At 40.3% G+C, this 288,358-nt stretch overlaps 1 protein-coding gene across 3 annotated transcripts; it reads right to left on the reverse strand.

Moving 5' to 3' along the window:
• Window positions 1-98,837: 98,837 nt before the first annotated feature.
• On the reverse strand, window positions 98,838-239,588 carry Meis1 (Meis homeobox 1). 3 transcript variants are annotated; one of them, XM_060365708.1, is made up of 13 exons: window positions 237,844-239,588; window positions 235,749-235,975; window positions 233,818-233,959; window positions 233,184-233,234; window positions 232,353-232,403; window positions 230,860-231,006; window positions 207,624-207,735; window positions 160,086-160,231; window positions 123,740-123,816; window positions 103,708-103,766; window positions 102,552-102,641; window positions 102,153-102,247; window positions 99,865-100,052 (listed from the first exon to the last, which is right to left on the reverse strand). In XM_060365708.1, exons 1-12 carry the CDS (start codon window positions 237,853-237,855, stop codon window positions 102,189-102,191), a joined length of 1,173 nt encoding a protein of 390 aa, XP_060221691.1. In that variant the 5' UTR covers window positions 237,856-239,588; the 3' UTR covers window positions 99,865-100,052; window positions 102,153-102,188. The 3 variants fall into 3 exon arrangements, with proteins under 3 accessions (XP_060221690.1, XP_060221692.1, XP_060221691.1); XM_060365707.1 differs by lacking the exon at window positions 102,153-102,247 and having other exon boundaries at window positions 98,838-100,052; XM_060365709.1 differs by lacking the exons at window positions 102,153-102,247; window positions 235,749-235,975; window positions 237,844-239,588 and adding an exon at window positions 234,139-234,484 and having other exon boundaries at window positions 98,838-100,052.
• Between the last annotated feature and the right edge of the window lie 48,770 nt (window positions 239,589-288,358).

Below are 288,358 nucleotides of genomic sequence, written 5' to 3' on the forward strand. Positions count from 1 at the left end.
CAGCAGCATAAATTTTCTTCCTATTTTTAACCTAGCTTTTAATTTAATAAGTTTTATGACCCTTATATTAAGTACATATGTTTTACAAGACATTGTGTCCCTTGAGTCACCCTGAGTTTTCTCTACTGGACCAGAGTTAAGTGAATGAGTACTAGGCTTCTGGTTTCATGTCACCCTGTGCTTGATCCTTATGATATGCCTGGTAACCCTTCACCAAAGTAGAGCATGCCACTCGAAAGTCACGTAGAGGTCAACACAGGCTGTCATAAATGACATTATCTCATTACAGTATTTTACATTTCATTTCTCTCTCACACACACAGGTTTCACAACAAATAATCAAGGGCAGGCAAAATATTAGAAATGGCCTCTGATCTTGACAATTGTCAGTGAAGCAGAAACAAAACTTTTATACATTGGATCTATTAGTCAATACAAAGAATCGCTCGCCGGGGGGAAAATCCTAAAGATTCAAAAAGACAACCATGTCTCTTTGAAAATGTAAAATGTCATCAATTTTCTTATATGAGACATCTATTCTCATCTGTCTACAGTCACTTGAAATTAGCATAGTATTATTTGAATATTATTTGGATGTAATAAAGCTTTGCAATCTCAACAAAAAGATGTTTTAAATAACTTATCAATAGTGATTCAAGAAGAACATGTTCAGCTGTTGGAGAATGGAGAAAACCACCCACAATGTTTGTGTAGAGGAGGTTTTCCTGGGTTGTGTATGGTAAGGGCTGGGATCAGGACTGACAGAACAGAGGTATGACTTGGCCTACAGTTGTGTTGTAACAACCTAAGGCTGGTGATTGAAGTTGGTTGGTTTCTTAAGTTATGAAAGTGCAGCATAGTTTTACAAAATATAGGTGTAATGGGCCAAGCTAATATTCAACTAGAAAAGATAATAAAAGTTTTTAAGTATTCTTCATAAATCAGCTAATTCAATTCTGATTTTTTTTAAAATGGCTTTTTCTACACATCTCACCATTTACTAAATCAATAAGCTACTGAAAAAGCCTTTTAAGTCAGTGGATTAAGGCTCTGTCATACTGAAGATTGGAAAGATTCATATTGTCCCAGATTCTGTGCCAGACCATAGATCTCTGTACACCTATGTTTACTGACCTATGAAATCTAACTCAAGAAGCTAGCGATTTCTTTTCTATTCACTTTGTTTACTTTTGCGCCACTCCAATGACTTTGAACAGCATGGTCTCAAAGTATGACTAGTTACTTGTAGGACCTTTCTCAAAACTCCACAAAGCAATTGATTTTCATTTCACAGCCGTGTGTGGCTCTAACATTGATCTTTTGTCTGTAGTTTTATTGCTAGGGGAAACCATCCATTATTTTCAAAAGAAGAAAAAAAAAGATCTCAGCCTTTCTACATTTCATTTCAAGATGGAATGACCTAAATATTAGACCTGCTTAAAACCCATTTAAATATTTGACACCTTGTACACTATTTGCATTTAAGAGGCTTTTTGATTTTGGTTTTTGGAAAGAATGCAAGAATCTTCAATACCTATAAACTCTTGGTTCATTCAACTAAGTTGGGGCCACACTAAGAAATATAGGATGGGATAAAATGTTGGCATCAGGCTCAACAAAAACAAGGGCTGGCCATTCTAACCATTGCAGAGAACTCCTGGTCACCTCCCAAGGGGCAAATTGATGTCAAGTTCTGCTGTCTGTCAGGATTAAGTGCCTGTTTGCTTTTTCACTAACATGTGGTTTGAGAACAAAGCAGCTCAAATCTCCTCAGTCCTAACAAAGCATCTCAAATTGCTGAGTAAAATTCCTTAATCCCCCATCTTAATCTGAAAACACCAGAAGCATGGTGGAACACCCTGCTCTCTTTCTGTGCCACTCTCCTCTCCACCCACCCACCTTCCCCATCCCTGACCACGCACTCCTCCTCAACCTGACACTTCTACTATATGATTCACAGCAGAGTGTTTTCAAGTTGGAAATTCAGATAAGGTAGTCCAAGATCTGCCTGGCTGGCTCTAGACATGTTTATGCTATAGCTACTTCATTTAATGATCAATAGGAAAATAAAAAGACCAAACAGGGGATTCACTAACCATGTTCATATGTCCTTCAGGTCATATACATACAAACACTATACATAATAAGGGTTTTTTGTTGGTTGGTTGGTTGGTTGGTTGGGTTTTCAAGAGAGGGGCTCTCTGTGTAGTCCAGGATGTCCTGGAACTAATTCTGTAGACCATGCTGGCCTAGAACTAACAAAGATCTGCTTGTCTCTGCCTCCCAAGCGCTGGGACTAAAGGCATGCGCCACTTTGCCCCTCTCATGTCATAAGTTTTTAGGAATATGTTTAAATTGCCATTAGGGGAGATTTGTAATCTCCAAAGTGACAACCAAAAAAAATGACATTTTAGCTAAAAAATATTTAGAATAATTCTACGAAGAAAGAGAAGGAAGCCAACTATCTCGGTGTGCTAAAACAGTGAGAACAATTGTTGCTACTGTGCAGTGAAAGAATATGCAATTGGAAAACATCTCCCAGTGTTTCTGTGTTTTTTACATATTAAAGATCAAAACTTCATGGCTTTCTATTTGTGTTCTTTCCACTGAATACAGTTTTTAAAACCCCAACATTTTGCTGTTTCTATTTGCAAAATACTGACTATGCAAAAACAATGACATAAAACTTTACTCTTTGCCCACTGAAAGTATCCTTATGATGCCAGTACTTAATTTGTATGAGCTTTCCTGGCCAATCTAAGTTTAAAAAAAATCATGAAGAAGAAGAAGAAGAAGAAGAAGAAGAAGAAGAAGAAGAAGAAGAAGAAGAAGAAGAAGAAGAAGAAGAAGGAAGAAGGTGAAGGAGGAGAAGGAGAAGAAGAAGGGAAGGGAAGAAAGGAGGGAGGGAGGGAGGGAGGGAGGGAGGGAGGGAGGGAGGGAGGGAGGGAGGGAGGGAGGGAGGGAGGGAGGGAGGAAGGAAGGAGGAGGAGGAGAAGAAGAAGAAGAAGAAAGAAAGAAAGAAAGAAAGAAAGAAAGAAAGAAAGAAAGAAAGAAAGAAAGAAAGAAAGATTGGAAATAATCCACAGGCTTGATCAGTAAGCTATTGGTGATTCATCTATGAAAACTTATTCTCTGTGTGTGTGTGTGTTTTTTTTTTTTTTTAATGTGTTGGTTGGTGGCATTCACGGGCTATTCTTCTATACAAAGTATAAATTACAGGATCAAACATATAACATGTTTTCATCTGAGAGATGAAAGAGAAGATACCTATTTGTTTCACAAAGAAATAGAATTCCAAGAGATCGCAAACAAAAAAGTAAATAGTGTCATCAGATTAGATATTTTTTCTTTCTCATTATTTTTGTTCTTCCACCTATGTTTTATTTATATTACTTAAATATAAGCATACTGCTAGTTCTAAACTCTTTGTCTGGATAGAAGATATCTTTGTTAATGCCAATTAGATTTTATTACACAAAATCTGAATGCAATAGCCAATGCTAACCCCCAGGAAAAAACCCACATGAATCAATACATAAATATATCCAATCCATAAATACAGAAATAGAGTTATTGATAATAGTCTCCCATTACTATTGATGAGATCTAGCATACGATAGTTCTGAAACCTCATGGAACATGAAAATCTTCTGGAACATTTGATAAAGCACCAACTGCCAGACTTACTTACAAAATCTCTGATGCGATAGGTCTGTTCTGGGACAGAAGAAGCTGCATTTCTTGCAGTTTCCCTGAAGCTGTAGCTGCTAGTGTCCAGATGCCACTTCAGCAATGCTAACACTAACACATATGTGCTGTCTTGCCAGGACAGTGAGAGTCTGAGGGTGGCTGGCTGCAGGCCTATATCTCACTCAGGTGTGTTCTTTTCTACTCTGGGAAGAAAACAGCTGTTCTTTCTCTTCATGAGAGAAAAGAGAAGAAATGGAAATCACCTGAAGACAAATGATTTAAGTTTTCTCTGTAAGGAAGCATGCTTATATAAGGGCTATTAAGCACTGAGATGCCCTAAACAGGTTAGCTACCAAGAGGACATTTTAGTGATCTGTGTCCAAGGAGGTTTGCGAAATTGTCCAGGTCTTGAGTTGAGGGGAAAAAAAAAAAAGATTGTGTATGATATCCCACTCAGTTTTCAGGTGGGTCCAACTCTATTCTACCACCTTTGGGGAAGTGGGGGAGTTTGTACCAATCCCCACCCTGAGTTATAAGGAAATGTTTCCTTTTTCCTCCCACTTGAGTGCCTGAAAGTGCACTTACACCTTCTCCCCAAAGCAGAACAAACTGTCCTTCTGATATTTTCCTGTCTGTGCCAAAAGACACCAAGCCAAGAGTTGACAGCCACATCATCAGACAGAAAAACCTAGACATCAACTGAGTAACACACCCAACAGTTACTTTCATATGGGTAGAGATATACGGAGAAATCTATTAGAAAATGAAAATGGTCTTAGTTAGGTAGCCAACAAAAGAATTCTTCTTTAGTTAAAGTTTACTTCCAGCTCTTTCAAAGTCTGAATATAAAACATAACTCAATCTACCACTGATTTTAGCTGTCCTCCCTAGACACCTACTTTCTCCATGCTTCCCTCCAGGGTCCCTGGAACACCGACCCACCACTGAATCCACCATTTTAATAGTTCCCTTCCTTTGTCAACTCTTCAATGTGATTTGCTGTAGTGTGTGTGTGTGTGTGTGTGTGTGTGTGTGTGTGTGTGTGTTTATATAACATCCAGTATCTATAAATGAGTGTGATGTCTATCTTTCCAAATCTGCCTGAGTTGCCCAATATGATGATTTTCAGTTATATTCATTTCCCAGAAAGCAACATAATTTCATTCTTATTTAATAAGAATACAACTCTATTGCATAAGTAGATAACTAATTTTCTTTGTTCATCTATTGACAGATACGTAGCTAATTCTCTAACTTGACTATTGTGACTAATGCTGCAGAAAACATGAGGGTGCAGGAATCTCCCTGATGTGTTGACTTCAAGAGTCTTTTAGGTAAATATGCAGGTAAATATGTTCATATGGTAGTTGTATTTTTAGTTGTTTGAGGACCCTTCATATTGATTTCCATAGTAGCTGTACCAACTACATTCCCACCAGCAGTGTGTAAGTGTTCCGTTTAGCCAGCATCCTCATCAGTTCATTGGCCTTTTGTACTTCATCTTTTGAGAGCTGTCTGTTCATTTCATTAGCCCATTTATTTGATTTGGGGGAGCAGAGGTTGGAGTATTTAGTTTCAAGGTACATTATATAGTCTAAATAATTCTAGATATTAATCTCCAGTCAAATATATATGCAGCAAAGATATTCCACAATTCTTCAGGCCACCTTTTCACTTGGATGGTTATTACCTTTGCTAAGCAGAAGCTTTTCAATGTCATGGTCGTTGGTTTTCTCTCTTCGAAAGGGAAGTCTTATTCATAAAGTCCTTACTTCTGCCTGTATCTTGAAGTTTCTCTGACTTTTTCACCATAACAGTTTCTGACCTTATATTGTCTTTGCTCTTTTTTAAGTTGTTTTATGGACCTATTTTTATTTTTCTTGATGTGGATACTCAGTCTTCCTAGCACCATTTATTAAAGAGGCTGTTTTCCTCCCACCCCCATCCATGAATATTTTTAGCAACTTTGTTAAAATTCAGATGATTGCAGTAGTGTGGATTTAATTGGGGTCCTCCATGTTAGTCCATTAAGCTGTGTGTCTGTTTTGGTTGAGGTATCAACCACACAGTTACTATAGTTGTGGGGTATAACTTGAAGCTGGATATTATAATACCTCCATTATTGTCCTTTCTGTTTAGGAAATATCTGACTACCTAGCAAGTTTTGTGTTTCTGTATGAACTATAGGACTGACTTTTTTTCTAGTTATGTGAAGAATGTCATTGGAATTGAATCCAGGGGTCATTTTCAGTAACAGCCGTTTTGTTTATATTAGTTCCACTGATCCATGAACATGGGTGGTTTTTCCATAGTTCAGTGTCTTCTTCAGTTATATTCCTCAGTATCTAAAACTTTTCATTGTAGAGATCATCTTCATTTTGTGGGTTTGCTCATAGACATTATTTTGAAGCTGTTGTAAGTGGGATTGTTTTCATGATTTCTTTTTCTTTTACTTTCTTTCTTTCTTTTTTTTTAACTGTCTTCGTTGTTAAAATGTTGGGATGCTGGTGGTTTTTATATGTTGATTCTGCATCTTTTTACCTTCCTGAAAGTATTTATTAGCTTCTATAGTCACATGGCAAAGTATTTAGAGTTTCTTATTTACAAGATTATAACATTAAAATTAGGAAAAAATTCATTTCTTTCTTTATTACATGTATCCAGTTTACATGTTTTTTCTTGTCTTATTTCTCTAGGCAAGGTTCCAAGCACTCTGTTAAATCAGAGCAGAGAAAGAGTGCATCTCTGTCTCATTACAGATTTTAGAGGAAATGCTCTCCACTTTCCCATTTAGAATAATGTCAGTTATAGGTATATCAAATATAGCCTTTATTATTTTGAGGTGTATTCATTCTGCTTCTTACTTATTTGGAGTTTCTGTCACAAAAAGATATTGGAATTTATCAAATGTTTTTTTTCCTGGATCTATTGAAATAATAATGTGATTTCCATCCTTGAATCTATTAATGTAATGCCGTGCATTTATTGATTTGCATATATTGAACCATCACTGCATATCTGAAATGAAGCCCACTGACAATGTTTTGAGTGACTTTTTTCTGGGGAGTTTAATTTAGTCTGTAGATATTTTGTTAAAAATTTCTGCATTTGTGTAGGGGGAAAAGGAAGTAACTTATGATTTTTTTGTTTTGTTTTTGTGTCATTATCTGGTATTAGCTTCAAGATAGTATTGGCTTTATAAAAATAGTTTGGGAGCATTATTTCCCTTTATATATTTCGTTTGGAGAAACATTAGCTCTTCTTTGATGGTCTGCTAGATTTCAGCAAAATCAGTCTGGACCTGGGCCTTGAGAGACTTTTTATAATTGCTTTAATTTCATTATTCATAGTAGATCTGTTTAAGTTTTTTTTTAACATCTTGAATTAATTTTGGTACGTCGTATACGTCTATAAATTGATCCATTTCTTTTAGATTTTCTAATTTATTAGAGCATAGGCTTCCAAAGTATGTTCTAATATTCCTCTATATTAAATTGGTATCTGTTGTAATGACTCCCTTTTCATCTCTAGTTTTATGAATGTGGATCGTATCGCTCCTTTACTGGGGAGTTTGATGAAGAGGCTTGTTAATCTTATTTATCTTTACAAAGAGCCAACTCAAGTGAATGTATAAAATTATTTAAAAATAAAAAATATTAATATAAAAAAGAGCCAACTCTTTGTTTTATTGATTATTTACATTGCTCTTTTTGTTTTTATTATGCTATTTTCTACCTTGAATTTCATTATTTCTTTCTGTACACATACTTGGGATTGGATTTGTTCTCATTTTTCTAAAACCTGGGGTACATCATTAAGTTATTTATTTAAGATTTCTATGGGTTTTGGTTTTTTGTTTGTTTGTTTGTTTTTGTTTGTTTGTTTTCAAAAAAGAATCTCACAATGTAGCTTTGGCTGTCCTGAAATTCACTGTGCAGACCAAGCTGGCCTTGAACTCACTGAGATCTGCCTGCCTCTAGCTCCCAAGTGCTGAAATTAAAGGGATGCACCATTATAACCAGCTTCTTTAGTTTTTAAATATAGATGTTTGCCACTATAAATTCCTTTTAGAAACTCTTTTATTATATCCTATAAGTTCCAATGGTTTATATTTTCTTATATAATTATATTATATTATATTTTAGTTATAATATAATTATATTATATTATATTATATTATATAAGAATATAAAATTATATTCTTATAATTTTATTAAATTATAAGAATATTTTTTGGATTCCACCTTAGTTTCTTTAATGAAACATTTGTCATTCTGTTGTGGATTGTTCAATCTCCATGACTTTTAATTTTCTGTTGGTTTCTCTTAATGCTGATTTCTAACTTTATTCCATGTGACATACATAAAAACTTTTTCAGTTCTCTTACATTAAGACTTGATCCCTTTTTTCTGCTTTCTTTTAAAAAACAAAAGAAAAACAAAGACTTTCTGTGTGTCCTTAAATGTGTTTTATTTTACAGAAAGTTTTAAGAACAATATATATTCTGTAGTGCTTATGTGAATGTTCTATAGATATCTATTAAAATTCCATTTGATTTATAATGCCATTTAACTCTGACATTGTTGTGTTTTTGTGTGAGTGGTCTACTGGTTTGAGTGGAGCACTGAAATGAGCTACTACTGTTGTATTGAGGTCAATCTGTGTCTTTATGTACAGTAGTATTTGTTTTATGAAATTAGGTGTACCAATGATTTGGTGTATATACACCTAGAAATTTAATATGCTTTCAATAGATTATCTCTTGGTCAATATAAACTTACCTTCATCTCCTCTGATTAATTTTGACACTTGATTATTCTTTCTTATTGATTTTTAATATGGTTCATTATGGGATATTTCTTTGTACTTATCTTCCAATGTTTATTTATGTATTCTTTGCCTTTCTTTCCAACTCATTCCTGTGAAAAGAACTGGAAAGACCTTAGGGATCTTCTATTTGGCCTTTGAGTGATGGTAAAACTAAAGGTCCAACACTAGTGATTCCAAAGCCCCAAATTAGCATTTTCAAGTGTAAAACCAAAAATCTACATTTTCTCTCACTGCTACCCCAAAAGACAGAAAATAAACAAAGTTGTAATAACTTTTGGATAATTACTGCATTCAGAAAATGTTCAAATTGTGACATTTCCAGGAATTGTTTTATCTGCAAAGAAGCCAATTCTAGAAAACCTCAGCAGACCAAGGTGGCACTGGATTGTGCAATGCAACCCTCAGCGTCAGAAGTTCCGGGCATGAGACCAAAACTTGTTATTGGTTTCCTGACTCTCTCTGTGAACTGACTTTATTTATCAGTTCTCCCTTCTTTACAAAGCCAGGAAAACATTGGAGAGAGACTGTAACTATTAGAAGTGTTCCATACTGAAGATGATGACGACCTACAAAGAGGATGCTTTGTTTTTCTCACTTAGCAATAATTCTTGAAGTCATAAAACAAGATTAGCACAGTTATCTGAGCCAGCTTTAGTAATCCAAAGTCTTTCCAGTTTTTGCTCCATCATTCTTAGCTAGTTTAAGACTAGCCCTTGGCATGCAAATTTTAGGGGGAAAAAAAGAAGAAAAGAAAAAAGAAAGAAAAAAAAAGAAAGATGTGAAAAAAAGAAAAAAGAAAAATGTGAACTATGAAAGGCCAAAATCACTTATTCACAGTGTTTGATCTTTTTTTTTAGGACAACGATATTTTTCCAGAAGTATCACACCATAGACTTCCATTTGGATCTGATTGGCTGTAAATGGAGAGCTGAGTATACTTGGTGGATTCAAACTTCAAATAGATGTTTATTTCCAATGGAACAAACTTTCATTCTTCATATGTATATAGATAGATAGACAGATGGATAGATAGATGTATATGCATATATCTGTATATGTGTGTATATATATTTGTGTGTGTACATATGTATATTTTTGTATCTATGTATATATATATATGAAATATATATATTCTTCACAAAGAAAAAATTAGAGAATGGATATTAGGTAGATAATTTGTCTAATATGAGGGCATTGTTACATTTTTTTCCAATTAGATAAATTCTGGGGAAAGCCATTAGTTGGCTCATATGGACCCTAGGTCCCTATGTTCTCCTCTGTGACAAGAATGTTTGGGGTGTTATAATTCATAGCCCCAAGCAGAATCCAGTAGACAAAGATGTCTGGTGTAAGGAGGAGATCTTGTCAGAACAAGGGCTACGATGTTCAGCACACTAACTAACAGCCACGACAGTCCAAACAGCGTGAAGTATAACTATAATTCAAGAATTTGGCCAACATTTGATCAGAGCTGTGAATTTTGAAAATCATCAAGCATTTTATCTAATGCCATACACAACATTTTCTACATCCCTAGGGAACTGAAGTTAAAGGCAAATTCCAAGTATGAAAAATATAAGCTAACCACCCATTTGTCAGGCACATCATTTCATTGCCTCTGGGTGAGTAAGAGGCCAAGGCTGGGGATCCAGTGGCTCATCCAGCGATATCTTCAATCATGTTAATTAAATTAATATGACCTGTACTAATGAAAACCACAGAATCCTATTTTGGTTTCTATCAGCACATGCATTCTGATAATTTAGTCCTGTCAGACTTGTGCACGCCCCTCCCCCTCTGAAAAGATTCAGTGCTTGTGAAATCATCGTAATTTAAAGCATTTCCTACACAAACCTAACAAAGAAAATAAATTTAGTTTCAGATGAGCAGTAAGCCAGACCAAGAATCAGAGATTCGTGATGTCTTTCCCAAAGCATCCTGTTTTCTCCATCCATTTCTTAAGTTATATTCTTCTTTGACATGTTTTCCAAATGATTAGTCACATGAGAAATTATTTAAATGACCATATCATAAAGGTAAAATATTTATAGCCTAAATTACATTAAACAAATTCAGTAAGCTGTGCATATGGAAATTAGAAGACTTCAAATTATATTTGAGCCACTAAAATACGCCTTAAAGCACATAGTTTCTGTTTGCTGCAGTGTTATTTTCTTTTCCCTATGTATCTTGCAGCATATTTTTTTTTCAGAATATCCAAGGGAAAATGAATGACTTAGTCCTTCGGTCAGAGAAATAATGGGTTACCGGCATAATTAATTTTATGTTTAATTACTATAGAATGAAACAATTCAACAATATCCAATCAATCCTTAGAATGACAGACCAGAAGGTCAGCAGTTGCTAAGTCAATTGTTTTGAAAGAAAAATTTATGTCAGGTTCGCTTTTATGTTCCATGGAAAGAAATTGGATAAAAGTGGCCAAGCAAACATTAATTAATTGTATAAATGTAATCTGGTTGTCATGCTAAATCACACACGCAGGGAGACAGTTCTCAACATAGAAGACATGCATCTGCTATGAGCTTCGGTGGCAGACTTGGCCCTGCCTCCATTTCTGTGTTACACCCAGCTGAAAGCCTTGGAGTCAAATAGTCACAGCTCTCAAATTATTTTTTCGAAAGTTTGAGTTGTCAACCCTTGGAAAGGGGTCATGGTTCCAGTCTGTTTTATTCCATGGCCACCCATCAGTGAGAAGACTGGGACTTACTGGCCTCCCATCCCCCTCCACCCCACTCCTCTTTGGTTTCGCATTAATAGCAGAAAGGAAACTATTTCCTGGCATAATTCTTCTAGTCACTGCATTGATCACATGCAGCCTACATAACTCATAGCTGCAGAAAGAGACCCACGTTGCCTTTGGACGCTCAAAGAGTTATTTATTCTAGATTTTTTTTCTATGTACCAATATTCCAGGATTTAATGCATTAAATACTCACTTATTTCACTCAGAAAAATATCAACCTTACATCCTCCGAAACTGAGACACCAGCATCAACACATACCACTAGATTTGTGCCTTGGGGTAAATTATTTTGCCTCTATTAAAACCATTGTCAGAGCTGTCCCCAAAGTATCTTAACTTATTCTTCTCACTGTTTCCTTTCTGAAACCAGAACATAAAATAACAGCCAGGTGCAAAGGTCATAGTAGAAACTTGTTTTGGCACTCTGCAAGCGCTTCCCAGGGAAAGAAAGGTCTCTCCCATAGTATCTACCAGCTCCTCTTAGACATCTTTGAGAAGTGCGGAAGTGTGTCAGGTCAGGCTTCAGCATTCCAGCTACCAGAAATAGAGAGTTAATTAATAGGCTAGCACGCAATGTGGGTGAAGTTCATTCACTGAGATCAAAGTATGTGTGAGGCTGAAGTTTGTGGTGAGGTGCTTGAGTTGAGAATGTAAGGGACTTTATCAAGGAGCTAAACACATTCTGTGGTTTTTGTTTGTTTGTTTCTGTCTGTCTGTTCAGTCAGTTGGTGGCTGGTTGGTTTTTAGGGTCTTCAGAATTTTGGTCACAGAAAGAGATTCACCTAGGGAAAATTCACTAGGCTTACAATTTGTGAATTTTTCAAAAATAATGGGGTCTTGATGTGTAGTCCAAGCTGACCTTAAGTGGCAATCTTCCTGTCTTTGCCTCCTGAGTCACTTTTAGACATCTGCCATAGCAAAACTGGTTATACATTTTTCTGTGTAGAGATAGACATTAAGAAGAGATACCGAAAAATAAAAACTTTGAAATAAGGTCCTAATTTTCTAATGCAAAGGAGATTAGAGTAAGTATCTCTCTAAGAGAGAATATGCCACATAAAGATGTATAGGCAGGCTGCTTCTCCATACAATGATGAAGAATGTGTCTGTTAGAAACACTTCATGATGTACTTTTTGTTTTATAGCAAAGTGATGTTTTTAATTATCAATTACTTCCTATCAACATACTTAAAATTACATTTTCTATCAACATACTTATAATTACATTATGGTTTCATTAGCTTTTTAAATTTACTTTTATTGGTATATTTATTTATTACAATTTCTTCACTTTGTACAATTTAATTATATAAATGGCTACATAGCTTTTACATAGTCTAATAACGGTCTCTAACATGACAAACTCCTGAGAAAGAATTCAACAAGACAGTTTTCTTTGCAGCTTTATTTTTTTTTCAGTTAATATATATATATTTTAATATTAATTACAGTTTGTTAGCTTTGTATGCCTGCTGTATCCTGCTCCCTCTTTCCCTCCCAATCCCACCCTCCCTCATCTCCTCCCTGCCCCTTTCGACGTCCACTGATAGGGGAGAACCTTCTTCCCTTTCATCTGATACTGGTTTATCAGGTATCTTCAGGACCGGTTGCAAAGTCCTCCTCTGTGGCTTTTTTTTTTTTTTTTCAATGCAGTTTATTCAGGAACATTGAACAATCCTCGGACCCCGGAGAAAGCCAGCCCACAGCTTAAATAGCCTCTGGGTAGCCAACCCAGGCGTGCCACGGGGGCAATGCAGATAGGTCCACATACATGGAAGCAAGCCAGATCCTCGGCCTTAGCCAAATGTGGAGTTGTTCGTGACAGAGAGCACTCACCATCGGGAAGGTGGAAGGCGGAAACCAGCAGCTTTATTTTTAACAGTGTTTACTCATGAATAGCCAGAATAGCCCTCATCTACATGAAACCTAGGTATCTCTGCCAGAATATGTGTGTGTACATGGACGGTGCCATTAGTTGGTCCTGATAAGGCATTGTCTAGACCATCATCATGTTATCAAAGATGCCCACAACCAATAACAGTTGTGAAGAACTTGTTTTTCTTGGGCCACTATGAATTAGTTAATCACAGGGATTAAACTGTGATATCAAATGCACTATCTTCCAAATAATCCATGAATTATTTCTTTCAGTATAAAGTCTTCTCTTGGTACTAAATGATTTGTTACACTGGAGTAATGTTCTCAAAACTTCAGGCTGAAACCTGAACTTTAAAAGTAAGATTTGGGGGTGTGGGGGCCCCAGATGGCAGGTACCAGTGAGTACCATATCTAAGGGGCAGAAGATCAGAGACTGTGAAACCGATGAGTAAACAAGGGACTGGATCCAAAACACCAACTTTAGTGCTTCCTGGACTGGAGGGGACATCCCAGGAGTCAGGTTCCTGGATGATAACCTCCTCAAAAGCTGGCACCCCAACTACTTGCAAGGGTCACCGTGCCTAGAATTCCTGGGCTTCTTTTTCCAGTTGGACTTTAAGCAGCCGCATCTGGTAGTTCGGCAGGCACCTACGCGTGTGCCTTGCCATTTGAAACACCCGCCCCAGCATGGACGCATCCAAAATGCCAGCAATTATTCTTCTTCCCCTGGACATCTCTTCGCATCCTGAAAACTACTCCAGACTCCAGAGATGGGTGGATCCAGTCTCCAGTGCAAGTTCAAAGAACAAAGAGGCAACGCAATGACCAGATGTTTAAAGGCCAGTGTAAGAACACAATCAACTAAAACCAGGACAGAATGGCTCCACCAGAAAACCCCCAAAACAATGGACATCCAATGCAGCTGAAGCACAGGACTTTAAAATTATGATAATGCAGTTATTGGAGGTATATAAAGAGGAAACAACCAGATCTCTCAAAGAAATACAGGAAAATACAACCAAACAAATAGAGGCCATCAAGGGCAGACAAGAAAATATAATCAAACAGGTAAAGGAAATGCATAAAACTGTTCATGACCTGGAAACAGAATTAGGATCAATTAAACGCACACACACACACACACACACACACGCACACACACACACACCAAGAAAACTCTGGAGATGAAAAATTTATTGAAGAGATCTGGAACCACAGAGGTTCACCACCAACAACAAAAAAAAGAGATGGTGGAGAGAATCTCAGGCATTGAAGATATAATTAAGGAAATCAATACATCTCTCAAAGAAAACATTAAAACAGAAAAATTCCTGACACAAAACATCCAGAAAATCAAGGACACTGTGAAAAGATGAAACCTAAAAATAATAGGAATCAATGAAAAAGAAAATTCCAGGCTGCAAGATCCAGAAAATATTTTCAAGAAAATCATAGAAAAAAAGTTTCCCCAACCTAAAGAAAAAGATGCACTTATGCATTTAAGAGACTTACAGAACACCAAATAGACCATTCCTCCTGCCACATAGTACTCAAAACAATAAATTTACAGGACAAAGAAAAAATGTTAAAAGCAACAAGGGAAAAAAAAAGTACCATATAAAGGTAGACCTATCAGAATCCCACCTGACTTCTCAAATTGCAACAATGAAAGCCAGAATGGCCTAGACAGATGTCCTGCAGACTCTAAGATAACAGACCACAGATGCCAATCCAGACTACTATACTCAGAGAACTTTCAATTACCATAGACAGAGAAAACAATATATTCCATGACAAAACTAAATGCCTATGCTACCCAGCTCTGCAGAAGATAATAGAAGGAAAACACCAACCCAATGAGATTAACTACACTCAAGAAAAAAGATATAGATAACTGCACAACAGAAAAACAAAAGAAAACAAGCATACAAACACACTATCACCACCAACTCCACAATAAAAGGAATTCACAATCATTGGTCACTATTATCTATCAACATCAATGGACTCAACTCTCCAATAAAAAGACACAAGCTAACAGAATTCTTGTGGAAACAGGATTCAACGTTCTGCTGCATTCAAGAAACACACCTCAGCAACAAAGATAGACACTAAGATAGACCTCAGAGTAAAGGGGTAGAAAATGGTTTTCCAAGTAAACAGACCCATGAAAAAAACTGGAGTAAGCATCCTAATAACTAATAAAATGGACTTTCAACCAAGATTAATCGAAAGAGATGGGGAAGGGCACTTCATTCTCATCAAAGAAAAAAATCCACGAAGAAGACATCACAATCCTGAACATCTATACACCAAACACTAGGGCACCTGCATTCGTAAAAGAAACATTATTAAAGCACAAATCAGACATTGATACCAACACCTGAATAGTTGGATACTTCAACACCCCACTCTCACCAAGAGACAGATCATTGGGACAGAAGCTAAATAGGGAAATAATGAAGCTAACAGAGGTCATGAATCAAATGGACATAATATATGTCCACAGAACTTTTCACCCAAACACCAAAGAATATACTTTCTTCTCAGTACCACATGGAACCTTCTCCAAAACTGACAATATAGTCTATCAAAGCAATACTCAATAAATACATGAGAACTGAACCCATTGTTCTTTATCAGATCACCATGAAATAAAGATAGACCTCAAAAACAACAGGAACATCAAAAAGCCTACACACTCTTGAAAACTGAACAACTTCCTGCTCAATGATCATTGGATGAGGGAAGAAATAAAGAAACAAATTAAAGACTTCCTAGAATTTGATGACAATAAGGGCACAAAGTAACCAAACTTATGGGACACCATGAAAGCAGTGCTAAGAGGAAAGTTCATAGCACTATGTGCCTTCATAAAGAAATTGGACAGATCCAGTATCAGCAACTTAACAGATCACCTTGATGCTTAAAAAAAAAACAAAAAACAAAAAAAAAACATACCTAAGAGGAGGAGAGTGCAGGAAATAATCAAATTCTGAGATGAAATAAAAAAAAAAAAACTGGAAACAAAGAGAACAATACAAAGAATTAATGAAACCAAATGTTGGTTCTTTAAGAAAATCAACAAGATAGACAGACTCCAAGCCAAGCTAACTAAAAGACCAAAAGACCTTTCTCAAATTACAAAATCAGAAATGAAAAGAAGAACATAACAACAGACACAGAGGAAATCCAAAGAATCTTTAGATCTTACTTCAAAAGCTGTATTCCACAAAATTTGAAAATCTAAAGGAAATGGATGATTTTCTTGATATATTTCACCTACCAAAGCTAACTCAAGAGTAGCTAAACAGTTTAAACATCCCTTTAACACCTAAGGAAATTGAAGCAGTCATCAAAAGTCTCCCAACCAATGAAACCCCAGGGCCAGATGTTTTTAGCATTGAATTCTATCAGACTCTCAAAGAAGAGCTAACAGCTCTTCCTCAAAGCATTTCTCAAGTATTCCACAAAATAGGAACAGAATGAAAATTACCAAACTCATTCTATAAAGCCACAGTCACCCTGATACCCAAAACACACAAAGATTTATCTAAGAGATTTCAGACCAATCTCCCTTATGAACATTAATAAAAAATGTAATAGTTTCCACTATTATAGCATATACAATATTGATAAACCATTACTGTCCAAAATATAAAATGATAAGTTTCTCTTTTTAAATTTATTTTTATATTGATTATAGTTTACACACTTTGTATCCCAGCTGTAGCCCCTCTCTCATTCCCTCCCAATCCCACCCTCTCTCCCTCATTTCCTCCCAAGCCCCTCTCCAAGTCCACTGATAGGGGAGGTACTCCTCCCCTTCCATCCATTCCTACCTTATCAGATCTCATCAGGACTGGCTACATTGTCCTCCTCTGTGGCCTGGCAAGGCTGCTCCCCCATTAGGGGAAGGTGGTCACTGAATTCATGTGACAGACAGTCCCTGTTCCCCTTACTAGGGAACTCACTTGGATACTGAACTGCCATGGGCTACATCTGAGCAGGGGTTCTAGATAATATCCATAAATGGTCCTGAGTTGGAGTATCAGTCTCAGAAAAGCCCCCTGTGCCCAGATATTTTGGTTCTGTTGCTCCCCTTGTGGAACTCCTGTCCCCTCCAGGTCTTATTATCTCCCCCTTATTTCATAAGATTCCCTGCACTCTGCCCAAAGTTTGTTTAAGAGTCTCAGTATCTGCTTTGATACTCTGCTGGTTAGAGTCTTTCAGAGGCCCTCTGTGATAGGCTCCTGTCCTGTTTCTTGTTTTCTCCTTCTTCCAATGTCCATCCTGCTTGTATTTCAGAGTGAAGATTGATGGTCTTACCCAGGGTCCTCCTTCTTGCTTGGTTTCTTTAGGTGTACAGATTTGTGTAGGTTTATCCTATATTACATTATATGTCTAGTATTGGGTTATTCGGTTTGTTCATGCTTAATTTCTTGAGTTTGTTATATATTTTCATTATTAGACCTTTGTGGGATGTAGGATTGGTGAAGATCTCTTCCCAATCATTAGACTGCCTTCTCATACTATTGATAGTGTTCTTTGCTTTACAGAAGATTTTCAGTTTCAAAGGGTCCCATTCAATAATTGTTGATCTTAGAGCCTGAGTTGTTGGTGTTCTGTTCAGGAAGTTGTCTCCTGTACTGAGGAGCTCAATACTCTTACTTAATTTCTCCTCCAGCAGATTTAGTGTATCTGGTTTTATTTTGAGTTTTGTGCAGAGCAATAAATATGGACCTATTTGCATTTTCTACATGTAAACATATAGTTAGATTGGTACCATTGTTGAAAATGCTGTCTTTTAACCTGCCATAAAGGGCCTCTGAAAGGCTCTCCCCTGCAGACTATCAAAGCAGATGCTGAGACTTATGGCCAACTGTTCAGCGGAATGCATGGAATCTTATGAAAGAAGTAGGAAATAGTAAGATCTAGAGAGGACAAGGACTCCACAAGGAGAGCAACAGAACCATAAAATTTGAACACAGGGGTCTTCCCAGAGACTCATACTCCAACCAAGTACCAGGCATGGAGATAACCTAGAACCCCTGCACAGATGTATCCCATGGCAATTTAGTGTCCAAGTGGGTTCCATAGTAATGTGAAGAGGGACTGCCTCTGACATAATCTGATTGGCCTGCTCTTTGATCACCTCCCCCTGAGGGGGGAGCAGCCTTACCAGGCCACAGAAGATGACGATGCAGCCACTCCTGATGTGATCTGATAGACTAAGATCAGAAGGAAGGAGAGGAGGACCTCCCTTATCAGTGGACTTGGGGAGGGGCATGAGTGAAGAAGGCAGGGAGGTGAAATTAGGAGGGGAGGAGAGAGGGGCTTATGGGGGGATACAAAGTGAATAAAGTGTAACTGATAAAAGTAAAAAAAAAAAAAAAGGAAAAGAAAAATGCTGTCTTTTTTTCCAAGGTATGGTTTTGGCCCTTTTGTCAAAAAAATCAGGTGTGCACAGGTATGTGGGTTTATTTCTTGGTCTTCAATTTGATTCCATTGTTCAACCAGTCTATTTATATTTTAGTACTATGCAGTTTTTATGACTATTGCTCAGTAGTATAGCTTGAAGTCATTTATGGGGAAGTTTTATTATTGAATAAGGTTGTTTTCACTATTCTTTTCCATATGAAGTTTAGAATTGTTATTTCAAGGTCTGTGAAAATTTGTGTTGGTATTTTGATGGAGATTGCAATGAACTGCAGATTGCCTTTGGCAAGATGGCCATTTTTACTAAGTTAATACTAATGATTCATGAGCATGGGAAATCTTTCCATCTTCTGGTTCTTCTTCAGTTTCTTTCTTCAGAGACTTGCAGTTCTTGTCATACAGGTCTTTGATTTTCTTAGTTAGAGTCACCCCTAGATACTTTGTATTATTTGTGGCTATTGTGAAGGGAGTGATTTTCCTATTAGCTTTCTCAGCCAGTTTGTTATTTGTATACAGGAAGGCTACTGATTTTTTTTTAATTAATTTTGTATCCAGCCACTTTGCTGAAGGAGTTTATCAGCTGCAGGAGTTCTCTGGTAGAATTTTTGAGGTCACTCATGTACATTATCATATCATCTGTGAACAACAATGTTTTTAATTTCTTTCTTTCTGATGTGTACGCCTTTGATCTCCTTTGGTTGTCTTATTGCTCTAGCTAGAACTTCAAGGACTACGTTGAAGAGATATAAAGGGAATGCACAAGCTTGTCTTGTGTGTTGAACCATCTCTGGATCCCGGGGATGAGGCTATCTTGATGATGGTGGGTGAGGTGTTTGATGTGTTCTTCAATTCTGTTTGCAATTATCTTATTGAATATTTTTTTATCAGGGGATTTTAGTGGGATTGCTTTGAGTTTCTCTCCATTTACTTTGATGTTGGTTATTCTCTTGCTGTATATAGCCTTTACTATGTTTAAGTAAGGGCCTTGTATCCCTGATTTTTTTCAAGATTTTTATCATGAAGGGTGTTGGATTTTTAATACATGAAACCTATTTTTACTAATGAATAAAACCTTATGACTTAGATGATTTAATATAAAGCTTGATGTACAGGCAAATATTGTATGACACATTCTGAATTGTTATTCTATAAGTTAGATAAAATCATTATTTTTTTTACATTGAAAAAATACAAAAAATATTATAGAGCTAAACAGAGACTTCTCAAAAGAGGAATCTCAAATAGTGGAGAAGCACTTAAAGAAATGTTCAATGCCCTTAGTCATCAGGGAAATGCAAATCAAAATGATTCTGAGATTCCATCTTACACCTGTCAGAATGGCTAAGATCAACAACTCAAGTGACAACACATACTGGAAAGGATGCAGAGAAAGGATGCATTCCCATTGCTGGTGGGAGTGCAAACTTGAACAATCACTTTGGAAACTGGAAACAACCTAAATGTCCCTCAACCAAAGAATGGATAAAGAAATTGTGGTATATTTTTGAAATGAAATACTACTCGGCAATTAAAAAACAAGGAAATCATGAAATTTGCAGGCAGATGGATGGAACTAGAAAAGATTATCCTGAGTGAGGTAACACAGACCCAGAAAGACACATATGGTATACACTCACTCATTAGCAGATTTTAGTCATATAGCACAGGGCAGACATACTACAATGCACAGAGGATAAACCTGTTGGCCATCTTAGGCTTCATGCAGGCCCACTAGTTAGCAGAGAAGGAGATATCTCTGACATGGACTTTGTTGCCTGCTTTTTGATCCCTTTCCCCTGATGGGACTGCTCTACTAGACCACAGGGGAGAAATACAAACTCAGTCCTCCTGTGACTAAATGAGCAGGGGTATCTGGGTAGAGAGGTTTCCTTATTCTGAGAAATAGGAGAGAGGGGATATTGTAAGGGAGGGTAGGAATGGGAGAAGAGGAAGGAGGGGCCTATGACAAAGATGTAAACTGAATTAATTAAAAAACAACTGCCTACAGATTGGGAAAGAATCTTCATCAACCCTTTATCTGACAGAGGGCTAATATCCAGTATATATAAAGCACCAAAGAAGCTGAAAAGCAGCAAACCAAGTAATCCACTTAAAAAATGGGGAACAGAGCGAAAAAGGGAACTCTCTGTAGAGAAATATCGAATGACAGAGAAACACTTAGAGACATGCTTAATGTCATTACCCATTAGGGAAATGCAAATCATTTCTGAGATTTCACCTTACACCCATCAGAATGGCCAAGATGAAAAACTCAAGAGACAACACATGCTGGAGAGATTGTGGAGAAAGGGGAACCCTCCTCCACTGCTGGTGGGAATGTAAACTTGTACAACCACTCTGGAAATCAATCTGGTGCTTTCTCAGACAACTAGGAATAGCGCTTCCTCAAGATCCAGCCATACCACTCCTAGGCATATATCCAAAAGAGGCTCAAGTACACAATAAGGGCATGTGCTTAACCATGATTGTAGCAGCTTTATTTGTAATAGTCAGAAGCTGGAAACAACCCAGATGCCCCTCAACTGAAGAATGGATGCAGAAATTGTTGTACATCTACACAATGGAATATTACTCTGCAATGAAAAATAAGGAAATCATGAAATTTGCAGGTAAATCGTGGGACCTGTAAAGGATCATCCTGAGTGAGCTGTCCCAGAAGCAGAAAGACACACATGGTATATACTCACTCATATAGACATATAACATAGGATAAACCTACTAAAATCTGTACATCTAAAGAAACTAGTTAAGAGAGAAGACCCTGACTAAAATGCTCAATCCCCATCCTGAAAGGCAAAGAGGATGGACATCAGAAGAAGAAGAAAATGGGAAACAACCGAAGAACCTGCCACAGAGGGCCTTGGAAAGGCTCTCCCCTGCAAACTATCAAAGCAGATGCTGAGACTTATGGCCAACTGTTGGGCAAAATGCATGGAATCTTATGTAAGAAGTGGGAAATAGTAAGATCTGGAGAGGACAGGAACCCCACAAGGAGAGCAACAGAACCATAAAATTTGAACACAGGGGTCTTCCCAGAGACTCATACTCCAACCAAGTACCAGGCATGGAGATAACCTAGAACCCCTGCACAGATGTATCCCATGGCAATTTAGTGTCCAAGTGGGTTCCATAGTAATGTGAAGAGGGACTGCCTCTGACATAATCTGATTGGCCTGCTCTCTGATCATCTCCCCCTGAGGGTGGGGCAGCTTTACCAGGCTACAGAAGATGACGATGCAGCCACTCCTGATGTGATCTGATAGACTAAGATCAGAAGGAAGGAGAGGAGGGCCTCCCTTCTCAGTGGACTTGGGGAGGGGCATGCGTGAAGAAGGGGGAAGGAGGGTGGGACTGGGAGGGGAGGAGGGAGGGGCTTATGGGGGATAGAAAGTGAAGAAAGTGTAATTAATAAAATAAAATAAATTTTTAAAAAAAATTTAAAGAAAAAAATAAAAGAAGCAACAAGTAAGATTTCTAAACACACAGCTAGAGCTGTACTTACATGGCACTCTCTAGATAAATTGAGCCAACATCAGAAATAGCAATACAGAAGCTGACTAGATTGAAACTATGAAATTACATTCTCTTTAAAGCCACTGGAAAAATCAACCACTGGTACTTTTGAGAAACTAAAACATAGTATTTGTTGACTTAGCCTTGGATATCTTATCATTGTGCTATAACATGTTTAAAACCACATAGCTAACAAACCAACTGGGTAAACATTCAGTTCTGGAAGCCTCTTGAGAATTCACATCTGCTTATTATGGGTGACTCATAGAGGGGCATTTTCTACCATAGCATAATATCGAATATTTAACCTGTTTCCATGAAACTAAAAAGCTATCAATGATTAAGCTTTCTAATCTTCAATTCTATTTATATATTTGTTTTTGTATTGCTGGGGATTGAAGGCAGGGTCCTGTGTGCATTAGACAGGTGTTCTAACAGCAGCCTACACCTTTAACCCAAGAATCGTCATCATTTCATACACCACTGAGAAAAAGACTCTTCTTAATTTCAATTTTTTCATGACATTTCTTTTAGGATATATTCTTATTTCAGATACTTGGAGTTATCAAGACTGCATCTTACAATATATCTTTTTCTTCCATTAAAATGATTTTTGTTTTTAAATATACTATATAGATTTTAAGTGTTTTATAATTTAATATGGAAGAGGATAATATAATTTTGCTTCATCAAAAATTGTCTACTGTCTTGTGCAATGTGAACTCAAGAGGTCAAAATAACTTTTAGAATGCTAATAAAAATACCAGGATGCAGGACACATAAGTCACAAAATAGGTATAAAACTACTAGGCTTTCTGATTTAGATCTGTCTTGTTTTGTTTTTATGTTGGAAAAGTACATAAGAACGTAATTGCAGTGAAAGAATAAAATGAAAGGCCTGGCATCTTCAGAATGGCCACTGCAGCTGCATAGTTCATCGAGATGTAGAGTTTAAGACTGGAATTGCATAGGTTTTGTGAGTGGCTGCCCCAATCTAGCTGTGTCGTGTTTTCATTTCTGAGTTCACTGACATAATATGACTCTTAGATTGAAATACAATATATATTTCATACCAGGATTGGTAATATATCCCTTTAATACTACACATGAGCCAGAGGCATGTGGATCTAGAGTTTGAGCCACCCTGGTCTACATAGCAATTTCCAGCCCCATATAGTTCCAGGACTATATACTGACACCCTGTCCCCAAAAATAAAGTAGTTAATTAATGAAATGTCAGGATATGAAATCAAATATAAGATCTACATTACTGTAATTATAAAAATACAGTGTTTTTTCTTGGTGTTTCCCTTAAATGCAGCTCTACAGCAATTATCTGGTCTCTTGAAGAGAACATAGACACCTGCAGTTATAGATGAGAAATGACTCAAAGACAATAAATCCAACCGCATTCTCTTCAGCTTCATTTCCAAACATCTCTGCTAAATGGAACCCTCACACTTGCCCCAGTAAATGTTCTTTGAAGCTCATTGTTCTTCTCATTTCAGTTATACTGCATTTTGCTTTTCGGAGGGTAAGTAAAGGTCAAAATTAAAAGAAAATGCAATTATTTTGAAAGTCATTCTCAAGGATACTGCTGACAGACTTTGAGCCTTGGGCTGATTCTTTCCTCTTGCTTTTTGAGCAGAACTGCGTGAATCCTCCAGATCTAGAATTGAATCTTACAGCTGTTTTGAAATTTTTAATAAAACACACAATGAACTGATGACATTGAGGTTAGTAAGACTGTGAATAAGCCATTGTATTTTCCACTTTTCTGCCAATTTAAATAAAAGGAAACTGGGTTGGATACTTTAGAGAAACAAAAAATGACTGTAATAGTACTTTACAAATGTACTATTACCAACTGGAAATACTTTTGTGCAATAGATCACTAGAACTTTATCAGATCACGGAGTACCTGACTTCCTGCTCCTCTGTTCTTATTCTGCATAAAATTATAAATAAATTCATAAAACCGAAATTCAAGTTGCAAATGTTAAGTGCTTTCTAAATTATAATTAAATCCCTTTACAATTGTTCAGTGTGGATTTGTCAGAGAGCAGCATTCCTTGAGATTCCCAGAGATGTCACCTTCTGAGCCATCTCACCCGCCAATGTTCTGGATATTTAAAAAATAACTGTATCATACATTTTAGGGGTAATTCGGGAGATTAAAACACAAATGGTATTTTAGATTATATGGTTGAAATGTGACAATGGCACCTTAGTCCTACGATATAGGAGAATGTCCTAATTTTTAATAATGCTACTAAGGAATGTAGAATCAAAGCACCTTGATGTCTGTAACTTCTCTTAAAATTGTGTGTGTGTGTGTGTGTGTGTGTGTGTGTGTGTGTGTTAGCAGCTATGGTTACTGGCACAGGTTCTACACCAGCCTGGTCTTGCCAGTATTCAGGCACAAATGGAAGAGGGGTCCTGGGTCCCCATGCCTCAATGCTGAACTATAAACAACTGACAGGTTCTGCGAGAGAAATCACCGTCTTCAGTTGTGTATCCACTGGTGAGCCCACCAGGCTTCAGAAGAAGGTTCTAGACAGAAGGTTACACAGATGGCCCTGGATAAACATAATGGGTCACAAAAAAAAAAAAGTCACAAATGTGGGAAACAGATTAAGAGGGAAGCAGTAGGTGACAGAGGTGGAAGGAAAATGAAAAGGGGGGAGGAGAGAGTAACCATAACATATGTGCACATATGGAATGTCAAAATACAAAATAATTAATCAAAATATTGTATGTATGAATACATGGGAAGAGGGCACAAGTGTGACAGAATGTTAATTGGTGAGGCCAGTCAGAGATATGCAGGTGTTTTCACTACTCTTGTGTTTTGTTTTGTTTCGTTTTGTTGTATGTAAAGCACTTTGAAACGAAAATGTGGAGAAATGTGTATAAATGCACAGAAAAGACACTCTCCTGAACAAGGAGTTCACCCACATTTCTACCCTTCCCTACTGTACAAGGTCTCCTGTGGGTTGTTTCCCTGTGCCAGTCAAATGCCTCTAGTAGAATTGCAGGTTGGGATGCCTAGGTTAGGTGTATTAACTGATGCCCTACTTCTCATGACCAAAGAGTATGAAGGCTAGGCCTCTTTTAAATCTGCCTGCATGGTTAATGTGCCCTGTATATCGCAGCATTGCCTCTTTCTGTCTAGAAAAGACCAGCAAGTCAGGTTACATCACAGCCCACGCAGCTCCCAAATGGTTGTCCTTCCAACAACATGTAGAAAGAGAACATCGCATAAGTGACCTGGGAAATGTCAAGGTCTCAGAAAAGGAAGGGGGTATTTTAAAATATATAAAAGTAGTAAATTTCATTTTTCAAGTACCTGAATTTTTTAAAGAGGTCACCCTGGTCTCGGTGTGTTCCTAGTGGCGCTGGGTGTACAGGTGAGTTGCACAGAATATCCTGTGGAAAGCACTCAGTGGGGCATGTTGCACACTGCATCAGTGGGCTAGACATCTTACATTTTACTAACCTCATTTTCTATCACTGTGAGCAGCTTCGGTGAAGTACAGTTTCCAACCAAAGAGAACAGCAGGCATGGTGGTCATTGTGCTGACCACCTCTCTCTAAAGGAAAAGGCCTTTAACTAGGGGTGGCTACCGTGTATTTCTCGGGAGGCCAGAGTTGGGTAGAGCTCTCCAGAGGTTAGGGAATCAATCTGAGAAGGCACTACATGGCAGAGATGTCCCACAGACAGTGGCCTCCATCCAAAATAAACTTACTTCAAAATTTAACCAAGAGTTTTTGTGTCTTATAAAGAGTGGATCTACTATCTTCCTTGTAAAATACTACCCTATAGCCATAACATTTCACTAGCAAACTGTTTTCTAACAGGAAATTTTCAGTCAAAGAAGGACAAGTTGTATTTGCTAGATTAGGTCTGACGTGGTGTTCCTTTGGATTGAATTACTTCTGCTAATCTGATGTCTCCTCTGTAGAAGTGGGGGTGGTCATATTTGACATGCATCTGCTCTCTCTGCAAACCTCGGTGGGTAAAACTGGGTGGGAGGAACTCAACCCACAGATCGTAGGTAGCCCATAAGCAAAGTGGGAAGAAAAATGTGCTACATACACCACCTTTCCTTAGCTTTAAAGTCCTCATAACAACACAGCCAGAATCAGAAACTGAATTTACAATGAAGAAATATCCTTCCCCTGCATAGATGGTGTTTTAGCATGCCCTTTCCTTTGGTCGAGGCTTACATGAGAATTCCTTCAGATTTTTCAAAAGCGAAAGTTGGAGCAAATAGGATGTGATATCGGCAGCTGAGATCCTGTAGATGTATTTTTTTTTAAATAGCTCATTGGAAGACTGAACACCACAGCTTGATTAAGAGGTGCATGCCTGGATCATCTGTCTTCTGCTTGTCTTTGAGCCCTGAGGGGTCGTTTGTGCCAGATCACAGAAAAAAAGTACTCCCCAAGAGACCGAGGACTGCTCTACCTGGTAATCAAAAAAGAGAAATGAGCATGGCATTGAAGAGACTTAAAGAGGCGGGCACAGGACTTATTTGTTTATCCCCTAATACAAATTTCCTCACCAGTACCGTTAGTTTGTGCTACCCTTGTCTTTAGCCTAAGAAGAAATTGCATCATTTCTCTTCCTCTCCTTCACATCTTGACCCTCACAGCGTGCCTCTTGCATCGTCAAGCATGCTGGATGTCTGCACTGCCTGCAGCACTGAAACAAACCAACATGATCCCCAGTCCAGAGAGGCTTTTACAGATTTTCCTGAAACAAGGGCTCTTCCCACTGAAACAAACCAACATGATCCCCAGTCCAGACAGGCTTTTACAGATTTTCCTGAAACAAGGGCTCTTCCCACAAGCTCTTTGGAATCCAGGGACACAGGTGCAGAAAGACCTCTCTGATTTTGAGAGGTTTAAGCTCAGCTACAAAAGTCACCATCAAGGCCTGCAGTAGCATCTAACGTCCCTGACCAGGCTACAGTGATCTAGGGAAACCCACTGATCCACCAGGCACTGTGTCCACCATACTACTATCCCATGCAGTCAGAATTCACTGTGAGTCTCTCTCTCTCCGTCCCTCCTTCTCTTTCCTCTCTATTTCTGCCTCTTCTTTTTAACTCAAAAATTTCCCCCCTTACCTGTTCTGCAGATATACACTTCAGAGCAACAGTTGAAACAACACAATCAAAAGAAAAACACTTTACAAAGGAATGCATGGAAGATGGCAATATTGGACAAAGGGGCTGAAGTTGACCTAAATGCCATGCTTCACTTGGCTTCCCTACCTGGGTGAACCTCTTGTCACAAATCAGTTTCTGGAGCCAAATCACCTCTGAAGCTCAATCCTTGGACATTTAGAAAAATTCAAGAAATCCAAGAATGCCATCAACACTTGCCAATTTCATTTCTTTGCCGGAACCTAAAATTTGGCAACTCTCAAAAATGAACTCATCCAGAACATTTTGACATGAAATGATCTGAAGTTGAAAAGTCAATGATAGCCGTTTAAATACATTTATCACAGCACCGTTTTGAATATGCAAAAATCTTTTGGGGTCATTACTAAGTGTAAAATACTGATGTAAGGACACCTGTAGTCTTTTACACGTGTTCCAAGGCCAGAGCATTAGGTATCCTCTCCATACTTCTAAGTTTTGTATAAATTGCATCATAACATAACAACTAAGGAGGGTTTTTACTCCATACTTTTCAAAACATGTCCTCTTTGATAACAGTATTCTTGCTTATTTATTCTTTGCCGAAGCTTATTCACACATTGAAAACCTGTGCTTCCAGGGGTCTTTTCTGAGACTGATACTCTAACAAGGACCATGAATGGATATAAAATAGAACCTCTGCTCGGATGTAGCCCATGGTAGCTCAGTAACCAATTGGTTTTCCCTAGTAAGGGGAACAGGGACTATTTCTGACATGAACTCAATGGCCGACTCTTTGACCTCTCCACCCCCCAAGGGAGGAGCAGTCCTGTTAGGGCCACAGAGGAGGACTTTGCAGCCAGTCCTGAAGATACCTGATAAAACAGGGTCAGATGAAAGGGGAGGAGGTCCTCCCCTATCAGTGGACTTTGAAAGGGGCAGGGAGGAGATGAGGGAGGGCGGGTGGGATTGGGAGGGAATGAAGGAGCAGCTGGAATACAGAGTTAATAAAATGTAACTAATAATAAAAATAAAAAGAAAAGAAAACCTGTGCTTCAACAGAACACAAAAATCTCCTATATGAAAGCAAAATAAAGGGCAGTCATGTCACGGCTCCCTGTTATGGTTTGGAGCTCTCAGAACCGTGCAACAAATTAACAGCATGTAAGGCAAGTGGTGACAGCCTACTGCCACTGACTGCTAAAAGCAGTGACCACCTTCTCTGCCCAAGGATGCAAAGTAGTATCTGGAAAGAGCCATGCATCAGCTGACACAGTGGTTCCCGACCTTCCTAATGGTGCCACCCTTGTGTTGTGGTGACTCCCTCCTCATAAAAATATTTTGCTACTATGTCATAACTGTAATTTTGCTACTGTTATGAATTGTAATGTGTATATCTGTGTTTTCTGGTGGTCTTAGGTGACTCCTGTGAAAGGGTCATTTGTTTCCCCAAAAGAGTGTACAACCCACAGATTGAGAACTTCTGGGCTAGCAGGATGTTATGCCTGGTCACCCTGCAAAATACAAGTTTCCATGTCTATGAAAATTACTGAAGTCATAGATGCACCTATAGGACATGATTACTTTCCCAAAATAAGGTCATTTTCCTCTCAAGGCAGGCCTTCCAGGAAGCATTTTCCTTCCTCCTCCATAACTTGCTTAACTAACAAGGAGAACAAGGTGAGTGAAATAAGAAGAGACTGGGCCCTCGCCTGCTGTAGATCAGTTTCTTCTAGATGGTTAGGCAAAATGGTATTCCCTGCTTCCCACACACAAGGAACTAGTGGGGAGAGGCTGTGACTTCATCTTATTGCATTTAGCAGAAATAAGGGAAGGAGGATGAAAAACAGGAGAAGGAGGAGAGAGGAGAAAAAAGGAAGGAAGAAAGAAAAAGAAAGAAAGAAAGAAAGAAAGAAAGAAAGGAAGGAGGGAGAGAAGGAAAGAAGGAAGAAAGGAAGGAAGGAAAGAAGGAAGGAAGGAAGAAGGAAAGGAAGAAGGAAGAAAGGAAAAGAAAAGAAAATCTGGCTGGCTGATGAGATATCTGTGGCACTGAATTAACAGTGATAGGACCAGCTGTGAGGGTTTGGCCCCCAGGTGTGGAGGTGTAGGGACCTGCCACTGAATTGACAGCCAATGGCTGGGGGGAAGGTTGGTGGCCTATCTTCTGTCAAGTGCAGGATTTAAAGTTGATACACGGAGACAGAAAAAATACCCTGGAACTAATAACAGCCATGTCCCTAAAGCAGGAGAAACCTGGAATGTTTGTCGGAGGTGTAGTCTCAGCCCACAGCACTGCAGCCTTCAGGGCTGAGCTTCTCGCTCAGAGACAAGATTTTGACTTCCCTTCTGAAAGGAGATCTCTCATTTGTGCTTGGACCCTATCTGATGACTAAGTTTATCTATATGATCAAATGCTTCTCAGCAAAACACATCCCTGCTGAACAGATAAACTATGAAGTTATCCTGCTTCAAAAACAGGGACAATATAATGATAAGATGTATATGCACAGAGTATGTTTCTGTTTATATGTCGTATAAAGACAGACAAAACTGGTCTTTGGTTATGGTTGCCAGAAGTCAGTGTTATGTGGATGGTAAAGGTGTGACAGGAGACTAGAGGAAGGAATCATGAAACTCTGTGATACTAGACACGGTCCCTGTGCTGTGATGTGATCTCTCAGAGAGCTTGAGTGGTTATATTTAGCCAACTGACCAGTAAGACTGGCTTTACTGGAGGTAGACTCCAATAAGCTTCTTTAAAGCACACACAAAAATGAATAAGTCATATTTCTGGGTAGAAGATGCCTCTCTGGAGCTTGACTAAGGAGAATTCAGACCAGGTAGTAAGAATAGAGTCCATCCAAAGAGACAAAGAAAGAAGAGCTTTGGAAATCTGTGCAGGTGCTAATAGACAGCTTAAAAAAAAAGTCAGGGAAACAATGGGTAATGTACTGAACATCTAGACTGGCTGAACAGAGCACCAGCTGTGGAGCTCCTCAGTGGGGCAGGAAAACAGAAGCATCATCACAAAGGTATGCCAGGTGGCTCTGGTGAGAAGAGGCTGAGTCCTAGCCCGAGAACAAGCGAGCCCTCTCACAAACCCTGTTGTGGGTTTTGATGGGCACTGACTTCTCTGAAAGATAATAAGCAATAGAGAGGTGAGCCATTTTGCCACTCTGTACAACCTAGGGCAGTGAGGTGAGGGGCCAACCTTCTTGAGCAAGAATCTATGTTTTGAAACTGAGCTTTCCTTGAGTCCTTCCTATAAATGAAGAATAAATACAAAACAGAAACCAAGGAACTTGAATTTAAACTATCACAGCTCCAGGTCAACAGATGCAAGCAACATGAAGGCAGGAAGGAGGGTGGCGGGGGAGGATGCACGGTGGAAAGGGAAAACATCTAAAACATAGCATATGATACATACTACTTTGTGCAGAAGGGAAGAGATGGAGGAGGGAGGGAGGGGAAGAGACAGATTGAGAGGGAGGGGAGGGAAGGGGCATCCCTGGGAGGTAGAACTGTACAGCTGAGAATAACTATGGAGCTTGGTAGCCCTGAGCCTGAAGTCAATGAAGAGGTTCAGCCTTCAAGCCACCTGTCTGTCTTCACTGTTGTAGTGTAAAACACTGCAGCTCTTAAAACTGCTTGGCTTTTATAGTTTTATTCCTCCAAGAGGAAGAGAAATACTTGGGTTTGGACAACTTAATGGCCCAACTGAAAACCCTAGAAAAAAAAGAAGCAGATACACCCAAGAGGAGCAGACAGCTGGAAATAATCAAACTAGAAACAAATAAAACTATTCAAAGAATCAATGAAACAAAAAGCTGGTTCTTTGAGAAAATCAACAAGATAGACAAACCCTTAGCCAAACTAACTAAAAAGCAAAGTGGCAGGATACAAAATCAACTCAAAAAAAAATCAGAAGCTCCTATATACCAAAGACAAAAAGGCTGAGAAAGAAATAAGGGAAACAACACCCTTCACAATAGCCACTAATAACATAAAGTACCTTGGTGTGACTCTAACCAAGCAAGTGAAAGACCTGTTTGAGAAAAACTTCAAGTCTCTGAAGAAAGAAATCGAAGAAGGTATCAGAAGATGGAAAGATCTCCCATGCTCATGGATTGGTAGGATTAACATTGTGAAAATGGCCATACTGCCAAAAGCAATCTACAGATTCAATGCAATTCCCATCAAAATACCAACTCAATTCTTTACAGACCTTGAAAAAAAGATTCTCAGCTTCATATGGAGAAACAAAAAACCCAGAATCTCCAAAACGATCCTGTACAACAACAGATCATCTGGAGGTATCTCCATGCCTGATCTCAAGCTGTACTACAGGGCAACAGTAATAAAAACTGCATGGTATTGGCATAGAAACAGAAAGGAGGATCAATGGAACTGCGTAGAAGACCCAGAAATAAATCCACACACCTATGAATACTCGATATTTGACAAAGAAGCCAAATCCATTCAATGGAAAAAAGACAGCATCTTCAACAAATGGTGCTGGACCAACTGGATGTCTACATGCAGAAAAATGAAAATAGATCCATATTTATCATCCTGCACAAAACTAAAGTCAAAATGGATCAAAGACCTCAACTTAAAACCAGATACCCGAAATCAATTGGGGAAAAAAGTGGGGAACATAATATCAGAGATCAGACCTCTACTCTTGCCTGATGCGTCTAAAGCAAAAAGGGGGAACTGTAGAGAGCTGCTGAATGCTGTGCCTTAAAGATAGAGTTGGTTTCCGCCTTCCACCTTCCCAATGGTGAGTGCTCTCTGTCATGAACAATTCCACATTTGGCTAAGGCTGAGGATCTGGCTTGCTTCCATGTATGTGGACCTATCTGCATTGCCCACGTGGCACGCTGAGGTTGGCTACCCAGAGGCTATTTAAGCTGTTGGCTGGCTTTCCCCAGGGTCAGATGATTGTTCAAGGTTCCTGAATAAACTGCATTGAAAAAAAAAAAGTGGGGAACAGCCTAGAACTCATTGGCACAGGAGACAACTTCCTGAACATAACACCAACAGCACAGGCTCTAAGAGCAACAATCAATAAATGGGACCTCATGAAACTGAAAAGTCTCTGTAAAGCAAAGGATACCGTCATCAGAACAAAACGACTGCCTACAGATTGGGAAAGAATCTTCACTAACCCTTTATCTGACAGAGGACTAATATCCAGTATATACAAAGAACTAAAGAAGCTGAAAAGTAGCAAACCAAGTAATCCAATTAAAAAATGGGGAACAGAGCTAAACAGAGAATTCTTGACAGAGGAATATCGAATGGCAGAAAAACACTTAAAGAAATGCTCATCCTCATTAGCCATCAGGGAAATGCAAATCAAAACGACCCTGAGATATCACCTTACACCCATCAGAATGGCCAAGATGAAAAACTCAAGCGATAACACATGCTGGAGAGGTTGTGGAGAAAGGGGAACCCTCCTCCACTGCTGGTGGGAATGTAAACTGGTACAACCACTCTGGAAAGCTATCTGGCGCTTTCTAAGACAATTGGGAATAGTGCTTCCTCAAGACCCAGCTATACCACTGCTAGGTATATACCCAAAGTTTGTTCAAGTACACAAAAGGGATACTTGCTCAACCATGTTTATAGCAGCTTTATTTGTAATAGCCAGAACCTGGAAATAACCCAGATGTCCATCAGCGGAGGAATGGGTACAGAAATTGTGGTATTTTTATACAATGGAATACTACTCAGCAATCAAAAAAGAAGAAATCATGAAATTTGCAGGCAAATGGTGGGATCTAGAAAAGATCATTCTGAGTGAAATATCCCAGAAGGAGAAAGACAAAAATGGGATATACTCACTTATATAGACCTATAAGATATGATAAACATAATGAAATCTATACACCTAAAAAAGATAATCAATTGAGCGGACATGGGGTAAGATGATCAATCCTCGTTTAGAAAGACAGATGGGATGTGCATTGAACGTATGACAGGAGTCTACTGAGTGCATCTGAATGACTCTAACTAGCAGTGTTTTCAAAGCAAAGACTCATGACCAAACCTTTGGCAGAGTACAGGGAATCATAAGAAGGGGAGTTAGTCTGATGGGAAAAGGATAGGAGCTCCACAAGGACCAAATATATCTGGGCACAGGGTCTTTTCTGAGACTGACATTCAACCAAGGACCATGTATGGATATAACCTAGAACCTCCACTCAGATGTAGCCTGTGGTAGCTCAGTAACCAATTGGTTTCCCAAAGTGAGGGGAACAGAGACTATTTCTAACAGGAACTCAATGACTGGCTCTTTGGTCTCCCCACCCCTGAAGGGAGGAGCAGTCCTGTTAGGCCACAGAGGAGGGCTTTGCAGCCAGTCCTGAAGATACCTGATAAAACAGGATCAGATGAATGGGGAGGAGGTCCCCCTATCAGTGGACTTGGAAAGGGGCATGGTGGAGATGAGGGAAGGAGGGAGGGACTGGGAGGGAATGAGGGATCGGGACACGGCTGGGATAGAGTTAATAAAATGTAACTGATAAAAAAATAATAATAAAATCAAAAAGAAATAAATAAAATAAAAAAATACTTGGGTTTGGAAAGCACAAAGAGAGTTCCTCCACACTATGATCACTGAGCTGAGGTTGCTTTTCCAGCTCTCAGCACACTTGAAAGAAACCTGACAACTACAGTGTTAAGCACCCAGCTATCTTGTGAGGAGAAGGCAGCCCAAGAGTGGAAGAGCCTGCCCAGTCCACAGACTGCAAAGCTGAGTGTGGCCAGCAGAGGCCCCTGGTATGCAAAGAAAGGCAGCAACCAAAGTGAAGATAGCTCTGGAGGACATTGGACACTTTTCCAATACAGGCTCAACACCAGCAAAAACCGTAGGAAAAACAGTGCAGCTGACACCACCCACCCCTTGAGGATAACTAAGGGTCTTCAGTTCTCATGGACCCAGGAGAAACTATACCACTGCCACCCTACCTCTGTCTTCTCTCATCCCATGTGTATCTCCTGTTATTCTTTGTAGTATCTCAATGTTTTTATATTTAAAAGAAATAAGTTCTTTATCCTTTATTCCCATCCACATATTCATTTAATTTTGTTTATTCTTATTTTAGTGTGTGTCTCTGTGTGTGTGTGTGTGTGTGTGTGTGTGTGTGTGAGAGAGAGAGAGAGAGAGAGAGAGCAAGCACTATGTGTTGGAGGTCATAGTTCACCAGGTCATCAGGTTTTGACAACAGGAAACTTTAAACTCTGATCCTTTAAAATTAAATTTTACAACCTTTTGTTTTCCATTCTTTTTTTTTAACTCTGTCAGTCCCTATTTTTCTTTCTACAGTGTTCATTGGTGAACACTGCAGAGTGAAGGATATGTTTTTGTTTTAAAAAGGAAAATACTCATTTTTTTGCTTATACTTTCTGATATTTATCTAATTTTGTTTTAGAAATGCCCTATATTTAGTATCTTTATCTATTTTTTTCCACTAATTTCTTGCTTTTCTTCACTCTGCTCAACCGCATTCTCCATTCATCTTGTCATTTTTTTTCATTTCTTTAACCTAACTTCTTTTCTATTTTCCCTGTCTCCTTCAGTAAATATGCATTTACTGAATGCATATTTCCCACAAAGAATTTCTAGTATCATAGAACATTGTACATTATTTTGACCACTTTTTTTATTCTATTGCTATTGGTATTGGTGGGGTTTTTTGTTGTTGTTTTTTTGTTTTGTTTTGTTTTGTTTTGTTTTTGGTGGGAATTCATCCGTTTAAGGTATTTCTATGTTTTGTGTGTTTTGTTGAGTTCCTTCCAGCATCTTTCTGAATGGCACTAGATCATGAATCCTCTTCTTATGATCGCAAATCATAAGACAATCCCCAAATAAAACCAGAGGAAATATCCAAATCAACAGATACACAAATCACAACTCAGTAACACAAGAAGCATGACACAAAAGCTAAGGCAGTGTGGCTGCTCCAAAAAATCATAACTCCTCAACTCCTAACCAGTAGATACTGAGCTGCATAACATACCAGATTAAGATTTCACAAATTTAGAAGTAAATATCACTGACCTCAAAGAGTATGCAAAGAAAAAATGACAGATGAATATAGTCAGGGACTTGGAAAAGAAAATCAGTAGCATTCAAGAGAAAGTAAGCAAGGAAATTAACGTTTTAAAAAAAACAGAAATGAAATTGAACTCAAAGAATCATAAAAATATTTTAAAATACATAGTGGAAAGTATCACCAACTCAAGACTCAACCAAGTAGAAGAAAGAAGATAATCATTTCAATTAAATCAGAGCAAAACTTCTTCTAAATATAGAGACACAGACATATAAATAGATATGACCTAAAAGTTGTTGTTTACTTCTTTTAGTCAGATCTACAGTGACTAAGAGAGCACAAACAAACACTCATACAGTTTGGGGCATGTGAGCCTTTAAGAGCTGCAGAAAAAGCTGGTGCAAAGAATGCAGATGCAGCTGGTGAAGAGGTCAGTTCCAGGAATGAGAAACCCAATAACTGGAGGTGAAACCAGGCAAGCGAAGTTGTTGAAACAGAACACAAAGACTAGCCGAGGTCATGAAACCTCCCAGGCAATGACTTACAATTTTCATAGCCACCAGAACCATTAACACTAAGTCGGCTGCTGAGACCAAGGACTTCAGCTACAACCACAGCTTCCCCAATAGCACTGAGCTGAGCTCAAAAGAAAATGAACTACTAAATTGAGAATTTCATTGCTCAACAGAGTTGGAATAAAAAATCATTCCAAAAAGTAACTGGTCCAAATTCCACTGGGCACTACATACAGCAAATCTAGTTCCATAGGTTTGAACCTGAGCTGAAAATTTCACCTTTCTCATCGGTGTAGTCTACTACATGAAACATTGTAAACAAACAAAAAAATTGAAACCTTTCTCAACAAGGAAAAAAAACTGCCAGTTATATTTTTATTCTGTTGTACTTTTATATTTTGTATCTTTTTGTTTGTTAGTTTTTGTCATATTTTAATATTATTATTTTTAAAATCTTTACTCTAGCCTATATGCCACAGAAAAATCTTACTGTCAATTAGCAGGTTGCTCATTAAAATTTTAGGATTGTTCAAAATTCTTTACCCAATATACTAGTTAGCAGACTCCTCTATTCTTCTGATGCATGATTAATATATTCACTCATTTGTTCTTAGTTTTTTTCACTCCTCCTTATCTTCTTCTCTTTATACTTACTAAATATGACTTTCCATAGCTTTGACAATTAAAATCCATGAACCCTAACAGTATCCCAACATTCCCTTTCTAGTTACTTTTCTTATATAGGTATTTAAGGAAAGCTAATACTTTTATACATCCACAGAGAAATATTCTCACCCCACTACTTTCTTCATATTCCCAATTTCATCAACTAACATTTTATTATACATAATAGTACCTTTGTTTATCTATCCTCTAGCAGTTTTTGTTTAAGTGAAAGAATAGCTAGTGCTAGTTGGCTGGCATGACATTTACAGAGTAAGTAGCTGTGTCTGCTCCCACAGTTAATATTTTACTTTGGCAGTAATATGCAGATTGGATAAAGCAACCTGAGCTACTGGGCTAAGGATATAGCTTCATAAATATGTACCTAAACTTCATCATCTCTAGACCCAAATAAACATTGCACATACTTTAATTGAAAGAATATAACTGGTTTTGTAAAAATCCAAGTGATGAAATAATCAAGATACATGAATCCCAGTGTAGTTATATAAAAACTGTGAAACCCAATGCAGCATAATGCCTTCAAAAGTACTAATCCTACAATAATGGCCTCCAGTGGGATTGCATTAAATGAAATTAAAATCCCAAACATCTCAAAATAATGATTATAAGTATGTGTAAAGAAATCAAAGGAGAAAATTAATTCATTAACAAATCTCAGAAGAGCACATATAAACAGCTGGATGAAGTGCAGAAATTGATACAAGTTATGAAAAAATTTCAATAAAGAGAAATATTGATGAAAATCTCTGACACACTAGAAATGAAAAAGATAGTCAAGTCAAGTAAAGCACTCCATAAAAAGCTTCATCAACAGAATAGATCAAAGAGAAGGCAAAATGTATGAGCTTGAAGACAATAAGAACTTATAATTGATGCTTTCAAAATGCTCAAGACACTATGGAAAGACCAAACTCATCCTATGGACAAGGAGGGGGAAAAATGTCATTCCAAAGGTATAGAAGACATCTTAATTAAATTATATAGTAGGCCAAGGAACTTAACAGACATCTACAGAACATCCCATCCAAACACTGTAGAAAATAATTTTTCTTAGAAGCCCATTAAACTTTTTCATAAATGTATTATATATTAGGATACAGAGCAAGCATTAACAAATTAAATATTTCTTATATTCTATTTGATCACATTTGAATAAAACTACAAGCTAACAGCAAAAGAAACTACAATATATTCACAAGCACATGATGAATAATGGGTCCTTGAAAAATTAAGCAGGACATTAAAACAAAAAGTAGAGCTGAATGAAAATGAAAACATAATGCATCCAAACCTCTGCAACACAATAAAAGCAGTTCTGGGAGGAAAATTTATAGCTGCAAGTGCTTACATTAGGAAGTCACAAAGGTCACATATAAATAACTTAATGATGCATTTTATTGCCTTGGAAAAAATAAGAACAAAACAAAAATCAGTAGATAGAAATGATGAAGATCAGAGCAGAAATTATCAAAACAGGGATTTTAAAAAGAACAATGCATATAATAAATAAAGCAAAAAATTGGCTTTTTGAAAAAGATGAATAAAATAGATAAATTCTTAGTGAAACTAACCAAAAGAGGGGGAAACAGAGAGAATAGAAGTTAGGATGAAAATGAGTAACTATGGCATATCCCATTGAAATTCACAAGATCATTAGACCTTACCTTAAGAACATGTATTCCACTAAACTAAAATAGAGAGAGAAAAATTTCTAAATGCATATGACCTACAAATTTAAACCAAGATTACATAAATAATTTGACAGACTTATAATGAGCATTGAGATTAAAACAATAATTTTTTAAATCTCCCAGCTGCCAAAGAGACCAGGCCCAGATAGGTTCATTGATAAAATTCTACCAAACTTTCAAAACAAAACTAATACCAGTGTTTCTCAAACTATTCTATAAATCACAAAAAGAAAGAACACTAGCAGAGTGTTTTTACACTGCCAATATCACTGTGGTATTATTGTGCAGATAAAGAGTCAGGAACAAGTATTTCATAGGCCAATCTCCTTGAAGGACCTAGATGCAAAAGTTACCAATAAAATACTAGTAAACCAAATTTAAGAACACATCAAAAGGATAATTCACAGGCTGGAGAGCTGACTCAGTGACTAAGATTGCATTATTAGTCTTGTAGAGGGTGCTAGTTTGGTTCCTAAAATTTATGTCAAACCGCTTACAACTACCTGTGACTCCAGGCCCTGGGTCCACAAAACCCTCTTCTGACCTCTTTGGACTGCTGCACTCATGTGCACATAGCTACACACAGACATGGGCACATAATTAAAAACATGTCTTGAAATGTTATCCACCATGATCACAATGGTCTAAAGGTGCAGATATGATTTGGCACATGAAAAACAATAAATCCAATATGCCATATGATTGGCTGAAAGACACAAGTCACTCAGTGGTCTCAATGGTTGTATAAACAGCTTTCAATAAAGCCAACATTGCTTCATAATAAAAGTCCTTTAAAAAAACAGGAAATATAAGAAATATATATCTTCATAATAAAGGGTACATGTAACAAATTTGCAGACAAATTAGACCAAATGAGGAAATCCTCACTGAATCTGAACTATAAAATCAGGAACAAAACTGTTTATTTTACAACTTTATTTTCTAAGTTCTTATTCAATATTATGCTGGAAGTCTTAGCTAAAGAAATAAGAGAAGTAAACAAGGAGGATATCGTTCAAAAAAGGAATAAATTAAAGCACACTTACTTGCAGATGATATAAGTCTGACATAAGAGACTCTAAAGGCTCTACCAAAGCAAACGGCAGTGCACATACCTTTAATCACGGCATTCTGGAGGCATGGAAAGGCAAATCTCTGTGAGTTCAAGGCCATCTTGGTCTACAGAGTGAGTTCCAGGACAGCCAGGGCTACACAAAAACCCTGTCTCAAAACAAAGGAAAGAAGAAAAGAAGGGAGGAAGGAAGGAAGGAAGGAAGGAAGGAAGGAAGGAAGGAAGGAAGGAAGAAGGAAAGAAAGAAAGAAAAAAAGAAAGAAAGAAAGGAGAAGGGGAGGGAGAGAGGGAGGGAGGGAGAGAGGGAGGAAGGAGGGGCACCCTTGGAATGTAAAGTAAATAAATAAGATAAAATTTAACAAAAGAAAGGCCCCATCAGAAAACTCTCAGAACTGATAAACACTTTCAACAAAGTGGCAGGAAGAATTAGTATGCAAAACCTATCAGCTTTCATCTAAACCAATAGTGAACATGCTAAGGAAGAATTCAGAAAAAAAAATATTCTTATTCACAATAGTCTAAAAATATAAAATAATTTAATAAATTAAAATTTTGACTAAACCTAGTCAAGTGTAGTTGTTAGTTTTTATTTTCAGCTTGATACAACCTAGCGCGAGCCAGAAACAGGAAATCTTTATTGAGTAAACTCAAAATTAGATTTACCTGTGGAATATTTGTAAGAAGTTGCCTTTACAGATGGTTAATGTAGGTGGGCCAAGTCCAGTGTGGGTGGCACCATCCCTAGGCAGGTGACTCTAAGCTGAGTATAGAGTAGAAGACAAGTCAGTAAGCAGTATCCTTCCACGGCTTCTGCTTTAGGTTTCCTACTTGAGTTTCTGCCTTAGCTTCCCTCAGTGGTAGACTATGACCTGAAGTACAAGGTGAAAACAAACAACCCTCTAGTCTTCTAAATTCTTTTAGTTGTGGTGTTTATCGCAGCAACAAAAAAGAGACCAGAGATCCAAGATGGCAGCAACCAGCGCACACCATATCTGAAGGGCAGAGGATCTAAAACTTCGAAATTGGTGTGTGGAGGGGGAGCTGAATCCAAGACATTGACATTGAGGCTTCCAGGGAGAAAGGGGACAAACCCTGAGCTGAGACCACTGGGATTCAGGTCAACCACGGACTTCTCTGGGAACTTCACCTGGGGACCCAATTCCCAGGCACTTCCCCTTTAACGAGCTTCCCTTCTCAATGGGGAAGCAGCAGCAGAGGCAGTGGAGGCAGTGGAGGTGCTCCAAAGAGTATACATTCCTAGCACAGAGCACAGTGCTGGCTGCCCTTAGCACAGAACCCCTGCTTGAGATTAGAAACAGAGAATACTCAATCACCCAGCACTTCCCCTTACAAGCCTTCCTTCTCCCTTCTTGGAAGAGGTGGAGGCTCCAGAGGCAGCCCACAGTGCCTGCCACAGACCGCAGTGCCTGGGCTATAGTGCCCACAGCTCCTAGCACAGAGCATAGTGCCGAGGACTCCACTAGGCCAACCAAGTCCGTGGCTCCCCAGGACATTTCAAAAGGCATCTGTTCCAGCAGCTTCCTAGTTCGGCCATGGTGGCTGGACTCCCAGTGGTCCTCAACACCAGCCTCCAAGATGGGGATTCTCAGTACAGCATTTTCAACATTGAAATCCCTGATGAGCTGGTCTACCAGTGAAACCCAGGCAAACAATTCTTGAGCCCAGAAAGATCTGAATACCAGAACTACAGTATGACAGGACTGTAGACCACTGAGGTATTCAGGAAATAAGAGCAGGTACATTGCATCCACAAACAGTATCAACAAACTGCACCCCCAGACAGCCCTAGCAACTGCACCCCCTCTTGCACTACCCCCCACATTCTAAGCATCCACACTCTCTAGCACTCTGTCCTTCAAGACACACATCCACGCACATGGGCACACTTGCTCCCCCACAATTGTGATTCTGCACCAGTGGCTCTTCCTCCCCTAGGTACAGCTGTAACACCAACACACACTCTTAAACTATTGGACCTCTCTCATCTTCCTGAAGAATACTCCAGACACCAGAGAAAGATGGTACCAGTATGAAGTACAGACTCCAAGAACAAACAGTGAAGGTTATGAATAAGCAGATGGGCAGAAGAACACACCCAACAAAAATCAGAATATCATGGCTCCACCAGCAACCCCCCAAATCAATGGACACTTCAGTACATTAGAAACACAGGAAAATTACTTTAAAGCTATGCTTATCCAGTTATTAGAGGCACATAAAGAGGAAACAGACAAATCCCTCCGAGAAATAGCCACACAAGTAGAGGCAAATAAAGAGGAAATGAGCAAAGCTCTCAAAGAAATAGCCACACATATGGTGGCAAATAAAGAGGAAATGAGCAAAGATCTCAAAAAAAAACAGGCAAATATCAGTTAAACAGTAGAGGCACAAGTAGAGGCACAATTAGTGGCACGTGGAGAGGAAATGAACAACAACAACAAAAAAAGCCTTCATAGAAAGACATTCAAACAGATGAAGGAAATGGTGCATGCATGAAAACAGAATTAGAATCAATAAAGAAAACACAGAGAAAACCGTGGAGCTGGAGAACTTAGAGAAAAGATCAAGAACCACAAAGGTAAGCATCACCAATAGAATACAAGAGATGGAAGACAGAATCTCAGGTGCTGAAGATACACTTGGCGAAATTGATACTTCTCTCAAAGAAAAGGGGAAAACAGAAAAGTCCCAAATACAAAACATCCAAGAAATCAAGGATGCCATGAAAAGGTGAAATCTAAGATTAATAGGAATAGATGAAAAAGAAGATTCGAGGCTCCAAGGTCCAGAAAATATTTTTAAGAACATCATAACAGAAAATTTTCCCAACTTAAAGAGATGCCCATAAATATACAGGATGCTACAGAACACCAAATAGACTATACCAGAAAAGAAACTCTTCACATCACATCATAGTCAAAACAATAAAACTACAGAACAAAGAAAAATCTATTAAAGGCAGCAAGGGAAAAGGACCAAGTAACATATAAAGGTAAACCTATTATAATCACACCAGACTTCTCAACAGAAACTATGAAAGCTAGAAGGGCCTGGGCAGATGTCATGCAGACTTTAAGGGACCAAAGATGCCAAGCCAGACTACTTTACCCAGCAAAGCTTTCACTCAACATAGATGAAGAAAGCAAAACATTTCATGACAAAACTAAGTTTAAACAATATCTACACAGCAACCCAGCCCTACAGAAGATACTAGAAGGAAAAGTCCAATCCAATGAAAGCAACTATACCCAAGTAAACAGATGATACAGATAATAAACTTAAAAGAAAACAAGCACTTAATCACAGTAACACCATCAACTCCACAATAAAAGGAACTAACATTCATTGGTCAATCTTATCTATCAATATTAATGGACTCAACTCTCCAATAAAAAGACACAGAGTAACAGAATGGTTTCAGAAACAGGATCCAACATTACAATGCATCCATTTAATTCTTGGATTAAATGCCTTTAATCTGAGAAACATACCTCTGCAACAAAGATAAACACTACCTCAAAGTAAAGGACTGGAAAAATATTTTTAAACCAAATGGACCCAGAAAACAAGCTGAAATAGCTATCCTAATTTCTAATAAAATAGACTTTCAACTAAAATCAATCAAAAAAAAATGAGGAGGGGCAATTCATTCTCATCAAAGGAAAAATCCACCAGGAGGACATAACAAATCTGAACATCTATGCCCCAAATACAAGAGAGCCTATATTTGTAAGTGAAACATTATTAAAGCTTAAATTGAACATGAATTCCAATACCTTAATAATGGGAGACTTCAACACTCCACTCTCACCAAGGGACAGATTATCTAGAAAGAAGCTAACTAGGGAAATAAAGGCACATACAGAGGTCCTAAATCAAATGGACCTGATAGATGTCTACAGAAATTTTCACCCAAAATCAAAAGAGTGTACCTTCTTTTCAGCACTTCATGGAAACTTCTCCAAAATATGGTCACATAGACCATATAGTTGGTCAAAAAGCAATCCTCAGAAGATACAAGAAGTTTGAAATAATCCCCTGTATTCTAGCTGACCACCATGGAAGAAAGCTGGACCTCAACAACAACAGATATAGCGAAAAGCCTACACACATGGAAACTGAACAACTCCCTACTAAATGACAGCTGGGTGAGGGAAGAAATAAAGAAAGAAATTAAAGTCTTCCTAGAATTCAATGAAAATGAAGACACAACACACTCAAACTTATGGGACACAATGAAAACAGAAGTGAAGAATGCAACTAGATCTTTCTATCTTGGTTTGCATAAAAAGTAATTGCAACAATTAAAGATATAGGTAATTTAAGCTGTGGGCTGGCTTTCCCCGGGGTCCGAGGATTGTTCAATGTTCCTGAATAAACTGCATTGAAAAAAAAAAAAAAAGATATAGGTAATGACAAATAAAAAGTAATTTGAACTCTAACAAATGACCTTATGTTAATTTCTGAAACGCTGACTTCGCTACAGTAAAAGTAAGAACACTTTAAGATATAGGTATAATACTAGTCTTATAAGGTAGGACAAACATACTAAAATCTGTACACCTAAAGAAGCTAAACAAGAAGGAGGACCTGGGGTAATATGACCAATCCTCACTTAAAAAGACAAATGGGATGGACTTTGGAAGTAGGAGAAAACAAGAAACAGGACAGGAGCCTACCATAGAGGGCCTCTGAAAGACTCTACCTAGCAGTGTATCAATGCAGATACTGAGACTCATAACCAAACCTTGGGCAGAGTCTAGGGAATCATATGAAAGAAGGGGAATTAGTATGACCTGGAGAGGACAGGAGCTCCACAAGGACCAAATATATATTGGCACAGGGGTCTTTTCTGAGACTGATTCTCAATTCAATGCATGTATATAACCTAGAACCTCTGCTCAGACGTAACCCATGGCAGCTCAGTATCCAAATGGGTTTCCCTATTAAGGGGAACAGGGACTGTTTCTGACATGAGCTCAGTGGCTGGCTCTTTGACCTCCCCTTCCTACCAGGGAAGAGCAGCCTTGCTAGGCCACAAAGGAGGACATTGCAACCAGTCCTGATGAGAACTGATAAGCTAGGTCAGATGGAAGTGGTCCTCCCTTTTCAGTGGACTTAGAGAGGGGCAGGGAGGGTGGGATTGGGAGGGAATGAAGGAGTGGCTACAGCTGGGTACAAAGTAAATAAAGTGAAATTAACATAAAAATAAAAATTAAATTAAAAAAGATATAGGTGTAGGCCAAAGACAGTCTCTTCTATTTATTTTATGTACATTGATGTTGTCCCTGCATTTATGTCTGTATGAGTATGTTGGACCCCTGGCAATGCAGTTACAAACAGTTGTGAGCTACTGTGTAGGTGTAGAGAATTGAACCCAGGTCTTCCAGAAGAGCAGCCAGTGGTCTTAATTGCTGGGCCATCTCTTCATACCCCTACCAAAAAAACCTTTTTTTTCTTTTTTTAATATGTATTTTTTTAATTTTCACAATTTATTCCATTTGTATCCCAGTTGTAGCCCCCTCACTCATCCCCTCCCAATCCTGCCCACCCTCCCTCTTCTCCAATACCCCTTCCCCAGTCCACTGATAAGGAAGGTCCTCCTCCCCTTTCATCTGACCCTAGCCTATCAGATCTTATCAGGACTGGCTGCATTGTCTTACTCTGTGGACTGGTAAGGCTGCTCTCCCCTCAGGGGGAGGTGATCAAAGAACTGGATAATGAGTTCATGTCAGAGACAAATCCTGTTTCCTTTACTAGGGAACCCATTTGGAGACTGAGTTGCCATGGGCTACATCTGAGCAGGGGTTCTAAATTATCAGCATACTTGGTTGGAGTATCAGTCTCAGAAAAGACCCATTTGCCCAGACATTTTGGTTCTGTTGTTCTCCTTGTGGAGCTCCTGTCCTCTGCTGGTCTTACTATCTCCCCCTTCTTTCATAAGATTCTCTGCACTCTGCCCAAAATTTCGCTATGACTATCATCATCTGCTTTGAAACCCTGCTGGGTAGAGTCTTTCAGAGGCCCTCTGTGATAGGCTCCTGTCCTATTCCCTGTTTTCTCCTTCTTCCAATGTCTGCCCCATTTGCCTTTCTGAACGGGGATTGATCATCTTACCCAGGGTCCTCCTTCTGGCTTAGCTTCTTTAGGTGTACATATTTTTATAGGTTTATGCTATATTATATGTCTAATATCCACTTATAAGTGAGTATATACCATGTGTGTTCTTCTGCCTCTAGGATACCTCACTCAGTATGATCTTTTTTAGTTCCCACAATTTGTCTTCAAATTTCATGATTTCCTTGTTTTTAATTGTGGACTAGTACTCCATTATATAAATGTAGCACAATTTCTGTATCCATTGCTCAACTGAGGGAAATCTGGGTTGTTTCAGGTTCTGGCTATTACAAATAAAGCTGCTACGAATATGGGTGAGCAAATATCCTTGTATATTTGAAAATTTTTTGGATATATGCCTAGGAGTGGTATAGCTGGATCTTGAGGTAGATCTATTTCTAATTGTCTGAGAAAGTGCCAGATTGATTTCCAAAGTGGTTGTACAAGTATCAAAATGTGAATAGATCCATACTTATCACCCTGCACAAAAGTAAATTCCAAACAGAGCAAAGACCTCAACATAAAACCAGACACACTAAACCTGTTAGAAGAAAAAGTGGGGAAGATCCTAGAACACATTGGCACAGAAGACAACTTCCTGAACAGAACACCAAGAACACCAAGGCACTAACATCAACAATCAATAAATGGGACCTCATGAAATTGAAAAGCTTCTGTAAAGCAAAAGATATGGTCAACAGAACAAAATGATAGCCTATAGACTGGGAAAAGATCTTCACCAACCCTATATCTGACAGAGGGCTAATATTCAGTATATATAAAGAACTCAAGAAGTTAAACAGCAACAAATCAGTTAATCCAATTTAAAAATGGAGTACAGAGCCAACATTTTCAATAGAGGAATATCAAATGGCAGAGAAACACTTAAAGAAATGCTCAACATCCTTAGTCATCAGGGAAATGCAAATTAAAACAACCCTGAGTTTTCATCTTACACCCATCAGAATGGCTAAGATCAAAAATTGAAGTGACAATGAGGGAGGGGGCTATGGCTGGATACAAAGGAAATAATTGTGATTAATATAAAAAATAAAAATTAAAAATAAAGAAAATTAAAAAAAAAACTGAAGTGACAACACATGCTGGAGAGGATATGGAGAAAAGGGAACCCTCCTCCATTGCTGGTGGGAATGTGAGCCTGTCCAAAAATCTTTTTTAATAGGACACTAATTCCTCGGGAAATAAAAGCGAGAATAATGGCACTTTATTATATCAAAAACTATCTATAAAGCAAACAGTTTGAATGAAGAAATTGCCTACAGAAAGAAAAGTTTGCCAGCTATACATCTGACATGTACTAATGTGCACAAATACACAAAGAAATAGTGAAAACAAAACAGTAAGTAAACAACCTAATTAAAAATGGGTTAAGGATTTGAGTACTGAGTTCTCAAAACAAGAAATACAGATGGTCAACTGCTATGTCATTGCATAGCTATGGTTCCAGAACCTTGACCAGGGGCAATGACAAATGATACAAATACTGATACAGATACAGATACAGATACAGATACAGATACAGATACAGATACAGATACAGATACAGATACAGATACAGATACAGATACAGACACGGGGATAGAGAAGGCTGGGATTGAGTGGGCTGAGCTTTTGGATAGAGAAGCTCAGGGTGCTTACTACATACAGTTGAACAGGAAGATGGAGTTGATGCATCTCTTGATGCAGATGAACAAGGATTTTGAAACAAAAAAAAGGGAGCAAAGTTATTTCAAAAGCTAAACAATGAGGTAGGTCTCCACAGGAATCCATGGGGGGGACCCTATAGGGGACCAGTCTCAGGTTGCAGTCATCCTAGAAAAGAAAACCGTGGATGACAGTTTTTACATACATTGTCAACATTTGTCTTTGGTCCAAAGGAAGCTTCTGCCATCCCTTCTGAGGTTTACTGGGTGAAGGTTGGAGTTACTGGGTCTTTGACACAGCTGTGCCCACGTCCAAAAATACAAATTCACTTAAGATTTCACTTGTTCCATACAAATTCCCATGTCTAACACATACACATCTGTCCTTACACATTCACTGAGGGCTGCCTCCACTCCCTACAGTAGACAAATTTTTTTTAAAAAAAAAAGGCATTCAATATACTGATGCAAATGGAAACTTCTTTGAGATTCTACCTCACCCAGTAAGAACAACTATCATCCAGGAAACAAGTGACATCAAAGACTGGCAAGGACATGAGGAAAGAAGAAACCTGTTCACTCTTGGTTGGAGTGTAAACTGGTACAGCCCTGCAACAACCAATGGTGAGGTTTCGTATACCACTCCGAGGCATAGATCCAAAAGAGGCTCAAGTACACAATAAGGACATTTGCTTAACCATGTTTGTAGTAGCTTTACTTGTAATAGCCAGAAGCTGGAAACAGCCCAGATTCCCCTCAACTGAAGAATGGACGCAGAAATTGTGGTACATCTACACAATGGAGTATTACTCTGCAGTGAAAAATAAGGAAATCATGAAATTTGCAGGTAAATGGTGGGACCTGGAAAGGATTATCCTTGAGTGAGCTGTCCCAGAAGCAGAAAGACACACACAGTATATACTCACTCATATAGACATATAATAGGATAAACTTACTAAAATCTGTACATCTAAAGAAACTAATCAAGAGAGAGGACCCTGACTAAAATACTCAATCCCCATCCCAAAGGGCAAAGAGGATGGACATCAGAAGAAGAAGAAAACAGGAAACAATCTAGGAACCTGCCACAGAGGGCCTCTGAAAGGATCTGCCCTACAGACTATCAAAGCAGATGCTGAGACTTATGACCAACTGTTGGGCAAAATGCATGGAATCTTATGTAAAAAGTGGGAAATAGTAAGATCTGGAGAGGACAGGAACCCCACAAGGATAGCAACAGAATCAGAAAATTTAAACACAGGGGTTTTTCCAGAGACTCATACTCCAACCAAGTACCAGGCATAGAGATAACCTAGAACCCCTGCACAGATGTATCCCATGGCAATTTAGTGTCCAAGTGGGTTCCATAGTAATGGGATGAGGGACTGCCTCTGATATAATCTGATTGGCCTGCTCTTTGATCACCTCCCCCTGAAGGGGGAGCAGCCTTACCAGGCCACAGAAGATAACAATGCAACCACTCCTGATGTAATCTGATAGACTAAGATCAGAAGGAAAGAGAGGAAGACCTCCTTTATCAGGAGACTTGGGGAGGGGCATAGGTGAAGAAGGGAGAGGGAGGGTGGGACTGGGAGGGGAGAAGGGAGGGGCTAAAGGGGGATACAAAGAATAAAGTATAATTAATAAAATAAAATAAAATTTAACAAAAAAAGAAATGAACCACAGAGTTCAGCTATGCAATTCTGTAACATAAACAACTTTTCAACCCAAAAGACCCCTTATTCTACCACAGAGAAACATATGCATTCATCTTTATTGCCTACCCAATTGCAATATCAAGAAAATGAAATCAATCTAGATGTCTGCTGATTCATGAGTGGATAATGAAATGTTATACATATACACAACATAGCTTAATCCATAAAGAAAAAAATACTGTGACACTTACAGAAAAATTGATAGGACTGGGAATATATCTTATATGAGGTGACCCAGACTCAAACACTGCATGTTGTCTCTCATAATGCAATTCCCAGCTTCCAGCTTTATTTGTGTATAGAAATACACATGTATGTGGGTATAGACCATGAATCTAGAAAGGGAACCATTTGAGATGGAAGTCTTAACAGAAGGCTGGAGAGAAGGGAAAAAGAGGATGATAAAATATCTGTGACATGAAATCTAAAGAGCGAAAAGTGGGGAGGATGGCCAGAGAGGAGGGATAGGAAAGAAGAAAGATCAGTAGGACCAAAGCCAGTGTGGAAATGCTGAAAAAAATATTACTTCATATGCTGGTCCTCAACTTAATATTTGAAGTCATTAAGATGTCTCCCAAATATCATGAGACCTGTGTGCAGTGAGAGCCAAGGGAATGCTCAGAATGAAAGGCAAAAACAAAAGAGCAAGTTCCCATGTGAACTGCTAAATTGTGCAGCCATGGAAGTCAAGGCATGCAACTGACTGCTAGAATTAGCAGGCTGAATATTTCTGTTAGCAATGGATCTAGAACTTCCATTGCCATCTGATCACTAAGACCACCTGAGAGACAGAGTTTGCTCTTAACATCACAATCCCTAGGGGGTCCTGTACCCTGAACCTGTGACATTCTGGACTAGCTGTCATGTTTTCAGTTATAGCTGATATGTATCTGATGTTTATAATATGTGTACAATAAACCACCTCTTCTGCTGTCTGAGATGAAGGATATAAAAGAAGTCATTACGTATCAAGTAACTTAAGCTATCAACTGGTCAGAGCAAATTCCACAGCAAAATAGGCACCCCCCCTCACTGCCCCAGTATCCAGAACAGTGTTTCTTTAAAGATTAAAACAAACTGCTTACATTTGCCAACAGCTTATCATATGGCAGTTACTATTCTGCATAGTAGGCTTTAATTTTTGAAACTAACCCAATGCATAGATCCTATTAGCACCCCCATTTTAATGATGAGAAAAGTCGAGCCTGGTCATGCTCTATTACTTCCTCTTAAGTTACACAGTCCAACTAGAAAAGTCTGGACTCAATTTCTGGTGGTATGACCACAGAGCCATGGATGCAACAGCTAGGTGACACAGCACATTGAATAACATCTTTATTGGAGAGAAGGGTTGCTACCTCATCTCGTTCCTCATGAGAAAGGTATTTACTTCAATGAACTCTTAATCTGCCTTGGTTTAAGACCTATTATTCATGTCTTATAACTCATAACTGAAGTCGGTTTTGTTTGCATTCTGCATGTATGTGTTATATGTCTGAGTGGACATGTCTGTGTATGTGTATGGGTCAGTCTCTACTGTTATTTATTGGGGCAGGATCTCTCACTGAGCCTAGACCTTACTGCTTCCTCCTAGTCCTGCTGCCCAGCTTTCTCTAGTGTTCAAACCCCTAGTACTGAAATTACAGGTGGCCTCTTCTGCCTGCCTGGCTTTTATGTAGGTGCTGGGGCTCCAATCTTGGATCGTCGTGCTTGCTGGGCAGGCACCTTATCCTGCCCCAAATTATCTTTCTTTTCCTAAAGTCCATTGTCATCCTTTTTCACATGACATTTTCAGAGACTCATCTTTCCTTACTCTCTTGAGCCAAAATACACCAAAAAGAAAGTTTCCACCAAAAAAAAAGTTTCTATTTGTCCTCGGACTGCCTAGAATCCCTCTGAATATGTAAGTTTGGGCTTCCATGAACCCCTTGAGCTTGTGTCTTATTGAATCTATCTAGCTCTTTCTGTCAATGATGTCTTACCTACTTAGTCTTCTAAGAGTTCCCCTCTTCCTCTTCCTCTTCTTCTTTCTTCTTCTTGATTTTTTGAGACAGGGATTCTCTGTATAGCTCAGGCTGGCCTTGAACTCATAGAGATCCCCCTGCCCCTGCCTCATCCCATCCAAGTGCTGGGATGAAAGGTGTGCACCACTACTGCCTGGCCAGCAACATTAATCCTAAAGAAAGAAATCCAAAGTGAATTGCCCAATAAGGGGGAAGGTGTGGCCCTCTGAGTGCCTCTGAGTGTAAAATTCAGCTCCACAACCTTTCAAATAGGCAGAGCAAAAATTTTGTCCAATGCCATTCTGTTGACAGATTGGCACAGCAGGTATCTGCCACAAGCAGAATTAACACTAAGCAATTTCCCCTTTCTAGATGTAAACAACTGCCTTCCAAGGTACACCAGCACTCAAGGTGTTTGAGCTACATGCTTATTTTAAGATCCTTTGCTTACTTTTAGATCTTCATAGGTCATTGGCATCCCATTTAGCACTGGTGACCCTGTGTATACAATTTTGATAAATATTAAAAAGTATACTTGGGGATAACATTAACATCTCAGTCCACGCATCAGCAAACAAGAGTCTGCTCTATGCTATACGCAATCACTCAAAGTGATTAGTTCAATACAAACCAATACTCAGAGCAAGGAGCATGGCCTGCTTTCTCTGTGCAGATTAAGGTAGCAGCCATGCAAACCCTAGGGAAATAACTTCACCAAACAATGACTACAGTATCCCAGACTTCAGTTAGTGAGAAGCAGCAATCACTTCTAAGAACAGGAGCCTACACCTACATTTTCACTGAAAGCTCAGAAGTTAATGCTCCTCCCTAGAGTTTTTATTCACTGTAAGAGAAAGAGAAAGGATAATTACTGGTGTGTGTGTGTGTATGTGTGTGTGTGTGTGTGTGTGTATACATACATACATACACATATACATATTAGTGAAGAAATCTCCTTTAGACTCTTCACTAACAAAATACTTGAGAGAAATGGCTTCAGAGAGAAATGGCTTCGGAGAGTGATGTTTGTTTGTTCATGGATTCAAAGCTGTCTCAGTTGTTTGCTTCTAGGCGCAATAGGTAGGGCATCAGGGCCAGAAGGTGTTGTTAGGAGAGCTCTTCATTCCATGGTGGACAGTAAAGGAAGAAACACAGAGAGGAGTATGGAGCAAGACATATCACCTGAGAAACCCCAGTGGCCTACTTCCTTCAACTAGAAAATCTTCTGCAAGATTTTAACAACTCAGTCATCAACTTATGAACCCACCAATGGGGTTCTCCATGAAGAGATCAGAACTCTCATGACTCAGAGAAGCTAATGACACCACCAGTCACAGGCCAAGCCTTCTCTTCATGAGCTCACCAGGAGTGGGCTTCCAGAATGATGATACTTGAAGACCGATCCTTTCCACATACATTGTCAGTTTTTATATTTCCATGGAAAGTCACAACTCTGGTCTTTTTCATCCTGCCTCATGTATAGACTCTGGAACTAAATCCACTCCCTGACTATATTTGATGAAAAATTGTAGTCCTGGGCAAAGATTCATCTCTAGAATACTGACATAAATAAAGGCTTATCCTATCACTTGAGAGAAAAAACAAACAAACCAACAAAAAACTTTACCCAAAGGACTAAGTAGAGAGAAGCATACGAAAGTATTGATTAGGCAGAATTTAAATGCATGGAACAAGAAAAGGCAAACAAGGGCTGGAGAGATGGTTCCATGGTTCAGCTCACTTGTCATTCTTGCAGCAGACCCAAGCTCATTCCCCAGCATCCACGAGAAGCTCACAACCACACCAGCTCCAGGCTACCCAGTGCTTCTTTTGGCCTCTGTGGACACCTGCACCCACATGCATATGCCCACATACTGACAAGCACAAACTTACCTACACAAATTAAAAATAAAATAACACAGACAACCTGAGTACCCACAGCAAATGGACGATACATTTGGTGCTTCTATAAGCACTATAGGGCACATCAGCATATTACAAACCCTGTGATGACTTTTTTTTTTTAGAGAGAGAGAGGATTACATAAGTATATGTATATATGATCAAAAATAACACAAAATAAATCTCTACTTTTTAAAGGAAAAACATTAATTTATTATTATTATTATTATTATTTACAATTTATTCACTTTATATCCTGGTTGTAGCCCCCCCCCCTCATCTCTTCCTGGTTCCACCCTCCCTCCCTCTTCTATCTCTATCCTTTTTTCCTAGTCCCCTCATAGGGAAGTCCTCTTCCCCTACTGTCTGACCCTAGTCAATCAGGCACATCAGGACTGCCTGGATCCTCTCCTCTGTGGGCTAGCTAGGTCACCCACCAAGAAGAAGTTATCAAGGAGCAGGCAACTGAGTTGTGACATTTTTCAGAACTGTTTTTCAGAGACTGTTTTTTCTCCCCTTACCAGAGGAGCCAGATAGAGCCTGAGCTGTCTATGGGCTACATCTGAGTAGGGGTCTAGGTCCTCTCTATGCATGGTCTATGGTTGATGCATCAGTCTCTGCAGTATCCCCTGGGCCCAGAATTTTTGGCTTTGTTGGTCTCCTTGTGTGGCTCCTGTCCCCTCCAGGTCTTTCTATCTCCCCTTTTTTCATAAGATTCCCTGTGCTCTGTCTAAAGTGTGGCTGTGAGTGTCTGCACCTGCTTTGATTCGCTGCTGGTTGGAGTCTTTCAGAGGACATCTCTGGTAGGCTCCTTCCTGTTCCTTCTCTTCTACCACTCCTGCTGTTTACCCTGTTTTCCCTTCTGTTTGAGAATTAATCCTCTTCCCTAGGGTCCTCCTCATTGTTTAGCTTCTTTAGGCCTATAGATTTTAGTATGTGGCTAATATCCATTTATAAATGAGTATATACTATGTGTGTCTTTCTGCTTATGGATTACCTCACTCAGAATAATCTTTTCTAGTTCCATCCATTTGCCCGCAAATTTCATGATTTCCTTGTTTTTAATAGCTGAGTAATATTCCATTGTGTAAATGTACTATAATTTCTGTGTCCATTCTTCAGTTGAGGTACATCTAGTTTGTTCTCACATCCTGGCTATTATGAATAAAGCTGCTATGAACATAGTTGAGCAAATGTCCTTATGTATGGTTGAACATTTTTTGGATATATGTCCAGGAGAAGCATAGCTGTGTCTTGAGAAAGCACTATTCCCAGTTTTCTGAGAAAGTGCCAGATTGATTTCCAAAATGTTGTACAAGTTTCCATTCCCACCATCAATGGAGGAGGGTTCCTTTCACATCCTCTCCAGCATGTGCTGTCACTTAAGTTTTTGACCTTAGCCATTCTGATGGGTGTGGGATGGAATCTCAGAGTCATTTTGATTTGCATTTCTCTGATGACTAAGGATGTTGAGCATTTCTTTAAGTGCCACATTCAATATTCTTCTGTTGAGAATTCTGTTTAGCTCTGTTCCCATTTTTAATTGGATTACTTGGTTTATTGGTGTCTAATTTCTTGGGTTCATTATATATTCTGAATATTAGCCCTCTGTCAGATATAGGGTTGGTGAAGATAATCCTTTCCCAGTCTATTGGCTGTCGTTTATTCTGTTGACCTTGTCCTTTGCTTTACAGAAGATTTTCAGTTTCATGAGGTCTCATTTATTGATTGATGATCTTAGTGCCTGAGTTCTTGGTGTTCTGTTCAAGAAGTTTCCTGTGCCAATGTGTTCTAGGATCTTCCCCACTTTTTCTTCTGACAGATTTAGTATATTTTGTTTTATGTTGAGGTCCTTGATCCATTTGGACTTTACTTTTGTGTAGGGTTATAAGTATGGATCTATTTGCATTTTTCTTCATGTAGATATCCAGTTAGACGAGCTCCATTTGTTGAAGATGCATTATATGGTTTTGGCTTCTTTGTCAAAAATCAGATGCCCATAGGTGTGTGGGTTTATTTCTGAGTCTTCATTTCTATTCCATTGATCTATCAGTCTGTTTCTATGCCAGTATCATGCCTTTTTTATTACTGTTGCACTATAGTACAACTTAAGATCAGGGATGGAGATACCTCCAGATGTTCTTTTATTGTACAGGATTGTTTGGGCTAGTCTGGGTTTTTTTTTGTTTTGTTTTGTTTTGTTTTGTTTTTTTTCCATATGAAGTTGAGAATTGTTCTTTAAGGTCTCTAAAGAATTGTGTTGGTATTTTGATGGGAATTGCATTGAATCTGTAGATTGCTTTTGGTAGGATGGCCATTTTTACTACATTAATTCTACTGATCTATGAACATGGGAGATCTTTCCATCTTCTGATATCTTCTTCAGTTTCTTTCTTCAGAGACTTAAAAGAAAACATCAAACAATTTTAAGTCCACATTTTCCAATTTTATATTATCACATCTTCTTTCAGGTATTCATAGAAAAATTCAGGGACTTTTTAGAAAAGTGTGTGTGTGCATGTGTGTGTGTGTGTGTGTGTATGTGTTCTGTTGGGAGATGTACATTCTACATCACATGTGTAGAGATAAGAGAACACCTTTCTGGAATCAGTTTTCTGTGTCTACCAGCACATGAGAACTGGAGATCAAACTTGGGTCTTCAGGTTTGCATGCCCCGAACTTTACTGAGCTGCCTCCTAAGCTTTCCAGTTATTTTTTAATTATTTACACTGACAAAAAGAATAATACAAGGTTATTAGATCAATTTTAGATGAAAAGAATCTAAAAAACATCGTGTTTGATATTTCTTTTTTGGAAAAGCAAAAATAAAGTGTGAATAAATTAAGGATAAAGAGGAGAAGTGAGAAAAACACAATAAAAGGGAGAACACAGAGTTTATCCCTAGGTATTTAATGAAATAATTTTGATTATTTTATTTCCCTGCTTTTCACAATATTTTTCTTTATGTCCATATTTGTTTTGCAATCAGAAAGTTAATAATACATCTTTATATAGAAGGGTACGTGTATATTTTAAGAGGGAAGTGTGCACACACACTTTGTAGTTGCTCCTACTTCTTTGGTAATATAAGACTTTATCACTTTGACTTAAACATACTAGAGATAAAATGACTCTGTTGTTGCTTTGAATGCTGCCTTTCTCCTTCCTCGCTGTGCATCTGTAGCTACTGGAGTCTCACTTGCCCTTCCTAGCGCCTGGCTTTATTCCAAGGGGCGGGCGTAGCAAGGTTAGAATAACACAGCACAGCACCCTCAGAGCCTCAAGGAGGTTCCAGTTGCTCAGGTGGGAAGAAGCTCCTGTTAGTGGATCATATCGGTTGTCCCTGGGTAGCTAGCAGCAACAACACATCACAGAAAGACTTCTTGAAAGAGACTGGTAAGCTCTAGTGAAAGCAGTACTATTCATTTTGTTGTGTTTTCTTTCCTTTTGCTAATTTTCAGCTCCTTACTCCAATCCATGGATATTTCCATATGGAAACCTGATTAGTTGGGAATGTTCTGATATTTTTCTACACTATCTTGCTTTTAAGATTAATTTTTATTTGTAGCTATTCTTGTGTGCATGTGAGTATGTGCATATGTGTTGAGGTTCGAGCAGAGGCCAGAAGAGGTTGATCCCCTGAACTGGCTATATGGGTGGTTATTTTGGGTTTTCAGTGGCCAGGCCTGGAGGATCAAAAATGAACTTAGAGCCACTGAAAGAGCAGTTTGAATTCTTAACTGCTGAGCCAACTCTCTAGCCCCACAATTCTTTTCAAATTATCTGAGATACATTTTAATAAGGTGCAATGATATAGTAATGAGACTTAAATCATACCTTATTTTGTGTCCAAATTGACCTTATGAGCAATGCACATTTCAATGAAAACTTTGCCTATAACACTGAAAATTCTTTGCAGTATAAGAAAGCAAATAAATAAATAAATAAATAAAGAGCAAAAAAACAAAAAAACTCAGTCCATTATTTCCGTATTCCACATCAAAGACAGCATCCTAATTCATTGTATATTATCTCCAATTGTTTTGGACATGCTTTCAAAAATAAGCTTATTGGCAAAGAATAACAAAGAACCTCCCACAACTGTAAAAACAAACAAAATATCAGCGCAACAACAGCAAAGGCTGACAACAGACTGAGTACTCGCAGTGTGAGCTCCAGCCTGGTCACCTCTCTGAGACTTTGCAGGAGTGAATATGTGGAAGTTTGGTTTCCGCAAGAGGCAGGATTGGAAGCCAGCAGCAAGAGGCAGGATTGGAGGCCAGCAGCAAGAGGCAGGATTGGAGGCCAGCAGCAAGAGGCAGGATTGGAGGCCAGCAGCAAGAGGCAGGATTGGAGGCCAGCATTGCACATATAAATGCAAATTGCCTATCTATTCAAGTGCAAATACTTCAAAAGATGTTTATATAGAATGGACACTTTCTAAGATTGTGTGATTGTGGACTTTTAAATGTGATTAATGACATCTCATCGGAGATTGACACACAGCTTGATCAATATCGTGAGAGAATTCATACCCCAAAAGGGGGTCCGACATTTCCGTCACACATTCTGATTTAGTGCACTGTAAAGTAATGTGATGGAAGACAAGTCCTGTGCTTGCCCCTTCATGATGTAAACCTGCAATAAAGCAGACCGTCCACACTTCCAGTTTAGAGCTCTGAACAATATATGGTGTCCACATGCTTTCCTGCGTGTATGCCTGGCACATGCTGAAACTAAGAAATTTATGTGGCTCTCAGACAGGAAATAGAAAGACTTGCTGGGGAAGAAACTTCAGGCCATAATGCCATAGAAGCTATAGGAGACTGATTGGCACAAACTGTCCCTAATGATGTCCTTAAGATACTCACACCAAAGGCTTTGTGGACCAATGACATGGGCATTTGTTTAACATTTCCCAGGTTATGACTTACTTTCCCCTTCCAGATAAGAAATCATTGTGGAGGAAGGAATGCTTTGAGGCCAATCATATAGGCAAGCTGAATGAACTCTAAGTGAGCTCAGCCACATATGCTTACTTACTTGTTGTTTATTGCCACTACAAATGTTGGGCTGAGTGGCTGCAACGAATATCACAGAGCTAACAATCATTCACAAAAGTTTGCCGAAACCTAGACCACTGTGTTATTGTCAATGATCAATAACGTAGTTCAAAAATATTTCCCATCCTATAGACTAGAAAACTAAGGCAGACCCACTATTGCAAGCTGAATGTTCATGATGTCATGTTTCCCAACATATAGAAAGAAGTGTACAGCTGGTGGCCTATCATCTCAGTTTAGTGCCACCCATCTGTATTAAGGACATGTCATGCAATTCATATTTTCTGTCATTTTAGAAGAACAAAGCTTTAGCATAAAGACTTAGCCACATTTTGATATAATGTTCTAGCAAAATCATCTAGTGAATTACAAATAAGACATGATGAACTGATGTTTAGAATGGGAAGGACATTTCTCACCAGGTGCTAATAATTCGAAGGTAGATTTGGCTGTAGGCTTTCTTGCATTAATACAGCGCTCCCTTAATCAAAGGACAGCTTAAAAGAATACGAAATGAGCTGACACGTTTTGACATGATTGCCGACTACATGTGCACTGCACATTGAGAATGCAGTGGAAAGTTTTAATTCCCCTAACTTATGGGTTTTAAATCAGTTCCTGAGATAAACATTTCAGACATATAAGCATTCAGTTTTGAAACACTCACCCAAACCTGCGGAATGGGACATATGCACAAAAGCCTTGCCCTTTTCTGCATTTCCCCACTTTACTTTGAATTACAAAGTAAACTATAAAAGCACAAAAAGAATATACACATAACTTTTAGTCGATAGTGTGGGGGACAATTTTTAAACATAAAAGCAAAGGAAGAAGCCATAAATGAAAGCAGATCAATTTGGTATAGAAACCTTTAAAATATCAGTATATCAAAAAGGCAAAAGATTAAAAGAAAGAAAACCATGGAATATAATATAAAGAACTACGTTCCTAATGCTTCACAAGATTTTAACACTTCTGAAAGATAAGAAATTGTATTTATCAAATTAGTTATTGAAAGAGTTTTAATCAAGCTCCTTCCCTGATTCTGCCTGAGTTTCAGTAAGTAACCCCGGCTCCAGAGCTGGCCTGTGTCCTGACATGTGAGACTTAGACTTTAGACTTTCATTTTAAATTCAAACCTAGGAATCACGCGGACCCGGACTGAAGTTCTCACCTCACCTCTTAGAGACCTTGAACATGCTACTCCACCATTAAGAATTTTTAGATTGCTTCATCTTCATGACTTAATTCTTAGCATGCATTGCAGATTAAACAACCAAACCCCATAGACCTGACACTGAGCACAGAGCCCATAAATGGCTGTAAAGTGGCCATCACCTCCCAGCTCCCACGCCACTCAGTCCTCCTTAATATTGGTTCATCTCTTTCTTTCTACAGAATCCTGGTTGGCAAATAAGTTTTATTGACCACTGAGAACATAAATGGGAAAATTTTGTTTTGAAATTTTCAGACAAGCTCCTTAAAATGCAAGGCTCTCTAGGAAGAGAGAAAGAAGATAAAATCAGCAAACTTTTCTCCTTGGACCTTCTCCTCTTTTCCCCCTACATGAAGCATTGACTTCTGGAAGCAAAGAGCCATCCCTTGACCTCGTAGGTGGCAAGTCCTCACAAAAGGCTCCTGGATAGAAAAATCTGGACTGCTTTCTCCCTGTAACATGGAACACCGTGCCATCCTTATACCCCATAGACTTTTTACACTATAAAAACGATCCTCATGTATTTAAGCTGCTGTTAACAGGTTTGTGTTAATCATATCTGAGCAAAACTACCAACCCATTCACTGACACACACTAGCAAGAAATAAGGCAAAGGATTAATAGGCAACATAATAAAGGGGTGAAAATATATGTATTGGTAAGTCCAGGATAAATAATATACAAGACAGCATCCTTATTTAATGGTAGAGACTAATAGTCACAATTACCAAATGTAATAATTACTGCCATCATGCTGTATTTTCTTGCAATGCATCAATGAGTGAAGTTTCTGTGATCTTCCTAACTGTTCACTTTCCTCTCTCACAAATTTTGCCAACCTTCCAGAGACAATGTGAATCACTGTTCTACAATATACTATGTGACAAGTCACATTTAAGTGTATTTAACCTTCATGTGTGTGAGTCATGTCCTCCTACAAACTGCCATTTCAGTTCAATAGTATAATTTTGATATTGATCCACATGTATACACAGAGAGAATTAATTGATTTGTGATAATATCTAAACACTTTCCCATGATCAGACTGTCTTATCAATATTCTTCTTGTTGAAGAGATATACAAACATGTATATATATGTATATTTATATATTTATATTTATAATTTTCCTGTTATCATATCTTTAAATGATGAGGTTTCATTGTTGTTTTAACTTATGTATCACTGTTTTGTGTTTTTACACTATTACGTTTTTGCAATTTCCGGTTTCTGTCTGATGCATATTATTTAGTAGAATTGTTGCTCTTGCTTTGCTTTTAAGAGTAGCTTACATATTTTGCTGGATACATAAACCAAGGAATAAGAATACTTAGCTAGTTATATTCACATTTTTTTAAAGTTGCTTTACACTTTAATACCAAATTAATCAAACTTTCCCTTCACTGAGACCCTAACTCACATAAGACCTATCCTTGTAAGGGATGTAACTCAGTGTTTTATTAACAAATTCTGAGTTATGCAACCATCATCACTATCTAGTTTCAGAATATTTGTATTACTTCCAACCAAAGAAATCCCATTTCCATCAATAATTATTCATTTCATAGCCACCACACACCCACAAAGTGACAAACACTATTTACTTCTGTCTTTGCAAATATACACCTTGGTAATGTCTTCTACAAGTAGATTATTTGCAATATGAGCTCTTGGCACTGAGCATAATAGTTCCAAGTATTCATCCATGTTATAGCATGGAGCAGTATTGTGTTCCTCTTTATGGTGACATAGTACTTCCGCATGTGGTGTACTCTTTCTTGTTTATTCATAGAAACTGTGGCCTCTTTCCCATTTGGACTATTCTGAGCAATGCTGCTCTAGGCATGCATATACGTGTTTTGGGATGGACATGTGTTTTCAATCCTCTTGGCTCTGTGCCTAAAAGTGCAATTGCTAGGTCATATGGAAACTCTATGTTTAATGTTTTGAGGGAGTGCCAGACTATTTCCAAACAGCTGTTGCATTAACTTTTCCTGGGAAGATGGGAGCAAACGCTTACTCACCCCAGATAGGACTCCAACAATAGAGCAAAGAAATGATTCCACCCAAGTCTTGGTGAATTAATGAGTTTAATTGCGATTACTTACACAAGCATGGGTAAGCCAGTGCCTACAGAAACATAGACAAATTCAAAGCAGCTACACAACCCGAGAGGTCTCTGTCCTCCAGTGGCCACTGCGCATTACTGAGTCTTTTGAGGATCTCAAATAGGTATCCACAGCTGCTGAGTGTTCGAAAAGGCAACAGTCACGCCATGAGAGAGGGAAACACAGCAGAAGAGCAGCTGAACCATTTGGCATTCTCACCAGCCATGAATGAAGATTCTAATTCTGACATGTGCTCTTCAACATTCCAACTGCCCCTCTTTTCTAACTGAAGCCAATTGTGGTATATGTGAAATAATATGGTGTGTTTGTGATTGTCATTTCTTTAGCAGTGCTGGCAGTAGCTTCATGAGCCCCGTGGCTATTTGTATATCTTTTGTGAACAAATATCTATTTGAACCCTTTGTTTACTTTTAATTTAATGATCTTTGTTATTGTTTAAGTGTTCATTATGGATGCAAGCATGTTATTAGATATGCTTCCAAGTTGTTTTGGTCTTTTAATGCTACTGTGCTCTGATGAATCAGTTTTCATTGAGACTAATTTATCTTTGTGTTTTTCATTCATGCTTGTGTATTTGATGCTATATTTAAAGAACCATTGCTTAATTCAAGATGATCGATTTATACTTGTTTTCTTCTTCTAGAAGTCCTATAGTATGGTGTGTGGGGTAAAAGAGAACGACGTGATGAAACCTATGATTTTTGGATGCTAGTCTAAAACTTTGCTATACTTTTAGCTCATACATGAGCCTCTGTTTCACTGTTAAGTTTTTACTTGCTGTAAGATGCATGTCCAGCTCCATTATTCTGCATGAGGTGACACAGCTGTCCTTTCCCTGGTGATCCTCTATGATGCTTAGGAAGTTCCTCGGCAACCTGGCACAATATTCTCCTACCACTTCCCCTAACAGTTGAAATTCTGGTTTTCACATTTATGGCTTTGTGCTGCCTTGGATTTTGTGTTGGTGTAAAGTGGGGGTCACTTTTTCCTTCTTCCATGTGACTGCCATTTGGCACAGTGGTTGTTGCCAAACTTTCCCTCCATCCTAAGCCACAATTCCACTTCTTCAATAATAAATCTCAACGTAAGCTTGTATATGTTAATGGATCCTCTAATCCATTCTACTATTCTAACATTTAAATTACCATAGACTTACAAAACGTCACTGAATTTTCATTTATGAAACCTCCACTCTGCTCTTTTTCTTTTTTAATTAATTTATTTTTTTATAAATTACAGTTTACTCACTTTGTATCCCAGCTGTAGCCCCCTCCTCATCCCTCCCAATACCACCCTCTATCCCTCATCTCCTCCCATGCCCCTTCCCAAGTCCAATGATAGGGGAGGTCCTTCTCCCCTTCCATCTGACCCTAGCTTATCAGGTCTCATCAGGACTGGGTGTATTATTTTCCTCTGTGGCCTGGTAAGGCTGATCCCCCATTAGGGGGAGGTACTCTGCTCTTTTTCAAATATGGCTCCTTTTTCTGTGGTTTTCAGAGGTTTTGCCAGGCTAATACTCCATCTCACTTCAATTTTATATTGTGTCCATTTTGGGAGCCATTGCTCTCTTTGTTTTATCTGCTGATTCCTCCTTGTGGGGTCCTCTCTTCATATTGTGATATCATCCTCTATGGAAGTTTATTTCTGGGGAAGCCAAGGAATAGGAAAATACCATGAACAGAGCATTTTTGTTTGGTAACTTCTTTTAGGTAATCTATTTATTTGAAGTCTCTACATCATGGCAACAAACACCCCTCAGGGCCTTTTCCTGACTATGATGTTTTGAGTTCTGTTTGGCAAAGTTTTTCTACCTTCACATGTGTCCCAAGCATATGGTAACATCCTTCCCACTTCCCTGAACCAATCAATGGACCTTTTCTAATTCCATTGTGTAGACAAAACCCTTATGAGGACTTCCAATGCTAGTTATTTTTTAAGTACAAAATTAACATAGATTGTAAAGCTAATGCAGCAACACAAGCACAACACTCTTTGCACAGACTAAATGTGAAAGGGCACAACATCAGAGCATTATACTTCCTTACAATAAAGCCATAATGGCACTGTACTTTCAAATATGAAGAGAAGGAAAAAAGCCATATGGCAGATCTTCCTAAAATAATGTGATGCAGAACGATGTCATCTCCTTCTACTTAGGAAAAAAGTGTCTATCACTCTGTCTCCTGACTTGGAAAAGATTTCACCCTGCTGTTCAGGCTCTGTCCCGACTGATTACTCTTGATGAGCAGTGGCAATGTCACTAACATCACCGTATTTTAACTTAGACAGCTGATCACGGAATTGGCGAAATAGTCTTATCTTTCCTCTCAGTCTATAACATTGACATCCACATCATCCAAGGATGTTCTTAATCCATTCTTCTTGTTTCAAGAACCATACGTACACTTGGATTTTGGGGGGTAATTTTTATTAGTCAGTTTTTGTCATATACAGGGTTTTCTGTAATATTTCTAAGTTTTTAGCTCATAACATTTCTGCTTCTTTTAAGCTGAATTTAAGCCTTTTAAGAGTACTGAATAGAAGTTGTTTTGTTTTGTTTTGTTTGTTTTGTTTTCTGTAGTATTGCAGATGACAAAATGTAGCCATGGCATTTGCAATAAGCAGAGTAATCCTGAAAGAGTACATAATTTCAGAGAAATACTACTACTAAAATTATTTCTTGGAAGTTTTCAGTAAGAAAACAATAAGCCCCTGCTTTATGAGAAAGTTCTGTGTCATGCTTAGAATGTTTTTCAAAGCAAGAATGCTTACCATAAGCTTCTAGCAACAACCAACAAGTTGGCTTTTCAAATCAAGTCAAATTCCTCCTTAAAAACAATTCCCAATAAAATAACTGAAGCCTACATTATGCAGAGACATAAGATACAAAAAGCCATTCAGAGGCTCTTAACAGAGTTGACTAAATAACACTAGTTAAAAAAAAATTCTAACTTTGCTTTGTTATGATTTCCATATAGTAATCATCATTCATTAATGAAAACTAATCATTTGCCTTACTATATTTACAAAATAGTCCATTCAAATTTATGTTAAAATGTGCTTAATCAAACAAAAATCTTTATCACATTTTCATAAAAATACACAGATCAGTAGAAATCTAACAGGCAATAAGTAACATTTACTCGAGCTATTGAATGCTTGTAATGTTCTCTAGGAGAGGAAAATATGTACCTAATTTGAGGTTATACTTTTAAGAATTCTCTGTTTAGCTCTGTTCCCCATTTTTTAAGTGGATTACTTGGTTTGCTGCTTTTCAGCTTCTTTAGTTCTTCATATATACTGGATATGAGTCCTCTGTCAGATAAAGGGTTGGTGAAGATTCTTTCCCAATCTGTAGGTGGTCGCTTTGTTTTGATGACGGTGTCCTTTGCTTTACAGAAGCTTTTCAGTTTCATGAGGTCCCATTTATTGACTGTTGCTCTTAGAGCCTGTGCTGTTGGTGTTCTGTTCAGGAAGTTTTCCCCTGTACCAATGAGTTCTAGGGTATTTCCCACTTTTTTTTCTAGCCGATTTAATGTGTCTGGTTTTATGTTGAGGTCTTTGATCCACTTGGACTTCAGTTTTGTGCAGGGTGACAAGTATGGATCTATACAACAGTGTGATGCAGCCATGATCATTCAGGCCTTTACAGCCATTGAAGCAGGACATTCTCCCCAAGCATGGTTGGATACCATAGAAAGCTAAAATGTGACGCTCAAGGTTGCGAGGCTAAGCACTGCACTCAGGGTCAGCCGCTTTCGACCCAGAGAAGAGCATGTCTGGTTGCATGCGGGTTGATGCCCCAGGTCCCGCCTCTGAGAAAAAGGTATCAGACGGGTCTGATGCTCTTTGGGTGGATGACACCTAAATGAACATCGGTACAAAGTCCCAATTTATTTCTAATATCAGAGATCAGACCTCTACTCTTGCCTGATGCGTCTAAAACAAAAAGGGGGAACTGTAGAGAGCTGCGGAATGCTATGCCTTAAAGATGGAGCTGGTTTCCGCCTTCCACCTTCCTGATGGTGAGTGCTCTCTGTCACGAACAATTCCACATTTGGCTAAGGCTGAGGATCTGGCTTGCTTCCATGTATGTGGACCTATCTGCATTGCCCACGTGGCACGCCTGGGTTGGCTACCCAGAGGCTATTTAAGCTGTGGGCTGGCTTTCCCCAGGGTCTGAGGATTGTTCAAGGTTCCTGAATAAACTGCATTGAAAAAAAAAAAAAAAGAATTCTTATCTGTATCTCTCAAATGGGTTGTTATTTCCACACATCTTTGTCTATTCATAGAGAATGTTTTCGTTTTATGTTCCTGTAAGTTGGGAACAAAAAATACATTTGGAAGTGTCTGCCATTATATTTGCTTCAACACAATCAAACTATTAGAAGTTTGACAGCTATTCATTCAGTATACTCTTTCTTGTATTTAATAGTCACATGGGAAATGACGCTAAGCCACCCTGTGAGTAAGCCCTTGGGACTAGAGGATGTAGGACCAGAAATTGTGCAGATGTGAACACCTGGCCCAGGGCTAATGTTATGGCAGATAAAGAATGCCTATAACTACAATCCAAAATCTCAAGGACTAGTCCAGAGTCCAAAGCCAAATTTAGAACATGGGAGATCTGCAATAGGATAACGTTTATTAATTTAATCAATTACTAAATCTTTATATCGAATCTACAATGTGTTTTGTGTGTTTTGACTATAAAAGAGCAAATGTGGAGAGGAAGGGGGTAAAATAAATGTTTACAGAAGTACAAAATTATATATTAGATAATATGAAGATAAAATGAATCTCAAAAAGAGAAACCAATGAGCAAACACCTACAAGGATAGAAATATATATATGGATATACATACATAATTTAAAATGAGTATTATTATATGTAAAATCAGGTCAAATAGCAACAGTAATAATAATTTTCATAAAAATTCACTAGTAAATCCTATAGAGAGGGAAGAAACCAAAGCAAGAAGAACAAATTTAAGACAACATAAGCGTATAACTAAGGGAGGCCTCAAGGACTGGATCCCATATCCCTTCAGCTAGGAAGACAAGACCCAGAAGAGAGTAACAGCCAAGCGTCACACAAAAACGTATCTCCAGAGTATAGGCTTCCAAGTGGCTACTGGTTGCACACTCAGAGTCTCCCAGAAAATAATAAGGAAGCTGAAACCTTAAAAAAGACTGAGCTTGGGAGGAGACAAAGGGCTTGAGGAGTGGACATGGCTACAAACCATCACCACTGAGGTCTGGATTCCAGGGGTCCAGCCACACAGAAGAGACCATCCCTTTGATTTCCACATGCCAAGGAATGATGCTTAAAGGGGTTATTTACATTGGATGCTTACTTGACCAACACTGTATGCAAACCTTTTGCTTTTCTTTTTTCAACATGCATACTTTTTTCTCTTCAAAAGCACTAAACTATTATTTGAGACTCTCTATAGTGTATTCAACCTTTTGCAAAATCTCCCAGACAGAACTCCAAACTCCTCAGCCTTTTCCCCTTCTCCATCTCAGGAGTGTGAAATCTTATTTTCCAGTTCTCTGCTCAAATTTAACAAGCCACCTCCTGTTTAACCTTTTCCTGTGAAAGCTGAAAGCGGCAGGCTGTCCTGTGGCAGCCCTAGTTCCTCTAGCTTCTCCAGTCTCCCCATCAGGAACCCACAGGACGGACAGAAGGGTTTTGCGCCTCTGATAACAGCACTCCTCTGCCCTGTGGGTTCTGTAAAACACCACTTTACAATGCTTTACCTTAGATATCTTACAAAAGAACCTTCTACCGACATTCAAAACCTTTCTTCACCTCTGAAACTGCCCTCTCGCCCTCTGAGAGACAAGAGACATTTAGACAACATTTAATTATCTGAGAACTATCAAAGACCAATTAAATGAATCTATGTTGACGCTGGGGTTTTCTTGATGGTGTTGTTTTACTACTCTCTGTGAAGACGTGCTCAGTTAAAACACTGTGGCTCTCAATTAGGCAGCTGGGTGACTTATAAATATATATTTATGTTTGATGCCTAAGTGGCCATTGGCTTCCCTACTGTTTTACTTAGCTAACAAAACAACTCTATCAAAGTAAGTATTATTCCAAAACCCAACTTCCTGTGCAGAATGCTCCCATGTGCCCCATCAGCCTGGCTCTCTGATGAACTACATCGTTTCTTATAAACTGTCCATGGCCCATAAATTTTCAAACATAAAGGCTATTACTGTGCTCTGCAAAGCTGCTGAGAGTTTGGGCCTTTCAACTCAGTCTTACCTGGTTGAAACTGAGAGTGTGAAGAACTGTCACCTGCAGGCTCCCCCTCTGTCCTCCCTTTTTCTCTCCACTCATTGAGAATCATGTAACATGAACAAGACTGGAACAAGGGTTTGCTCTGCCAAAGCTGCTTTTGTGTCAAATCAGCATTTTTTCTTTTTTCCTTGAAAGTGCTACATGGAATAGTAGAGAATGAAGAGACTCGGGCAGTTTTATAATTAATCTAGGCAATGTAACTTAGAAAATCCAGAAGATTAAAAGAAGGAAGGAAGAAAGGAGGAATGGGAAAAAAGTCCTCTTTTCAAATTTATTTTTACTTTTTATACATGAGCATTTTGCCTGCACATATGACTACATGCCTAGTGCCTGTGAAGGCCAGATTGGTATCAAATGCCTGGGGACTGGAGTTAAAGATGGTTGTGACGTACCTACCATGTGGATGCTGGGAATGGAACCCTGGTCCTCGTGGAGAGTAACCAGTGCTCTGAATGGTAAGACATCTCTCCAGTAAAAGTCCTGTTTTTAAATACTAGCAGCTAAGTCATTTGTGACAGTGGTGGGATGCTAATCAAGAGAGCACACTGTAGCATCAGTATAAAGTCCGCCACCCAAGACTGAGTAATCTGAAAGCAAAAGATACCATCCTCTGTGCCTATATGTGCCTTGCAGCTTATCATTGTCTCCTAGACACAATTGATGTTTGAATGAGTGTACCAAAGTTTCAGAATGAAGAATGGGAAACTCATACACCTGTGTCTCTAAGATTTTGGTTAGTTTATCACTAATTTCATTGATGTAATTTAGTGATTATATCAGTAATTGGCAGACAGTATTGGTGGTTGGTTAGCTCTATCGGACAACAGTGGGATCAACAGGTATTCGGTTCAGAGAAAATAAAATATAAGTGGATGGTTTCCAACACCAAACCAGTTAAACTTATCAATATTAGACATTATGGTTTCACAAGAAAATTACTATATTTTAGGGTTTTTTTTTTCCGTAAGCAAAAGATGGGAAATGGGGAAGGCAAGAGAATTGTTGGGAGACTTCTATTTGTTTCCGGCAGCTTCAAGGACTTTGTTGTTGGGCTGAAAGCCTCTCACGTCACAAACCTCTAACCTAGAATCTGTCTTTCTACCTTCACGCTGCCATTCACATGTCATTAAGTAAACAGTGAGATGTGCTTAGCCTTGTTGACAGGGAAACACACTATTTGCTGTACTATGCACGTGGTCCACAATGAGTAGGATCAGAGACGGCGTGCTGGAATTTTCTCTGCAATTTAAACAGAAGATTTTACACCAAAAATCCTTTTCAGTGGCAATCATCAAACTTAAAATATGGTTCCTTATTTATCAGGTGCTACCGAAGCCCTTGATGAAATAATCCCAGAAGACTGGGGAAGATGTAAAATGAATATTGGAAGGTTACTGTATGCTCAGGCATTTGATTGTTAAGTCACAATGCTGAGTGTTGCATGCAATGAGGTCATTCTCTTGGGCAAGGTTTCTTTTAAGAAGACCTTAAAACCCCACTGGTTGAATGTAGCTGAGTAGTTGTAGGCAACCATGATTCAGATACTTACACAGCACAATGGTGTAACACTGCTTCCTGACAGCTGTGCAGACAGATGTTTAGAACTTAAATTCTTTTAAATTTTTCATTTTATAGAAAAAAAATATCAGAGAACCACTTATTATGTCAAGGCCACTTTTTCACAATCCCATTTTCAACAGTTAATGCAACCGATGGAAGAGCCGATGATGCAAGCAGGGCTTTTTGTGAAAATTTGAACAAACTGAAGAAAAAAATTGATTCATAGGCAGCTCCTTTTTTTGTACATTCACAGTCGTCTTTGCCATTTATGTGCCTTGTGGACAGAGAGCAACACAGTTTTCCACTTTCCTTATCATCTTGGTTTGAGTCAGAGTAGCAAGCAACTTGATCTTGAAAAGGAGTCATTAACCTTGACAGCAACAATAGCCATGTAATGTTAGGACATGTCTAAAAGTTTACCTTAACTTTATCATTTCATACACCATGGTGGAACTGCTTAGTTCCAATGTTATGATTCTTGCAGCCAGTCCTGAAGATACCTGATAAAACAGGGTCAGATGAAAGGGAGGAGGTCCTCCCCAATCAGTGGACTTGAAAAGGGGCAGGGAGGAGATGAGGAAGGGAGGGTAGGATTGGGAGGGTATGAGGGAGCAGAATACAGCTGGGATACAGAGTTAATAAAATATAACTAATAATAAAAATTAAAAATAAAATAAATAAAATTTTAAAAAGTTAAGTGAGTTGTGAAGTGATTTTTTTTATTTTATTTATTATTATTATTATTATTATTAATTACACTTTATTCATTTTGTATCCCCCCCATAAGCCCCTCCCTCCTCCCCTCCCAATCCCACCCTTCCTCCCCTTTCTGCATGCATGCCCCTCCCCAAGTCCACTGATAGGGGAGGTCTTCCTCTCCTTCTTTCTGATCTTAAACTATCAGTTCTCATCAGAAGTGGCTGCATTGTCATCTTCTGTGGCCTGGTAAGGCTGATCCCCCCTCAGGGGGAGGTGATCAAAGAGCAGGCCAATCAGATTATGTCAGAGGCAGTCCCTCTTCCCATTAGTTTTCCTACATTTCAACACTGGCTGAAACTGGCTTACCACCCTAAGCTCATTGCAGAATTATTTAGCAACCATTGTTAAACAAAGTCAGCTTGACTGGGAGCTTCACTGCTTTGTTCATTATAAAGGTCTTATCAGGTAAAGCAGTTAAGCTAATCACAACAACAACAACAACAAAAGAAAGCCTACCTTACTTAGTTTATTCTTGATAAAGGTGTGGGTCTTCTGAATAAACGCCACTGGAAGCAAGTTTCAGTGTCTTGAGCCTCCCCACACTGCATGCAAATCCTACAGAGACCTCCTGGTTCCGCGGAAAACAGCTCACATTTGGCTTAACTTCTGTTATTTATCTGTCCATGGAAGATACTTAAGGTCATTTGCTTTGGTATCACTGTGTAGTTTCTGATTTCCATTTTTACAAGGCCTACTGTGCTTTCACAAAGAATAGAAGGAGCCTTTCAGAAAGCCCATGATTTTCATAGGCACATGACATCGGTACTTTTCAACAAGGTCAGGGGGACTTGTTTGAAGATTTTGATGTTGCAATCCTGTTTAAAATGTTTTACACATATGTAGTTGTGTATGCAAGTGTATGTATGTATGTGTGTGCATCCATATGTGCTCAATGACATGTGTGCAGCAGTCACACTAGGTAGTAAGCACCTTTGTCTGCAGAGCCATCTTAAGAGCCCTGATGTTATAGTTTTACTTAGAAAGTCTTGACAGAAAAAAAAAATTCATGAAAGAAACACAATTAAAGCCAAATTCAGTGATGATACAGTTTCTTTTTCATCCATCAGAACATTTTAGTAAATTCCTGGAAAGTATAGATTGATATTTATTCAAAGGTAGAATGTGTGTACAAGGTACAAGCATTTTAGAAGTCTCTGGGTCTCAGATACCTTTAAAATGTGTACAACTGACTGAATCCATTCAGCATTGCTATATGCGCATGTCTCCTAGGCCAAACACTTGGGACTAGACATCCTATACAGGATCTAGTCCCTGGACAAAGCTATTTCTTCCTTTCCCAAAATGCATTGACCACTCTTTATCTAGGGTGGGGCCATGTGGAATTCCCCCTGCCCACACTGGCATGTCAACTGCCCATGTCATTCCCTGTTCATGCTTAGGGGACACTATCTAGCAACGGGATGTTTGGTCCTCTGACTCTTAAATTTTTCCACCTTTTTTTTTTTTCAATTTTCCATATGCCTTAGGTTTAGGGGCTGCACTGATGATTTATTGGCTGGGGCTGACCATCCCGCAGTCCCTCATTATCTGCATTTTGACCAGTTACATTGCTGTAACAGTCTCTATTTGTTGAAGAAACATTATTCTTGGATGAGAGATAAGAGCTACATATACTTGTAGTATAAACACGAATATAAGTATTTAGAGTAGAGTTAGAAATTATGTAGGTTTAGAGAGTTGTAGGTTCTCCTTTCAGGTCTCCTCTCCAGCTACGGTTAGGTTTGCAGTATCAGGCATAATTTCCTCCTATTGAGTGAGTCTTTTTTTTATTTTTATTTTTATTTTTTTTATCAGTTATATTTTATTAACTCTGTATCCCAGCCGTGTCCCGATCCCTCATTCCCTCCCAGTCCCTCCCTCCCTCCCTCATCTCCACCATGCCCCTTTCCAAGTCCACTGATAGGGGGGACCTCCTCCCCATTCATCTGATCCTGTTTTATCAGGTATCTTCAGGACTGGCTGCAAAGCCCTCCTCTGTGGCCTAACAGGACTGCTCCTCCCTTCAGGGGTGGGGAGACCAAAGAGCCAGTCATCGAGTTCCTGTTAGAAATAGTCCCTGTTCCCCTCACTTTGGGAAACCAATTGGTTACTGAGCTACCACAGGCTACATCTGAGTGGAGGTTCTAGGTTATGTCCATACATGGTCCTTAGTTGAATGTCAGTCTCAGAAAAGACCCTGTGCCCAGATATATTTGGTCCTTGTGGAGCTCCTATCCTTTCCCCATCAGACTAACTCCCCTTCTTTCTTATGATTCCCTGACCAAACCTTTGAGTGAGTCTTAAGTCCAATTAGATGTAAGTGGTTGGTTACCCCAAAACAAAACTGCCCTTAGTGCACCATCAGGATTATCTTGCCACTTTGGGATCCTAGCTAGCTATCAAGCCTACAAACCATAAAATCAAACTGGAATTTATCTAACTCTCAGATTAACTCTAAGATAATGATTGAAATGACATCATCAGGCCTAGCAGCTCAGATTTATAATCCCAGCTACTCAGGAGGTAGAGATTGAAAATAAGAAATTTAAAGTCTTCCCACCTATAGAGTGAGCCTAAGGCCAGTATGAGCAATTTGTGAGACCCGATCTCAAAAGAGAAAAATTAAAATGGAGGTAGGATAGGAATACAGGTCAGTGACAGCATGCTTGCCTGGCATGTTTGGGTTCCTATGTTCAGTACCCTGCTAGGAGAAAAGAAGATACGAAAGAATGAAAAAGCATAAACATAGGAAGCAAGCAAGAAAGGGAGGGGGAGAGAAACGGCATACATAAAATATTTTCACTTGAATATTGACTTTTACTAAAGTAAAAATAATGATAAATGCAGTAAGTAGCATACCCTATCTAGAACTTAATTTGTTGTTTTGAGACAAAGTTCTTTGCCACCTGCCCACAACCTGCATTTAAGTGCAAAAACCATACTTTACTCATGAGCATTTTGTTTGTCCTCAGAAACTCAGAACGTTCACTTTGTGCTTGATGTTAAAGTAAGAGCTGGGGGAAAAATTTCTTCTTAGAACAAATATTAAGTTTTGCTCGGTAACATTGTTTTCAGCAGAAAAACAGGGTCATGCCTGTTTTGAATAGGTTTGCAAAATGACGACAAAGTTACATCATCCCTGGCTGACCTGGTACAAATGGCTGTAAAGGCTGCTCTGGTGCGGTACCCATTTGAGGTAATAAACACTAGGAACATGCTATTTGTATGTGTTTTAGCTACTAAAAAAGCCACACCCTCCCCCAAATATACTTAAGGGCATAAAGACTGAAGAGATTCAACAGTGTATATTTCTATTCACCGGCAGTTCACCATGTTAAACTAAGTCTCCAACCAGTAGGTTCAAAACTTAGCCGGATAGCAAATACGTCAAGTAAGCGGAATTTTGGAAATATCGGTTTGAATTAGTTGTTTGCTTATAATAAGTGCAGAGCAAAAGAAAAAAGAAAGAAAGGGATGAAGGGAGGGAGGTTAAGAGGGAAGAGGGAAGAGAAGAGGGAAGGGAGGGAAGCAAAGGAAGGCTAGGAAGAGGAGAAGGAAGGGATTGAGGCTAGCATCCTCCTCCTAAAAGAATAATGTTAAACATGCCAGGATTGGTAAAAATGACTTCAAGTGATCCAGGTTTCTGGCTTTCTGCTATAACTTTGTGCCCAGGATGCAGTCATCAAAACCACAGATAGCTCTGGGCTTTTGCTTCTGCTTGGTGATGACACCCTTGCCGCTCCTTGCAGAAGTAGGAGGAACTGACTGCAGAAGGGTCTCCATCCAGCTAATCGTCCTGCCCAGGGTCTCCTGGAACACTTTGTCTGCTCCTGGAAAGAGTGCAGTCCAACAATTCTACGCAGTTACAAGACAAATGGGGAAGATAAGAGATTCTTCTATATTCAGCGTGGCAACGGCTCCCTGTCCAAGAGGAAGGAGGCATCCACCATACTGTAAGGAGCTTTGTAAATCTTAATGACTGCAAAATTATGAGAAGAAAAGGGGTGAGAAAAAGGAAACTTGCGCATGGAGAGACTCCTCTATGCTCTACTCCAGAGCTATAACTTATATAAGAGATTTATACAGCCTCTATTCCTTGCACTAATCCCACAAGCTTTTCTAAAATTCAAGCTTACACTTACATCTTAAATGCAATTTACCATGAAGTGGGGACTTTAGAAGCAGCTTAAGTTATGAGGCTAGGTCACTCATGAATGAAATTAGCTGCCTCATGAAAGGACTAGAGTAAATAGCCAGGTGCTGTTCTATCCCTCCAGTCTTCTGCCACATGAGAATGCAGCGACCCTCTTCTAAAGAGGACCAGACACTCACCTGCTATCAAATGTCTCAGCCTCCAGAGCTGTAAGAAATGAAATTCTTTTCTCAAGTGTTTTGTTACAGTAGGCACAGAACACCTAGGAAATCTCTATACAGATGAGAAAAGAGACTCTCTGAATGATGAAAGTGCTTGCCAAAAATGAAGAGCTAATTCACAGCAGTGGCTTTATTTGACACTATACTGGTGTTTCTGAAGGTCACGTTCATCCCACTCAGTCCCCAGCAAAAGCTGCCATGCCAGCCTTTCATTTGACCTTTAATACACCAAAGAGGCTAAGCAAAGTTTAGGACACAGGTTACAATGATTTTTCAGAACAACATTGACCTCAAAAGAATGTTTTCTGCCTTTGAAGTGAAGAGTAATTCTTCTGTACTAATGCATTTATAATTCAATATATTTTAATGTCAAAGTGGCTCAGTTACAATGGAATTTGAGAAAACCTACATCCAGTGTAGTTTTATTAAATCTCAATGTTTTTTATATTGTGGGCCACCAAATTAACATTTTCCTTGCACGACTGTCATTCTGATATTATACATAGTTCTGAAAGAGTTAAGTAAAGTAAGCATCATTTTTAATAATGGCTTTCATGTAAGAAACATGTGTATTTATGGATCTTCTGGTAATTCTCTGCATTAATTGCTTGACCTCAAAGTGACCGGAGAAGGTCAAAATTCCTGTAATGTCTCCAAGTGGTGCATTTTCATGTCTAACTTAGCTGAAAAGTATATAAAAGCTAAGGCAGCCTGAAAGTGCCCAAATAGCCCTGCAGTTAAAATGACCTCAAAATGCAAGTTAATCCCTCCAAGGTCAATTGTAATTTATGTTCAATTAACTGGCTCAAGAAACCTGTTTCAGACAGAAGCCAGAAATTAAGAAGTCCATTGCCTGACTTTTCGATGGGAAACTCTTTTTGTAATAGCCACCATCAGGGGACCTGAGTGAGAGGCTCTTGATGGCACCGTCCCTAACAGGGTAGTTAATTCTCCTCATGCTGCCCAACTGACCACACTGCCTTGCTCTGAGGACGGTCTAAAAGATTGAATGCTTCAGATGGAAACCCCATTATTTCTGCACTTACTTCACTGGACATGAACAGAAGAGTGAGCCTCAGTCTATTTCAGTATGAAATATGCAAAATTAAACGTCCTTTACAACACATCAAAAAACACAGAAAATGCAGTTAGTTGTGTTTCAACTAGGGAGATATAAGAAATTTGAGTACCAAAACAAATAATGGCATCATAACTCATGACCATTAAAGAAGGAAACTAATTGTTTATTCTCATAGAAATAAATAAGGAAATATGGCCAAGAAAAGGCAAAACATTTCCTTACTGTGAAATATCAAATTATAAATGATATTAGAACTACAAATTATTAGTTAAAAATACTATAGACTATTAAGTTACAGAATAATAAGTTTAAAATATTTATGCTACAAGAGCAATGTGGATATTAATACCACAGAGTAAACATTTGATGAGGAACTGAAAATTTTTATAAATACTCCCCAAATGCATTCCATTCCACCACCAACATCTTACTATCAAAATGATCTGTCAGCATCACCTATGTGAGGACACACTGATATGGTATGCCCACTGATGCACACGCCGAGGCCGCAGCATCATTTCTGGAAGCTACTGTCAACAAGACATAACCTGAGACCAACCATGAGGCAGCAGAGACCAGCTACAGCACAGTCACAAAGTGACTGGAGATCATGAAAGGGCATGAAAACTAAACACATGTCTGAGAATTGAGGCTACCAGAAAGACATGACAAGCAAGATGTAGCACAGGCCTTATAATAGAGTCTAAGTTGGAAAAGGATGACAGAAAGGACACTGTGGCAACTGATGACATCTGGATATGGGCTTAGCAATAGGTAATGGCATTATATCCATGTTAAATTTTCTAAGTTGGATTCTGTGATCATGTTTTGAAACTGTCCTTTTTTATTTCTTCTAATATACACATAAGTATTTAGTTGGAAAGGAGTATAATGTCACCAACTCATTCTCAAATGGTTGATAAAATGATGATCTGTGTTATATGAAAAAAGATTTTTTTAAAAAAGTTTATATATAGTGAATGACCTGTAGATCAAGGATAAAAGGAATGTTTTCACTATTGCTGCTACCTATGTATAATTTTAAGTTTACACCCGAACATAACATTCTTTGAATTATTGTTAAAGTTATTAAGGATTATAACAGTTTTAAAACTAGAGCAAAACAAAGTCATTACTATTATACAACTTGACATGAATAAGTTGAAGTTGTATCTCGTGCTTGACCTAAATATTCAGGAGACAGTGGGCAATGGACAGCATGCCTTTAATTCCAGCACTTGGGGAGGCAGAGGCAGGCATATCTCTCTCTGAATTCGGGGGCAGCCTGGTCTACAGAGTGAGTTTTAGGAAGGCAGGGCCCCACAGAGAAACCCTGAAGAAACTCAGAGGAAGGAAGGAAGGAAGGATGGAAGGAAGGAAGGAAGGAAGGAAGGAAGGAAGGAAGGAAAGAAGGGAGAGAGAGAAAGAAAGAAAGGGAAAGAAAAGAAAAAAGGAAAAAGAAAGGGGAGGAAGAAGAGAGAAAGAAGATGAAGAAAAGGGATGTAAGGAGGCAAACTTCCCATGGTGCTTCTCACTGTCACTCTTAAAACCTGTCACTGTTAGGCAACCTCTCAATTATTGTACATATATGAAAATCATCAGTAATAGAAAAGTTTCCAAAAGTTAAATCATGCCTAAATTGATGTCCATTCTCAACTCCTCTCTTTTGCCTTCCTCTCCACATTCCAATTTTCCCTAAGGAAATAACCACAAAAATTCATGGAGGCAAACACATTTACTGAATACCCCTCTACCTGCAGCCAATTCCATGCAGCACCTACTACTATTTCTAAAGCAGACATCAATAAACATAGGTGGTTTCTTGTTCTGTTCTGTTTTGTTCTGTTTCGTTTGTTTTACCAGACAATGTTTCTCTGTGTAGCCCTGGCTGTCCTGGACTCACTTTGTAAACCAGAATGGCCTTGAACTCAAAGAGATCCCCCTGCCTCTGCCTCCCTGAGTGCTGAGATTACAGGTGTGCACCACCACGCCCAATGAACATGTGTGATTTTAAGCTAACAGCTGCAGACAGGCTCTCAAATGTCAGCCCTGGTTCATCTTCAGCAGAATCTACCCTCAGATATGCTACTCACAGAAAAGCACAGTTGAACACCATTGGCAATCTTCTGCCAACACTATCATGCCCCTAGAATCATTTTTAATTAAAAGTACCAAATGTTAGAATTGACCTGACATTCATAAAATACTAAAGATAACTGACCAGATAGTATGGTGGACCAAACTTACAAACCTGGCGGGGTAAAGTTGTCAATATAGTTATACTTTCTACTCAATGTTTAATTTTCATTGGAAAGAAAAACATGAACACTGCACATAGACATTATAGTAAAGCTTCATACACAACACAAATTATCATTTGCAGCATAATACACAAAATGGTCTAACAGGGTTCTCACAGACGTATGATGGGGTTAAGCAGAGTCAGAAAAGCCCAGGGGCAGACAAAGAGAAGGCCACGGCGAGTAGTGCACAACTGTTTTATTAGTAGATACAAAACAGACGTAACAATTGCAAGATCTTAGCAATCTTCCCTGGGGTAATCTTTCCATGTTTCAGGAAAATGGATGCACTTACTATTTCTCAGAAAGGCAAGGAATCCAAACTCTAAACCTCCCTGTGTTCACTTATTGGGAGTGCTGTAACTGGGTCACTTAAGCAACGCTTTTCAGGGATTTGTTGTTGTTTATTGTTGTTGTAGTTTTGCTGGGCCTCTCTCTTTGGCTTGGAAATGTCTGTCTTCTCAGCATCCTTACCAAAATCTATAAAGATAATAGTCACCATAATTGTCCACCCACACCCATTTAAACTTAATTGCCTCTGAGAAGACCAGACACAGTCACAGTCTGAACTGTAAGACTTTAACAAATGAAGGGGACACAGCCCAGTCCATAACACTCTCATTGTCTGAAGCCTTGGCAAGCTCTGAGCTAAGGTGGTCAATCACGTTTGATTGTTTTTCAGTTTCAGTCTCAGAAAAGACCCCTGTTCCCAGATTTTTGGTTCTCTTGCTCTCCTTGTGGAGTTCCTGTCCCCTCCATGTCCTTCATCCCCCTCTTCTTTCATAAGATTCCCTGCACTCTGCCCAAAGTTTGGCTATGAGTCTCAGCACTTTCAGAGGGAACAGGGGCTGTCTCTGACATGAACTCAGTGGCTGGCTCTTTGATCACTTCCCCCTGAGAAGGGAGCAGACTTACCAGGCTACAGAGGAAGACAATGCAGCCAGTCCTGATGAGACCTGATAGGCTAGGGTCAGATGGAAGGGGAGGAGGACTGCCCCAATCAGTGGACTGGAGGAGGGTTAAGGGAGGAGAGGAGGGAGGGAAGATGGGATTGGGAGGGGACGAAGGAGGGGGCTACAGCTGGGATACAAAGTGAATAAATTTTAATTAATAAAAAATAAATGTGCTTTTTAGAGCTCACTGCCCATTTGCCCTTTAATTAGCTAGAGAGTCACATGTTTACCTTTTCATTTGTTTGTGCAACCAACAACAAGTGAAGTTACTACCAGACAGAACAGTGCATCATTTACTTAATGACATAAGCAAAACTTTTTTTATGAGGATGAGCCTAAGGGATGCTCAAGAGCTCCCTGCATCATCTCTGAAGACACCATGGTCCTCCCAGCTACTCTTTCAGAAAGAAGATACTATGGGTCTGTCTGAGTTTCTAGGTGCCTTAAGATAGGCACAGTGTTGTATTTCTGCCTTTTGTTCATGCTGTGCAAACACCAAGAAATAGTGTCTTTGCACCAGTGGGTGACAAGATCTTTGTCCTGCATCCTTGGTGCTGAATTTTGCCTTTGTTTTTTTGTTCCCATTACAAGAATTCTTACACTGCACACGTGGGGCTGTAAAACATATTACAAACATACATCTATATGAGTCAAAATGTGTCTTCCTGGGAGGAAAACTTCAAAATAGTTAAATGCTGTTGACCAAAGTGATACAATATGCACAAAAAGTTGTGGATTACTTTACATTTGCATTTGAGTCTTAAAGCTAAATAACAAGCTTTACATTTTGGTCACCCGCTTTCTCCCACCTTTCATAGTAATAGCTAACATTTAACTCAAGACCTTTTCCTACCTTTAGGAGGGACCAAATGATAAAATCTTCCCCCTCCCATTCTGCTCTCTCTCTAATCTTCACATGACACTCCCACCATGTACCTTAAAAGGTGACTATAGCTCTATGCCTATCTCTTTATGCTGGGATTTAATCTGGCTTAAGCTCGCATAGATCGTGGCATGTTTTCACAATAACTGTGAGTTCATATGTGTAACAGCCCTGCTGTTTCTTGACAACACTGTTTCCTTGAAGTCAACCAATTCATTTCACAAGCTTTCTTTCCCCTCTTCTGCAATGATCTCCGAGCTTTGGAGAGGTGAGATGTAATGTACCATTTAGGGACAAACACACCACAATTTCTCAGTCTCTGCACCTTGGCCAGTTGTGTCAATTACTATCGATTGCAAAATGAAGTGTTTCTTTTTTTTTTTTTTTTCTAATGAGGGTATGGAGCTGTGCTTATCTATAGGTGTAAGGACAAATCTTTAGGTTTATTAGTATAGCTATTTAGTAGAACTATTTCCTTTAGGGCCTATGACTCACCTTGCCACAGGTTCTTGGCCCCAATAACAGTACCAAGTATCAGTTTCATCTCATGGAGAGGTCCTTAAATTCAATCAGAAAGTAACTGGTTACTCTCATGGCATACACAACACAGTTTCATCAATGGGCATGTCTTGCTTGGCTAGTAGTTACTATTGATAGAAAAAAAATCACAACATGGTACTAGTTATGATTAATCTTCTCCTCTGCTAGCATGTATGGCATCTTCCAGCACTTTGAAAGCTAGCCAGTAGATATAAACCTTCCAGTTTTGTATGAGTTTGATTTTTCAGTATTCTATGACTCAAGTATGTGGTGTCTTTAGAAACAAGATCTTATTGTCTTGGAGGTAACAAAACATTATCAATAACCTAAAATGTATGGGTGGGGGTCTTTTGGACCTCCTTAACCAACCACTCCAAAAGAGGTAACCCATATGTGGTATTGGGCTTTTTCTTTATTAACCCGCAGTGTCTAGCAGAAGCAGTTCATCCCATTAGAGAATAAATCCATTTAAATTCTTCCTATGTACATGTATATATTATCCCTCCCTGTGTTCTGATTCCACTCTTACCCATTGCTAGCAATTAATATCTACTGGCAGAAGGAAAGTCAGTCTTCTTTAAGGGTATGATACAGGGTAGGTGATCATGCTCCAGTAGAAGGCAACATAAATTGAACTTTGTGGCTTTAAAAAACAAATAAACAGATGGTAAAGAGGAGGGTGGACAAGGAAGAGGTACCTGGATCTGGAGAAACTAGGGAAAGGATGAATTTGATCAAATAATGATTATATATATGATGTATGAATGTATACATGTATACATACACACATGCCTGGGTGGCCATCTTGATCTATATACTATGTAGTGGTATGTCCGTGTAGCGTTTGAAATTTGTCACGTGAGTATGGAGACATCCACATGGCTGAAGGAATACAGATTATATTGCAGTCCCTGAAAGTGGTATTATGGAATAGGCTCCCAAGCATACTGTACAGCCTTTGCTGGAGATGACAAGATACAAGCTCAGGCTCAGATGTCTACCTGAAAGAACTTGCCCTGTTACTGAAATAATTGCAATGGGGAGAAGCAAACAAAAAACATGTGGATTCTATCCTTTCTATTTAGCAGAAATGGAAAAGGAAAATGATGATGGAAATATTAGCTTTGCATTTCTTACAGATGGTAGGATATGAGGGAAAGAGAGGTCAGAATAGACCTGTGCCTAAGACCCTTACTAGAATCCAAAAATGTGGAAGCTATAAGAATTAGACAGTGATGGAGAAAAGAGCAAAGTAGAGGTGAAAAGAGACACCCATGACCCAAACAAAAGAAGGGGAAACTTTAAGAAAGTAAACATGTAGACAGAAGACTGAATAATGGCCCAATTTTTGTAAGCAGCTTTTGTAAGGGAATACTCAACATCTGAGTTCTTGAGAAAATACTCTGAATGTTCCAACAAGCGGTGAAAAGAGCCCTGACAGTCTGGCTAGTGAGGCTGTGGGATGATGCAGTAGACAGGGTCATTCTGAGTGCCATGGAAACACAGAATATGAGCAATTTGGTTTTTCATCCCCGACCCCTGACACAAAGGCTGAATGATCTAAGAAAATATGAGGGAAATCAGTACCTGCTGGACAGGCTAACGATGGCTATTAGGGACACTTCATTATCATAAGTTGAGTCCTTGTGAATATTAACGACTGGGAAATGAGAGAATCTGACATGTGTGAGATGATGCTTGCTGCTTGGTTTCCCAGGCCAGGTGAGACTGTGTTCCCAGAGGAGTCAAGAAGTTAATACAGAGGGGACTTCAGGACCACTGGGACTTCAGTGGCTTTGTAGAAGCCTACAAGGAAATGTGTTGTTTATGATGCAGAAAAGGCAGACCTGAACAACTTTGACATGTCAATCAAGCGTATAAAGTGCTTATAAAGTCAATCAAAAGGGGAGAAGAGAATAGTAAAGCAAAGGGGTCAGTTAAAAGCAAAGTCTAATAGAGCATGACAAAAATAGAACAGTAAAACAAAACAAACAGCAATTAAAGAGTTTGCATAATAGCATATTCCATGAGTAATAAAATGTACTCGGGTTATTGAGTGAGATCTTAGTACCAGTGTCTGTTACCCAGCTATGAGTTGATGGTCAAGCAGATCCTAAGGCCCCATTCACAGTACAGGCTATTGCCACTACTATCGGTTGCATGCCAGAACTACATAGCAAGACTTTATTACTGAACATGTTCGCTGCAGGACATGAAAAAAAATGACAGAAATAAATGGTTAGCCCCTTCTATGCTGCTGTCATTTTTGATGCCAGAAGGTATTATACAGGCTGCTGAGGGAGATTGTTGGGAAGATAGATAGATAGATAGATAGATAGATAGATAGATAGATAGATAGATAGATAGATAGATAGATAGATGAAAATTCCTGCATGGATATGGACCCTGCATGGTACATTACCAGCATACCAATAAGATTACATGCTAGTGCTATAGTGGCATAGCTATACTGTGCAACCAATTTCTTTCATTGTATTTAAGAGGAGAACTTACAGTTGGTACTTAAGCAAGGGAAGGACCATGGCTGGGAAGGTCACAGACCCTAGTGGCAAGGAAACTGCTTTTTGTTTGTTTGTTGTTTAGTTTTGTTTGTTTGTTTGGTCCAACTAACATGATTTCCCTGTTAAACTGCCCTCTAAACATCTAAGTATCTGTGTTTGCACATATAACATACTACTGTCATCATCAGTCATAAAGAGAAACTTTTTTCACATTGGGTGACGGTTAATGTGAGGACTCATAACTTGTCAAGCTGCTGTGAATAAGTAATTATTGCTGTGGCATAGTGTCCTAATGCCCAGGTATAATGAAATAAAATAATCAGAGATCTCTTATCACATATACATACACCCAAGGCTTAGGACACATTCCAGAAGTACAGGAGAAAAGAATGTAAGAACTGGAGGAAATGCTGGTAGTTACATATCTATTTTCTTTGAATTGAAACATTCCATCCTAAAGGAAAAGACACGCTTCACAACACTTAAAAGCTAAGAAAACTTAAAAGTCTCAGGAAAGTCATGAAACTTATAAGACACAGAAAACTCAGAAAGTTACAAGATTCATAAGGCCATGAGTCCTCTCCCCAAGTTCATATCACCAATGAACAACTTCTGAGGAAGAGGCTTTCCCAGGGAGCTGCCTGTAAGGACTGGAGAAGCTCAGTGGAGTGGCTTCCCCAAAGCATTTGCTGGGATAGGCTTTTTGGTGATGAGCTGCCTTTGACTCACCCCTGTTCTTGTAAGTAAGCCTCTATCCACTTTCCTGTAAGTGACCCCAATATACTCACTGGGACACCAAGCGAGACTTGAATAGTTTCTTTGATATTGTCATCCATTACCTAATCCTGGATGAATATTCATCTGTTCACATTTCCTAGGAAATGTTACACAACAGTATGACATATGAATACCCATATCTAGGTATCCTTGATGACTTCAAACAATCTTGAAAAAGATCACAAATGATCTTAACTATTAATATGGTTACTTCTAAATGTTTATCCCTAGCCAAAACCTTTCCATTAAAACACAGAGCCAGTTTTTCAGAACCCTAATAACAATCTCTAATTTGATAATCCAAAGTTCAGATAATAACCCAGAACTAGTTTATCCTCTTTCTGTCTGACGTGTCCCTTCTGACACGTTACTGTCTCAAAATATACAACTGCAATTTCTCCAATATTCCAAGAAATGACATCATGACTCTAATCTTTCACTTCATGTCTATATTTGTACCCATCTCTTAAATATCTTCCTATTCCTATCACCTATTCCTATATTCCTATCACCGGCCCCCACCATTATAACAGCAGCATTTTTATTTTACTGTTTTCTGATCGCTCCACTTTTATTTTCGCTTCCTTTAATATATCATTCACAAACCTGAGGCCTCTGAACTCATGGACTTACCTATCCCTATTAGGACTGAGGTACCCCTATTATATACAACTAAACAAAAAATGTTGATGTAGGCTTCTGAACACCAAACTAGCACAAAGTCTCCTTACGGCTACTGAACAATTCTAGTTTGTTCATGAAAATGCCTAGATGGAGGTCCCAACTTGTTTTGTGGCTGACTTAAATCCCAGTATATATCAACTGAGGGCAGTCCAGCATGCTGACTGAACATTTTTGTAGAAATGCCATTTGTTTGGGGCAGCATTAAATATATGTATATATATGTATGTATGTATGTATGTATGTTTGGTGCTAACCCATAAAATCTATGCTGCTATGAGAATTAATAGAGCTAACTGGTGGAGGTGTTACAGAAGTCACTAAGCTATTTTATGCCCTTAGCTCTTTCAGTGTTTAATTTAGGTCCTACCATGTCCTATATCTGCCTCTTGGCTTTGGCTCTTTTGCATACATGGATATATGCTATTTTCTCCCTCAGTTCACCGCTACTTCCTCAAATGCTCTCCCTGACACTCACACCTTCTTCAACATTCACAAATAACCACATTCAGAAATTAACAGAGAAGCTTTGGTTTTGGAAACACAGGATCAGAAGGCTTTTCGATGTCCACCAAGAAGCCGTGCTATTTCTGGAACTATTTGCCTTCTACATTCTGCCTTGCTCTTCTGCACTCTGCTCCACATTGCAGACACTCCAGAATGTGCCTCATTTCTCATTTCCCTCTTATTTCTCCACTGAATCTATCTATCCTGGGTATGCCTTCCACAGGCTGACCTTGCCTACTGGAATCTGCTACACCCGCACGCTCTGTCCAGTCTAGATTTGATCATTGTTTCCTGCTATTGTTCACCTCTGAGTTGACATACTAATATCTGGTTGGCCTTTGTGTATACAATTCCATGCATTAAATCCCTGACTTTGAATAAATGCAGAAAGGTTTCTGCTCAACAGAACTCAAATGTAAAACTATCATCTCTGCCCACCACAAAGGCATTTGTTGGCTCCCTTCCTCCTGGTTGCTGAGTTAATGCCTATGTGCCCATGGCACATTCTGCTATAGGTTGGTGGTGTGGTTTCTTATGTACTATACTTATGGGGAGGTTTCAGAATGGGAACAACAACCTGGTGATAACAGTATCTCCAGTGTTCTATTTATTGCCTAGTGTACACACATGATTCTCACAAATTTAAAATATACAATTCATTCAGTCCTTTAAAAGATTCATGAGGTATGCTAAAAATATTTAAGGACTTAGGACTAGACCCCACGTAGAATAGCTCAAAACTTAAGGGAAAAGTAAGCATTAGCATTTCCTTTCTAGTTCCAGAGGAAAAAGAAGTGATATTAAGGCAGAAGTCGGATGCTCTCTCTCTTTATGGAATGGCATGCTCTTTCTTCAGTCTCTTGGATCACCACGCAGCCATTGGTAAGGACAACTTCTACTTCACTTCAGCACACTAAGCAGTAACTGAGAAGTACTCTAACAAACGCTTTGGAACTTTAAGGCACTTTCATTTGCCTCCTGGTAACTGAACAGGTAAAAAAAAAAGAAATTAAGTGTTTTCAGATTCTTTGAGACACTTAGAATTTGATGAGCAAAATGTAGCAACCATTTGTGAGTCTAGATTTCTCCAGAAAAAAAAAAATCTAAACCTCCCTATGAACTGGAATATTGTAACTCAGTACAATTTAAAGCGATGCATCATTTCTTTGATGCAAAATAATTTTCAAAATAAAAATAGATGAATACAATTTAAAAATTGGGAAACAGACCCACTGAAAATAAGTTTCATGTATTCTATTGAGTCAGAGTTACTGAGCAGAGTGCCTGAAAGTCTGGCCACTAAGCTGGCCATCCGACAGTGGTCACTCTCTTTAGCTAATCCACAGGCACAGCACACAGAGATTTTCCTAATTGTACTGTGTTAGCGTGGACATTTCAAATTAACATGTCACAAAACTCTTACTATTAAATTACAACAACATCAAATAATCATTGCACCCTTTAATACAGCAATGTTTTGACCACAAGAAAATCAGAAAACAGACTACTAATTGTCCTCCAAAGATTCTGGCAGGATGTGCAAGAATAATTCATTTTTCTTAACATAACAGCATATTCACATTACAAATTTGCTTGGAGTTCACTTCCTGGTATGGTGTGAATCATGGTAGCTGCTGACTTGGCAAGGTATGGCTCTTGTGTCCTGGGAAATACCGCAGGTGCCAATTGTAACAAAGTCACCATTGTCTTCCTTTAATGAAGCTGGTAGAAACAGCTAAGTGTCCACAAGTGAATCCCAGGGTGCCTGGCGTCCAGAAGGTCAATTACTGCAAGGTGGTAGACAACTGGGATTGCATTACCCCTAACTGACATGCTTTTGCATTTCTTTTCAATAACGTACTGTTAGTCTATTAAAATGAGAGGAAATTATTACAGCAAGCACTGAATCAGACACTCTGACACATGAGAGATCTGAACTGTCAGGATTTATGCAAAGTCCACAAAGCAATAGAGACCCTGAGTCATGCAGAACATCTTACATATATTCTCCTCCAAATTCCAGATTTGATTTACTTGAGAGAAAATTTACCTGAAAAGCTGTGTTTTATTTTGTTTTTATTTGTTTGTTTTGCTTTTTTGTTGCTTGTTTTCTTCATTTTGTTTCTTTGTTAGTCTGCTAAGAGGAGTGGAAGTCTCTTATGTTTGTTAGAGCCCAGGCAAGATTTTTGTGGTCAGCAGTGTGGATACTGGACCAACACACACTTTAATTTTTCTAGATTTTTTTTAACTGCAAAAACGATCTTATGGGTACTCACTAGATTTTCATATTTGCATCCTGCTGTTATTCTTTGAAGTCATTTACTTCCAACATGAAAATTCTATTATTTTTGAAATTATTAATGTGGAAATGAATCTGTCATTTTCTGTGTCAAAGAGCAGAACTAGTGGAAAAATATAGAAAATACCTCAAATAATAAATAGTGCAACCCCTGCATTCAGGAGGCAGAGGCAGGAGGATTGTCATAAATTCCAAGCCAGCCTGGTCTACACAGCAGGTTCCAGGTCAACCTAATCTACACAACAAGCCAAAACCACAGAACTAATGGTAAAATAGTATGTTATTACATGTATTTCAAATGTCTGCTAAAGTGTCATTCGTTTTGCTCAACTTTACAAAATAATTTATTACTTTGTTTTAAAGTCCTAATTTTTAAGTGAGTATTGTTTTATTCCTAATTAGGGTAAATCTAATTACTTTAAAAATAATAATCCTGAGCTGATACTTTTTCAAAACTTTATAACATTCTCTTTATTTCAATCTATGATCAAATAATTCACATTATTTTACAAAACTCAAGCTCTTAGCATTTTTCAGGATTCATTTTCTTGTGACCCAGATTACAAAAGTTGGCCCAAAAGGATAAAATTTTTTAGGGTTTTAATTTTCCTTTCTAGAATTCTAAAAGTATAGCTGTATAGCTTATGTGTCAGACATTCAGATAAATTGAGGTGACTGATCCTTTAAAAACCAGCTTTTAAAAAGCTTACCTCTCTTTCTGAAGTCTTATAGAGACTATCACAACTCCATTTTCCTCTCATTTCCCCCGAAGATTTCCATGTACTACATAGAAAACCTGTATTAGCTTACCTTTTCCGATGCTTTTTAAATGAAAACAATTTTCCTTTTCTTAATTATTAAAATCTGTGTCTCTGAAGATTTTTCTCAGGCTGGCCTCGGCAGAAAGTTTTGTGAATAGAGCTGTTACATCAATTCCCTGAGGAATAGCTTAATCACTTGTAAACTCTGGAAACCATTAGTTTATCATCCTTTGAAGTCAACAGGCAACTAACTGGGAGGCTGAGAGCAAAACACTTGTTACTTTTTCGTGTAATGACCTTAATTTCTTTTTTCTCTCTCTCTTTTTTTTTCTTCTGTTATTTTTCGTTTTAGGAAACGTGGTGGGATATACTTTACCATTCAAAAGATTAAAAGTTATGTCGTGCTTCATAAACGACCTCTGCAATTCACTTTATAAAGTGCTCAAAGAAATATTGAAGGCTTCGAAGATAATGATTTATGAGCTTTTGGAAAGCATGGGAGCTCAAAGATAAAGTTGTGTGTGAGTGGCAGCACATAGTTAAAAGAGGACAGTCCTAGCTTTCTGCTTGCCTCCCTCCGGCGGGGATGCTGGTCTCAGCTTCTTTCCCCCTCCTCCAGGGATTGGCCTGGGTGCTGAGCTTGCTGCAGGCACACCTTCCTTGAGGCCTCTGGGACTCCTCCCCACCGATTTTCTCAGGGTCTTTTTTCCTCCCAGTTCATTGTCAGGTGTATTTTCTTTCTCCCGCCGAACATTGATCACAGAAAGTTCTCAATGTGGGTCGTTACTGTGAGGTTGAAACACTACATATCTGAATATTACCCCACAAAAAAATGAGAAAGGAAAAAAAGAACATGAGCAGAGGATGCTAACATCTGGGCAAGATGGTGATCTCCCTGGTTCGTGGCAGGCTCAGGTGAGAGCAAAACACATCTGGGAAGGCTCCTTGTTTAAAGCACAACAGATGAGCCTTCTGAAAGTCTCCTTAAGGCCGACCCGGTACCTGAGATCGGCGGCTACCGTCTGACCTTGGAGGTCTCCGATTCCGTAGTAGTTGCGGGAGTAGTTGACGGGTTTCAGGGAAAAGAAACCAAGAAGGACCGGGTCTCAAGGAGTCGGGAGCTTCCCTCACAGCTAGCCAACTGATGAGGGCCTACACCAGATTCGGACCGCAAACTTCCAGACCGTTTTGAATATTCCAAAGTGATATCAGCACATTCCCGGTACTGCCTCCCTCCACCGCACATCGTGACTGCGAGCCACCTTCTTTTTGTCAACCTCCAACCCTCTTAGCATCCTGCTTTGGGGACCCATTTTGCATTCGGCAATACCCGTATTCCTCCCCCGGACATATATGTCAAGAAATAAGGAGTTGAGACATGACATATTAATGTTTTTATCTGGGGACTCTCTGCTCCCACGGGAAGGGAGGGAACCCAAGAGGAGAGGGCGGCGGAAAGCAAGCGAGAAGGAATCATTCCGAAGCTCCTGCGGAAATTCATATTCCGTGCGTGTTCCTGCTTCGCCTAGAATAAATCCTGCAGGCCTCCCTACGCAAAGCCGGCGGCGTTTATTTATTTGCATGTCATGCCTATAATGCGGTAGAAAGCAAGACGGATCTTCCAGGAGGGGAGGCGACGACGCTCACCTTTCAGGCTCTCTGCCCTAAATAAAAAAGAATTGACCGGCGGGGCGCCTAAGAATTTATCTTGAGTTTGCCGTCATTACCTCTATTATATGGCCCCGGCAATAAATAAGTCGGGTAGTTACTACCCAACAATAAAACTGTAGTGTGTGGGACACCTCACTATTACTTTCTTAATAATCTACCTCTCCTTTCCCTTTAAATCTTCCGGTCTTGTCTTCTCACTCTCTTACAAGGATCTATCTTCACCCCTTGAGGTACCAGCTCTCTCGGATCATTTTTATTTTTATTTTTATTTTTTCCTGAACACAATAATTTTTCCTAGCCCTGCTGTTTTTTCCTATTCCTAGCTTGCCTAATGTGCTTCAAGACAAAGGGTTGGCCGGCCCCGGATCAAATGTCTCTTCTTTTCCCCTCTCTTCTTTTAACTGCGTTCTGCGTCCCCAGGAATGACCGGGGCGCCCCTGCCCTCCCGCCCCCGGTGGCAGCTACCCGTGGGGGCTCTCAAGGGGAGGAAGGGTGGTACTCAAGTTCGGAGCGAGGGGACGGACGAGTCACAGCTAAGAAGACCTGCGCCCCACGCTCTCTCACAGCCTCGGGAGCCAGGAGTGAATGCAGAGCCAGGGAAGGGCAAGTTTGCCCAGAGTAGTTAGTCGCGCGTGGCCTGCGTGGCCACTCTTGGGGATCCTGTCCTTCTCTCACTGCGCGGCCGGCGCTGCACGCGGGCACCGTGCGCCACGCGTGGACGCGAGCGCTGACAGCCTGGACGGTCCTGGGAAATCGGACCTCGCCACACTTCTCCCCGCGTCCGCGGCGCCCCAACTTCTGGACCCCAAAGCCGGGATGAGACGGGGGAGGGGGGGCGGAGGAGGGGCGTTCCCTGGGCGGCGGGCTGCGTTAGCACCTGAGCTCAGCCGTCGCCCCTGCGGGCTCACCCGCTCCAGCCCCAGCCGCCACCCGCTGCCCCTTGCGGGGCGCTGACCAGTCCCCGCCCGAGCCGCCCAGAACCCCAGGGGCCCTCCTCCCCGCCGCGGCCAGGGACTGCGCCTTCGACCTGCCGCGCTTTCCCGAAGCACCGCCTTACTTGTCCTGGCAGCAACAAAAGTGAACGCGCGCCCCTCCGAGAGGACTGCGAGCGCCCCTTGGAGCTGGGTGGCCTGCAAAGAGGGTGCCTGAGGTTGGAGGGGTAGGGAAAAAAGCAACGGACCTGAGCCGCCTCCCCTTTTGTCTCTACACTGTAGGTCCCTGAACAGCAGGTTCACACAGCCCCACCAAGCAGGGTTTCTGTTTTGTGACTTAGACCACAGATAAAACCCGAACCGTAAGAGTCGGAGGAGATCACTGAAAGGATGGTGAACTTCTCACCTTTCTTTGATTCAAGATGCTATCCATCCGTGTGTGTGTGTGTGTGTGTGTGTGTGTTTGTGTGTGCGCGCGAGTGTCCTTGTTAATTGAGTTTTGCTGGGGTGATTTTTTTTTTTTTTTTTAGGATTCGAAGATGGTCTGGGAAAATGTTCACGTTTGGGACAGAAAACATTTTTTATTTCTATCCCTGACATTTAAAAGAGCAGAATTAATTTGTTCTGTCTACATTAGCATTGAGAGAAAGTTTCCGAAATCCACTGGGGGAAAGGTGGGGGGTGGGGGGGGCGGGGAGGGAGGTAGAGAAAGCAAAAAAAAAAAAAAAAGAAAGAAAAGAAAGAAAGAAAGCTCAGAAAGGAAAAAAAGAAAAGCTAGGCTTGTTTTTTTGTGTCTCTCTGTCTCATATCAGATCTGTAATCAATCACTGAAATAGGAAGCAGCAAAATTGTAAAGATTCGATAGATTAAAATGCAAATGGAAGGTAGAAAAAGAAACATTAACGCGGCCACCAAAGATTTAATAACCGTAAATCAAGTTTTTTTTCCTGTTGCAGCTGCAGTTTGTGTGTTTATGTTTTAATCATGCTCACTCCATAAATAAATAATTTCTGAAACGAGACTAATTTTTCATTATTTTAACCGTGGGCTATAACACTAAATGCTAAAAATAGAAAATGTACATAATGTCAAATCCCCAACCCAGAAAAAGAAACCCTTGGAACAGTTGTTTAAAAACCTTGAGGTTTCACTTGTGTGTTTTGAAAATCGAAGTATTATGCCAAAAATTCTCTCTCCACTTACAAAGCCCAAAGTTTACTTTCCCTTTAATATTTTACGTTAACAATCTACAATTTATTCTAAAGATACGTGTAGCTCCATATCCATTTCAGCTTGAGCATTTCCAAGTGAGGAATGTGCCAGAACATTTGAATAACACAAATCCCATTTCAGAGTGCCTTGACAATTTCTGGGTAATATTTTATGAAAGATTCCACCTTCTTCTGAAAAAAAAATAACCAATGGGCAACACAATTAAAACTTTTCAGCTTTATATTTAATCCTATTTTTCCATGAAGGGATATATTATCTCTTTGTTTTATGATCATTCGATGTAAGCCTGTATGTCAAAGTTGTCAGATATTCAAGCAAACTTTAAGTATTCTTTTGGTTAAATACGCTGATAGTTTTTTATTTAGAACATTAACTTCTTAATTTAGAAATGTTTTACCACTTTAAAAAAGAAAACAATGGGGTTTATTCTTTCCGTTCTTTTCCACTTTTCCCCTTCCTTCCTTTTTTTTGTGATTTTATTAACATAATAGAGAGCACTCCTGTGCAGCATAGAAACTTTTCCTTTCGATTGTACAGCCTTGAAATGCCTAAAATAAGCTTTTCCCCTCATTCCATCCCCAGATGAACTAGAGTTGTCTCAGTCCCTCCTTTTCCCTCACATTACAGGAATAGCCAAACCCAGGACACACATTTCCTTCCCCAAACCTTTAAGTTAGATGTGAGCTGAGTTCGTGTCCACCTTCCCACTCCAGCCAAACAATTATGTTTTCACTCTGACAGCCCAATAATGCATTTAGTTTGAAATTACACTTGGACCTTTTCTCCTTTGTATTTTTTCATTTACTCCAGTGCAACGAGACGACTTGATTTTCATGGGATTACATGAACTCCATTCAGTATTGGCGGGCATTTCTACTCAACTCAATACTGCCTGAGTAGACAAATGAACTTTTTATTTGCTAAAGTTTGTAGGTGGTTTTGGAAACAGAACATGCGACTGATTTGGTTACTGTTGAGAACCGAACAGGAACACAGGTCATTTATCTAAAGAGAACATATGTGGCTTCGTAAAAGGCAGAAACAAGGGCGGAATCGTGGGGAATTATTTCAGTTTATTGCTCTTATTAATTAAACCGGATGTGGTTTTATTCTGCACTTTTAATACCTACCTTGTTAGTCGCTCCCCGGGCTGCTTTGCTTCCCTTCGCTCCCAATTCTTCTCATTCAATAGGTCCCCGTTTGATAGGGTTGCCTTTGCTGCATTACACCTCTTAGTAGTTACAGTGGAAAATCTCACGGGTCTGAATGAAGATCGCGCCCCTCCCTCCCCGGGGAAAAACAAAACAAAACAGGGATGGAAGGGGAGAAGAAAAGGAAGAGACGCTTTTCTCACTCTCTTTCAGTATTTTGTTTCGTTGAAATGCAAGACAGGTACTTGATTTAGCATTTAAGCAAAAGGTTACGCAAACCGCGTTTTAGAAAGTGTCGGGATGTCCGACAGGGTCAGCCCCAGATCAGATCATTTTTCGAATGCAGACTTAAAGATAATGAGTACTTGTTGTATTAAAGGGGACAAACAGGACTTTGGCTTCCTCTGACCCCAGAATGCACGGCTTGGTTTCATTGATCATCTTCCTTTATGAGATAATGCAATTACAAACATCAATAAGGGGGCTGCAAGGGGAATCATTATGCTGTGACAGTGATAAATGACGGTGCAGAAATAGCATGCTTCCCCCCCCCCCAACAATCCTGGAGCCCAGGGGCTCCGGGGGGCTGAACACAGTCGCCAAGGAAACAGATGACATCCCAAACGGCACCAAAGAAAAAAATAAAATGAACAGTCTTTCTTTGCCTTTCACTCTTTTCCGTCTTCCAAAGAGTTAGTTTTGGCTCAACAGCAGCTGCCGCACAGACATTTCGTTATTGCAGACGTTAAAGCCTGGAGCGTGCAGTGGGAGGCTCCGCCCCTTGCCCACCCCCACCGGACGGCACACTAAGCTGGCTGTTCACACTTTAGAACACCTGAAAATGCACGTCTCAAGAGAGGGTTTGGGTGGGCTGAGGAACCAGGGGGCCCGGATTTGCACAGCCATCGCGTTGTTTACCACTCATCCACTTACTCCCATTTTTTGTCCAGGGGGAACTAAGTCTCCAGGGCAAAGTGGGGCCTCCCGGGTCGGCCAGAAAGGGATCTTTGCTAGTGACTGGCCTCCATCTATCTCCCCGCAGCGCGAGACGCAGTTCTGTGCCAGGAGGCAGCAACAATGCAAGCAGGCGGTTGCTTTGGGGTGTTTGCTGCTGTACTTGGTTTCTTAGAAATGAAGTATCAGTGGGGTCACTCTCCCTACCTGGGGGAATTAGGCTCTTTGAAACCCTAGGATATACCCGGCAGCAGTTTCTCTGGGCAATCATCTGGACTCGAGTCCAGAAAAGTCGGTGAGGTCAACAGGCGTGAACTGAAGGAGGCTGCCACGACCGTGAGCGTGCCCCCTGCCCTCCCCCCGCCCTCGCCTGCGGGGACTGGGTGGAGTTAGAGCCTGGGTCTTCAGGTGACCTAGGAAGACCAGGGACTTTTAGAGTGGAGGAGGAGAAAAAGTGCCGAGGTGTGAGGGAGGCCTAGGCAGAAAGGCAAGAGAGGGGCAGGAGGGCGAGAGCCGGAGAACCGGCCATCTCGTCCTCTGCCAGGTCTCCAACCTCGAGAAAGCAGGCGCGGGGTCCCTGACCGCAGTCCGGCACCTTCTCCGTGAACTTAGGGACTGCCAAGGGTGCTGGCCATAAAAGGACACCCTGGAGAGGCTCTGGACCCTGCCCGCGTGGGGTATGAAGCAGGTGACCTTATTCTCTGCTTTCCTAAAGGGCGACGTCCTGAGACTAGTTTTCTGCCCGGAGATTAAATTCGTTGGTGGTAATGAACACAGTGGTTTAGGGTAGAGGTGAGCGTGGCTGCGGGTGGTCAGCGGTAGGAATTGGACATCTGGTCAAAGGAAGACTGGCTAAAAACTAAATCCAGGGCTTCGCAGTCGGATTTCCCTGAGGTGGACGGAGCGCGTAGGCAGTGCGGGAGGAACTGCACGGCCAGCTGAAACCCAAGACCTTAAAAAGTACCTCCCCTCTCCCTATGGAAACCCCCAGGGTACCGTTTTTGGGGCAAAGACGCCTCACAACGCAAACGTCTAACGGATTGCGCAATATATTGTTTGCGTTTTCCTCTCAGCTCCGCCCTGGAAGATTGTTTGAGACGTTTCTGAGGGCTTCCTTCGGTGTAAAAGAGAGCCCTTCCCTTCCCATTAGTCACTGGCCTCGGCCTGCCCCACCATCCCTCCCTCGCAGACCGGAGGACTCTTGGCCTCTGCCGAGAACTCTGTACCTAGCCCTGGTGCTACGGATCGCCAAAGGGCCAGTAGCCCAGGATTGACCAGGAAAGATGCGGAACCAGAATGGGCGCCCCACACCCAAACCCACGCCTCTCCGCTCGGTGCCCAAGCGCCCAATGGGTGCTTGAGTCATTAGTTCCTGATTTAACTGGCTTCCCAAGGACCTAGGGCCTGCGGGATCCCAAAGGCTGGGTGTGTGTGTGGGGGGGGCGTCCAGGGCCTTTAAAGTAATCCCAAGGAGTCCCGCCTAACACACTGGGGAGCCATACTGCTCTCGACAACTGGGAAATACTTCCTGAACCCCCACGCCCCTGCCCAGTCTGTGGGTCCCAGGTGTCCTCCCGTCCCCAGGCTCCGAGTGGCTAGCTCTCAGCGCCTAGCTCCCAGGAGTACAGCGGGATTCGGAAGCCTGAACTGCGCCGGGAAAAAAGTCCTAAGAAAGCATCCAGGGCAACTACAAAGCTGGAAGGGAAGGGACCCAGAGAGTCCCAGAAGGCGTCTCTGCACGCGCTTTTGTGCAGACCCTTGGACACCCAGTCTCCAAGAGACGGTTAAATAATTAACTTTGACTTTCAGGTGGATGGTGAGGAAGGTACAGGACTCTTCTGCAGACGCAGCGTGGCCCAGGGCGGTATGAGATCGCCACTGAGACCACCCGCCCACATGCCCACAGGCCGGATGTCTCGCGTGGGGAAACTCAGGGGCGGCTGAGTGGCGGCTGGCGCTGGGTGAGCCGCGGCAGAGCCCGGCTCTGCCTGGAATCTCGCAACATCCCTCGGGTCTCTCTCGTCTACGAAGGGGGAGCTGGAAGCATCCCGAAGGCTCAAAAACCCAGGGTCGGAGGTAGCTTTGTCCTTTCCCAACGTTTCCACTTTGTCCCTGGAGTTGCCCTGTCTGCGCTCACCCCCGAACCCCGGTGTCCTCCCAGCCCGCGCCGCGTGCCCTCCCTCCCCAGGGTTCCACCGACGACGACACCTCTCCCCGTGGGCAAAACTCGCAGGCCCGGCTCCCTGCGAAGAGACAGCCTCCCAAGGAACTCCTAATACCATCCATACAGCTTTAATGCGCTTATAATTCGATAAGTGATTTCAATTTGAAATTGTTAGTAACTAATTTTATGGGTAATTTTTCCACATCAAATATTTAAGCATCAGATTAAGGGCGCCAGTTCCGACGCAGGATCATAAGGGGTTTCTCTCCCCTCCCCATATCCCCCCCCCAACCCCACCCCATTTGTGCTGCGCCTCCCTCCGGTCTCCTACAGCGGCGTTTTTCCAAATCCCCAAAAGGTGGCAGTCGAAGCCGACTTTCCTCTTTTTCCTGCAGCTCTAAAGAGAAAGGACGGGGGAGGGGGGCCGGAGAGGGAGAGGGGGGCTGCGGGGGAGGGGTGGGGCGCGAGGAGAGGGCCCGGAGGGACTGGACGGTGCCCAGACTTTGCAAGCCGAGCCTCTAACACGTCTCCACCACCGCACCAGGGCGAGAGAGCGGCGGCGAATTTCCCGGATCCCGGTCCGGGCCACCGCAGCTCGCCTGGCCGCCCCGGGGTCGGGGTGCGGGCGGGCTCGGAGCAGCGGCACTCCACCCTCAGCCTCGTACAAAAGAGGGAGACGCGGAGAGGGGCTTCTCCCATCTCTTTGTGGTTTTAGTATCGTCCGTACTCTACAACCAAACTTGGCTCTCCGAGAACTGCATAATGGGGGCGGGACAGGGGGGTGCGAAAACGGGGAGAGACAGACCGGGGAGGGCGGAGGGGAAACTGGGGGGCGCAGCGGATGAATTGCAGACCAGTTGCCAAACTTTTTCCCCCTGCTGCCGAGGCTGCGGCTGCCGGAGCTGCAGCCTTTGCTTTGAATGTGTGTAACTAGGAAACAGCAAGCCGCCTGAGAAGACGGAATTTCCAACGTGTAAAATGTTCTTAACGGAACCATTGAGCGAGTGCAATAAGGCGTGAGGGGGAACTAATCTTCCCATTTAAATGTTTGTGGCAATTTTATCTAAATGAATTTTAATGCTAAACGAGGGTAATTCCCCATTTGTAGCGCGTTTGCGTCTTTCCTGCGCTTCTAAAGCAGTCGAACATCGTGCAATGAGCAATAACAATAAAATACTGCCAAAGCATATTATTCATTTTGAATGTGTTATAATTACATTTGATTAAATATGATCGGGTAACATTTTTTTTAATTTTTTTGGGAAAAAAATACTTAAATCATACTACAGTCTCATTCAGCCAACGGGCTCCCCCGCTCCCCCCCCAAAAAAAAGCCTGTACAATTGTGTGCCCTGTTTAGGGGAGGGCGTTTTGTTTTTGTCCTTTAAGAAACATCAAAAACACTCTCCACACCTCCATTATTTCCCTCCTTCCGATAAGTGTCGTCAATAACCTCAAAGCTGGCTCTGAAATTTACAAGAGGAAAAGCTAAAACAGCATTATGCGGGTGGGTGTCAGGGGCAGAAAGAGCAAGACCTGAAGAGTGAGGCTTGCACAACCCTCACACTAAGAGGGGAACCCACCACACAAAAGCTTGTTTTATTTTTTTCCTAATTCTTGGACATAAATGATCCTGATTCTTTTTTTTATCTCTGCATTCCCCAGCCCCCTTTGCTTGCACTCACTCTTCTCCCTCCCTAAAGCCCCCCCTTTCCTCTCCTCTGTCCTCTCCTTCCCCTTCTCGCCCCCCACCGCTCTCTCTCCCCACCCCCACCCCTACCTCCACCCCCCTCACCCCAACTAGGCAAGAGCCTCCTGAAGAAGAAAGGCTGACTCACCGAGCTTGTACTGTGGAGGCAGAAGTAAAAGGACTGTTAGTTTATAAAGTTTATTATTAATTTTAAAAGTAAATAAATGGTTGTTAACTGCTACTAACCACCCATCCAAGAAAACGCTTTCACTAACATGGACTACTTGTGCAGTCTTAGAACTGTCTCGGGGGCCAAAACAGAGAAGTTAAACGGTCCCACCTTTGGGGTAGGGGCGAGGTGGGTGGCAGCCTGAATCAGGCTGCACGCAGTTAGTTAGGCCTTTCTCTCCTGCGCATCCACGTGTTCAGAAGAAAGACCCTACAGACAAAAGGTGAGAGTGCAAGCCAGAGCTGTGGCGGCTCCAGCAGGTGAGGCAGTGACGCACGTGTCACCTAGCAGGGCCAACCCACAGCTGGCTTCTCTTTCCAACTAGAAAGCAGGATTGCTGTGGGCGGTTTGTAACATGACAAGGGCCTGAATGTCAAACTGGGGTTTAAGGCTTCTGACCCATCCTTTGTTCCCAAAGCAACCAAAGGCTTATTTTAAAAATAATAATAATAAATCTGCCTTAATTAAAATATTTGTGTATTTCCCTTAGCTTTGCAAAGCACTTTTTAGAGCAGAGATTTTATTTAAGTGGAATTATAAGCTATTGCAGCTTAAACATGTTATTTTGAACCATTTAGCTGGCTGCCATGCAGAAATTCTGTACAGCTGTTCTGGAAAATTGGTTAATAACCAGTTTTATCCAATGAGAACATAGAGCATATTTATAAAAATTAGATTTTGAAGTCTGGTCTCTTCAATTTTATATAGTTAATTTCTTAATAAACATGTACTGCTTGTCCTAGATAATATCCTTGGTGAAAGGCTGACTGTAATCTTTAGCTTTGCCACTGTATGCAAGCATAATTTCACTGATAGTGTACATGAATGATACTGTTGAGTGTAATCCGGGTTACAGCTAGTTTAGTGACTTTAACCCTTAATTTTGTTGGTATTACCAGTTCATTAAGTCATCTTAAACTAGTGGTTATTGTTAAATAATTTACTCCGTGGTTACAATTTTCAAACACATATGGCTCAGGGAGCTACTTATTATATTTACTATACTAGCCAGTAAAAATTGGGGGAACACATTTTTTAAGCAGTAAAGTCAGAATGACAAAAAATAATCTTATTTTTATTCAGAGTCTGATTTCATTACTGCACTCAACGACTGCAATGGACTTGGAGTTCTCATATGAATTCAAACTCCATCCAAATGCTAAGACTCAGTGTGCCATGATTGTTATTAATAATTAGCTCTTTGTTTTCTTGATAGAAAAAGGCTATTGACAAGCATTTGTTTATCCACAACAAAAAGTATAATTAGCTTATCCCACTTGGTAAACCTTGTATGCATGCCAACTCATACCAAACTGCTACTTTTACAAAAAAAAAATGCAATAATACAGTTCATTTTTCCAGTCCTTTTTGCACAAAATTTATTTACAATGTCTACATAAATGCTCCAAGGTGGGACTATGGAAAAATACACACATGACCAATGCTTTGCTGAGAAATAAAGTCAACATATTAAAAATAAATCTTCAGTCTATGTTTCTGAGCTGCATAAAACAGGAAGTGATGTATAAGGTGATGGTTGTTGTCGCATGGGGACAATGACGCTGGATGTGACAATTAGGCTTCTAAACACACGGCCTTTTGGTTTCCATGCCTCCTCCTACCAGTCTCCTGAAGACACTGCCTGCAACAGCTGATTAATCATTGTTGATGACTGCAGTTTTTCCCATCCTTCCCGATTTACATCTGTTCAGGCCAATTCAAATATGGTGAGTAAATGAATTAGACATGCAAATTCAAGCCCCAGGCTAGAGAGAGGGAGAGAGAGGAAAAGAGAGAGAAAGAGAGAGCGCACATGGCTGAAATCCTAGGCGAGAAGAAAGATTCTTCTGCCTGATAGTTATTTTAATGCTCTAAAAATCCTGCAAATCAGACCTTCCTGTCCCTTGCAGGATAACTGTAAGGCTTTTTAATGTAAGGAGGCTTCTGGAGGAAGTGAAGAGCTATGGAAACAACACACATAGTGTGGAAAAATTTCACATTTTTTTTAAAAAATCTATAAGAAACAACGTAATATGGATAACAGTATAATAGCATTTACAATATTTCACTCTTTGTTCTTTTAATGTCTTATATAGTTATTTTGCATGTCCCCCAAATTGACTTCAGTTGGTTTTCCTGCATTTTAAGAGTCCCTATGAAGAATTAGGGATGCTCCTTGGTCCAAAGTAGATGTCAAGAATGGAACTCCATAGTCATTGCAGAAAAAAAAAACATGATTTGAAATCAGTCACCATTGCAGACAATGCATATTCCCTTAAGCTACTGAGCATGAATGTCCATGACTTGTCCACTCATTGTCGGGTCTCCTGTATTAAGAACCGAGGGGCTTGATGCTGACATTGGCATTCCAGGGTGGGGCGGTCCTCCATGCATCATCACTGTTGGGTGGTGAGGGTGTCCAGGAATGTACGTATGCATGGGGGGCCCATGACGCAGCTGAGCAGGATGGGGGGGCATCTGGGGTTGGGCATAACTTGGCTGTCCCATACTCATACCCATTGGACCACCCCGGGCTACATACTCCCCTGGCATACTTTGCAGCCCTGTAGAAATTCAAAAGAAAGAAACAAAAAGAAAATATTATGGAAAAGCAACAGTGTGGTTCTAACTGTGGCAATTCTATGAAAGCCGGGGAACATTGTGACCAAGGGAACGGGGCCTTGAGAAGCATTATTTTGATTCATGTACAAGAAAATAAAATGAGATGTCAGCCAGAATATCTGAGCTTGCCACTATTCCCCTTGCATTGCCATCATTATCAGTCTTTCTACCAAGTCTAAAAAAAAAAAAAAAAAAAAAAAAAAAAAAGTGTTGTGTTCTGATCTAAAGAAGCATTTTTGCTCCCTGAAATATGCTGTATCAAGAGCATGCATGCTGCTTTGGTCACTGAACATTTCACACGAAGCAGAACTAGGCAAGCTTCCTAACTGTGATTACTTAGCAAATCCTGTACCTTTGGGGGAAAAAAAATCAAAACAGTTATCAATAAATTCCTTCCACATGGCCTCTTAGAGCTGGAGGAAAAGAAAAGCTTAACAGAACCCTGTCTACCTTACAATGATTTTGAGAACAATAAGAAAAATTGGACCTAAAACAATACCCCTCTTGCTTTGAGGGGGCCTCTTGTCTTCTGCATGGATTGCTCTAGTTGATGGAAACTGACGGCTGTATTGTTTCTGAGAGCCATAAGCTCCATCATCATCAAGGGTGAAAGGCATAACGCCACTGCTAAGTATGTTCAATTGGCTTTAGTTCTAAGTAATAGCGCACTGTGAATGCTAGGAACACCTTCGAATAAGGTCTCCAGGCTCTGGCAATGAATGGCTGCTTAATCTAGCCTAAAGGAACATTTTTGAACTAATGAAAATTGCTTATAAAATATACTGTACCCACAGCTCTTTAATCAAAAAAGATGATAATATTTTTTGTAATAACCTATTAATTTAATTGGTCACGAAGCATAAAATACATCATTTAAATTTAATTGACCCAGAAACTAAGAAACAATATTTAAATTAACTAAGCTAGAGAATTCCATGATGAGGTAATAAGACTGTTGATTTCCAAGCTCAATGGAGTGCTTTCAGAGTGAATGGTTAAACTTATACTGGACTCCCACCCAGAGAAGAAGACCAGCATGTGTTAGCCTTGGCCTCAGCAAGAATTTTAAATAGTGTGTTAATATAATCAGGGGCACATCCAAGACTCTGAGACCGTGGCTTTTAATCTCAAAAAGGAAAGCTAGAGAGATGCTCTTAGGGGTGATTTGGGGAATGAACTAGGGCTTTGGAGTTCAAAACAGTTTCACTTGTTTGAACTCAAATTTCTGGGTGTCTTTTTAGGAGAGAAAATGTCAGAGTGAGAATCTGGGACAGTTTTCCTAGGCTCACTTCACTAGGCCTGCCACTGAAGATTGCATTAATGATCTCTATTTTTGTATACTGAATAAGTCAAATCCATTTGTCACACTGAAAGTGATGGCATACTTAATTTGGATATAGTCAATTAGCCTGGGCTAAGCCCTGAAGCCTGCTGGGCACACCTCTATTTTGTATTCTCCCTTTTTCCATTGCCACACGTAATCCCATTATGATGGACAGACAAAGGAACAAACTAAGGGGAAAAAAATCAAAGTTTAGTTGACTGAAGCTCAAAATATGCCTTTACTTACCCTAAGTAAAGCTGTGTTTATTTTACCTAAAAGAAGTTCTCTGTTTGGCTTTTTGGTGTCTTGCAGGTTAGTGTAGAAATGTAACTCATGCATCAACTGCGGTTAGACAGATTTATGGCACTTTGGGGACATGCTCTTTCCTCTCCTTGCACTGCTGCAGACTGCTTACATTTTGCAAATCAGTCTGTTGCTATGACAACCCACTCCCCCACCTCCTGACTGTTTCTTGTTTTGTCATGTGGTCAGTACTGTACAATAGCAACACACAGGATAAATGTATATCATACACAGACAGCATTTATAAGCTTCAAACCTTGATCAACACCAATGAGAAAATGAAAGAAGCAAGAAATAAGAATTTAATGGAAAGGAATGAACAAGCATGAAGCTATGGGCAAGGAGAACATGAGAAAATGCAAGAGGAAAATTATTCCTAGGACAAAGTGAAAACAAAGACCCCATTTGTACTTACTTCCCCCTTGCTTTCGATTGGTTAACTAGATGAAGGTTACATGTAGTGCCACTGCCCCTCCATGCCCATATTCATGCCCATTCCACTCATAGGTCCTAGAAGGGAGATAAAAAATCCAAGAAGAGGCCAGAAAATGAGCAAAGTCAACAGATAGTGCCAAAAGACCCTTTAACAAAACAGATTCTAGATGGTGGAGCGGCAGTGAGATTTCGAGTACATGAAGGTCCTGGCTTCCCCTTTTCGGTATCTCAGATGCACAGATGGTAGGCAAGGCAAGGCAGGCAGCTTGAGAGAGCAGAGCATGGGGCCCTTCACCTGCACTGGCTGGGGCTGGGGGAGGACGACCCTTACATAGCTTATGTAAGCATAAAAAACTACCACAAAGAAAAAAAGTCTTACCTGGTGCTCTGATTCCCATATGCTGCTGACCATCCATTACAAAACCTCCCATTGGCTGTCCATCAGGGTTATAAGGTGTCCCTTGGCTGACTACAAAAGTACACAGCACAGCTTCTTAATAACAGAAGGGGGAGGGGAGGGGAAGAAGAGAGGGGAGGAGACTGGAGGAGACACAGGGAAAATACTAAGCAGATAACATTTTTAAACCAAAGTTAATTATTTCTCTCAGACCAGTCCTTTAAGTGACTTCAAGTGCTAGTTTCAAGGAACAAGCTAAGACAAAATCCATGCTAGGGGTTTTGTCTGGCACTTCCATAATGGGCATTGAAAGACAAAAAAAGTTACTGAAATATGACTGACTGGGAATTGACCCAGCGTGGTGCTAGGTTTTCAATAGAGCTGAGAGATGAGCGATTTTCCAGAGCTACAGTTCAAACCTGCATCACTCCTGGTGAATTTGTTTGCTGCCTTTGCTACCATGTTATAATACAAAACAAAACCTACGACTCATGACCAAAAAACAAAACAAAACAAAACAAAGCTGTTATTTCTTTAAAACTGTGAACACCAAAAGACAGATACTAACGAGCTAGGTCATGAGAATAAGAGCTATGTATTTATACCACTAACTGAATCCCATGTTTTAACTGTACATGAAAAGCTGTTTCAGAAGTAAGCTGCCTTGAGTTATTAAAGCACACAAAAGCTCTACCTCACTGAATGTCTTTGAACTTTACTGAGTCCCACAAGTGATCCTGACCCCTTTGCCCTTTTGACAGGTAATAAAGTTTACAGCAGTTCCACACCAAGCCATGCACCAGGGGAGTGGTCAGAGTAGCAGAAAGCTGGGTAGGCAAACTCAGGGAAAAAATAATAACATTAATATATCGAATGTTTACAAAGAAGACTGTAACTGAGCACATGATTTAGGAGTTACTTTTCTCCATTGGCTTTTTATTTCCTCCTTTATTCAAATGTTTTATAACGATGTTAAATTGATTAGTGTTGTTACAAAACCAAACTGGTTTAATTTTCACTGCCAGGCACTCCTAGTACTCACTCCCAGTTCATTTACCAGGTGGCAGCCCTCCTGGTGAATGGCTTGAGGATGGTTTTCGCTTGCCTGACTTGAATACAGTCACTAGAGGGGACTTGCCTGCTCGGTTGGACTGGTCTATCATGGGCTGCACTATTCTTCTCCGGGCATTAATAAACCTGCAACCAACAAAGCAAAGCACACCGTCATTATTGCATAAAAACATAGACAGAAGATAGAGGGAAAGGAAGAGATGAATCACAGTAAGAAGACCCAGGTCTTGGCAAGCTGCGTCTGCCTCCTTTCTCTCCCTCCCGGACAGCTTCACATGCTGCAAAACCTATAACCCCATGACCTCTGAGTACAAGGCTTGGGTTTCTGAGTTGATTTATGTTTGCCTGTTTTACCACAGTTGGACACTTCCATTTCATCTTTTCATGGGGGAATTAGCAGAGTTTTGGAGAAACAATGCTGGGCACCACTCTTTTCAATGGGCAGGGTGGGAGTTGATGGGGAGAGAGAGAGAAGCCCTGAGCACATCTGCTACTTCCCAATTACTGACATTTCAATCTGACACTCTCTGACTTCTTTTTCACAATTTGTTTTATCTAAACCTCCCCTACCTTTTGCAAACTTAGTTTCATCTTTATGTCCACCACTAAGATAACGAACAGAGCTGGCAGCGCACCATCAATTGAAAGAATGTCTGGAGTTTATCACTATTAACTCACACTTCTGGGGACTTTAAAGAAATGCATTCCTCAGAGAGATTTCTTGGAGTGACTTTTTTTTTTTTTGTCTTTTGCTGCAAAATCCGAAGTCAAGACAAGGTCACATCTACACAGCCACTGAATTTATAATTTTACTTTCTTCTGCCACTACAGGAAATTTATAAACATCTTATTAAGACATATAAGTCACTCTAAATTTATTTAAAAGATTGTTTGGTTCAAGCCTTTAAATAGCTCCTCCAAAAATGTCAAGTTATGAAACATATATATATATAGTTCTGGATTATAAGAATTGCTTGCCAAACCCAGAAAATATGGCATATGTATTGAGTTACCTTTAGTTCCCAACTCAACTCTGAGCGGGACATTAAAAATATGATAAAAAAGTTCAATGCTTCCCTACTAATAATTGAAGGGTTCCATGATCCGATATAAATTGTAGTTTGTACATCTGTTTCTTTGAGAGGAAAAAAAAAAAAACAGCTATGAAAATCCAAACCATTAATCAGGCATGTGTCTTTAAAATAAAAATATAAGTTTCATAGCATTTTAAGATTCTTAGTATCCTATAGCTGCTTGTTTTCTTCCTGAGAGGTAATTAAAGGAAGTGATGGAGCTGGACCATGGCAAAAAGGCTCATTGTTGACGCTGAATTAAAGGCTGTATATTGTATCAGTTTTTACATAGGAAGTCTTTGAACTGATAGTAAAAATACTTAAAACACAGATCTACAACAAACTGTGTTGCAAATCAGGTTATCATTATCTTATATAAGCCATGAAAATTAGAATCATGTGAGCAGAAGGTTAGATTAATTCTCCATTCTCATTATAAGCACAGGTGTAGCACAAACACCATGTGAAATAACCAATTAAAATGAAAAAAAAAAATCTGCCTTTTCATTAGCTGCCTGCACTGCATGACCAATTAGAAAATTATTTAATATTAATATTCTGCATATACAAAAAGTAATTTTCATAGTAACTAATATAGGTAAGAGGGAAAAGCATAGTTCTTTATTTATGCTACTGTTCATAATCTCCACTGACAGAGAAGAAACAGTCTCTTGACTTTCTGTTTCAAGTCTTTTTAAAGAGCAATTTTTGTTGTTGTTGTTATTGTTCTGTTTTGTTTCTCCGATACAACATTTCTCTGTGCAGCCTTGACTGAAACTCCCTCTGTGGACCAGGCAGGCTTAAAACTCATGGAGATCTGCCTGCCTCTGTATGCTGGGATGAAAGATATGCACCACCATGCATGGCTAGAAAAGCAGCTTTTAACAGGTGAGGACAATTTTTAACAAGGCTCAGAGAAACCAAGTGACTTCTTTCAGGTCATGTGTCACCAAAGAGATGTTAAGAATGTGTTGATGACACAAAATTAGGAAATGATCATGATTACCTTCCTTTCAAATGTCGAGACTCCAGCCGCTATTCATGCATTACCCTCTAGAATAGTCTATAGTAAACAGATATCTGAAAATTACCTACTTTTTAACCACTTACCACTGGCAGCAACGCTTATGTTCAGATAAGAAATGAGCATGACAGTGAACTCCTTGTAGATGGAGAAGGATGACCACCCAGCTTGTTTATGTAGAGAAAAATGAGGCTGCTCATTTTTGTAACATTCTGTAACTCCATTTTCCCACATTCCAACACTTGCCTCCTCTACACTCAAACAGGTAGACTCCCAAAACCAACACGTAATAACCAGTGCAGGTTACCCACTCATGACCATCCAGCCAATGGCACCAGAGGAAAACTCTGAATCAAGTTTAGAAACCCTTTGTCACTTAGCTGGGCCATTGATATGGATCTCCATAATATCCCACCAAATCAATGCACAGCCTCTACACAGTGCTAACCATCTTCCCCAAGAGTCTGTCATTGAACAAGGCAAGCAACTGGAGGTCCTGTCCTCCACCCGAAATCCTTGCATGGCTCAGTATTCTGGGACAATTTCAACATTTCATTCAACACTTGAACACAACCAACATGTCCTCTAGGCTTCTCTCTCTCTTCTCTCTGGGTTAAATATCCATGGTTCTTAAAAGGTCCCCTCCCCCTCATATTTTGAGCCTACTTTCACTCAGGCCACACTACTCCCTTTGCTGGGATTTTGGTATCTCTCTGGAAGTTTGCAGAGATACACTGGTTGCATTGATTTGGAACCTGTCCTGGTGCCCAGTAAGGTCAAACTCATTACCACATCCTCTTAACTCACCAGCCACAGGTACTGGTTATGATTTACTCCTTTTTCTAGTGCTGATAATTGTTTTTAATTGATACACAGATTTAACAAACTCATTTACATAGACATGGGGATGAGAATTCAGGAGTTAAAAACAATAACAGACAGAAACAATGGATATCAAAGAGAACTTAGCCACTTTGAATTGTTTAGGTATGTTACTAGGGCTACATATAACTAACTTGCCTGCTTGGCATGAGACAGGCTTGCATGGAGTTCATGCTGGCCCCACACTGGCTAGCTCAAGAAGATGGACCTGACCTTCTGAATGGTGAGCACACCAGTATTTTTAACTATGCTGGCCTTATGAGGTACTTGGGGACTGAACCCAGGGCCTGGTATATGCTGGGCAGACTACTCTACCAACCAACCTACACCTTCAACTCAACTGCCTCTTTTGGAAAGCCATCATTGAAAAGCATTTTGGTATAATATAATATTATCAATACTTTTGAGACATAGTAAGTTCTTGGAACATTACTAAATTTTAATCTACATACTATTATGAAACAACTTGTACTATGGGTTAAGGTTAAGTAGGAAAGTATTTAATTTTCTAAAATAATACTTTATTTCTACCTGCATCATTTCAACCTGATTCCCCTTGGTGACGTTTATCACTGTCACAGAGGACCTCGGGTATTTGCCACCCATCCTCTCTCTTTGGAATTAGCTTCATACAGCAGAAAGCATCAAGAAGGCTTCAGGGGTGAATTCAGATACAAAAACATTTTCCTTCTGGGCAAAGCAATAAAATGGCATTCTTGCTCCTCCCACTATAAGTCAAACTGAGGTCAGCTCCCTTGTCCCACTATCTGTTTAAATAAACTGGCCTGGCTGTTTGTTTCTCAAGTGCCCTTTGACCTGTGTCTCATCCTCCCTGCTTTGGTGGGAGAATGCTTTGCTTTTCATTGTGAATGAAGTAAAATTATTAAAAAGTTTGTAAACCTGGAAACCAACAAAATGCTTTTAGATTGGATGTGAACATGGATGGACTCATTTTCCTTCATACTATACATACTATAACATCTTTCCTAGTTATTTTCCTTCATTATACATACTATAACATATTTCCTACTTATTTAGGGGAAATCAGTAAAATGGTTATCTTAAGTACATTTACTGAAGCAAGATCAAGTTCAAAAAACAGTGGTTCTGAAAACAAGTGACAGAGAGAAGGATAAATCCCAAATTAGAAAGAATACTATAAATACATTTCTGATCACTACAGAATAGACTTTTTTTTAACTGCTCTTCAAATATATCTCAGATCTATTTGATGTCAAGAATCTGACTGTGAGCTTGGCTCACTCCCTGAGATGGGCAGTTGTACAACTTTTCTCAATAGAATACAAGCAAAATATGTTACAATTTAGGCTTTAAACAATAAACTGATGCTAAGTAAGCTTTAAAGGTTGTAATGTCTTATTTGCCTTTGTATATTACTGTACACACACACACACAGACACCTTAATTATAAAGTGCTTTTAAGAACTAGACTCCCTTTTTGTAGGTGGTAGACAAATGAAAAGGAAGGAAGCCCACATCTCCTTCTGTATGCACCTCAGAGTAGTTTCTGCTTGAGAGAGACCCTATTATCTTCTTTCCGAGGCCAAGTTTTACCAAGGAAAGGAAAATAGTGAGCTGACCTTACAGCTTTCCTCCATGTCCAAATAAACAGAAATGTATTTCTCTCTGACCTGGTTGTTTGTTTAGGACTCAGAGTCCTTGTAAGGAGGAGCAAGAGCTAAGGCAAGAAAATCTCCCATCATCCGAGATTTGAGATCAACTATAAATTGAATTTTACTTTTTACACTTTATAAGAATCATACAAGTAGATTTAAAGCTAGATCCAAATTTATCTTTAAGGAGAGAAGCTCTGATTTCATTTCTTCTCCTCACTCCACAGTTGTTACATGTTGGGTGTTTGAATATGTGAATGTGCATTTGTGTGTATTTGTGTGTGTGTGTGTGTGTGTATTTGTGAGTGTGTATATGTGTATATGTGTGCTGTTTGTGTATTTTTGTGTGTTTTTGTGCATGTGTATGTATGTATGTGTAGGTGGTAGACAAATGAAAAGGAAGGAAGCCCACATCTCCTTCTGTATGCACCTCAGAGTAGTTTCTGCTTGAGAGAGACCCTATTATCTTCTTTCCGAGGCCAAGTTTTACCAAGGAAAGGAAAATAGTGAGCTGACCTTACAGCTTTCCTCCATGTCCAAATAAACAGAAATGTATTTCTCTCTGACCTGGTTGTTTGTTTAGGACTCAGAGTCCTTGTAAGGAGGAGCAAGAGCTAAGGCAAGAAAATCTCCCATCATCCGAGATTTGAGATCAACTATAAATTGAATTTTACTTTTTACACTTTATAAGAATCATACAAGTAGATTTAAAGCTAGATCCAAATTTATCTTTAAGGAGAGAAGCTCTGATTTCATTTCTTCTCCTCACTCCACAGTTGTTACATGTTGGGTGTTTGAATATGTGAATGTGCATTTGTGTGTATTTGTGTGTGTGTGTGTGTGTGTATTTGTGAGTGTGTATATGTGTATATGTGTGCTGTTTGTGTATTTTTGTGTGTTTTTGTGCATGTGTATGTATGTATGTGTGGTGTGTGAATGTGTGTAGGTTGGGCGTATTTGTATATGTATTTGTGTGTGTGTGTGCATGTATGGTGTATATGTGTATTATGTGTGTGCTTGTGTGGGATGTATGTGTGCTTGTGTGTGCATGTGTGGTTTGTGTATGGATGTGGGCTGTGTGTTTGTGCGGTATGTGTGTGTTGTTTGTGTGGGTTTGTGGTTTTTTTTTTTTTTTCTTTTTTCCTCATGTGCTTATCTCCTTTCATTCTTAGTTTTAGAATCAGGATGGTTTTCTAAGCAAGAGCTGGTGAAACTGCTTTTTGAAATGGTCCTTTACCCTTTGTTTATTGTCTGCTTTATGCCCTAGTTCCGAACTTTGTTTCTAAACTGAATCCTCACAGATCAGGAGGGTGAGAAGAGTTTAGAGGGCATGCGTTAGGCGCCAAACTCAAGGCAGCGTTGCCCAGCTCCAAAGCCAACATTGTCCACAGTTTTTGCTCTTTTCTGTAAGTCACTGTCATAATGAGAGAAACCAAGAGGAAAACTCACTCATTCACCTTGCCATATTTTCTTTACAGTTCTATTCCTTAGTGTTTAGTGTTCAGCTTACAATTCATAATTAAAGGGAGCCCACATTTAGTTTGACATGTTACAGCCAAGCCAGTAATCCACATAAAATCAAAGTGGTTTTGTTTCCAAACAATGATCTACTTCTCGGTCTGTCCTACAGTCTTGTTTACCAACTAGGAATGAGTAAATAGAATGGGGGTTCACATGGGTTTATTTTAGCATGCACCCTTCTAAGAATGGAGAAATTTCATTTACCACACCTTCAAATGCTTGAGAAGATAAGATAATTAGGAAATTATTTCAGAAGTGGGGGTGGGGAGGTGGCTTGGCCAGTTAAGTGCTTAGGACAGCCAACCAGGCCAAATAGTTAAGCTCTGGGGAGTGGTGAGAGACTGTCTCAAAACCGAAAGGGGATGACAGTTGATGTTGACCTCTGGCATATATACACTTTTGCACACACATGCATGTGAGCCTCAGTGCATGTTCACATGCACACATACATACAAACACCCACAAAAAAAATCTAAAAATGATTACACTACCTAGAAAGGCATGTTAGTGAAAATGAATTGATTACTATTAGTTATATTTATAAATAGTTCTATACATATTTAAGTAAAAATAAATATGTATTCCTAACTATAATTTAATTACTGGCAATATTTGTATATACCGTTTTTTATTTTATTAAAAATAAACAAAGGAACATATAATATTTAATTGACATAGAATCTATTTGGAGAATTTTTTAAAGACTTTTTTTGTTTGTTTTTTTGTTGTTGTTTTAGGAGTAAGCTTGATGAAAACATCTAACATCTGTAATGGTAGAATTACAGAATTTTGTTATTTTTTTATACCATGAATTTCCTCAACATAACATTTTTTCAGACTATCAGGGTTAGTCAATTAAAATAATATACATTTTAAGAAGTCGGCATCTCCTCTAATGTTAAGGCATGATCTATAGACAAAGGCTACGGGAAATAGTAGCCATAGCCCAAGTAACCCTTTGTTCTCTTAAGCAAAAATTTTAGCTGAAAAATCTTCTACTGAAAATCATTGTAGATTTACATTTACTTATTGGACTTAATGATCCAAAATTGATAGTCTTCAGGATTCAACCTTTCTACAAATCATTTCTTTGTGAAATAAAATTTTATAAAACAAGATTTTAAAATGCTCAAGAAAGTTGACTCAATCTCAAGTCAAAACCTTATGAAATCATATTTTTGGCATCCTCTTCTGGTTTCTTAACCTCCTCCAGCAGCTCGCAGGCTGCAATACATCACTCATGTCTAGGGGTGGCTGGGGGTGGAGCGTGGCTGGGAGAAGTGTTGGGCAGACCTGGAAGGGGGAGACATGCTCTCCTCCATTCCCGCTGCAGAAACATAATGTGAGATTGCTCAAATCACAGGAATTCCATCAGTCAGAGGATGAGAAGCCAGAGGCAGGGGACACAGGATAAACTGTGCTCTAGCTTGAGCAAAGTAGTTCATTGGAGATAGGTTTTCTTCAGAACACTTAGTGGGGTTTGGGAGGGGTGGTCATCATTTAATTGACAAAGACAGTACAAAGTAATAACAAAGCCTGTGACCTGTTTTGGACTTAAAACTGAAACAATTTTAAGAATTCATCACTGGGTGGGCACACATCACAGAAAAAATTTCTTGCAAATAAATATCATATTAATATTTGGGTTATAAAGCCGTGTGCTTCCTAAGTCCTTTATTCTAACTTGAACTCTTATCCTTGGCTCCCACTGCTGCCTCCTAGACCACCGAACCCTGGGGCCTAAACTTGGTAGAATAAATGCTGAGTGTCTCTCAGTAGGCTCAGTGAAGGAAGACTCAATGGTTGGGAATAACTTACAGAGGTAGAGAAGGGATTCAGGCAACAGTCCTTGCTACACAAGCATGACTACCTGGATTTCATTCCCCAAACCCACAGTTAAACTTTATCTGCTGAGGAAAACACCTCGGAAGCTGTAAAAACACTGACAAAATGGATGCCGCTTTTTATTTTATAGCAGAACTTATTTTTTTCTATCTAAGTACACATTTTCTCATTCATAAAATGTCAGTTGCATATAACTGAAACTCTCTAACATATTGCTAAATAAATATATGCATTTGAGGCAAATCCTGTTGTTCTGCCAGTCTCCATGATAAATAGGAGCTGGCAGTGTATCACATAAAGTAGGACACTGCTAAGAGTGAATGGGCCCTGGGCAGTACCATGCAGCCACCTACACAGTTCAGACGGATGGCCAGTTTACCGGATCGCTAGACATCGTTTTTTTTTTTTTTTTCAAAGAAAAAACCACTGGTTCTCAATATGTATGTTGAGAGCCTTTGGGGATCGAATGACCCTTTCACAGGGGTTTCATATCAGATCTTTGGCATATCAGATATTTGCATTACAGTTCACAACAGTAGCAAAATTACAGTTGTGAAGCAGTAACGAAAATCATTTTGTGGTTGGGAGTGTCAGCACAACATAGGGAACCATATGAAATAGTTTCAGGGTTAGGAAGGTTTGCAACCACTGCTTTAAATAATCACATTGAAACCTGACAGTGAAAGAGTCATAACTTCATCCATTAGCATAGGATACTACTAAATTTTAGTCTCCTCTTGGAATGCTTTTGAACTCTTTGCTCTCTCTAGAACCCTCCCTTCAGTTGTCCCATGCCTTCAGTAACCATAAATTTCTGGCCTTGGAATCTTCACTCATACCAAGGGAAGACACCTCAAACTTCACCATGTCACTCAGTTTTGCCTGGTCACAAAATTTAGTTATAGAACAGCATAGACCACATGGGGGGGTTGTGTCTATCCTTCAGAGTGTCTATCCACAGAGTGGGGCCTCTGTGTCAACCAGGAATACAAGATCAAAACTCAATGCAATGCCACAGTATGTGCTCGGAAAGCCTAAGAGATGTAGATGGAGCCTTGAATAGAAAAAGGCAATCTCTCCCCTTGCCTGCCTTGATGAGATAGATGACCCAGACGAAGGAGACAAAATCATCTCCTCTTAGAATGTAATAAATGCTTGTAAAGCCCTGTCAGTAAAGCTTTGAAGAATGTGTGTTTGTTGTTGGGTTGCTGGATGCCAGTGGAACTTTATTTTTCTATTTTCTTTTGTGTTTGTTTATTCTTGAAATAGTGTCCTACTTCACTGCTCTAATTGTGCCAGATCTACATAGAGCAGCTCTGCCTGCCTCTGCCTAGTGAGTGCTGGGATTAAAGGCAGTATCACATCTTCTTTTACTCCCTCCCTCCCTTCCTTCCCCTCTTTCTGTTTTCTTCTTCTGAAAATGCACATGAATCCTATGCTGGCAGGCTTCAAACTAACTAGATGGCCAAGGTTGACCTGGTATCTATAGCTTCCATCTTCCAACTGCTTCTGGGATGGCATGAACTCCCTACCGAGCCTGGAATTATATGGTACTAACGATTGAACCCAGGACATGCTGCATGATAGGTAAACACTCTACCAACCTAGATATATCCCCAACCTCTATCTTAAAAAAAAATCCAATATATCATTCAAAACACTGAACCAACAGCAGGGAGATTCAAAATGGGTCTAGTCAGAAGAGCCTGGGAGCTGAATGGGAACATGCCATTGATGGGCTCTGAGATGAGAGCAGTGTTTAGGGGTGTAGCCAGAGCGACCTAGGGCTAATGGTGAAGAAACATGCTTCACAGGATGTAAAACTTAACTCAGGAGTTCCTTAGGTCACTGCCGTTATAAGTCTCAAAAATACAGAACAGTACAAAAACAAACAAACAAAAAAAAAAAACTGGAAGAAACCCAAAAGTTCACCAGCTGACCCAGGAACACTGAATAGGTTTCCAGTCACACAATGAATCACTGCTCAGCAAGGACAAGGAATGGAGTGCTACATGCTACAATGTAGATGAACCTTGAAAACATTAAGTAAAAGAGACCAGTCACATAAGGTCACATATTCTAAGACCACAGTTTTCATGTGCGTGTGTGTGTGTGTGAAATGCCCAGAATAGGCAAACGTAGAGAGAGAAGATAAAGTAGCAGCTGCCAGGAGCTGCTGAGCAGAGAACAGGAAATAAGAGGAGAGGTAGTAGCTAACCAGTACCCAGTTTCTTTCAAAGTGGCAAGACATATTTTGAAATTGATGGTGGGAAGGGTTGCAAAGCTCTGTGGATGCAGCGCTGAGTCGCGCAGGTTAAGTGGGCGAACACCATGACCTGTGTGCATCATACCTAATAAAGCTGCTAAGAACAAGCCCATAACGGGAGGCCTGGAGAAGCCCTGGACAAGGGCCCTTCTTGTCCCCGCCTCTTAATTGGCAGCTAGCGCACAACATCACATGCAGAGCCTCATTTGTCAAATGATGCAGAAATTCTCTCCCAGAAGCTGTACCCTGTGGCTCAGTAGTACAGGGTTTCTAAAATTCTAATCCCTCATCCCTTGTGTAGCACTTCAAAAGTCATGTTTGTAATCTCAAAAGAAATAGCATGACTGAAAACAAAATTTAATTCTCAATGTTTCTCTCTTTTTTTTTTTTACATTCATTCGGAATGATTCTCATATGCCCCCTTTGGTTTCCCAAGCCTCCAAGCCCTGAGGATGGGAATTCTAGTCACAATCAAGTCCACTTCCCTTTCCGTGAACAATTCTGTCAGGTGACCAACCAAGGTGACAGATCTCATGGTTTCTATACAATACCGTTCTTTCCATTAGCTTTTTCAACATCTCATAAGCCCAACCATTTCCAAGTATATATGAACTCTGACCCAAATGAAGGATCAAACAAAGTCAGCCACAGCAGATGTTTTTGTAATATAGACCAACAAAACTCTTCATCCAGACAGCAGCCCACAAAAATACTGCTTAAAAAAAAATTCAGTACCCTAAAGTAAAAGTACTAAAAACTTCAATATATGTTATTTAATCAGGATGCATATAACTTCCATCCATAGGCAATATAGTGTTCTTTAAATTTTTTTTTTTACTCTATCAGCATTAAGTCAGATCTCTTCAATGACAGGAAATTCTTTTTTTTTTTTTTTTTTTGAGCTAAGTTACACTTAGGACCCAAGATGGATAATCACTATGAGCCTGCAAGACTTAATGCATTTGAGGAAGGAAATGGTTTTTCCCCTCTTTGATGATAGAGTCTAATCTTGTGAGGGTTTGGTTATTTAAGAAGGTAAAGAACAAGGAGAGCCTCTAAGGATATTAAACAGATAAACTGTTTCTATTGTTTATTTGTTAGTGTTGAGGTGTTAATAGTATGAAAGAGTTAATTACTTCTCAAACCAATAGTTCAGCCTAAAAACTTTGTAAAAATACAAATAAAATCCAGCAAAGCATGTTTAATGAACGTGGTGCCATTGAATGGTGAACTCCGTATTTGTCAAAATTACAGACATTCATTCCACATGTTGTGATTTATGACTGTTGTGCTTTCCTTCAAAAATAAATTTAATGTAACTGGCATAGCCCTAAGCATCTACACAAAGAGCCACAGCATCCACACCTAGGAGCAGCCCAGACTACATCCTAGACATTTCCCCTCAAAAACACCTCTTCCTTGAGGCCCTGACTCCCCTTACACTTTTGAGAAAACTGTTTTATTCAACAAAGAGGCAACATTTGCCCACCCCACCCCCCATTTTTCAATATTTTAGGCTGAATTTTTAACCACTCAAATATGCTGTTTGTTTTCTGTAGGCACAGCCTGAAGCAAGACAATGATGTAAGTGAGGGAAAGAGGGTCTCAGCCAGCTCAGGGCTTGGTGCTTAATGCTTAATCACGGAACACCAGGCTCAGCAACTGTTGACACAAAATAGGTGGGGATCAGGTCGGTGCAGGCAGAATACCAGGAAGGCAAACTATATGTAAACACACTCAAGACAGATTTGACAAGAACAGACCTAAGCCTGACTTGCTGGGAAACCACTGACGCGCAAAGCTTCCCTTATAGCTGAGTCTGTTTCTCCTTGCAAAGTTCCTTTGAGATAATCAAGGATAACATTTAAAAACTCAAACACATTTACAGAAGACAGATGAGACATCCGTCCCCTTGATTCACACAGTGTGAGTTTCAACTCTGCTCCTACATGCAGGATTTATGTAATGTAATATGGCTCTTCCACATACACCTGGAGTGGAGCCAAATGAAAAGGGGGTGGGGGAGGAGTGTGTACACACAACCACAATTCAAAAACTTATTTCTCCTGACCTATAAAACTCATTCGAAGAAGCAAATGGGTAATGCTTAAACAATCTCTTAATCTCTAACTGACACCTGACAACCCATTACTTATAGATTATTAATGCACCCACTAAAAAGTTTGTCACGTACAAAATTGCTAGAGAAAAAGATTGAATGCCTGAGGAAAAAAACAAATTTTGTTGTACAATAACTTCAGAAATTTCAAACCTATTATCTGTCGTGCCCTTCACAGACTCATAGCACACTGCTAAAAACAACTGATTTATCTTTATTACAAATCATCAAAATGACAGCACACATGTTTTTCATGTCTTGCAATAATGTTTAATTTCATCGAGTTTTTATTTTACAGTGTGTGATTTGCTTATTTAAGATGAGAGAAAGTAGCAACTTTTTAATTAATTTTCCTGTGTGTCTCTATCACAGGGCTTTCCCTCCACTCCTGCACAAGAGCTGTGATTAGATCAGCCTCACAAAGCTCACCTTGTCTCTTTATGCGTTTTACACAACCTCGAATACAGAACTGTTACCGGCTGGAGTTCTGACTAACCAGTCCTGCCTGTCTACTTTAAAGTACAGGAAGCTGGTATCTGTGGAAATAAAGTGACCTAAATAAGGGCACACATCTCACTGGTCAGGAATGAGGAACACGATGAAATCTTTGGTTCGATTTCCTTCCTTTAATAGTTCCTCCTCTTCCTCCATGACTTTCCCTGTGTAAGCGTTATATTTTCATGTGGCTGGAGACAAGGTCTTCCACTTCAGGCCTCATGCTCCATGGAACCCTCACTTCTTGTGCGCTCCTCAAACACGCCGCGGTCCAAGTGGTGGGGACCCTCACCACCTATTCCTCTGACTGACTAGATGCTTGTCCTGACACAGAATAAAAACAGAAAGCCTGGCTCAGTGAGGTAAAAAGCCCATGCACCATGTTGAAAGTCGAACCCCAAGCTATTCCTTCCCTGCGTTATAGGAATCTGCGACATCCAGAAACATCGCGTTCACGGTGAATGGCCGCCCAACTCTGAGCCTCTTGATGACCTTCTAAGGTCTCAAAATACTTCCTCAGCTGGAAGCCTGACTACAGGTGTGGTTGTGGAGTCTTAGCCTAATATTCTAATGCTGCCTGGGAGAAGCAGCAGTTCCAAAAAGCAGTGTTGGGATTTCCATGATGGCAGGAATCCACGTTTCCATCCACCACAGTGAAGCAGCGCCTAGCCCTTTTTAAACAGTGTCCATATTCAACAGTGTTACGAATAGGGTATGATTTTATACAGCTGGGGGCTGGAGAAGCTCTGAGAAAGCTGGTGACATGAAACTTCAGCGAAGTAGGCAGAATAGCCAGAGCAGAAGTCATTTTCTAAGGGAATTGTTTGCAAGGAGTTTTTTTTTTTGTTTGTTTGTTTTTGTTTTTTATCTGGAGAAAAAAGTAGTGTCTCTGCTGAACTCTTAAAACTCTCCGACATGACAGTACCTAGAGGTTTCTAAATTCACAGCTCCTAGCCCTCAGAGCTGTTTGCTTAGCTTTCCTTCCCAATCATACCCTGACTGTCTGGCACCTCGCCAGCCCTGGCTCTGGCAATATGCAAGCTAAACATTTTTTGACTGATTTCAATATTTTCTTATGAGCAACTAGATAGTATTTTATCTAGTGAGTGTTACTGATTGCTATAACCTAAACTGAAAGTAAGTGCCTGTAAAGGTAAGGTTACTAGAATTGGCACTCCAGGTGAAAAGCATAGGAATTAACTGAGGCTTCAAGAACAACACATTCTGAAATGTTCTTGGGAGTTCGTCTGTTTCTATTTCTTCTTCTTCTTCTTCTTCTTCTTCTTCTTCTTCTTCTTCTTCTTCTTCTTCTTCTTCTTCTTCTTCTTCTTCTTCTTCTTCTTCTTCTTCTTCTTCTTCTTCTTTAAATGCTACACCTGTTACTCCATTGATCAGTTAGGAAGTCTACTTTAAATGTAGGCTACTCTACAATTCTCAGAGGGAAAAGCGGAAGCAGCTGCGTAACAAAATGACAGTGTGTGAAGCTGCTTCACCCCTAGGTGACTTCCAGCCAGGGAAGAACCACTGCGCTGTCTCACTTTCATTTTGCAATAGAGTAGCAAACAAATGACCCGGGGCTTCATGCACTGAACGCTGCTAGGGGGCCATGGGTTTTTGGTTTTGTTTTCTTTTTCTTCTTACATCTGCTTTTTTCCCCTTGTCTTTGTGTCATGCCTCTGCTTAGCTTTATTGACAAAACAATCTGTGCCTAATGTTTAAACAACATCTGTAAAATGTGTTATTAAATTACACCAGAAGAAAAGCAGAACAATTCTATGGAACCTACTGACCCTATTGATTTTTAGATCACAGAAGCTGAAAGGATAATTTGTGAATGTTTTAACATTTCCATCTAAACAGGTCCCTATATTTATAGAATCTTTGATTACTTATAAAATTATTTGCTGCATTCCTACTATAATCCAGAATTAAACTTGACCTTTAACTGTTGAATCTATTAGAGTAAAGATCAGATTTTCTAAAAATAAGCATCCATATTTACCTGCCTGTACCATAAGAATCTACCTTTTCCCTCGTGGGTAACATGTAGGAAGTGATGCCTGAATACTTAACAGTTTTAAGGGCAATAGATGAAGGATCTGGGAAGATCCTATGTGGATTCTAAATCTAAAATCTATCAAGGACACTAGTTCTGATGTCTTATCAAATATCAGGGTGCTGCATAGAATTGTATGCACCCAACTGATAGAAAAGGGTTTTCTCTGCATACACATGCTGCATTTCATATACGCTATGTGTTTTGCACCTAAAAACTGTCGACTTCTCAGAGCACAAAGGCATGATCGTTTAACATCAGGCTTTTCTAGGAAAGTGTGTGCATAAAAAGTAGGAAGATGAGAAACTGGAACTCAATGCACTGCCAAGACAGCGAGTGTCTGAGATTCCCAGCTAGGGCTGTTCATCATAGGACATCAGCTTTTGTCACAGGGAATTGCCTGGTATGTAGCACTGACCTAAATATATATATATATATACATATATATATATATATATATATATATATATATGTGTGTGTGTGTGTGTGTGTGTGTGTGTGTGTGTGAGAGAGAGAGAGAGAGAGAGAGAGAGAGAGAGAGAGAGAGAGAGAAAGAGAGAGAGAGGTTTTATTTGACCACTCTAAACTCACACTTTCTTTTTTTTTTCTCTTTTTTTTTTATTTTTTTTTATCAGTTACATTTTATTAACTCTGTATCCCAGCCGTGTCCCGATCCCTCATTCCCTCCCAGTCCCTCCCTCCCTCCCTCATCTCCACCGTGCCCCTTTCCAAGTCCACTGATAGGGGGGACCTCCTTTCCATTCATCTGATCCTGTTTTATCAGGTATCTTCAGGACTGGCTGCAAAGCCCTCCTCTGTGGCCTAACAGGACTGCTCCTCCCTTCGGGGGTGGGGAGACCAAAGAGCCAGTCATTGAGTTCCTGTTAGAAATAGTCCCTGTTCCCCTCACTTTGGGAAACCAATTGGTTACTGAGCTACCACAGGCTACATCTGAGTGGAGGTTCTAGGTTATATCCATACATGGTCCTTGGTTGAAAAGACCCTGTGCCCAGATATATTTGGTCCTTGTGGAGCTCCTATCCTTTCCCCATCAGACTAACTCCCCTTCTTTCTTATGATTCCCTGTACTCTGCCAAAGGTTTGGTCATGAGTCTTTGCTTTGAAAACACTGCTAGTTAGAGTCTTTCAGATGCGCTCAGTAGACTCCTGTCATATGTTCAATGCACATCCCATCTGTCTTTCTAAACGAAACTCACACTTTCAATGTATAAAATTTGGTCTACTAGAGAGAAAAAAAAGAACAAAATGTTGATTTTGTTTGCACATATATGTGCATTTTTATTTATGTGTTTTGTTCATGTATCTGTATGTTTTCTTTAAACATCTGCCTAGGAGGGGAAGGAGTCTGGGTATAGATAAAAACACACTGTGTACACTTACAAAATTCTGAAACAATAAATAAAAACACATCTGACAAAAGGAAGTTGAACTCTGACATAAATTTTAAAGCTGCACCTACATTTTTAAATATTTAAACACTTGAAAAGCTATCAACTGCCAAAACCTATAATATTTTTTCTTTCAAATGAGAAATTGCTCAACATGTTGGTGTTGTTCTCAGAAGTATTTGTCACCGCAATGAAAAAAAAAAAAAAGACAGAAAGTTCTGAAATGTTGGTTCTGTTGGGAAATAAATGAGCCACGAGGAAGGAGGCGAATCATATGCTATCAGGTATACCTCAGAACTGAGCACATTTTGAGTCTAACTTCTCACAACAGTGAAGGAGCTAGGTAACACCTCATGGAAGGTGACTTGTAAAAGCCAGCAACATCTTCTATGAGTCAAATAACAGATTTAAAATATTTTACATTGGCTACCAACAAACTATATTAGGATAGATCGGCTCTACAGCCTCTCATGTGATAATTATCCCACTCCATCCCAGGTTCGATGCCAGCCATTTTAAGATCCCTCCTCCCTATTTTTATTCTGACAGGAAGAATAAATGTGAGTATTTGCAATTACGTTTTTTTTTTTTTTTATCTCTGTTTTCTCTGCATCAAATCTGTCTAATTGCTTTACAATGCAGTTCTTCCCTTTCCATATTTCCCTATCTACTTTGGTCTTTATCACCTATCACCTGACATGCACAGTATAACCTTAGGTCAACAAAAGATATAAAACAGCTTTAGTGGTGGTATGAAGGAACAGTGCCCCAAATGCCTCACTAAAGCTGGAGCAGCTAAGATTCCTATGACAAGCTTGCAACTAGACATGACTTTATAGTTTTCACTTTACATAGTGTGCATTTCAATACATTATGCTGCTGCCAATAATTATGACTGATGTACACCCAACCTGCCCTTCAGCATTTTATGAAACATCTTCAACAGTGACTCATAGCATATACAAAAATTTACATGTGTGTTAACAAGTTTTAAGAAATCCGAGGACAGGATTTCTTTTCTAAGTCGTAACATAAGTGAGGTGAAGAGGAAGTCTTAGGACATTAGTGATCATTTTTAAAATCATTATTTCTAGAAGAAAATAGCCTCGTGGGGCTGCTGCTCTATGCAATAGAGTATGTATGTGTAGGCTTTCAAAAAAGCTTCATGTGTTTTTATTATATAGTAAAGCAAAATGAAAGCTCTACTTTCTCTGCCTAATGGTCTTCAAACATTGTTTAAGATTCTGTGACATCTTCAGTTTTTCAGATACTTTATTTGCATGCTACTTCCTACCTATAGAGTTAAGAAGTAGATCTCTATTCCCAGCTTATTGTTTGTTTGATGGGGTTTTTTTTGGGGGGTGCTTTTGTTTGTTTTTTTCTAGACAGGATTTCTCTGTGTAGACCAGGCTGGCTTTGAACTCAGAGATCTACCTGCCTCTGTCTTCCGAGTGCTGGCATTAAAAGCATGAGCCACCACATCTGGCTAGAAGGTTTGCAAAACATTTAAACTTGAAACTGAATCAAACACACAAATGACGTTATATGACATTCAAGGAAACAAGCCATCTCAGATATGTTAGGTTGCTTTAGAGGCATTCTCTCCAGGAAAGCTGTTAACAGGCGCCAGAGGAATTGACAAATGCAAAGCAAAGGGGTGCAGGGAAGATGTGAGTCTAACCCTAGGAGGGACAGGAAGAAAAGGAAAAGCCACATACCCCATCCTATATGAAAAAGTAAAGGCGATTTTTAAGTCAGCTATCTGTCAAATGGAGCCTCCGCCTGAAATCTGCACAAGCTTTGAAAATTATTTCAGAGCTTTCCAATTCCTAGTCTTTTTTTTTTTTTTTTTTTTTTTTTTTTTGCTCCACTCTAATAAAAAAAAGTGAAAAAGTCAAAATGTAGTCAATGACCGATGAAGATCTGTGGGCCTCTGGTAGAGCCTGGGCAGATATTCTGGAGGAATGACGGCATAAGTACATTGCCTGGCGGCACAGGAAGGCCCCTTTGCCCCTACATCCACAGGAAATGTCACATCACACTGTATGCATACTGCAGTGTGTTGGATTTATTCTGGTAACTATGTTTACGAATAGAGTTTGCTAGCAACATTGAGGAAGAAGGGAGATGGCATGTGTGATAGCCAGGCAGCTTCCTAGTGTTCCTTAATTTGAGCCAGCCTGCCACTCCTTTACCTTCACTGAAGAACATTTCCCAAGGAGATGCCACATTGCAGCACCCTCCATTGCATTCTGACTACCTCACCATCATTTTAAGCCTAAAAATGTGATTGTAGGTTCACATGTAAAGCTATGTCTTTCCTATGGAACCATTCAGAACCTCTGAAAGGCCAACTTCAAATATGCAGTATTAACTCTTGAAGATTTCAAAACAGTAGCAGAAAAAATAGGCAAACAGCAAAACCTCAGAGGCAACAGGACTCAACACATTTGGATACAGTATGACTCCAGTGGCTTCACTATCCTGGAAGGAAGCTGCAAAATTTGATCTCTGAAGGCTGTGGTAAGGTCATAGAAATTGATAACCCTTACAAGCGAAGCTCGTGTGAATCTGTCTGTGTCTTGTAGATAGAGAACTTGTAAATTAATCCTCCAAAGGCAAATATATCATAAGTAGCTTGTTATCTCTAAAATACTAAGTTGAAGAATACATGGGATTATATTGACAGAAATTACATTTTCTGTAATGGGGTTTAATATATCTGAAATATCTTCCAAAGGCTCAAGGCTCTCTAACAGTGAATGGTCTGTTAATATAAGTACAATGGACATCAAGAGCAAATTTATTCACCAAAATGGATTAGGCTACGTAATCAGAGATTCTGTAATATTAATCTTTGACACCTATTGAACAGAAAGAAATTCTTGTGTCTACAAACTGTCATCCCTAGTTTTCTCTTTTCTCCAAACAGGTTTTGAGGCTTTTCTGGATTGTACTTCAAAGAATATAAGACTTCTCCATTAGAAACACTGATCTGAAAATATTAGGACGATTAATTACATATCCTTAGTTTTAGAGGAGATTGTATTTCAATACCCTTCAAAAATGACAGTAGGCTTGGGTGATGAACATTAACATGGCTTTCACACAGTCAGAAAGGGCAATGAATCACACTTTCTCAAATCCTCAGGCCCATGTTGTTGGACAGTTAGTCAGAATATTGCTGCTTAGTACCTGGTTGATAACCTCAGCTTTACCCCAGAGCAGGAATTTACTTAAAAATAGTATTGACCAGCCTTCGGTAAAATCAGGTTTTGAAGAACTTCAGAGAAGGAAACATAAATACTTTTTTTCCTTTCAATATTTGAATAAGAGAATACTGGAAGCCATCTTTGGATGGGTAACACTAACAAAGTATAACTGAATTTGTTTTTCAGTGAATTTAAAACTCTTGGTGATAATAGTAGATTTTCTTCTTTCATAGAAAATAGTATGATACCAACTTGACCAACCATCCAGAAGAGAAAAAGCCAAAAAAAAAAAGTGAGATGATTTCAGAATGAGAGGGAGTGTTCACCACATACACACTCATCCTGTGTATAAAACCTGTCGAATCGTAAAAACGGTGGAAGGCCTTTTATTTTCCATGTTAGAAACCATTCCTCCACATCAGGCCTGTTTGTCTCCACCTTTGGATCAGCAAGCCCCTTGGGAAAGCAGCAGCAACTGGGTGTGGCTTCTTCATGTAACACATTAACTGCAGGTTGCCAGAGGGGGAAACAGATTGTGTGTAAACTCAAGCCAAATTACTCACCAATTGTTCACTTGAAGGATGGTGAGCCCCGTGTCTTGTGCCAACTGCTTTTTCTGTTCTTCAGAAGGATAAGGGTGCTGAAAGAGATCCAAAGAAAGGTAGGTGTACAGCAGGCAGTGTTTATACCACTTGGTCAATAACCTAAGTGTCTAGAGAAGTCTATAATTAAAGGTAAAAATGCTGAGGTGTGTCACTCTTATTAATGGAATACTACATCATCTAATTAATGGCAGTAAAAGACAAGCCAATTACAAAGCTTAGTGAAGTGTATATAAATGTCTATTTAGGATACTTGCAGAACCTTGATACTGAGTTTACCCTTTAACAAGTTTATTTGTTGCACACTAGAAAGTTTAGTGTGATCTTCACTGTGTTTTATCAGATTGAAGGGTGTGTGTGTGTGTGTGTGTATGTGTGTGTGTGTGTGTATCCCTCTGATTTAATATATTCTGAGCTGAGGTCACCAGTATTTAAGTGTGATACTCTCTCTCCATAACACCATAGTCCTGGTTTTAAATGTTAAAACTAAGGTATACTCTATTTATGCCACTCTTGTTTCAAGTCTTGTGCAAAGCAACAGTAACCAAACCTCAACAAAAACTGGTGTCATATTCGTTGTCAGTTAGACAAGCTTTGGGGTCCTTTATGGGACATGCCTCTGCATGGGTGTCGAGACATTTCCAGAGAAAGTTAGCTGAAGGAAAAACCCACCCTGAATGTGGGCAGCTCTGTGCTGTGGGCTAGAGTCCTACACGGAATTAAAGAGGGACGAGAGAAAATTGCTGAGTGTGAGCATTTGGACACCTCTGCTAGTTTTCCCTGGAGATATGAGAAAGTGTGACATACCAGCCCCAGGCTCCCACAGCTGTGCCTTCCCCTCCACAATGGACTGTTTCCCTTCAAAGCCTGAGCCAAAACGAATCCTTGCCCCCAAGTTGCTTTGCCATAATTTGTTGTTATTTTTCATTTCCTTTTTATTTTCTTTCTTCTTCCTTTTTTTCTAACAGTGATGAGAAAAGCAACTAATACAGTTTGTTTCCACATATAAAGGTCAATATATGCTAGGATACTGAATAAAGGCCAATACAAAGGCAAAGGTCAACATATTTCACATATTAAGAGCAAGCCCAGCACTGTCCCTCGTGAGGAAGAGAATACAAAAAGTATTGACTGCATAATTAAATAATGAAATGAATCTGGAATTCTACTGAAGTTTGTTTGTGGAAACATTTTCTTCTCAGTAATCAAGCGTATCTAAGGTGCAACACACATTTCTAAAGAAGAGCTGGGGGGGTTGCACCTATGGAGACATAGCTGCCTTAAAGGGTTGATTCCTTATAAATTCTTGCAGGATAAAGTTGTCCTGATAATCAGTCTTTTATTTTTAGTCCCACTGTGAATAAGAAAGGGCATCCTCCAGACTCAATTAAATGATGTGTGCCATGGAAACTAAATTCTGGTTTGTTGGGTGACAATTAACATAGCTTTTAATCTCATTAATAGTGTCTAGTCAGATGCTTAAAAATTGTTAAAGATCACATCAGTGCGTTTACATGTACTTTTAACTATGTCCTAGTCTATACACATTTGCTATGCTTGCAAAGAGTGGGGATACAGTAATTTTTTTCCCATAAGCACTGTCTTTGATTGCCACTTAATCAATAAATACACAATTAGAATGAGACTTTGCTTTCATGGAACATAGTGCCTTTCTCTACAGAGCTCCAGGTATATTTCAAACAGGGTGGTAACTAAAAACCATTAGATCCCTCTGAGTGACATAGCACTACCATCCCTGTTGTTTTGCAGTTGAGGAAGCCAGCCAGGGGAAGGGACAGCCCACAGTGATAATTCTCCCTTCTTTTCCAAACTCTTAAGTCTTCGCAAAGCTCCACACTAGTTCTACAACCTGCAGAGCCAGCCACCAGCCCCCCCTTTCCAGAGCTTCCCTCTCATCCAGCCACAGTGTTCTCATTTCTGCTCTTCCAGCGCAACAAGGTTCTACCTGTTACACTTCTCAGCATCACTGCCAGAGTTCAGCTCAAGGTCAAGTATACAGAGATGCGCACACACACATGTGCACACACAGAGACACACATGCACACAGAGACACACACATACATAGATAGACACACACACATACCACACCACACTGTGCACGCACATCTTATCTCTGTCAATCGTTTCTTCTTCATTTCCTGATAGCAAGTCTTTGTTTTCTTGTTGGGGTGTCTTCTTACCTAAGTATCAGTTTGAAATTCTTTGCTTCATTTCTCATCATCCTTAAAGTTCAAATGAGTATGTAATGGAAAATTAGCAACTATAGTTTGAACAAACTATAACTAATGTACTTTACACAGATACTATGTAATAAGATTCAACACCAAAATGGATATGAAAGTGTCTTCCAGAGCCTGCAGAAAGTGTAGGCATCCAAATCAGTATTTCCTGAGCTTCAATCCTGAAAGTGGTGTTGACGCATGCATTCAAGCCATAGCGAGCTAGGACCACACTCGACATAAAACCAGGCACTGGAAGAAGGGCAGAACTAAACACTCCCCAATATCCCGAGTTTAAAGCATAATTCCTATCATATACAAGCATGCCACACAATTCTCCTCACATGAATCTCTTTTCTTACAGACAGAACACTGAATTATGATTTTATATATAGTAGTTCAATGCCTATACTAGTTGAAAAATTATATAATACAAATTACTCTATTACAGTTTATAAATGATGCTGCAGTTACTAATTATAAGACTTTGAACATGAACAACTTTTATAACCTTCAATTTTGTCACTTTGAGTCCTAGGATCTGTTGAAGTTAAAGGCTTCTCAACTAGTAGCTCAAAACAGTAGTGGACAATAAGAATTACAATTTAGATTTCGAAATGTGCAATTTTCATTTAAAAAAAATTATTGGCAAGGAGAAAGATAGAAGGCTCTGTGACAACCCTTACCCTCCCCAACCCTACCCTCGAAGTAACAGACTAAAAAGGAAGCCATCAAAAAAACCTCTTAAAAGTGTGATAAGGATACTGAAGTGTGGCTCTCCACGGTTGCTGGCTTCTGGCAGGGGTGCGTGTGAGAAAGGACCCAGTTTTTTTAGGGCTGGCCACTGGGAGTTGGACCATGCTCCAGTGAGTAGATGGACAACACAAGTTGGACTTTTTCCCTCTTTTTTTTTCTTCTTTGTTTTTTTTTTGGGGGGGCACATAAGGATGGGGGCAGATATGAAAGGATTGGGAAGTGAGTGTGATCAGGGTGCCTGATGTAAAATTCCCAAATAAAAATACTATGTAGGAAAGAAAAAAACAATTCTTGGCTTTGTGTGTGTGTGTGTGTGTGTGTGTGTGTGTGTGTGTGTGTGTGTGTAGATGCATATCTCAATACACATGTAGAAGTCAGAGAACAAAGTACAGAATTAGTTTGTCTCTTCTACAAGGTGGGGCCCAGAGACTGAACTGTTAGCAGGAGTCTTTACCATCTAATTGGCCCCAAGCCCTAAATTCTCAACACCACCTAGTTGTCAATGCTACTTGAATATAAAGTTATAAACATGCACATTCTGGTTTATAACATTTTCTGCAATCCTAGTTACTTACAGTTTTTCAGGTCCTAGGAAAGTTTCTTTCAATTATTTTTTTTCAATAGAATTAATAAATGTGTCTATCTTCGCTCTTCAGTAGAACTCAGTTACAACATTTTTGCCCATGTCTTGTTGTCTATCTTAATGCTGCGACCCAAGCTGGATGGGAAAATTAGTATTTGTGCTGTTCATCTTTAGCTACTTTGAAAATTGAGAGTTGTCACAGCAATTTCCTTGTCCTGTGTTTTTTCAAGAGTACTTTTGCATGCTTGTTTGTGAGCAAGCTTTACATACATTCTCATAAGACAAATGGAATTCACATTTTACTTATGCAAATGGTGTCAGAAAAATTCTCCTTGGATCATTAAAATTACCTGAGTCATTACAGTTTCAAAGAGCTGTGGTGCAGCCCTCAGAATTCCACTGCAAATTTCAGCTGTTTCCTCACATCATGTAGTTTCTGATTTCATAATTTAAATATCACAAAATGAGAAAGGTCTAGGGTTTTTTTCTTCTCCTCTGTCACTTTTCATGTGATCTGATTTTAAGTAATTGGAACAAACTGTGTCTAATTTTATGCAGCATAATTGCTAGGCAGCCTCAAGCTATACAGACTCAGCACTCTGTCTCCATTAAGCAATTTTCAGCTCTTTGGGATATATATTTTTATGTAGATATGAATGAGGCTGGATAAAATTAAATGTCATAATAATTTGGACATTATTAATAATGGTTATGGTATGCCAAGCAATAGGATATATATGTATATATATACATATATATGTGTGTGTATGTATATGTATATGTATACACACACACACACACACACACACTAAATTGAATATTCTAAGGAATGGCACCCAGGACCTTGTACCACTAGGATATCAGCAAATTGGTAAAAGAGCCATATGTTTTTTTCTTTATTTTCATGGCCTTGCTGTCCCACAAACTCTCAATTATTTTTTTAATACTATAATTGCCAAAAAAAACCCACATAAAAACTGTGACCCCATGTAGTGAAAACCCACTCAGCCAAAAATTCACAGAAAAGTAGGCTTCTAAATATAAGTGCCAGTAGTTTTAATATCCTATGAACCTTGATTGCCTAGGCTATTTGTTGATAGTATGAGTTATGTCTTTGTAGACATGAAAAAAAAAAGGACTGTCCCCAAACCAAACCAAAATAAACAAAAACCAAAAATCCCAAATCAAAACCAAAAACCCCTCCATGTGCCACAGGCAAGGCTTCTGTAAGACCCCTCCCTGCTGAGTTGTGTTCACCCATCAGGTGAATGAGGGCACTCAGCAGACAGCAGAAGTCATTCTGCAATGCATCAACAGTGATCCCTGAAAGGTGCCACTTTAGGGGGAAAGTGGGAAATTCATTCCAAATCACTGAAACTACAGGCTTACATTTCTTTTAGACATCTCCCTGAGCACCTCTGCTTTATTGCACTTAAATGACAAGGACACTGGTTGAAGAAAGATCAGTGGGTTCTTGTGAAGCAAAGACTTATTGCACTGGCCTGATACTCCAATCAATGTAATCACTTTGGGATATCGAAGCAAACTTGATCATCACCCAACAGACAGCGAGGAGGCCTGGCTTCTGCTGTGACATTAGCCCTACGCTGTTATCTCTTAAAAGCTTAATTATTCGCAAACAATTGATCACGATGGGAATTTGAGAAAGGATGTGCAAGGGCCACTGGGAGACCTGCAAAGCATTAAGAGAGCAAACGAAATTGTCTCTATATCCTACAATAAGAATTAATGATTGCGAAGGGAGAGCTAGGCAGGGCGGTAGCTGCAAGGGTTCTGTCTGGAGTGCTTCCCATTTGATCTGCATTAACACCTCAGGAACGAGTGAAAGCCATAAAACGGTGATTATGTATGGGCTAACCTGGCCCTCCCTCCCAGCATTCAACCTGCATGCATGCATCAGTCTAGTTTCCCTGGGAAGAGATGAGGTGCTGGACTCCTAGGAAAAATTGGTAACTTGTGAAGAGTGGAACCCCAGCAATGAGGAAAAACTCACAGACTGACCATCACCACTTCCATAATCAGCAAGCTGACTTCTCTACCATTTGCCATTCTTTGTGGGTTTCTAGGTACACAGGCTTCTAATAATGACCTAGTATAGAGCAATTGTCTTACAGCTTTATCAAAGTACAAAATGATCCCTTGAGTATCAATGGATACTATCTGGAGAATATCTGACCAAAATCATTACAGCAAAAGAACCCATAAAAATAGCTCATATTAAAGTTTAGTCTGATGTGCCATTTTTACTAGCCACAAGGAATAGAAGATGACAGAAAGAAAATGGCAACTCTCTAAAGAAAATTTTTCTTAGCACAATTCTACCTTTATTTATTGAGGTTGGCATGGAAGAACCTCCCAGAGTGATGACAGATATCTGGTATTTACGAGTTTACAATACCTTGGAAGAGATTTATTTATTTAAACAATCAAGCAGCCTTTTCAGATGAGCATCAATGGGAAAGGACAGAAACTTTACAGTACTCACAGAGATGGAAGATGTCCAGCCTTATATTATAACGATATCCTGGACCAAATGGGCTTCTTTCATCAAAATGTCCAGCCCAGCCACAAATGTGGATGCCAAGACAATGATGAACTTTATCTTATCTGCCCTAGTAACCAAGTTTCAATAACATCCCCTCCCTTGCTGCCTTAGCCATTCAAACAGCACATTGTAATGGCAGCAGAAAATTTGAAAATAATCCTGTACAGAGCTCTCCAGTGAGATAATGGAAGGCCACCCTGCCCCTTCTCAAGCCTCAGATTAGTAATTTCTTGTGACACAGAAGTGCCTCTATACGGAAACTGTAAAACAACTATAACAAAGCAATAGAGGTAGAAGCAATTTTCAAGCAAGATGTTACACGCTATACTTTAAAAGGTATGGGAATGGGCACTAGAGGGGCGATCTAACAGGAGGAATTATGGCAACTGTCCAATATCAGCCTTATCAAAGCAGTGTTCTGCAGCTTGGCTGAATATGTTGGAAGAACAATTTCAGAACTTCTTTTATCCCTTTTCCTCCAGCCTTGTGCCTCCTCCACAGCTAAGTTTAATGCATTAATATAAGTTGACCTTGAGCTAAACTCTGGTATGTGATGGAGAGATACTCCCTTTAAAGAAAAGGGAGAAAACTAGCATATGGCTTTTTTAACCATTAGATCTCTGTATTCTTTTAAAACTTCAGAGTTTTCCCTTTTTTGCTGCTAAGGAACTAGGGTTCTAAATTCAAATACCCAGCTATGTGTTTGAGTTCTAAAAAAGCAAGCAGAAGTTTGGTAACCAAATAGAACTATATCTGGCTAACCTAATTTTTTGCCTATAAAAATTTCTCTCACTTTAAATAAAATTGCAGTCATTTCCCCTTTATGCATTGACTAACTATGAATAGCTTACACTGTGACAATTACATTGATCTAGGATACTTCTTTCTTTAAAAAAAATTCATAATGCTTCCCTATTGTCTTTCTGCTTTATGAATTAGTTTTACTGTTTCAGTGAATGCTTTTTTTGTCTTCTAACTGCACATTATCAAAGAGACACTTTGTGCCTGGCATTTACATTACAAAAGCAGTGCTCTGAGCAGCAGAGGAGCATAGCCTGAATGCATAGCAGTCCAGTCCTGCGTCCTCACACAGGCTGGAATCAAAAGCAAAGGAAGCAAACGGTGGCCCTGGCTAAGAAGCCAAAAAAAATATTTGGAGCATCATCAATGAAGTTGTAAATTTTGACCTGTTTTCTTAATGTTCTGTCAACATCTCGTCTGCCTGCTAGTCCATACTAAATGTATTGTTTATTGTTTGGCCCTGGCTCTTTCTGCAAGTTACTTGAGTCACCCTGTAGACAATCTCTCTTGACATCTTGTCTATTTAGTTGGGCTATAACAAGTTGCCAGTGGAGGTGTGTGGGTAGCAAAGTCAATTAAGTGAGTCCGTAATCTTGATGTTATCACTTGAGAAAGACAGAAGTGTAGAAAGAAAGGTAAAAATCTTGATTTCTTGCATTAACACAATCATATTTTTTATGACACAGCCAGAAGAACAGTTTCATTGCCAATTATGGGAACACTATTAAATGTTTTACCTGTTTTGCTTAACTGATCTTTTAATTTCTTTTAAATATAAATTAGATGTAAAATAAAATACTAAAATATAACATATTGTGGGATTGTGATAACATCAGCCTTTGCACTGTTATTTTTTGTTGATTTATTTATTTTTATTTTACATGCATTAGTGTTTTGCCTTCATGCCTGTCTGTGTGGCAGATGCCCTGGAACTGTAGTTACAGACAATTATGAGCTGCTATGTGGGTGCTGGGAATTCACCCCACGTCCTCTGGAAGAGCAGCCAATGTTCTTAACCACTGAGCCATCTCCCCAGCCCCCTGTAATTTTTTTACAGTCACTACAATTTTGTATAATGAGTTTTTCAATCCCTTCTTCAGTAGCTATGTTGCAGAAGAACTTTTGTGTGCACACAGAATAGATAAAATGTAGGACTCTAAATTAGCAATTACTTATATACCTTCCTAAAAGTCTTAACATTAATAAAAAATGCTAACATTATTTTGAATGGTTATGATTAATTATCCATCCCCTGAATGTTGATTATCTCGGTAGGCAACCATGGAAACAGAAGAAAACCAAACAGAGTTGCTAGGAGGAGTTTGGAGGTGGGTTGAATAAGAAGAGCATGCCTGTTTCACTTTCAGCTGCAAAACAGCTATAACAAAGCAATAGAGGTAGAAGCAATTTTCAAGCAAGATGTTACACGCTATACTTTAAAAGGTATGGGAATGGGCACTAGAGGGGCGATCTAGTGAAGTTTCACCTAACAATGTGCTTTCTTGTGTAGTCTCCGTGGTCCCCATGATGAGGGGCTGTGTGACTAGCTACTCTTCAGGTAGGAACGCTAGAACTTGGCTAGGGCACAGAACTCGCGTGAAGGTTCCAAGTCATTATTGTTGGTGCACAGATCTGTCCTGAATTTCTCTCACTTGCTTACATTCCCAGTGACACTTCCTTCCCATTCCCATATTCCTTTCTGTGACCAAATATATAAGTACATATACATGTATATACATATGTATCGCATATATATATCGTACGTATGTATCTACATATATATATACATATATATAACAAGAGTATGAAGAAAATTATTCATTGTGATGTACAGCGAGAAGACAGCCACTATTTCTTCCCATGCCACTCTCTCTCCAATATCCACCTCATCCTTTCCCCAACCCTCTCTGGAAGCAAGTATTTTAGGCAAGGATGAAGGGCAAAACTTACCTTACCTGGACTTTGCCCATACTCTGTCTTGAGCAACCAGCTACAGAGACCTCACTAAACTATAGCATTGCAGAATTAATATACAGTAAGTGGAATATGTATTATGAAAGGTGAAGATGTCCCAGGAATTGTTGAAAATATTTTGTATATATATTTTCACAAGGAGTTACGATGATCAAATTCATTTTATAGATAAGGAAATGAATACAGAAAGGAGAAATCATTCTCAAATAGACATAGCTGGTAAGTAATACTGCTTGAATTTGAAACTTGATGGTAACCTGAAGGATGTGGCAATCCTTCTCATTCTTGGAGAATTAATCATAGATGTATATGATGGTGGCTTCTTATATAGAGAGAAACTATTATTCTAATATGCATTTGTATTTTCTAATGCTACAACTCAGTTCTGTTAATGGAACCAAAAGTCAATCTTACTATAAAATTAAAAAAAAAGATTGAATGAAAATTACTGCATTCATCATTTTACTGGTACTTGTAGCATTGCTTACACCTCTAGGCATGATGATATGTTATATGTAAGAACATTCATAGCATCCTGGAATCAAATTCCTGCTAATCTATCTAACTACATTCCAATGTGTCTTAAATTCTCCACTTTGAAATAAATTGGTATGTGTGTGTTTCCAATTACTTTCATTTCTTCCGTGATTCTTAATCAAATGTGAGTTAAACTACATTCAAAAGCATTTCAAATGAATAAGCCACTGATAAAAACACATGAATGCTATTCCTATTCAAGATGCAATTAGCCAAGTTCTGTGACCAAAAAATGTTTGGTATATGAATGAATGAAATTTATTCAAATTAAAGACACCCAAAAGCTTTTAACTGGCTTTTTGTTGCTGTTGCTCGTATTTTCTTCCACAGGTTTCATTATGTAGCCCTGGCTGTCTTGGCACTCACAATGGAAACCAGGCTGGCCTCTAGCTCATAGAGATCCACCTGCCTTTGCCTTCTTTCTTCTGGGATTAAAGGAATGCTCCACCATGCTGGTACTTATGTGGCTTTTATTAGGAGATTCCCGCAGATAAACATCAAGAAACCCTCTTTCCCACTTCAACAAGCATTCATCTTTCTCACTCAGCTTTATCGCATCCAAAACTGTAAGTCAACTTCTGTTTCCACTGTCCTTCCTCTGTGGGCATACAGGCACAAAATGTAATTTATTTCTAAGTGAGTGGAGCTGGAATTTCACCCCAGGAGTCAGCTACACAGTTAGATCACCCCCACCACCCTTGATCTCTCAGACCATTGTAGGTTGTCAGTGGGTTTCTTTCATGGAACCTGGGACATAAATGATGAAATTTAAGTTCTCAGAATAAGCAATACCCAGAGCAGCACAGGATAGCAGAAAAGATAGAGGAAGTGCTCTTCACTAAGCCTCTTCCCACGAACTGCACTTTAACAAACTCACAAAACAACAGCATAATGCACAGAGCCATTTTTCCAAAAGAAAGTTCATGACTGATTTATACGACATACTCTAATAAACTAAGAACCTTTCCCATACTATCTTCGCTGATCTCTGCTATTTCAGAGAGCATGAACACTAAAAGGGACCCATCACCAACCTAAAGAACACTTTTCCACTTTAAAAATCAAAGAGAAGGGGTTTTGAAACTGAAAAGAGAAAAGTCAAGGAGATTGAAATACTACCAGACCATCCTGGAATGAGTCCTCATTATTGCCTGTATAGACGCTTCTATCCAACATTAATTATTCAGAAAAAAAACCCCACCTCCTTGTGTAAAGAATAAAGCAAAGGGGCAAAGCAGTACATTTGGCAAGGTGCTTTCTAGAGAAAGGCAGAGACAGGAAGAAAGCTATACAGAATCTGTGCTGTTCCCAATATGACTCAAGACCCCTGGAACTGGTGCTCATTCTCTAGTGCTAATTTTCCCACTTAAATTACAGTGATGGTGTAGCCTCATCTCATTAGAGATCATTGTCCCCAGTAGACAGTTGTGTTTATGGGGGACTCTGGCTGTTCCACACCTGCTGATCAGGTTGCTATGTGATCAAGGCTGCATACAAACAGCAGACTTGAGCTTGCTGGACTGCAACTGATGAGCCCAGGCTAATTCAGGGGTGATTATGTAGTTTACTGGACCACTAAACCTCTTTAAGCTTGTAATTACTGCCTATTTGAGTAAAGAACATTCAAAAGCAATTCACTGCATCATGCCTGCCCCAGCTGGAAGCAGGCTGCCAGCAGTCTGTGGGGACATTAAAATCTACAGGGACATGGATTGAAGCCCAGCTAGCAGACACTGCGAAGCAGGCCTCACAGCCAAGTGTACGCACATTTCCTCTCACCTCTCCTGACCAGGCTTACCATTAAAGGTGCAATGAAAATGAGAGAACATCCATAAAGATGACAGATACTGGAAGGGAATGGTGCAAACTGCATTTTAATGATCGCCCCTCTTTGTAAAGCTAAAAATTAAAAAAGAAGAAAAAACCTTTCCACAATGAAAGTCTTAGGAGAATGAGACACATAGAGAGAGACTAAATTCAGCTAGGATTTGTTGTGTGGTTACTAAAAGTTCCATCTAAAAGATACCAACTTGAAAAAGAGACACACACACCCCTTTCAATCCACTGTAGAACTGGAAGGTATGTTCAGATACTGTCCACCTACATGGCTGTGTTTACCACCTTCAGTGAGAAATTGTTAGCCAGTAGACTGACTTTCTTCAAAATCACATGTACAGAAATTTTGCAGTTAATGAATTAAAACGCTTGAATGAAAGGTACTTTCAAGAGCCAGGAAAGATTTACAGGAAAAAAAAATCTGACTATTTATCAATGTTCTCATTTTCTGTTGCTCTCCCCCTTAACAACTGCAGTTCTTTTGTGTAACAAAGTGTACAACATGCTTTCCACTGCTGTGGTATAATTATAACTTGTCTCTAAGTAACAAAAAAAGACTGGAACTTAATGAGGGGGGATTAAGTTAATTTCTTTTTTAGCTAACAGTTTCCTGTCTCTTAAAATGAAGACCTTAGTGAATAAAATGTTCAAGGGGGAAAATTAAGCTTTTTTACTTCACTAAAATATCTACTTTGGATTACTAAAATATTAAATGATGTTTATTCTTTAAAAGTCTGTAAATTTGTATTAAGCAAAGCCACAGAAATTCCTCCCTGACTGCTACATCTCAACTCTAGGGATCCAGGGCGCTTCATAGTTATCTAGACATTGCTGCCATTAATATTCATTAGATGGGTCTGCTTGCATTTTTATAAGCTGTGAGAGAGGCAGAAGAAACAATCAGAATTCTTTAACACACGGACATTATCAATTCAACATATGCCAGGCAGCACCGAATACAGATCTGAAGTTTAGATTCAAATGCAATTTACCTTTCCTAAGCCAAGTCTCACGGAAGCTCTTTCCCCCTTTACCCACTGTGGCCTGAGCTATTTAATCATCTTTATTCTCTGTAACATACATGTCAGTTTTTCATTTCAGAGAATATTTTCCACCATACTTTGTTTAACAGCAAAAGCCTCACTTTGCAATCAAACGAAAGAGAATTTTTCCTTAAGAGAAGCAAGCAAGCAAACAGCCTCCCTCTAAACTTTTAGTGCCTAAGATCACCATTGTCCTTCTGAACTGTCTTTCAAAAGCCACTACTGATGGGCATTCACGTCTGTCTCCACAGGTTAAAGAAGAGAGGATATGTTAAATTTGAGCAAATCCTTAGTATTTCTTTCTCAGATTCTGCGTTTTCAGTTACTCAGTCTAACTGGACTGGAAAATGCTAGCACGGATATGGGCATATTTCTGCAAGGTAGTCACAGATGTTTTGTGGGATGTCTTAGATGGGTAGAAGAAAGTGTTAGACTGGTCATCAGCCAGACGATCAAAGAAAGTTGGCAAAAATGATGACATTAAAGTTAATCTAAAGGCCAATTCTGGCCTCTTTTTAAAATTAAAATGCTTTGACCTTGAGTTCATTTGATTCCTGTATTTACATAATACTTTACAATTGTGGATTTTTATCATTCTGAAACTCATGATTACCTTGTGTGTACACAAAGTCATATCATATTACAGCCACCATATAAGAGTTAAAACAAGAGCTGGAGTGAGGCCAGGGTTGGCACATAGTGCCTGTTGCTGTAGCCATATCTGTCAGGGCCAATTGTGAGGCAGGAAGTCCAGCCTCTGGGCTTTGTTTGTTTGGTTGGTTGGTTTTTGGTTTTGTTTGGTTGGTTTGGTTTTTGAGACAGGGTTTCTCTGTGTAGCCCTGGGTGTCCTGAAACTTGCTATGTAGAGCAGGCTGGTTACTGACTCAGTGGTCTGCTTGCCTCTGCCTCCCGAGCACTGGTGTTAAAGGCATTTGCCACCACCATCCAGCTCCAGCCTCTGATTTAATGTGTAAACATGCCTTGCTCAATGCTTAGAATGAAGACAATTAGATCCAAAGAGAGCAGAATAACGTTTAAAGGGGCTGTCATCATTCCAAATAAACTATGTGACTCAGCTTACCGGTCATGCTGCCAAGGTGGCCAAGGCAGCATTTGCCTTGAACCAGAGAAATCAGTATCCTCACCTGATGGCTGCTTTGCGCTCCTCTTTGAAGAAACTAGACACAGCCTTGATTTGTTTAATGCATCTTTCTCTGCTATCTCAGTGGTACGAGTTGCTAATTACATATCCAGAAGGGCTAATTTCCCCTCTTCCTTAGTCACTTTTGGAGAGGGTTCAGGCCTGGGTGTAGAGGCAAGAGAGTAGTCATTATGTCCAGGAGGCTTCAGTGATGTGGTTACACACTTACTGATGGTAAATCAAAAGAACAATACTTAAGAGACTTGATTTCAAGAGCTTCAATTAGGTGTATCACATCAGACAGCTGAGGTTTCAGGACTCATGTTAGCCATACGGTCTTTTTAAAAGGCCTTTAAAACATTTGTTCATGCTTATTCTGTGTGAGAGTGGTTTTGCCCTCATGTATGTGTGTGTGCTGCATGCATGCTTGGTGCCTACAGAGGTCAGAACAGGGCATCGGATCCCCAGGAACTGAAGTTACAGATGGTTATGAACCATCATGTGAGTGCTGGGAATCAAACCCTGGTCTTTTGCAAGAGCAACAGGGGCTCTTAACTGCTGAACCATCTCTCCAGTCCCTGGTATGGAGTATATGATATCAATGAAATTATTTTAGTTCTCCAAGCCTCACTTCCTCATCTACAAGAAAAACAAACCTTATGGCAATCAATTAAGGCTAATCTACAAAAAATTCATTAAATATAGTTCCTGATTTGATAAAGGATCTGACTAGTTATTGTAAAGGCTGTTGGGTTTTAGTATTTTTAATAATTCTCTCTACCTGGACAAACTCAACTTCTAGACGCTAGCCAGGGTAGACTCTGAGGTCAGGCTGTTAGCATGCTAACACAGGCCCATAAAAAGAAAGGTCTGTCTGTCTTCAGGACTTGCCATTACCATCATGCAATGGTTTGTATAGGAATCTCATAGGGGCACATACTAGCATTTGGGAGGGAGAGGACAAGCAGATCTACATAGTGAGAGCCTGTCTCAAAACAGCCAAAAACAAAACAAAACAGAAACAGAAACCCTATGCAAAGTATTTACATTTCTACAAAGGACTGCTGATTGTGCAGGAAGGAAAACCAGTGCATTCTCTATTCAGCACTTTAGACTCACCTCAGACTCCTCTTGAATGCATTTGAGTTGCACAGGAATAATTAAATAATTAATGTATTCTTTTAAAAAAATAGTGCAAAAGAGAAAATCCTGAAAAGCCAACATTGTGTAAGAGATGAGGTAATAGATGTGGCTAGGGATCAGACAGATGAGGCAGGATGCTCCAGTGCCCTTCAGGAGTCACACATACATGCCTGTAAGTGCACCATCACCATCCGGTACCATCAGGTCTCCGGGGAAGTGCTAGTCATTACTCAGGACCATTCAACGTGGGAAGGCTGTTCTGGCTCCCTAGACTTGGAGACTGGAAGCCTTTGTCTTTTGGTGGCTAGAAGTCATAAGTGTACATTTAACTACCTCCTTCCTTGGCAAAGGATAAATGCCATATTTGACAGAAATATATACTCTGGAAAAATGGGAACAGAAAATCCTTTGGCCCAGGCTCCAATGAGAACTCATCTTTTAATGCCAAGTAACCTCCATCACAATTAAAAAACACACCTTTAGAAATGAAGGGTTTGAAATTATTTTAATCCCAGTAAATTTATAATGTGAGCTCATCAATAGTTATAACTAGCACATTTGGATGGCTAGTTGTTGAGCTGTTGTTTGTTTTCTTTTCAGTTCTTTTAAGCAAAAATTTTGGATGTTGATGATGTTGTTGTTTTAAAGCAGGTCAGATAAATATATAAAAAAAGAAAATCAAAGAGAGCCAGTGAGAGGGCTCAGAAGGTAAAGGTGCCTGCTGCCAAGCCTGGTGACGAGAATTTAATCTCCCATACACATGGTGAAAGGAGAAAACTGAATCCAAATAGTTGAACACACACACTCTCTTTCACACACACACACACACACACACACACAGAGAGAGAGAGAGAGAGAGAGAGAAGGAGAGAGAGAGAGGGAGAGGGATTTGAGAAAAATGCATATTATTATCACAAAACCTCTAGCATACTTTAATTCTGAATCTCAATCTCATATCAAAACTCCTCAAAGAGTCTTTATTCTAAAATATAGGAAATCCTATTGTTGTGATGATGCCAATGCTGAGCTAAACTACCACATGCATATATTTTGTTTAATGGTTTCATTTTTTTAATAACAAAGAGAAGTGGACTTTACAGATGAAAGCTTTTTTTTCCCACCATGGCTACAGTGCAACTGGAATTTAAAAAAATAAATAAATAAATCTGTGCTGTTAACCAGTATGTGATAATGGATGCTCCCAGGAGCCCTATTTTAGACATTTTATGCAGCCCAAGTCCACACTGAGTAACTACCACCAGCGAATTCACCCGTTTTAAGAAGACACAACTACGAGTGAATATCCAAGGGCCCCAACAATGGCTCCAGTTGTCTTTTCTCACAGTGGATTGACGGTGATGGTGATGTGTTACCTGGAAATGCTGGAGCAGCAGGCTTAGCTCACTAAAGATAAGATCTCAAGGATAAGGAAATAATTGCATAGATTTGTTTTCCCTTTGTTCAGTACTCTGCCTACAGCGTTTAATACTCTGTTGAGAATTGAAAAAGTGAATCACAGTTAGTAACTTCAGTTTAATTCCTGCTTGATTTCTTCACTATGCCACCTCTCTATGGTGAATCAGAAAATCAGAAATTCATCAAAATGAATTTCCATAGGAACAAAGGACACACCACCTCAGAACCTCTCTTTCATCCATGATGCCCCATTTACTCAGAATATAGAGTTAGAAGGAGGAGGAGGAGAAGAAAGAAAAAAAAGAAAGGAAGGAAGGAAGGAAGGAAGGAAGGAAGGAAGGAAGGAAGGAAGGAAGGAAGGAAGGAAGGAAGGAAGGGATAGAAAGAACATGTCAGCCACTGAACATTCTAGTGAAAAAATAGCAAAAGACTGAAATGCTCTTTTTTGTTTTATTTTTACCAAAAGCCAACCTGTGTGGCCATGCAGAGTGAATTTTACAGATACCATCTCTGCTGAAGATGGCTGCTCCTGATCAATGGCTGTGTCATCCTGGTCCTTCTGCAGTTGGGCCTGGGGTCTGATCCTGGCACAAGGGCCTGTGTCCTGAGCCAATCAGCAGATGTAAGCACACAGGCCCTGTCAGGTTGACATATCACTTTTTCGACAGTGTCACTGAGTATTAATGTTCAATTATGTGTCCTAGAAATGACAGTCATTTTTATGCTTTGTGTGACTCTGGGCATGGCATTGTGTTAAGCTCAAAGACAAGGGCAGAAACACCCAGTAAATGAGCTATGGACGCCTTGCTTTCCAGCACTGCCATGGCACTGCTGTGGAGAACTGTCTAGCAAACCACTGTTTAAATTCCCTTTCTGATAGATGTTTGGACAACCAGGCCATTCATTCATTCATCTTGCTTTGGTGAGCCTGTATGTCAGAGTCTTATCTATTTAGAGAGATGGCAAATGCATCATCCCATGATGCCACAATCACATGGAGCCAACTATCCTTTAGAGATGGCAATGAATGGGATCATTATATGCAAGGTGTCTTATTATTTCATGAAGCCAGGTATATGTCATGGACTATCAGGCCAAGATGACAATGGTAGACTCTTTTGGAGGAATGTCAAGACCAATTCAGTCTCACCTTGTAAATGTAAACAGGAACTGTCCAAGTCCAAAATCCTTCTTACTCAGTGCTCACACTAAGCTCCAGGCAGAGGCACGAGTTCAGAAACATACTTGGGATTATGTACATCACAGCATGTGCAGTAACTTGGATATTGTCTAACTGTTGTTTGTTCTCCTTAAAATTAAAACCCACCTCTTCTTTCAGACATTGTGGTGAGGAAAAAAAACATCTGAATGATGGGAAAAATATCTGGACAGATGGCTGCATCTGTGTGGTTTTTACTGAACCTACAAAGGTTCTCAGTAACAAGTGAACAAACTTCTTGTAGGACCAACACAAGGAGATGGTGTACAGTAATTAATAATTCCATGGTGACTTCCTACCAATGTGAGATAGAACCTCTAATGCAGTCTCAAGTTCATCAGCCTACATATAATAGTGGAAGCTCAAAACTCAGCTTAAGGGATTTTCTCCATGGTAGTAATTTTTAAGGAACACAAAAGAGCAACAAACAAACAAACAAACAAACAAAAACACCAGCAGCAAAGCAATTATTTTTCCTGTGGAAAAGTCTTCAGTAAAAATTCACTATTTCAGCATCATTTTAACCTGTGAAGAGGGTGATGATAGGTCCTGCCTGTTAGGAATCCTGTGTCGTGGGGGTAGGGGGAAAGGTAGCTCATGCTACTTCACTGTTTTCAACTGCACTGGGAAAGTACTTTTATCTTTTCCTCCATTTTCTTTTTCTTTGTTCTGCCCACAACGTTCCCAATGATGTTCTCCTGTGACTTTCTTTCTTTTTTTATTTTTTTCTGGAAAACCAAGCTTATACATATTTTATTTTGTATTCAATTTGTTTTAGTTTCTCTGAAAAATAACTATAAGATATGTTTTATTTAAAATACTGCATTGGATTCTTTCTTAATATGAGAGCATTTAAAAAATTAAAGGATAACAAAGACTGGAAATTCACAAACTACACTAATATTAAGTACAGGGCTTGCTAAGCTTTAGAAAAATACTACCGAGAACAAGATAGGGAACATTTCTCAGATTCGTGGGGCTTCTTATGCTTGAACTATCCTCTTGGGGGTAACCACAATTCTGAATTAATGACTAATTCTACAGGATTTTAAAATAATCAATTCAATCTAAAGATAAAATAGAGGCTTCCTCTTCCAGATTCTTGTAAAAATAAAGTGAAGAATAGGAATGAATAAATTGCCACCTCCTGTGTCTTTCTTTTCCTCCAGCTCCAGTCCTGTCTCCCAGACACTCACGGCTCCATTTTCCTCTGCTTTGCTAAAAGTTCCAGGAGGGGAACAGAGCCCTTCTCCATTCCTCAAAAGTCCCCCCACCCCCACCTTCTCATTTCCTACCTATTGTTAGTTTTTCCTTCTGAAATGCAATTCTATGTTTGTGTCCCTCACCCCAGCTTCCCAGTGGTCTTCACCCTATTAGCTTTTCCCTCGTTTATCATCAAAGACTCTTCTTTTTGCCAGATTAGACTATACATTGACAAACAGTCTCATGAAAACAGCAAATCTGATTCCATTCACATGCTTATAATCCCAGAGTTTAGTAGCTGAGGCAGGAAGATATGAGCTATCCTGGACAAGGCTATCAGTCTGGGCTATAAAGCTAGTCCATGTTTCAAAACAAAGGCCAAATAAATAAAACCTGGTTTGTTATCATTGCTTGGAGTTCTTGGCCAAACTGCATCCAAAATCCAGCTGCTTCTGACTGCCTCAAGGAGGTATCATCCTGAAACAGTGTGACCTCCAGACATCCAAAACAGCTCCCTCAATGGTCATTTATGGCATTTTAACCCCTATATTTGGGTGGTTTTCAATTCTTCAGCTTCCTAAAACCTTGGAGTGTGGTTGATATTGTTCTAAAATTTTATCCATTTATTTGGTGGAAAAAACAAAAACAAACAAACAAACAAAAAAAAACTAATCGCCTATGCTTTGGCTCTGAAGACACAAAGATGGAAGATTAGATCTTAACTTCTGGAGAGGGAGGCAGCTCACCAACAAAGATAAGGACCCTGTGGACAGTCACAAGGCAGGAGATTTCCTCCCTTCTGTGGAGAAGTAGGAAGGACTTCCCCAGTCAGTGACAGCTGAGATAAGATGGAAAGGATGTGGGAAAAAAAAAAGTGTCAAGTGGTGAAGGGACCTGGGAGGTGACACACAGCAGGCAAGAAAGCAGTCATGTAAGGTGTGCAGTGGACAGGACCGTGCAGCACCTGTGGGAAAGTACAAGACTCCGGCCTGGCTTCACAGGATGTGGGACCATGGATGGAAAGGGCAAGAGACGGGTGACGACTCTCAAACGGTTTGCCCAGAAAGTTCAGCTTGTATCTGAAGGGCAATAGGGAAACAGTACAAAAATTTAAGTGGAGGAAGATTTGGACAAGTTTTACTTCACAAAAATTTCTTTAAAGGTAAACGAAGGGTCAATAATTAGAAATGGGGCAGCTGAACATCGAGAGAAAGCTCAGAAGCTTGACATAGGCCTAATGCTGATGAGAGGAGGGGGGTGCTTTTAGAAGGAAAAATCAGAAATCACCTGAGGGAAGATAAATGGAAAATGCAAGGATAATTCCTGAATCCCATGATGACTCCATCAACTGAGCAGCAGTGGGGAAAGGTGGATCTAGGCTGGATCCAGAGCAGATTAATGGGAGGAACCGAAACGAGTCTTTGACTCTTGCCTTGTGTCATTCTTCTTTCCTTGGATTATTAAAGAATTGGTGCTGGAAAGGACCCCGGAAATCAGTCCAGGGGTCACTCACTTCTCCACCTTTGACAGCCACACCCCAATTACAGATTCTTTGCCTGCTTCTGCTTCTTTTTCCACTCCACAGAGCCTTTGAAAGCAGGAATCGCCCCATGATCCATTCTCTATCTTCTCTGTCAGCTTTCCCTAGTTCCATGGCGCCATACGCATCTCCACCTTCAGTGGAGATCAGAAACGAGCGCTCCCGCCAGGGCGTACCTGCTTTACTGCTAACTCATTTCCACCCACCCATTTCTCTATTTCTCTCAACTCTCAGGAGCCCACCCTTCATCCTAAATTCTCCTCACTCCTGCTCTTTCTACAAACTCCAGGATTAGATTCATTCACTTCTCAAATACCTTAGGAAGCCCCCGATGCACGGGGCTTCCCATGGGCCCTCAACAAGCATTTGAACCTACAGAGAAATTTTAATGGCTCTATTTACACTATAATTTCATGGTTAAATTTAATCACAATTTACGGTATGGTGCTTTCAAGTGTTTTAGCTGCTGGATGGTAGGATAAGGGGGGTGGGGATTCTTCTCACCAAACCAAACTAGAACATGGCATTCCTGGAGAAGGGCCCAGCCTTCATCTTACCACCAACACAAACCCATAATTTGCACACACACACACACACACACACACACACCTGAAATTCTTGCATCAAAACTAGAAGTATCTAGGGATAATGTAAGTTCTACATGGAAGGACCCCGTTCTGGTTGACCATCTAGCCATAGTGTTCATGCATGAGTGACTGTGGCAGTGCCCCAATGAGGTCATATGGATGTCTGTCTCCATTTTCATCCATCAAATGTGTATGCAAGGCAATTTCAAGAACAAAAACAGGTCATAATTTTAAATGTCAGGGCATGGAAGTAGAGAGCTCCAGGAGGTTGGAAGTTATGGCCCTTGCTTCATTGTATACAGAAATCTCTATTATATCTCTAACCTTTTCTGCCCCCTTTCATTCATCTGTAAAATGGGGATACAATTATTCATTGTAGGATCACGTGCAAATTAATGATTTCATAATAACCTTTTTTTTTTCAGATCAAATGGGATACTTGCTCATAGCCTGATTTTTAAAAATTCAAATACATGTCACTTCATGCATGAGTGCTTGACCTTTATTTTCCTTAGAAATTCAGCACAACATTTACTCAGTCTCTTTTGAACACTCAAGTGATGAATGTTGCTGAGTGCTCATAGTTCCCAGTCAAATACGAATAACTTTCAGAGAGTAAGTACCGGGTGCTTGTCATCCTGGAAATTGATGGCGTTTTCACTTCAGGGTGTGTGCCTGATCCTCACAGGGCTCAGTGGGGAAAGTACATGAATTGACTGGACAAAATCACTTGCCCAGTATTTCTGAAACTCATAACTCATTACTGCTAGTGGTCTCAGTCTTAGCAAGAGGTAATAGCTAGAAACACACACACACACACAGGTACACACACACACACACACACACACACACACACGACAGTAAAGTTGATGCCTTGATTTCTCTTTTTTATTAATAAATTAAAATGTGTGGCTAATCATTACAATTCTTTATGAAGGTCTGTTCTCCACTGAGTCCATGCTGGAGTATATAAATGCTTGCACCAAAACAAAAGATAATTTGCAGTGCTATCAAATGCATGTCTCTCTCCCTGATGTCAATGTTTACATCCCATGCTGCCCTGAGAAAAAGCTTGCAGGGGCACAGGCATACTGTATTTCAAATGGAGATTTTATGTAAGCTTATTTTTATAGTGATTCTGAGAGTAGCTGCTTGGCTTTTTACCTATGCAAACTGGAAATAAAGTAGGCACCCTGCCAGGTCCATGACAGCAGGCCAGGCCCAGGCTGCCATGGGTGACTCATACAATGACATCTAAAGGGTCCAGAAAAGAACCCTGACTAATGGCTTTTGGATTCCATGTGACCTTTGATCCTCAATGCCTTAGACCAAAATAAATGACCTAATTTCAAGAAACTACATCCAGTATGTGAAACTTAATGAGTGAAAATTTACCTGCTCCACTGTGATTAATGGGTACTTGCTACTTATCATAATTCCTTCAGTCTTAGCCAAATGAGGGTGAATTTACTTTTCAGATGTTCATTTTTTAAAACAACTCACTTTCCAGGATGGTGCAAATTTGTGAGTAACGGTGTGTAAGTCAGAAGAAGCACACCCAGGACCAAGTAAAATATAAAATATTCAATTCTCCCCCAAAACATGTTACTGTCTCAGTAGTTGCTAATGTCCTGGTCACTAACTGACAAAAGCCATTGGTCTCCAGGGCCGAAGCAGGACTTTGGGGATGTCCAGAACCTCGCACACTCTTCCCTCATTCTACACCTAACTTCCAGCTCTAGACCATCCCCAGAACACCAAGGCAGGATGGGATGACGTAGACCCTCATCTCTAACTAGGGCTTCATTACAACCTTTCCACCTGCCCAGAATGTCCAAGTACACTGTCAGCAAGCTAGAAGAGATGATTTTCATTTTTCCTGTGACCTTGGCCAGTCACATGCTTTTAATGTATTTGACACACTCAGTGAAAACTATTTGATACCCAAAAGGAAACAGTTATCCACTAAAAAAATAATTGAGGCTTGCAAAGGAGACACAAAAGACTTTGGTCTGACTGATACAATAAAAATAACTAATTGCATTTTAAAATCAGGGTTAGGGAACTATGAAAAAAAATCACCTTTCTATTTAAAATTTGTCTTTTGGCATGTGTTCCTCAGAATTTTGCTAAGTAGGGTACAATCAGTGGGCCAACAGAATCACTGGAACCTTGCTAAAAATCCCTGTCCTTGAATCAGAGTCTACATTTAAAAAAAAATCCCCAGATAATTTGAATGTCTATTAAAATTTTAAGGATCGTTTCTATAAAACTAGGCAAAGAATCTTCAAGTTAGCCATAATCTCTCTTTTCTGATGTTTTAGAAGGCAGCCTTTAATTTTTAAGCATATTCTTTGCACTTCCATGAGTTTCTGAATGTATTCAATGTAAGCCTCATGATACAAATACAAGGGGATACTGCAATCATAAATGCCATGTGTATGAATATAAAAGATCATGACAGTGTCTTCTATTAAGAATTTCAACAGTCATTCTGTTTCTGTCCATTGCATCACCTTTTTATTTAACACAGGGTCACTTTTACATATGATGGTTAATTCTGAGGGGAAGGCTGGACCATGTCTGCCTATCCTGAGTAAAGAAGAGAGGCCATCAACCACCAAAGTGCAGACAGCACAAGAAGGTAAACAGGACATGGCAAGCAACCGTAGATGATGATGTCAACACAACATCTGAGTTTGGTCCTGAAAATCAGCTTTCCTCTCTGACCATCAAGTCTATGTGAGTCTGCCTCTCGTTTTGTCTTTCTACTCCAAGGAGTCAACAAACTAATATTATGACATGATACAAATTATCCTGAAGGTGGGTAATTTTTCTTTCTTAGACAGGCTCTCACACACTGTCTTAGAACTGTCTAGGGAGACAAGGCTGGCCTTAAACTAACAGAGATCTGCCTGTCTCAGCCTCTTGAGTGCTGGGATTAAAGGTGTGTGCCACTGTACCTGGCATTATTAATTTTTCTAAACTTAAAAATGGCTAGGAAAGTGAATAGTTCCGTGTTATAGCCAATAGGCCTGTCTGTATATTTCTAGAAGCTGATTCTTATCTTCAGACTAATTTTAATATTCCACACCCTGTGACAGCCAATGTATGTAACACGTTACCTGTGTTAGTTCAAATACAAAAGATACCATTTGTAGCCCAGAAGTTAATTGAATTATGCCGTATTTGAAGGTTGTTTTTCAGTCTCTTTTTCAAAAGCTCTGAGCATGTACACCTTAATTAAGTTTAATTTTGTCTTCATGTAGAGTGTTAGTATACTCAGTTTACTGTACACTTCAGCCCAAAATACAGCATTTACACCTTTCAACTGCAGCCTGTGAAGACATTTCCATGCAGGAATATTCATGTCTGATTTATGGAGCTGCTTCAACAACTGAGCAACCAATCTTCCAGTATAACTATAACACGTAGAGTAACCTAACTGAAACATATAAATTCCACATACACTTAAAAATATTATTGTCTGTAATTTAATATAACAGAATGTTTCTAAGCTTACAGCTTTGCATGCAGAAGCAATTTTTTCAAGCATTAATACTTAAATGGGTCATAGATACCACATCTGTCATTCTGTCCTGAAGTCTATGAGGCAAAACCAAGACTATGCTGGCCTATTGATTTTTCTAGCATTTGCTTTAATTTACTTAACCATTGAGAAATCCATCAGTACATAAAGGGCAACTGTCCATTACTGCCTCATTTGCAGACATTCCTTCCCCTCATTTTTGGTAAATATTTCCCTTCAATTGCTATGTGTTTACAGTGTAAAAATGAATTAGGAAAGTGTGCACACCTGTTTCTGTTCAGTAACGGCTGCACTGAGGTATATGTAACGTGCTTAAAGATAGAATAAATATCTAGACATTATTACATCTGTGTGCAAAGGGTGGTAAATTAGATCCTAATTACATTAACAGGGATTCTGCCTCCCAGCTTAAATTTTACATGAGCACTCTGCAAAGCTGCAAGGGCTCTGCTGTGGTTTCTTTATGAGCTGGTGATTACAGCTACTTCCTATGCGGTCACTAAATATTCTGTTTACAAATAAATGAAGAAGCTTTGAGCCAACTTGCCAGGGTAATAATCTATTTTTTGCTCCCCCTCCCTCTTCTTAACAAACTCTCTCTACACACGCATGGCAACAATCAGGAGCCCTGGTTTCATCTAATTACCCCATCACATAATTTCACAAATTGCCTTGTCACTAGGGAGCCAAGTGCAAAACACGCTCACAGTGGGATCTCGGGCAGCAGCTTCCATTTACTACTCATTCCTTGTTAAATTAAACACGGAAACACCAGTTGTATGAAAGAAGGTGAAAAGAACGCTTGCAAATGAGCCAGACATGTATAGCTCCTATTTACCATTTCACCAAATATATGGCTGGCATCTCAAATGCAAGGATCCACTGGACTGGGCCAGTCTTATTTCAATGAAGCTGCTCCAATTCACCAAAAGGCCGAGAAAAAAAAATGGGCTTCTCCAGAAACTAAACTCTATCATTTATAAGCAGAAACATGGATACCTAGCAAAAACATATGATATTCTCCAGCCCCTCTATTCATTATCCTTTCTGCTATGTGAAATGCCTGCCCCTGGTTGTCACAGGAGAAAGCACATTTGTAGTAGATGAATGACTCTAAGTCTTTTGAAGGTATAAATGGCATGCCCCATTTCTATCCTGGCTAGAAAGACAATTCCAAATTCCACTAATCTTTAGAAATCCTCAAAAACAAAGTTCATCAATCAAGTTCCCCCAGTATTAGGTGTTTCTCTTTTAAGCATTAATGCTGCACATGTTTCTGAAATACATCAAGATAAATGCTTCTTCATCACAGGACAGATGTGGGTGGAAGGAGAGAGTGTACAGCCAGTGACATTACTAGAAGGAGTGAACCTGAGGTTACCCTCCTGGAAGCTGACATTTTTATATCAACAACTAAACACAGCCACTGGTAATTAAAGGTATTGCTTTGTGACTCAAGAGCCAGCGGGGTCAGGTACCATTTTCCATCACAAACCAGTCCTTTATGCATGTAGATTTGCCAGCATTATCTGCACAGGGAGAAGCAGACATTAACAGCAGCTGTCTTTCTGCTTTTACACTGAACATTCTATTCATACAGACAGGTGGAGTAATTTAAAAGCCAATGCGGTGCAATTTCAATGTGACTAATGTCACTGCTGACTAAAATGCCACCATTACCACTGTTTATGGAAACATTACTAAAATTACATTTTATTCATAAGAATTTTCGGATTCTGGTTATTACTAGCTTTAAAATGATCAGCCCTCAGTGTCATACCCCAGAGCAGCAGCTTAATTCTCTTGGGTTTAGCAGCCTTCTTTGCTGAGAAACGACAGTTGGGTTGTAGGTTCAGGTGTAATCAAGACTGGGGCTGCATGCGCAGTTCCTTCTATCTCCATAAAGCAAATTAAAGGCATAGCTCTTTGGCGTCCAGACCGTGTGTCAAGCCAAAACCAAACCAAAACAAAAGTCTTCAAGGAGCTAAATTCTGTGTTAGAGGGTTAGTAAGGATTTGCATGAGGGATAATTCTTTGCCCTAAAACCACCCTCAGACATGGATAGAAATTTACATATCTCTAAAAGGAAAGATGGGCAGCTAAACTGTGTTTAAAATCTGAAATTCTAACAGACATAAATTATGAAGATTGTCATAAACTATCAGTAGCTGTAGCCTTGTCTCTTGGTCGGGGTAAATATATGTGGGAAACAATCAAGGAAAGAAAGGACTATCCTTGACCCATTGTCATCAGAAGCCATCACACTACACTTAGGAAATCTTGTGCCAAATTCCTTGACTCACATTTTTTTTTAACATAAAAATATACTAATTAGCTAGATAAGGGATATGGGTTGTGCAACAGTGCAGTTTCATTTGGCTTGTGCTTTAGAGGCAACTTGGTGGAAATACATAGAAATTCAAGTCAGAAGACCCTGGTCCAAGCTTACTGAGTGCTCAGGCTCTGGCCTGAGAAAAATCATCCTGCCCAGCTCACAGCTCTGTCTCCATGTCCAGTGCACATGGAAGACTTTTCCATTATAAATCCCCGCAGAGACATGTATTAGCATTCATTCAAACCATTGATCAATTCTTTTTTTCAGCTGCTTAAAGGACAAAATGATCCAATGCCAAAATAATCAATAAAGCAACACCATGAAGAGAAGGGACAATTTTCTTTCTTTCTTTCTTTTTTTTTTTTAAAGAGAAGTCATTTGTGTGTAGTTCTTTCCCTGTAACATTTGGAATGTAAGAATTATTCCTAAACTTTTGTAAGCTAACCTGGAAAGGATTTTTGTGATTTTCTTAGAATGAGTTTTTATGTGAACAGATGACCTTCCTGGACTTCAGAATTCTCCTGAACTTCCTAAGACACCAAATTCTCAGGGTCATTTTTGTTCTAGGACAATGGAAACTCTTGGTTCAGGAACTCCAGCAATATTAAAATAACAGCTGAGCACTAAGATTCCAAGACCCAAACATCAGATTCCATCAAGGGTTAGGATGGGATACATTGCCTCGCTCCTTCTTTCTGAAAAGATAATGCCGAGACATCACATTGAAGTAGTTCCCCAAACTCTCTCTTTGATGATATTTCAATTTATATAAAAGCAGGCCCTTTGTATCTCATTTAACTGTCAACTAACTTAGAGTGTTAACATTTATGCATATCCACTTATTAAAGGTCTGTCTTTAGATAATACATTTTATCCTGATGCCATGGCCACTGGGCAGTAATTGCCAAGTGAAGGTGTTTAGCTGTCTATAGACAGCAAGTAATGAAGGGGCTTTGCAATGTCAGAAGGCTTCATGGCGTAACTCCTTCACCTCCCAGAGGCTCTCCTAGAGGCCTACAAGAGAGAGTCCAAACGACCCTGAGTTCTCCAGAATTCTGTCCCTGTTTTGTTGGTGTTGATTTGTGCTTTGGGGAGGAGTTAAAGAATGGGGGAGGGGTGTTGTTGTTGTTTTGACTTTTGGTTTTGTGTTTTTGGAAAGTTAAGGATTTAACCTAGGCCCTTGTCTGTGCTCAGCAAATTCTTTACACTGAGATCCTTCCCCAGCAACTTATTTTTTGAGAGCTGGTCTACTTGTTCAGTTCATTCAGGCTACTGTCAAATTATCTATCCTCCTGACCCTGACTAACCCTTCAACTATTGAGATTACAGTCATGAGTCACCATCTCTAGCTCTACAGTATCCTTAACACCCTTAGATGAGGCCAGACCTGAGCCTCTGTACTCAGAGATGCCTGTTGTCACCAGCAATCATTCTGGGGGAAAACTAAACAATAGTTATCATTACTAAATTGGAGCATCAGTAAAATAAATTTTGTAAACCTCAAGTCACTCAGTATAACTCAAGAAAGCTTGGATCATGATCAAGAGGGCTTGTGACCCAAGAAATAAGCCTTAATAACATGGTCTCCACCATTTGTTTGGCTGCCAGCATGGGCTATATGAGGCTAATATCAGATGTCAACTCCATATTCTTGGGAAGAGAGAATTTCAACTGAAGAAATTCCCATAGCATTGACCTGTGGACATGTCTGTGGATATTTTCTTCATAGCTAATTAATGTAGGAAGGCCAAGCCCCATGTGGGTGGTATCAAGATTATGCAGATAGGCCTGAGCTGTATTAGAAAGATAATTAAGCAGAAGCTTGGGAACAAGTCAGTAAGCACCACTCCTCCAAGCCCTTCTCTTTAGTTCCTGCTTCTAGCTTCCTACCCTAACTTCCCTCTGTGAAGAGCTGTTGTTAGAATAAACCTTTTCCTCTCCAATTTTCTTTTGGGTTGTGGATTCACAACAATAGATATGAACAGGCTGACATAAACAGAAATAAAAAAACAAACAAACAAAAAAAAAACCCCAAAAAAACCAAAACTGACAACATGTTAATTTTGGTCCTCTCCATGCATGTTCCTTGGTTGGGGTATTAGTCTCTGCAGGGCCCACAAGGGCCAGTTTTTTGTTTTTGTTTTTGTTTTGTTTGTTTGTTTGTTTGTCTCTGTTGGTCTCCTTTTGGAGCTCTTGTCCCTTCCATGTCTTTCTATCTCCCCCTTCTTTCATAAAATTTCATGCACTCCACCCAATGAGGCTATGAGTCTCAGCCTCTGCTTTAATACCTTGATCAGTAGAATCTTTCAGATGGCCTCTATGGTATGCTCTTGTCCTGTTCCCTGTCTTCTCCTGCTTTCGATGTCTATCACATTTGCCCTTCTAAATGAGGACTGAGCATCTTCCCTAATACCCCAACCAAGGAAAATGCATGGAGAGGACCTAAAACCCCTATTCAGATGTAGCCCATAGACTCAGTCTCCAAGTGGGTTTCCCTAGTAAGGGGAGCAGGGGCTGTCTCTGGCATGAACTCAGTGGCAGGTTCTCTGCACCTGAAGGGTGTAGCTGTGCTAGGCCACAAAGAAGGAGGATTCAGACAGTCCTGATGAGACCTGACAGGCTAGGGTCAGAGAGAGTAGGACCGCCCCTATCAGTGATCTAGGGATGCGGCATAGAGGGAGAAGAAGGAGAAGAGGGGGAAGAGGGAGGGAGGGTGGGATTTGGAGGAGAAGAGGGAAACGGGATACCAAGTAAATAATAATAATAATAATAATAATAATAATAATAATAATAATGTCTATTTTGGAGACTCAAAGAAGCAAAATGGGTCACTTTTCCTCATTCTGACTAGTAGAGATGGCAAAGGTTTCAAATTTTGTCCTGCAGAAAAATGCACATTCAACCATATTCTAAAAATAAACACGTACAGTCACAGCCACACTTTAATTACAAAGACTGAGGTACAAAGATGATGTTTCCAATTATGTCAAAAGCAACATTCTAATTCCATGACATATAGTTTTACTTCTCTCCAAAGAACCAAGCAAACCAATCTAAAGCAAAGCATAAAAAAATTTACTTTCCTAAAACAAAACCAACACATACTTCCCTTAGTTAAACCTCCATTCTTTAGGGTGCAAAATACCTTCAGGAATCCTGTATTTTCGGTTTTGTTGGTCAGATTTTTTTTTAAGACAGGGTCTCCCTATGTAGCCGAGGATGGCCCACATTCTCTGGGAAGCCAGGCTGCCCTCAAGCATTCAGTGCCTCTGCCTCTGCACCTGCTTCTGGAACACTGAAGTCCTAAGATTAAAGATAGGTTCTGCTAACATTGCTGGCTTCTAGTACTCTGAGGCCCTGAGAAAGTAGTAAGTGAGCTGTGTAGAAAACAGAATTCCTAAACACCGGGTTGAGTCAGTTTGGAGGGAATTCATACCTGGACATGTAACACCCCAATTTTAATCTAAAAGATAAAGTGAGGAGGAGTGGGTGCATGTATATACATTTAATATGTTTGATATTTTATCTTAGAAAACATATTGCCATTAATTGGACTAAAAGGCAGCCATGCTGACGTGGACTTTGAAGTCTGAATGATGGCTAGAGTTCAGTCATGTGCATAGCCACAAGCAGCCTAATAATACGAGCTCACGTGGACACTTTTGATTTAGAGTAAATCTTTATCTAATTAGCCCAATTACGAGTACATCAGAGGGGTTGGGTGTGTGGCTCAGTGGTGGAGTGCTTTTCCTGGCATATGAAGGCCCTGGGTTTGATTCCTAGAATCAGGATGAAACAGTGTCTGCCAAGAAAGCAAATTTCATGTATTTCTTTTTTTTTAGCTTTGGAAACAAAGGGAGATTTCAGAACTATTTCTAGCTAGATCCCACAAAGAAGGCATCAGCCCTCGGTGACATCAATGAACCATTTGATGACAAATATCCCACTCACAGCTGGAAATGAGTGTGGAATACCCTCCTATTTGTGAGTCCTGTGTACCTGTGTGAAGTTGGACTTTTGTTTTCACTTTTGATTGTTTCCCCTTTTCTGTCTCCTCATCAACAGACCGTAATTACCCCAGGTCAAAGGTGCATGGCTAGGAGAGGGCAAGAAAGAACAGGCAATGGGAAGAGGTGGGGAAAGCCTGGGAGAAAGCTCTGCCAGGTCACTAATGGCCTCTGGGGCAAGAACTTGAAGACGGGACTACGCTTCCCCTTTGATCTTCTAATTCACAATGATCATTAGTATTAACTCCATTTCTTCTGGGTGAAGAACTCCAGCTGTAGCCTTTTCAGTTTACCTGACCTAAGAAAATTCATCACCCATCCATTAGGATTTCAAAAAACTACCTAAGAAAAAGAAGGCAGTTGCCCCAGAATCTGTTAGCCTGCCCCTCCCCATTCCATCTTCATGACTGAACAGTGTTGCTACGATGCCTATCACAGAATAATTAGGGCCATTGCCATCCCTCCAATAATTAAATAATACATTCCATATTCCTCCTGAGACAGACGATTCCCACTTGGATGAGAAGCAGTCAGGGCTCTTATGTAATCAGAGCTGCCTTTAAAGCAGTAGCCATCTCCAAAGGTTCAGAATGAGCCTTGCTGGCTGAGTTACTGCCAGTGGAATCCAACTCTGGTCAGAGGAAGGGTAAATTCAAGGGGAAAAAGAATGACCACAAAAGTACCCTCCTCTGTAGAAAAGATTTTGTTTAAAATGTGGTCCACAGACATCTGAAAGAAAAAGCCTCTCATTCTCCCACTTGTAGTGCTTAAAGTATAAAGATTTAATATCTGCAGCAAGTACATGAGGACTCATACCTGTCATCCCAGCATTTGGGAAGCTGAGGTAGGAGGATCACTGGAAGTTATAAAAAGAAAAATCAAAATTCTGAGTTACAGGTATGGCTCAGTAGCAGAGGGGCTGACTTAGCACAAGATTTGGTTTTCAGCACCACACATATACAGATAGACAAACAGGTACACACAAACACATACACACACAGGCATGCAACTTAACTGCTATAACTATAATCTACTTCCCTTGGCCAGGTACCTGCAAATAAAAGTGGTCTGGGGTTGGTTTAGACAGATCACCGTGCTGCAGGAACTTTGTATCACCCTGATTGACATCCCAAACCAGCTTTCACAAATACAGATGACCTGCCTCTCTGCCTTCTAAAAATTGCCCTACTTCTTTCATAGTAAATCACAGTAAGTAAGGCAGGCTTAGAATATTCAGTGTTAATAACTAGAACCATGAGGAGAAAAGAAAAGTCATCGATAGCTCCCTGTGTGGATACTGACCTACCTTCTGAACCCTTTCTTACCATGGTCAACATAATAAGCCACTGGGACATCAATTAGAAATTTCAAAATGCAATAATTAATTGCAATGTTTAGAGAGTGATTCTTTCAGCAAGGCTATGACACCAAGATCCTCCAATGGATCTTGTTACCAAGATCAGAACCAACGGACAACATCTGTCTCTTCTAGAGCAATCAATTCCCAGTCCAATTCCATTTGCTCCATGCTTAGAGTGGCAGACCCGCAGGGCACTTTTCATCTAATAGTGTTTCTATGGAAACACCATTCTCAATCTGGAAGATTCTACAAGCCCTCATACTAACTGTATTCACATGAGAGGAAAGTCTTACAAATCAGATATTGCAGCATGAATTTGGCCACACACACATGAAAATATTTTCAGGCTGGACAGTCACACAAAAAAATAAAGAAATGAAGGAAACAAACACACATAGATTTGACTCAGAAACAACATTTGTAAGGCTTAAACTGAGGGGATCCTCATAGCAGTGCAGAAACTAGGAGTCAGGAAGACTAGTTGCCAGCTAAAGTCAAGTGTTGACCTTTGAATGCTTTCTTCAACTGAGTCTGTATCACAAACACCTCCACTCTTCCCAACTTTCAGGATTCCTGGAACACACAGAAGCTCCAAGCAGGAAAAGACACTCGCTGAACATTCTAAATAAAACTCTCATTAACCACTTTCCTAACTAGATTATATTTTTAAAGGCAATATGATAAGTAGGGAGGTAAAAGAGGAAGCAAAAGACCCTTGGTTTTTACCTGAAACATTGTATTTAGTACTTTTGTTCATTCCAGGGAGCCTCTGAAACATATCTTTATAACACAATAAAGTAAAGGATGTAGAATGTGAAACACATACAGCGGAAGTCCAAAGGCACAGTAGGCTGTTTACTGTGGGGGTAATTCCCCAGGAGAAGAAGAATATCTTGACCTGCCGTAAGTCCTGAACTGATTATGACTCATGAAGATATTAAGTAGTTTCCAACTGTGTGCAATGGTTTGTCTTCAGGCAAATGCGAGCATATCCATGAATAAATGTTTCTGTTTCCTTTCCGCTTCTCTCTTATTAAGTACCTAAATCATGCCAGTCATCCTTTCCTCTTGCAGGGAATCATTTCTTTTAAGAGACTTTCCCTGCTTATCAGCACTGACAAATGTTCAGAAAGTCAAAACTGGGAGGGGGGGTCGATCTGCTCCACAATCACCAGAGTTTCAGACTTGCTTCTTCTGCTCTTATTGTTTCTATTATACCTGAGTAAGCACAGGTTAGGTGGCTAGGGACCGTGATCCCAAGAACCCACCTTTAGTTCCCTGAACTATTAAAGAGGGGTGCTGACTAAATCTACCTGTGCATAACTGAATAGCAAGGCAGGTTCCTTTTCTGCAGCCACCAGCAAAGCCTTTTCTACACCTTGGACACACAAATGCTTGTCAGCCTTTTCAACTTTTCAACTGACTAAACTTAATAGAAGGATACGTCCATTTATTTTTAAAAGGAGGAAAAAACAAACAAACAAACAAACAAAAACTCTTATCAACTTACTTTCCACAAGGTGTTCCAGGTTTTAGATCATACCTTTTGGTATTTAAGAAAAACTCCTTCACAGTTTACTAATAAATGTTTATTGTTTTTGTTTTTGTTTTTTTTAAGCATCATGTAGTTTCAGGGTTTTAACTGTTCTTTTATCTGGAGCAAGATTTCAGAATGGAGTTTCCAGATAAATGACATTAATCACATAGAATTATTGCAATCATTTACAGTTTCCCTAAGGAAGACTGAGTGTCTCCAGAGAGCTACTAGGCCTGGAAGTAATGCTGGCAGAGGATCCGTATTAACAGGTAGGGCACTCAGCAATACTCTTTCAAATCTACTGGCTTTCCTCAGAATTTATTGGAACCAGCTCCTGACTGTAAGTCTGCCTAAGTGTCCCTGACCTTCCCTTTGTAAGGATAGAAAAGGGGCAGGGGTGGGGAGAGGACTGGGGATTCCTTGAAAATGGAAACCCACTTCTTTCAATTCCATGGTGGGGTGAAGAAGTTGCTCATTAGGGGAAGGAAAAGAGTGCTTTTAGCTTTACTTTCAGATAATGACATCAGAGCAATTGGATTGTTGGAAATCATTACCAATAGTTCTATATAAGCAGAAGGTACTGCGCTGGGTCAGGGTATGGAAGTCCCCAACAGAACCTGCCAGGCAGCTTCCATAGTCATTCATAGAAAGACAAAGAATCCTGGAGGGAGGACTTCCCTTCCAGGGCAGTGGCTCAGGCCAATGAAGGGGCAACCAGCCAGGCCTCCAGAAATCACACAGCTCCTGGGTAATTTCCCTTACAATTGTCTCAGTAACACAGAGTTCTCACAAGCCTTGAGGTCTAGGTAAAAATCATGCCATAAGAAAGGATTTGCTGTCTGTTTGGTTTTTATTCCTTTTAGACAGTACAACCTGGGTACAACCTGGGAAAACTGGCACATGAGTGAAAGAGATTGCTCCTATCTCTCCTGACTCTGCCTGAACCAATACCCGATTATGTTATATTCAGGGACATCTCCGTGCCGAGTCACCCCACGCTCCTTTCCAGGCTGAGAAAGGAGCTGCGGCTAGCTACTTCTTTTTTTCCGTTAAGATAGGAAATAGCAGTGGTCTGGGAGGTTCGGGGCCATGCTGATTTCACTCTTACTGCAGAACAGATAGCTGGTTGGCTCTCAGAGTGACCTCGTGGCATACTGTGTGAGCACCGTGACCGACTGTTACCCCTTCTCTAATGGATGCTCTCATCATACGCCCTGGTTGCCACACTCCTCCCTTCTCTAGTTAATAATCATCAGTTGGAAAGGTGCACAAGGCAGGCCGCAAAACATTTACCTACATACAACAAATTTCGATAAGCAATGAAGTCAGGGTCAGATTTTAAGGAAATCAAACATGTTATCAAAATCACAGTGTCTAAAACAAGTAGCTTCCAGAACCATCTCATGAGCTTTACTCAGAAATGTGCAACACTGTCTAGATGAACAGTTCTCAACCTGTGGGTCACAATGCCTTTGCGGGTCAAACAACCTTTTCACAGGGGCTGTATGTCAGATATCCTGCACATCATATACATACATTATGATTCTTAACACTAGCAAAGTCACAGTTATGAAGTAGCAACAGAAATAACTTTATGGCTTGGGGGGCAGGGGTCACCACAACATGAGAAAAGATATTAAAGGGTTGCAGCATTAGAAAGACTGTGAACCACTGGTTTTGTCTGTGCTTTGAATCACCATGGGGAAACGAAAACAACTACTCTTTGTAATTTTTGCTACTGCTCTCAGTTTTGATTCCATTCATCAGGGCTGAAGAATATGGATTAATTTACATCCTTGAGTGTTAATAGAGCAGCAGAATCAATGTTGCCTTTTTATGCCACTAATTATATCTGCCTTTAGAACATGCTCCCAGAACAACTCATAAGGAAGGTGGCTTGAAAAGTGGGCAAGGGAGTGAAAGTCACCAGGCTCTGGGATTTCGTGTTTAGGGGAAAGCCTTTAAGAAAAGCAATCTAAGTTTAAAATAGAGAGTCTATAGAAGCCAAAGTCACAAATTTGTAATCTCCATTCATCTGTGTAACTTGATTTTAACCTATATCTATAATAATGAAAATGCCCTGGTCAACAATTTTACTGATTTTTTAAAAAAAATATTATTTTATCCATGAATTTTCATTTTGGCCTCTCTTTTAAATGTCATTAAATCTACATACACTTATAAAATATCCACCAAAATATTGTGATTATAAATATTTTGAGCATGAAATTAATTCAGAACAATAACCAAACCAAACAAATCTCCTGTTGGCATAAAGCCCTGAGTCTCCAGCTTCTCACATCTCCAGATTCCTGCAGTGAAAAGAGCAGTACTCGCACAAGCAATATAAACTGCTCCTCGGCTGGAAAAGTCCCAGGGGGGTGTACAGGAAGAGCTGCCTGTATATTGCTGTTTTCCTTTACAGCTCTAAATGCAGGGACAACTTTCGCTGGGGGCTCTGACTCACTGCACTGCTGTAGCGGAAGGGTCCATTCAAACCACTGTAAAGCAAATTACGTGACCATCTTCCCATCAAAATATAGCTGACGGTTTTGGGGACCATTTACCATAAAGGTCCACTGAAGCGCCCACTCCAAGTGGGGTGGGTTTTACTTTCTTTTTAGAAAACTTAGCAACTAGTTCCAAGTACTTCAGAGTCACTTTGAGAAGCAATTTCATTAACATGCATACATAAAACCGCAAATGCACACAGATTCCCAAGCCTTATACCTTATAAAGATTAACAAAATTAAAACAGCGAGCTTCAAAGGACGCTCCCAATTTAGAATAGGAGTCCAGGTAATAAGTGCTAACCCTTTGTTAAAAACTGGCAACACAGTGATGGATGAAGTGCAGAGGGATCATTTTTTTTTCTATCAAAACTGGTTCATTGTCCATATTTAGTTTACATATGTCATTTAGAATCCACTTACTGTTAGATGCTGGAACAGCCACGCCCTCATGATATTGGTGGCTACTTTGGGAAAGATGCCCCGCTTTTTGTGACGCTTTTTGTCCTTATCAGGGTCATCATCGTCACCTGTGCTGGGGGAAGCTACACTGTTGTCCAAGCCATCACCTGCAAACATAGTGAATCAAATTTTGACTGATGCTACCTTAACATACTTTATTCAAATAGAATGCCTTTGGATACAAACAAAAACCAAAAGAGCAGTTAAACGATCAGTAGTTTCTTTGGTACTTTTATTTCATTCCAAGACAATGAGAAAGAACACAGTCTCAGCTCAAAAGTAATCAAGCCTATAAAAAAAAATATCTTCCAAAGATCAGTGCTAAAGGCAAAAGGAATAGAGGGAAATATCCATCTCTTGAGTGGCTTTGTTGCCATGGTAATTATTTCATGGAATAATATATACACATATTATTGTAATACATACATACATATATATGTATATATTGTAATACATACATATATATAATACATACATACATACATACATACATATATGTATGTATGTATGTATGTATGACCTCTACTGTGGAGTTCAGTGTGCTGGAACTGTTAGTGGGGGTCTCTGCCTGGGTGTTTGAATTCCGTATAAAGCCACTGACGTCAACTGGTAAGAAGATGTATTTAATACAGCAACTGCTGCCACAGGTGATCTATCTTCAGACTGGCTGGAGTAGGAGTAGGAGGGGGAAATGCTGGCAATCCATCACATAAGCAATTTGTCATGGAATGCTTCCAAGGAGAGATATAAATTTTCTTAGTGTAGCAAGAACATCAAATTCAGTGAGGGAAAACCCCTGACATATTTTTTTTTAATTAGAAAGTAATTACTATTGAAGGAAAACAAAGCAATGCTAGAACTGCATCGCACTAATAATCTGGGCAGTTTCTAAAACTTCTCCTTCAAGTATTGCACACTGAGATATCACCTGGTAACCTATTCTCAAATGGTCTGATTTTTCTACTGATTTTTGTTATAAACACTTGAATTGTTTATTTTATGAAATATTTCAGCTCTGTGACTCAACAAAATGACAATACAGCACTCCTTTAATGATGCTATATTTGAGGAGATGAGAAAAAAAATGTTACCCACATAATCACAGGCACTAAAATAAGTCACAAGATCTAAATTAGAAATTCGTATATTTGATCTTCATACCAAAGTCAAAGGACAAATAACAGTGGACTAAACTTGCTACACTGATAAGCAGCTGTGCTCTGACACATCTCACCAGGGAGCCACCTGAGGCCCTCTGCCCTGCTTGTATGATTTGGGGATGGACTGACTGATCTGGGCCTAGGAAGAAGAGCTACAGAGCCAGACTTAGAAATGTAGTAACAACTACACCCCAGGGCACACTCGATCCATTAAGTACATCATCTGGAACCTAGTATCCAGAGAACTTCGGTAATACAACCTGCCTCATGACTACCTATTGGAACTCACATCAGATTTTCTTACATGGCTTCACCTCCTCCATTGTTCTAGGCCTCAGTGAAACAGGAAGCTCTAGTTTGATTTCACTCATTCACTCACCTCCTTATACTTCAAACCTTTTGTTTTTCTTAACTGGTCTCTTAGGAAACCCACTCCTCACCCTTGGAACATATGAAAAGTGACCCCAGTGGTTTTCAATTGTCTTGATGTATCCTGGGATAAACTCCATCTAGTCAGGAGCAGATGGGTTCCAACATTTTGACTGTTAGTAGGGTGACAGCACACCTTGAGTGTTGGCGGAGTTTCTTGTAATATAAACTTCTATAAAACATCCATAATCTTAGTGCATTTAACATCTACGTAATTTGTGAAAGTTTTCCAGGCTCATAGACCAGGCTTGCCTTAGAAAGGATCATGAAGACCCCCAACTTCAAAGCCATCAACTAATGAAGAAAGTTCTGATCTTCAAGGTCACTTGGCTGAACACACTAATGTTGGGGTCCCTGGTGGGCCAGACACCCACACACCTAAGTCAGTGCTGCTCACTCTTTATTTGCATAACCAAGTGTTTTATGAGAAATCCCCTTGGGTTTGCCTAATAAATTCTTTGAAAGTCCACCATTTAAAGAAGCTTCCACTACAGAGAAGCAATTCACCACATAAAACAACAATTCATTAAAGAAACATGAGAAAAGAAAACAACTCCTTGGCATTTAAATTTGCAATAGCTAACCCACCTTTCGATAGGCAGAGGGTGGCCGAGGAAAAGAAACATATGACCCGATCAGTGATTAAAAATGAAAAGCTTCTAACCTAACAATACTGTTTTCCCCACCTCTCCATGATAGGTTTCCACCTTCACAAAAATAGCCTTTTTATCCATCTCAAACCCCTTCAGATTAATTTAGCAAGCAATGTCTAGTGCCTGCCTAGAAGAGAATTCATTGATAATTTATGGAAATATCTACCATAATCCAGTGGAGATGACTTTTTTCAGCTTTGTGCATTAATAGATAATCAAGGCCTTAAAGCAGCCTTAGCTTCCCATTACCTCAGGCAAAAGAATTCCTGAAAGCGCGCCTTGAGGGCACCTGAATTATATACTCCATTAGGAGAGGGAGGCTTTCTGCATTCCACGTGTAACACTCCCCAGAACCTTTCCTGTTTATTTCTGCTTTATGAAAGCAGAAGCATTAAGAACAGAATTTTTTAAGTGAAGACTTATGTAGATACAATGGAGAAGCCTTTCAGCAGGAGCCAGATCACCCCTCCAGTCCCTGGCAGTGACCTCTCTTGAATAAAAGGTTTCTGTTACATCATTAGCTCAAGCCAAAAACAGCCCTGGCTTAATGCACAGTTTGTTCTTCCTACTGTTTTTAGGCAAATACAGCTACTTTACTCCCATCTGGGAGGGAAATTACACTGCTGGGTTGTAATCTAAGACAAGATTTTCATTGGAAGCAAATGCTTTCAATCCAGTGTAAATACTGGTGCATGTTCAGAAAGCCTAAAACAATAAACCTTGCCCCTTCCCAACACGGTTAGGGAAATGGAGAAGATGGGGGCTGAGGAGAGCATAATAAAACAGAGTATTCTGAAAGCAAACACTTTCATAGATTTTAATAAATTGTTTAACCTCTTCCACTTTCTAAAATTGAAAATTGATCTCACACCGTCTCGACCTCAGAGGAGAGTCTAAATGGTCAATTGTACCTTTAGCATTTCAATTCACTCCGCAATTTGATACAGTCACCTCGATGTGGTCTCGGGAGGATTTATTTCCTTTTTTTATTTTTAAGATCACTACACAAACTTGGAGAACCATGGCCGACCACACGGCAGCAGGCAGAGGCTCTGAAGCCCATTTGTAAAATGTCAGCAGTGACTTCATTCCTGGTGCTGACTTCTCTTGCCGCCAAATGAAGGCAAACTGAAAAGGTGGAAATAATCATAAAAATGATGCTACTCCATAAACAAGCTTACAGCCTCATTAGGGTAGCAGTGGGCTCCAGTGGGTGATTTATGCTCGTTTTGCTCATGCTATGAGGAAATGCCACAGGGCGATTTTAGCCAACTGCTAATGGTTTCTGACAGCTTCTTAGCAACTAGTGCAAGCAACGTTGTGGCGTTTGCTAGTGACAGAAACCGAAAATGTCATATTATCTGCCCATGTGTCATGAAGTCCGTGTGGCAATTAACTAGTAGGCCAGTGACTGTGGGGCCAGAGGCTCCTGAAAATGGCCTTTGGCTATGCAGAGACAGCGATGGCTGCCTGCGTGAAGGTTGCTGCTCCTATGCAATATTCTAATGCAGAAATCCACTCCCTGCAACTTCCCAGGTTTTGAAGAGAACAGAGCAGGCCACTCACATTCCTTTCTCTCCCCCACCTACGTGACTTTCTAGGCACAGGCTCTGATGCTATCTAAAGACTCTGGAGGATTCTGCCTTGCAATGATTAATTGGCGATACCTGGCTCTGTGCTTTTGGATGCTGGGTTCTAAGGTGCAAGCTATTTTTTCTGCTCTCGTGCAAATTAGTCTAAAAGGATTGAAGATCACTGAAGCAGATTCATTGCCTGTCAGATTGCAAGAAGCAAAGGAACGCTGCACTGCAAAAAGACACTAGTCCACCAACACAGAGCTTCTAACAAGCAAGGGAGACTCTTGGCTACACTTTACAGTTTCCAAGCTATCAGAATCATGCACTATGTGTCAAACTGTCAAACCTTTCAGCGTGGGCCATTTGCCCTTTCAAATAATATTTAAGAATTGTTTTTACAACATTTTATAGGCCATGGTCTAGTGAAAGAGGCCAACCAGCAAAGAAAGAAATTTGTACTACAATTCCACTATGGACAATCTCTGGGGAGACCTGGGCCTGTCCCTGTGGAACCAGGCAGGTGACCTGTGGCAGCTCCCAGGCTGCCAGAGAGCTCAGATTTCAAACACACTAAAATCAAACATCCCAAGTCGACTATTTAAGCATGCCTGGGCATTTAGACTCTGCTACCTCCTGCTTTTCAAGGCAGGATAAAGCGTCACTTATTGTATTCAGACCATTCAATAGGTCAGACTGACCATGTCAGCAGGGATTCCCTATAGGCAGGTCCAAGCTTTGCTCCCTTTTTTTTTTCCTTTCTTTCTTTCTTTCTTTTTTTCTTTCTTTCTTTCTTTCTTTCTTTCTTTCTTTCTTTCTTTCTCTCACAGTCTCTTCCTTTTATTTCAGGGCTAACATTCCTCAAAATCTATTGGAAGGGAGGCAAAAACAAAACCCTAAAAAGAACCTGAGATTTACATCACAACTGATGGGAACTCAGCCTGCTCATGGGCCATCAGGTAAAAATAAAGTGGGTTGTTGTGTTGTAGGGCCTTTGTGTCATAGAGGCAAAACTCCTAATTAAGGAAGTGAACTTTCAACTGCCAGAGCAAATGAAAGCATAAGGTTGGGACCCCCTTGTTTTGTTAGAAGTTTTCAGACAATCATAGATTCAAGAACATTTTCATTTACAACTCTCTGTGGAGAATCCACACTCTGGGGTCATATCCTACTTCTGACCTTTACTTTTCTTCTCCTGCAGTGTTTAGGAATAACAGTATCTTGTCCTCAGATGTACCTAGATTCAGTAACCAATGATTTAGAAATTGTAGCTTACAACCATGGGAAAATCCTATTTTGCCCTGAAAATGGTCTAACGAATCATTTCAACTGAAGATGGATTGCTGTCATGTGTCATGACTGTGGACATTAAGGGCTTCCTGTTTTCTTTTGGGTCTTCCACAACAAATCTACAAGAGGGAATATGGCCCCTCAGCACATTGAGTCCAGCCTCCCTGGGCACTGGTGCAAGCACCCATCAATGTGGACAGCTGAGTTTCTTTGCAGTGGTTTCAGTGTGCCCAGTGCCCAGAAGTGTTAGAAAATATAAAAACTCACCCCACACGTATTCCTCTAGATCCTGGTATGCAGTTTCTCAAAATTCAAGTAGGATAATGCTTCTGTGTTATGTTAAGAGGATAAATGGCAAGGTTTACAAACACCTATCCCCAAGAATCAGCTAGAATACTTCAGAGCTAATCATTGTCTTCATTTCAACTGCAGCCAGAATCACTTTTCTGAAGGACATATCTGATCACAGCACCCTGTCACTCACAGACCTTCCAAGATGCCCCTTTGCCCTAAGGATGGAGGACATAACTTTTAGCCTGGCTTAGAGGGACTTTCACAGACTCTTTCCCAAGTCTGTTTTCAGCAAAGATTTTGCCAAAACGTGGTGTGCACCCATCACCCACCTGGTCCCAAGCCTGTCAGAAGCTCTCTGAACTCTGAAGCTAGTTCTTTCCCTGCAGTTGGCTTCTCTTCCTTTCCTCAGCAATGTGGCAAGCCTCTTGGTGACCTGTAGGGCTATGTTCAACTGCTGTCTCCTACAGGAAGCATTTCCTGAACTCTGGTTGACTCATTGACCCATTGTCACTCATATCCAACTGAGTGTTTAGAGTTTTGTTTGGTTTGTTTTTCTTTCTCATACATTCATCCTTACTCTCCAATACATCATACTATCCTATAACCATCAACTTCTAGGCATGTTCTTTTGACACCATTACAGCAGGGGCCAAGTCATACTCAAGTCTGTTTCTACCCCAGTGTCGTCACAGTGCAAAGAAAACAATGTGTTTTAGCAAATGCTGATTTTGTGTGTGTGTTTCCCACTGTGCATGACTTTGATTTTCACTTGCTACTTTTCCTTTCAAGACATATGTGAGGAAAACACTTGGAAAATCCTCACACATGAAATCTGATACTGCAGAAAACATGAAAAAATAAAGTGTTCTCTGGAATCAGAAAGTGTTCTCAGAATCAAAAGCTCATTATGGTCAAACAGCCTGATGGTCACAGTATCAGATGCTCAAGAATGCTTGCTGTGGCCCTTTAGAAGCAGGCCAGTGCTTCCTGCAATTGTCACTTAAAATGCCTGTCCTAACTAAAGAATTTTGCTGTCCTTAGTTTTCCTCAGTTCAACATTAAAAGATAAAGCAAAGGCTATTTGTTTCCTCTTGCCTTTTATTTCCTAATAAAATATGTATCGTCTCTACTTTGTTCATTTCCTAGTTTTTCTGTAGCAAAAGAAATAAATAAATAAAATTCAGTTGTCTTTAGCAGACAATTTGGTCTTGGGATTAGACTCCAGAGTCACATTTTAAACATCTGTGATAAATCAAAAATCCCTGGGATTCTGGATTTTCTTAGCTTTTCCAAGAACTTGTGCCATTGTTTCCCTGAGCATTCCATACACCTGCCTCAGCAATAGCTCAGCGATGGGTTATCTGAGGACTCAGTGCCTGGTGCTCTGGTAGATGGTGTGTAAAAGGTTCAGTCCTAGGTGACAGTGGGCAGATATAAGAAAGCATGCCCCAAGGCCTTAAGTCTTAGTGCTTTTGTTGTTGTGTTGTTATTTTTGTTTGTTTGTTTGTGGTTGTTTTGAGATGTAGTCTTGGTTTTCCTGGAACTTTCTAGTTAGACCAGGCTCGCCCCGAACTTACAGAGATCCTCCTGCCTCTGCCTTCCAAGCGCTGAAATTAAAATTCTGTGCCACCATGCCCAGCTTATGATTTAAATAAAAACAAGGTATACTTCAGGTATCTTCTAACCAGAAGCTAATATTATAAACAGAAAATGGTCAAAATCAATGACTAACCTGCGTGTTTGATTTTAATTACAATTCTGTTAAATTTTTTTGTCTTCCCTTCTATAATTCTGTTCAAACTCATGTGTTTAATGCTTCCTTCTTCTTGGTTCAGAGTTGTTCCCAGTTGGCCAAAGGGAACAATGAAACAAAGAAGGTTCTACCACCCACAGCTTTCCCGAAAGGTTTGAGATGACTCTTGTGAAAGCCAAGAAAAGGAGTTAGTGTGAACACCTGCTATCCCAGAGCCCGATTCTAGCACAGTCTTCACAATTGGTATGTGGTAGAGACACACCAAGAAGAAAGGGAGGAGCTAAGAATGAGGGTCAGCTCTACAGCCAGGCCCACTGGCACACACTGTAATTATGGCACCTGAAAACGCAAGTAGGAGGACAATGTACTCAAGACAACCTAGGGTTACATAGTGAGACCCTGTCTCAAAGCAACAGTAAACAATCTCCTCTAAACACACATATTACTGGCACTCAGAAATAGCTCTACAATGTTACCAAAGTTTGGCTATACTGAAATTGATCATGAGATTTTGCCTTTCTAGGTGAATTTAGGTTTGTTGAATGTGACAAGAATGTGTTAGTGGTTAACCATTGTGGACAGACCTCAGTTTTACTCTGCCCTTTAGCAGACTCACGACAGCACAGAAAGTTAAGAGAAGACAAATCAACTTTTGCAGAAAATACCTCCTTCTGTGATGTGCTGCCCTTATTTTCTCATTTAAAAGTGATCCCACTGTTTATTAACCCATCCATCACTATAGCTCTTGCTACTGTTACTGCATTTAACCAAAAGACACTGCACTGCCACTTTGGCTTGACTACCATGTCTGTGCAGAGCACAAATGGCAAACGATCCATCTACAGCCACGCCACTCGAGCAAGCTCATCTCATCTTATCTTGAAAGCTAAGCAATGATGGGCAAAGACTAGGATGCAAACTGTAAACAGCATCAGAAAGGGTTTTGGTTTTCCTTAAGCATTCCAATGGGAGGGTACAGAAGCCAAACAACAAAACCACAATGATAAATGTGTAGTTGCAAACTGGTGTACTTAGTCAGACAGAACTAAAGCCATAGGAGTATATAGAGTAAGATCTGACCTAGACTAGAGTGAATTTAAACAAAAGTCTGAAAGTAGATAAAAAGCAAGGGCAGAACACAGAAGAAAGCACCCTAGCCTATAGGATAAGAAGAGCCAGGGTATGGCTGTGGAGTTGTCAGGGCCTTGTCAAGGCCTCTCCACTGTGTGCTAGAATATTACACTAATTTCACCAATAAGGCTTCATGCTATTATGTCTCTTCTTAGTTAGTGTCACACATACCTTCCTTTTCTCCCCTCATCCCCACCTTCCCCATCACATATACAGGTACCTGTGAAGCCAACCCAGATTGTCAGTAGAAAGCATGAAGTACAATTCACATGTGAAAGGAATAACAAATGCATTCTCAAATTGCTGTTAAGTATTGTGGACTTTAAAATTATATTTGTTGCTGTGGTGGTGGGACAGGTCAGTGATCCCAGCATTTGAAAAGTGGGAGGCAAAGAGCAAGGTCATCCTCAACCATATAGAAGGGCCTAGAGCAGCCTGGGTTACATAAGATCTCATTTCAAAAGCCAAAAACAAAATAAGATGTGTCAGTGCAAGTCAGTGTGACTCCTTACATGATAGAATTTGAGTTAAAGTATTTAAGGGTTTTAAAAACCTATAGCTTTTGTTGGAAAAGATGGTGTTTTAGAGTCACTTTATCCTATTTCACAAAAGAGCTCAGCGAAGTTCAGAACTCGTTATCAACTCTCACCACCCATAGACATACTCATAATCATTACCCTTTCTTTTTCATCCCTTACCCTATTTAGGGAGTTGTATTTCTGAACATGCCAAGTTTATGTATACATATATATGTGTGTATATTGTATATATATTATCACTGTGAGTGATCCTATAGATATAATATAGTGAAAATATGAGTCAGAGAACACCCATCTGTATATGCAGGTCAGTCATGATTTGAGTGTTTGTATGTTGGGGATTGCCAGCATGTTGAATTTGGAATTCCTTCTTTGGCATAAATAACACATTCAGTTACACATCTATCACTTCATGGTTCTTCAGTGTCAACACAAATAATGTATAAAATGTAATGGGGTAATAAAAGTGGAAGGAAACCAACCAAATAGCTAAGATCCAGAATGAAAATGTTTATGAAGTTTTGTGAAACATGTAGACACAAAAACATTCCAAAAATCATTCCAAAAGGCGGCTGGCAGGATTAAATGAAGATGGTATAGTCCCTGTAGTCATAGAATGCAAGAACCATCAGATGAAGCTGCCCACATTTGTACTTATCATTCACTCAAGACTAAGTCACAATATAACATTTATATAGGACAGTGTTCATTGGAATAAGGTACTATAGACAGATGCAACATAAAATAAGAAATCAAGTACATTTTCAGTGCTTCTTCCCACCCCCTTGAATACTGCAATTGGTTCTTTTGAAATTTTAATTTAAATCAAATGTGGCTTTTTTACTTTTTTCTTCCTTAGGGTAACAGCAGCAAATTAGTTGTCTACACACAGCACAAATAACAATAATGAATATTTAAAAATAGATTTTACTTATATTTTATCTGTTCAGCTGTTTTTTTGTTTTGTTTTGTTTTGTTTTTTACAACTAACTACCATGGAAAATCCTTGCAAAAACTCTAGAACTTCTGAATGGAATTTTAGATAGTTGCAGACGTGAGCCCACTATAAGCTATCACTGAAATTTATATATTGACTCTAACAGCAGAACAAAACGGAAAGACCTCCAATCAAACACACTTGCATATGTGAAGGAAAAGCCACGAAAATGCATAAGGAATCAGCAACTCAGGGAGTGTACCAAGGACTAAGGCCTTGGCAGTTGTGTAAATGTACGTTAGTAATGCACACCATTTCTTGAAATGTTTCCCCAAGAAGTGAGGAAATCATGTGTTAATGAATGTCTAGAAGGCACTATTCAACCACACAACCATGACAATATATATACTATATAAATATTTTTTTTCTTTTCTCTTTTTCTTTTATGGTTTTTGAGACAGGGTTTCTCTGTGTAGCCCTGGCTGTCCTGGACTTGCTCTGTAGACCAGACTGGAGTTGAACTCAGAGATCCACCTGTTTCTGCCTCCCGAGTGCTGGGATTAAAGGTATGTGCCACCATGCTCAGCCTGACAGTATATTTTAAAAGGGAAAAATATTATCATACATGGAATCTTATAGACAGGCAAGCAATGAGCACATGTGAGCATATACACACATATTTAGTGCTTATCAGAAATGTGTTTTTTTGTGGTGTGTGTGTGTGTTTGTATGTGTGTACATGCCTTTCATAGATCGGATATAACTTCTTCATCTAAGGCACATAGAATACCTTTGGAATGTAAAATAAATGCCAGTTTCCAAAATCTAGATTGGAAGCAAAGGTTTTCCACCTTGGCTGCCTATAGAATGACAAGATGGTGGTTTTGTTGTTGTTGTTGTTTTATTTTATAAGGCTCTTTTTATGGCACTGAGGCTCAACTGTATGGAGTGAGCCAGCAGTGTCGATTTTTATGCAAAATTGAGTCTGAGAATCACTTCGTTAGAATGAGGCCAGAGGAGCTAGGCTCATTGAGCCCTGGGTTTGTAAAAGCTTGTCTGCTTTCCTGCCTCACAGTCTGCAGGGCAAAAGCTTTGTAAAAGTGTGACTTGATGAAGAGATGAAAGAATAAGAACTCAAGAAGAGCTTACACTAGGAATTGTCAGCAGACATGTTTCAGGGCCTGCCTCCATAAAGAGAAGCACACACCACAGAACAACAACTCATGTGTCTATTGACTTCAAATCACATTAAAATACTTGTTATACTCATATATGATAGAATGGATTACTGTCCTAAAATACTTCCACAAAAAAAAAAATCTCTAGAAGTTATAATATTTTAAAACGTAGGTCTCTAGGCATGCGGACCACATCTTTCTTGCATCACACAGAGAAGCCAGGAGGGCATGTCAGTACTTTGTAGAAGCTTTTCATTGTGTGCCCTCTCTTCTCTACATAGGACATTGGCTAATGAGCTGGAGCTCCACCCTCTGACTCTGCAGCTTTCTGGACATCCGCTCTTAAGGCAGTCCTGGGAGCTCTCCTCTTCATCCCTCCCTGATGCTCTTCCTTCTGTTCTCAGTGGTCAGGAGGTATGAGGGAAGATGTCAGCCAGGAGTGAGCAAATAGGGCCACAGCCATCTGAAGGTGGAACCCAGGGAAGAAGAGCACATGGCTCCACAAGACAAAGGATATAGGGTGAGAAGCTGGGGAAGAGGAAATGCCCAGGGTGGAGAGGGAGAGAAGAGAGGCCACAGCTAGATGAGATTAGATCAATCTGTCCATTTAGATTGTTTTAGAGAGGAAACTGAGGCAAAGTTCCGAAAGTCGGAGCAGCAGGTACTGAAAGGAGAATTAGGAGGTACTAAGTGTTGTAGGTATCACCGAGGAAGAAGAAATGGAGAAGGTTAAATGAAAAGATAATAAAATCTCATGGCCCTCCTATTGTGAAACCACCCAAAAGATATAACTCTTTTTGAAGGCCGAGACTTCTCAGTGTGCATCCATTATTGTACCTAAACTTGTTTCCCTTTGACTAAGGAGGCTCTAGTCCTTTTGTGGACTTGTAGAGCCACTTATACCAGTGACTCAGTTAATTGGGGACAAATGCTTGCCTCTCAAAACAAGCACACTGTTGCACACTAGCAACTTTACTGTGGTGGACACAGAAAAAATAAAATAAAATGAGCTTTCCAGACAAAACAAGCCACTCCAGCTTTCTTGAATGTAGGTACACAGGATCTTGTTAGCTGTAGACTTGGACTCAGTGCCTTCCTTATCTTACCCCAGGGCCCAGAGCTGCTGCACTGCCTGTCCATGGGTGTGAGACTCTCAACAAGATTAGGGAGGATCTTTCCGCCTGGCCTGGACTGACACAGCCAGAAATGTGTCCGGTGCCTGTGCATACCTCCCTCAAGGGAAACTTGGGAACTGGTCTGACCACTTCATGTGAGGAGGGGCATTCCTGTACCTGATGGTCCTCAGTCTGAGTCCGTGCTTCACTATGGTTGACTAACTGGCTTGAGAAAGAAGGCAGAACCAATCTCGCCTCTGTTCGGGCCCTCATGCCTCCTCACTTTGTACCTTATCTCACTCCTACATTGCAGGTATCATAGGAGAGTAATTTAGAGCTTTTCAAATCAGATTGTGAGTGTTTAGGCAGACCCTATCTTCCATACTTAGCGCCTGGGGTGGGTTACTTGACCTCTCCAAGCCTCAGGCCTCTCTTCTCTGAAAGCAGTGACTTGTAGTTCTATTCACACATGGGAGGGACGCTGAAAAATAGTCACCACTTCACCTGGTAGGCTCATTGAGTGAGTACTTCTGTATTTTTCTATTAGGGACTTTCTTTGAGTAGGAGACACAAACCTAAATCCTTCTTCTAAAACTTTTTGCTGCCTTGGTCATCTCTGTCCATGCATTATAGGTTACTAGAAGCCAAATCTCTCCAAAATATCTATATCACTCTTATCATTGCATGCTTTCTTCTCTTTTTTTTCTGTCATTTCCTGGCCCCTCTCCTGCCCCTTTTCTTAAGGAACCCTGAAGTGAGCTTTGTAGTTGAGTGTGCCTCAGAGAAAATTAAGTAGCCATGCTGCCTAACAGCCCATCACTAAACCAGGCAGCTGCTGGGCACAATGATAATGGGAAGTTTTTACTAGCTCAATAGTCCCTAACTCTCATTGGCCCCTTTAAGAAGCCAGCAGCTGCCAGAGCCAAGGAACTGCTGAACCTCCGTGTGCCTTGTCTTCTCCTAAGCAGACATCCTTAGAATAAAGCTCAACTTGTAAAGTAGACACCAGAAGAGATTACCAATGACTAATCATGAAGTCAAACAACTAAAAACAACAGATTGCAATAAAAGAAAATTAAGAACTATGAACTGTTTATTTCTGGAACTTTCCACTTAATGTTTTTTGGGAGTCTGGGTAATGGAAACTGCAGAAGTGAAACCACATATGAACACAACCACAGCACAGGGTTTTAAGCCCCTCCCAAAGCAGGCTGATCTGTAATTTTGTTGTTGTTGTTAAAGAGGGGGCTTTGTCTTACTAACATGGAGAAAGTTTCATCCTAAAGATTGATAAATGAAATACACTCTAGGAAAAATGGCTTTCTATCCTCATCTGGATCATAGCTTTCTTCAATTGTAGGTCATGACTCTACAAGACCATGTGACTGAATGCAGGGATTGTAAAAAGAAAAAAAAATATATTGGAAACAGTGAAAAATTTCAGAACACAAACTACATCAGAAATTTAGTCAAACTCAAGGGGAAATGAGTCTTGGGCTTCTGGGAACGCTTGGTCGTGATGCATCATGCGACCTCAATGCAGCCTTGGTTTGAACACCCAGAAAGCACATTTCATAAAAGAAAACCCACAAAGAATGAGGCTTAAAATACTCCAGCTCAGACTCAGATGCTGCTAAAAATTGCAGCGTTTTAACACACACACATTCTGCTCTTTTAGAAACATAATGGTTTAATTCCGGAAAACAAAATGCAATGTTTCACCTCTCATCACTCCCCAGCATGCATCAGGTTAGTTATCTCTGTGCCTCAATTTTAAAACTGCTGTTTAAGTTGCTAATCTGATTTTCATTAAAAAAAAAAATCATTAAGTGAGGACCTGCCAGATGGCTCAGTGGTAAGTGCACTTGATGTCAAGCCTGACAGAAGTTCCATCTTAGAATCCATGTGCTGGAAGGAGAGAACCAGCTCCAGAAAGATGTCTTTCCACCTTCACATGCTTGCATACACACACACACACACACACACACACACACACACCAAACACACATGCACACTAAACACACACGCACACGCACATACACATATACACACTAAAATATAAAATTAAAGAGTTCTAAAACAAAACATCATTTGGGGTTAGGGCAAAATTTCCAACAACCAGGGGCATTTTTCGAAGTGGCCCTAAACAAACTTTGCCATTTATACTATTTATTTATGTGAAACAGTATTCTCAGCATCAGTGATTAGAAAGTAAAAAATATCAATAAGCCCTGAAAATTGTTGAAGGCTGCTCCCCACAATATCAATACTCAGCTACCACTTAATTCTTTATGCAAAAGTAACCAAGTGCATCTGCTTGGTATTGAACCTAGGGCCAAAACACTCTGGGCAACCCCCTTCCACTGAGCCACACCCCAGTCTCAGGCATTTTATGACTATGCAAATTTGCTTTTATCTTTAACATGTTAAAATTATATGTGTACCAAGGAATTGCCTTAGAATAAATTTCTTGTGATTATTACCAGTAAATATCTGATCACTGTATCTAGTTTATATACCTAGCGTCATATACAGAGTTCTTCAATAGGAAAGCGTGTTCTGTGGAGAAAGCGTAAAAAGATTTGATCTAGGTAGTCAGAGGGACAGACAATGGTCCCAGAGCACTGACTACATATGTGATACTGGGCATGTCACTGATATTAAAGAACCTGTGAAAACGTTAGAGGTTATTTATTTGTTCATAATAGGAAACAAAGAAAACATTCATTTTTTTCTACATTTAAAAAGAAATAAAAAAATTTTGAGGCTTGACATGTGGCGTATAGCTACAGTCCCTGTACTGGGCTGAGGCAAGAAAACTGTTGAGTTTGAAGCCAGCCTGAGCTCCACAGGAAAACCCTGTCTCCTAAAACCAACACCAAAAGTTAAAAACAAAATCAATATTGAATTATTACAGCTTTGTCGGTATGTGTCTCAGTAGTTGGCAGAAGTATCCCATTTACTGCAGACTCTGGCTATTCGGAGACCAGATACCTTCTGGGCACTTTTCTGAACAATCTCATCTACTTCTGGGAGAGCCAGGGCTGGGAACAGGCTACAGATAAGGGAACACAGGCCCTTGGAGATCTGAACTCAAGTCTGACACCAGGCTAACCTCCTAATCACTCCAGCACCACCCTTCCCTTTTAACCTCCTTAGATTAGATAACGTCAAGCCTGGCCTTTCCCTGACCCCTAGAGACTCCTTTCCCATTCATTGCTACAAGCCATCCAAGCTCACAGACTTCCCCTAGTCTTATCTGATTCTCCAGGCAGAGAGGGAAGATATACACTTAGTGGCCTGTATGTATACCCAAGTACTGAGTCTCAGGAGTGAAGACAGCTCAGTGTGAAAACCCTAAAATTTACAAAGACAAATGCTAACTGTTCATGGATCCAGGAAGTCCGCAAGAATCGGAGGCTACCAGCTTCAGTTCTTCATAAAGCTGCATTGCAAAACCTTGCAAGAATTTACCTGAACTTATCTCCAAGCAGCAAGGAGAAAAATCCTATTTCAAAAGCCAAACAAAAACTTCCCGTATGTGAGGTGGAAGCAGAGAGGGGAACCTACCCAGCTAGAGCACCCACACACCCTTCCAACTGGAGGGGCCTGTGAGAAGCCACTAGTGAAATAAAGCCTGTCTGTGCCCTGAACTTTCCAGCCTCACTCTAGCATCTTCAAGTATTTCTCTGCACCAGATATCTGAGCACCTGCTAGTCAGAAAGTCAGCACTCATCATCCCTCATCTGAGACTCCTTGACTCTGGCATTGGAAGTGCCCACTGGGCAGACATGGCAGGTTGCTAAGCTTAAGCAGAGGGAAAACAGGGCAGAACAGAATGCCAAAGGGATTTAGAGTGGGTGTTGTTTTGTTTTAGCTTCTCTGTGTATTTTTGTATCATGAGAAGAAATGTCTTCCCTCTCCCAGACTGAGAGATACAGACACACAAATGAGGTAGAAACCTGTTAAAACACCAGCCTAGAGCAGAAATGTATGGGTGCCCCACACCAAGGGGCAATGATGGCCCCCATGAAAACTATGTTCAACACAGGCTACAACACGTGAAGGGAACAGAGGGTTTTAAGCAGTAGTGTCAAAGGACACCAACCTGAAATCAACCTGGAGCAAGGTACAGAAATACCAGTTTTTCTTGGGGCCTGTGACCCTCACACTGTCTTAACTAGGGAAAAAAAAATCTGTTCCATTTCCCTCCTCCAACCCGCTTTCACCAGGATTGAGTGAGCAATGGCCATGTCCTCACAAACAGACCTCATAATGCCAACCCCAGGCCTGTCTGACTTCTGAGTTGGCCTGTGGCCTAGAATTCCTTGCTTCTGGCCCCACCTAACAGATGGGGTATGCCAAAATGCCAGGCCCGAGCTTGCTAAACCCTTTGGACACTCAGTCTTGGACCACCCAGCTGTCTGTACAGAGGCCAACTTCTATATCCAGGTTAAGCACTCCAGGGCTGCATTCCTCTGAATATGGGGGTATTTCAGCTCTGAGCCCAGTAGCTCTGTGGTGCTGGGGTTCTAATAAGTCCCTACAAATCCTCGCCATCTCCTACCTTCTTCTCACCTGGATTCTAAAATTTGTAAGTTGTTCCAAATCTGTCTAAATCCAGATAGTCTGTGAGAGAATTACTTCCATATTGGATACCAACAGTAAGTGTGAAAAACACAACCATCCTCCTTGCCTCTCACTCTTATCCAAAGAATTCCTTCTCTCAGAAGCACCGGAGATCAAATGCTCTTTTAGTCCAGCATCTCTGTAACTGGACTTGAAGCCTCCTTCTGTGTAATCCAGGTAATGCAGGAAGAGATGCCTGATCCCAGCAAGTTGCAGGAAGGTTGGATAGTGGGTCTCTGGTGGCTCAGAGCTGGGCTACAGCTCTTTAAAAGACAAAAGGCCCAAGTATGATGCACTTAATAAATATCTAATTTTTTTAAAAAAAAATTGTATTGTAGGAAGATTAAAAAAAAAGCCAGAGAGGCTTAAATACTTTCAAACTATAAAATGAGATTGTTCTCACTTTAAAATGTAAATTATTGTGGTTGTACATGATGTCAGATGTGGGCAGTTATGCATGCCACAGCTTGCATATGACGGTCAGAGGACAGTTTTGTGAAGTAGGTTCTTTCTGGCCACCTTCATGTGAGTTCCGGGGATCCTACTCAGGTCACCACTTTATCCCCTGATCCCTCTTGCCAGCCCAAATGAGATTGCTTTAAATGAAATTATAGAGCTGTCCCAAGAGGTCCTGCTCATAGCCTCTCTTTTATACTTGCCTGTTATTCTCATTAAAAATAATAATATATAATTTTTTAGAAAAGGGTGTGGGTGTTCTTTAGTAGTAGGTTGTTGGGATGTGGGATGGTGGTTCCAGGCCAGGCTTTCTAGAAGTTGGCAGTGAATCAAGGGCAAATTCCCAAATGGTCAAGCAGTGATTTCACAACATTGGGCCTCTGTTGCTCCTCTTTACAATACCCCTACTTTCCCAAATACATGAATTCTTGTCTAGACTCCAGGTCACAGCTGGGACTGAAGTCACGTGCCTGTTGCTAGTTTCTGTAGCATCCTTATGAAGTGACCCGATTCTGCTGAGACTCTATTCCTTGGTCCATAAAACATTGCTGGTGAGAAGTGACTAGCTAATTCAGAATACTGGTGTGAGAACCAGTGACAGTAAAGATGTGAAAACTCAAGAATGAGTGACATGCTCTAGAGATGGCCCTTCCTTTGTGCACACTTCTAGAATTCTCTAACACACGGAGAGGTTTATTTCCCATGAGCAGGCATTGTACTTCACACATGGTCTCTTTATATGCAACTGTGCCCACTGTATTCTTCAAGGCCTGACACTGGTAAGCAGTTAGTGTTTGTTGAAAGAATGGCAAATGGAAATAAAATCTATTTAGAGCATTCTAAGATTATTTAAAGTAGTTTGCAGAGTATGGGGGCCACAGGAAAGTTTTATTGCCCTTTAAAAACCTTTTTCTCTACAGAGACCCCAAATTTGTTCCATTTGTCACTAAATGTACATACACATATCACATACATACACACATATGAATAGACAGGAGTCATTATAGAAAAAATTAACAAGAATTTGGGTCATATATTCTAGAAGTTTGCTAAATAGTCATTTTCACACAGGGAACAATGAATTGCTTGGTTGACTCAACTAACTGAGAGCAGAAGAAATGTTGAGAGCATCTCTTCCAATCTGCCATCTTTTTTCACTACAAATGAACGTAACACCTGGTCAAACCTGTATTTCCATGCAGCCCTATCACATCTCCACCTACATGTGTTGAGGACATATATGCTTTCCAGGAACTTTAAGGGCTGGAGAGATGGCTCAGAGGTTAAGAGCACTGGCTGCTCTTCTAAAGGTCCTGAGTTCAATTCCCAGCATCCACCTGGTGCCTCAAAACCATCCAGGAACTTCAACACTTCTCTTGAGGTTGCCTCCAAATATCTCTCTCTCTCTCCTCTCTCTCTCTCTCTCTCTCTCTCTCTCTCTCTCTCTCTCTCTCTGTGTGTGTGTGTGTGTGTGTGTGTTCTTAATACTGTATGGACCACTCAAAGTTAAAATGATCATTTTACACTTAGTGAAGAACATTGGAAATCTGAGCTGATCTGTATATTATAAACTATATTAGAGAGAATGATGATAACAGAGTGTATGGCTTATGGTAAGGAGGGTTAAAGTATGCAACAAAGGTAGATGCAGTCAGAAATATTTTGTTCCTATTTATCTGCAGTGGCAGAAATAACATGACCAGAGGGTATTTGTTTAAACGACATAAAAAGTAATTCCAACCTCTTGCTTTACGTTGTTATTGATATTGAGATGATGGTGAGAGAAAATCAACATCATTTTTTGAAGATGGAGCTCAAAGAGGAATTGTGTCTAAGGAAACCACGACAAGAAGAGTAACGAGATGAAAACGCCCAGTCTTTAACCTGTAACTGGAAAACAAGATGCAAACCTCACAGCTTGGAAGGTAGCAAGACCCATGATAAGGTAGAAGGGGACAAGCTGGGACAAAACTGCACTACATATTCCCATCCAAATGTTAATTACATCACTGGAAAACTTCTACAGTAGAAGAGCAGGGGCTCGAGTCCCAGACTCTGCCATAATTTATGCCTTTATGTTTAGATGATGGAAAAGTAAATACCAGTGTTTCCACCAATCATGGCCACACTGGAGTGTTAAAATGATAGCAGGAGCTCCCTCAGGAAGACTGGGGTAAAAGAACTTAGAGTCTGGATGCCAGGAGTCATACACTGAGGTGTGCGTTTGCTGCAGAAGCCTTTGCCAGCATGGTCCTCAATGTACCCCGAAGTTTAAAGACCACCTGGTGCCGTATTGGCTTCCTCTGACTCTTCTTTATGAAGAGGAGGTGGGGTCTATGGGTGTGGGCATGGGTAAAGTTGAGGCAAGAGACTCCCAATGTATTCAGCAGTACAACTAAATTGCAATTTTAATTCAGGCAGCGAGGCTAACTGCAAGTCACACTTCAGTGGCACCTACATGCACCAGCACCACGACATCAGAACACAATCCGCACAGACTCTCAAGAAGCTCTCGCTGACCTAGTTCCACGAGTCTCCAGGAACAAGCAGAGAGGAGTTCGGGATGCTTGGATGGAAGCAGTTGGGAACTCGCACGCAGGAGTGAGGACAGCCTTCTTAGCTCGGTTGTCCAGGAGACAGCTTTTCAGGGCAGGATAAAGAAATGCGGCCAGGTGAAAGTTATATTGACTGCATGTGTGCTGTGTCGAACTCGGGAAAACAGGCTGAACTGGGGATTGAGATCACAGCAGCCAGACACCGTCCCACTTTAGAACCCTACTGAAGAAGACTGCTTCCTGCTCCTGGGCCCAACCAACCTGTAGGCACTTGCCGTCTTCTGATGCCCACATGAGGGTGTGTCCTCATGGGCAGAGCCAGTTAGACAGACTGAAAGCTTTAGGGGTTCATGACAAGCAGGCTGTCTCCTCTGCTTTTGTAAAACTAAGGCTCTTCAAAGACTTCCTCAAACGTGCACACTGGAATGTCCTTAAAGCCACCATCCTCTTGACTGTCCTCCCTCACACTCACACACACACACACACACACACACACACACACACACACACTCATGCATGTGTGCGTTCATTCTTGCATTTTTTGTGTTTTAATGACTTTTTTTCCTTTCAGATTTAATTCACTGTGCAACTAGCAATTTATGACAGATTTGTAATCAAATACCTACAATAAGCTCTACTTTTACAATGCTATCCACATCTTAGCAGTAAGGAAATTCCTTTGAAAAGTGTGACTCAGGGTGGTGTGGCTTTTTGCATATCTGGCAATGTACAGGAGAAGGGGACCCAAATGAATTGCTTCCATCATGAGATCACAGTGGATATACTAAGCCCCAAACAACCCAGGACTATTGAGCCAGCAGTTTAAATGGCTGTCAAGTAGGTTTTGAAAGCCAGAATTTGGTAACTCCTGACCATGCATTCTGATGGCATTTCTTGGCTTCACTTGATAGATTGGTTCTGAAAACATACACTAATTTTGAAAATTCAAAACAGACTAGCTTGTTTTAGGGCCTGCCCAAACAAAGGGCTAGGAAAGCGGAAACAGCATCAACAGTGTTGTTTATATCCAAGACTGAGAAAACCATCCCACTTTCCTCCCAAGCTGCAGGGAGCCTCAGAGCAAGCCCCACAGCTGAGGTGGATGAAGACGTATCTTCCACAGCATGCACACTATCATTTTCAGACACGGGGACATGAAAGGATCTCACAATGAGCAAAAGTAATGAAAGATGGGCTCTTTTCTGAATTTCAGTTGAAACGGGCAGAAGAGTCCAGCCACAAACAAGGTGGAAAACCAAGTGAAATGGACAGAGCACCAGGAAGACATGAGGAGCACTAGCATGTCATTGTCCTGCTTCACCTCTGACCTCAAGAGAAGTCATGAAATGGTTCTGACAGCTGTGTGCCCACAGAAGGCTGGTAGTGAGTTGCCAGCCCCGTGTTTCTGAGGAATGCTTCATAGCCATATTGGATGGACGGACTAGACCTGTTTCTTCTTCTTCTTCTTCTTCTTCTTCTTCTTCTTCTTCTTCTTCTTCTTCTTCTTCTTCGTCTCTCTTTCTCACCCCCCCTCAACACACACAGTCAGGTTGGCTTCCTTAATGCATTTTTTCTTGTTGTTGTAACAAAACTATATTTAAAAGCAACAGGAAGCTTTTACTTGGGAAGTTGAGGTTTAAGCACTCTGCCGCAAACAATGACCTGAGAGATAAAGATGCAACGTAAATGGTAGGGTGCAGACCTCTCCTAGTTTCCTGCCGAAGTTGACTTGGGAGCATGTGTGAGGCCACGATATGACTAACAGTGCTATTTTGCTTTTATTTACTCCAATTTATTTGTTCCTGTGAGAACCTCTATAAAAACAAAGTGTGGGGACAAACAATGGGAGCTTTTGCAGCTCCTCCTTGCCAGGGCTTTTATTTTACACACTATCAAATGTTTCCATCAGTGGCGCTCAGCCCATTTATTCAACTCTGAATCATACCCCAGATCATATTGCTGGGGGCTGAAGGGTTGGCACCTGTGCATAGCCACTTTCATTGAAAGAGACAGAGACAGACAGAGACAGAGAAAGGGTCAGGGGAAGACTCCTTGGCCACTAAAACTTTAAGTCAGCTTGCATGTCCATAACATCATTTTCTCACCAAGCCCTCTTTTGGTTCACTTGCACGTTAAAGGAGAACGTTGGGGGTTTGTGTGACCCGGGTCACTTGGAGGTCAAGCTTTTCACTGGTTGTTAACACAAAGCTGGCAGCCAACCCACCCTCAAAATTCATCATCTGCTCTCATCTGCAAATGTGCTGTGCACACTGGATTTTTCTCAGCTTTTAGGGATCTCACAATTCCTTTACTGTGAAGAGGTCTCAGTGACAAATAAATAGGTCAAACACTCTTCAGTGATACTGTAGACCTGGAATCTATCAAATATGGAAAGGTAATAGATTTTGACTTTTTCATTTTTAAAGGGGCTTTTTACAGTGTTATTTTAAACCAGTTGAACAGATCCCTCTAGTCCTGTATAGGACTTCCAGGAATGCTGTCTTTTGAGCCATTTTGTGCTGCCCAAACTATATTTGTGCCTCTCTGAAAGAGATCAATATTTATTCAGATTGATCTGTATGATTTACATGTGAAAAATAGATAAAATTGGATCAAATATAAACCAAAACTAATTCTGTCAACTCCCATGAAAGTCAATAAAGCCAAAATAAATTTAGCAGATTTCATCTACCTGCATTCAAGAATTGTTTTACTTCATTGTTTCTTATAAACCTACTGAGCAGAAATTTGCTTAACTCTTACCCAAGCTTCCCTAAGTGAGACAATAAGACTCTCAATGGAATATTTTGCACTTGAATATTATCACCAGGACAGCATATGGCAGTTTATCTTCATCCTCTTTGTAGGCTAAAATTAGCACAATGCTTTAGCAGCACTCTACACTTGACTGGGACCACAGTGAAATTCTCCACAATGCCATTGCGTGTTCCACATCCTGCCAGCTTCCAATATTTAAGCAAATTGGCTGAGAGTTTAGATTAACACTTGCAGATATATCTTAGTGCAATATGACGCCTAAGAAACGCCAACACGAGGAATCAGTATGAAAATCCTTCTTTCATGTGCCTACTAAACTACCTAGTGTTTCAGCTACAAAGCAGTACAAATCTTTACACAGATTACTGAACCAAGTGGGATACTCGTAAGCTTCACAAAGCAAGACACTGTTGCTTTTAGGACCAAGTGTGCCCCAGAGCCATTTGCTAAAACCCCTCTGCTCTAAGAATTAAGTATGCGTTCTCTGAGAATTAAGTGAGAGGGACCTGCCCATGGTACAATGTGCTCCCCACATAGAAAAGGGGGTACTGACTAGCTCTTTGAAAGAATTACACCACAAACAACAATTTTAAAAAAATAACCGAAGGGGCTCAAATAATACATGCCTTGTAGTGGGTCTGTAACATCGTAATCTTCCCATTAAATAGTAAAAAAAAAATGTTTTTCAGTAAGAATTAACTTGGGAAACTCTTGGCAGGTAAGCCGAGGGTGTATTTACATTAGGAGAAAAACAAAACCTCAGTGTGTGCTTTATCTTTTCTCCCACTCTTTTATTTATTAAGGCAGATGTTATACTAACAAGGTTCTGTAGCAGTATTTACTAACCAAAACCAGACTGAACTTTCTCTCACTGCTGTGTGCTGAGGTTGATTGAGTGGCTACCAGTACATTAAATCCAAAACTACCAACCATTCTGACATTGCCAACTGATTTTTATCAATAGATAAATTATTTATCAATTAGATTTAAAACTTTGTCTTTTTTTTTTTCCAGTGCTAGGGACTGAACTCAGAGCCTTAGTGTACGCTATGCTAGGCAAATATTGTCCTGAGTGTGGCCCCAGCCAATTTTTATTTTATTATTCTTATTTTAAGACAGGGTCTCAACATGTAGCCCTGGCTGGCCAGGAATGCACTTCATAGACCAGGGTGAACCTGAACTCTCCCTCCTGCCTCTCTCTCCCTAATGCTAAGATTAAATCATGCACAACCACGCCTGGCCATTGTCAATTCTTGAAATAAAAGTTCAACAGGATAAGCCAATTTCTCAAAAAGCTCATCTCACACTGATTGCCCTTATGGCTCTCAGACTGTGCATTTTGTGAAAGGAGAAAAATATGTAGGCTTCACGGACGGCAAAGCAACTTGATATACGATCTAACTAAGGTCATCATGCATATGGTACAATGTATTCATCTATCCTGTATTCATCTTTCTCGATCCACATCCCCTACTATTGCATGGGTGGACACAAAATACAAAAACTTTGATGGTGAAATTATGCAGAATGCTCTGGCCCTCTTGCCAGTTCCAGTGTCTATGTAAAACATGTATTCAATTGTCTTCACTTTTACTGAGGCTGTAAGTTCCAACTTGCTTCTTGGCGTTTCAGTATTTTAGAACTGAAGTACCTGCCCAACACTTTTTATTTTCAGAGAAAATAATACATTACATAATTTATAAACATTATAATTTTTTATAAAAAGTAAAAATAGGAAAAATCCATGAGTAAATTACAAATAAAAAATAAATTATATTCCAGTAAACTTACATAATTTGTCTGACCTACAGCAAATGGAACATGAAGTCCAAGGACACTAAACTTCATAGTCTACCATGCAAATTCCAGAAACACACTCAAAAGTTCCCAACATGAAAGATGAATATTTAAAATAGAAATTGAAGAGGCGGGCATGGTATATGGTACATGCCTATGAAAATATCCGCACACTGAAGGATGAGAAAGAAGTTTGAGGCAAGTCTAGGCCATTTAAGAAAAATAATATTTTATGTAAATAACCCAGGTACAAAACCTTTGATCTACAATGTTGTCCTGCCTGCAAGATATGCTACTGCAATAGTGGTTGGTACAAAGCTTGTTAGAGTAACCAACCAATATCTGATTTGACTTAAGGCCCACTCTATGAGATGTAACATGTTCACAGTGCTGCTTGGGGCTTGGGTGACCAAGAGCTTGAGACCAGATATCCCATAGACCTAAAGAATAACCAAATGTTACTGTTCTGTTCAAAGAAGAGAGCAATAAAATGACTCCCAACATCATGCTGGTATATTCATAGTTCGGTGGCTTGCTCAACCATCATCAGAGAAGCTTTCTCCTGCAGCAGATGTCAACAGACAGAGAGCCACAGTCAGACAAAAGGCAGAGAGTGAGAGACCTTAGAACATTTATCCCTAAACAGGATGTCTCCATCAAATTTCTCCCCTCAGGGCTCAGCAAACCCTGCTGAAGAGGAGGAAGAAGGAGTGTAAGAGCCAGACAGGATGGAGGACACCAAGTGCCTTCTAATCACAAGACAAACTCACAGAAACTGAGGCAGCAACACACAGGTCTGTACCGATTGAAACCTAGGGATGAAGGGAGAAGTGGACACAGGTCCCCATCTTTAACCCAGAAGCAACCTCCAATCCAGAACCACTTGAAAATGAAGATTTCGTTTTCTCCAAGGGGGTCTCTCTGGGGAAAGAGTCTACTCTTAAGGGTAGGCTGCATGTCTGACAGTAGATGGCCGATGGAAAATGAACTCATTGGCATCTTTGAAGGTTCCTTATCTCATAATGTCATATCAGGACTTTTTAATTTTATCTTCATTTTATTTTTCTTCTAAAGTTCCTTTGTGTATATATGATCACTTTCAGTTTTGTGTTTTGATGTGATTCCTGAGTGTACCTCTGTCACTGAGTGGATCTCTGTGTCTAGATCTGTTTCTCCTACCTTTCTTGGGCTCTTTCTTTTTGTTTGTTTTGTCCTATCCTAATATGTTTGTTTTTGCTTTATCTTATCTTATTTTATTTTATTGTTATCCTTTAGAAGCCTGTCTATTTTCTAATAAGAGACAGAAAGGGGGTGGATCCAGATGGGAGGATTTGTAGGGAGGAGTCATGAGAAGAAGAAGAAGATGAAAAAGAAATCAAGGAATATGCTATAAAAAAAATCTATTTTCAATAAAAGAAAACATTAAAAGAAAGAAGGATATTTCCAAAAACATAATCAATTTGTTAATAATGTAGAGATAAATAAACACCTATTGATCATAAAGGTCTGATCTAATGGCAAGTCAAGAACAACTATATATTTCTTTTTAAATTTTAATTAATTAATTAATTAATTCATTAATTCATTCATTCATTAGTATTGTCTTGAAGATTAACATTAAAAATAGTGGATTACTGGCATAGTACAGATAGGACTAACCAAGCTATCTTTCTTCTCAGAAATACACTGATTCTTTTTCAATTTCTTATTTAATAATACATACAGATATGTATACATTTGTATATACAGAAAAGCAAACAACAAAGTAACAAATTTGCGGTAGGCTACTGGTGTTTCATTGTACTATTCATCCTATTTTTGCATGCCTAAAAATATTTATACTGAGAAATCAGAAAAAAATATGCTTACAAATAGCACCTGTGAAAATCTCTACACCTTTGTCTTTGAATTTCATCCTATCCTTCTCCTTTTTTTTGTCTAATAGCCTCAGCTTTTCTGTAAGGACCCCTGGACACTCTTACTACATGGTACCTACCTAGACTAGAGGTGACACATCAACATAAATTCTCTTAAAAATGGGGAGAATTGTTAAGAAACATCTATACTCCTTTGAAATGGGGTGGTGTCAGCTAGTACTAAAAATCCAAGCACAACTGTATTGTTATAAAATGGTTAGGAAAGGAAATTTAAATCATCAGAACAAGAAATGAGTTATGCCTTCATCATAACTAGGCTATATATGTACATATATAGAAGGGCAAGAGAAGACAGAAATGATGAGTTGGGGAGAACAAGAGTAGACACTAGCCCTTCCAATAATCTTGTCCTGGGAAGAAGTGCTAACGTTGAATGCTTATAAACAAATAAAAACCTCCCTGTAAATCTAGTTTTGTCTCCCCGGAAATAAGCTATTTTACTCTCAATAGAGTAGAGGTATTTTGGACTTTGCTCATTAACTATAATTGCTATAAAACTATTCTTCAAGATATGTACATGTATAAATAGCATTTGCTAAACTCATCAGCTGTTGGCTGTATCCTAAAGGTTTTCCAAGTAGCCATTGGTAATCTGAAATTCAAAGTCCTGATACTTCCAAATTGCCTCTTCAAGAACAAAAGATTTCTGTGACAAGCTGAGGTCAGACTGTAGAAAGAACTTTACTGTTGAGCAAATTCATTTCCCAACTTAACTTGGCTCCTCTGAAGAAACTGTCTTCCCCAACGCCATAGGACCGTGGAGGTCACTCAGTCCTAACCACACTGACAATCAAAAGGGGGCACACCACTGGATATATTATCCTGTCTGATACCATGAAATTCATTTTCTGACAGATCCTCCTATATATAGTGTAGAAAAAATGAGCAGTTTATTTTTTTAATTGATTCATCTAGATCTCTTCCGTATTAGTCACATTCTCATGGCCTCCACAGGCCAAAGCAATGGGCTAGAATGTCACTGAATCGCAAATGGAGCTCTGTGTGAGAGGAAAGCTCAGCAGTCTGAGGCTAGAGTGACCTCCATCATGACACAATAGATGTTCAAGCCAACCTTCATAAAATGAAGACACATTAGAAATGCACCAGATTCTCACTTTCTTCCTACACCTTTACTCATGCTCAGATGAGCATGGATGCTAATGAGAGCCTCTCACTCCACAGAGGAAAATAAACCAGAGACTGCTGGTGATCACGCATATGGTGCTCACTTCATGCCAGATATGGCACTGCCCTCTAGATTTTAATCTTGGCACTCTTGCAAGTAGGCACAAAGAGTACCTCCATTTTATGGGTGAGTTTAGGCTGTCCTCTAGCCAAATAAGTTAAACTACATTGTATTAGGGCTTTGTTACAAGCCTGTTTGGTGAGGAGAGGTCAACGGAATATTGTTTCAGCTATGACTAGATGCTAAAAATCCCACGTGCTTCACTGTTCTTGGAGAGAACACACTGGTGAAAGAAGTAGGAGGTGATGGAAAAGAACAGCATCAGAAAATAGATTTGCTCCAGATATTTTATAATTCAGGAAACACTGCATTATAAATCCCTGAGGATACGGACTGGTCTTATTCACCGTTACTATCCCAGGATTAGCACATAGTTGTTTCATAGGAAATACTCTGTGATTGAGTAAGTGAATGAGCAGATGAAAGAATAATGCACAGCATACCAGTGGGGTGTGGTGGTGCAAGCCTTTAGTCCTAGCTCTCAGGAGGCAGATGCAAGCTGATCTTTGTGAGTTCAATGCCAACCTGGTCTACAAAGTGAGCCCAAGGCTTTGCTCCACAGAGAAACCCTATCTCAAAAAGCAAACCAAAACCACACAACACACTAAGCAGTACCTGCCCCCTTCACTCTACAGAGCTTCTCGTGTTCCGCCTCCTCTTTCTTTTCAACGAAAGGAACAACCGGAATGCTAGTAGACATATTTCAGAGATAAATGGGTGTTAGTTGGCACTATTTCTTAACCCAGTACCAGAATGAGGAGCGGACCTGACAAGCCTGAGCAGGTCCTCTACAGCTGTTCTCTCACGTACACTTAAACAGTTCTTTCTCACCCACAGAATAGACATGGATGTCTGTCCTTTTGGAGCATGGTGGTGTAGGGCTCACAAGCTGAAAAGCAGATTTTCTTTTTTAATCTAGCACATAGTAGGTGGTGTATAAAAAAAAAAACACATTAAGCAATGAGATCAGAACAAAGGTGTTGTATCTCTGAGCCTCTAAATCCCAGTTCCTAACATGTTTTCTAAAAGACTCAAAATTATTACAGCTGAACTCAAGTGGAGGGAAGGAAGCCAATCTCCAGTAAATGTCATTTACTCTTCAGGTTAACACTGTGATTGTCATATTTGATTCATAGCAAAATAAATAGGATTGCCAATCAATGAAGAAACAGAACTGAAAGAAATGTGGAGGAGCTGACAGTACCAGGCTTAGACACCAAGCCAATGGCCCTAATGTTTTCTTCCCCTTCTCTCTCTACTCTTTCCCCCAGGATCCCAGAATACAAGCTGAGAAATGGCAGTGTCACTGCTGTCATTTTGTTCCTCTGAAATAGGAACCTGGATTAGTTCTAGCTGGCTACAGCTCAACCCAGATAAGTCCAGGGCAGTGGTGATAGGCAGCAGGAAGGAATTTGAGGAAGTGACAAGAAATGCTAGTCATTCACCATAAAGAAAGCTTCCCACAAAGTGGTCTGGGAGGTAACTACATAGTGACGGGTGTTGAGAAAAATGCAGATAAATGCAGAAGTCTTTCCTAGAGTGAGGACAGTGAGACAGCCACAAACAATCCACATCTTTGCCACATCCTTCAGCAGCTAATGGCAAGAAGGAGGGCAACCTCTCCCCAGCACATCTCTCCCTCACCCAGCTGAGAGGCCCTTCTGCAGCAACACCAGCATGCCTGAAGCAGCTGGCTCACTCTGCTATTTTCTAAAGTGTCAACAAGGAATCACCAGCGATCCCTCGGATGTCATTCCTGCGGTGTTCCAGGTTGCAGTCTTCCTGTGGCTAGGCAGGGTATCTATCTATCCTAGTCACACATCAACTTGCGGGACTGTCATCTGCTGGGCAACGGACATCACAATAACCCACAATGGCATGTGCCATTGCAAATATCTCCATTGCTCTTCATGAACATTCTAGAGAATAGTGGAAATCAGGAAGCAGTCATTTTCCTAAGAGGTTTATAAATAAAGAAACCGGACAAAAGAGAACAGGACTCTTCCGATGTGTATTTTTTTTTAAGGCAGGAAGAAGGCAAGAAAGACCCTTTGATTACACATGATGTAACTTTCTTTCTTGATATTTTTAATTTTTGCTCAAATCATCTGTTCTTACTAAAATCTACCCAGTATATCTTGAAGACAACCATAAAAACTGTATTTTGTGATAGACTACACGGTCAATACTTTTATATTCTGGATTCTTAAATAATACCAAGTTAGTATACTAGTCTACATCTCAGCTCAATGACAACATCCCATAATGCTTCAGGCTCTATTTTAAACTGCCCTAACCTTGTATGTAAAGAGAAATTCAAGTCACTAGTATCCCACAGACTTCCTGGGGTCATAGTAGTTAGCAAACCATATTTCCAAAGGAAATATTTCAACCCAGTACATCTTTGTTCAGAACTATTTGAAAACACACCAAATAGAAAGTGATTAGAATTATATTTACTTACTCACAAATATTAGCATTATATTATTAGTTGTATTAGTGGTTTCCATTTACATTAAACTTTCAAATTATACATACCTTTATTTTCATTCTATGAACATCTTAATTTTTCTCTCCATGCGTATCTATTCATTTGCTTACTTCTTATCACTCCAGGAACCAAGAGTTCTTAATTCCATGGATTTCCACAGGGCAAAAATCTAGGCCACTGTTTATGCCCAGAAATCAATTCCACCATCACTACACTCTGCATCAAACAACATTTTAAGAGCAAAAGTTGAAGCTGCTGGCACTGAGCCAAAACACTCCTCGACTAAATGAAAGTGCAGTGGGGGTTTAAAGAGCAAATAGGGCAGGTCATTGTGGCTTGCTGTCCCACCAGTTGGGACGCCCAAGTTTCTGGATTTAAACCTGGAACTAGATACTCTGCCCAGAGAAAAGTACTAACACACACACACACACACACACACACGTGTGTGTGTGTGGAGTGCTGATGGAATGCCTTCTGTAAATGCTCTCTGAATCAGTTTTATCTCTTTGCTCCTAGTGAGACCACACTAAGCAATCACACTTTAATGTTTTAATTAGAACCAGAAAGAACACTGTAATTCTGTTGCATGTTTCTTTTTACAAGATCTTCATCTGTGAAACACAATCTTATAATAACATGATACTTTCAAAAAAACTCATATTACTGAGGATCATAAATCATAAGAACAGCACTGGCTTCCACTAAACCTATGTTCATTCTACTAGCTACATCATCCGTAGATTATAACGATTGGTGCAAACATACATTAAAAAGCTATAAATAGCTTTTACCCAGATCCTTTCCTCACATCCCAAATAAAGGCAAATAAAGAAAAACTATCAAAAGGTATATATTTTTAGGCTCGCTTATCATAGCAAATAAAGTATTTATATCATGTAAAAAAGCATTTCCTTAAACTACTACTTTTAATCCTTATCAGCCCAACAGCAAGAGGGCCATCAAGTCAGATCCCTTCTGGAAAAGAGTCAAGGTCAACAATTTTGTTTATCTTTAGTTGTAATTGCTACTGACATTCAAATTGGACAATAAACTTGAAGTCTGTCAAATGTTCCCAAGGATCAGGTGATCTAAAAGCTGTAATAGCACAAGGCCATTGCCAGGTAATCAAACAATCCTTTTATAACAATTATGATTTGACTGCATTTTTTTATAGATGCAAACACCAGTGAATTCTGAATGACTATGGCCGTGCCACTCCAACCATGAGGGCAATAAGAATAGGGAAGTGTGAGAGGGCACTTGCTAGAATTTCTCACCAAAAATGACATATGGCTTGAAGAGAACAGTACCATAGAATGAAAAGACTCTGTCTGTCTGTCTGTCTCTGTCTCATTCTCTCTCTTCTGCTTAAGGGCAAAGTCAGCACAGCATGGCTTTTATTGTATTATCATTCCTGAGCCTAGATCACTGTCTTGGCTGAAAAAGCAATTCTATAGTTCTGTGCATGTCTACCTAGAACTGTGTAGCATTACTCCTTTAAACCACATTTTTAAAAATGATTCATTTTAACTTGGGAGGTGCTAGAATTTACTCAGTATGTTCAATTTTAGAACATCTGATATTTACACCAAACGCCATCAGTTCTTTCATATCTGTCACAAAGCTCATTGATATTAACAGGAGTCATTGAGATCAAGATAGCACATGGCTCCATGCCATATTTGACTTAAAGATCAAAAATGGAGTCTGTTCTAGCTGCAAAGTAAGATACCTTAAACCTGCTGCTTCCATTTAAGAATAAAAATTGAACCTACGGGCTGTGATTGGCATCTAAGACAGTGGCCCTGATCCACAGAATGCAAACTATTACCTGCACTTTGACTGTGAAAAAGCAAACTGAAAAAAAAATGTAGGAAATATTCTTGATGTATAAAAGCATTGCATCCCTCTCTTCATGAATAACTTTTAACATTTCATCATTTAGCCAGGCCATTCATACTTTCCCAAGCTCACCTACTCCTTCTAACAGCATGGAGATATCTAGGAACAAAGAAAAGGGTAATTCTTCCAAGAGCATGCAAATCTTTTACCTGGGAATACAATGAAACTTAAAAGTGAAACAAAGATAAGCATACAAAATACATTATGTTTAAACAGAATTTTCCATAGAGACATACTACATCCCAGGGGATAAACTTTTGAGTCAAATACTGTTTCAATATTTTTAAAGTATGATTTTATTTTATTTTTTTAACATTCTGGCACAGAAATGTAATCAGTTTCATCAGCAAGCAAAAACCTATATCATCTCTATTGTGGAGTCTATTAGTCTCTGGTAGGTAATTTGGAGAGTCTGCATAAAAGCCAACATTGCAGGCAGGAAGTGGATGAGACTATCAGCATGAGGAGAGGTATCTGCTGGGAGTCCATGAGGCAGAGCACTGACCCCAGGATACTCGGGAAACACTCATCAGCCAGTTGTCAAGCAGGGGGAAGTCACCTAATTTCCAGAGCAGTAAATTGATGAAATGAGTCACTGAGTTCCCATGATAACTTGGCTAGCCTCTGTCTTTCTGCCCAGGCCCTGGACCTACAACAAAGCCAGAGACTTCTCGATGAGACTGCAGTACAGAGACAGAGTACAGAGAAGCAAGATGCTGGAGAGCCACCCCAGGAAGAGATGAAAAGTGTCGGTTCTGCCCATTAGGGCATGGAGAAAAGGTAGCTGGTTCTCTGGATGGTCCTTTCCTGGAAACATGAGGCTGCACTTAAGACAGTGGGGCTGGGAGTGGGGGTGCACATAGGATGCAGAAGCCAGCCTGGACTACATAGTGAGTTCCACGATAGCCAAGGCTGTGTAGAGAGACACTGTCTCAAAAATAATAAATAAATAATAGAAGAAGAAAAATTGGAGGAGGGAGATGATGACGACAGCGGGACTCAGCAGGTAAAGGTACTTGCCACCAAGCCCGACAGCCTGAGTTCCCAAGTGGTAGAAGGAGAGAACTGACTCATACAAGTTCTTCTCTGACCTCTACACACTCACCATAGTGAGCACATCACCACCATAGCCACCCTGACAAAACAAGTAAAAGCAAAAACATGAAGGAGGGGGAGGAAAAGGAGAAGAAGGAGAAGGGCTAGAGGAAGCAGAGAAGGAAGGGGAGGGGGAGGAAAGACTCAATGAAACAAGTGCTAGCTGGCACTTGACATCCACACATTCCACATTCGAGATCTTGATGTCACTCCAGACCTTTCTGTAACAAGTCTGCATGGTCGCTCAGTCTGGTCCAGTCCCGTCCCACTCCCAGACTCTTCCTCTGCTTTAGTTCATACTTGGTACGTTTGAACTGGCAGGCTACTGCCAGCCTTCCTCTGTCTTGATCCCTCTTTTACTCAGTCCTGAACCATGCCTGTATTCAGGGATGCCTTATTGCTTCTTAAACAAGTCCTAGATGTGTTAGGAGCCCACGTGGGAGCTTTTGTCTGGGCTTGTACCACCTCTCAGGACAAATGCATTCTTCCTTCTCTCCTGACGGGGGCTCGGACTGACTGTTCCAGTGTTATGCTATGCAGCTTCTTTCTTTGTGTAAAGGTGTTTTTGCCTACCATACTCTTCTTCCCCATCTTCCCAGTCTTTATATCAGAGACCCACTACTTTAGAGGAGCTAGATGGGCAATGAGTAATTTAAAACACATTTCCCTCGCTAGGGCCAATTCTGGGGAATGAAGTAGTTGCCAAAAATGATGACAGCAGTGAAGGACCAATGTGTGAGTTCCACTCAGGCTTGACAAGATTGCCTGCCCCAGAGAGCCAGGATCCAGGCTGTACCCATGCCAATTGGACTGCATTTTGTTAATTCCCTGTATCACACTGGGCTATTCATTCTTACACCTTCCCTGGCTCTCGGTGAACTCTTGATTCTTCCACTGAACCTTCAGTATGCTCACATCTTACCCCATGGTTGGCATGTACAATCCATGTTCACATCATGCCCATTAAATACTTGAACAAGCCAGATGTGGTTGTGCACACCTTCAATACCAGCACTTAGAAGGCAGAGGCAGGCAGACCTGAGTCCTAGGCTAGCCTGGATATCTACAGAGAGACTTCCAGGATAGCCAGAGATACACAAAGAAACATTATCCTGAAAAACAAAACAAAACAAAACAAAAAAACAGAAAGAAAGAAAGAAACAAACAAACAAAAAAGAAAAAAGAAAAGAAATAGAGAAAGAATGAAATGAAATGAAAGAAAAATTTAGTAAACAAGACAGTTTTTACCTCTCCTACATTTGGGAATATGCCACTCATGAGCCTGGGGTTCACAATACCAAATAATTCAATCTATTTGTGCTAAAATTATTCTTTTTATGAAAGGGATGTTCTCAATGGTAAAATGTTGTAATGCAAATACCCATAATTGTAATTGTATTGGGTGAACTATTCACTGAGAGTTTTTCCCTCTTGGAACTGAGACAACCCTTAGCATCTCAATCTCTCTGGCTCCTTAAGCCTGAGAACAGAGTGACAAGAATGTTCTTATCACCTTGCCTAGACCCAGGTAGAAGGAGAAAAATCTGGCGTGTGAAGCTGACACTCCATGAAACGGTCAGAGGAGATAGACAGGTAAGGAAAAGTGCTCCTGGTATCACAAGTCAGTGAACAGCTTAGTCATATTAAGACACAGTGACAATTGAGACAATTGCATATTGGAACACAACAGTGAACACAAAGGTGTGGAGTCAGAACTGAGTGTGTGCGAGCTGCACACCTTGTCAGAGAAACTAATCAAATGTCTGTGGGATGTTTTTACATTCTTAGCACTGAGCTAGGAGCTGAGAGGATGAGGAGGGGCCATGCAGATGTGGAGGGTGTCAGTGGCCATCATACGGGCTCCCTGTGTGAGACATGAGAAGATTTTCTTTTTGATCGCGTTTCCTGTCACTCTAAGTAACTTCCACAATACTATAAATCTCTTAGCCTGTTATATTTCATACAAGTTCCAGGGTGTTGTAGCAAAGACAAATTAACTGTCCACTTTTAGCTATTACACACACTTGTATATTACATATTCTGTCCTACTTCAGGATGAACAACTACTCCTCTGTCCCTTTCTTTCAAAAATGGTACCCACCTCAGGCTACCTCAGCCTCACTGTGTAACTAAAGATGACGTGTATTTTCTTTTTTTTTCCACCTTCACCACCCCAGTGCTGCTGGAGATGGAGCCAAAGACTTCACAAATCCTAGGCAAGTGCTCTGCCCACTGAGCTACATTCCCAGCACCAAGGCTTCTTGATTTCCCTTCCCTTCTTTCTTTCCTTAATCCACTAACTTGTATTCTACTTTATACTTACATATATTTGTTAATCCATAGAATAAAATGGGGACTAGATGGACATCTTAAAGTGCAATACAGGTGATGCTAACTTATGGTTCAATGAATGATTTATCATCTTTTCAGTTGTGGGAAAGTGATATATGCTCAGTAGATACTGCATTTCATATATGGATTATATGGATCTTTTCCTAGGCTAGTGGTATGCAGTGGTATACTATCCCACAATGCTAGTTGGAAGTAGTGAGTTACACTTCCCAGTTGGCCACAATAGTATAAGGGTGTGTCACTGATAGGCTAGAATGCGTTCTAAGGTGAAGCTATGGTGTGTAGAAGAGTAGGTGTGCTAACACATTGTCTACTTTTGATCTTTTCCATTTGAAGTGAGTTAATCAGGTCATATCCCATTGCGCATCAAGAAACATCTGTGTATGCTTTTATCCCAAGGTCTCAAAGTATATTTTAAAAAAGTCAAAGGCTCAAAAGCACATTTGAATAGGTGTACTCAAGGAAAAAGTCAGTGAAACAAAGTTCTTTAGAGAGTGCATTGATCAAAAACTGACTGTTCAGTAACAAATCTAGAAAAATAAGATTTTATCTGCATTTACTTTTCAATTCCCTTTCCTTTTTCTTAATTCTTTATTAATTACACTTCATTCACTTTGTATCCCCCCTGTAGTTCCCTCCCTCCTCCCATCCCAATCCCTCCCTTCCTCCACCCTCTGCATTCATGCTCCTCCCCAAGTCCACTGATAGGGGAGGTCTTCTTTTCCTTCCTTCTGATCCTAGTCAATTAGGTCTCATCAGGAGTGGCTGCATTGTCTTCTTCTGTGGCCTGGTAATGCTGCTTCCCCCTCAGGGGGGAGGTAATTAAAGAGCAGGCCAATCAGTTCATGTCAGAGACAGTCCCTGCTCCTATTACAATGGAACCCACTTGGACACTGAACTGCCATGGGCTACATCTGTGCAGGGGTCTTAGGTTATCTCCATGCATAGTCCTTGGTTGGAGTATCAGTCTCAGGAAAGACTCAATTCTCCTTCCTTAAACATATATTATGCTGGCTGAGTTATTTTTATGTCAGTTTGACACAAGCTAGAATAATTGGAGAAGAGGGACTCTCAGTTGAGCAAATGCCTCCTTAAGATTAGAGTCTCACAACAGTGTGATGCAGCCTTGATCATTCAGGCCTTTACAGCCATTGAAGCAGGACATTCTCCCCAAGCATGGTTGGATACCATAAAAAGCTAAAATGTGACGCTCAGGATGCGAGGCTAAGCACTGCACTCAGGGTCAGCTGCTTTGGACCCAGAGAAGAGCATGTCTGGTTGCATGCGGGTTGATGCCCCTGGTCCCGCCTCTGAGAAAAAGGTATCAGACGGGTCTGATGCTCTTTGGGTGGATGACACCTAAACGAACATTGGTACAAAGTCCCAATTTATTTCTAATATCAGAGATCAGACCTCTACTCTTGCCTGATGCATCTAAAACAAAAAGGGGGAACTGTAGAGAGCTGCGGAATGCTATGCCTTAAAGATGGAGCTGGTTTCCGCCTTCCACCTTCCCGATGGTGAGTGCTCTCTGTCACGAACAATTCCACATTTGGCTAAGGTTGAGGATCTGGCTTGCTTCCATGTATGTGGACCTATCTGCATTGCCCACATGGCACGCCTGGGTTGGCTACGCAGAGGCTATTTAAGCTGTGGGCTGGCTTTCCCCAGGATCCGAGGATTGTTCAAGGTTTCTGAATAAACTGCATTGAAAAAAAAAAAATTCACCTGTAGATGTAGAGAAGTCAGTAGAGTATTTCCTTAAATAATGACTGATGTGGAAGGGCCCAGCTCACTGGGGGCAGTACAACCCCTGGGCTGGTGGTCCTGGGTGCTATAAGAAAGCAGTCTGAGCAAGCCATGGGGAGAAAGCTAGTGAGCAACATCCCTCCATGGCTTCTGCTTCAGTTCCTGCCTCCAGGTTCCTGCTCTGACATCTGTCAGTGATGGAGCGTGACTCAAGAATTATAAACTGAAAATGACCCTTTCTTCCCCAAGTTGCTTTTGGTCATATCATGGTCGTAGTAATAGAAACCCCAGACAGAGACTAAACTTAAAGACTTGCTATGTAGCATCTTGTTGTCTTCTTTTTCTGACACAGAAATAAGTAAAAAGGAGTTTTTATGTCAGTTTGACACAAGCTAGAATAGTTGGAGACCACTGTAGCGAACGGTGTCTAGAGGGAATGCGCATGGGTTAGTGCCGGTAAATGGGAGAAAGCCAGAGCTAATTGTGCTAACCAGATAGGATGCTTTCAGGTTAAGTAGTTATGGAAAATTATCTGCAAGACCGAACTAATCCACAAAGCCAGACACTTGAGCAAAACCCAACTTCACCAACTACACTTCAGGGACCAATCAATACAAGAGGCAGACAACGCCTACATCTTTTTAAAGAAATTACTTGGCATAAATTTATATTTGGGTTTTTTTTTTTCCCCTAGGCCAACATCCAAAATTTCTTCTACCATCCTTAATTAATGCTAATATTCATGGGGGAAAGAGATAAATTGGGGGGCAGAGTTAAATATTACATCCCAGGGGAAGAAACCATATCTTCCATGGGGAAGAGCAGAATTCATCCTGCAATGCTGTAGCTGTCCCCACTAATCTTTCTGTTAGATGCCTCAAGTGTCACACAACAGTGTCCAGGGGCGGAGGTAGGCAGAATGAAGACTTTATACAGGTAAGAGTTGTTTAGAGCACACCTCACCTACCAAAAAATTCTGAAATAGCTTCCCATTAATTCCTTCCCCTATTGGATCCCCAAACTGCATCTTTGAGACAAGTGGCTCTTTGGTACCTATTATACTTTGACAGATTTCTGCGTAAAATTAGCTCTCAGGTACCCAGAAGCAATCAGTCTAGAACGTGAATACTGTGCATTTGAGGTCTGAAAGCAGCCCTCTTTAATAGATAAGTATCCACTCATAGTTATACCACTCCACCTTAAAGATGAAGAATACACAGTTGCTTCCAAGGGAGCCTGGGAAGGATGACACATAAACTGCTCACCTCAACATATGGTAAAGAATAAGTTTTCGAGATCCTGAGGCAGAGCAGAATAGGGTCAGATGTTCCACCCTAGGGGCTGGTGGGATGCTTCCTCAAGATAATGCTTTAGTTAAACACAGGCATCCTCACCATAGCTGAGTGTCCCTCTCTCTGACTAGGAATGTCTACAGTTAGAACTAAAGGGACACAACTAACTAGAACTAGAAAGTTCATCATCTTAACTCTTATTCTCACTAATCTCTAATTAGATTTTTTTTACATCCTTCAGGGGTGTGTGCAGGCAAGTAACACACCCCATAACTTTTAGCACTACTTATGACTTGTTCCCAGGAAAAACTATACTTACATATATGCCTAGTAACACATATTTAACATTCATCACTACTTCAAAGATGATTTAGAAAAAGGACTTACTGGTAGACCTTATTACCGAGTGGATATTAAAGAAAGCACTTACATGGCTATATTAGAAAATTTTAAATAATGGGATTTCAATACAAGTAGTGCCCCCATATAATCCTGCATATTTTAATATATTAGTTTAAAATATTTTAAAATATATTACTTTGGCAAAGTATCTACTGGCTTCATCAGACTGCCAAAGAGACTAAACCAAGATGTCAAAATCCCCTGGAAAATTGTCAGTCTGAACTGACAGCCAAGTAGCTAAAGGTAACAAAGCAATGATGAGCTCTGGTTTCAGACTGCTTCACCAGGCCTGGGCCATTGCATACTGAGGTCTAAGTACAGTTATAGTTCCCAAGAATGCCCAGTACTTAGTATCCATTTTCACTTCCACATGCTTGATTTTCTTGGTAGCACACACAAACTTCCTAAAGACAAATATGGTGACCTACTCATCCCTGCAGCTCATACCTGACTCTCAGTAACCACTTGATCTTCTTTGATGACCTCACTAGAATACAGAAATTTACACCCTCACCCCTAAATACAGTTTCAGTGACTTTGCAGGACAGACTATAATTCTAAGTTCTCTTTTTTCTTTAGGCGATGTTAAATAGATGCTTCTCTAACATTAACTTCCTCACTCTTGTCTTGCCAAGTATATAAGACACAGTGTGAAGACTCTACACCTGGGACAATAGATTCTCTCCTCATTTATTTTTCTGAGTGTGAACTAAACCATGGATTTAAACTGTACCAGGTTGTGTGGTGGCCTTGGACCATCTAGGAGAGTTAATCTGAATAACAAGTTGTTTGTTTGTTTTTTGTTTTATTGCCAGTTTAAGATGCAGAGCAGAAGTAATGGGGGAAAGAAAAAAAAATAGCTGTACCTAGGGACTGAATAAATAAATACAACTTTGGACCTGGGATTTTAAAGCTAAGAAGATGCATTTTCATTGTCTGCAAAAACAATAAAGTTCATTTCATTAACATGAGTGCCAAAATATTGTCTCTATGCAAAGTACTTTTTGAAACTGCCTTAAAGTTTGAGAAAGACCAGAATATTATAAATGTAAATAATAGATCCACCACAGCGGAAAATATATTCTACCCAGGTTGAACACCAGTGTTGTTCTAAGCAAGAATCATCGTCTAATTTATAGAACAGCAAAATAAAGATATCTTCTTTTAAAAGGCTTTGGGGTCTCACTGCAAAGCTAGAGGACACATTGTTATAACAGCACATGAGTGATTCTTTACCAGTCCATGATTCTTGGAAGACAAAGACAAAGAGCTCACGGAGTTTGTAAGTCAGGCTATAAGCCATGCCTCTTAAAAGTACCAGCACCAGCAACACAATGCCAGTGCACGACTCGCAGCAGACTGTCTATGACACAGGCCAGTACCAGCAGCAAATTCTGTGACATCACAGACCAAGCACTTTATTCAGCCCAAACCAGAAGGAAAACAGAACTGCAGATTTAAAGCCACACTTAATAAATAGTATCTCTTTTAAATTGCAAATATTAAGACATGAAAACCTGGTAATGAATACAGACTAAGTTCACACATAAATAAAAATGAACAATCAACAAGAAGTTAAGAAATGACCCTGTTGACTAATGTCCTGTCTTTGCAAATCGAGGATCAGACCTATTCAAGCCCAATCACACGAGAATGGAACCAGCAGAGGTCAATCAAAGGCAAGCTGAAACTTCAGCTATCTAACTGACCTTCAGAGCTTGGGACAAATTGCTATCAGTCAATGTCAACTAATGACAGAAGCTCTTTGGCTAATCAATTGTTCTAAAAATGATCAAGAAAACTACTCACAGGACAGCTCATTTTCACATCAATGCCTGTGAAGTATGAAAAGCTCATTTTTTTTGAGTTTTTAATAAGCTCATAAGTAAAGCAGTTACTTGGTAACAGAGGTCACCTTACAGAGAAAGACAGAACCTTTGTCTGTCTTTTACATATTCTTTTATTACCATATTATAGTAAAAATATGCCATGGATATGCCAGAGGGCTACATAATAAAGTAGGTAACATTCCATTCACTTTTGAGACAGAGTTCTGTTAAAGGGAACTCTGTTTGGCTGTCCATAATTTCAAATGCATTATTTGGTTGTTTGAGATGAAGAGCAATGACCTCCTGTTTACCAGTGGTATTTTCAAATAGGCAGGAGATGCTCTTTCAGTGAAAATGCATAGAGCCAAGTTCATGCCCTAAAATATACAGTTCCTACTTGAGATGGTGAAGCAACGTTTAAGATTCCCTGCTTGTGTTGCTAGAAATCAGGCCAACAGAGAAAAGAGAAGGACAGCTCGCATAGAAGCCTCAGCAAGAGGAAAGATAAGTTCACCACAAGGGGTTCTTGGAAAAACAACTCTCTACATATCTAATCTAGCGTGTCTGATAAGTTAATAACATGGATTCCCTGATAACGGGTATTTGTGGAGAATAATAACTTCCTCTTTCCATTTTATACCTGACTTTTTCCCACCAGGAAACTGTTTTTCTGTTCTATCACTACATGTAAAGACTCCCCTTCTTCTGCACTGCAGTAGCAAGCATAGCCAAAGTAACAGAGTCATTACAAGCTGAGGGTCAGGGTCTGTGGTTTTCTTTGCCCTCTTCTCAAAGTGTTTTAATCAAACTACATCAGAGAGCCATTGAAATACAAGCAGTCCCAGGGAAGAAGCAATGCTTAAAGAGCAAGTATGAACAAATATAATCAGTCATTCATTCCTCTAACAGACTAATGAAGTGAAGGAAGGAAGGAAGGAAGGAAGGAAGGAAAGAAGGAAGGAAGGAAAAAGGAATGATAGAAGGAAGGAAGAATACAAAGCTAGGAAGGGAGGCAGCATTTTAAAGACCTTTCTTCATTTTCAAAGTTATGAATATTTTGATTTTAAAACCAGTTGGATTTTTTTTTGGTTAAGATAACTGTTTCTAAACAAGTAGTATTAACTTGGTGATTTCATCTGAAAAATTGCAAATAGAGAACAGTTTCAGATTACAACCTAAACCTGAGTTGCTATGGTACTTTTTCAAATTAAAATATCTTCTGTGGTCTCAACCACTCTCAAGTTATCCATAGGAAAGAAATAAAGGAGAGAGGGTAACACTTAAGCCGAGCCATAATTGGAAGTATGTGAAAAATGAAGTGTCAGTTTGGTCAATAAAGGGCAAAGGTCAAGGGGAACAAGCCCCAACTCTGTGCGAAATGTGCTCATTAAGACATCCAATCAGAGAGCTCCTTCTCACCTATCCCATTATTCACTGGACAGCTGACTGTTTCAAATGCTTGGGTTCGGGCTGTTATTACTTTTCTTCTTCATGTAAAAAGGCGAGCTGGTATATAAATCCTTGCTCAGTCATCTGGAACACAATGTGGCCCTTCCCCACCTCCCTCCCTGTCTCCTGCCCCCTCTCCTGCAGCTCTGCCTGCTGGCCTCACAGGTTTGAACAACTGCCTTGAAATTCCCTTCAATAATACAGGGAACTGCCTTCTGCCTCGCTGTTGCCTGAACTCATACAAAAGCTAGTATGGAGGGGGTGAGGCCAATGGGAGGCATTGCAACTATTGCTACTGTATGATAGCAGTGCTTTTCAATTATATCCTCTTCAAAGAAACATACTGCTCTCGATTTTTTGTTTTCCATAGGTCCTGTTGTGGGCTGGAGTCCTGCCCCCAAAAGAAGTTCACAAGTGGGTTTTAGAGCTCCCAGGAATCATAAAAGTCCTTTCAGGTTCAAATATTTCTCATCAAATTCCAGTGTCAAAATAATACTTTATCTTTAGCCTCACAAAAGGGGAAAATCAGATGAGCTTTAAGTGAGAAATGTTCTGCAAGAGGAATATTCTGCCTTGTTTTCTGTGCTTTTATTCTCAATTCAATAAATCTTTGAAGGTGGGAAGTAGTATAGGCTCTTAATACAGAATACAAATTAATCATATCAATCATTGTGTTCTCTTTGTATCTGGCACAGTTATCATTCCTTATAGAATGTAAAGCTAGGTCCCCACTCTTCAGCAAAGCATCATCCCTGCCTATCACTGAGGCCACCACAACCGAGCCCAGCGCTGGACCAGTGTACACATAAGAGAAGAATAACGTTATTTGTAACAGAAAGAAATCTGACAAGTAGCCTGTTTTCCTACTCCTAAGGCAAATGCAGATACCAAACCACATGGCAGTCAGGACCTTGGGTTCCGAGGTCAGACCAACAGCATCACAACCAACATGTGGCCTTTAGCTTCTCTTTGGCAACCTCTTAGCTTCTCTGTTCCTCCATGGCCTGGTCCACATGATGGGAGATTGGGAATTCCTACCCAAGCAACAACCCCTGCGTTCTGTGCTATTAGTATATCAGCTACTCAGCCCTCTTGACTTCAGACCAGAAGAAAGGAGACATATCCAAACTCATAATTCTGCCAGTCATTGCTAAAGCTGCTTGTGAGGCAGAAAGGCTGCAGCATCCCTGAGCAAAGAGTTTAGATCTTGTGCAAAGAGGCATTAGGTTGGCTAGCCATTCTACTCCAAACTGCTTTCTACAATAGGGATTCACACATGCCAATGGGCACTGCCTACAGCCATATCACACAGGACTGCTGGTAACACCCTGTTCTAATGCCCTTACAAAGCCCAGAGTCTAAAAATCTCACAGTTGAATTGACAGCAACCTTGTAGTACTTCTCCTCTACTTCCCTTTTCTCCTGCAAAATGGGAAGCTAGCAAAGAGCCAAGAGGGATAAAACAAAATTTACTGCAATGTCTTTGGAAATTCTTTGAAGGGAGTTACAGAAGAGACGAAATCAGTGTCACAGCCACAGCAGCACAATCCCCAGAGAAACCACAGGCGTAAAGTCCTGCTTTCTAAATGCCAGTTTTAAGGGGCTTCTCTGTAAAATAATTAATTTCCGGAAAGGGGTCACAAGTGTTAATGTGAAATGAAAGCAATGGACATAGGAAGAGTTGTTGTGATAAGTAATTTCAGTTGAGGAAAAGAAATTGTTATGGTTTAAATATGCAGTGCCCCCTAAAACGGTTCATGGGTTAAAGGTTTGACTGTCAGCTGATGGGCGTTTGAAAAGTGAATAGACATGAGGGCTTTAAACTCATCAATGGATTAATCCATTGACAAATCCATAGTTGGATGGATGGTTTGGAGGTGGTGCTTGGTTGGAGGAAGTAGGTCACATGGCCATGTCCCTGAAAGTGTATCTTCTCCTGCTTCTCATTGTCTTTCTGCCCCGTGTCTACCAGAAGTGACACACTGCTTTCCCACAGGCCACACCACTCGGCCTCATCAAGCACGTGCTCGGAGGCAATGGAGGTGCACAGGAGCATGACTTTTTCACAGTTTCAACCCTTGTAGAAGTGACTCAAAACAGAAATAAATTCTTAAAGTTGTTGTTTCAAGATGTTTTGCCACAGCAACAAAAAAACAACATACACATATCATGGAAATCATGAATTAATGTTAAGTCCCTGAATCATAAGATATATACCTTATCTATGTTCTCTCTTGGATGCCTACTCTTAGATTTATTTGTTCTTATGCAAAATTTGTCTTAAAATTATTTCATTGATTATAACAGTTATTAACATGAAAAGGATAATGTATTTGAGAATTGCCAAATTGCTGGAGCTCTAAGGAAGAGCTATTGTCAGGAAGCTAAAATTTTCCTGGATGACTTACTTTCTTTGAAGGTTCAAAATCAAGGGATTCATTTGAAATGTACATAGCTCCTTAGTACCTATACCATGCAGAAGACAGACTATTTAACAGAGGGCCAAAGCCGAAGGGATATTTTTTAATATCTGTCTGTCTATCTATCCATCCATCTACCCATTTATTTATTTTGCTCCACAGGTACCCTAATGAAGTGATGAAAAACTAAAAATAAATTCAATTCAAATAATGCAGTGGAGAAAGTTTTGAAATGGGTGCTGCCCTTGTCTGTGGGGAAAACACCTCTTTGGGTATGTTCTTGACAGATTGAGTTATTTCTGTCTATTGGATATGTATGAAGACATATTTATGGATTTATAAATCTTTTTAAGGGGGCTGTTATTTATCCAGTTGACTAAAATTGACTCAAACTGTGTAAATAACTATTTAGGATATGTACTGTGAGCCAAATGCTGGCAGTTTCCACTTCCAGACCTGCCAGAAGGACAGACAGGGAAAGCATGCAAACGCCACTGTGCGCAGATAATCCGGGGGCTGCACAAAAGCTCAGCTCCACAGGCCTCAGGGATCAAGAAATAGGTTTAGAAAGGTCCTGGTTAGCATGGAAATGCCCACAAGTTGTTTTAGCAACACTTTGAGGCATCACTCTGCATTCAACAGGAATAACCTTCTGTGCCAAATAAAATCCACTAGGAAAGCAAGGAAGACTAAAGTTATGCCTCCTCTTCCTGCTATTACAAGTTAGTGGGGGAGGGGAGCTTCACTATAGAGAGTTCCTGTCTGCTCAGAGTAGGAGCAATTGGCTTTGGTTCTTTGGTGCATGGGTGAGGATGAAGGTGGGATGAGGAGAATCTCACACACAGGACATTTGTGGCAGGTGCGTCTGCACTACAAAGGGACCTCTGCACGTCATAAACCTATCTACCCAGTGTTGATATCCTGAGCTTTGCCTGACACTAGGCTTGTTTTGATTCATTTTCGAACTTTTTAAATTTATTTTTATTTATACATTTCTGTATGTGCCAGCTCATCTGTATGTGCACCACATATGTACGGTACTCAAGGAGGCCAGAAGAGGGTGTTGGGTTCCCTGGAACCAGAGCCAGGGGAGGTTAGGAGCTGTTTTATGTGGGTGCTGAGAATGGGACCCAGGCCCTCTGCAAGAGTGGCAATGTTCTTAACCACTTGAGCCATTTCTCCAAACCCAGATTGTTTTCAATTAAGATCACACAAATGAGATCACTTCGATGAAACAGCAGGAGTGGAAAGCTAGTCACATGTGGGGTATGCGGCCCCTGGAGACACATGGTCACCAGCATCTGGGCTTCCAGAGATCACTGGTCCAATAAAAGAAACACGCAAACTCCCATTTTCTTATCACAGCTATGGGGAGGAAGGAGGGCATAGCACTGAATTTTTGTCTTCCAAAAATCCTCCCATCGTGTTGGAGAAAGCTTATGCATTCCAGTCCTAAGCTCCAGTACATTTCCTCAGTCTGCAAGCCTTTATGCCTTGGCTAAACGACCCGCTGATCCTCGGATGATATATATTCTTTAAAGCAAGAAACAAAAAGCAAAAATGGAACAAACAAAGCACAAGGCTGTGACCCCATGTAGCAGTTCTGGGCTATAGAAGAAAGAAATTAGATTGCATTTACACCTCTCTGAAAACTCACAGTGTAAGTGTAATTCTTCAAGCCAGGCCTCAGATGGAAAATGCTGACACTACCCGCACACTCTGAACAGTGATGCTGTAGCACACACATACACACACACACACACACACACACACACACACACACATGCTTGGAAGAAAAAAAAGCCTCTTGGATTTATGCTGCATGCTGCATATCATTTTTCAGTAAAAGTCAGAAGTCAGAGGTTACCTTGCTTCTACCTCAGCTCTCAGCTGGCTTACTATTCCAGGCTCCATTTTTACTAGGCTTCTACTTCTGATGAAGTCAGCATTTTTTTTTTTTTTTGAACAATAAAATGTCTCCAGTGCTTAAAATTATGTTTGCAGAAGTTATTTCTGGGGAAAATACCACACATATGCCTAAATTAAAAACAAACAAACAAACAAACAAACAAAACCACTTCCTTGCTCCTGTTTTCCAGTCAGTCATGCTAAATCCATCGTAGAGTGTGCGGCTCTAATCACTGTGTCCCAGTTAGGTCAGGTGGCCAAATTCCTTTCTTTCTGAATAATACTCCAGTAAAAAAAAAAAAAAATGATCACAAAATCAAATTTTAAGGTTCTACCTACTGTGGACTCAGAGGCAACTTTAGCAAAGCAGTCTTTCATAGGCAGATGCAAACTTTAACTTTATTACACACAAAACCGCAGAAGTAAGGCCCTCCTCCTAAACACTCAGAGCTTGAGTCTCCTTGTTGCTGAAGGCCACTATGATGTTTAAGCTTAATTTAGCATAAATTAAGCATAAGCTTAAGTTAGCATAAAACATGTATGTCTATGAGCATCTCTGTGTAGACACAAGTGTATCTCCAAAGTACAACACACAGTAAGTATAGTCCCTCCTGTGTCTAATTTGGCTTAGCAATGAAGCCAGACCTCAAAGAGAGTCAAATAAATAGAACCAGAAGAAATAGCCTCAGACCCAGTGCAGAGGGAAACGAGAGGCTGCCAGATCACCTTCTAAGAATCACCCCCAACACACAAACTCTATTTTTGGCAGTGCTGGGATCAAACTGTCAGCCGAGTGCATGCAAGGCAAGCCCTCTACCACTGAGCTAGGTCTCCAGATCTTTTATTTGGACTCTTAGTGGAGGCTTCTTCATGCTCCTTTGAAAAGCCCCAGGGAAGTCACAGCATGGCATTAGTGCCATGCTGCTTGTGCGCAGTTCTCTAACCTTGCCTCAGTTGGTTCATGAAGGTGACCAGGTGACAGGCAACTGGAATGGCACTGAAGAATTGGGCCCAGAGACTGAAGGAGATGGACAGATTCTCACATTATATGGGATTTATGTTCTGAGAGAAGCTCTACAGTTAATAACTGACTTCCTGACATTGTTCAACCCTTGAACATGAAGCAAGAGGCAAGGGAGAATGAGAACACCTCTCCTACCTTGCTCACTGCTGTTATCCCCACTGTGTGAAGTGTGGCCACCGCTGGAAGGGCCCGGGGTTCCTCCTGAACGAGTGGAAGCCGTGTCATCATGATCTCTATTCCAAGAGGGCTGTGGGGCACAAATCAGAAATCTGAGTGAAAGCCATCTGTTAACAGGGTGTGATCCCATCAGACAATGACAATTCGGGGAAGGCTACAGGGGACAACAAGCCATTATTCCCAGTCTTCTTCAAAACTGGTCCTAGAGGCTCAGGGATGCATAGGTATATTCAAATTCTGCCAATTTCAGCTTCCAGGTTATAATATTTAGCCTGTAAGTCATCATATGCCTTATTCACAAGGAAATAAAACCATTTTAGACAAAGGGGCATTGCTAACACTTGAGTCTGACTGTCCTTTGAACCCTCTGGTGGAGCACGCTTCTACCCCAGAAATGCAAAATGGAGGGAGTGGTCTGTGCCACTGTGTTCCCAGAGGCTTCTGCTTCATTGCAGGAGACAAACCTGGTGGGCCTTTCAAGAGCTCACAATCTGACCTGGGTCCATAATAGCTAGTGTGTGTCAGCTGTTTGCCTGATGGTACACCACAAATGGGCCGGGCTCGGAGCCACAAAAGAAATGCTAACAATAGGCTGGCACCAACTGTGTACACTCGGCCCCATGCCGAGCTTTCTTGTACTATTGAACAGAAAACAGATGCTGCTTCTTATCACTGGGTGCATTTGAAAGTAACATTCAGATTGGCTGTAAATTCAATTCTTAGGGAAAACAATCATGGCGGAACTTATTCCAAATCTCCCTTTATCACCAGAAAAGACTTGAATGAGCTTTTAGTGCTTGCTTTCAAACCCAGCCTCATGAGTCACTGGTCATCCCCTGAAGTAGGAGTGATGCAGACTACAAAGCTGGCTCTCGGCTGGGAAGTGATGTTGTCCTCAAGATTATTAGTGGAAAAGTAAGATGATCTTATGTGTAAAATATGTCTACATCATTTCAGGCCTAGACGGTCATGGTTGGTGATGCTGGTATAGTGAAGTTGATTGACCCTTTCACAAGTGGAATATGCCCAGCAGAATCCCTGTTCTTCCTTTATACCTTGAAAAGCTATACCTATCCCGGAGACAATAAGAAGGGCCAAGAAGATCAAACAATTCACACATCCAGGGCCAAGAAAATGAAGATCCTGTCCACAAGGCCTGCTTGCCCTGGAACCTCAAGGGAGACCCAATGCTCCTCCAATGGACACCTCACTCCACTCTTGGCATGGAGACTGGTGCTACCCCCAAAATGGACTCAAGCCACAGAACACATCACTTGCATGTTTAAAGTCAACCCTTATGCATATTTTCAAAAACAGTGCTAATTGATCTGAGGATCCTGTGATTGAGAGATATGCGAACTGTGAAAGAAGCGTTTTGTGCAGACACACATTTTGAAGCATACCAGAAGAATGCTGTAAGATGTAATCTGGGACACATGCTCAGAATGCAAACAGTTAATGCATAAATTTTCAGTTTGTACAACTGCAGCTCTAAAAGGGGGACTTGTTTATTCAGAGCTCTGCAGAGAGAATGGTACAGCACCCAGGGGACAGACAATGCCAGGCACAAAACCCTGGTGCCTCGACATGTAAAAGGATGTTTTTCTGTGTGCTACAAATCCCACTTGAAAATATAATTAGAAGGAGAAAATGGCAAACTATTGCATTAACTGTAATTGAACAAAAGACCAGCAAGGCATGTGGGAGGCTGCAAGAGCCCGTGGGAGTTTCAGGATGCATGAGATCCTGCGAGAGGCGTCTCCTGGGCACTCTCATTTTCTTTATGTTGTCCCTCACTACTATTGTTGACTGGTGATCTGACTTGTAATTAATAGAAAGGCTAGCAATAACAAGCGAAACTACAGAGCAGCAGCCTAACCTCATCAGAAACACGTCTGTTAATCTGATTAAGAGCAGGACTCCAAAAAGGTGACTTAGAACCAGAGACGCATTCCATGTCAGACAGGAAACTGCCCTCCTTTCTGCCACAACAGAACTGATATACTCACTATCTTTTAATGAGCTCCACTGATTTATTCAGTTCTGCTCTGCTCCCTCCCCCACTTTTCTACTGTGCAGGATGTAGATTAATTCAATGCTTAATTGTTTAGTAAATTCAATTTTCCACATTCTATTCTGCATTGCTTTAGCTAAGGTTCTTAAATCTTCAGCGGTGAGCCCTGAGCTCAGTGTTTGTGATCTGTGCCTACCTTTTTCATCACCATTTTTCTTCATCCACCACTTAATTCACCATGAAAAGATTTTCCTTGCTGGAAATTCTGATTCCGCTATGATCTGTGAGGCATTCCGATTCATTGCATTTTCATTGTGTTGGGTCTTAGATGCGGGGCTCCTCTTTTCTCACAGCTATGGCCACATTATACAGGCATTCATGCAAGAAGTGTTGGATTCCACCTCACTTTATCCAAATTTTGTGCAACCTATATGTTTAAATGTGTGTGTTCACCAAAAGTTGGCACCCATATTTTCCACCTAATATCATTCTTCTCAGAGCCTTCCTCTTCCAGAAGGCCTGTGAATACTGAATAAGTCTCCCTGAAATGAAATCTAACTTTTGTGGTTCTTTCTTGAATTAGCATTGTGTATTAGCATTTCAAGAATGGTGTAGTCACATAAAACTGAGCATCAGAAGAAATCCACAGGGTTACCAAAACAGAACAAGAATTGTGCTTACTTCAGTTCGTTAAACAAGATTAAAGTCCAAGTATCAGAAACAGCTCATGAACTTCTCCAGTATAAATATGTAAGAGACACCTAATCAGAAAGAACTCCCCCAAAAGCCATCTACCCAGGAGTTTCAGTTATAATAACACATGTCTCTGACTATATGCGGTCTTGCCAAACAGCATCATTATTTTAAAATTAAAATATGTGCATGTGATTAAGTACATAAATCTGTGAAGTTGTGAGTTGCTCGGGGCCACTTGAAAAGTAAGGCTGACAGAATAAAATCAACAGTGCATTGAGTACAGAAAATCTTAGTCATGGCTCTAAATTAAGTCTCAATGAAGCTTCTTGTCTTCAGTGGATATAATTTCAGAATGAGTGATAGCTATGTTCTCATCTGGGAGAAAACCATTAAGACAAAGGCCCTAACCCGAAGTCCGATTCCATCTATGGACTATTTGGGCGGGGGAGGGGGGATGTGTCTGTTTTACTAATTCTTGTGTTTATGTGCATACTTCCTAGCCTAATTCTTATGTTTACCTACATATTTTTACTTGCGTATGTTTTTCTTGGGTGGGGGGAGGGTAATGTCTGTAACTGTCCATCAAATTCTCAGGGGAGTTCGTGACTGTGAAAGTATAAGAATCACTAATCTAGGAGATAATTACAGGCCTAGACACAAAGCCAGAGAGATGTCTGAGCTCACTGAGTCTGCACTTGCTGGATGGTGCGGTGATACCCTACAAATAGGACTGTGCTAAGTGGAATGAGGCAGCTGAAGGCAGCACTTCGTCACAAAGCTCCTCTACGATGATGTGTAAATGTTTTATCTAGACATAAAGTGACTTAACTCCACTCATGTTTTCTTTCCAATTCTAGGGACTCAAAAAGCAGCAATTTAAAATCCTTGAAGCAACAATAATTTTCATCATTATTTCTTGCTTTTGAAGCTTCAACACTTCCAATATTTGTGGGGGGTTTTGTTGTTCTTGTTTTTGTTTTTCTTTCACTTCTTAAGAATGAAGGAGAAAGCCACATTTGGTTTGTTCTTTCTTCAGAGTTTTAGTTATAGTACTTTTTATTGGAAGAATTTTGCTGGCGTCTGGTAGTGGACAGCCGTGGCCTCTACCGACTGTAGGCCGTCTCGGGACAAGGACAGTAGCTCACTCTGCTTACACTTCTTTCTTAAGAACTTGGGACAACCCATGGCTACAGTTTGGCTGGAACAAATGCTGAGAGAACTAGCCGGTATTATTGTGCCTACTTTTCCAGCCCTATCTCTGCAAACCGCTCTTTGGAAATATCTAATTCTTTCCATCTACAACTTAAGAGTTTGAGATATTTTGAAGCCTCTTCTTACCGTTGATATTTTCCTTGGACAATTCCTTTCACTAGTGTAAAGCGGCTTAACACATACAAAAAGTAAACTTGAATCTATGGGTGTCTTTTTCGCTCTTCTGATTTACATAACAACTATGTGATAAGCCCACCATGCAAAAATGTCTACTTCAATCAATAAGTGCAAGGTAAAACTCCTTATCCCAAAGGCTCAACTCCTTCCCATTGTTTTGTTTGTTTGTTTAAAGACAGGGTCTCCCTGGATGGCCTGGTGCTCATTGTGTAGACCATGATGGCCTGAAGCTTGCAGCAATTCTCCTGCCTCCCCCTCCTGAGTACTAACACTACAGGTATGCAACAGTTTGCTTTACTTGTTCTGCTTTATTCTCCACCCTAGTATGTATCATACCATCCTCCATGGCAAAAATCCAGTAACCACCTGTTCCCACTTCTCTCTCTCTTCCCACGGTTATGAGAGTCAAGATGCTGTGTCCACTTTCACCACTAGATAATTGTCACGCATGCTCATCTCCCATGCTTTGAAAGAGCTGAGATTCACTAAAGCTGAAGCTCCATGATAGCAGAGATGGTCCTGTTTTTCTACTATTTAAGCTTTTTCTGATACATCTACACTGTTTCTGGATGAGCTTCTCTCTAGAACACTCAAACCACCTCACCAGTACCTCTGTCTTTTTTACTACCTCATTATTTGTGGTAACCTATTGTGCCCATCTATAATTCTCTACAATGAATACTTCAGAGTATGTCTTATCATCCTTATATATTCCATCCTACAAAATGTTTTTAGTATAACACATGCAAATGCATTTTAACATATCTTGTGCGCATGTGTGCGTGCACACACAACACGCGTGCATGCCCATGTGCATGTCTCTGTGTGGGTATCTGCACTTGAGTGCAGGTGCCTATGGGAGTATTAGATGCCTCTGGAGCTGGAGTTACAGGCAATTGTGAGATATACAACATGGGTTCTAGGAACCAAAATCCAGTCCTCTGCAAAAGTAGTACATGATTATAACTTCTGGGCCAGCTCTTCAGCACCACAAACATATTTTTGAGAAAATTAATAGATCAATCAATAGACACAGGATCTTTGTGCTAAAGTATACCTGATATTGTGATTGCTTATGTTAAATTACAAAATAAGCATAAGTACTTGAAAAATTTAAATATGGCTCAAATACATCCATACAAACATACACTGATATAAAATATATTAACATCTAGTTGTAGAGCTGCACAGGAAGGAAGGAAAAAAAAAGAATACAGAATCAGGCAGACCCTAAAACCTTGCTGTACTACTTACGTGGTTTTAGACAAGTCGCAACTTCTTCAACCTTAACAGCCTTATCTGTAAGAAGGCATTTTAACAGCACCCCCCATCACCTCAACAATTGTAAAGAAGACAGGTACAAGTAGGAGGTTCAGGAAAGACAAGGAATGGGAGTGAATATGAGCAAAGTATAATGACATACATGCATGAAAATTTCATGATGTAACCCAGTATTTTTTATACTAATTTAAAAAATCACAGAAACCTTTAAAACTGTGCCTCATGCAGATATAGCATAAACACATACACATACACACACACATATGCACACATATAAATATATGTTGCAAGCATGCAACAAGTACTCAGTTAAGTGAGAGCTACTGCAGTTCTAATAGAAAAATTCAAATTGACCCAGACAACCCTGAAGCAGTGACACACAAGTGTTTCCAGTCATAGACCTTGTGGGAAGAATACCTAACATTTGTCTTGGGCTATATGCTGGCCAGGTTGCCCCCACTCATTCCCCTATCCTGTCCATCCAGCATAAGCAAGCTAGAATCATCTGGGAAGAGAGAACCTCAGTTGAGAAAAATGCTTCCATCAGCTTGGACTTTAAACAAGTCTATGAGGCATTTTCATAATTAATGACTGATGTGAGAATGCCCATCCACTGTGGAGAGTGGCACACCTGAGCAGGTGGTCCTGGATTTTATAAGAAACCAAGCTGAGCAAGCCATAAAGCAAGCAAGCCAGCAAGGAGTGTTCCCCCTCCACGGTCTCTGCTTTATTTCCTGCCTTGAGTTCCTGGCTTGGCTCCCCATGATGATATCCTCTGTCATGGAACTATAAACACTATAAACTTTTTCCTCCTCCAAGTTGCTTTTGGTCATGATCTTTATCACAGCTACAGTGACAGAAACTAAGCTAGGCTATCTTCCAGCTGGTAGGTACCCAGAGAATGCAAACTGATCTTATTTTCACTCTGGAATAACATGATTTCCCAGTGGTCTACGTGTTCCCACCTCATCAAGTTTAGTTATAAATCACTTCCTAGCATTCAAAATAATTTTATGCTTCTTCTTGATATATTGCTTATATCAGAATGATGTCAAAAATCCCTGTTTCTAAACCAAAATTCAACTTTTTTTTAATTGTAAAAACAACAGAAACAAGTTCACCCTCCCAGTCTCACTCAAAAATGGTGGAGAACCGAGTCCCGTGATCTTGAGAGGGGAGAGGTCTTCCAGCAGCTGTGGAGAAGTCAGTGAAATGAGCAGGATTCAAAATCCAACAGGTACTCACTGCAAGCAGACATGTGTTCTCAAATCAGCAGGGCTCCCTAGCAGAGAATCTGTAATGACCTCTCAAAGGGCAGAGACTTCCAGAACTGGAGAGTCACGGTCCACATGACGTACACACTCCACTCACATCCCCAAGGTTACACATGCCATGCACACCTGCACACACATACCACACTTAGCCATTATGATAGAGGATAGTATTGCTGAGTGGTACCATCCCTACATGGCAGAGCTAATTAACTTCATGTCTTCACTTTCTGCCTCCAAGGGGTCCTTCTTGGATCCTCAGAAGCACACGGTATCAGCCAATGTGATTCCTGACAAACACTTAAACAACGATACCACTGAAGGAAAAGGGCCAGAAAGATGCAAATACAGAGAAACAGGTAGGAAGGAGCTGAGGCCTTCAGTGAGAAACAGGCTTCCATTTACCAATGCAGACTTGACATTGGGGAATGAGGAATGTCGAGATGTTACAAGGAATGGGGTTTTAGAGTTTGATAGACTGGCACTCCTACTGCTGTCCTTAGAGGCCCCATTTGCATCTGCTTCACAGCCAAAACTCACCAGACAATCACTAAATCCATACAACCACTATTTATTAGACACCTATGCTTTGTAGGGACAAGGGAGGAATATTCTTCTCAAAACATGCTCCTTGAAGTCTACATTATCTCATCCTAAAATATAGATAATTAAGAAAAAATTAAATTTCTTTATAGGTATTTAAAAGATTCCTGGAACTCATTTAAACAAAATTCATTTAACCAAACAAAGTTTAGCAGACAGTTTGCTGTGCTTTGTTTTGCCTTGTTTGTTTGTTTCAATGGAGTAAATCTGTCTCTGTCTCTTCCCCCTTTATGCTTTTAGATGTTTTTAAATGTCAGAAGCATTCAAAACTAATACTTTGATATACACAGAGGCTGTGGAGTGAAAGGCTGCCTTAAAATGAAGAGATGGCTTTGCAATTAGGAGCATTGTCTGCTTTTCCAGTTAACCTGGGTTTGATTCCCAGCACCCATACAGAAGATTACAGCCATGTATAGCTCCCTTTCCAGGGGATTTGAGGTCCTCATCTGACTCTGCTGGCCTGAATGCATGTGGTGTACAAACAAACATACACACAAAATACCCATGCACATAAGAAACAATAATAAAGCTTAACATATCTGAGCTCTTCTCAGAAATGGCTTAAACATTAAACAGAGCATTTGAGCTTAAACACTGTCAAGTCCACATCTCCTGCTGAAGGATAACAAACTGTGGGAAGCAATTGCTGGTGACAGGAGAAAAAAAAAATCCCCAGTAGCAGCCCACACATCCCTTGCACAGAAAGCTAGCTTTACTTTATCTTACTTTATTTCATTTGTGTTTGTGGGTGACAGGAGAAAAAAAAATCCCCAGTGGCAGCCCACACATCCCTTGCACAGAAAGCTAGCTTTACTTTATCTTACTTTATTTCATTTCTGTTTGTGAATGCACATACATATGCCTACTTGTTTGTGTGTACAACACACAACAACATTGATCCCAGAGGTCAGAAGAGGGTATTGGAACCCCTGGAGTTGGAGCTAGTGACGGTTGTAAACAGAGGTGTTGGGAACCAGACTCAGGTCATCTGTAAAGGTGACAAATGCTCTTACCCACCAACTGCAGGCTTTTTAAGAGGGTGTCTCCTGGGCACACACCGTCTTACTGTCTTCACCAACTCTCCATACTCGCCTTACTTCCTCTTCTTCCTTTACCTCACTCCCTCACCTTCCTCAAATCTGTAGGCCTGCACATGTCTTTGTTTTTTTAGACAAGGTCCTTTGTTGTCTGAGAAATTACTATGTAGACCAGAGTAGTCTTGAGCTCACAGAGTCTCAGTCTCCTGAGTCCCGAAGTCAAAGGTCTTTGATACCACACATGGCTATGATCTTATTTTGCCTCTGTTTAATATTGCAATAATACTAGAGGTCCAAGGGTTAATTCTGGAGACTAGACCAGACGGTAAATCTGTGGTAAGACAATGGAAGTCCAGCATCCTTTCTCAGGGTCTGCGGCTATCACCAAACTATCATACTTCCTCTGCTCACCATCTAAGCCGTACTGCATTGCCACTGTGAACTCTTAGTCTAAGAACATACCTCCTTGGCTTTACAGTGATTCCTTAGGTCCAACACCCACTACCTTGGAGTTGGCTGATCTCTTCACACACAGTACAAGAGGGAAACCTTGATAACTAAGTATATGTGCACATTCACCTGTGTATATGTCATTTGTTAGTGTGTGTATAATGATATGTTGCAGTGGTGAGTAATTCTTGGAAATAAAGACAGTGTCTATTGAGTTGAGTTCTATATTCAACAGTTGACATATACCACAAATAAGTCCTACAAATGATCATTTTTCCCAACACTGACTCTTCTAACTCTGTGTCATGAGACATGAAGCACTTCTGTGCTTTTTCCTTCCTTCCTTCCTTCCTTCTTTCCTTCCTTCCTTCCTTCCTTCCTTCCTTCTTTTCTTCCTTTCTACCTTTGGTGAAAATTCTCCAAGGAGTTACTTCATGAAAAGTTTTCTATCAGGTGAGTGTGTGACTTCCAGGAATCACTGAAGCCCAAGTGCACAAAGGCACACGTGGGCATACATTCATGCATAAACCATGTACGTAAGCATAAGGTAGAAAACCATGGAGGATGGTTTTAAATGTTTTAAATGACATCACAATTTAAAGCAGCTTGGCCATCAGATGAGCTCATTTTTTTATTGTTTATTATCATTAGTTACATTTTATTAACTCTGTATCCCAGCTGTATCCATTCCCTTATTCCCTCTCAATCCCACCCTCCCTCCCTCAGCTTCTTCCTGCCCCTTTTCAAGTTTACTGATGGGGAGGACCTCCTCCCCTTTCGTCTGGCCGTTTTATCAGGTATCTTCAGGCTGCAAAGTCCTCCTCTGTGGCCTAGCAGGACTGCTCCTCCCTTGGGGGATGGGGAGGTCAAAGAGCCTGCCATTGAGCTCCTTTCAGAGATAGTCCCTGTTCCCCTTACTATGGGAAACCAATTGGTTATTGAGCTACCACAAGCTTCATCCGAGCAAAGTTTCTAGGTTATATCCATACATGGTCCTTAGTTGGAGAAACAGTTTAAGAAAAAACCCCTGTGCCCAGATATATTTCAGATGAAATCTACAAGCTCCTATGTATGTTTGTGAATGCACATACATATGCCTACTTGTTTGTGTGTACAACACACAACTACATTGATCCCAGAGGTCAATGTAGTTTTAAATCTACAAGCTCCTATGTATGTCACCTCATACAAATGCCTGTTCTTCATTCCCTCCTCAATACCAGAATCCTAGTCACTAGGACAAGTGGGAGGAGCAGTGAGTAGGAAGCTCAGATCTAGTGTCTTTGGTCATGCTTCTTAAAATCCTGCTTTCTCACAGCTGGCATCTTTTAGGTCTCTGCTCTGAAATTCTTAGGACTATTAATGCACATATTTGAGATGATTCATAGAAGAACTGAAAGATGAACAGTGCAAAGCAAAGATCTATAAATGTAAAATAACACCCAGATTGTTTCAAAAGCATTCCTGCAGAATCCACGTGGCACTGATAGCTCCTCTGCACTTTTTCTGAGAATCAGTATTAACATCATCCCCTGAAGAGGACAGGTTTCTACAAGGGGTACATTCCAGTCACAAGGCAAAAGAATGATCACGGCTAAAGGGCAATGGACAAGGTTTTACACAGATCTCAACAATGGCCATAAAGAACAAGTAAGTAACTTAGAGAAAATTCAAGTGAACCAGATTTCAAACTCTACTAAGAAGGATGTTGGAGGGAGATAAAAACAAACAAACAAACAAAAACAAAAAACGGAAACAGTGAACAGAAGAGAAAAGAAAGCCTGATTACAGAGAGTCTCCTAGAGAATTTACCTACACCAGGGACAATTGAGTGTTTCTGTAGTCCCAGCAACAGGGGAAACAGAGCCCAGGAGGTAAAGACCAGTGTGCACAACATACTGACACTCCATCTCAAGTAAATAAATAGATAAATAACCATCTTTCATTTTCTGTGTTGCCTTGGAAATGATAATTTGGAACAGTAGTTTAGAGAATTTAAACTTTAACTGAAAAAAAATAAAATAAAACTTTAATCCAGCTAGTACCACTGTATTTGAAAATATTTATTTCTAAACATTTCAAGCTATACTATTTACTGATAGCTTGTTAGTGAAATTTGTATTGTTTTTATATTATTTCTATTCAGCAGTGGGGGAAGGTTCTATAGCTAAATGTTAGCATACTCAGTGTTATTAAGACCCTTTTATAAGTCTGTTTGCATGCCAGTGTATATATTTGAAATTTGATACTTGTCCTTCAAAAAAATTAAGATAAATGAAACAACTACAAACCCCAAACTTTCTAAGCAGGCCTTCTACCAACTAGAGCATCCAACGATGCTTAAATGATCACATCCTTAGCCCATGTTATAAACAACTTCATGAACACAGCACTCTCACTCCAGGAATTCTGGGAAAGTACTTAGCATGGGATACACTCAGTACTGCCATCTGAATTGCATCATAAGAGCGAGTTTTCAGGGGATTGCTATAATATCTCAGAAAGTTGTCTGAAGCTCAAGTCTATCTCTCTCACATACACATGCACACACGATCTGTCTATCTCTCACTCACATACTCTGTGTGTCTGTTTCTGTCTCTCTCTCTCACTCACTTATTCAAGAATCTCACTATTAGCTCTGGCTGACCTATGTAGATCAGGCTGGCCTCAAACTCACAGAAATCTGCCTGCCTCTGCCTTCCATTGCTGGGATTAGAAGTGTGTATCACTAGACCCTACTCCTTTGATGTTTTGATTTATTGTTGTTGTTGACAGCATCTTACTGACCTCAAACTCGCTGTCCTATTACCTCATGGCCTTCTAAGTGCTGAGTTCACAGGAATGTGCCAAGCTCAGTCTCTTTTTATTCTATGATTGATATCAAAATAACAGTGACCTACTCAAAGCAACAATTATATTTTTCTTGAAGCTCTATAATTATAATATGTTCTATAAACAATACCTCTGTCAAACAGTACTCAACTCTCTGTCAAGTCAACTGATGTTTTAGAAAGATGGGCAGAGCATAATTAAAAAGAAAGCATGTTGTTTAGCTCTCCTGGTAAGTGGGTGAGTGAAGACTGACCATTTTCTATTTCACACTGCAGACAGGCTCACCAAGGGGAAGTAACTTCACTGACCAAGCAAAGTGCACATTCAAGTTCGAGTGTTCTGCCCCTACACTGCAGTTTTGGGGTGCCGACTGCCTGAAAGAGTGCAAAATTTGGTTAATTTTTTCTCAAGTGTTTCCAAAATTTTACCTTTTCTACTTTTATAGTCTCATACTAGAAAAGCCCGAATGTATTTACTTTGCAATCTTCTTTTCTCCTCCCATCACGAAACCGTTCCCTTAACACTGATGCTCGTGGTAGTTATGATAAAATCTAGTCTAATTTCCTTACAGATTTGCAGAAGCAGTTCTGGATGTTTATATTTTCAACTAAGTTTGATTCTGCTGTTTGCAAGAATTTCTGAATCATTAAACTCCCTGGCAGTGTTACATTCAGAGGTGGTGGGAAGGGGGGATTAGTCACCCTTATCTATGACTTATGTTAGATATGGTCCACAGAGAGGATCTTCTCCAAGCTTCCTGAAATCGAGTTCGGGTTTCTGCTTCCCGGGATGCCCAACTTCTCTATCTTCAAGAGCTTAGTTTGAAGGTCAATGAAGACAGTGTGCGTCCCAGCACAGGGTGCTGCATCTCGAGTCTCTTTGTTAGTTTTCAGTCAATGAGAAGGCCAGGCTTCAACAGCATCCCAGGCTGATCAGCTCCTGGGCTTATTCTCACTGTGTTAGGTATGTAAGTACCAGGTAAATGACAACTGTGGGAAAGCTTTATAATTGACTTGTAGGTATTTTGTTGTCCTCCTTTTCCTGTTGGCGTGCTCCTTACATAAAAGTTAAACACTCAGATAGCTCAGCGTTAGGGTGGCAAGCAAACCTTCAGAATAGCCCAACAGCAGAGAGAACAACGCACTTAATCGGGAGGACAGTGTAATTTGGAAAAGAAAACTGAGTTGCTACAAATTCCCGACTCCAGAATAGAGATGCTTGTAATAAACTCACTCAGATGCAGTCTGGGGCTGGATGTGAATAATTATTAGAATAAAAGTGTCTGATCATCAACAAAACACTTGATGAGCACAGAACATGAGTCATTAGTAGCCCAACAGCATTTTGTACAACTGAGTACAGGACAGGAGTCTAAACACTTTTTGATCGCTTTGTTATTGAACAGAGTAAAATCCTTAAATGTGGTAAATTCATAGGTCAAGTCAACAAATAAACAGCTGGTGTGAAAGCTCCATGAACAATATTCCTTAGAAAATTGCAGCATGTGATAAGGACAGAAAAAAAAAAACACCGAAAGAGAAGAAGCTGGGCATGTCTACTACTCAATTCCTTTCTTAAAAAAAAATCAATTTATTAGTAATTTCAGTTCAATATGTAAAATACCTCACTTTCTTTATTAGAAACTATGGCCAAGAACATCACAGCTAAGATGAAATGGCCACCCTGTGTAGAGGTACACACCTTTAATCCCAGCACCCAAGAAGCAAAGGCAGGTGGATGGACCTATTTGAGTTTGAGGTCAGATGGATCTACATCAGTGGTTCTCAACCTGTGGGTCATGACCCCTTTGGGGATTGCACTTCACATATACTACATATTGGATATTTATGTTATGATTCTCAACTGCAACAAAATTACAGTTGTGAGTTAGCAATGGAAATAATTTTACCGTTGGGGTCACCACAACATGAGGAACTGTATTAAAGGGTTGCAGCTTTAGGAAGGTTGAGAACCATTAGTCTATATAGTAAGTTACAGGTCAGTCCGAGCTATATAGTGAGATCCTGTCTCAAATTCAACCAAACAATGAAAAACTGACAACAAAGAAAATGAAGCTGGCTCCATGTGCTTACATCTGGAACTACTGTGAATCATGGACATGTATGGCCCTATGAAAGAGGACAGCATGTATTCATTAAGGGTAACCCCTATTGTCCACTTAAGGAGATGTGGCTTTGCGCAGAAATACCATCCCTGCCTTGTGAAGAAAAACTTCATACATTTGGTAAGATTTTGGGGTAATTTTCTTAAATTATGCAAGCGTCCGAGTATGAATAAATGATCCATCTACTGGCATGTTCGTGAGTGAAAGGCAAGGTGGCTACTCCAAAAACTCACAAATGACAATCCCAAATAAAAGTAATAGTCAAGGACTAATTATCATAAACCTGTACCCTAACATCCTCTTCATTGAGGGATGACCCCATATCTACTAGCAACTTCCAACTAAATGTTCCAACAAAACACCAGATGCCTAACTTCATTCTACTTTCCAACTCTGTACCGATTATAGTGACATAGCTCGTAACAGCTCACCCATTTGATGCTATTTTTAGTTTAATATCTATATTGCTGGTATTTGTGATTAAGAAAGTAAAGACTTAAGATACCGCGTATGAGTTTTATGATATGGAGGGCACGGTTTGGGGTTTTGTTTTAACTTCAGGGAGAGTAGCTTCAACACTGCAATGCACAGAAGGGAAGGCTAAAAACAGTCCCTGGGAGCTCATGAACCCCTGTTAGTTTGCTCTGACTTTCTATAGTAGAAATCATTAGCCCACCTCCTAGATGGACCTCTCCTCAGAGGCCCTGCAGACAAACACTCCATTTCATGTAAATAGTGCAAGTATGCCTTAGAATATCAGACACTGTACACCATTCAGCTTGGAATTAACTTTTCAAACCACTAAGGAATAACTTTTGAATAACAGAAAACACTACAGGTCGCAGCTAATTATAGCTTACCTATCAAATTAAGTTAATGTCGGGGAACACATCCAAACAGCTGTGGGGTTTTAAGGGGTATTTCATTGTTAAGGAAATTTTTATCCTTTCATTACTAAATTTTTTAAGAGAAACATTTTCTAAGTTGAGATGATATAAGATAACTCTGAGTTTACATCAAACTGCTATCATTTGTCCTTTGGCAGCTGTGTCAATTTCTTTATAAATTTCACTTTCCACAGTCTCATAATAGTCATAAAAACACACTTCACTTTAAAGTGTTTCTATGGGACAGAATGGGAATGCAAATTCAGAACATAATGCAAATCATGGAGAGCTGGGACCAAATATGGACCATTAGTAAAAAATAAAGTTACCTAAACCAGCCACCCAGACACAAGGGGAAAAGCACACAGATCTGTACAACCTGTAGACCCAGTGTCAGCAGCCCCAGAGAAGGCAAACAAGATTGATAGTATTCACTTTTTTACCTTACTATAAAGCAATGTCAGCAGCTTTCAATGGGTTTGGTCTCTGTTCATTCCTGTTCTAAATCCCATGTATGGCTAACAACCCACAAGGCAGTAAAGGTTTGAATCTTAAGCAGAGAAGAAGGTTCGAATCTTAGGCAAAACAAGGGATTAAAACAAAATTAAGCCAGTCAAGAAAGCACAGAAGCTCTGCCTCACTAGAGCAAGCTGCAGCCAGGCATTATGGCAGCCGGAGAGGAGGACACACAGGAACTGACACTCTCAAGCGGCAGTGCCCTCAAGCTCACCTTGTGCTGTCCAGCTCTGACGAAAGGGTTACCATACAGTGATGTTAGGGTAATGCCAAGATCACTGGAAATGTTACCCACTGTCATTAGTTCAAAACAGCCTCCGCTCAAACCCACTGTGAGTTTAAAGTGGATGTTACGTAAAATGAAAGGGAAAACAGCACAATTAAAAACTTGATTAATCTTATTACACTAATAAAAGGCTGTGGTTGTTTCTAAAGTAATATTTGTACATGTACAAATTGTAATAGTGTTTGCAGTCTGTAGAAGAACATACTTTCATTTAGGATTTTCAAAGAGCTGTAACACTGCACGGGCAAATCCCTTACTTGAATATAAATCTATGAACTATGAGTCCTGAAATGCCAAAGAATTGATTGTAGAAACATATCTATTGGAATTATAAAAAATATAAAATTCATTTTTATAAGTTATTTATTCTCCATTAGTTTATTTTTATACATTGGTGCATATGTCATGTTAAACAAACACAATGGCACCATTTCATATCTTCAGAAAAGTTCATGACTTAATTCTGGCAATGTTTTGCTAACTATAAATAACAGGAATATAATTGAATAAATCTAGAGATAAGCCTTTTTCATTGTGGAATAAACAGTTTATATTGCACTTTAGTCAACTTTAGGAATTCTGAAACAAGTGAAAAATATAATTTTACAACATTGGTATATTCATATTTTCCTTTAATGAGAGCATGTTTTCTAGATAAAGAGAAGCTGTCTGGGAAAGTATTTTAAGACAGCCCCGTAAAGCATTACCAACTGCTTTAAGTCTGTGCACTTGAGTGTATTAACCTGATTGAAATTGGAATCTAGTGACAAATATTTAAATGGATGTATTCTCGGTTATTTTACAAAGTATACTTTGTGCCATTTATTAAAAATGTCACATTTGTAAGTGTGGAAAAAAAATCTAACAATTGCTCCATATAGGTGTACTTCCTAGAGAGGCTGTTTAAGAATTTACAAAACTTCCCTCATTTCCATAATCCTGAAATCACAGCGTTTTAAACAGAGGTATGGAGTAGATGGTCATCTATCTTGTATATTACATAAAGGTTCATTTTCTTTCATTTCTGCATATTCTTTATTTTTTATTTCTTTGTTAGTTTATTTGGTTTTTCAGAGGCAGGGTTTTTCTGAGGCTAGCCCTGGCTATCCTAGAACACATTCTGTAGACCAGGCTGTCCTCAAACTCAGCAATCTGCCTGCATCTGCCTCCTGAGGGCTAGGACTAAAGTTGTGTGCCACTACCACCCAGGTGGTCTGCAAACTTAATTTATACATGGTAGATTCAGCTACAATTGTTAAGGATAGCTAGATGTCAAATTTTAACCGGGTCTCAAAAGTCAAGTCTTGGAATTATCATTATTATTTGAACTGGCAGATTGTTTGTATATGTTTTGAGGTTTTTTACATCTTTATTTTGTGTTAAAAAAATCTTATTGTAATTCTGGGAGTTAAACCATGGTCTCACTCATGTTTAGGCAAGCACTGCACTGTGCTTGTTGAGCCACACCCAATCTCCTAGACCCTCACTTTCTCTCATTTGCAAGATTTATTTCCTTTTTTATGAATGATATTTTGGCTACATGTGTTTCTGTGCAGAGTGTGCATGCCTGGTGCCCTCAGAGATCAGAGGAGGGCATTGCAGTTATGGATGGTTGGGAGTTGTCCTGTGGATTCTGAGAATCAAACCCAGCCAGGTATTCTAGAGGAACAATTGCTCTTGACCACTGAGCTACCGCTCCAGTGCCATAGACCCTAACTTCTGGCGAATACCGCATCTGGATATTTTCAGCTGAGCAAGAACAGCTCCCTGAGATTTATAGTTCTGTTTTATTCAGGATTTTTTTGAAAACCTTTGACATCTGGGCAACTGCCACATAAACATGTCATATACATCTACTTTCCTCCCTTTTATTTGTAAAGGAGTATTTTTCATAATTTTATTTAATCTGAAATATCAATTGTTTTAATCCTTAGGAGAAATGGCAAAAGATTTTGTTTCAATTACAGCATAAATTTGAGTACTACTTCAATACAAATACGACAGATGTCATAATCCAAAAAAAAAGGGCCATGTAAAATATGACAGTTGCAAACATTTAAGACTTTGTAACAAAAATTACTGAGAACCATATCAGTTTACTGTCCTTCAACTATTTCCTTGACAGTGGAGTCAAATAATGTTGAATTATAGACTCCTTACAGGAAGTCTTATTTCATGTTCATTTTTTTATTTTCCCTGGTAGGCCCTATAGGAATTTGGCTGCGTGCCCACTTTCTTTAGAAGTGTCTGTATACATCCCTGGGCTGTGTTTGATGATTAAATGATTATTAAAACCTTTAGGGTTGGGGGGTGTAGCTCAGTGGTAGAACATTTATCTAGGTAGGGGTTCAGTCCCCAGAAACATACACACTCATACACTTAACAGTTTCACATTTTTGACATGTTTACTTTTCATAAGAAAATACTGCTTTTGCAACCATAATGTTGCCAATATGAAAACATTTCATCTGAATCTATGTTAAAAATATGTTCATTGATGGTGGGAATCTCAATGAAATGTCTTGTCATGTTTTGCAGTTTCTCCAAGTGTTCTTTGAAGGGCAACTAAGCTGTTTATATAATGATAGTATTGAAGCTAATCCTGCAGCCTGTCTGCCTGCCCTTAACAATCAATTTCAGCTACAGACCCACAAACACTCTATTTTTTGAGTCTGAAGTTTCTGTGCATATTTTTCCTTCCATCGCCCAGCAACAGCAGTGTTTTACATCTTTTGGACTATGACAAACATTTTAAGATATGAATATATGAGTGTCTGAAAACAAAGTGATTGAAAATTTATTGTCAGAGTTGGGCACTTTCAGCATATTGACTGCCTTTGGAAAGGAGAGCCCATAATTCCCAGCCTTTTCTCTTCCTTTATGATTTAAGCAGCTCCATTTCCTAACATGAGTCTAGAAGTTAATCCAACAGTTACAGTAGGCACAACTACCCTATGTACTTCTGAATGGTGAGCAATGGAGTCGTTCCAGTGGGAGAAGAATTGCTGTTTGAATGACCTATAGCCTCAGAGCTAGTTAAACCAGGAACAATGGTTACAGTTATGGGCTTTGCTTTGTACAAAGTAACATTAGCATCATTGCTTTCCATTAACCACGGAACTTGCACTGGGGACTTCTACTGGGAGGGGAGGAGGGGGGTAAGGAGGAAATAAGGGAAAGAGGAATTGGAGAGGGGCTAGGAAAAAGAAAGTGTAGCAATATGTGTACTATTAGCATTTAAACCTGGCTGACATTTAACATTGTAATTGACCTGAGCTATTTGCATAGACTAGATCCTATACTTCTTTTTCTTATCGCTTTTCTTAAATGTTTTAAACACCTCTATTAAGAATCAATCTCTACTCAGAAAACCATACACAAATATAAAAGCCAAGCAGAAAATAACAATGAAAACATACCTGCTAAACAGGTAACTTTTAATTCAGAGCAACAAAGGACCTAGAATGAGCATCCCAATTAGGCCGTGTAGTGACAAGCAGTCAACACCTTATTATTTAATCATTAAAGAGAATCTTGCCATAATTTCCCTTTGACATATTTCAAAAAATGAATTAAGGATACATCACGTGGCCCACAACAACAATCCGCAGTAAAGTTAGAGAATGCTAAGACCCTATATATATCTCACTAGGATTGAGCTCTGAGAGGTTTGGGAGTAAGTTCTTAAGTGAGACCCTACGAAGCATTTACAGATTTTTTTTTAAGTGTGTTAAATGTAAGCATTCAGAAACAAGCTACCTGATAAATGGCCCATTTGCTTAAGCACTGGGGGTTGTGTCCAGTTTTTGAGTGGATGAGAATGCACTGCAGACGTTTCTAGTATTGGTGAACATCTGCTGCATCATCTTTTTTTTTTTTTCCCCTAAGCAGCTGATTCAAGCCATGAAGGACATTAGGTTGTCTTGTCCCCTTTACAGGAATCTCTACCAGCAGAAAGCTGAAATCTCCTGAGGGTGAGTCTCCATGCCACTTTGGAGTCGGGAAGAGCTTTCAGTCAAGTCTGACTTCGCTTAACTCGAACTACGCTTTAGAAAGGGCATTCTGAACTTCGGTAATAGAACAATCACCACCAAAGTTCCCAGGCCCATTTGGAAACCCTCCACACAGGCTCAGATCAGCCCTAGATCCCCTAGACCTGGCCGCCTGGCGCCCTGAAGCCTGGGATGCCCAGCCCGGGGTGGTGGGGGTTGGAGGTGCCTGCCCTCGCCCTCAGGCTGCCCCCACTCCAGGGAGCCTGCTAGCACTTGGCTTTTAACCTGCGGTGCCAGCGGGGCTTCAGAGCTTCATCTCAGCAAGCCACAGTACTTCTCCCCAGACGTCACGGGCCAGTCAGGATTAACACGCAACAGGGCGCCCTGCTCAGGCCGCCAGCCCTGGCCCGGGAGCTGTTAAATGCAGATTCGGGGGAGGATCCTCCCCCCCCACCCCCCCACCCCCCCACCCCCCCGAGAGCTGCTGTTGAATAAAACTGTAATCCGAAGGTTTCCCGGCGTCCCGGGAAAGCTGGACTGCGGCTGATGGCGGAGCACAGGCCTGGCAAATCTCTGCTCTCTGTCCGAGATGTGGCCACCCCGGAGGCTACCCGCTCCTCTCACCCTTAGTCCTTGGAGTCTCAAATGCTTAGATTCGGGACTAAAGAGGAAAACAGCTAAATATTCCCGGAAAGGAAGGCGGTGGCTCGCCCCGGGAGTGCGGCCTCAAGTCCGGCATCTGGGTGGCCCCGTCTGGCGCCCTTGGTTCTACCCACGACCCCTGGCCCCCAACTCCGCCTAGCCTAAGGCCCCGCGTCCTTCCCGGCCAGTGGCCTCTCAAACTCTTGCCTGGACGCCTCCCTTTCAGTCCTCCCCCGGGTCTCAGCCTGGCTCTCTGAGGCGGGCAACTCGCCTGGGGGTCGCAAGCATCCGCACCCCGCGAGAGCTTGGCGGTCGGGAGAGGGCGCCAAGGAGGCTGGCAACCACTAGGCAAGGCCGGGGCACCTCCAGATGGCCTCCAAGAATGGAGAAGACGGTGAACTGCCAGGAAGTGTGGGAGAATAGGATTACAGTTTCTACTGGTGTCTTAAATCAGACACACACACACACACACACACACACGTATCTATCCTACATTGTTATAGGGCCTACCAACATTACAGGACCAAGTGAATTTCCACCGGCTTAGTAGCCCTCCAAAAACTCGGCTGCCATCAAAGTCGTTGATCCCAGACCCTGGTGACAATGGCAGCTTTCGTGCCCTTTGAAGGGGTGGGGGAAATAAAATAAAATAAACCCTACTGCCAGCAAACCCTAGAGACAGAGCGGTTAATGAGCTAACTAGTCCTTCTTTAAGCACGAAGTCCGCGAGGGTACCCAGTGAAGGCACCTAGTGCCAGGGCCTGGTCTTAAACTGTCGGGGCCACCTTTGTGGACAGGTGGAGAAGCCAACCTTCCATATCGGGCTCTTGAGGCTCCACCACGGGGGTTCAGCATCCCCAGCAAACCAGCCCTAGACTTCTGAAATAACATTTGGAGGCCCTGGGGTGGCTCTCAGCCTTCACTCTCCACCTCGCCAAGGGAGGGAAGCCCAGCCCACCCTGCCCCCAGATAGTGCAGCGCTCACCTCCACCCCCCAGACCCTTTCAGCCACACTAGCTCCCGGCTTCTTTGAACTGGACAATATAAAGAACACACACCCTTTGCTGTCTTCAGTCCAAGAGAGCTCAGTGTGCCTAAGGGGTCACACCGGCAAGCTCACGAGCCTTGAGAATACACCGCCACAAACCCAGACAAACCTAGGAAGCCCACACCTTAACAGCTCGGACCGCCTGCACGATTTTTTTTTCTCTTTTTGTGGGTAGGTAGGGAGAATAAAAAGGCACGTGTTTACCCAACGCATATCTTAAACTAATGAAACCAACCGAGTAAGGGAAGTTTGGGGAGGAGTAGGGAGCACTCAATAACGTTTTATTAATTCTATATCCTCTACACTCCCCAAACCCCGTAACTTTGGTCCTTTATCTTCGACTTTAATAAAATAATGATTCGTTGAGAAAATGGGGTATAAATCTTCATTTTGGAGGCAATTAAAGTGTTGATTTCATTCATGCCCCTAAGCGATTCTTGTAATTTGCTCAAATAGCTTTATGTACCCAGCACTCCGGAGCTTTTAGAATCCCATTTTCTAGTTCAGCTTGTTGGATTACAATTTTTACTCAACAGCAGCTACTAGTGGAATCTGCATTTAACGGGGCTGGCAACTAAGCCCCTAAAGCGGTGGCTGGGGAGCCTGGGGCACTAGCTGCCCACAGCTCTCCCGCCTTCGTCTGCAGCACACATCGGGTTCTGTGCTACAGGGCCCACGTTCCCGCTCTCCAAACAGAGGTGGGGACCTAGCCTCTTACCACTTCCAGGGCTCTCCTTTGCTTGATCACCCGTGGTCAAAGAAGAAATTCAGCCCAAGTTGTGGGCTTACCCAGACTGGGAGAGGGTATGGGCGGAATACCTTAAGATGACACAGCTGAGACTGGAGTTGGGACAAGACAGCATTGCCCGGCAGTGACCGTGGTCAGACTTTCAGAGGAAAACACTGGAGTAGCTGGCCTTTGACTTAACAAAGGCAGTCTGGTGTTTCCCCAAGAAACATATGTCAAGCCGGAATGAGAAAGGGCTTGAGGGTTTTGCTGGTGGGGCTGCAGGCAGAGAGAAGTCTACTGCTTAAATCTCTTGAATCTTTGCAACAGTTCTCCACAGAGCTGTCCAGGACCCTGTTTCTTCTCATTCACTACTCAAGTTTTCACTTTCATTGCTTTTCTGTTTTTCCAACTCATTTGGACCAACCCAGAGACACAGCAACAGGAAAGAGAAACTGAGAGCAAATGGTGGTGCCCCCATGACAGTCGCCCCCCCCCCCCCAGGGCAAATAAAAGTCGTCCCTACTTAGCAAAGCAGTGCAGCGGAAGAAGAGCCTTGAAGGGAGACCAGAGAGGAGGGGGCATAGCAAAGACCCAGCCGCAGTGCAGAACAAATGCATGGCCCCCTGCCCTCCACACCCTGGAAGTCGCCAGGGCGTCCTTGACGATCACCCTGCCAAATGCTGCCAACCAATGCAGAAGGCCCAGAGCACATACCAGCTGGAGGATGAGTGGAAAGGAGGAGGAGAAAAGTCCATATTTATCTGTTTTTCTAACCTCGGCCTGCTTTTATTTTTTTCTATCAAGTACAATAAAATGGGCGAGCTTGCAGGGCATACCACACAAAGCAATGTTCAGTGAGGTCTAGAAGCGTTCGGCCGGGGAAAACTGACAAGACAGGCTAATGAACCGTGTAGACAGGGAGAAAATAGCCAGCGTTTGCTAGATTTCAAACCCTCGCTGTCTCTCTTAGACCACCTATCTTGGATTTATTCCTAATAAAATAAGAAATAAACAGACCCTACACTTTTCCTTTCTTCAAGAAAGAAGTGGGGAAATGCCCACGAACAAAGCCTTACAATCAGAGGTGCTCACTGGCAGTTAACACTCCCATTATTATGGAGGGTAAATAAAATAAAGACAAAAATTAAAAGCGACAAGAAACAGGTCAAGTTTGCAGGCGAAGCTTTTACAAGCTCATCTCTCCAGGTCGAATCCCAGAGCCAGGCTTAATGAAGCAATAATAGCCACATTATTCAAAAATTTTCATTTTGATGGAAATGTATCTAAAAGGGACTTAATCATATGCAAATAATAAAGGAGGTGGTAGTGACCCAGCAAGCAATATGCATACAGATTTTTTTTTTCTTAGGGATGTTGAAATTGAAAGTCGCATACCTGGTCAGTTAGATTTGCTGATCTTGTTACATCTTCACTGTCTGACTTTGATCCTCCTTCTCTATCATCTATCACCAAATCGATAGGCATTTTCCCTTTCAAACAGCTAATATACCGGTGGCAGAAATTGTCACATAATTCGTGTACCTACATTATGACAGAAATAAAAAAAAAATGGAAATATAATCAGGAGTGCATAAATGACATTGACAAGTGCAGTCCACCCCCCTTGTGAGATCCAAACTTCCAAATAGGGGAAACACGGGGCAATTGTCCTCTAGAGACCCCCAGACGCATTCAGAATTAGGAATAACTTTCTTTTCTTGGAAAATAGAGATATCCCAGAAAATTGACAGTGACAAGATGATTCACAGGCTACAACATATTCAACACCCATGTTAAATTCATCTGCTCCTGGGGCTGTGGCCATTACAGAGGTGACCTGCATGGGTGACACTTAAGGTAAACTATATAATTTCATTCAGTTAGCTTTACCATAAAGCTTTGCCCCCCCAAAAAAAATTCTAAGGAAAATATGTGATAAACACACACAATCTGCACTGTGGTGATGTGAGATACATGCCTGACAGCACAAATCAAGTCGTCTTTGCCCTTTATATGAAAAAGAAAAAATACAGCCACAAAAACTTATCCAATTATTTTTTTTTCAAAAAGAAACAAAACAATTACTAAAAATATTTAAATATAAATAAAGCTGACTCTTACAGGCCCCAGGCATCTCTTGCATGCAAAAACTCACAAGAAACCCTGGTGTGCTAACAATTTAATGTTAGTTTGAATTACAATGCATTAAGTTTTTATTGCTGAGATTTATAGAACAGCTAGCAAAATCACGTTACCCCACACCCTCTCTTGAGTGTGAATGTGAGGTGTGTGCTAGGTCACAGATTCAAGAATTTGACACAACTGTTAACCCTGCTTTGTCTCTGAGCAAGGTCTAACATGCCCTCTTCCACAGGACTCCTCACCCACTAGCCCTTTCCCTCAGTCCCTTCTGAGTTTGATCAACCAGTGATCTCAAATCATCTTTTAGAAACTCACAAAAATAAAACAACCTGCCCCCCAAATAGCGAAGAAGAGGAGAACGAAAACACACACACACACACACACACACACACACAGAGAGAGAGAGAGAGAGAGAGAGAGAGAGAGAGAGAGAGAGAGGCATTAACTTGTAAAACAAATTCACTCCGGCATTCTAAGCATGCACTGGGCGGCCTAACAGTGTAGCTGAAGCACAAAGCCAGCAAGGTACACTAGGCTAGGGTGTCTGTGATCCCGGTTTTAGTGGCTGAAATTGTAATTAAACTGCAAAGAGAAATGGACGCTAAGATTGGCCTTGACACTAATTACCAGAAAGAAAGACATTTATGCAAATATCTTGGAAGCCTGAACTTCAGTCATTCCGAACCCTCCCTTCTGTGTGGTTGGGATGAAAGGGAAGGGAAGGGAAAGGGGAATAAAAAATTTACCTTCTCTAATTCCAACAGATGAAACCTTAATACTTGTATGGCTTGAATCATCTGCAAAGATACAGAAAGAATAAATACTCCATTTCTGGTTTGCAGAAAATCGGCTGTCACAGCTATACCGTCTCCAACTCCCCTCTCCCCCCATAAATAGAGTTATTTTGATTTATGGCAATAACACTAAAACTTAATAGCAGCAACTGGGTACCATCTAGAGGTTTATATTTCTTAAGGAGGAAAAAATAGCTAAACCAACAACAAAACATCTAAGTGGGGATCATAAACACTCTCCTCCCCCACGGCCTTCCCCCTCCCCAGTCTTACTGCTCTCACACCAACCCCAGAGGCAACTGTCTGAGCTATACTTTCCCCGTGATGATGAAGTTACGGAAAAGTTTTCCCCACTTGTCCCCAAACAGTGGGTTTGCACTTTGCAAAAATTCTTCCTGCCTTCTGTCTATGCATCTTTGATGCCAGTTGGTTGTTTAGGGACTCTGCCCTTGCCGTAGCCCTAGTGAAGAAGGCTCCTAAGACTGGGAGTCCACAAGGTTTAAACACACACGCTGACAGGCAGGGAGATAAATCCCCAGGCTGATTAGAGCTGTGCAGTCTGGCCATCATAAAAAAACAAAAGCTGGCCGTCCCAGCCGCTGCTCTTGGGCCCTCTCAGATGAGTTTATACCCCGGGATCCAGTCCCCAAACACTTGTCCCTGAACAAAAAAAAAAAAAAAAAGTTTGCAGTTGACTTGCAGCCATGGACAGACCAGTCTGGAAAGCTCAAGGCTGGGGCTGAAGGAACAGATAGGGGAGGTGAGTGAGGAGTCAGCTCTTACCAAGTTATCCAGTTCTGGATTAGAAGAGAACAGAGGTTTTTCTGCGCGAATCTAAACACGAGTGAGGAGAGGGGAAAGAAAAAATGAAATGAAATGAAATGAAATCTGTGAGCCTTCCTGCTTCCTTGCCTCCTTTACACTGTTAGGCAGGTAGGATGTAACCTCCAGGAAGAATTTGCGACTCAAGTTCATCCCTCACTGAAACACTTCCACTGGGAACCCGGTAGGCCCGAGACCAGCCCAGAATGCTCCCTGACTTCAGCTAGAGCTCCGTTTATGCGAAACGCTGCTTGCCTGCCACTCCAAAACAGCCACATAGCGTGGCCGGTCCTGATTTCATTTCCTACTGAGCTTTCTGCCCCGGCTTGTAGATGGCAAGTGGGTGCGAAAGGTGGGTGACAAACAATTTCACTGGACGCAAATCTCAGGACGGCGGTAGCACGCGTGGGTTAAGGGAGAGCATTTGTGGCTACCTTTGGGAAATTACTCAGTCTCTACACATCTATCTCTCTATCTCCAGATAGATATGTGTGTCTGTATGTGTGTGCTTGTGTGAGCGCGGGGGGCCCGGGGGCAGGATTCTGTTTTGCTTTCTTTTCACTTTCTGGTATTTTTTAACATTTGTTTTGCTGACCTGTTTGGCGAACACGGCTATATCTTCATTGAATGACTCTGACGAGCAGACGTCCCCGCCCGCCACCCCCGGCTCGCGGGGGGTACAAGTAGCTAATTCACATTTCTCAAAAATCAGTGCTAAGAGAGGGAAGAGGGGGTGTCTGCAAGAAAATACAACAGTCACAAACAACACAATGATTAGTCCGCAGTCACCGAAGAGGGGAGAAAAAAAAAAGGCGCCCAAGAGAAACAACCGAGTAGCTCTAGCCAAGGAGACCCTTGGGTGATCTGATCAGATGTTTTTGCCCTTCTGCTCACCCCCGCCCGGAAGATGGCTCACCTCCCCCTGGCTCCTAGGGCTCTGAACTTCAAGGCCAAGAGCCCTGGACCGTGTCTGTGGATCGGTTCAGCGTCTATGGCCGGAGAAATTGGCAACATTTGCTGCGAATAAAACCCAAGCGGTTCCAGCAGCCATTTTGAATTAAGTTTTGCACCGCGACAAACCCTCGTCCCTCCGCCGCACTTGCACGAGCGGGTACCGGGGAAGGCGCGGGGGCCTCGGGGTGGGAGAAAACCAGCCTTTGCCTTCCTCGGAAGCAAGGCACGGAGTCCCAAGCTCAGGGGAGCTCGGTGGCAGGCGCGCAGCAAAGTTGCGGAAAGGGCCTCTGTGGGTGCAGAACCGACTGTCACGGGGCTTCACCTACGGACCCCAGCCGCACGCCCCTCCTCCCCCCGGGAGCCGGAGGTCCTCCACGGCTCCCCAACTCTGCCCTCCCCTTCGCAGACGCTCCCACAGTCTCCCAAGGTAAGTTCCTTCAAATGCACCTACACTCAAGCAAGCCTCCCATTTCTTATGGAGTGGTAGAGCAACTAGCATCTAAAAGGCCTAAATGTCGCTCTTCTCAGCCCATTAAAAAAAAAAAAAAGACTTAATGCTCAAGGAGTCTCGAGCCGTTTTTATTAGCTCTCACAGCCCAGCTGGGAATTTAGCAGTTTGGGGGCCTTTTCAAAGCTTCCTCAAATGTTTTGTCCTGGAACTTAAACCATTTGCAGAGAGAAAGCTAGGATTTAAGCAAGTCCATCGCACAAGGGACCAGAAACTAAAGCGAAAGATTTTTACCCTTAGCCGGGAGGGTCAACGTTACATTTTTTTTAAAAGAAGGAAAGTGAAATAAAAGTTATTACAAAGTTTAAAAATAAAAGTGGGAGGAGTGAGCCCCCTAAACACAGCAGAGTAGAAGTAACTTTCAAAAGGCTTTTCTAGTGCAGAGCCTAATAGAATGGCCGACGGAATACATTAAACCCTGGCCAGAAAGCCTCCGGAAGAAGAGCATCCCACAAGCACTTCTTGCTAAATCCGCAGGTTTCGCCTTTGAACACAAAGTGACAAAACGTCCAGAAGTTTCTAAACCTCTGTGTCCATTCAGAGCGGCCCCTCTCCTTGACTCCAGTTGAACAAACTCATGTCCCCCTTGTCTGACCTGTAGCTGTCCTTCTGACTTTATTGTGCCCAGGCAGAACCAGCATACGGTGGCTGAGTAAACTCCGCAAGTCAGAACAATCAATGGCTTAAAAGATTTTCCCTACACTAAAAGTTTCGTTCCAACACAAAGGCGCCTACACTTAGAACCCCCCCAACAACTATCCGGCTAAGTCTAGCAAGCAACGTCTCAGATCGGCTGACTCCAGTCTGAGAGAGGGAATCTTTAGGCTGCCACCCCAGCCTGGGACTCCTTTGCGGCCAACGTGGCGGCCAAGCCGGCGCTGAGCCTGCACCGAGTGCAGATGGAAATGAAGAGGAGACTTCTCCCCAATTTCCACGCGGTGTGAATGCAGTCACCAGTTATGTGCTAATAATCTAGGGAGCTCTGACTTTCCGGTTGCAAGAGCTTGGGGCATGGGGGGGAAGCGTCTCATCTCAACTACTTAGCTCCTGCCCGTTATACCTACCCATAAATGGCATCTTTATCTCTCTTTAAAGCGTCGTTGACCGAGGAGCCCATGCTCGGGGCCATGGCGTTGGTATGCGCTGTGTGAGGGTACTGATGTGAGTGCAGAGGAGGCCCGTGGTTCAGGTGGTGGACCGGCTGCATGGACCTGGCTGCATGCGGGTCCCCATACATTGTGGACGGGATGCCTACTCCATCCATGCCCCCATAATGGGGTAGGTCGTCGTACTGCATGACAAACAGGAGAGAGAAAAAAAAGGGTCAGAGGCCGTGCGAGTAAACGGGAATGCTAGGGCACCAAGCTTATAAAAGGTCAGTCCAGCTGGATCCTCCAACCCGAATTCCGTGGCCTTACATCTCTAAAGTTGAGCTTTCTGTTGTAAAAAATTCACTTGAACAGTAAAAATTCTAGAATTCTCACTGAGAGTCATCTGAAATGAAGGTTCCTGTCCTAACTTGTGACCATATAGAATCATTCAGAAATCCAAAATCTTTTGGCAAGGAAGGGAGGAAGGAAGAAGGAAAGGCAGAGAGGCATTCTCCCGGAGGCGGAAGGTAAAACATGCATGTTTCTGGAGGAGGAAACCGAAAATCACAACAATAAAACGTGCCGGGACAGTGTAGCAGACCCGCCTAGTTTCACAGCCCCTTCACTTCAGGGGGGATTTTTTTTTCTTTTCTTTTAAAAGTTATGATGGGAAGAGTTGCAAAGCACTGAATTCAGAAAGGCTTCTCATTTTATTTCCCTGCCAGCATGGGATTGGGCAGTCTTGCAAGACACAAGGTTTGCCTTGCTTTCCAAAACAAACTCTGCTAAATGAAAGAAGACTGAACTACCCCTTTCATACGTGTGGTGCTGAAGTGTGCAGAAGGCAGCTTGTGCTGCCCGGTACAGTTCAACCTGCGCCTGGGCAACGTTCCCTCCAAGTTTAAAGAAAAGCTGCAAAGGAAGCAGCTAACATTCTATTTCATTAGTTTACTCTCACAAACTTTCTCCCTGAAGTAGAAGTCAGGGAGGCAGTTGCTACTCCTTAGTTTTAAAGCAAATTAAAAAAGCAAACACACATGCACACCTACCTTGATGGGAGGAGGGTGCTTTCAAATTGATTGGCATTACTGCCTGCGATAAACTCAGCTATTTTAATTTTCCTAATTGTTTTATTTCAGGCCAGTTCCTTTTTCTAAGATTTGGAAATGGTGAGAGTGAAATGATTTTCAAAGAAAGGGGAATTGGCACTTTCATCTCTCAAAGCCAGAGGTGTGAAGAGATTTTGCAAGAATGCTGACATTTGCCTGAACCAAGAGGGGAAAGAAAGAAAGAAAATGTGTCCTCTAGTAACTTTCTCTTCCAAAAGGGGGCTTTGAGGGCCAGGACACAAATTATGCAAGGCAGCCTTTTTGTGGACACTTTTCTTTAAAAAGCCACCTCAGCCGGCTCTTCATTGTCTCCATTTACTTTCGAGGCATTTCCATTCAAATAGGAATATTGGAAATTAGTATTGCGTCCTGAAAGTGAGCTGCTGTGCGTTCTTAGTACCCAATCAGTATGTGGTTTATCTAAGAAAAAAATCTGCAAACTTGTTATCTTGCATAAAAATCCATGTAAATTAAAATTACTTTTAAAAGACGAACGCTTTTCCAACCTAAAATTCGCTTTACTAGGACAGTTACTTATCTAAAAATGCTACCTACTTTCTACTGATATTAAAGATGAGCATAATCGATAATATCAGAAGTTCCCAGCTGCTGATTTTAATTAAACATAGCTTTAAACTTTTGGTCCCTGAATGCTTAACAACTAGCAGTGGGTATGTAAGATATTTTCCCCTTCTCTCTGTCTCTATCTCTTTTTCTTTTAAAACAAGCGATTCCTTGAGCTTGTGTTATGAATCTATAGACAACTTGATCACTTGAATTAACAACCACAAGTAACAAATGCATAAAGTTACAAATGCACCAAGTAAACCTGTCGATTTAGGCCGCGGCTTTATGAGCCTCATTCAAAGAGAGAGAGAAAGGAACTTAACAGCAGTGTCTTTCAGGCACGTTCCAATTTAATCTCACATAGGAGTTCCACGATTGTTTTTAATACGTACCCTTTGCGCCATCGGCCTCTCTGGCTCCCTTCCTACTTCAACTTCTAATATATCCTCTTTAAGGCCAGTGTGAAAAGAAACAAATATGCAGACTCCCTCGGGGGAAAAAAAATGATGCACGACCAAAAAAAAAAAAAAAAAAAAAGAAGAAGAAGAAGAAGAAAGAAAAAAATCCCTTTGCGTCTCCAGCAGTGTGAGTTACTGGTCCCAGATCTTCGGTCTACCGGACCTGAAGCGAGGCACCCGCGTTGCTGAGCATAAAAGCGCTCTGGTTCCAAGACAGCAGCGGGAGAAAAAAAAAAAAAAAAAAAAAAAAAAAAAAAAAAGCAGATCTTCTCTCTCCCCCCCAAAAAAATCAGTTAAAAAAAAGAAAGAAAGAAAAGAAAAGAAAAGAAAAGAAAGAAAGAAAAAAAAAGAACGCCCCTCAGACCCAACTACCAAATCTCATGGCTTTCTGCCACTCCAGCTGTCAATCACAGGCGAGGTTGTCAACGTGGTGAATGAATGATCATCCGCTCTGTCTTCTTCTGGTCAGAACACCTCAAATGTTAATATTCAAATGCACAAAGCCCTAGCGCCCGTTTTCCTTGGATCAGTCCTAATTCCTAATCAGTTTCTCTCTTCTCTCGCTCTCTTTCTCTTTCCCTCTCCCTCTTTGCAACTGCAGCAACTGAAGGGAGATTAGAGAGGAGGGTTAAAAAAATGTCTGTCTGAGTTTGTCTTAAAGGAGCCACGATCGATGCTGCCCGCTTGCAGTCGCCGTGCGCGTGTAAAGTGTGTGTTGCACAGGCGGAGAGGTGGATTCCGACCAGAATGCTAGAACCCGGAAGTAGTGGTGGCCATAACAGGTCGCGTCTTACACAATGCATTGGGCTGCAGCAAGTAGGCTCCTCGGCAGGGGTGGGTGCGCGAAGCGAGCTCTGGCCGCACTGGAGAGGCAGAGAGGCGCTCCATGAATTCGCACGCCCAGGCAACCACCAACCACACACCCGGGGCACCCGCACACAGACGAGGGCTGCAGCTCCCCGACCGCCGGCTCGGCGTCCGGCGTCCTCTCCGCTCCTTCCCCTTCCAGCCTCTCTTCCCCAAAGCGGACTCTCGAAATAAATTGGAGAAACGAACGCAGGAGCGGGCAGATGCCGGAGTTAATTCGCTCGGGGCTCCGCTCGTGAAAGACTTCTAGACTTTCCTCGAAAATATTGGGGTCTGCCAGTAATTTTCGGGGTGGCGTTGGGGGGTGATGTAAAAAAAAAAAGTACTGGATTCTCTGCTAGACTCCCCGAGGAGGAGAGAAGTCAGAGCCAGAGCAAGAAGAGGAGCTGGAGCTGAACTGGGAAGAGGTTCAGCTCCGGAGTCCTGAGAACCTGGGGTAGCGGCCGCCCGGGCGTTCTGCAGAGCCAGCTAAAGAGTTTTTGGGGTTTTCTTTCTTTCCTTCCTTCCTTTTTTCCCCACCCGCTGTCAGAAGTGGACGCACGGCCGGAGGAAAAGAAACACTTGCATTTTTGTCACTTGGAGCCTGGACGCCCCCACCTCTCTCTCTCTCTCTCTCTCTCTCTCTCTCTCTCTCTCTCTCTCTCTCTCTCTCTGTCTCTCTCTGTCTCTCTCTCTCTCTTTCTGTCTCTCTCTCTGTCAACCCTCAGCCCCAGCCGCAGCGCAGAGTGAGCGAGGAAGGGAGGGAACAATGAGCCGGGCGCCGGGAATGTGCCCCCAGCGCTTGTTTACAAACACCCGAGCTATTTATGACCGCCGGAGAGCGAAACCCAACCCGGGCGCCAGACCTCGCGGGCGCCGGGGGCCTGGGAGCCGCGGGACCCGGGGCTCGTCCTCGGTCGTGCGGTCGGCAAGGTAGCCGTGCGCCCTGGGCGCGGCGCGGCCGCACAGCTCCAGGGCGCTGCGGCCGGGGCTGCCTTTGTCTAGGCGACGCTGACGGGCTGCAGCCTCGGCCTGACTCGGGCCTGGCCTGGAGTGGCTGTGCCTCACCCCCCCCCCCTCCATCAACACCCCAGCTCCTTCAGCAGCGACGCCCGGCGCCCGCCTCCCAGACCTCCATCCCCGGGTCGGTTTTTCTATCTCCGACCCGGCCCCGCGAAAACTCCCAGTTCCAGAGAAAAAAATAAACCCACTTCGGAAGCTGAGATTTCAGACAAAAGCTGACCCTGCCCACAACTTGAAGTCTCCAACCAGCCCTGTTGTTTTTTTTCTTTTTTTCTTTCTTTCTTTTCTTTTCTTTACTTTTTTTTTTTAACTTTCTCCCTTGAAATACCACACCCCGGACTTAAAAAAAATTTTTGAGTCTTTTTATTCTCACTCTGCGCTTGTCTCCAGTTACTCTATTTAGTGGGGTTATTTTACTCTGTTTTTGCGCTCGGCTCTCATGGGTTTAGACAGCTCGGTCTCAGTAGCTCTCTGAGCAGCTGGAAAGCTCACATCCCAAGGCAGGGCTCTTGGCTCGCTGGGCTCGGAGAGGGTACCCCCAACCCCCCAGCTGAAGCCTCGCAGAAAACTCCCCCTGCGGTCGACTGGAAAATGAGCTCACCCAAATCTCGGTAGGCAGCCGTGTGGAGAGCTCCGCCAATCGGAAGGCGTCCCCGCCCAGGCGGCCGCGCATTGGCTGCGGGGAAAATCAATTATCAAATAATCGATCAGCAGGGAGCTTCGATCTGCTGGGAATGCAAACTGCCATTCCGGATTCCCGCCCTGAAGGTGGCCAAAAGGCTCTCTCTCCCTCAAAGCAGCCGGCCCGCGCTCCCATCGCCCCCGCCCCCATCCCAGCGCCAGCTGCGGACCGAACCCTCACCCCAGGGGCTGGGGAAGGTTATTCCGAGAGTTCTGAGAAAGATTAGGGGACTCCCTTCACGCCGAGCTTGTTTGGGAAAAAAAGTTAGCATCTCTGAAACGTACTGAAGCCAACTCTAAGGCTCAAAGTCAACTTGTTTCCATTCTCCTCCGGGCAGTTTCTATTGAGGGGGCTTCCGTGGAAAGGAGACACGGGGTCATCATCACTAGAACCGAGAGCTAGAACGCTGGAACCTCTTTAAGCACTTTGCACAAGCCAGCGCCGGGCTGCTTCACACCAGCAGTGGTGCGTGGGGGTGAAGCCCAGCAGACCCGGCGTGAGAGCCTCCAGCACAGCACTCCGCCCCCGACAACGAACACCTGAAGGGCTGACATATGTTCACCTCAAATCTTCAATAGGCTTTGCCTTGAAAGAGATCCGACTGTTTAAAACAATAAAAGGCCCCACGACCCCTCACCATGTGCCTCGGTGCCTCCTCTCTGCCTCTTTCTTGTTTCGACACTCAAGTTCGAAACTCTTTTCCTTTTCTCATCAACTTCTAAGGCGTTTTTCTTGTAATTTGCAAGGTTAATGCAGACGTGTGCGTCGAAACTAGGCATGGGCGAGTGAGATGAATTACCTCCCGGCCTCGGGAAGAATATTTTCCCCAAGTTTTGGGAAGCTTGAGCTGCCTGGGCAGAGCAGCACACTTCTCTGCGGATTATGGAACTGACTTAGCTGGGCAGGCTGCCTGAAAGCCCTTCTTCCCCAGCCCCCAAACTTGAGAGTGGCGGTCTACTGCTGCTGGGTCCTGCGGGCTGTGAGCGTCACCACTCCAGGGGGCCCAGGGGCCGTCAGCACAATTCCCAGTGGGTGGACAGGGTAGGGGATGGGGTGGGTGGGAAGGACAGACACCACCTTGGGCATCGTCTATGTTTACAGTCCTTAAATGAATCGCAAGGGAAATAGATTAAATATAATTTAAGTGGGAGAAATTTACTGTGAAATACATGTAGATGACTTAGTCTTTAAGAGCCCAAGGGAGTCTCAGGCCGGCTTGAGTAATAGGCTTAGATTTTCCTTAACTCTGCGTGAAGGGTTTGAAGTTTGGAGGCCAGTTTTAATAAACAACGTTATTTTTGAGAATAGGATTTATAAGAGATTTAAAAGAGATTTGCTTTTCATTAAATTGTTTTTGTTCACCAGTCAAAGTGGCAAAGAAACATACAGGTAAGAAACTTTTCAAAGCAAGGACAAGGCTGTTGGTTTTTAAAGTGATGTGTCAGGCTACCTTTAAAATACACTTTAATTACCCACCAACAGGTTTTCCCTTAAAGATGAGGATAGTTTGAACTTGTGAGCTGTTGGTAACAAGCAAAACAAGGTTGGTAACAAAACCTATTGGTTTTGAAAACTTTCCATTTACAAATGTGAATGTGAACCTAGTACTACTTCCAGACCTTCATAGATTACTTCTGAACAATTGAACAACTAAAACACTTTTACAATGTAATTATAGTAGTATGAATTGTTTGCCCAAACCTCATTCTGGATAAGAATTTTACAATTAGCAAACAGCTATTACAGTTGGGGCTTGCTGAGAGAAATTGCATAGTATAGAATTGCAATATAGTAGCCATAAAAAAAAAAAAAAAAACTCTTCTACGGAGGCAGCAATTAATCATTTATTAAAAGGAAAGATGAGGAGACAGTTCAAGATATCTCAGAAAGTTACTGTGACATAGATTACCCCGGAATGTGTGCTGTTCTGGGATGCACCTATCCTCAGCTAACTTCAGATGTTTCCTTTTTAAAGACAGTAGCATTCTGGTTTTTGCAAAACACTGGTGTTCAGTTCCAGCTGTTGGCCCTACTCTTGAACATGCAGGCCTTCTATTTTCTAGTTTGCTTTCATGGCTCCCAGTGTCTTCCCACAGATAGAGTGCAGGGACTAAGAGAGAGGCAAACTGAGCCCCTGGTCCCTATTGTCTATCACCTACCCTGCTGGGAGGCCTCTAAAGCAAGCAGTGCTCCTCTTGGCTGCTGGTAGGCATGGAGAAATTCCTGTAACTTTATGTTCTCTTGTGAGTAATTCTTTGCAACATTCATATCCTGAACTGGGCTTTTGTTTCTAAAGTTCACACTGATGAGTCAGACCCAAACTCTTCAAAATTAAAGAGGCACCTCTGAGGGTAAAATGTGTGTGTATTTGCCAGCCCAATACAAATAAAGTCCTGTTAATCAATGGAGTTTGGCAGCTGTGTTCACAAAATGATAAGAGTTTATCACCTGGCACCTCATTTTAAGATGCCTGTTAAAATGTTGTGGTCCCTCTTGAGGTTCTCCTGGAGTGTGGGAGCTTGGTATTTGTACTTCAAGAAAAACACTATCAGCCCTCTGCCCTCCAAACAGCACCCCTACATTAGCATTTGCATTTAAAAAAAACAAATGGGGGGTAGTTTAAAGAAAATGGATTTGAAATCTAGTAGAGATAATAGAGGAATGTTGGTATAAGAGCCTGGATGTGATATGAGAACAGTACCAAGAATTTAAAGCTAATGGATGACTGTGAGAAAACTGTAATAAACTATTTAGCTGGCTATTACAGGGAGAAACCTGGTTAGGTGAGAGGAAAGAGGGTTTAAAGGGCAGGATTAGGAAGGACGTTAATCAACTGTCCCAAAACAATCCAGGCCACAAGGCTTGGAGAATTGTTTACCACATTTTGCTTCAGAAAACAAAGACTGTCTGGGTCCAGTTCAGAAGTCAATGAGAGGTCAGCCTCAGCTCTCTGACCGGCACAGGGAAAATGCCTGACTCACTATCTTCTGACTGCCTCACAAAAGTCCAGGAAAAATAAATGGTGGGAGACTGGTTGCTTTTCCTACTACTTTTCTATTTCAAATCATTAAAATGGTTTGGTCTCTAGAGAGAGGAAAACTACACTGGTTAACATAATTACCAGCTCTGACATTTTCAGAACTTATAGAGAGGTCTTTTATTAATTAAATAGAGGGCTTAATAAAATATTTCTAATAAAATTTATGGTTGTCTTAAAACTTTCTAAACAGTGCTATAAATTCTTAATAAAATTAACTGGGAAATGAGTTATTAGCCTACACTTTGCTTCTCCCCAAACTTCAACAGAGTCTGCAGAATGCAAAGAAATAGGGATCTTTTAAATATTAATACTAGCCAAAGCTATACATTGCCTTAGAGAAGCAGCCCTAACTATTATATCTAAGATTCCAAGGCTCTCCCATTCCCCAAAGCTGCACACAAAACATCCAGAGAATTTCTCTCTTTTACTATATATGCATATGTATACAAACTCATTTAAAGTGCAATGCTCCAAGTCTGGGGCTGAATTTTATGTTAAACATAACAAAGAACATTGAAGTATAACATAAATTCTAACATGAACTTTTGAAGGCCCAGGTTGCCAATACTTTACCCATTAGGAGCTGAGTAAAACTGAAATGCCTCATTATTTTTTTTTATTTTGATCTCTCATTTAATTTCCTTACAAACAGCTTTTAGTTAAAATCTGTAATAACATTTCTCTCTTCGTTTATAACCATCATTGTATTTTCTGGAGGAAATGCATTTGTTGGGCAGAGACACACAAATATTTTCATTGGACTCCATTTCAAAGTTTTGCAGAGTTAATTTTAGTTTTGAGATAGTTCTCTGCTTCACAAATACAGTGCTGCTGAATGGCTCTTTAAAAGAACAGTCCACTGGCATCCGAATGTAACCAAACCACCTTGGATTGTTCAGTACTTAAAGGCTTGATCTTTTGTGCCGTCTACTGGACAATAGAAAAACTGCAGCCTTGTTTACTTCAAACTTTTCACTGTCTAGTATTTAGTGGAGGTGGGGGTGGGGAGAAGAATGTGTGTGTTGGGGATGGGTAGGATGAGCTTTGATACCAGCAACAGACAAGAGAGGATCACAGGACTTGGGACTCTGTGAAAAGGTTTTAGAGCCAAATTATCTTTTTCAATCCAGCTGATGTCATGTACAGGTGCATCCAAAGTACTTGATTAAGTACAGACTAATTCCAACATTTAATTTTCATTCCTACCCACTCCTCTTTCTCAGTCAATGTAGAAAAATCCATAAAAAGATGTGACAGGATCAACCTCTCTAAAAAGAAATTATGGGTGATTGCTTGGCTGGGAGTGTGGCTTTGTTTGGCAGTTGCTACTACCTGGAAAATGGCGCCCAGAATAGAATATTTATTTAAGAATCAAGATTGTCACTTTTAGAAGATCAGAGATGAAAGTGGTAATGAGAAAAAAATTTGTGTTCATCCCATTGATGATTCTTGAAGCAAGTGTTTAGTAAGGCAAGTCACCGGACTAAAGTCAAGCCTTCATACACCAGAGGCAGTCTCTGTTCTCTTTCACATTAAATACACACACACACACACACACACACACACACACGTATATATGTTTTGTTTCATTTAAAAATATGTACGAACATTGTGGAAACTTTGGGGTAGGGAAACACAGACAACTAACTTAGACCTCTAGCACTGATTTAGTTTCTGAAGTAATCATAATGATCACACAGAAGTAATTTTATGATTTGAAATGCCCAGTGCCCACCCCATCAATGGAGAAGTCACAAAGTCATGTGGGTTTTATCAAAGAGCCACAGAACTTTGGTGCAAGGGCTCCTCAAATTGTTCCTCTGCTTTTCAGAAATCAAGCCAGAAGTGTACAACAAGTTACCAGAGACAACTTTCTAAAAACACAACAACAAAACAAAGCAAAAGCAACCAAATAACCAACCAAACAAAAAACAAAATAAAAAACACCTTACTTTTAAAGAAAACGTAATAGTGAAAAGGAAGAGTAAGACATCTTGATACATGGGTGTATTTGAATGAGGCTTTTCAAGTGTATGTTTTGAAGTGACACTGTGTCAGAGGGACTTTAACTATCAGGGTTGTCAGAGAACCAGGTCTGACACTGACCACCTTAGGCATGGAGACTGCTTGCACGGCAGACTGAAAGCTGGGGTGGTTTTAGCTGTGTTGGTGATGGATTTTGTTAAAACTCCCAACCATAAATGATTATTATTTTATGAACTACTTAACTCACATTTAAAAAAAAAAATAAACAAAATCCTAGGTGCAACAGCTGGAAAACCTAGATTTTTTTTTTCCCCAAGAAGTGATCACAAGTGAGCTCAAGCCTGATATAGTCTACACTAATAATGGAATTATTGAGTACTGGAAGGGGACTGGCTGGCGCGCTGCTATGCAGCCAGCAACTGCAAACATTTACCTTTAAAGCAACCGGCTGAGGCTGACCGCTCATGCTTAGCAGCCATGGTACAATGAATAAAGGGACACGTTCTGTGAGAACCTTCAGGCAAAAAAAAAAAAAAAAAAAAATTGGGGGGGCTGATTATTCAAAAATAAATATTGTAACATTTCATTGAGTTATTTAATGAATAAGAAAAACATCGAAGGCTTCCTGCAGCTCAGAGAGAATTCTAGCAGTGCAGAAAAACACTAGAAGAAAAGAACAAGAAGAAACTGAAGGGCGCCTGCTGAGCAGTTACTCATTTGTGACGATCTGGAAAAGTACTTTTCTGTGCCTTTATTTAAAAATGAAAAATAAATACCATCTTTCCTTGTCTTAAGAAAAAAATAAATAAAAAGCTTCAGACTACGGCTGCGCTTGCTGAAGATCACAATGTCTGAGCAAACTTCTGCGAGGCAGGGTCAGTTTGCTACCAGGAGGAAGAACCTAGGACCTGGCAGGCTTCGCTTCTTCCAGGTCTGAAAGGATAATTTCACTCGCTAGCGCTTCCTCGGCCGCTTCCGGCAACGTGGGGTGAGGCAATCACCGAGTGTCCCCCCGCCGTGTGTGTGCGTGTCGCCCTGCCTTGGTGCCTGCCTGCACCCCGGAGGCGCTCTCTCCCTGGGTTCGGTGGGGATGCTGCAGGCTGTGGACTTGCAACCATAGGAGCTGGGTGTTCTGAGCACTCCGGGCTGGGTGCGGGGGAGTTCTGAGATAACGGGTCCTTTGGGGGCGAAGACGAGTGGCCAGCCAGGATGGAAAGGTCCCTTTGCAGGTAGCTGCCTGCCGGCTCTTCGGCCTCTCTGGACAGCCATTCCGTTGGGGCTCGCCCGGCCTCTGCAGGAAGAGCGGAAAGCGTCCAGCGGCCAGCCCTGGGCAGAGCTCTCGGGGACGCTGGGACAGGGCGAGCGACCCCCGGCCCTATCTTCCCCAGCTCCAGGCTGAGTGTCCGAGGGAGGGTGCCTTTCTTTCCAGGGGGACTGGAGGGCTCCTGAGCAATGTGTGTCCAGCGGCTCCGATTCTAGAATCTTCTCGCCTCTGTTTACGGACAGCTAGGCGTCACCCGGAGGGAGCAGGTCTTGTAGGTCCTGTACTCCGGCGACCAGAGCCTTGCGAGACGTAGGGACCGGGTGCCTTGTGCCACGACCCCCCACCCCGAGAGGGAGGGGCAGAAGGAGCCGAATTTAGGGCTGCTGGTGCTCAGGAGAGCAGCGCAGAGACCGTGCGTGCGCTCGTCCCAGCTTCCGGCCGCCGAGAGTGGACGCGGAGGAGCCACCGGGACCCGGGAGTCTCCAGCCTCCGGGCGCCGCGTGCAGCAGAGCGGGCGGGAGGAGCGACCGCAGGGAGCTGGGGAGCCGGGCGAGCAAGGGCTGCGCTAGGCGCAGGGGACCTTGGACCGGGAAAGCCCGGAGGGGCTGAGGCTCCGAGCCGCCCTGCAGGCTGCATTCAGCCCCAGGCCGGGCTTGTCCCTAGACACTGCCCAAGGCGGGAAACGAGCGGGTCACCCCCTTCAGCGCGAGGTCCGGGTCCACTTTCCGAAATAGTTGGGCAAAGCTGTCTGCGCTTCCATGTTTACATTTACAGACAGAGATTCTTCTTGGGGCGAGGAAGCAAAGGAAAGTATGTAGGAGGGGCAGGGGATGGCCAATACTGAGGTTTGGACAAACACGTCCAGAAGAAACCATTGCCCTTCTCGAGGCAGTGAAAAATCTTCACAGTTGTTCCCCCACCGCTGGGCAGTTCAAGGCTCAAGGACCATTTCACAGATGCACAAGCTAAGGTCCAGAGAGGTTAGATGACACAGCCGATTCCTTCTCTTTTCTATAAGCCTTGATGTTCTTTAAAACAAAAATTTCCCCCTAACTCTTTGGAAAGAAAAATAAATAAATAAATAACACAGATACAGATAACATCCGAAATTTTTCCTATTTTTTTTTTCCTTAGAAGGCTGGAGGTGGGTGTATGTTTGCTTGCAGAGCAATGGTATATGCTGATGGAGAGTGGGCCAACTAGCTGTGTGAGCCAGGGACCCCCTAAGCTGCGGAGGACGTCAAGACAGGAAAAGATGAAGAAGAGCTTGTGGGTGACAGTGGGCCTCTCCTAAGGCTTGTCCCCTTCTACTACACACACACAACGCCCCTGACCCCAACAGCTCCCCTCCCAACAACAGCCGCGGCAGCAACAGGAAACAACTTCAGTCAGGCTTCCCTGAGGCCCTGGGCTCTCACTTAATCAGTTCCCTTGGGACTATGAAGAAAAGTGGAGGGTTTGAGTACATGTCGAGACTCACTCGAGGGTCAGTTGGCCAGGGTCCGATGGCCCAGTGCAGGGACACTCAAGGCATTTCCTTATTCTGGTACCGCATGACTTCTAACCTTGACCCCATCAGCAGCTTACCTTTAAGAACTCAAAACGAACATCACAGATTCCAAACAGACATAATATTTCATTGGGATGCTCAAGTCTAAACTTCACAAAACAGCATTGTATTCTACTTCCCTGAACCCTCGTAGCCACCAGGGTTACCCTAACCCTGTGTAAGGAAGGCCAGTACGCCTAGAGAGTTGGTATTGCTAATGCTAAAAATCTTTATTTGAGCTTCAAATTTTGCTTCTAAAACAAATTAGTTGTTTATTTTCCCTTTTCTCTCCACTTTTTGTTTATCTTTAGCTTTTAGTCTAAGTTTTTTGGCTGCCTTGGATTTTATCTTGGATGATCTGTAGAAAAAAAAATTGCAGCTAAATTTATCAATGGTCGTGTATTTTGCCATTTTTAAAAAAACCTATACTGTTTACTGGTTTTTTGTTTATTTTGTTTTGTGTTGTTTTTCTCTATTTGTTGAACAGTAACAAAAGAGCCTAGCACTCTCTGGGGATTAAAGGTCAGTACAATTCTTTTTAGATACTAGTCGATTCAGATTCATATCTTGAAAGTCCCTTGAGGAACCCAGAAATTTGCTCCATCCTTGCTGTACAGTTTTATATGTAATCACGTAGGGATGTTTGTAGACTGAAATGGAAGAATAATTGCAGAAATTAGAAAAGCTCCTTGCTTGGGGAGTGATTCCCAGCCAAGAGCTAATAGGAGTGGCAGAGAGGTTATTTGGCTCAAGTTTTACCACGGTCACTAGTGGGCTGATTGAGTCAGAAGAAGTTAGCCACATGCAGTATGCTTTGATTATATTATTTTTATTTATTATTAAGAGACAGAATTTCACTATGTAAGCTAGGCTAGCCTTAGACTCCACTAGCCTCTGCCTCTCCACTGCTAGGATTAAAGGTGTGTGCTACCATGCCCAGCTTATTTTGATTTCTAAGTATGCTTTTTATTTTATTTTTTTTCATTTAAGGATTATCTACTATAAAATTGCACAGATAATGTGTCATTTCAAAATTCAACAAAGTGTGTATTTTTAGGAATGATAATGAGACCTACTTCAGAGAAAATTTTAGAGATTAATACTTTAGAATTTGGCTGGAAAAATTATTCCAAAGGAGTCTTTCTGCTTTGACTTTGGTCATTGCGTCCAGCTCATCCAGCTTTGCAAGTTTTGCCCTATCTGAACAATATCTGAAGTCAAAATTACTGTTTATTACTTTTGTTTGTTTGTTGTTTTATTTTGCCTTTTTCAATTTACCCGTGGTTGTCCTGGAACTGGCTATATAGACAAAACTCGTCTCTAACTCAGAGATTCTCCTCCATCTGACTGTGCCTCCTAAGTGCTGGCATTAAAGGCCTGTATCACCGTCTTGGGTCTATTATTTAGTCTTCATAAAATTATCTCACCTAGAACAAAGGGTACAAATATATTTTTTAAAGTTAAACTTCAAAAGCTTATCATTTTTTTTCAAATTCTTCCTCACGTAGAGTAAGGAATATCCTAACACATTTTAAAGAATTTGCTATGAGATAAACACCCAAATCTGTTTGTTCTCTGAGAAGTTATCATTTGAAGAGGTCTCAGCATGTGCAATATTCCTGGTTCTAAGTAGGGTTTTTTCTACATCAACATGACCAAGTATTCCTTAACAAATATCACACAATGACCATGGAAAGAAGAGCATAAAAAGAAGAGAAAAAAAATGAACATCATGATCAGGAAAGAAAAAAAAAAAAAAGAGCTCCAAAGTTATGAAGAAATTAAGCCAATGTTTGGCAACTCAGCTTTGTTATATAAAGTGAAACTGTATCCCATAGAAATACTGCATAATTGTTAATATCAGTAAATTCTATGAAGTTTCAATTTTACAAGGCATTTTTTTTTGAAATATAACCACTACAGTTTGGAACATTTATAACATCCAAGATTGTGATAATAATGAATGATATTTAGAATATATGCCTAGCTCTACAGAAATAAAAATATTTTTTCATTAAAAAAATACCTTAAAATCTTGCACTCTGAAACCCACGTGTTTTGTATTCCAGAGAAGAAAGTTTAAATGTTTCTACTTTGTTTTTGGTTTTGTTGTTTTTAATCAATTCACACTTAGTTACCTTCTTTTTTTGAAATTTTCCTGGCAAGGAAGTCAAGTGTCAAAAGCCTTTCTTAATACCCCCAGGCACAGTGACTTCCAGATATTGGTCTTCACATTTGGAAATGACATTTGAGGCCTTTGGTGAAAGGCAGCTGAAAGCTGTCAAAGCACAGGCTTCTTCAGCTTACCATTAGATTTGTCTGGACGCCTGTTGGTATTTCAGAAGTTAAAACACCCCGTCCTCCCTCCACTGGCCAGACAAGCTCTGGAGCCAGGTCTGCCATCCCTGACTTCACTCTTGTCTTTGCTTTGTGGCATTGCATACCAAGCTTGTGAAATAAGTAGTTTATACACAGATTTCTATTTCGAATTTTCTTTAAAAATACATTTGATTTAGGTATTTTATATATTTGTATATGTGAGTGTCCTCATTCTCCTCCAGCCCCTGTGTGTGTGTGTGTGTGTGTGTGTGTGTGTGTGTGTGTGTCAGAGAACAAGTTGTACTAGTCTCCCTCCACCATGTGGGTCAAACTTGTGCTGTCAATTTCTAGCCCCTTAGCTGCTGAACCATCTCACTGGCCCTATATTGCATTTATCTATGGCTAATAATGGTCACAATACTTAGCAAACCAAAGGACAGTTGTTTGAAGCTTTTGTTCCAGTTTGTTTACTTTCAAACATGGAACTGAGTTTAAATAACAATTTATTGAAGCAAATAGACAGGTTTAAAAAAAAAAAAACAAAATAAGAAAGATGAAACCCAGGGTATGTCTTTAGAACAACTTAGTGCTTGAGGACTGGAAACTTCAGAGCAGAACAGGGAAAGCTGTGCATCTTTTAGTACTTGAGACAGTACTGGGAATCTCATTTGGCACCCAAGAACAAACCAGAGTGCGGCTTAACATACAGGATCTGAGAACAATTGCAACAAAGGTCAAGCTCAACCATGTTTAAATTCCTGTGCTAAAGGGATTGTTGCTGGTTTCATGACTCCAGCTAACCTCCCATCCCACCTCAACCTGCTAAGGACCAAATTCCTACCATGAAGCTGCTTCCTGGCTCATGGATTTGGACCTTTAACAAACCATGGTTTTCCTTTGAGTATCTTAATTTCTCTCTTATTTTGTGCCTGTGAATTATGAGAGGTGGCCTCTCTCAAACTTCTGACTTGTAAACTGGAAACTTCCATGTTTTGAATAATCTCATTGGCTACTTTCTGGTGCATATTTCCTGAAGGTGCTGAACAACGATCCTTCCTCAGTATGTTAGCTTTTTACCCTGAGAGACAAGAATTTGAATTTGTTTGAAAACTTTCCTCTTTTTATTTGAGTTCTCATTTCCTATGAGTTTGTAACTCAGGTCTGCTGACATAGATGCTTAACCCCATAGTGGGATCTGATTGAAAACACTTTCTAAAAATGCCTGTTCCTATTGCTGGTATTAACAGCATGTTTCCCCTATCATTTTTCCTTTGGGTTGGTATGAAAACCTTTCTGTTACAGTAATTCTAAGCAGGCATGACTATAGAAGTTGGTCAGTTTCTTTGTTTTGTTTTATTTTTGAGTTACTGTTTCTCTGTGTAGCCTATAGTGTCCTAGAACTTGCTCTGTAGCCCGGGCTGGCCTCTAAGAGAACCACTAACAAGAGATCCACCCACTTCTCCCCCCCAACTGCTAGGATTAAAGGCATGTGGCAGCACTGCCTGGCCAGATGTTTTGTTGTTGTTGTTTTAATATGACTTATTCTCCCTATATTGTCTCTAACATAACTACTATGTAAAAACATAGTCTCCAGCATACCCACTTCTATGAGGTATTCTAGACTCTTAAAGAATTCTGTCAAGCCATACATGACCCAGAAATAGATGTGAAGGGTCATGTGAAGCCTGTGAGTCAGTCATGTACTTCCTGTGCATAGAAAACCCATCAGTTGCACAATAGCTGTCTTCTCCATTAGAAAATCGTCACAGGCGTCAGAGATTGGCACAGGAAAAGTGCTCAGGGCTGTCTACGCACTTTAAACACTTCACTTCATACCTTCCCAACCCTTAACCTCTGTTTTCTCGAAAACATTTAAGAAGACAAGTGGCCAAAAGAACTGCCTCAGAGCGTACTTGCTTTTCTCACGGTTGGTGATGACAAAAAGACAAGTCTGTTCTAGATTTCATGAATCTGTCCCACTGTTAGGCTGTCCTCTTCCCTAACATTTGTCCCATCCAATTTCAGCTTGATTCTGTTTAACTAACTTTTGGGTCTTATTTCTTATAGTTGGCAACATCTACAACTTTTTGTTTCATGCTGTTCCATTCAGAACATGGTTATCTTTGGTTGAAGTGACTTATCATTCCCAGATAACAATAGCAAGGAATAAAGCAGAAAGTGTTATTTGTATGATTAATTTAATAAAATATCATTGTATGTAAACCACATGCCAGATCTGCCATCTTCTTTACGTCTCCAAGCCATGGGACAGCACATTCTCCTCTATATTATAGAAGGGTGGGTTTAACAACATGCAGGACCTGGGATTCACAGTTGTGTCTGGGAACTCAACGTACTAAGTTCTGGTATTAATCTGGAAAAAAAATCCCTATGTATGACTGCATTCTCCTAAATATTTGAGGAGGGAACATGAGAAAACATTCTTTTTGCTTAAAACTTTAAATTATTTTCTCTTTCTTTCCTGGTTGTCTACTTCACAATTAAAAGGATTTGGACTTCTGGAATACATCTCCAAAAGCAGTGTTCAGGCATTTTGAACTGATTATCCACATTCACTGAGAACTGTTTACTTCCCTTTGTTTTAAAGTAATTTTTCATTCTGTGAATAATGTTTATTTTTAAAAGAATATGCTGAAATTTATGTACAAAACATGGCTATTAGATTTAATATAGTTCTTTCATTTCATAAACATAATATTTGGTTCTTACAGTTGATATGTCTTTTCATACTTTAAAATGCTGCAATACTTTAAAACATTATAAATCAGTTTATGACATATAATAATGTAATTTTTAAGAAGACAGCTATTCAAACTTTCCATTTAAAGAGAGGGATGAAAAGTGCCTTCAGGAAAAATTAGTCAACTTGCAGGAGCCCTTTTCTGAGCACAGTTACCATGGGATTGAGAAGTATTTGCCAATTATAACAGTGCACTAATTATCTGCTTTTACAGCTCATCTTTCTGTCTTTCTGTCTAAATCCACTTCTAATTATATGGTATCATTTTGCATATGACATACCTATGACTATGGCTTCTATGGAATATGAATTCATTTATTTGGAAATGTTAAAGATAGGCTTTCATTTCCAAAATATTTTCTTCTACAATGTAGTGAAATCTTTTTGTAGGTTGAGGAAGGAATCCATCACTTTGAAAATGGACTGAGGTGGAGGGAGTAGAGGAGCCAAGATTTAAATATTAGACATTTGATGTGTTCTAAAGAGAATAGCAAAAGTAGTCAGCTTTGTCGTGGTTTTTATGTTAAAAATGCAGTTAGGTGAGTGAAACCACAATGTCTGCACTTCTTTATCACCTTCTTTTTGTTACATTACAGAATTTCTGAAACTGGTAGCGATGGGGAGATACTGTGAAGGCAGCATAAGTGTGGGCATCAGAATTATTCCACAGAATAGCTTTGTTTCCCAGATCATAGCAGTCAGTTTAATTGTAACAAAAAACACAGCAACAAACAACAACAAACTGTTCCTATGCTTTGATTAAGAGAGCAACTCTTGCTTATTTCTCCAAAGCAGTGATGTTAGCCAGAAAGAGTACTTAGAACATCTACAGTCTGGATCTTTGGGAGTCCTTCCAGTTTTTTCCCCAAACAGGTTCACAATTTGCAGCTGTTAATCTGACTAATATGTGCATGTATAACTTTCGCCAACTCTGTGCATACTTCATTGACTATAACCTTCCATGTACACACATTCGTGTCAGTGTTTTTGCTTGTAAAGAAACTCCAGAGAATAATTGATTAACATTTACAGCAGCGTCGGGTAGGATATGTGAGGCTGCTGCAAATACAACCAAAATCGTTTTGTGGTACTTAAAGGCACATACTTAAAGGCACGTAGAGGCACACGGGTCAAGTACTTTCAGACCCCAGTCCCTGAGATGGGTAGAGGGTTGGGGAGGGCTGATTGGAGGAAAAAACAAGCATTCATGGAGGGCTTACTCTGACTGTGGGGTGGGGTGGGTGTTTTCCCACACACAACTACATTTGGTAGCATCTGAATTTATTGAGGATGGTTTACAGTAACCATATTAGAGATTTTGAGTTGGTGTGTGTGTGTGTGTGTGTGTGTGTTGACTTGAGCTGAAAGCTTTATCCATTTACCATCACTTTCACTTTTCATGGAATTATTCATACTGCCTCAGCTCAAGATGTTCAACTGCCTCACACACTAAGAAAGGCCTTAGAGCCCCATGTGGGGCTTGCCGTATAACCAGAGACATTTTAACAATGGTAAAGCCTCTTCATTATTTGGAATGAGACCCCCTTTCATCTTTTATTCTCTCTAGGGCTCAAGGTTTCTCATCTGGAAATCAGAAGAACTTGACTCTAATTTTCTGATATTCTTCCCAGCTCCAGTGATTTTTGAGTTTCATATTTGATTCAGCTGATGCCAAACGTTTATAGCTGGAAAATAGAGGGCGGACTAATTATAAACAGAACTTGTCGAACTAAAATCTCAGGGGATCAAGAGAAATGATTCCAATATTTTATGATTCTAAAAATCAAACATGCATTCTTTTGTGGCAGTTTTAAGATATGCTGGGAAATAAACCTTTTTCCTCTTTTGCCATTTTAGTTATTATATGTCATGAACGTAAGATCTCCCAAAGCTTCACAGTCTTATGGAAGAATAGTCCTGACATAGTCAGGCATATTGGGATTGCTTCTTGACAAAAGCTCCGGATTAGGTAACCATCCCTCTCGGGCTCAGCGTAACAGTATTAATATCACCTTTTTCAAAGTGGTGTGCTGATGTTTAATCAATGTTCATAAATCTCCTCAAGATCCTTCAGAGATAATTGTGACATAAAGTATAAAGTATTATTCTTGGAATGGGGTAATTTTGTCCAATTAAATCTCCTCTGAGCTATCACCTGTGCGGGAAACATTGTTATTACTTTGCAAATGACTTTGTACTGTACTTAGCCTTCCTCAGATCCCCTCACCAGAAGCTGAAGGCCCATCAGAAGAATCAGAATGTTCACAGCACTGACTTTGATGGGACATTACAGCGAAGGCCAGTGTGCTCTACTGAGATGGCCAAGGGCACTGTGGAAGGACCCAGCTCTCTCCTGCAATGCTTCCAGGGCAAAGCCTTTAGCCCTTCTAACAGCAGCTGTGTAATTAAAAACTTGAGACAACATGCCACTAATTTGAATGAGATCGTTGTAGCCTTTAAGTTTTAGGTCAAGTTTGTCTATGAAACTATTGTAATCTGTTGGTAGAAAGAGCATTTTTAAAAGCAGCAAGTATAGAGATTTCTTTCTATTATGCTTAGATATTAATTAAAGTGCTTATCAAAAGTTACTCATTAGTTGTCCATTTGCTGAGGTGAGGAATCAGGAAGACTTCAATGAGATGTGAGCTTTCTCTCCCATTGAAATGTATATTCCAAAAATAGCATCCTAGAGCAGCAGCCTCAACCTCTGGGTCATGCCACTGTGGGCCACTGAACAACCCCACAAGGGTCACCTAAGACCATCTGCATATCAGATATTAATATTATAATTCATAACAGTAGCAAAATTACAGTTTTTAAATAGCAACAGAATTGGGGAGACGCCAACCATAAAAAGGCAGAACTGTATTAAGAGTCACAGCATTTGGAAGATTGAGAACCATTGCTGTGGAGAGTTATGTGGCTACAGTAAAACACACACACGCACAATAACAAAAACAAATCAAGCAGACAACAACAAAACAACAGCAGGCCACCAAAAAATGCCTCAGAAGTTAAAACACCTGCTTCAAAACTAAATTCAGTCCCTGAGATTGCACAATGGAAGCGGAGAACTGACTCTTTCAAGTTGTCCTCTGACTTCCATACGGGCACCATGACATGTTAAAAGTCTCTGCAAGATATTGAAATTACCTGTCAACACTGAACTTGAAGGTCTGAATAGCTTTCTCTGAATTTATAGGGGAAAATAAATCCTTAAATTTAAAGCTGCATTTTATTACATTCCAGTTTTAGCATATAACTAATTGGTGGTTATTTTTTTTTTCATTCTTTTCTGAGTTGCCCATTTTCTTTGTAAATTTCCTACTAGAGATACAGCAACTTTGAAATCTTACGTTCTTTTAAAGAAATAATTATAATTATAGAATTTAAAGGGACGATAAAAATGAGAAGAAAAGCTAAAAACAAGGCTATATAATCAAGCATATAGTTGAATATATCTGGAAAAATGAAAGTGAGTAAACACAGTAATTGATTATAAGAAGTGTATAATGTTTACTTTCTTTACCTACTTTTGTGCATTTTCAAGATTTCTAAAATGAAAGTGTGCTTTCTTCCCCCCTCCTTTCTATTGCAAAAAGGAGTTAGGGAAATATTTTCTTTCTTTTTGTTTCTGAAGTTCTGTTAAAACCTGTAAAAAAGATGAAAATATGGAGGTGAGGGTAATGAAAAGGTACTTTCCAGGGGAGCTTTCCTTTGTGAAGCTAAAAACTGTAAAAAAGATTGTTGGGAAAGAGGAAGTACCCCTTGCTCTAAGGAGGCAAAGGATCTCTGAACAGGGTCCTGAGGCTGGATGAAGCTGACCAATCCTTACGGCTGCTCCTGCTGCCCTTCGTGCTAAGGTCTGATGCAGAAGGCTCTTCTGCCTGAATGCTCACACCAGTGACTCATCATGGATGAGAGAGGCACACAACATGTGCCTAGATATACATTTTAAGAACCCTGTCCTTAATTTAAAATATCTTTTTTGTATATACGAAATCTTAGAATTTCTAATTTCCGTATGTGATGGTCTAATATAAAAAAGTCTATTGTTGGCAGAATAATGAGTCAAATGATTTGGGATTCTCTCTGGCTAGCATGGCAGCTGAAGCCTAGCCGTCCCATCACACGTCATTAACACCACATCTTACCTGCAAGGGCTGTACTCACTTCAGAGAAATGTCGTAGTCGTAACAACCTCTTGGGAAACTGAAATTTAATCTCTGTTAAGACCAATTTCCAAGAATGCTGCAAGGGAATTACAGTTCAGAATCCCTCTAAGCATCCAGAGTAGACAAGAAAAGGTCAGAAGAGTGTCACAGAAAACATCAGTTTATTATTTCTCAGGGGCGTATGTATTTGGTTCCCATTGTTTTAGTATTCTCCATAAGAATTTGTGTGCTGTTCTGTGGGAGCTGGCACATCCTTCAGTATGTCTTCCACATCCGAGCTCTGGCTCTCCAGCCTGGTTTACTTTCTAAAAACTATCTTGAGATAAGGTCTCACTAAGATGAACACAGATTTCTGTTGTTTTGTGAATTTCATGGAAAACAACACAACAACAAAAAACCACAGTTCTTATTTTTACCTCCTCAGAGCAGGATAAATTATTAGGAGAGCAAAGTGTCTCAGGGTGACATTTAAAACCGAGTACAGACAGCAGAGCTAGTCCGTATCACGGATGATGAGTTCAAGCAGTTCACTGTCTTCCTAAAAGACAGAAATGGAGCCTTCAAGGAAGACACCTTTAACATATAGACTTCAGGTCAAAGGGATCCAAATGAAGAGAGCTCAGGAGTACCAAGGACCTACATACTCCATGTCCAGACCAAAAAAAAAAACAAAAACCTGTACTCGGGTTTGTCTTCATCAAAGCAAAGTAATGTAAAACTATTGCATTCAGTATAGGGAGGGAGAAACAAGATAGCTCAAATCTGGAGAAAGATACACTGTAGACACTAGAAACATGTTTCGTTTTTTTCTTTGTTTCATTTGGTTTGTTTGTTTGTTTTCATTTATTTGTTTGTCTTTTGCTTTGAAGAACCAGGTACTGGTACAAAAAGCCAAACTTGAAAACAAGGGATCACAAAGAATAGAGGCAATATGACAAGTTTAAAAAGAATGTCAATGGCTAAATACAGGGCAGAACAGTGGTGTTCTGGAAGTAGCACGTGTGTACTTGGGAGAAACAGGACCAGAACCGGTAGTATAGAAAATGATTTGTGATGAATGAAGAAACTGATTGAGGGGAGTATACACTAATAAAACACTAGAGAAAGGCTACAGTATTTAAAGAAAACTTTCTGAAATAGAGGAAAGGCTGTTTCCACATTCAGTGGGCCAGGCCAGGTCTCCGGAAGAGCATGATTCACAATAATAACCTTGGGAGCTATTCTCTTCATGTAAAATTATCTGAAGATCCAAGATACATTCTAATGGCCACTTGTGGCCAGGCACTGTGCCCTCAGATGTCTTCATTTAAAACTGTTTCAATATCAAGATGGCCCAAATGTCTACTGAGTTATAAAGGCAGGAAAACATGGCCTAAAGAGTCTTATACTTGCTGAATAAAAGCCACAAGAAAGTGTTTTAAGTCCAGAGGATCTGGTAATAGTAAACATTTAGAAATTACCAAAGAGTGAAGAGACACAAGCAAACTAGTAAAACAAAATGAAAAAAATCAGATCTGAAAAATGGACAAAGAACTTCAAGATTATTGAAAGATAGAAACAAACATGCAGAACTGTGCAGGTTTAAAATGACATGCTTTAAACCCATCTCTCTGTGGGAATCATGAATTAATGAGAACAGAATGAGGTACAGCTCCTCAGAGCTCCTGAGATTGGACCTGGGGGGAAGAGTGACAGGTGGGTTGGATGTCTCAGGATTTGGGGTCATTAAATCAAGAAGCTGAGACATAAAAGATCTGATAGGCTAAGATCAGAAGGAAGGAGAAGAGGACCTCCCCTATCAGTGGACTTGGGGAGGGACATGTGTGAAGAAGGGGGTGGGAGGGTGGGAAGGTGGGATCTGGAGGGGAGGAGGGAGGGATTTATGGGGGATACAAAGTGAATAAAGTGTAATTAATAAAAATAAAAAGAAAAAAGAAAAAAACGCTTTTTCAAATGGTAAAGATAACCACTGGAGTCATTGCAGATTTTGAGCCATGAAAATCAACAGGAAAAGGAAGGAAACATACTTACATTGCACAAAAGAAAAATAATAGAGAGGCAAAAAAAAACCACCCAAACCTCAGTTAGCTATGATTCTGATGAAGCCTCTAAATATGATCAATGCATGCGACTTATTAAGCCAACACCTCAGATTTGAGTGAGGACAAGAGTAACTGTGTGTTGGACAGTGAGACCTGCAACTTCATCAGAGATTCATGAAATCTGGAAATGGGGAGAGTGAGTACAGACATGCAAGAAAAGTAAAATAGCAATGTTAATATTAAACATGTTTCCCCTTCACTAAAAAAATACTGTGAAATTCAATTTTTTCATTCTTAAAATCTTCAGAATATCATTAAATAAAATTAAAATTATGAAACATCTAGAAAAGCAGCTGAAAGCTAGCCATGAAAAAACATATCTGGAAATGGGACCAAAGCCACAATAACAATATTGTCACCTTTATCACTCCATTCTTAATTCATGTACACCCCACTCACCATCATCCAAAATCTCTCTTTTTTCCTCTTGAAGCCATTCCATCCCAAGTCATTCTCATCCTTGCTTGTTCGGGCACCTAGAACAGCCTAGAATGATGGTTTTTACTTTCACTTGTCTGTCTGTAATGACTTCTACACATGATAGCTGAACATGTTTTGAAAATGTAAAAAAGGCATGTATGCTTAAAACCTTCCTCTCATTGCCTTCACACGTTGTCTTTGTGAATTTTATCTCCTTTCTTCCTTTATCATTTATCATTTACTGTCTTCCATTATATCTGGCCTTTCAACTGCTGTCGAAAATAACACCACATTTTCAAAGCAATTTTGTTTCCTGTTTTCTCCATCAGAATTCTGTGTTCCAGGGAATTGGAATCCTTACTAACATGTCCACTCACTAACAGACAATTTGTAAAACTTATGAAAGACATAAAGAGTGTGTTAGGTAAATGCTCACTTCCCACTTATAATAAAGAAAAAAAAAAGATTTCCAGTAGCAGAAGAAAATTCAGACTGATGTAGCTTACGTAGTTTAAACAACAAAAACGAAAACAACCAAACAAAACTACGTAAAATCTATGCCTGAGAGCGAACTCTTCCTCACTTGGGAAAGGGGCAGCTTTGATCGGCTTCCTTAGTACTGTAGTCTTAACACTAGAAAACGAGGATTATATAATTATTTGCATGGAAAACCAGAGGTCATGTAAGCAAAATACCAGGACTTGCTATGAGCTGAGTTACCGTTCTATACCACACCTGAATTCCTCTTTCTCTTCCACAGAGTGACTGCATTAACACACCTGTTTTGGGGAGGTTGGTGTAGCAAGGTTATGATCGTGTGGCCCTGAGCCTATAGGATTAAGATGAGAACACACCATTGCACTTCCCTCCCTCTTGCCTGGGTATAGACATCCCATGAGGAACATCATCTGAAAGTTAGGAATGAGCCCTCCTCAGAAGCCAATCCTGGCAAGACTGGAAACCCTGAGAAAAGAATTTCTTTTTTATATCTCTCAGTCTATTTTGGTAAAGAAGTGTGATATGAATTCAACAAGGTTGCTTGAGACAGTCAATATTTAAAAGTCAGGTCTGTTCCACATACTGAGAGTATTAAAAATATGTTACTTAATGTCAACAAAAAAACAAAATATAGTTAGATATAAATATACAAAATATGAGTAAATCATGGGTAAAATATGAGTAAAAAACATGGCAAAAATACAATTTTAAATCTAGAAATAAAATTAAAAATAGAATTTAGAAAATACTCATCAACTAAAAGACAGTTGGATAAAGAAAATGACAATCTTTATTAAAGGGGAAAATAAAAAAAATCTTTAAGAGAAAGAAGGAAATAGGGAACTTGAACTTTTGAATTCTGTCTCATTGTGAAGCCATAATAATTAGTGCTGTGATAACACGAGAATAGGCAGGTAAATAGTAAACACCAGTCAGATCATCCATGTGTTACATTAAAGATGGGTTTTTCAAAAATAGGATCGGGAGAATGGACTGGTTACAGACAAGGAAGAGAACAGCATTTGGTTACCTACCTGTATACTTTCTTATTGTATGCAAGATGAAGAAATAACAGAGTTAAAATAAAACTTTAAAATATTTGAGCTGAACATGGTGGTAGATGCTTTAATCTCAGCTAAGGAAAATGGATCTTTGTGAGTTCAAGGCCTATCTGGTCTACATAGCATGTAGCAGGTCAGTCAGGGCTACAGAGTGAGACCTCATCTCAAATGTCTCAAAACAAACAAACAAAAATGTATTTGGAAGATAACATTGGGAGTTTAAAAAAATAATTTCTTTATTTTTATTTTATGTGCATTGGTGTTTACCTTGCATGTATGTCTGTGTGACAGTGTCAGCTCTTAGAGTTATAGACAGCTGTGAGCTGCCGTGTGGGTGCTACGAATTAAGCCCGGGTCCTCTGCAAGAGCAGCTGGTGCTCACCTCTGAGCCATCTCCCCAGTCCCAGGGAATATATTTTTTATAAGATAGGAATGACCATTGTTATATAGAGTCAAATACATGTACAAACTACAAAGAATGATATTGATCCTTGATGAAATATAATTTTTCCTTTTTTTTCTTTCTCTCTTTTTTCTTTTTTTACTTATTTTTTTTTTCTTTTGGTTTATTAAGAGAAAGGATTTTTTTTTGTAGCCTTGCCTGTCTTGGAACTCACTCTGTAGACTAGCCGGCCTCTAGCTCACAGAGATCCACCTGCCTCTGCCTCCTAAGTGCTGGGATTAAAAGTGTGCCACCTGTCTATAAAATTTGCATATAACATGTTTTTATATAACTAAATGAACTATAAACAATATGAAATGGGAACTCATGTCTGTTGGACACGTCTGCAATAGATTTTCAATGGATTGATTATTTGGGGTATAAAGCATTTCAAACTATAAATAAGCAAGCCAGTAAAAAGTGGCCAAATAAAGAATTAGCATTTCAAATAAAGAAAATGTTAATTAAAAAAAAATGGAACTGAAAACTGCTCAACCTGTTAAGAAACAACCAAATACAAGTAAGACACAACTGGCATTTTATTTCTTTCCTGTAAAAAAAAAAAAAAATTTTTTTTTTTTTTTGTAAACATGGTAATAACAGAGAAGACCAGGTAGCCTGCCTGCAGGCTTTCTCCATTTTCTCTATGCTCCCAGAAGACCCAATCTCTCAGGCTCTTTCTTAGCTCTGCAACAGAACAGCAGCTGCAGCCCCCCATCCCTTTTCATGCTTTCTGTGTATCCCAGAGACCAACCCTTCCTGCCCTCTCTTCCCTGACTCACCACTCTATCGCAGCCCCCATCACCAGCAGGCCTTCCATGTGAACACACCAGCCAGCAGGCCACAAAAACAGGCAACACAGAGCCATCACATTATCTAAAAATCCAGAGAGGAACTGGAAATGAAGGAACAAAATCTCCACCCAACAAAGATAAATCCAGAAATCTACACCTAGACCTATAATCATCCCAAATTCAGATATCTAGATGCCAGAATAAATCAATTACAGCCACTGAAATGTTTCTTCGTAGAGCCCAGCTATCCTACCACAGCAGGCCCTGCGTATGCCAATATAGTTGAGGCACAGGAAAAAGACTTCAAAACCAACTATAGGAAGATAGGTCCATAGGAAGATAAAAGGTCCATAAAGAAAGAAATGATTAAAACCCTTAAAGAAAGCCAGGGGAACACAAGCAAACAGTTTAATGAAATAAACTGTTCAAGACCTGAAAATGGAAATAGAAGGAATAAATAAAACACAAACTGAGGAAATTATGGAAATAAAAATTTTAGGAATTAGAACAGAAACTACAGAGGCAACTTTCACCAACAAAATACAAGACATGCAAAAGAGAATCTCAGGCATTGAGAAATGGATACACTGGTGAAAGAAAGTGTTTAATCTAAAAGCATAAAACATCCAGGAAGGGGCTGGAGAGATGGCTCAGAGGTTAAGAGCACTGTCTGTCCTTCCAGAGGTCCTGAGTTCAATTCCCAGCTTCCACATGGTGGCTCACAACCATCTATACTGGAATCTGATGCCCTCTTCTGTCATGCAAATGATCTACAGATAGAGCACACTTATATGCAAAATAAATAAATAAATAATTTAAAAAGAAAAAGAAAAAAACATCCAGGAAATCTGGGACACTATGAAAAGACCAAACCCAAGAATAATAGATATATAGGAAGGAGGAGAAACCAAGCTCAAAGAACCAGAAAATATTTTCAACAAAATTATAAAAGAAAATTTTCCTAACATAAAGAAAAAAGGTACAACAAACATAGAGAACACCAAATATTGGGGCAGGAAAAAAGTCTCCCTGCCACACAATAGTTAACACACTGCACACATGGGCCAGAGAGCGGCTATTACAACATTCAATGGAAAAGACCAAGTAACATATAGTGGCAAACTTACTAGAGGTACATCTGACTTCTTAATGGAGATTCCAAAAGGCAGATGTGCTACAGACTTTAAGAGATCACAGATGCCAGCCAAGATTATTATAACCAGCAAAGCTTTCAATCACCATAAATGAAGAAAATATAATATTTCATGAGAAAGACAAATCCAGGTAGAAGGAAAACTTTATCCCAGGAGGTTATCTATACTCATAGGGGGCAGTAAAAAAGGACCTCACACCAGCAAAACTAGAAGAAGGAACATGCAGGCATGCACACGTGTGCATACACACACCACCACCACCACCACCACCACCACCCACAACAACAAAAGAGCAGGACTCAACAAATATTAATTATTTATGTCTCTCAATGCCAGTGGTCTCAATTCCCAAATAAAAAGACACAGACTAACAGAATGTATGTGAAAACAGAATCCGTCCTTCTGCTGTATCCAAGAAATATACCTCAACATCAAGAATAGACATTAACTCAAGGTAAAAGGTTGAAAAAATATTCCAAGCAAATGAAACTGAAAGCAAGCTGGTGTAACCATTCTAATATCTAACAAAATAGGCTTCAAGTCAGAACTAATCAAAAGAGATGGGGAAGAACCTTATATACTCACCAAAGAAAATAACCCACAGAGATAACATTTCAGTTCTTACATTTTATACCCCAACACAAGGGCACCCACTTTTATAAAAGAAACACTACCATAGTAGTGTCTTATTAAATCACATAATGGCCCCAACACACTAACAGTGGGAGACATAAATGTCCTGATTTCACTAGTGGAAAGATCATCCAGTGAAAACTAAAGAGGAATACTACAGCTCACAGACATTATAAACCAAGTAGACACAATACATATTTACAGAACATTTCACTCAAACACAAAAAAATATATCTTCTTCTCAGCACCTCATGGAACTTTCTCCAAAATGACCACATACTTGAACACAAAGCAAGCACCAAGATAAACAAGAAAAGTGAAATAACTCTTAGCATCCACAGACCATTAGGGATTAAAGCTGCATTTTCAGCAACAGAAACAAAAGAGAGTTTACAAAACTCATGGATACTAAACAGCTCTCTACATAATTAAAAGTGGGGCAAGACAAAAAGAAAGAAATTAAAGGAATTTTAATTTTAATTTTAGAATTCAGTGAAAATGAATACACAGCATACCCAAACTTCCAAGACACAATGGAAGGAGTGCTAAGAGGAAAGGTCATAGCACTAAGTGCTTACATTTAAAATTTGAGAGAAATCATAGTAGCAACTTAAAAACACATCTGAAAGTGTTAGAACAAAAAGGAAATAAGTACACCCAAGAAGAGTAGACAACAATAAATAAACTGAGGACTGAAATCAATAATATAGAAACAAAGAGAACAATACAAAGAATAAATGAAGAGTTGGTTCTTTGAGAAAATCAACAAAATAGAAAAACCCTTGTCCAAACTAACTAAAGATGATGTACAGAACACCAAAATTGCAGGCCTAAGGTCAACAATTGATAAATGGGACCTCATGAAACGTAAAAACTCTGTTATGTAAAGGATACCATCTATCAAACAAAGCAGCATCAGACAGAATAGGAAGATTTTTACCAACTCCACATCCTACAGAGGACTAATAAATAAAATATATAAAGAACTCAAGAAACTAGATATAAAAAACCCCAAATAATGCAATTAAAAATGGGGTACAGATCTAAACAGAATTTGCAATAGAAGACTCTCAAGTGATTCAGAAACACTCAAAGAAATGTTCAACACCCTTAGCCATCAAGGAAATGAAAATAAAAACTACTTTGATATTTTATCTTAGGCCTGTCAGAATGGCTAAGATCAAAAAACACAAGTGACTGCTTGTGTTGGTGAGGATGTGGAATTAGGGGAACACTCCTCCATTGTGGGTTGGAATGCAACCTCTTGTATAGCCAGTATAAAAATCAATATGGTTGATTCCTCAGAAAATTGGAAATCAATCTATCTTGAGATCTAGCTACACCACTCTTGTGCATGTACACAAGGACAGTCTGTTTTACCAAGACATTTATGCAACTATGTTCACTGTGACTATTCATAAAAACCAGAAGCGAGATACAACCTAGATGTCTCTCAACTGAAGAACTGAAAATGTGATTGCACAATTACACACAGGAGTAAACTCAACTGTTTTAAAAAAATGACATTTGAAGGCAAATGAATAAAACTAGAATAAAATCATTAGAGTGAGGAAACCCAGACCCAAGAGGACAAATATGGTGTGTATTCACTTGTAAGTGGATATTAGTCATTAAGTAAATGATAATCAAGCTACAATCCACAGACCCAGAGACCTTAGGTAAAGAGGAGAGCTCTAGAGGGACCACATGGATCTCTCTGGGACGGAGAAATAGAACCTATTTTGTTGATGGGGCAAGTGGGAATTGGAGAGGAAATGATCAGGTTGGGGGATGAGATGGAGGAAGAGGATGTGGAAAGAAATAGCTGGAACTGTGGACTGTGGGGGACTTTGGGGTTGGTATGAAAACCCAGTGCAGTGGAAACATCTCAGAATACATCAGGTGATACTAGTGAGGACTCTTAGCTATGGAGAATATGGAATCTGAACTGGCCATTTCTTGTAGCCAGGCAAGGCTCCCAGTGGTGGAACTATGCTGAATTCAGTTCAGTTGTTGGCCAAGGGGACTCAGTGGAGACCCTCAAATAACCCAGGCTGATCTAGGGCAGAGGGTGAGTTGATCTCCCCAAACTGACAGTGGAGTCTCATTTCGGAAGTCAATGTCCATACAACTCATTGAATGTGGAGAAGTAAAGCTGGTGACTACATGGAATCTTCACCCCTATGTTCCAGTCTCTTTGGCATGGAAAGATAATCTGAAGGCTACCAAAAGGGAAATATGAGCATCAACCCAAACACAAAACCTTTGAACTGCAATCTGTCCTGCTTACAAGGTGTGCTATGTCAATAGTGGTGCAATTTGTGGGAGTGGCTAACTAATGTCTGGTTTAAATTAAAGCCAACTCCATGAGAAGGAGTCCATGCCCAACATTGCTTGGATGGCCATGAACAGAAGACTGGATAGCCCAGAGATTTAGGGTAGAACCAAACCCTAAGTTGATCTAAAATAAAAACAAAGCAAAAAATAAAACCAAAACAAACACACACAAACAAAAACAATTAAACGATTCCTAATGATATTGTTGTATCTTTGTAAATTAGTTCCTTATCTGCTAATCATCAAAACGTCCTCCAGCAGCAGATGAAAGTGGATGCTGAGACCCACCGCCAGACATGTGAAGAGAGAGTCTAAGTTGGAGATCTATGCTGCATCCCTCCCCTCAGAGCTTGGTGAATCCTGCAAAGAGGGGGCAGAAAGATTGTAGGAGTCAGAGGGCATAGAGGACACCAGGAGAACATGGCCCAGTGAGTCAACTAAGCAGGGTGTATATGGGCTTACAGAGACTGAAGTGGCAAATATGAGTCCTGCAGAGGTCTGTGCCAGGTCCTCTGCATATATACTGTGGCTGTTAGTTTGGTGGTTTTGTGGGATTCTAACAGTGGGTGTGATTATGTCTTTGAATCTTTTGCCTTCTTTTGAGACTCTTTTCCTCCTGCTGGGTCACCTTGTTCAGCCTTAGTGTGAGGACTTTGGCCTTGTCTTATTATAGTTTGCTTTGTTGTGCTTGGTTGTTGTCTCTTGGGGTAACTGCTCTTTGCTGAAAGGAGGCAGAGGGGGAGTGGATCCAGGGGTTGTGGGGAAATGGGTGTAGGAGTGGGAGGATTAGAGAAAGGAAAAACTGTGGTTGGGATATACTGTGTGAGAGAAGAAGCTATTTTCAAAAGAAAGAAAGAAAAATGAGGGAAAGAGAGAAAGGAAGGAAGGAAGGGAGAGAGGGAGGAAGGAAGGAAAGAAAGAACAAAAAAGAAAGAGATACAAGTGGGAAACTGGCAATAACAGGTGGTAGAAAGATTGTCTTAAAATTTCAATATCATTTATCAATTTATTTACCACATATTTTTAATTGAAAATAACTTTATGCAATATATTCTGATCTTGGTTTCTCCTTCTTAATCTCCCAGATATTCCCCCTCCCCGCTTTTTCAACTTTAAGCCTTTTTACTCCCTCTTTTTAGAAAACAAACAAGCAAATTAAAAAAAAAAAAACACAGAATAAAAAAAGAAAAAGCATGCACACACACACACACACACACACACAACCCATAAGAACACAAAATTGGAAACCATAATATACAAGGAAAAGATCAATAAGGAAAGAAAATCTCCAAACAGAGCAATATGAGACAAAAAAAATCTTCAAAAATAGCATTGAATTTGTTTTGTGTTGGTCATCAGCTGCTGAGCGTGGGGCCTGCCCTCAACTGTGGTTAATATACCCCGGGAGACTACATGTGGGGAAAACGAAGTTCTCTCTTGTGAGCATCAACAAACATTTAAACTTTATGTGATAGAATTTTTGTTATGAAATTTTAGTAAGTGAAGCATAATGCAAGATGTAAATTTCTTATATTTTCCAAAAGGAAATGAAATAAAATCACTTTAAACTGACAAAAAAAAAAGTATGAGTTGACTTTCTCTTTTCAAATCTTTGTCCCTTTGATAATGTGAGCTCCACACATCCATTGGAAATGTCTAAGAAATTTTTGAAAGAATAAAAGCATAAAAATCAGGATTTAAAGGCAATTCAAAATACACTAAAATTTACTTTCTATTGTTATTATTGCTACTAACTGGAAACATAGGAATATAGTTTCTATGATGAAGTTCGTCATAAAAATCCCACCATCTATCTAAAATTTACATCACTCAGAATGTATTTTACCCCACCCAGCCCCTTCCTCTTCCTGCCTTCTCCTTCCTGGCCATGAGTGGTATGCCCTTCACTACCTGTCACCCTGATTAACACACCCAAAACATCAGAGGCTGTGGTGTGGACTGAAGCCTCAGAAAGAAAGAACTCAAATGAATTCTAACGTGAATCTGTTTGTCACCATAACAGAAAGCTGAATCACTGTAATTTCTCTAAGACCTAAACATTTGATGTACATATATGGAGAGTTCTGTGATTGTCTTTATTATCTCTGTAGGATCCTTTGAAACACACACACACACACACACACAGTCACACACACAAACTTTCGTTATGTTTCACCTTGGTTTATTTTTTCTTCTTTTTTGGTTGTGTATTTTTTTATTATCATTTATTACAATGTATTCAGTTTGTATCCTGACTGTGGTCCTTCCCTCTTCTCCTCCCAATCCCACCCTCCCTCCCTCTTCTTCCCCTATGCCCCTCCCCCAGTCCACTGATAGGGGAGTCCTCCTCTCCTTCCATCTGGCCCTAGTGTCATCAGGACTGGCTGCATTGTCTTCCTCTGTGGCTTGGTAAGGCTGCACCCTCTTAGGGGAAGGTGAACAGTGAGCCAGCCACAGAGTTCATGGCAGAGACTGCACCTGCTCTCCTTACTAGGGACCCCATTTGGACACTGAGTCTAGGGGCTATCATTCTCTTCAGGGCACCCAGGGCTCAGGTTTTTGTTTTTTGTTTTGCTTTGTTATTTTCTTTTCTTTCCTTTTTTTAATTTTTTTTTTATTTTCTCTGTTGGTCTCCTTTGGAACTCCTGTGCCCTCCAGGTCTTTCTATCTCCCCATTCTTTCATAAGATTCCCTGCAATCTGCTCAAAGTTTAGCTATGAGTCTCAGCCTCTGCTTCTATATCTCGATCAATAGAGTCTTTCAGTGGCCCTCTGTAGTCGTTCCTGTTCTGTTCCCTGTTTTCTCGAGTACACCCAGGCTAGCAGCCTCTTTTATTGTAGATGGAAAGTTACTCTGCGAAGTTGTTAGGGTCATCCAACTTTTCTTCCTTAATCTGTTAACACAGTGTGCTGTATTTTTTAATTCTTGAACGTTGAACCAGACTTGCAAAGCGAACCTAAATTTCACGAGGTCATTTTTATAATTCTAACAAGACAAGTTGTATTCTATTAAGCATCTAGTATTCTGATATGGATTTTAGGATCCTAATAGATGTCTGTCTACCTTTTTCCATTTCTCATGATTTTGATGTTAGTATAATTCTGGGCTCACAGGTTGAGTTCTGAAATTTTCTTCCAGATTTTATTTCTAGGTGAAAGTGGAGATTTATGTCGTTTTCTCCCTTACATGTTAGTAGACTTCACTGATGAAATGCTCTGGAATTGGTGCTTTCTTTTCATAGGTTATCAATTGTCTGTTTAACTTATATAATGAACATGGGCACATTCAGATTGAATTTCCTCTTCTGTGACTTATGTTGGTGTGAACCTATGGAAACTGTATCAAGAGGAACTTTCAGTTTGCGTTGGTATGCTTGAACTTACCCCGTTTTGGGTACAGCTTTGAGTGTGGCATTCCCTTATTACAGATTTTAATGTTCCTGAATTGGTAGTAATGATTCTGCTTACATATCTGACACTGGATATTTGAGTCTTCTCAGGTTTATTACCTTAGCTAGATATTTATTAGTTGTATTTGCCTTTCCATGGATCTTTTTTTGTTGTTATTGTTCTATTGTTTTTCAAGGCCATTGATCTTTTTCTTTTTGATTATTTCTTTTCCCTTGCTATCTTTAGGTTGAAGCCACTCTTATTTTCCTTTTAGTTTGCTAGGGTGGAATCTTAGATGAGTAGTTTTATCTCTTTGCTTTTGTAAAATGTGCATTTAATATCATAAATTTTGATGAGCTTATTTTTTTAAACAAATTACCAATATTAAAACTCCTTTTTGTTATCCACTCATTGTACATTGTTTAGGATTTTGTAAAGAAACTTTCTTTTGAGAATATAATTTAAATTTCTATATTCATCTCCCACTTTCCCCCATTCCCTTCCTCACTGCTATTAGCCCTTTCTTCCCTTAGTCTTTCTTTTGTTTTTATGTCATAACCTAAAAATATTTTGTCTAAGATCTACAAATGAGAGAAAATATCTACTGCTAATCCTCTTGAGTTTGGCCTTTTCATTTACGATGATCTCCGGTTGAAACAGTTTTCTAATAAAGGGCAATTTTGTTCTTATTTATGGTTGAATAAAACTCCATCATGTAATTATGCTGCAACCATATTTTCTTTCTTTCTCTTTTTCTCTCTTCCTTATTTCCTTCTTTTTTTTTTTTAAACAGGGTGCACCTATATGGCATGGAATTTGCTACATGGGTCACACTGGCCTTGATTTCAAAGAAATCTTACTTCCTTTCCCTCCTAGGTGCAGGGAGGAAAGACATTTGTCATCGATGCCACATATTTTCTTTATTTAGTCATTTCTGCATGACTTAAGTCCATACCTTGATGATTATGAACAGTGCTGTAGTAAACGTAGAAGTGCAGGTATTTCTGTGGCATTTTGACTTACAGTCCTCTGGCAGGTACATAGAAGTGGCACAGTTGGGTCCCTTGGTAGTTCTATTATTTATTTATTTATTTATTTGCTTATTTATTTATTCATTTATTTATATTTGTTTGTTTTAGGGACCTTCATACTGATCTCCACAGTGGCTGTCCTAGTTTCCCCACATCCTCACCAGGATTTTGGTTTTCTTGGTGTTAGCCATTCTTCCTGAGGTAAGATGGAACCTCAAATGCATTCCCACAATGGCCAAGAACGCTGCATATTCTTTCATGCCTATTGGCCATTTGTGTTTTATCTTCTGAGAACTGTCTCTTCTCTTCATTACTCCACTTATTTATTTGGTTGTTTGGTTTTGTGGCATTTAGTTTTTTGAGTTCTTTATATATTCTGGTATTAAATCCCTATTAGACATAGAGTTAGCAAAGACTTTTTCTAATTCTGTAGGATGTATTGCTTCCTGTGTTATAGAAAAGCTTTTTAATTTTATGTAATCCCAGTTGTGAATTCTTGGTATAATTTCCTGAGTGATTAATCTTTTTGAGAAAGGTCATCTTAATGAACCAGTATGCTTATTATTTATTTTTCTTTTATATCATTTTGCTCTCATTTTTTTTCATTGTACACGGTATTGGATTGCATAGGGACTACTCATATAAGCATGTAAATACACTTTGAGCATAATTTCCATACCCTATCACTCTCCCCAATGTTACTCTCTTCCTCTTCCTCTTCCTCCCCCTCTTCCTCTCTCCTCCACTAATCCCCTCTGTTGCTCCTTTTCAGTGTGGCTTATACACTCATATCATACATACAGATAAGATTTTGTACATCTATGTAAAATGTAGGAACCACAAATAAGAGAAATCCTGATATCTGTCTTTCTGAAATGAACTCAATTCACCTACTATGACTATCCACTTGTAGGCATCTTCCTTCCCATAAAGGATATAACTTGGTTCTTTATGGTTGAAACAAATTCCGTGCAATGTGCTAGATCTACATTATCCCGAAGTCCTGAAGGGTCTTTCCTGTGTTTTCCACTAGCAATTTCAGAGTTTCAAGTCCATTAAGGTCTTTCATGAATTTTGCACGGGGTGATTTTGTACAGGCGTGACAAGTGGGTATTAGTTTATCTCCCCTAAATACCCAGTATCTATACTAGATACCCAATTTTCCTAGCACTGTTTCTTCGGGAGGCTGACTTCTTGACAATGAATGTTTTTAGCTGCTTTGTGACAGAACACAGCTGTTACTGTGTTTATGTCTGACTCCCTGGCTTGTGTACTGATCTACCTATCTGCTTCTGGGCCAGTATCAAGCCGTTCTTTTTCTATTGTGTAGAGTAGCTTGGAATCAGGTATGATGAGGCCCTTGGCATGGATCTTTTTGGTCAGGATCACTTTTGGTATCTGGAGAAAAGTTGTAAATTCAGACTTTGTTTCAAAGCATCTTAACACATCTCTTGAGTCATTTTCTTTAACAATTGTGTTACTTAGAAAAATTGCTTAAACTCCCTGTATTTGAGAACTTTTCAGACACACATCTTTGAATATTTCTAGTTTTATTACAGTGCGATGTGTAGTCATACATTTTTATGACTTTTAGCCTTTAAGACACTGTTTCATAATGTATGTTTTAGGATCCAGAATGTGCTGTATTTGGCAATGTTGGCTTAAGCATATGCTTTCCTGCTCTTGTTATGGAGTATTCCTTAGCCATCAGTTATGTAAGTTACACTTTGTTATGATGTTACACATCAGTTATGTAAGTTACACAGTTCAGGTCAACTGTGCTCTTACTGGTCTTCTGCCTTCCACAGCTCTCACTTAGCAAAAGAGGGGGGTTGAAGTCTCCAGCTAATTCTTCTTGTAGTTCTCTCAAATATACTCTCACATACTCTTGTTGTTAGTTAAAAACACAATTAAAGTTATTATAGTTCATTGGGAAACTGATCCTTTGTCATGATGCTGAATTTGTATGGCCGAAAATTTTCATTCTCTAAAGTTTTCTTCGTCTATGGTTAGTCTGACTACGTCTTTCTCTTGATTGTGCCACCGGAAAGTGCATATTTCTAGGGCAACTACTGAAACATTTTCAAAGAAAATTATATGTGACATCCTAGAAAAGATTTCAAAACGAAATTACACATACCATTTAACTAATCAGAGAGGATAGAAAAAGGAGAAGAAAGAAAAAAAAATGCCAAAGCAAAGAGCAGAAATACATGCAACAAAAAGGAGTTCATTATAGGCACAGCAGATAATTACCAAACTTTATCAGTCAGTATTTCAAACGTGAGGGCTCATGTTTTTTTGGCTCGCAGCTGTACTATATTTAATATTTTTCTGGAGACCTGAGTGTCAGAGGCTTTGTGTTCTAGTGAGTTCTTCTATTTGTTTGTTTCTGGGTTTTTGTTTCACTTTGATTCTGTTTTTCTTTTTCCTCCATTGTTGGCTTTTAAGATCTCTAAGAACTTTTCCTTAAAAGCCTGTCTTTAGCTCATTTCAGAGCTGCTTGTTTTTCTGGAGACTCTGTCGGGAGAGAAACACCCACTCCCCCCACCTCCCACCCCCCCACCTCCCACCCCCCACCACCTTCCACCCCCCACCTCCCATCCCCCCACCTCCCCCCCACTTCCTACCCCCCAACCTCCCCCCCCCACCATGCACTCTTAGAGCCTCCACATTTGCCTGCCTCAGGGCTGTGACATTCACAAGTGTGTGCGAGGTTTGTTTCTACCCTTTGTGAGAAAGAAAAGTTGGACAGGGCTAGAGCTGGGGAAGATGCCTTTCTTCCTAACCAAAGGTTTGTTTTTTTCTCTCCCTTTGTGGTTGAACTTATGAAAACCTACATTTCAAATTGCCTACCCCATCCCTCTTCTACTTAAAGTCACCCTGGCAGAGTTGAAAGACCTCAAAGCTTTTGTTTCCCCACTCTTGATATGTTGCTGTCTGTCTTTTAATAGCAGGGGCCTGTATATATGCATTGCTAGGACAGTGGTTTCTAACCTTCCTGGTGCCAGTGACCCCAATCATAAAAAGTATTTGTGTTGTTACTTTATAAGTGTGGCCTTGTTACTGTTATGAATCATAATGTAAATCTCTGACCTGCAGAGGTCTTGGGTGACCCCTGTGAAAGGGCAGTTTGACCCCTAAGGGGTCACAACCCAGAGGTTGAGAAATACTATGCTAGACAAAGCGTTGTCTTATTACAATGAGAAAGGGAGCCAGTGGTACAAAAACCTATAATTTCGTATACTTTGACCAAAATTTCAAATCGGTCAAACAAACAAACAAACAAACAAACAAATAAATATTTACGGGAGCTACAAGAGAGAAGGAAGAGGAACTGGTGTGGTTTACCTAGCAGCAGGGAAAGAGAATAGGTTATGGCAATAGCTGACATATGTCCAACATCTTCTGGAAGGTTCTGTCAACCTGAATCACACATCTGTGCAGGGACACCCAGCCGTAGCCCAGGCCAATGCAATCAGACCCTCTTAGGATGCCAATCAGGACAGCCAGGTGAAGTTTTGCAGAGCATGTCTGAGTTCTTCCTTCCCTTTGGTAAGAGTACCCCTTGCCTCTGCGTGTGGGCCCCTATCTGAGGTGACTGTTGCTTCACTGCAATGTGGAGGCTACAGTCATGTTTTCTGCCAAGTTACCTAACATCGGTGTGTATGGATAGCTTGACAGCTTAACAGCTAATAATTGCTTACCTGTTATTTTGTGAGTGAGTAGTAATCATTTTGAGGTGTTTGCCAAGTTCTCTGAGAAAGGCAGGAAAATGGACTATGAGTACAAAAAGACAGGCTATGGCTATTTGAGACTAAAAAGCATGATCTGATGAATGGGGTCATTTCCTCCCACTTTGGCAAAGCAAACCTTAAGTAAATAAAGCATGCGCAACTTTAAAACTTAAAGTTATCATTTGGGTGCTTGTGTGTGACATGCACACACAAAGTCAGAGGGCAACTTTGTGAAATCCATGCCTCAGGTTTTCATGTAAGTGTCTTAACCCACTGCATCATTGTGCTGGCCCAGTACAGCCAAGTTTTAATCCTTGATTATTTAAAACAAGAGCACAGACACAGGCAAGCACCTGCCTTGTTTCTCAAAACAAGCAGGTTTCAAACTGTACATCATTCAACCGCTCAGTTTTTATACTTTGCCAACTTCTCTGACTCCTGAGATGTTGCAAAAGCCCTGATGTACATGGAAATCCTTCAATAGGGATGTTTAAAAACCATCTTTTTTTTTTTTCATAGCTATCTACGAGAAGGCCCTGCTCAAACGATACAAAGAAAGGAAAGCAGGGAGAAAAAGCACAACTTGGCAGTGAAAACTACAACTCCCTAATATTAGAAGGCTCAGGACAGAGTCACAGGGATGCTGGCCCCTTCCTGGTCTGCCTTTGCTCTGAGAAGATTCCTGCTGTAAAGTGGCAGTTCTCAAGGGCTTTCATGCACCCGCTACAGAGGTTCAGATGCTCAGCGTCAAATTAAAAGAAGGCTTTAAGAGAATTCTTTTCTCATTTAAATGTCCTTGCTTCTTGAAACACTAATAGCAGAAAAAGGACAGTAAGTGATTGCATATGGAAAATGAAAATGCGCGCTAATTTCAGAATGAAAGGTCGGAGGTTCAACTAATTATGTGTGCATAAATGGGCTCTAGACCTTCATGTTGAGTTTAGGTTACATGTCTTTACAGTTCAGAGAGCTGTATTTCAGATCCTATGCCCACCATGGATCAAAGTTGTCACTGTCTGTGTATTGAAAGAAAAATGTAAAAGACATTTATTACAGGGCTTTTATTCCCTTGAAAAAACAGTACTCTTATTAAAAAAAAATTACTCTTCTTAGTAGAGAACTTTCAAATCAGCTATTTGATTGCAAAGTTGTGAGGATGTAGAGATTCTTTGTCTAGGTGCTTTTCTGCTGATTAGAGATTAGGCTGAGATCCTGTATACCGCTCGTGACACTGGAGGCCTTTGGGAGTTTGGTACACTTTTGTGACTTCAACTTGGGGCCGAATTTAACCATTCCATGTGAAAATATGGTCTTTCCCCACATCTGCAGGATGGATCCTAGGACACTGGTGAACATCTAATTCTCAGATGTTCAAGTCCCTTATATCAAATGGTATAGTTTATGCATATTGCCCATTTATATTCTTTTATGTGCACAAAATGGGCCCTAGCTTGTTTACAACACTGACTATGATATAATATTATCCAAATAGCTCTTAATCTACACTGCTGAGAAAAGGCTCAACAGAAAAAAATCTGTGTGTTCAATAGAGACACAATTCTCTTTCCCAGAACTTTTGATCCGCAGTGTTTAGAGCTGGCTGTATTTATGTTTCTGATGAATGGTTTTCATTTCAGGATATGAACAATTTGTAGTCACAGTGTACAGACTTATGATTAAACATGAGACGGAAGCTACAAACCCTGATTATTGCAATAATAAAATTTCTTTCTCTTTTTCTTTCTTCCTCTTTCTCTCTCTTCCTTTCTTTTGAAAGCCAATGGCAATTCAAGGTTTTCTTTCATGCATTTTATTCTTGGCAGCAAGTTCAGCATATTTGTGCTTGTCTCTGAATATCTCTGTACTCCTAGCTGACACTCCCCTCTGCGGAAGCTGGTGTCACCATAAGCACAACAGCCAGGTTAAGCACCAGCTCTGCAAGTGCATGTGATTATCAGAGGAGCAGCAACAGCACCATATCCGCTGAATATAAATACTGAGCAGCGATACAATAATGGTAATTTTTTGGTAATTAATATGGCATTTTCATCAATAAAATGTTTTATCACCATTAGATAGCTCACCTCCCAGTGCCATTCTGAACTAATTAGTTCAGTGGGGTTCATAGCCATGTCACTCAAAAGGAATTTTCCTATTATCACTGTTGTAGAGTTGGGAAATATATTAATGCACCACTTTTAAACTTAATACACAAATTTCTTGCAAAAGTATGTTCAACTTCCATGTGACCTCTTCCACTGAACAGTCAGTCTGCTATCCTGAAACAAAGAGCCTCAGTTTGAGGCTTCCTATCTCTCTTTCATCACTGGCAATTGTGTGACTTTTAGTGTGCACCTTCTGGTTCTCAGTGAACAGTGAGAACACATTTTACCTATGCTGACATATCCAGGAAGAGAGCAGGAAAAATATAGTAACTAACTTTAAACCTTGCAGTTTTTCTTTTTTTTTTTTTTTTATGAAATGTAATCTGACGAGGGAGAATGGTAACTTTTTTCTGACAATAACTTTAGGATTCTCTAGCTTGATGTTTTCTCATCTTTAGTCACAAATTTTTTTCATGGGTTGTCATTATCTTTGCCTCATAGTGCTGTTGGTTGCAAGATTTAAAAAAAAAGTTTAAAATATACATTTATTTTTAAAGGGGATTTTATGTCACCATAAATGAGGATTCCAGTGCCACCGTTGTACTTAGAAAGTAGTAAAAGCAAATTAAATAAATACAAAATAATAAACGTTACAATGATAATGCCCTGCATTGAGTGTGGCACATTTTGACAAGCATTGACGTAGGTTCTGGCGTGGTCGTTGTTAGGTTTTTAATGCTAGCAGAAGTGGCCGACCTGGGTGCAGCGAGGAGCTTACACAGAGTATGATATTCAGCCTAGCCAGCCTTCTGCTTGAGCCCAGGTTCTCTGACCTCCAGGTGATGGATTGCAAACCAGTGGGTTGTGGTTCCAGGGGAGTTGGGAGGGAGAGGTCGATGGCCAATTAGACCTTTTCTCCTTCCTTATACATGAGGGATATTTTTGTGGCGTCTGCTCAATTGGAATGTGTGACTAACTGCCAAAGAGGGTCACAGGAGTAAAATAAGAGACGCTGTTAATGCTTCGCCAATAAATAGAGCATTTTATTGGCTCCGTGTCTGTGAGGCATGCTGCACTCTATTCTGAAGAACAGTGGCAGAGGGGCTTTTCTTTCTGTTGTTAAAAGCTGAAGACTTACTTGCTTGCAAACTGCATCATATATAGTTCCATTTTAAACATTCGTAAAACTTAGCTCCAGAGATGTAAAGTCTGAGTTAGTATGGTTTGTAGTGTGACATTTGAGCTCCAGGCGTTACAATGGCAGTTTGAAATTCCCTGAGTTGTGCCTGCTGCTCCTCTGTGGACGATCACAGATTCTCTGTGAGCTACTTTTACCCCTCCCTCCTTTGTGATTCAGTTTAACCAGCACAGAATTTGATCAGCTGCAATGCCCATATTATTTCTTACTCATTGAAGTTACTTCCAGGAAATAATCTCACTGCTAACTATATCTGGTATTTCAAACTTTAAGGTAGGTAACTGTGTGCAATTTGCCAGAGCAAATTTTTTTATTTGCTAACTCTACATGTGGAGTATTCCTGTGGATTGTACAGCCTCATCTGGAGATAGGAGACTGAGAGATTGAAGCATAGGAATAATGGCAAACAGATTTTTCTGCAAAGATTCCACAGTTGGACATGGGTATTTGAAACACTCTGATTCTCTTAATTTTCACTATGAACTCTTAATAATGTGGTTTACTCAAATAATTGTAGTTATTACTAGTTTGATGTAGCTGCATATTATAAAAACAACCCCCCAAAAGTCTTCTCATACTTTTTAGCTCTTTCTTCAATCCATTTTAAAAGTCCCATCCCTTTGTACACAGTCTACAAAGCTCCTAGTCCATTATTAGTATGCATTAAAAATTCATCGGGGAAATTTGAAAATTCCTTAAAATCATCTCAAAGGCCAAGAGTCTATCTGGCGCTGCATTACAATTGGTTATAAGAATTTTAAAAATTGTTTCCTTGACATCTGCCTGCTGAAAATTACATTCGTTGGCTCAAGAATCACAAATTAATATCCTTGTTTTCAGGGCTAGAGCAGCAAGTGCTTTGAAAAGAAACTGGCCAAATGTCCTAGGCACATTTCTAATTCAGAAGTGGGGTAAAAATCACATTCAACATTAGGAAAACAAATTCCTAAGTACAGGCAATGTCAATGTAAGCTTTTCTTGACTATTTATATATTTTTAACTCCTTCCTTTCTTGTTCTAACACAGAAGCACATCCTAGGTTAACTGAAATCTATTTTACCTTCCTAATAAACTTATACAACATCTCTCCATATGACATTCATTCTCTTACATTCAGACATGTCTCCAAGGCTACGTAAAGGCAAGAGACAATGAAAATGATTGTTATTATTCATGATGGCGCTGAGAACTACGCTGGAGTTAAAATAACATCTGAAAACCCACAGAGAACTGCTTAAGATAAAGCTGAACAATATACAAATCATTACAAAAGTGATGGAGCTTATTAGCAACTCAGTTTAAAGCATGATTAATAACGCAAACAAGGAATTAAGGCATCAATTAATTTAAGTGAGTAGCTCTCACTGTAGCTTAGAAATGTGAATTCTGCAGAATTGTTCCTACTTAATCACAAAGCTCAAAATTATTTTTAATCCATCACGTGGATTTTGTAAAGATATGATGGATTTCATTGTTTAAATTCAGCTTTATTACTTCACAAAAATCAGCACAAATGATCTTGTATGTTCATTTTTTCCTAAAGTAATATACTAATTAATTTCAATTAAATATATGTAAAAGAAGATCTATTTTGAAAAATATGTCTCCCTTGCCATTTGTTAATATACTGAAAAAGTGTAAACCCTGAAACATTTTGCATTGAAAATATTCATTTTTGGTAATTTCTCAAGGGGGCAATTTATTAAATGAGAGGCTTTTAACATTAGCTAAAAAGCAGCCCTGTAAATCATGAGTGTCATCAAACTGCTTCATCACTTCATTAATTTAAAAGATTATTATATGCGTAACTGACATAATTTTGAACAATGTTACATGGTTAATTTATTAATGTAGAAAAGCAGAGATGACATAGTAACTTGATTTATTTTCGCAATTCTATAATTTTAGAACTTTTGCCTCTGACTTTCACTAACAGAAGAAATGATTCAGTGTCTCATTGGTGATTTTATTGAGGTCTCTTCCCTGCTGATGCTTTGCCAGTAGTAACATATTCTGGTCACTTAACTTTAAAATACATCTCAGAGAGTGTAAGGCAAAGGCATTTGGAAAGAAGGAAAGGAAGGAAGGAAAGAAGAAAGAAAGAAAGAAAGAAAGAAAGAAAGAAAGAAAGAAAGAAAGAAAGAAAGAAAGAAAGAATTTTCAAGCTCAGCCATCACAAGTAGGACATGTGCCTGTCTACAATAAAAGCTGTAAGACTCTAATTTTCGAAAACTGTATTTTAGCTTTTGAGATGTTTTATTATCAGAGAATATTATTCTAATTGTGTGTTTCATGGATTACCTCTGCTTTACATTTTGTGATACCCTCTTTCATAAACCAGGAATTATGCAAATCATCTAGGAGATTGTGCGCTGTAATGGTCTGGTTAAAGGTTGTTTTTCTTTTATAAGCAGAGCTACTAACCTTCCTGCAGACTTTATAAAAGCCCAAGAACGTGAATGAATCACTTGTTTAAAGTGTATTAGGTCTATTTTTGAGAAAGCCCGAAAAAATAATTTTTTCTATAGTTTGTTTTTAAGTCTTGAGCAAATACATGTATTTAGCTCCCTTAGATTTTCTTTAGTATAGTTGCAAAACAACAATTGAGAGAACTTATACTAAAGTCACCTGGTAGGGGTTTATAATGGTTTTTTTCTTTTAAATATGAACTTGCAAAACACTCAGACTCAGTCACAAACAGCAAGAATGAATGCCTCAGACATCTTCAGCCTTGTGTTAAGTTTCTAAGATCTTTTAAAGCTACAAGTAGATATTGGTACAGAGGTCTTAATACCTGATTTCAACTATGGAGCACAAAGTTTACTAAGTGAAGTACACCCATCAACTTAGTTTATAAACAGATATAATCAAATTTGTTACCGTCGAGCATGTTTTACATCTCTTGTAATAGTGCAAACAAACCTAAAGGAGTAGCAGTGGAAACAAACAGTTCTCTGCACTTGATTTAGTGGACACACAATAAATTCTATGTTGAAATAGCTCATGTGGCAAATTTCAAGTAGAGTATGATCCCATTTCTAAGTTGTGAAATCTCAGTTTTCTCAAAAAGGATTCTATATAATGCCATTTTTAAACGAAAATTTAGAAGAGTGTGTAATTGAAAATATAAGTTCAGGTGGTACTTAAAGCATTCTGATTTAGGTACTTACCCAGCGTTTTGTCTATTGAGGTCCAGCTCAAGCATAATTTCAGTGGCTTCCTCTGATGGAAATTGCTAGCTATCCAGAGGCAGGATTGGTGAACTGTAGTAATTTAGTGAATGATCCACGGTAAGGAGTAGAGCCGGCTCTAGACTAATGTCTTCTGTGGTAGTCTCCGGTTGTCCTGGAGAAATACCAGCTAACAGGTTTGTGTGGCCACGGACAGTTTTCCACTAACAAGGGGAAAACTGTGGCTGCTATTTTTTCTTATTATTTTTGATGTTTCTCCATACACTTAAATATTAAACAATACTACCAAATATTTCCATGAGTGAATTCAGTGCTGAATTCATTTAGCACTGGAGTACTTTAAGTTGATTTTTGTTATTTTCACAAGTTGGGTGAGGTGATAGGATATGAATAGTTTTGAAGGCTGTTAGAGATAGCACATGTCACACAAGTTGCTTGCAAATATCAGTAGCTCTTGACAGAGTGTCACATGCAAGTATGGTCAACATTGCTCTGTGCAAACCCTTATTTTGCTCTCTGCCTCTGTGTCTTCTTTCCTTTTACTGTCTGATGTGCAATGTTTCCTACATACACACACACACACACACACACACACACCATACCTTGATTTAGAAAATTCCTACCCATTCCAATAACTGCACAAAAGGACAGCAATGTACAAGCATTGAAATTAGAGGCCAGAACAGACAAACAGGAGTTAGCAGATAATGGCAATGGAAAAAAAAAATCTATTGCTACTTAAGATTTACTGAACTTGTCAGCACAGTGTTTGCTCTAAAGAAAACACTGTAAAGTGCATGGTATCTGCCTTGAGGGGTTAGGATCTGAATTAGACAAATGAGACAAGCTGGTCAGGAAGGCCCTGCAAGAGAGCATATGTCTGCAGAAAGAAATATTCTTGAAGTCTATACAGTTCTAGAATTTGAAAACCAGAGTGGAATTTGGCTGAGAGGAAATAAAAACAAATGTCTTAATTTTCCTTACATCAATTTCTTCAATAAGTCATTGTACCAAATATCTTTCAGGCTGGAGAAAGATGTTTCCAGTCTTATGGGGGAACTTGAGAAAAATAAAAATTCTCTCTTAACACATGGTGCCAAGCATACATTTCGTCACGATGCCTCTCTGAAAGCATGAACCTCAAGTCACCAACTTAGGCGGCCTTTCCCTCTGTGCAAAGAATGCAGACATTAACACAACTCAGTTGCATGCCTCCACTCAGGAAAGATCGGCAATTATGCCAAATTATGTCTAATAGTTTTAGAATGTGGGATAGTGTTTATTAATGTCTGAAGGGAGGTTTTAAATCTCCTTTCCCTTCAAACTCCAGTTTTTCTTTAAATCATTTTAAAAGATGAAAGAATTGGGCTTCATTAAGCAAAGGAGCCTTGAATTTCATTTTTTAATTTAAAACACGCACACACCCCACCTATTCCTATTTGACAGTCTAATTATCTGTCTGAGTTTGCACCTCATTTGTTCAAAATGTTTTATTAGATGTGACGCATCACTGTATGGTGAAAAACAGGTTTTTCTTCTTTTTTGTTAGCCTGTACTTGTTGGCTACCGAGAATTTTTCACTCTTCTTGGGCTTGTAAATTAACATTAAATATTTATGAATTCCATTATTAATTTTGAATGTTGAGTTTCTTTTCATGAGCAGTAAACACTGAGCCCCTGAAAGAATAAAGGAAGCACACACAAATCATACAAATAAAATAGAGAACATACAGCCTTTTTGACTTTCTCGTTTGTAGTTTTTCAAAATCGTGAGTATTATTTAGATGCCTGTGAGACTGCATAGGCAGCCACGCTGGGCAAGCTCTCTCATGTCTGTACAATGAGGCGACCTGACATTAAATAGTAAGTGATGACTTAGGTAGATGCAGAAGGAAAAGAATGGTCTGCTGCAAGTTGGGGTCCCGTTTGTGTGACTGAACACGCACAAGTGGCTTAGAGGAGGTGAGACTCTTCTAGGCTGAGGTAGTCAGGGATGTTTGAAAGCCAGTGAAACTACGTAAGGACGCCAGAGTGTGCCCTGTGTCTGCTGAACTCCGGGTGAAAGCTGTAGGCACAGAAGCTTCTCATGCTGTGGTCACCACGATCACTAAGAGCATATGAGCGTTAGCGGAAGCTCCCCCGACTTTTCCGGAAGCCTCTCCAACAGCCCTTCATTCTGTTTTTCTAACTGGGTGGAAAAGGCAATCAGAAGGCTGCGTTGGCCCTGCATGGCTCGCCTCAATTTTCAGTGGGAAAAAATACACTCATCTTCTGTGTATGAGAGTGCAGGCAAAGCTTGTCCTGGCACTCACATGCGTCTGCCCTGGCCCAGGTGAGCGAAACACCGGTAACCCCAGCGAGACTCAGATTATGAGGGAATACTCGTGCAACCTGTGCAACTGGCCGCCTTGGTGTGTTTGATGGGAAGAAACCAGCTCCCCATGGATGGCCCAACAGAAGTATGGGTAACACCCTGTACCCGAGTCTTTTGTTTTTGTTTTAAGGACGTGTTTGTTTTTGCTCATACTCAAAAGATCAGGATGATAGTGGCTTCAGGCAGCTGGTCACGCTGTCGGGAAGCAGAGCAAGAAGCAGAGATGAGTGCTAGGGCTCAGCCCTCTTCCCTCCTTTTTATTCAGCCCAGACCTAGCCCGTGAGATGGTACCCCTCATATTTAGCATTTATCTTCCTACTTCAATTAACCTAATCAAAAAAAGCCTTCAGTGCTGGAGGATGGCTCAGTGGTTAAACGCACTGGCTGCTTTTCCAGTGGACCCAGGTTCTCTTCCCAGCACTGACAAGGTACCTCGTATCTGCACTGACAAGGTACAGGTATCTTCCCGTAATTACGGTTCCCAGGGATCTGACACAGACAGACAGTCATACAGACATGCAGGTAAAACACCAAATCAAAAGAAACCCACTTAGAAGATCCCTCTCCGGTGTGCATATGGAAATCTCTAGGTTACTTTAGGTCCTGTCAGGCTAACGATCAATATTGAGTGTTGTCATAGTTGAGTAAAGGGATGTTTGTCGACTGTGTGGAAAGACAGGCCTTCCTTATATTGTATTCTTCTTCATAGTTGTGACTGTGTGTTTTAAAAGCTTTTGTCTTCTTTGACAATTTTGTACACGTATACAATGTGTTTTGATCATATTTATTCCCCCTTTCCTTTCTCTTACCTCTTTCCCATTCCAGCTAGAACCTGCCTTCCTGATTTTGTGTCTCTGCTTTCATGTCTTCTTTCTTAACCCATTGAGGTTGATAAGGATTGCTTGCATGTGCTTGGCTGTGGGACTATTTATAACATCATGAACAACTTAACCAGTGGCTACATCCTGAAGAAAACTGCATTGCTCCTCCCCAACTATAGCCAGTAACTGCCAATAGTTTCCCAGTCAGGGTTAGGAAACTCATTTGCTCCTCCCTCATCCATGTTGAAATGTTGACACGGCACACTTGTGAATCGTATGCACATAACCACAGCTGCCTGAGGGCACAAGTGCAATGATTATGCCATGCTCAGAAGATGTCGTTTCACATCACTCCTCCCCTTCCTCCAGCTCTTCCACTCTTCCAATGTGTGCCTTGAGTGTTGTGGGGAGGGGAGTGATCTAGTTGGCTTATTTAGGGATGAGCACACAACAGTTTCTCATTCTCAACATTCATGGCTGCCTATGAACATTAACATCTCCCGTTTCCAAAAGAATGTCTGTGTTTCCTTTCCTGTTCCTGTGATCAAACACGCTGACAAAGAGCTAGAGAAATGGCTCCGCTGGTAAGAGTTCTTACTGCTCTTGGGAAAGACCCCAGTTCAGCTCCCACCAGTGTGGTGGCTCTCAACAGCCTGAAACTCCAGCTCCCTTGCTAGCTTGTAAATCGGAGCTGTCGAGTTAGATGCCAATTGCATATTGACAACTTTGGGCGAATTTCATTTGTTCATTTGTTTCTGGAGATTGTCTGGTCCTTACTCTGCTCCTCAGCAGACACTGGTGGCATACACATGCTCCATGGTGGATGTCATTTCCAACAACTCCAGGGTGGTTGACCTGTGGCTATGCTCTGCTCTTGCAGTAGGAGAGCTATCAAGTAGTTCTTCAAGAGAGGCTTGCTGGGATTTCAGTGAATTGGGGGTTTCAGAAACACATCATGAAAGCAGGGATCTCTCTGAAACCAGGATACGAACAGAATATGCTGGCAAGCTGCATAGAAAGTCCTCCCCAGCTACACAGATGGCTCAGTCTGGGTAGAAGTTCTTCAGAAATAGGAGTTCTTCCTTAGCGCCTGTGCACGTGCTTATTGCTGCAACCCTGTATAGAACTTACGGTGCTGGGGAACCCACTCTGGTTCATAGCATGTACATGGTGGCTCACGACCATCGGCAACTCCAGTTCCAACGAATCTGACACTCTCTTCTAAGTTCAGTGACACGAGGAACACATGTGGTCCATACATACACGCAGGCAAAATACTCATACACATACAACAATGAATGTTTTAAAAAAATCCATTTTTTCACTGTGCCATTTAAAGTTAGTTTTTACCTGTTTTGATATTTTTTTCCCTTTCAAAGTGGCTTTTGGGCACAAGGAATCTGCCTATCTGAATGAGGATGTTGTTTTCCATATCACTAAAACATCCAGGTTTTCTTCTCATTCCAGTTCTCAACTATGCAACTGATTATGGTTTTCCTATCAATAACATAGCAAGGTGAATGGAGGGAATCACAGATAAGTCACAGATTCAGTCGTCTATTATATACATGTCCCATGATTCTAGATCTGTAAATGTTCCCTGTGAGTGGAACTGGATAAAAGCAAGTGGATTCTGAAGGTACAGTGAGAATTTTGTAATTTTGATTTCTTTTAAAAATACAGAAACATTATGGGAATATTTTCATTTTAATCCAGGTGTGGGGATATAGGGTTGCTTCGAAGCAGCAGCTGCTTAGTGCAGATTTGCTTAGTGCTTTGGCAGGGGCGTGGTTTTACCAGCTGTAGATAGTTTCTGTGAGTGTGTGACGTTGAAATTCTGGGGACTTTTCAGAGCCACCAGATAGGTGGGTGGCTGGTTGGTGGCTGGATGCTATTGGCTGCGTTTTGTCAAATAGTCCTGGACAGAGAAACGAGAAGAAGAAATTAGATATCCTGACTGCAAAGATCAAACTTGCCCCAAGGAACTTGACTCCCCTAATCAGCAGGAAGTATCTAACAATAACAGCACCCCTTCCTCCTCTCTCCATTTTTTCTCTTATCTAGTTTTGGAAGGTTGAAGGAGGAGAAGTAAGGGGGTGGAAAAGGGCCAAAGAGAAAAAGGAACCCACAAAGTAGCAAATGTGGGCTATGTGGAGGTTAATAATCTAAGAGGACTGGGCAATCTGGGAAATCCATAGGAAACAACACTACAGATGAAACAGTTTAACAAACATAAAATCACCAGGGTGTGTGTTGTGTTTGTCAAGGTAGAAAATAGCTCAGGTGTCAGAGGAAGTGGGTAGGATAGTCTTCAAAGTGGGCTTTGTGAGATGATCCATGGAGACAGGTGTAGGAATGAAACCATAAAATATTTTCTAATAAAAATGAGAAATTAACCCGCTCATGATGATTAATCCAGCACTTGGGAAAGGTAGAGGCAGGTGGATCTCTGTGAGGTTTGCCTGGTCTGCACAGCAACTTCCAGGCCAGTCAGGAAAACAAAGTATGACCTTGTCTCAAAAACAAACAAACACAACAACAACAAACAGAAATACAGAGACAGACAGACATTCAACTTCTTGATGTTTGTGATGGTTTGAATGAGAATGACCCTTAATAGGCACACACATTTGTGTCTTGTCACAGCAATTAAATGTAACTAAAACATTAACACAGCACAACACTGATAACTGTATTTATTCTCACCACCATTTCTCCAACTGGGCAAGTGTCCCAAGAGAAAACCAGAAATCCTCTGAACTTCTGGGTCATCAATGCCACCTTCACTTGCCCACTCAGATTGGAGGTTTCACTCAGTGGGAAACATGACTGATGATAGGGGTGAATGCTACATCTCACTAAGTGAGCAGTGGTTTAAAAAGATTCCATCCAGAAAGTTGTGAATCAAAGATAACACATAAAACTCATGTTCAGATTCTTGGAGTTTCATTGCAAGAGCAGCAGCAGCTCCGTTACACTTGGGCAAGCCCAGAGTCAAAATGATGAGGAAGGCTGCTCAAACTAGCTCTTTGTCCCTCTGACCCTTCCCTTCAGTCTTTGAACCTTTGTCACCCTGCCTTGCAAATAGATGTAGTACTGCAGAGGGAACATTGTGAAAAAGCTGCCTGAATACGTGTTTCATGTAATTTTTATTTGCTAAAGTTATGTTTTATGGATTTACCTACTTCTACTCTGTATTCTAAAATGTGCAAAGCAAAATTTTCTAATGTATTTAAAGACTTCCAGATGAAAAGCTTATGTGGCCTTTGAACTGTTGCATTAAGGAAACAGACAGCAGCTCATGCTGGCAAAGATTTGGAGCAAGGGGCACTCCATCCTTTGCTGGGGACACTGCAAACTTGTACAGCCACTATGGAGATCAGTGTGGCAGTTCATGAGGAAGGTCTTCCTGGAGATCTAGCTAGATCACTCTTGGACATAGACCCAAAGGAAACTTCATCCTACCACAGAGACATGTGCTCAAACCATGTTCTAATCATAATATCAAGAAATTGGA

Source organism: Meriones unguiculatus, chromosome 12 (assembly GCF_030254825.1).
Source record: "Meriones unguiculatus strain TT.TT164.6M chromosome 12, Bangor_MerUng_6.1, whole genome shotgun sequence".
Lineage (NCBI taxonomy): Eukaryota > Metazoa > Chordata > Mammalia > Rodentia > Muridae > Meriones > Meriones unguiculatus.

Bases quoted from the DNA above. Each gene is read 5' to 3' on its own strand.
- Meis1 (XM_060365707.1), bottom strand. The intron at 232,404-233,183 runs GTAAGAGCTGAC...GTATCTTTGCAG, and splicing joins ATCCAGAACTGGATAACTTG to ATGATTCAAGCCATACAAGT. The intron at 231,007-232,352 runs GTAAATTTTTTA...GTCATAATGTAG, and splicing joins ATCTGTTGGAATTAGAGAAG to GTACACGAATTATGTGACAA.